Here is a 228279-nt window from a genome sequence, read left to right on the forward strand (position 1 = left end):
GTCTCTCCCCCCCGGAACGATTAACTTTCCTATTTGTTCTTAAAGTTGTATTTGAAAATGTATAGTTTTTCCTTCACTGCGGTCCTAATGCACAAGGCTCCAATGTAGTTTGTATTTCCAGTCATTTTACTCACCTGCGGCTGTCTTTGAAATTCGATATGCAGTATAAACCACTTAAAAAGTTGGCCTCCGATTCAGTTGGTCTGAAACTGGCAGACAACAAGTCTGTTCTCGTGCAATTTGTTGTTCTTCGACGTTACGTTTTCTGGATGCGAGAACCCCGCATGTGTGTGGAAGGGAGGTGCTTGGCTTTCATTCGTTTTGCATTTGTGCCTTTTCCTTTAATTCCATCGTTTCCATTCCTGCACATGTATTTCGATACGCCCAGTCCACGCTCCAAGGTTACTAATTCCACTTGCACAATAACAACCTACACATAAGCTATGGATTCTTTTTTTTCTCTCCTTTGTAAAAGGCTGCAATCTGGGAGCTTTATTTAATTTTACTTGTTGTATTTAAAAAGAAACTCCTTTTCAGCACAATATTAGGTTGAAATCTCAGACTTTTTACCCGCGCGTTGGAAGGAGACACATTTGACTGAGTGTGCTGTGGTTTGATGTTTAAGAACATTTGTTAGGTGGCCATAGTTTTAAGGATCATCGTCGGTATTGCTCCAGGTTAGAAGCGAGACAAAAATCTGTCCAGGTTATTACGAAAATCCACGTCTTTCATACGAGTGATTACGAGTGAATTTGTACTTTACGACACTTGTCGGTTTTCTATATGTACACAGGATGTGACAGGTGCTGTTGTGTTCGTCATAAATGCGCCGGCCAGTTTTAGGTTTGCGGCTGATATTTAAGCTCCCTCGTGTTACAGCTCCACTGACAATCAGGCGGCGCCGCATCCAATCAGCGAGTACTTTATTTTCCCTCATCGATCATTCCCTTCCAGGTTGAATAGAACGGAATCCTGCTGTAAATACATTGTATATTTTTATGTCCTGAGAAGTACTGTTAGTTCTTAGTCGATAGAGGGATGAGGCGCAAGAGACACTTTTTTTTTTTTTTGGTCATTGGAAGGCTTGTGTGTGGGAGAATTCCCGACGCGGCGTGGCTTTCTGGGAGTTGTATATATATATATCTCGTACTGGACCCAGGGTTTCTTTTGTGAGTGGTTGCATTGCGATGTACAGTTGTATACACCTTAGGGGAGAGAGAAACCTGCCATCCCCAGAAGATTTTCTTTTTTAAAGAAAAAATGTGATCCCACCTGAAATCAACCTTTTCGGTGTCGTATATTTACCCCGAATAGCTACGAGCAGCTGAAAACGAGTGGAATATCACCGCACAACAAGAGTTGTGTTCCCAAACTACTCCACCGGCGGACCAGTTTCATTTGTAAGCAAACTTTCAAAGCACATTGCTTTCATAAAAGTTTTCCCGCTGATTTGCTCTCGCAGCATCTCGAATTACTGAACTTGAAATGCCAAACTGTTTAGAGATTTTCTCATCCACATAAGCAGTACTATGGTATTTCTTCCTTTTGATTTCCTGTTGTCAGTAACCTGGCCATAAGTGTCCTTGTATAAGCTAGAGAGAGAGAGAGAAAAAAAAAATAATTGTTTGTGTAAAGAGATGTGAATTATGAATTTTTTGATAAAGACTATTTTTGAAACTCGTCATTTAAAGGCACTGATATGTACAGTATATCAAACGGTCACTCTTGCTACCCTCATTTATCCCCGTGTAAGTCGTTTGTGTCAAGATCTTTGAAATGCAGACAGGAATCTGAGCTTTGACATTTTCGTACTTGTAGAGAATTTGACAGCGAAGCCTCGCGCTTCAGTATGAGGTCGGTCTGAGGTCGGACATGTAGATTTGCATGGTCTCTGGCTTGTTGGGTCGAGTGTTCTTGTTCAATGACAAATGTGCAGCTTTAATTGTAGCTGGTTAATTTCAAGTCAAGTAACTCATATGATTAGGATTTTTTTGCAGTATACTATGATTTGTAAGCAATCTGATTAAATCGTTGTTTTGATTGTTGTGTGTCATGTCCTTATAAATAAAATATTTCACAATATGTGACCTTGAATGGTTTAGTTTTTTTTCTTACGCAGCCAAGGGGGATAGATGGTCGAGCAATCTTATTATCAAGCGATTTCAGGTTCCTCAGTCCCGGTCGTAGTGTCCTCCTGCCCGAAGTGATGTCCTCCATTTTGAATGAATCTCTCTTTAAAAGGCCTCGGTACAACCTGAAGACAACTTACTCATTTCAATCAGGTGCGCAGAGTGACATCTGAAACATGCAGGTCAAGTACTCCCTGGTCAGGATTGGACGTAACTGTTCTGATGTGTTTGGAGGAATTTCAATGAGGTCCTCAACAAACCCTACAAGTACAGGGTAGCAGCAAGCCGCTTCAATTCTGTAAATAATCCTTTTTCATCTTGGATTATAGCCACACAGGATGTCTTGTTGAAAAAAAAAACCAGTGATTTATTAGATTAGATTAGATTTCTCACAAACTTTTTCACTCTTAAAAACAACAGATTTCCTCTGAAAAGATCTCTGATCTGTACAGACAACACAGCAAAGGCAAACACACACAGACTCTTACAAACCTTAAAAAATAGCCTTTTTGCAAGTACTCGCTACACTGGAAAGTTATTTGTGAATTTAATTAGAACATTTGGGGGGGGGGGTCTCTAATAGTAGGTGGCTGTGAACCTTTGTAAGCCAAGAACAGAGATATTAAAGTGTACCGATCACTTCTCTCCAAATCATATTGTCAGTACAAAGTAGTAGAAGGGAAGCCTGAACAAAATCATTGAACTCATCACTTGGGTCAAAGAGTGGAAGGAACAAATTACCAGCACTTTCGTCCACACTGATTTCCTTTTGTTTTCCAGGGAAGTCATTTATAACTGTTGCACTCCAGGCAAAATCAGGAGTCACTAATGATTAAACCAAAATCTGAAATAATAGTCAACACTTTTGCATTTTTAATTCCAAAGGTTTTTCTTTCGTTTAACAGAGTACACCTGCTTTATATATACATCTAATTTACTTTTGGCTTAAAAAAAAATGCGGTTTCAATGTAGAACATGAAAACGGATCTGGGAGACTGCTATTGCCAAGTTCAGTAAAAAAAATAAAGATAATTTTCCTTATAACTTAGTACAATTTAATCCTTAAAACAGTACAAGTTTATCTTTTTCCACTTCTTGTCAGTAGTAAACTGCTTCTCTTTCAAAGCGATTGCCCTCTGGTCTGGAGCTCTCCTTTCCCAAACCTGTTCTGGAAATAAAGTTCACCAATGAAGATATAAAGGGCAGGTGTACAGAGCAGCGCGTCTATTTTTCGGCTTTAATCATTGGTCAAGTTGATCCAGTTCAGCTTGCCAAAACTAACACAGGATCCTTCTGCAAATGCATCTCAGTTTACTTGCCGGCTGCTGACGCTTTCACACAGAGGAGCCATGACCTGAACACTTATTCCCTTATTTTTTATTTTTTTTTTCCCAATCAGGTCCACATAAAATGTGAAAGGTAAGGTCGATCTGATTCTAGATTTCGCTTTAATGAGACCAAAAACTTCTTTAATTTAACGTTGAGGATTGAGCTTCAACAAAAGGCAGGTCTTATTTTATTTATTGGACATAGAAGTTAATATTTAATTATTTTAAAATGTGTTTTTCAAGGTTGATCAAATTTCTTTGTGGATTATGTACTTTTGATATGATTTGGTCACGTGGACCACGTTCTGCGTTAGAAATACATAAAAAAAAAATCAGCTTTTTAATTCTTGTTGACCAGAAATTAAACTAAAATTGTAATGGTGATGACGTCACGCACATTGTGAGGTTGCGCACACACCCTGCTGTATCCGGCTCTCCGCACCTGTCGCTGTTTAAAGCGGAGCTGCAGGTACTTCCAATTCAAACACACCCGGATTCCTCCACGTGATCCAAGCCGGAGTCGATGTTTCCAAGTCAAGTTGCCGTCTATCGCCCCCTCCCCAGTTCGCGATGGAGACTCCGCCGCCGGGCTGGAGTGTTCACACCACCTGTGAAGTGCAGGCGGAGGGTCGAGGAGGGCTGGACGGGAGAGCGGGACCTGCAGGCTGCAGCAGCAACGCACACGTCCACGACCTCTTCCATGAGGATGCACAGGTAATACAGAAATGATTATTTTATTCATCGGTTATTTTTGGTTGTTTAATGGAAGAAATGTGTTTTTACTCTACAATTATTTGAATAAAGAATAAGAATTAAAAAAACAAACAAAAAAACCACTTTGAATAAATGTGAAAATCTCTGGCGGAGTACCTGGAGTTTTGAAAATGGAATGAAGCACTTGTTTGTTCTGTGTTTCAGGGTCTTCAGCAGTCCAGCCAGCCATGGTGGAAAATCAAAGTGTTTGTGTGGGAGCCCGTTCTGTTCGGGACCTGGGACGGCGTCTTCACCACCTGCATGATCAATATCTTCGGGGTGGTTCTCTTCCTGCGCACTGGATACCTGGTGGTGAGTAAACAGTCACTGTCACGTCAGCCTACGTGACAGTGAATATGAACCCTCTTCATATTTACCAATCTCTCTGACAAACGCAAACCAGTTCAGACAGGCGGCCACCACCTCTCATTCTGGTACTGCTGGAGGTTTCTTCTTGTTAACAAGAGTTTATTCTGCCTCGACATGGTGGATTTGTTGTTTGCCTTTAAAAGATAAAGTGTACTGTTCAAAGAATTTGATGAAATTCTGCCAATTAAACGACATGTTTGAAATATATTAGTTTATAATTGATATTCAATGACTTATTTTGTCAATTAATGAAATGGTTATGTTGAAATTGTAACAAATTGTTTAGATGAGCCAGTAAACATAAAAAATTTTCATAGTTGTTTGTGGAAATAGTCTGCATGCCTTGGTGCTCGATTTTATACACTCTCGCTCTGCATGGTTCTCTTTAGAACATGTCAGATGTCTATCAGGCAACCGGCAGGAGACCCCCGGGGTCAACTCAGAAAATGTGAAAAGGGAGAACTAAGGGGAGATTATATCTCTCAGTTCGAAGTACTGGGTTTCTTTGTTCTCCGTATTAATACTGGAACCCAGTGTGGACCAAACAGAAAACAATGAATGAAGAACTGTGAATAGACAAAGGCAGAGGACGGTAATATCAACATGTCTCCTGGCGTCCTGCAGGGGAACACGGGGGTCCTGCTCGGGATGTTCCTCGTCTCCATGGTCGTGCTGGTGGCGTTAGTGACGGTGATGTCGGGGATCGGCGTCTCCGAGCACTGTGGGGTCGGTGGCGGAGGAGTCTATTCCATGATCTCCATGGTCCTGGGGGGCAGAGTGGGCGGCGCCGTCGGTCTCATTTATGTGTTCGGACAGGTGGGTAACAGGGGGCCGACTTCCAGCAAGAATCTTTGTCCCTGATGTTCTGAGTTCAAACGCCAACGTTCCGCCCTGCAGTGTGTGGCTGGAGCCATGTATATCACAGGCTTCTCTGAGTCGGTGGCAGAGCTGTTGGGGCTCCAGAACCAGTGGGCGGTCCGCAGCATGTCGGGGGCTGTGCTGCTTGCCCTGCTTGGAATAAACCTGGCCGGGGTCAAGTGGATCGTCAGGCTTCAGCTGCTGCTGCTGGCTCTGCTGGCCATTTCCACTCTGGACTTTATCATCGGCACGTTCACGCACCTCGACCCAGGTAGGAGAAGTCAGAGAGGTGGTGAAAAAGGATTGTGCGAAGTTTTAAATGAACTAAGTTTACAATCAAATATCTCCAATGTATTTTCCCATCCAGTGCACATTCCGCAAAATGTCAGAGCAACTAAAGACTCCTGAAGCTGAGCATGTAAACATAATCTGCATCTGTCTGCACGTGTTCAGAAACGTGCATGGGTGCAGTATTGAAGTAATTTGATGTATGATTCATTTCAGAGAGTGAAATGCCAATAAAACAAGAACAACATTACCTACAAACTTTACCTTTGGGAACTTTGTGAATGCAGCTTTCCAAAGCACTTTGGAGAAACACTGGACCTGATCTGAGATCCTCTAATGCAGTAAAACTGTGTCACATCTTTTGTGTGGTGGAACAAAAATAGTTTGAAAAGATCACTTGAATTCATCTTGGGTGTTTTTTTGTTTTGTTTTTTTTCAAGTCAATGTCAGTATTTCATCATAATTTCACAAATGTACTGGAACCAGCTGTTACGGTCAAGTTCTGTATTTGCAGGGCGCCATGAGCTTTCCAGACCACAAGATGTCGCTCTAGTCTAATTTATATTATTCCTACTAATACTGATATGCCTGTTTACCACTTTATCACAGTGTGGCCTTCTTGTGATGTGCAGTTTTCCTGCAGTTGTATTTGAAACTACATTTTCAAATGCTTTTTTTTTTTTTTTTTTGTTTCTTTTTCTTTTTTTTTTTTTTAATGCTTGGTGGGGATTTTTCTCTTTTTTCATGATGAGGATATGTTGTCTTTTTAAAGGTTATTTTCTTTTGTTGGCCTCCAGGAAGTCCGACCCCACATTTCCTGCTCTGTGATTATCAGCTTCCTTTCCAGTGGGAAGAACAAAGTGCACCAGAAGTCAGTTCACTCTTTCAATAACACATTTCAGTGAAAAGAGTGTTTAATGTGCTTTACATTTAAAAAAAACTTATATCAACATTACTTCTCACAAATCATGGAGACGCCAGGCTTGTCGGATGGGATGGTTGTTACTCAAGGTAACCATGCACCACTACCGTGTAATTGTCCTGTGTCCATCCCATGACCTCCTGTAGCCCCTTTAAACTCTCACTCTCCTTAAAACACACTTCACAGACTCCAGTTTACAATCCCGAGTCACTGTGAGAGCCAGCCATAAAGCCGACCCCAGGTTTTTCCGATTAGGAGCTGCTGTGTGTGTGTGTGTGTGTGTTGTGGTGACTTCATGGTTGGCGGTGTACCAACAGGTCCCCGAACTGGCTGAAACAGCCCAGATTAGCCTGAACTCACTGAACACTGAGGCATATCCTGAAGGAAAAAGAGCCACCGCCAAACGTATATGGTCACAGTTTGATTACTTGCCCCCTGTGTCCACTTTGCAGCACTGTCGCTGAGGGAGGTTTCGCACTGCTGCGCATCCCTTGCTACTGCTGACGCCTGCTGTCAGCGTAGCATGGCCGACCTTCAAAACGTCATTGGCGTTTGTCACTTCCACACTCTCAGAGACAAACCTGTATGCACGATACTTAAAATTTAGGACTCGGTTGTTATCGAGCCAACAGAAAGTTCTCGTTTTTAAGCAGTTAAGAGATTATTTTATGTAAAATGGCAACAAAAGTATGGAGAGTGTGACTGAATCACTTGGGTGTTTGGTGCTTCTGACTTTTATTGTGCCTCATAGTTATTTCTGTATTGTGAGTGTTTTTTTGTCTCCGACCTGCCTTATTTAGTAACATACCACCTACACCACTGATTCCACTCATTCATCCGCATCTGATCTTCCCTAACTGAGGATAAATGGAGAGTTCGCCCTAGAAAGGTTCTCTCAGACTTTCCCAGACTGACATTCGTGAAATGGTTTTATGGTATTCTTTAACATGTGCAAAGGCGCCTATAGACGGAGCGATTTCAGCTGTTTTATCTTTTACCTGCTACACCGAGTCACAATCAATTCAGAGCAGAGCAACCCAGCGTCTTATGAGTCAGTCCAAAGATTGAGTTATTGTTGTAGCAACAATTATTTACAAAAATAAAAAGTTTGAGATGGAAGTAGCTGGGAAATGTTAAAGATGTAAAAGACGACCTGTTTTACTGAGCTTGGCTTTAGTCGTTTTGTTCTCTGCTGCAGTTCTATTGGTTGTTTGGAGTTTATTACCCTGTCAACATTATCTCTGTGGTTTCGCCATCTTTAAACCCCTATCACTGTACATCATAAGACACCACTAAGAATCTTTTTGTCTGAGATATCCAGAATTGCAGTGTATGTCCACCTCAGCAACCCAGATCACGTCTAAACTACTGATGTTTCAGTAATACTGTATATGTGCTAGTTACCAATTGAAAAAGTAATAAAAAAAAAAAAAGTGACGATGATTTTAGGGGAATAAAACATTATCGTAATCTATCTTGGCTGATGAATTGGCAAACTACAGATGCATTTTATTCCAATAGAAGTGCAGATAATTAGATAAACAGTCAGAAATGCTGATTCAACAGCCATGCTTTCAAATCTAATCTTTTAACCCAAAAGTAATCATCTGTAGGACATTTCTTAAGTCCTGCTGTTCTGAATCTGCCCCGGTGTCTCTATCATCTGTAAGTCACGTGTCACAAAAAGCCTGTGTCGCTCTAACCTGTGGTCAAATCTTGTGTGTTTCGTATTTTCTCACTTTATAAAACACTGAGGGATTCCGGAAAGCATTGGAGAAAAAAAAATAGTTTATTACTCTCAAAAGCAGAAAATGCTTAAAGCAGAAGTAACTTTGAATATGTAATTAAATGATCACTGGAAATTCTTTTAATTACATACAAAAAATACAAATACTTGTGCAGAAACAAAGTAAGCCAGAACAAAAAGTTTTTTGAAAAATAAGAGAAATGAAAACGTCTGAAGTACATTAACAAAGACATTTTTCTTTTTTTGTGCAAACGACCCTTTTACTGACTGTTTGGTAACTAACAACTGTGGTATGTTGACGTTAACGGAACACATGATTTTAAAGTAATGTTAAACTTTGACAGAAGTGCAGCTCTTCTGAGATTTAAACATTTGAGGAAAACCATGAGAAAGTACCGCACTTCTTTTAAGAACACAAATGTTGATGTTTTGGCTCTTACTTTAAAGTACTACCAGGCAGTGCACCTGACTGATGCATTCTGCATTATCACGCGACCATACAGTGATGGTGTTTATTTCTACTGCCGTCAAAAACTCTCAAAAGTTTTTACGACTTTTCAAATGGCTTTCTATGAAACTTTCAAGTATTTCATTGAGCTCCTATAAAAGGATTAGGTGAATTATTTCTGCTGCATCATGACAGATTAAAACCCCAGCATGCACCACTACTCAGAATGTTTTATTGCTCCTGATGGGAGGAGAATGCATTTCCCACTCGCGCTCTTCAATGAGGTGGTAAATGTTGTTGCTTGGTCAAGTTGTTTCCAGCGCATTGTCTGTACAGCCCAGCAGCTTTAACACAAACCCTGCAGAGTGAGGTGGGTAGAGGAATTATGGTGTGGCACGCCTATTCCCCACAGCAACAGAAACCATAATGTGCTCCTTGGGTCTTGGGTTTAGGGTGTTAACCAGACTCACCCACATTTCTGGAAAATGACAAAGAGGGATGGCCGGAACTGAGATCTGAAGCCTGCTTCTCCCACAGGGACCAGCACATCATCTTTCTCTGTGATCCTTACACTAATATACGACACTCAATCGCTCCAGCGGGACGTATCCCACCTCTGTAAGATCACACCCAGGCCTGTCTTCCATGTACAGCAGTTTATACTGGTTGGTGTGGGAGAATGAGCGGTCAGTCAGACAGAGGGAGAGGCCTCAGATGCTCGTGTAATCCGACTACACATTCCAGTCTCTATCAGTGGAATGCTGAGCTCAGAAAGGCGCCCCACTCTGCCTTTGCTCCGGCCTTTCGAAGAATATGCATCCAGAAAAATAGGTTCAGTCTGACCGCAGCTTGGTCTAAAAATGTAGTTTGGTCAGTTGGCATTTTAAGCAACGTCATGCTTTTCTGCTGGGTTACATGGTGAATTGGTGCAATGGCTCCCAACCTGGGGCCAAACCCTTTCTGAGCTCGGTGCAGTGGTGCAGTGGTCAGCACTGCAGCCGCACACGCTGTGAGTGTTGGATTCGTGACGCAGGCCTTTCTGCGTGTGCATGGATTGAGTTCATTGGCTTCCTGAATGGAAATATAAATTGATTGGATGTTTATCGTGGTTAATAATGTGCCTTCCTATTTTCTTTTTCTTTTTTTTTAACCATTAACAATATCCGAACCCAAATTAATGGCCATCTAACCAGCTGTGCAGATATGTTCCTAAATATATAGAAGTGCCATGAGGCTCTAAAGGATGTTTTTCCTCTTTGATTCTGTGTTACACTGAATGCTTGAAGATAACTTCTCTGTCTTTGTCTTACACTCACATTTCATGGGACTATTCTTTGATGTAGATCATTTAGAACCAAATGGCATCGTTAGGAGTAAATTCTAACACCAAGTCAAGGTTACCAACCAGCATGGAATTACAATTGATCACCCCCTTCAAAACTGGAGATAAGTTTGAATTTCACCATCCTCCCAGGCTTGTAATGTTTCTTTTGATGACCTAAAAGCACCAAAATTAACAATGACCTCATGTTGCTTCGCAGCTCGCATGTTGCAAATTTAAAACGGGTCCGAGGCCGAATGCAGAATTTTGCTCCACTGACACAAAACCAACAGCATGCTTTCTCTTTATAAGCAATTGGGGTTGTTATCTGCCGGGGAGGGGTACGAGTGAGATATATGGTTTTCGTCCTGAATGACAGTATAATAGATGTGTTGGTGTCCAGGATTATGTAAATGTTAACGCCCTCAGCTGAAGGTTGAGAAAAGGCTCCGTTGTGAGAGCTTAGCAGTCAGGCTTATTTGGATGTTGGACCGTGATGTTGTAATATGGGTGGGGAGCTCATGGTGCAGACATTGACTGCTTTAGATTTGTTTGGACAGCGGGCGATCTCACCGGGTCACAAAGTGAACAAAAAAAAAAAAGTTTCATCCAATTGATGCCAGTTTTTACACCTCTACAAATGCATATTCTGGAGTTCATGCTCACTGTGAACAGAATATGTTAATGCTAAAGCTTAAAACAAAAGAAAAAAGCCTGAGTCTATTCTCTCTCTCTCTCTCTGGGTTTCTCTCTCGCTCACTTTGATTCTTTCTCTCAAACTTGGAAGCTGCTGAGCTTCTGAAAAGGGTGGTGACTTCCTTTTGGATAAACATGTCATTAATCTGAGAGAACACATTCTTTCCCATCGCAAGATAACCAAGGGGGAAATGTCCGGTGTTGTAACATAGGCGGGTCCTTAAAACTTGTGCAGTTTAAATGACCCCCACCAAAGCTGAACAATCCCCTCACACACTGAACAAACTGACAAACACTGACTGACCCGTCCTGGTACCAGACTGTGAACCTGTCTCGACTGTCACTACTTTTTTTTTTTTTTTTTTTTTTTTTTTTTTTTTTCCCCCCACACCTTTTTATTGGTCTACAATAATTAAGGTTGTGCTTAGGGAATTTTATTTAGTTGGTTGTTCCCTTTTACAGATGCCCTTCGTACCACAACCATGACTCAAACCGGAATTCAATGTGCCACCAGTGGGGACCAACTGTTTTGATATAGTGCTGCATGATAATTGTCAGCTGGAGCTGGCAATTTGGGTTTTCTATTATATAATACTATGGAGTTGGCTGTATTACACACACATGCACATACACTGCTCACAAAAAATAGACCTGTGGTGTTCATGCAGGGGTGGGATGACTGGATTAATGATGTCATTCAGGTATTATGGGCTTGTCAGTGTACCACTCACAAGGTGTAGGGCAGTTCTGTATTGACTAGACACACCTGCCCGCCACCAGAGCCTCGTCTGGTGACAACATGAGGAGGAGGAGGAGGACTGTTTAAATACTGATTACGACTGAACCCGGACGTTTATCGGTTGATTTCCTTTGCTTAAACGTCTGTTGTGAATTTTGCTGGGAAGCTCCTTTGAGAACAGCAAGTTGTGCAAAAAGTGCAGAAACACTGACCAGCTGGATATTCTGTATTCAAAGGTTTGCAGAAGGTCACATTAAGGTCAACTTTGTAAAAGTTTGGTGCATTTTATGTTCATCCTGAAATTTCACCTGACAGATGAATATCCCTAACTTTTTGTGAGTAGTGTGTGTGTGTGTATATATATATAAAATATATATTCTTTTTAAATATCCGGCTGTTGACATTTTCAACCCAATCCCAGCTGGGTATGATATCTAAGCACCTCTTGAATGTTGACAATTTAAAAACAAACTACTACACGATCAACCTTTTGGTGTTTTGAAATGCCAGGTTATTAAAAAAAAAATAATAAGACTTAGATTTGGCTGGGTGAGAAATGGCTGGTAGTGGTTGTATGAAAGAATGTGCACTGATGTTGTTTGTGAATTGTCTCCTCTTCCAGAGCATGGTTTCATTGGTTATACGTCCAGCCTGCTCAGCAGTAACACACTGCCAGATTACAGTCCTGGGGAAAGCTTCTTCACCGTGTTTGGAGTTTTCTTCCCCGCTGCTACAGGTTGGTAACCCTCCTGCTGGATCCCATTATTCCCCCGTTACATAAAAGCCATACAAGTTTTGAAAATGCCCCCTCCCCATATCAACACTGCTTTAGTTGGAATAGATGTTGCACTGCCCAGTATGTTGTGTACATTTCTGTGGTTTCTGTGTGTGTGTATAGGGGTTATGGCAGGCTTCAACATGAGCGCAGACCTCCAGCGACCTGAACACAACATCCCTGTGGGAACACTGGCAGCTGTCCTTACCTCGTAGGGGAACTCAAACACACCTTCAAAAACACACATGATAGTACAGTTGGGCACAAAAGCTTAACAGTAAAATGCTGAATAAAATAAGTATTCTTAGACTGCAAGGACAGAAGAGTCTCATATACAGTAGGTACACATTAAGGACAAATTCCTAACAGATTCGTGGGAATCCTTTTTGCAATGCAACCTGGGAAGTGATTCCAACACTTTTTCACAGGCGGGCACCGAGATTACCTTTGAAAAAAAATAAAATAAAAAGACAATCCCACACAAACATTGACATCCACTGGTAACTGTTTCACCAGTTATCCGAACATGCATGTCTTTGTACTGTGACAAAACCTGGTTTAAAAAAAAAATAATAATAATCCATGCATGCACAAAAACAACGTGCAGACTTCACACAGAAAGGCCCTGATCCTAAACTAGAACCTCAGACTTCTTGGTTTGAAGCTCGACTTCTCACCACCACATGAGAGGTTTCCAACCTTCTTTCCCAGGCTCTCACACAGGTTGCTGCTGTGGACCCCATCCCTCCCTCATCTCTTATCCACAAATAAATTACAGTAAAGCTGAACACTATAACGCAGACTCTCACCAACACAAAAAATCAGGAGCCTTTAAAATGCTCTAGATCCCAGAACGATTTTTTTTTAAAATATGCAAATGTATTCTTCACATCCTCGAAGTGGACAAAGCTTCGGACCCCTGCTATGATGTGTAGAGTTGCCAAAGGGGGATCCTGAAGCCCCATTGGTAAATATAAGGGGGCATTTTTGTCTTTTTCCACATTCAGCACCAACTTTTATAAAGGCTTTTTTCTTCTTCTCCCTGAATCCAACGTGGAGATTAAACAAACCCACATTCCATGTGTGTCTCTGTCGAACCGTCACTTGTCGGATTGTTATGACTCGAGTCTCCTGTTAATAGTGAGAAAGAAGCACTTATTCATAATTCTGTGTGTTGTACTGCTGTTGAGCCACAGGTGGTTCCTGTATCTGGTCTTTGTCTTCCTCCTGGGGGCCATCTGCACAAGAGAGGCTCTGCGCTATGACTTCTTGATCGCAGAAAAGGTAAAACGGTTCTTTCTCTCTTTGTTTCCATCCTACCCTTGAGAGAGGCCCTCCAACAGATGGCTGAGGGGATTCCCTACGATGCCCCACTTGGTTCATTTGTTGCTTTTCAGTTTCTGTGTGTACTTTACAATTTACTTTAACAATTGTTTTCCAAAATGTTTACTTTTCATTTTGAATCACAGTAATTGGATCTGTGTTTGTTCATGTAAACAGCAACATTGGGAACCAAGCCCTTACACAAGTTCTGAGAAATTGAATTGTTTAAGGTGAAAAAAGTAAGTGTTAAAGTAAGTGGGATACTGATGAACTTGCATGATGGATGATTTGTACTTCAGCCAAGTGGCCAAATAATGGCAGCAGTAAGATTGTCTTCTAAGATTCTCAAAGTGATATTCCCTGAAACTGCACGTCTTGCCCCGCCGCTCTCATGCTGTAACAGCCAAACGCCAGTCAAAATGGAGGGTAATATTTCCTGTTCCTTTCTTTTCCTGTTGCTGGTAATAAGGTGAAACGCAAATTCAGGAACATGATGTTGGTGTTTAATTGTATTTTCCCTCCTGGGAATGAAAAAGTCTTATTTTCTTTCATTAGTAGTTGTCATTAGTGTACATGAGCTTCTACAAGTGCATTGCTATGAGCTGAGTACCGAAACCTCTTGTTCCTCTTGGATCTGCATGTAAGTAAACTGAGCGAATGACCTGCTGGTAACAAGTGAAAGAGGATGGCTGGGGTCGGTCAGGATTACCTGCGCTTTATTCAAGGTCACGTTTTTTTTCATTGACCTGTCATGACCGAACTTCAAATATTTGAGCGGTACTATTAAAATGCAAACAGTTGGGGTTTTTTTTTTGTTAACAATTCCCACAAGTCTTTCATTCCTCCGTTGGTGGTGCACTCATTGTTTTTCTAAGGGGCTGGCTGCAGCGGAACTGGATTGGGTGGAGCTGTTGTGAGCGCACTACTCCACCCCATCCTTTTTTGCACTCTTTGTTTTTCTTCTTCCTCCAGGTCTCCTTGGTGGGTTTCCTCTTTCTGCTGGGCCTCTACATCTCCTCTCTGGCTTCCTGCATGGGCGGTCTGTACGGAGCACCCAGGATCCTCCAGTGCATCGCCCAGGAGAGGGTCATCCCCTCGCTGGCCTTTCTGGGACGAGGGGTGGGTTGTGCCTCGGATAGAATGATGTAGGGAGGAATGTCTGGCTAATATTTTGCAGCATGCTGTGAAAATCCAGAGTCATTGAGATGTCGATGGAAATTATTTGAGCGAGGGTGTGCAGTTTTAGCAGCCGTGAACTCGGCTGCAAGCACAAGAAACACTTTTTCACCAAATCGAGCCATTTTGTTTTTAACATTTGATATTATATCAATGAATTGTGATTAAATAAAACTAAACAGCATCCCTGTTGATCTATTGAATGCAAACACTAAACTTCTCTTCTTTCAGAATGTTTTACTCAATAAGGATTTGTTTCTGTTTTATTGTAGAATGTGTGACGTAAAAGCTAAAGAAAGTAGCTTTTCCATTTAGCACCAGAACATTCTTCTTTTTCATTTTTTCTGCACTGTCCTATGAAATCCTTGTAGAGCCCAAAAAAAAAAAAGCCAACATGCTTAAAGTCTCAGCATATAGTCAATATAATAGGGTAATCTGAGTATTGGAGAACAGTCCACTTCATCTCAGCTTATGCAGAAATGGTAACTGTCAAACTGTCAGTTTGTAATTTATATTTTTAACCTTTAAAAATAAATACTTTGCTCAAATAATCTCTTCCATCACTCAGTAATTAATTTCAGTCTTATTAACACAATATATTCAGGGCTGTAAACTCACACACTGAGCGTGAGACTCAAGTTTCTGATTTTAATCTCATGCTGCATACATGTCTTTTCTCACGTCACACTGCTGGTGAATGTTGTTTGATTTGATACAGGAAATCCCGAGGCTTGTAGAAGCATTCATTTTAGATTTGGCTGTAACCCATCGCATATAACCATCAAACCGACCAGTCATGGTTTAACATCGCAGCTTTTACAAAAGTGACTTAGTGTCCAAGTGATTGTTTGAAAAAAGAATATGAATTAGTTCGACCTAGGTTTTAAAATTAGTGTGCATACCCAAATAAAAAGAAAGCTGAATTCAAAAGTTGGCAGCCACATTTAGCATTTATGCGATGTACTCATAAAAACTCAAACACCCACAAGTGTAATGTGTAATGTAGAGCTAACCCTCATGATATTGATAAGATAGTATGACGATTTTAATATGGATTTTTCAGATTTCTTTGTTTATAGAAGGGAACATTTATATATAAAAAAAAAACATGTTATTGTTAGTTTATATAAGATGAATTACTTCCTTTTTTTATGGTTTTACGGAGCATTGTTCTTCCAATAGATAGTAACAAGTATCTAGTGATGAGTAGAATCCACATTCTGGCATTTTGTCACATTAATTCTATGTAAATGATCATTATTTTAGTATCTCAATTGCTTCAGCAGTTGGTCTGCACTACAGCTATAAGTAAAGGTAATGTACCATTTCTTGCCAACAGTTAATAAAACCTCATAGAATAAGGAACAGCCTTCATTTGTTTTGCATTAAAGTCTGATAAATGTTGTATTTTTAATGAACCTAATTTCAAACTATGCATGCAACCCATGATCCTCAGTCTGGGTAAGTCTGGATTTGAACCTTCTAGGACTTCGAGGATGTGTCCTAATTGCGGTTAACAAGCCTTTGCCTAATGAGAGCTCCATATGAAATCATGCTGTGAGGATTTTGTAAATATGTGGGCAATTGTTTTGTCATAACGAACTGAAAAACAGCCTTTCTTTACGAGCTGCTAATTAGTTCATAAAATGTAATAGGAGCTCAAGTTTTAAAACTTTGTACACAGTATAGTTAAGTATCAATCAGTTAAATCTAGCACCATTTCCCGAGAAAATAAAATATATCTTTGGAACTATAACATTTTGACTGTATTAGTCAATCAAATATGAGTCATCTGAAGTTTACTGGAGAAATAAAGATCCAGCATAACCTTTTAATAACTGTCATATTCTAACCCAATAAATGTGCCTAGCCTGGAAGTATCGGGGGTGGGGTGTGTGAACTCAACAGGAAACATTTACAGGACTACCTAATTATAGAGTGCAGACTACATCCAAGTGAGTGGACTGACTTCATTGTAGCAAATGGTTACGACACACTGCTGCTACGCTCGTATGCGCGCGTGGTCACGTTGATTCCCTGACCCCGTCCACCCTGGTTTTCCTCATACTTCCCTGGATGGCAGCGGTGTCTGACCTCTCAGCAGGCTGGAATGAGGCCCTAGACATCTTGGCCCAAATCAAAGCCTCAGAACAAACGCAGGAAGGGCGACGGGCAGGGCCCCGCTCTGCTGTGTGCTCTGGAGGCCCGCCAGGCACACAGCAGTTCTCCTTAAAACTGTGTGACAGGACCTGGGAAGTAAAAGCAACCTTGTTAACAAACCACATGTTAAAAAGGTTTTTTTGTTTTTTTTCCATTTCGGGAAAATAATTACCGTTGGGTCATTGTTTTGGTCTTTAAATTGTTTAATTTCTCAAACTCAAATGTTCTATATTCTTGGTTTGTTAAGCCTTTCTCCAGTCATTGCATTTCTCATTTGTATTGTGAAAGTTTCAAATGCGATTATACAGTATGTTTGGGTTTTAAATTGGTGATGGTTGACACAGCTGCAATAGCAGTTTAGCCAGAAAGGATCAAGTCATGGGAAGATTTTGTGGATTTTTTGTTTTTTCTGCAATTACTAAACTAAAAGTTTTTACTATTGTATTTATTATAATTACATAATTTCACACTCCTTTATATTAGCCTCTTTAGTAACAACATATGATGTAGTCTTGAGTATATAAACCATTGCTACTTGAGTGGTGAATGCAGACACTTTATGAAATTGCTTTGCGTATTCCTGTACAAACTAAACCCTTTTGGGGAAAGAAAAACAGCATCTGTTGGAGCCACATTATCACTTCCAGGACTCCCTGTTCTTCTTCACTAAAGAAAGCACGTTGTGACATTAGTTGTGTTTTTGCAGGTCCGTGTCCTCTTTTGCAGATTAATCAGAAGCCTGTCGGATGAATTCTGATATCACTTGAAGGCTAACTGACGCTTTTACACCGCACACTTGCTATAAAGTTATAAAAACAAACTGTTAACTTAGTGTCAACTGTTTTAGACAGACATCAAAACTATCTTGTGATTTTCTTTCCCCCCCTCTATTCAGAAAGGTCCAAACAGAACCCCAGTGGCAGCCATCTGTCTGACCAGCTTGCTGACCATGGCCTTCATTTTTATTGGCCAAGTCAACGTGTTGGCACCCATCGTGACGATCAACTTTATGCTGACCTACAGCTTCGTCGACTACTCCTACTTCAGCGTGGCCATGACATCCCAGCTACGGACTAAAGACGAGCAGGGCGACCTAAGTTGGACCGGAACAAAACGGAAAAGGTCGCCTAGGCAGCGCTCCAGACCGCTGATCGACACCACTCTACCAAACTACGGGAGTGGAAGCGAGAGTCCACACAGTAAAGGCACCTTGTTGGCGTTCACCAGGGACATGGATCACATCTTTCCACCCGTCTCGAAAGTTGAGTCAGGGGCGGACAAGACGGCGTCCATGCAGGACTGCGGCAGCAGAAGATCTAGGAGCAGAAGGACAAGTGCAAAGCAGAAGCTAATGGACAGCTTCGCCTTGGACCTGAACAACGTTTTCTCTGGGGACAAAGAAGAAGAAGACTTCAGTTCAACGCAAACAGACGAGGAAGTCGAGAAGTGTGAAAATGGGGAACTCAAAACTCAAGACCAACCTGAACTCCAGTATCCCCAAAAAATGCATGACAATGAGCAGTACCCGTCTGCTGAGAATCACAGTCGCCACACAGGTTGTCAGATTTACACATTATACTAAAGTGATTAAGATGCTTTATTGTAACGTCACTATTTCACTTATTGCAGGTGCTGAAAATAAAGCAGAACATCAAAGCATGGACAAGTCCTTCTATGCCAAGTTATCTAACCACTGGATTGCCCTTATTGGGGTAAAGTACATTTTACATGCTGTCATATTTTTGTGTTTGTCTTTTTTAAGATTATTTACACAAGACGGAATTAATGATTTGAACTTCTTTACTTTCAGGCAGCATGTTCCATACTGATCATGTTTGTCATTCAGTGGGTTTATGCTGTTGCAAACGTAGTTGTTGCCTTGCTGCTCTACTTCTACATCGGGAAAGCGAGTCCAGGACTCCCAAAAGGTGAATATCATCCAGTTATTTCTACTTATTGTAGCTTGGCCTGGTGGCCTTTTCTAACATTTGCTTGAATATGAATGTTCTGCACCAGGTCCTGTGCTTGAACTCGAGTGTTTTTGAAATTAAATATAAGATAAGAAAACTTATGTTATTGTATATCTTTTTCTTTGAAAAGAGAAAGTAAAACATGGTGTTCCACCCTCCATATTAAAGTCTCATAAGGTGAAGTTAATAAATTCAGGCATCAGTTCGGTTTAAGAATTTTACTTGCTACTGTTTCCAAAGCGAGCATAGAAACGGCTGAAGAGATGTGTACTTAAGTAAACCACCTTGTATTGGACTGTGAAAGGAAGCTGGAGTAAAAAAAAAAAAAAGTAACAGGCACGGGGGGGAAACATGTCAACTTCTTACAAAATCGCCACTCAGTTATCAAACTTGGCGATGTTTCGTGAGAATTACTTTTTATAGTAGCACAATGTCAATAAAAATGTTTTATAGAGAATGTTTTTGCCTTGTCTCAATTATGTCTGAAATAATGGTCACTATACAGTAAAGTGGTGGTTTTTATAAAAAAAATTTGCACACAAAAAAAAGATGGTAAAAGAATAATTTTTTACAAACTCTCAATTCATTGCTGATATAGTCTTTCACTGTTTACCTAAATATTAGTTCACAAACTGAGAAGATTGGTGAGGGAGGTCACCAAGACACCTGCGTCCACTCTAAAGGGGATAATGGCATGTGGGACACTCTCAACACAATTGGGAGAAGGTTATTTTGTGTTTTGACAGAAATGATGAGTTTGGCCATCAAACAAAATGCTGTTTCACAAACACTTCAGTTCAACAAGAAAGCACTATCTCCACTGTGAAGCAGGGTGGTGGCAGCATCATGCTCTGGGGATGCTTGTCTTGTAAAGGATTATGGACATATGAAATCAGAATTATTAAAAAACATTCTTTTACCAAATCTGGAGGTTAACCTGACTCGGTCTGTAACTATGCTTTGGAATAGCTTGTAACGGAAGCTGCACAGAAGTAGTTTGCAGACAAGTGGAATGTCCCAGTTGGCCCAGGCAAAATGCAGACGTCAATCTCATCAAGAAATTCTGCCTGGATATGAAAAGCAGCAGTCAAGCAACCTCTTAGATATTGAACTGATTTGCAATGGAAGAAAGGAGAATAGGAAAAAAAAATGGTCATGAATAAATGTATTTGCATGACATTTTGTCTTCAGCTCATTTTATATGATCCTTTAAATTCAACAAAAGTCTTGTGTCTCTGCTGTTTTATATGTCGCTACTTAAACACATTAAGTTAGCCCACAATCTGACATGGTTGGATACTGGTGTGCGTTTCACTCGCGGTTTCTTTGCATGGCAGCTGTCAGAGCTTCGGATTTCTAGAATAGCTGGTTGGGACACCCTGCATCAGTGCAATAAACCCGCCTCATTACGACGTCCCGCAGCTGCCTGACTCAACACATCTCTTGGCGCGCGTGCTGCAAGTGTTGAACATTTGTCCTGCAGGTGGACGCGAAGATCTTAATGTGTCAGAGCGATGACTGTACTTCTGTATTGTGATTCAACTTCCTGTACTAAAACCCCAAGAGGTTTGATGTGTGGAGTGAATAAAATGTGCGAATGCCGCAACAGAAATCATCGGTTCATTTGCAACATGTTGTGATTTTCTTTGCAGGTATTGCAGCTCAATTCAGCTTTTGCACTTGGCTCAAATCAACACTGAGTAGCCTTATCAGGTACTGTACGGTTTTCTTGTTAGTTTATTTTCCTCTGATGTACGCTGTAATGAATGAGGGAGCGGCAGCTAAATAGTGTTTCATTTACCCTGCATGAGGTGTAATCCTCAAAAGTCAGCTCTATTAACCAAACATTTCATTTTTTACCTCACTCTCTTTCTGAAAAAAAAAACAAAAAACACTAGTGACCCCCTCATATCTCAACTTTTGCTCTTTCAGTGGAAAGAAATCTTCCTGTGATGAAATTGTGCTTACACCGTCCCTGTCTGGAGTCGGGTTGAAAACCAAACAACTGACGGAGGAAAATGAAGACTTTGCCTCTCGTGACCGCTATCACCACTCCTCTGTCATCGGCGCCAACGAAATGGTGCAAGCTTCGTTTCACTGACGGACGTAAATACAGCCTCAGTTGCTGACGTCCTGAAAACAAAATCCTCCGCCTTAAACTTTTTCACATGTTGTTTGATCGGCCACAATCTGTGCACTGTGACAAAGACCGTTGGAAGGGGTTTCAGGTGGTGGGTCAAGGAAACCTGATCTGTAAACACATTTAGGAAATGGGGATAGCTCGGCTGTAAACACGTTTTCAAAGTGACATTGACGGAAAACACGTCACAAAATAAACAAAGACTTTACAATGTGTTGATACTTTCCTCTGTCAAACATTCTTCATACAACAGTGAATAAATAACAATCTATGAAATGTATGTTTAAAACACTTGTATTTGCGTGCTATTGCGCATCTCAAAATGCTGTTTCCTTGCACTGATGTTACAACAGGGCTAGTTGCTGTATTTAATCATATATGATAAGCAGACAATGGACTAAATACATTTATTTTGCATGAGTACTTACTAGAATTTGACACATTTTGTGACATGATATGAAAAGTCGGTCAACGCAATACCAACGTTCACAAACGCAACAGACAAATACCGAACAGCTAACTGTTACATTATTGGCTTTGTGCTAAAACCTTGAGTTGGCTGGACCAGAAACATAGTGCCAGAGTAACCTTGGAATTCAAATTTTAAAGGTTTTCCTTCTTGTGGCGCAGAGTACAGGTGATGAAAGTACTTATATTTTTGCAAAACCTAATCATTACTACTGAAAATGAGTACAATTTCAATACATAGCCAATTTTAATGATACATTCTCATGCAAAACACAGTGAACTGTTCCAAAAGCCTCTCCTATAACTGTTGCATTATCCATATTTTTACAAACTCACCCTGACGGCATGCTTTTGAGACTAAAGCTAGTTTTCTATCTTTCATGGCAGCATCACCGATATCTAATCTCGGGTGTTGGGTTGTCTTGTGTCCGTCACTCTTAAGAAATCCATTAAAAAAAAAAAACCCAACGCTTTCTGTGAATTTCCTTACAATTTGCTTCTTGGCTTGGCGGGCCATATTGGAGCCTCTTGCGGGCCTGTTTTGTCCCATGGGCCTTATGTTTGACATACCTGCAGTAGATGATAACAAAATGTGCATTTCAATGAATGATATTAATAGTTATACCCTATATATTTTAAAATCATAATTTATTCTTTTTTTTTAATTATGATGGGAAAAGGCATCCCCTTGACCCCATTCTGTGGCAGCCATCTGGTCCCTCACACTTTGGCTGCGTTTAAGCGAAGTGTTACCACAAAACGTTCTTCACTTTTGGGGGATCTGGACTCCATTTACATGACACCGGTACTCAGATCCACTGCAACGGTCACTTTTCTTTTTTGAACTTTTCTTTCACGCTTTCAATTCCACCCTGCACACTGCCAGAGGCTGCAGAGCACTGTTACTGCGCATGCTCACCTCCCGCATGGTTAATAGTTGTTCTGCTCATGCACAGTAACATAAATGGCGGCCCAGTAGTGGTGTGACTCCCAGTCCTACTTCTAGTTCTCTAAGCGATATTGGTAGTTTTATTATTAAACTATTAAACTTTTATTGTTGAGATTTACCTCTGATTACATCCAATTCATCGTCTGATCCATACTAATGTCTGGTACTCTCGTTTTTTTTTTTTTTTTATGTTTATAGTGAAGTGTTCTTTATATGTGTGGTTTCGTTACAAAAACAAGCAACAGCTATGGTGGCATACTATCTACATCACTGTCAGTGTGTCTGCTGCTGCAGTGTAAACATTTCTTCTATAGACAAGATGTTGTCGCTTAAAACCTTGTTGTGTAAACAGAGCAGTTTTCTTGAAAGAAAAAGAAAAAGCAGCAGACTGCTTCTAATGGGTTTGTCATGATTTGATTTAAAAAAAAAAGGTCATATTTAGTAGGCCCAGAATACATCATGAAGTTAATGGCGCCTCACTGACAAAGAGAGAGCAGCTCCTCATCAACTGCTCAACTTTTGTATCAACAAAAGTAACGAGTAACGTAAACTGAAGTAACTAACTCGTTAGTAATGTAGTAAAGTTACTGCTGCACTAACGCGTTACTTTACGACACTGTCTTCCGACACCTGCTGTGTGTGTGTGTGTGTGTGTGTGTGTGTGTGTGTGTGTGTGTGTGTGTGTGTGTGTGTGTGTGTGTGTGTGGAGGAGGAGGAGGAGGAGGAGGAGGAGCCCGGGCTCCTACGCCGTGATAACAGGCTGCAGTCCCGGCTCTGTTATCTTCCGTTCCCCGCCACCTGAAGCCGCGGATCTCCTCCGGACCTCCACCGGGATTTATCCGTTTCCTCTCCCCTAAACTCCCCCAGAAGCCGCGGCGGCTCCTCCCATGGTGTCCCCGGGAGTCTCCCCGGCACTCACTCGACTTCATGGAAACGATCGGCCGCCGCTTCGGGGTGTTGAGGATCATGGAAACGTGGTTCTTCGGTTTGTCTGTGGCGGTGCTCCTGCTGGCTCTGCCGGGGCCCCTCGGTGCGGGGACCCCCGATAACAACTCCAGCACCAGCACCACCACGGAGGGATTTTATCACTCAACGTCCACAGACGAAGTCGGAAACTTGGAGAACAATTCAACTTCTTCCTCCAGCGAGAGTTTGTCTCCATCCCAGAGGAGCATGCTGCTCTCTCTCAGTGCGGAGACTCAGGCTGCAAACCTCGGTAAGACCCGCTGTGAGAGGCCTGCAGAGCCCAGTGGAACTCAGCTCAGTCACAGTCTGCAAAGTGGACAAAACCAGCCCAGGAGAAGCGTTATTATTCACGATTAGTCTGGTGTGGTATCATAAGGATATTTGCATGAAGCCCAAGTAAAGATTTCTCATTTATTGCATGCTGTAATTGGTTAATAATAAAAAAAAATAAATAAATAAAAATATTTGATTAGACGTTAAATTACATTTAAATCAATGAAACCACTTTCATTTGTTAGGTTTGGTTGCCCACATTAAGGCTCCCACCATTGAAAACCCTTCAAACAAGCCCCATAAAACTCATTTATTACAGGGGCCACAGCATTCACAGTAGTGTTGTAGTCCAGACCATCTAACCCGAGACCAGAGCATCCCAAGACAAGACCCAAGACTTTAAGGGCCAGGGACCAAGAAGTTGAAAATTCTGGTTTCGAGACAGCATGAATAGTGATTTCTGAAAAGTTCTAAGAAACAGTTTACATTCAATTTAATATCTGTTTACAAAACCTGAAGATGTTGAAATTACCAGGTACAATTTCAGCGTCATAACATTTTCAATGATGCCTGCTTGCGCAAAACAATAAAATGCCTAAAAACTCCCCCTCACCATATCACTTTCATGGTGATTTTCCTTCACAAGCAGTAGGGATAGTGTTTTGCCATGTCCACTATGAGTAAAACGTAGAAATCTCCTGTCTTTACATGAGCAACAGTAGTTATATTTAACATAAAAAAACTTAAACATATATTATTTTTATTTTTTCATCACATTTATTTCAGTCACCCTGCGGGCTGGTCTACCTGCCCAGTTTTGGCCCCCGGGCTGTTTATGTTTACACCCTTGCCCTGGAGTGAAATATCTTCTGATGTTTATATTTGTCTGGATAGTGGCAGTACAACTTCTTATTCCTACCTTTGAAAAGTTTTTATTGGCGTAGCATCGATCGCTTCAAATTACATATAGGATACAAATCGGCAATTCTGCGTGCGCTGAAAGAAAGAAAAGCTCCCTTTTACCACGAATAAATGTACAGCAGACTCAGCTTTGGAAGTGGCAACTTTCCGCTGGCAACGTCTACGTGCTGCAGACTTGTTGAGGGTAGAAAGCCCAGCGCTGATCAATCCGAGTATCATTATGTGAAAAAGGTGTCCTATCAGTGTGATAGAAAAAGGTTCAAGGTGACTCGTTCCAGCCTGAACTATAAGCTGAGCTCTAAAAGTAGTATAGGGATCTGATTCCACAAGAGAAGAGCCTGATAATCGAAAGGTCTTTCTGTCAGAGGGTCAAATAATGTCAACAAACGGCTTCATCGCCATGAATGCATTGAGTAATTACGGAGTAATTGTGATTAATATCAGGTCCAAATGTAGTTAAAATGACCTTCCTTCCCCCATCACAGCAGAAACAAGAACTTTTTTTGATTTCTGGTCATTTGTTCACAGGCAACCAAACAATTAGGGCGCAATCCTCGACACCTGACAGCATGTGGTCAACAGGCAGCCAGTTGCTCACGTCTGAGTTAATCAGACTCACAATAATCAGCTCAGATCTACTTCAGCATAAGAGGTGCTCAGATTGCACACTTCTGCAGTTCTGATCTCAGGATGGAGGGTCAGTGTACCTTTGACTCAAAATGTGAACCACTCCCAGATGTATGCGCTTCCTTCTGGTGAGGCGACTTTCATTCATCAAACTGGTTCCCACTCACTTTGCTCCTCTGAGAACATTGTTTGCCCAGTCGGCAGTAATTGCTTACAGACATGCAAGTTAAGCCCCCGTAATGTTCTCCACATATCTTCATCTTCACTCTGACTTTGACTGAATGTGACACTTGTTTCCCGTTGAAGATCAGGTGCTTCTGTTGATCACTGACCTTCTTTCTTCGCATACTATTCCTTTCATGTGCTGATCGGATGCATTAAACCTGGCATCTTTTTTGTCTCCTTTAGTTTTAAAAGCACATTTTTATTTTGACACAAGCTTCCCATGTGTCAGGATTTTTGTCTTTATGATTTGCACATTGGGGGGGGCCACCCTCCTGGATTCACACATCCACACAATCACAGTGGGAGTTGCCTCGGCACAGTTTCGCGGTTGTAATGACTTCACACCGAGCGCTGCACAGATGCTGCAAAGGAAAGATAAGACTGAAGTGATTCACTTTCCTCAGGACGAGTTGCCTCTGAATCACCTCGCCCAAACGTTCCGCTCCAAGGTGTCTGGCGATAAAGATAGAATACAGTCCCCCTTTTGACCCGTTCATGAAATATCGGGCGGCTCATTCACAACTCCGAATGTGGGCCTATTGTAGTGCTAAATGCGTTTGCCTCGCATGCGAGCAGCACAGTTCCAGAAGTACAACAGATGTCAGGAGACAACGCTGACGACCGTGTCAACAGCTGAGAGATAAACAGCAGCAGACCCGGGAGTGTCCATCTCTGGTTGCCAACAATACGTTCCGGTCTGAGTTTCTTGCCCAGACGGGATCCAGTGAGCGAAAGTGAAATTACGAAAGAGGAAAAATAAAGTGTGGCGGTGGCCCACTTCTCTCCGTGGACCCTCGGCGGGCTGACGGGCCGCTCTGCAGTTGAGCCCCTGCCTCCATTAGCTGGCCGCCGCCGCTGCCTCTGGCTTTCATCCTTCAAGAGTGCTGTTGTTTCACTGCTGGAGTCCAGCCAGTCGAAATGCTGTCAGATAGCACAGCACAAGTGAGTGACGGGAGGACAAAATCCCTTCAGATAAGAAGGACCTCACACACACTCCGTGCCCTGCTGACATGTGTTTTGAGCGTCTGTGCAATCTGTGTGAAACTCACCTGAAAGCTTGCCGTCAGTATTTTTTCAGCAATGCAAGAACATAAAAGAATACATGCACAGGACATGTGGAGAGTTTTCAGCCAGCAAAAAATCTGATTGAAATCAGTAAATACAGTCAATTTGTAGGCTAATACTATTATTTTGAGGTCGAATGAGTGTATGAATTGGTACATTTTGGACCGAAATTAGTATGATGGCCACATTATGATTCAAGTAAAAGTCTTTGTTGTTTATTCAGGGGTGAGCAATGGAGTTTTTCTGCGGGGCCACAAAATAAGTAGGACTGCCGTGACAGGCTGAGCTTCAAAATAAACCCAGATTTGTTTATTGTATTACAGAATGATTATAAAAAGCAGTGTTTTCATTATAGTCTCCTTTGACTGAAGTAAGTGATTGTTTGGATGTCCACATCCTGTTAAAATGGGGATTGTATGAAATGGCTACCTTCAGAATTAAAGCAAATAATTTATATTGAATGTTTAACGTGAGTAAGTGAAATGATAAAAAAAATAAATAAAAAATAGTTTTCAGGTGTTCAAGAACATTTCAGGATAGTTTAGGTACATTATGATGTGAGACATGCTCATTCAAACTGAAGCATTGTCATCGGATGTTTGAGCCAGGGATTTTTGTTATGTGTCAAAAGTAAAAAGGCAAAACGCCAACTATGCATCTGAAATGACAGTCTCGACTCCAAAACAACATTCTTTTGTTGGCACCTCATTTCTTGTCATTTTTGTGGGATTGAACAGTTGACAGAAAAGACTTTGAAAAGCAGCACACACACACACACACACACACACACACACACACACACACACACACACACACACACACACACACACACACACACACACACACACACACACACACACACACACACACACACCCAGGTCCACTCCGACAGTTTTCTGCTGGTGCCCAGTGCTCACTCAGCTTTAGGAAGGAAATGGCTGAATCCCAACAGAGACACTCACCGCCATATTTAGGACTTCAAGCCATTGTTAGAGTAGACGAGCTGGCTGCCAGTTGTTCTCCACCCAAAGTAAAAAAAAAATAAAAAAATCTGACGGCTTCTTGTCACTTTCTAAAAGTCTGGTGGAGTCACGTAGAGTTAGTAGAGCACCCTCTTGTGGCATCAACCTAAATGAACGTAGATAACGAAATACTGAAAGAGGCAATTAAGAATTGAGTCAGTGCAAATACTTTTAGAGCAGGACGATAAACGCAAGATGCAATAAGGTATTTCTGTGTTCAATATCGCTATTTGACTAATAGCTGGGTGTAGGCTTGCTTTACTTTACTCTATTCAGTTGAATAAAAACAAAAAAAAGGAATAATTATGCAAATACTACTACTAATAATAGTAGTAATAATGCATTTTATCTGTATTACACTTTACATTCGTGAATCTCAAAGTGCTAAAAACAACAATATAGGCTAAGAGCAGCAATTTAAAACATTTAAGGAACAGCAGTAAAATCAATAAGAACGCTTAAAAAACAGCAACGAAAATCAGTAAGAGCTGCAAAGTAGGAATGTTTGTAGTACCTCTTTAAAACAATCAGCTGTTTGTGGAAATACTTTTATTCGTTACTGAAAATGAAGTTACAAAAGGATAATTAGGCACAGTGAGCAGAAGAGATGACACAATACTTAAAACAGTTCACAATTATCTCTGCTATTTATTACTTAATCACCTATTTGAATGTGTGGATGAATGGTTGTGTTTATGGATGGATGATTTATTTGTTTGTTTTTATTTTGAATTACCCTGACATGACAAGTAATGCAGAAATTTAGGAAAAGGCAGCAGAAGTCAGCAAAAGGAGAAAAACACAACTTTTTCTGTTTCATCTTTTGACTGCCAAAATATATTAAAATGTGATGCTTTGCTGCATAACGTCGTCAGGAGCCATATGGACATCACCAAATCAAGAGATCTGTGCACATTTTAGTGTCAGAATGAACTTCTTTAATTAGTTAAAAGTAGTCAAAGTATTTCAGTTGAAAAGATGGAATCAGAAATTTGAGATATTTGAAGATATAAAGGGTATCCCCAACAGGAACAATTTAATTAAATTTGAAGACTAAAGTGCCATATTCAAAACACTTTTACAGAGAACACTTAAAATATATATTGTGCAGTTGTTTTTTTTAGTTTGTGCCTTTTTTAATCTGATTATCTTATATAGAGAATCCGTTTAATTGAGCCGTTACATCAGTTCACATATTTTGGAATAATTATGACATGTTTGTCTGAAGCATTGAGTGATGTTGTTTCTCTATTTACAGACACTCAGTGGACACAGAACTTCACAGAAACAAACAGCGGGTCCCTGGAGGCCATCAGTTTGTCCACTGAGTCACTCACCTCCACCCTTGTAACCACCACTGAGACCAGCAGCAGCAGCAGCAGGAGGGACTGGGAGGACTTCACTAACACAGACCAGATGCCAGGCGTCTCCCATGCTGGGTCTTGGGAGGCCATGTCTTGGATGTTTACAGGGGAGGCCCACATGCCCCAAGACAGCCCAGACACCACCCTCAGACTGGAGGACGCCTCAGCCTTGTCGTCACAGACGGCCGCCCTCACAGACGGCAGCTACACCACCACCATCGGCCGGGCAGGGGAGAGGACCCTCCTGTCGGTCACCTCCTCCTCCAACAACAGCACCTCATCTGCCTTCACAGAAGACTCTGAATCCCCTCAGCCTCCCTCCACCGGGGGTATTCCACCAAGGCCCGCAGAGACTGAGGGGTACACCCACAGCGCCCCGTCCACAAGGACTGATGGAGGAGAAACAACAAGCCAGCATGTGACCGGCTCATTCAGGAGGACCGTCACAGAGAGTGGGAGTCCAGTCTGGCCCAGAGAAACCCAGAGTTTAACTGAAGAACCTAATGCCACCGAACATCAGCACACATCAGCATCAGAGGAGTCTTCTGATTCGACACCATCTCTCAGGCTGACGGAGCCCAGCACTGACCAAGCTGAGGTGTCCGTTTCCTCCTCCACTCCTCCCTTCACCTCACCTGTGGGAGGAGCTATCGACGTCTCAGGGACAGACCAGGGGTCCACCTCCAGTGTTGAGGCTTCCACGGAGTCCTCCACCGAACCCCACAGCTCAAGCACCCAGGAGGACACTGAGACGCTGTTTTCCAACACCAGAGAGGAAGACGTGGGTTTGGGTCTGACTGCAGGGCCCTCCACAGTCAGCAGCAGGACGTCTGAAACAGATGAAGCTGTTACAGAAATGCCAGCAGTGGTTACTGACGCCTTTCTGTCCACCAGCCCTGTTACTGTTACAGAGAGGTATGTTTCATGGCAAAAAAAACAAAACACATACACATATAGTAGTAGCTTATTCAATGAACTTATTACAGTAGTTTGAGTAAACACTTGGGGTTGCATGTACAGCAAATCCAACCAGGTTTGATTCCAGGTTCATGGCCTCCTTGTTAGGTTAGTTGGTGCCTTTTTCCCAGTATGAGCTGTGAGAGGCTTCATCCTGAAACCCTGAGATAAATGATAAAGACAATGATTAAATGGATTGATAGTACATTTATTTAATCCTAAATTAACACTGGTTTCTCCTTTTTTGTGTGGAGGGAGTGAAACACTTGACAGTTGTAGTTGTCTCTTCACCAGATCTCACATGACCGAGGAAGACACCTTCAAAGCAACGATCTTCACCACCACAACTGCCACCACTCCCAGCACCACCCTTCCTCCACTTTCAACCTCATCCTCAAGTTTGAGCACCACCTCTCGTAGCTCCACTGTCGGTTCTTCTACTGAAACCAGTTTCCCTTACACTGCTGGCTCTACTCCGGACTCTATTCTGGCAGTGCAGACCTCTACCACACAGGCAACTCTCCCTGCTTCACCCAGCCATACGCAGGGATCCTCCACCGGCATGGCCACACCCACAAATGCCACCACACTGCAGACTGAAACGAGCACGGGAACCGAGAGACTCACCACTGCTCAGAGCCAGTACATCACAACCACCCTCGCTCAGAGCACGACGCGAGCCACAGACGTGCAGCTCACGCCCAGGAAACCGGCTGATAGAGGAACTACAGAGGTGGTGACGACACCGCCCACAGACGTCCAACTCCCCAAAATACCACCATCACCTTGTGAGTTGTCTTCAAACTCCAATCTTTCACATGCGTGCGTATTCCTCTTTGCTGAAGTCATCTCCGGTACCTGTGTGTTTGACTTCAACATAAATACGCAATGTTGAAAGTCCAATCTCTTGCTTCAGAATTAGGTTTGTCTAATCAGAATTTAATTTCCCATAATATGAAATTACTTTCATAATTAATAATTCATTTGAAAAGAAACACCATGATTTCTACAGATTGTCTGAAATTGGCAGGGTATATAAGTATCTAATACTTTAATACTTGAAGTGATGTGCTGATTATACTCGAGTGGTTGTAGGAGTGACAAATGTTTATCACAGAGAGCCTGCATGTCCTCCCACACTGCATCCTCACTCTCCTCCTCTTCCCCTCCGTCCTCAGCATTGTTTTCCCCACATAGCTATAATCCCTCTTGGATACATGATAAAAAAAACACCTCGACCTCTTCTCTCTCACTTCCCCACCAAGTTGTCCAACAGCACCTGTCCTCCTGATGCTCTCGCTCTTAATCTGTTCCATTGTGGCAGCTTCTGGTAAAATCCTCAATATCCTTGTCTAAGACAGCTTCCTGTCTTCAATCAGTGCAACCCTCTTTATAACACACACTATAGCTGGTCTCACTATTCTCCTGTAGGCTTTTCCTATCAACCATTCATCCCTCTGATGCAAACCTCCATATGTCCAGGTTCAGATCACAATTTTGGCCGCAAACATCACGATCCATGGAGAAACCAGTTTCAAGCAACTCTGCTTGTGTGTTTTTAAGAGCGGGTCGTTTTTGTTTTTTTTCTCTCCTACATTTAAATATGCAATCTCCCCTTTTCGGAACTCCAGGGAACCCCTGTGTGTCAAACCCTTGTGTGAACGGAGGGATGTGTGTGAGCTATAAAAGGCATCAGTTCACGTGTCACTGCCAGCAGGCATGGGCAGGACCCACCTGCAGCCAGGGTGAGCTTGTGTTCTTCATCCTGTTAAGTTACAGTCATTACCTGTGTGGTCAGTGAAGTTATGAAGGCCTGCCTGTGCTGTGTGTTCAGATGTGGATGAGTGCGAGCAGGATCTCTGCCCTGTGGGCTCCAGATGTGTTAATACACAAGGGTCCTTCAGCTGTGAATGTCCACTTGGCTACGACCTTGAGGATGGACGCACATGCACCAGAGGTAATACAGCTTTACATACAAGTATAGTCTGGATATTACTCCTTGCAAGTTTTGTTTTTTTTGTCTGGTTTCACTGATGATGTTTCATTGTCGTCCCGAAGCAAAGACATTCCTGGGAACGTTCAGTGTGAACAGACTCCCACATGACCACAGCAGCTTCAGGGCTGCCACCATGCATGAGATCCAGAGAGAGATCATTCAACTGGTGAGACACAAGTCCATCCCACCTGCATCGTCTCTGCCCATTTATGAGATAATCCCCAACAAATCGGTGTGTATTATATCTGTCTGCCTGCTTTTGGTGCAGCTCAACATGTCGTTGTCGGTCCTCAGAGGTTACAGCCGCTCAACACTGAGCAACAGGTATGTTCATGTTATCGCTATGCTTTTTGTCTGCTATGCTGACTGTCTACATTAAAAAACATCTGTATTTAAAAAAGAAGTTGTAGTTTTATTACCCACAGTTCATGATCTTAAGAATCCATGTTTCGGTGTTAATTGTCAGATTATGTTTGTAGTTTCTATTCCATTTTCACAAAGTTTTCACATTGTCAAAAGCAGCTTTTTTTTTTTTTTTTTTACAATATTTTTTTTTTGCCTCTCATTTTTAAGGAGGCTGAAACTTGAATGAAACGTTGCTCTCCTATCCATCTGACTATGTTCAGAGACTTGTAATGTTATATAGAGTGCAAAATTACGAGGCCAAACAAGTGCTCTTCGCTGACCTCTGATCTCCTCCCCACAGAGAGGAGAACGGAGTTCACATCTTGGCAGTCAACATGTTTACCATCTCCACTGATGTGACGACTGCTGACGTCTACAACAGCATCCAAATGTCTCTGGGAAACTGCAGCTCGTCTCTGACCCACTGCCGGATGGTCCTGCACCACCAGCTCACCTACCACGGTGAGTGCAGCGATCTGAAACCACAGCAGAGAGTGCAATGACTGCCTGTGGTGGTTGTGATTGATTTGATGTCGTTCACATGTCGTACAGCTGATAGGGAGTAAATTGAGGATGAAGTGATGCAGGATTTTTCTTTCGCCACCAGGGGGCACCGTTGATCCATAAATTATTCTCTTCTCAGCCTGTAGCGTGATGGAAATAACAGTGATACCACTTAAGCATAAAGAAGCTGAAGTAAAAACTGTTTTTTTGTTTTCTTTTTAATATTGATTAAATATTACATCATATGTCATATTCCAGTGGAGAGTCTTTGTGTGGCTCAGAAGACCCAGTGTGATACCGAGCGCTCCACCTGCAGCGACAGCAGTGGCACAGCGCACTGCCAGTGTCTTCCAGGATACTACAAGCACAATCCCGATGATTTGTCTTGCTTAGGTGAGCTCATCTTGATCCAGGATTTTATTTTTTGTTTACCCTTAACGGAAAACAAGCACGGGCACCCGTGTGAGATTTGCTTTATTTTGGGGTAAACATGAAATAAAAGCCTGAAATGAAAAGAATGTAAACAGTGCTAAAATAACAACTATTACAACTCAAACTTACAAAACAAACCTTTTGTTTCAGAGTGTGGAGACGGTTACAAGCTGCAAAATGGCACATGTGTCCCGTAAGCTTTGCTTCCTTTGTCGTTTTTTTTTAAAATAGTGTCACTCTAATTTCATTGAAAGTTTAAAATCAGATTTTTTTTCTACTTTACAGGTGCATGTTTGGATTCGGAGGCTTCAACTGTGGAAACTGTAAGTGACAGTAAAAGACAGGTATAAACTCTGAAATGCTTTTAAAATGTGTGCTTTTGTTAAGAACGTCTGTTTTGTGTGTTTTATTTGACTTTGCAGTTTACAAGCTGATCGCGGTGGTGGTGTCGCCTGCAGGAGGCGGCCTGCTCCTCATCCTCATCATCGCTCTTATTGTCACATGCTGCAAGTAAGACAGCTTTCACTGTTAGCATGAAAATCCCTGGTGTTCTTTACTTAAAGTCACACAACAATAGTGTGATGGTATGTCCTCGTGTCTCTCTTTCTGTCTGTTTCTTAAGTTTTTCTTTTAAGCTTTTCGGATCTATGCTGCATTCAGGCGTCAGTCGAAGCTCGTTTGGAGCCTGAGGCCTGCTCTTTAGGTCTCAGTCTGCTTATTTGGCACATTTGACAAAACAGTAACAGATTATCTTAACCAGCATTTGTTTTAAATGGATCAAACATGACAAGTCTGATCACATCCTCAGGTTTCTAACTGATAAAACACGACTCAAATAAATTGCTCATTAATAACATCTGTCGTTTAAAATTTGGTGCATTGAAGCAACGGGACGTCTAAACAATACAGACCAGTGGGAGGATTGAGAAACACTGTTCCCCCATAGTGGGATTGAAGCCACTCTTGAAATTCTGATATAATAAATGAACTATTGAAATGTTTGATCTTTCAGACGAGACAAAAATGATATTAGTAAGATCATCTTCAAGAGTGGAGACCCGCAGATGTCCCCGTATGCAGACTTCCCAAAAAGTAACCGGATATCCATGGAGTGGGGCCGGGAAACCATCGAGATGCAAGAAAACGGCAGCACCAAAAACCTGCTGCAGATGACTGACATCTACTACTCAGTAAGGCAACATCTAACCCTTCGTCTCTGTCTTTCCTGTTGAGACGCTTCCTGTGTACGAATCCAGCCAAATCCTGTTAACACACTGAAGGAGACTGTCCGTTGAGGGCAGTGTACCTAACTGTCCTTTCTTTCTGTGCCGTCCCTCCCAGCCCGCTTTACGAAACGCGGATCTGGAGAGAAACGGCCTGTACCCGTTCACAGGCCTGCCAGGCTCTCGTCACTCATGCATCTACCCTGCCCAGTGGAACCCGTCCTTCATCAGCGACGATTCAAGGAGACGAGACTACTTCTAATAGCCCCATCATACACACACACACACACACACACACACACACACACACACACACACACACACACACACACACACACACACACAGAAAAATACCACTTCTTGTGTTGACGATTGAGGGGTGTTGTGATGGTTTTCTATCATGAGGACGATGTTAATGTGTGACCTGCATTGTTTTTGAAAAGGCCAAAATTGTTCAGGGCTGCACACTAAATATGTTTTGTATATGTGTGTGTTTGTGTATGCGTGGGTGCGTGCGTTTGCTCGCCGCATCGTGAGGAAGTACATATTTCTTTGCAAGTAAAATAAGTTCCCATGTTGCCATTTCAGTGTGTTTTTGCATGTTAGAGCTCATTAACCTCAACCCATGGGCGCTTTACGGTGCTGCTGTGGTGCCTTGTGTGTTTTTTTTCAGCTACTGATTCTCATTTGCTTCAGTCTAAATGTAAGAAATCCATCACAGTTGCCGTCTTCTCTGTCTCTTGTGGTCAGATTTATGTTGTGACTGACTGGTATTGCGGTGCAGATTTGTTTGGAAATATTTGCACAGCCTAAATGCACAATGGTATTCTCATGAGTGGGATGGAAATACACTGCACTGAAACAGGACATGCAGCAACACGTCCAGAACATGCAAACACACTAATACTGTAGTTCACTAAGTGCTGAAATGAGACTTTGTGTGTGTGTGTGTGTGTGTGTGTGTGTGTGTGTGTGTGTGTGTGTGTGTGTGTGTGTGTGTGTGTGTGTGTGTGTGTGTGTGTGTGTGTCAATGCTGTGATTTGCAAATATTCCGTTTTCTTTTATACTCAGATTAAAGAAGTGATGGAACATTAATCTAAAAAAAACACTGAAGGATGCACAACAGAAACTGAGGAATGACTTTGCGATGTAATTTCCACTTTATTTATTCAAAGTATATCTGCCTTGGTGACATGTAGCATCTCACACATACACACTGGTTGACTTTACAAGGATAAAGCTGTGGCTTTAAGTGTATGTGTGCCTCAGTTTGTGTGAAAGCAAGAGTGTATATTTGTAAGTATTTTCATTTGTGAAGTACCAGGAACTGTTGATGAATATTTGAATGTAAAGATGTTTTATAATTAGCTATTTCTGCCATGGACTGATATTTTTATGTGTGTTTTATTCTTATTCTCTGTTTCAATGGTCTGATTCTGGCGTTTTAGTCAGACGTGTTTATTTGAATAAAAGTATTGCACAGTATAGTGGTCAGTTCTTTTCATTGGCACATTTTGCATCATTTAACCAACAAGAATTATGTAAAAACACTTCACAAAAATATGAATAAAACACTTATTTTTCCAGAGTTGAACTCAAAGTTCTAAGACCTTTTCTATGTACACAAAAGGCCTATTTCTCTCAAAAATTGCTCACAAATGTGTGTAAATCTGTGTTAGTGAGCGCTTTTCCATTGCCAAGATAATCCATCCACCTGCCAGGTGTGGCAGATCAAGATGCTGATTAGACAGCAGGATTATTGCAACAGGTGTGGTTCAAACTGGACACAAGAAAGATCAGTTTTGAGATTGACTGGCACACGGTAGGTATGTATATAATCTGAGTGTCATCTTTCAAGCTTCTTTTTAAAGCTACAGAGTGAAACGTATCCAATGGAGACATTTCTTTAAGGGTGGTGCAGTGTTGGAGCTGACAGGTGAGGTGTTACGTTGCAGTGCCTCTCTTTCCTCTCCCGTGGCTACGCTTGTTTCCATAGTGGTAACGACTGTTCTGGTCCATTTACCAGTGGCTCCTGGTTTCCAGTGACACCTCTTTATAAGACCTGAACACACTGCGATGCAGAACCGACCTTTTCCAAACCAGCATCGGACTTCAGACTCGTGAGTATGAAGGAGGAGACCTTCATACTGACCAATGGTCCCCTTGTCCTACTCGTCGCTGCCGCAAACATCTTCTATGGATTGAGCTTATTTGTCAACAGACGAAGGCTCAAGCCTCCTGTGAGAATCCTTCTCGGAAGTGCGATCTGGTGTGCCATTGTTTATTGTGGTTTCATGACTGTGATATATTGTATTCCGAAGGATCAACAAAATGTACTTGTGGTGTGGACAATTGTGCTTCACTGCACACACAGTAGCATGACATGCTGTGTTTGTCTAACCTTCTACTACAACATCTACATTGTGCCTGCACGGAAAGCTCTTTTCGTCTGGATAAAGAAGAACATTGGGCCCATCATCTATGTGACTTTGCTTAGTGGTATAATGCTATTTACAGTCAGTGGTGCGTTCGCTGTTGTAGAGCTGATACATGATGTCAAAGGGCTCACTTATAACAATTATACACATACTGAACATAAGGAGGAAATCTTTTACAAAACTCGCACATGCTTCATCGTAATCCAAATTTATGTCCTCCTGGGTCTCTGTACCATGACATTTTCCAGCTTTTCCACGGCCTGCTACCTGCACAGACACCTGAGAAGCATGGCACGCAGCGACGGCCGCCTCACCACTCCGTTGTACCAAAGTCAGATGAGAGTCACCGTCACTGGGATCGTGCAAGGACTGCTCTACACCTTATTCTACACTCAATATGCCAGTCAGTCACTCTTCTATATCATCTTCGCAAAGGAATCATTTGGCATCCAGGTGTCTTTGACAGTCATCACAGTGTACTTCTCATGCAGCACAGTCATTCTGGGCATCGGTCAGGCCACAATCATGCAAAGTGCGGCTTTAGTGTTGAAGGCACTGAAAGCACGATGTGCAGTTGGCATGGCCGCTCATGATGTGACACCACACTGTAGCTCCAGCTGACATCACGTGGAATAGTTCAACTGTTGACGTGGTTTAAGTAGTTTCTGTAGAGTGTGAACTTTATTTAATTTCATGTTGTACATGCAACTTAAAAAAACACCTGAAAAAATCAACATGTTATGACAGAAAACAAAAGACGCCAAGATGGAACACATTGTAATAAATGGTGGTGTGTGCAATCATATAACGTATAAGATATTGTCTGTATACTAAATATATTCATTTGTGATTTGTTTTGTGTGTGTGTGTGTGTGTGTGGGGGGGGGTTGTCATTAGAATTAACTACTGAAAATTTTTTATTTTTGTAATGCCGCATGTTGACCATTTGCATGATGTGATTTTCCTGTGATGCAAATAACTCATGGTTCTTACACTGGTACAATGGTCCTTCATTGGAAAAACTGTAAAACCTGGTGAGTGAGTTCAATTCTGTTGTTGATATGGAGTACTGATTTACTGTTGTGAATACAGGGATCTAATTTTTTTGCGAGGAATCACCAATCTCACCAAAATCACATTTTCTGTGCCTGGGTTTCTGGGTGGGTTTTCTTGGATTAGTTATTGAACATATTACTTTTTATACCGCCAGTCTGATTCTAACACATATCAGATACATCAGGTTTTCTTTGAACCCACTGGGGTTTCTTGTATACTTCACTTACATAAGTTGAAGTTTTGTTCTTCTGAATAGGCTTATAAAATCAATTTGCTTCCCACGATCAATTTCACAGAATTCTACCCTTTGTTTGCATTGATGTACAAATTAGATTTATCAACCATGCAGGATTGTTAATACGTACACCTGAAATATAAACACTCTGAAATGTACAGGTGCAATGTTATAAGTAATTAAATATTGGTGTTTTCATTCACTCCTTTTACTTTTTCTTTCTTCATATCAAACTATTTTGATAGACATCAGCGGACAACAATCCTGTGAAGGACTGTAGATGAATTTGCCCTCTGTGGCCAGCAGAGGTCAAACTATTCAAGATGTTCCCTTCACAATTGTGGGAAACATGAGTTTAATTTAAAGTCATTCTGAAACCTTACAAATTCTTATAAAACCGGCATTAATCAATGCTCATATTTTACACTGTGGACTTTTGAAGATATTTTTAGATTTTTGCATCTGTGGTCTTTTCACTTTTCAAATCAAAATGTCTACAATTACATTTACTATTACATTCCTTAAACTATACTCAATTTCGACAAAGGTCGGTTTGATAAATATTCTAGTAAAAGTGCATTTACCAAAAACTGCTTATGCATTTAAAACACCTTAAGTTGAAAGCGTTTATCATGTGTATTTTATAATTGTTGGTGCTCATTAACAACACTGAAAAAAAAAAATAATTCCACAAGATCTAGTTAAAAAAAATGAGGCAAGTTTTTTTTTGCATAATTTATTCATGTTTATCAAGCATTTAAAACGTTTTTTTTTCATGAATTATAAAATCCAAGTTAAATTAACTTCATTTTGTCTTTGTATATCTTCATTCCATGGTTGTTATTGTAGTGTTTGATGTTTTGAAATATGGAATGAAATATAGTAAAGATAATCTTTTTTGAGTGTGCATGAATTAAAAAAAAAGATTGGCTCACAATTCTTGAAGTACTCTTGTCCCGTCAATCATGTTGTCTTGTATTTTTGAGAAATAGTTTTATCTTAAATACTAGATATGACTCTTTATTGTTGATTTCACAGATTCAAATAAGTTCAATTTACTAACCCTCAGATTTATTTTTCTCAGTGGACAATCAGAAATTTGTTCTAGTTTTTAATCTACAAAACTTGGTGAAAATAGGTTCACGGAGAAGAAAAAAATCAATAAAAGAAAAGAAACTAAACATCTTTGAGTGGCTCAGAGCTCTGAAATGTCCCAGCTTGTGTTTGGGCCGTGAAGGCATCAGCAGTGGGACCCATCCCCTCCTCTGTCAGAAGCGTTTCGGTCTCCGGTGCTGCTGCTGCTGGGCGGCTGCGCTGGACGAGGAAGAACTAGATGACAGCCGGCAAAAATCACCGCAAACCACACTGGAAATCACTGTTTCCTGGAGGGAAATTAATTGTTTGTCACCCTCTATGGCAAATCGGACTTATTGGAAAAAGCAGCGGTTTACCTCCTTGTCAGGTGAGTACGGATTTCACCGTGGCCGTTACGTTTTAATAATATAACTAAGTTCGTGTTTAACGGCTAACTTATCTGCATTTTCCATATTTGATTAGAGCAACTGGCATTTAGTTTAGCCAAACTAACCCTTAGTATATATTTTTTTCAAATATTTTCATGTTACCTGTCTTCACGTCGGAGCGCCTCGAATGGGCATTTTCAGTTCTTACTCCTTAATAATATTAAATGCAATACATGTGAATAATTCAGGATTTTGTTTTAGGGATACATCGTAAAACTATTTGATATAGCTAACTGTTCGTCTTAAATTTATTAATAGTTAGGATGTATAAACACAGCTGACTTTACCGTGCACTAACGGCTGAGCCATTAATAGGAACGTGCACGGCTTAACAGTTACTTAAGTAGTTCGTATTTAATGTTTTAAAGTGTCAGTTGCTCAGATTAAATATGGAAAATGTACAAAAGTTATCATTCAAATACGAACTCATACTAAATACGAACTACTACTAACAGTTAAGCCGTGGACGTTACTATGGCGAAAGTATATTAGTTAAAAATACAAGACACTCACGTGTGACAGAATCCTTCCTGCGCACGCGCAGAACGATTTACTAGTACTGCAGTGCGCGTGCTTATTTGAAGGTTTGTATCAACCCCTTAAGGAAATGATGGGCTCAACTTTCTGGATTTTCACACTGAATAATAATACACATAAGTAATTGGATTAAAAAGGTGGTGCACGATTATGACATTGATAAACTTTATCAATATAAAAATGTCTGCTTTTTATTACCAGGCCTTCGTTCATGTTTTCTCATGTACCAACAATATTTCTCGGCACATAACGACCGAATTTGGAAAAACAAAAACGTCCCGTCTTTGTTTTTTGGCAGAAATGGTGTGATTTAATTTGTTTTATCACTCAAAGTCTTGTTTTGGTGGAATGTGTTGTTTGGACTATTTGATAAGTGTTTAGTTTTTTTGTTTGTTTGTTTTGTTTTTTACTGATGTCAAAGTATTCAATTCATTGTTGCAACTCTTACTCTGGGGAAAAGTTGTAATATTGCTTTTCAGGACAAGTTCAAGCATTACATTCTTTCAATTAAACACTGACAAACTAAAGGCGATTAAACCTGTTGAAATCTGTACTTTTACTAAATGTATTTATTTAAATACTAACCCCCATAGAAGAAGATGTAACTCTTTTCCTCTTTTTTTCATCATTGTACTGCTCCTTTAAAACTGTTATAGGAGATGGTTTACTGAATGCTTGTCTTGTTGCCGCGTTGACAATGTGTCACTACAAACAAAATAAAAAAAAAAAAAAGCAAAACCAACCTCTAATTGGCTGTCAATGTAACACCGCTCACAGTAAAGCTGACTTAGTAAAGATATAAAATACAGATCTGAATGAAGGAAACTGCTTTAGATGAAAGTTCATAGATCTGATGTATGATCAGTGTTCAATCAGATCTGTAACGTGTAAAATAACCCTAGTCGATGCTTTTCAAGGCAATGTGTTATTTATTTTTCCCAGTCTTTCTCAATAATTTTATCAGTCTCATTTTGCCACTTTGCAGTGTTCCATTGTTAGTATTCTTGTTTCAACTGCATTGCTGCTGTGTTTTATTAGAGTAAGTTGGCATCGGTAGAAAAAATGAGCCAACCTGTGTTCTTCTTCCTGTCAGATCCTTTCAAAGCACAGCATGTGAAACATCCTGCCAACACTGTCTTCAGCATCAGTGGCTCACACAGGGCCATGGCCCCAGCCCTGAGTAAAATCCTGAATAATCGCCATGGGCTCCTCCTGTCCTCACCTCCTGCCCCCGTCAGAACTGTCTCAAATAAGAGAGCCATGTGTATTGTCGAGCCGGAGCCTCGCGCATCATTGACGGAAGATGGAGACCTCCAGACGGTGTGGCCGAACCTTTCCTCATTTCAGTGTTTGGAGTCCTGCTCCCATTTGAGCCTCTTGAATGTCAGTGTCAACCCGGTGCTTTCTCCATGTCGGAAGGCATCTGCCGGCAGCCAGTGTGAGACAGACTTTCTGCCTGGTCGCGGTTCCCTTGTTGAGCGCTTTTCTTTTAATAAAGGCCAAAGAAATGTTCAAGCAGTGTGCTCTGCCTTCCCAGGTGTACCAGGCATGTTTTTATCCCCTGCTCCTGAACACAATAGCCAAGAGGCTGGTGTGCAGCATGAACAGAGTGCTGCTCCTGAATGTAGGCCAGATGGTGGTGATGTGCATTATTCCTCTCTTACCTTCAGCAGTGTTTGTCCTTTGTATTCCCATGAGGAGATTAAGTCCCAGAGCTCTGGCCCCTTGTTTGCAACCCCAGCGACACGAACACAAGTGAAACAAGCGACTGGGGCTGGCTCTCCTCCTTCAGCTTCATTGCAGCCTTGTATTGGTTGGACGACTCCTGATCAGCTGGCATCCACAGTTGGGCTGCAGGATGCTCTTGAGGACCAGCTGTCCAGACTGCCAGGGCTCCATGATCGAGCTGGGAAGCTACAGAGGAGACTGCAGGGCCTGCTTGGAGAACAGGTTGTGCGACACTGCAGTCAGCAGCTGGAGGGACTGAAAAGGAACTCTCAACATGGAAAGGTCTTTCTTGACGGCTTGGCCACAGCAGGCCCTGATGTACTACCTCCACAAGTACGCACTATACCACCATTTCATTCAAAAGTGCGGTCCAAACATTTGGATTTCTTCACCGAGGTCGAAGAGTTCAGCCACCGCAGCCAGCTGGTGCTGAGTGACCTGCAGACGGCCCTGGACTCTGAAGCCACGGCCAACAGCAGCTCAGATGAGGAACCAGAGGAGAACCGTGGCAGGACTCCACCCATGTGAGTAAACATGTTCAGACCTTCTAATGAATGACATTACATTGTATAAGTGGAAGGTCTGAACATGTTTACTCCACCCATGTGAGTAAACATGTTCAGACCTTCCACTTATACAATGTAATGTCATTCAGTAGATCACTATGACAATAATAATACTTTCAGTTTATCTTGAGATTAAGAGGCTTCATTTTGGAGTCCCTTCATTTTTAAGGTTCTGTGGTTGTTGATTAAGTTTAACTGCATTGTATGAGGTGGTTTCTAATGTTTCGCATTAGCCATCTACATAGAACATGAAAAGGCCCGCCTACACTCCACCATAAGCCACAATCTCAAAAATGATTGGATAATGTACTTGAACTCTAATAATCTCAATGAATGCCTTTTTTAAAGAGAGAATGTATGGCAGTGCTGTTTGACTGGATCATGTTGTACAAATGTACCCAATAAAGAGGTCAATAAGTGTAAAACTGCATGTTTTCTGGGCTAACATTTAAAATAATTGGTTAAAATGTTTATGAGTTGTATGTCCAGCTTGCCTAGTAGGGGATACTGCTTGTCAGAACACACATTTTTTTTAACCTTTTTTTAGTTTTGTGCTGCTATGTCTAGGTTTATTTTTCCCTCCAAGTTTGTGTGTTTGAAGAAAAGAAAGAAAAAAAAAAAGTAGATTTTTTTTGTGAAATTAAGCAGTTGCATGTGAAAACAAGACCACGCAAGACTTGGAACCACATATTTGACTTTTTAAGGTCAGATAAATGTAATATTCCCAGCTTCAGATATTTAGGTGCTGAAAGCGAACCCAAAAATTCCACAAATTCAGCTGTTATCCCATTGCCAAGGCAATTGTTGTGCTTTTCTTGGCTTTGGCTGCTAGAATGTAGCTGCTTTTCAGCTGAAAATCTCTGGCCTTGTTTTCATTCACAGAGGTGGATTCCCACACTCGGCATCCAGTTGGTTCAAAGTGTTAAAAAGAAAGCACTCGTACCTTCTACGCTATTTAAAAAAAAAAAAAAAAAAAAAAAAGGTATCAAGCAGAGCTACAATTGGCAAGAGTGACACAAGAGGTCATTGCTCAGTTTAGAACGTCAGGCTTTGGAAAGTCAGCTGTGTGGGTGTGTGAGCTCCACAGTGCCTGCACAGTGTTGGTTGTTATGCTTGGCCCTCGGTGCAGTTTACAGTGCAGGCTGTTTGTGAGTACAAGTTCGGTCCTCCCAGCCGTGGAGAGTGTTATGACATTTTTTAAGCAATGCTCATACTTTTCCCTTTCCATGGTGCAGTCATAACACATTCAACTGACTCAGCTGCTCTCTTTACCCACAGGGTAGGAAATGAACACCAGGTTTTGTAGCGAAACTTCACAGCCTTTCTGTGGCATTGTGCTATCGCTCTTGCTCTTCCCAAAGAGAGTGCTTTTGAAGTGATATGCTTCGTTTCTTGCCAAAGGGGCAGCTATATTGTCTCAGATGTTGGGGGGAAAAAAATTGCAAACAGATATCTTTTTGGCACCGACATATGATGGTGTCACCTTTTTATAGGGAAAACTGCTCTCCACACAAACAATGCTAAAATCAGGGCTGTATGTGATGTTCTGTAACCCTTTTAAAAAAAACAGGGACATCCCAATTGAGGGGACGGATGGAAAGATTATAAAGAGGCGCTAATCATGTAAAAAATCTCATAATGTCACACATAAAAGTGAACTACAAAAACAGAAAATTCCAAAAATATATAAAACATTCTTACATGGTCCAAGCAACTGCAGCACCAACCAATTGATTTACCAAATGCAAAACTCAGCGTAGCAAAATTTATCAACCCACTCACCACATTTCAAAAGTTAGCCCCCTGCCACTGTATTCCACACAAATTATCCAATCAGAAAAGCACACTCCACAGACGAGGTTGTTATTTTGTGACTGTAAACGTGGCATGATTGTTGGTGCCACTCTTATCGGCTAAGAGCAGGAAACTGAGGCCACATTCCACACAGACCCACCACATGTGCACAGTACAAGATTGGAAACACACTGCCTGGTCCGATGAGTCACAATTTGTGCTTTGACGTTTGGATGTTTCTGAACCAAAGCCTGACTGAGTATTGTCGCTCGTCCCAGCAGGATGTCAGAAAACTCAGGACACTGGACATTAAAGGCCTCCATAGTCGGAGAGCACCTTCGGGATGTAAATCGGCAGTAAATGTGCGACGCTGGCGTCTCAAAATAGACCAAATCTTGTGTTCATAAAACTTATCACTTCAGGTCGGGGAAAATAACTGCCAAAATTGATCAAAGTCATTGTCGCAGCTTGGTTAGAAAGTGAGACACATTAAGAGAATATTATGGAAACAAGAACTGGTCTGTCGCTGTACCATTTTCTTTTTTTCTATTGTTTTGCAAACCTATCCAATTATATTGAAAAATGGCACTTTAGTAGTGAAAGATGAATATTATTTTCTATTAAATGAGGGTATGATGAGAGTGTGATAGTGTGGAACGTGGTTGAGAAGGAAAACAGTCCAGCAGGCACAGCTGCTACACATTCATTTCAGTTTCTTACTCTGTGGGACTTTGCAGTGTGTATTTTGGTTTTTAATGATACTCAGGGAAACATAGATTGTTTAATCCAACCGAACCTTTACAACAGTGGTTGTCATCTTTTTGTTGTTGTTGGTACAGGTCAGGTCTAGTGGAAGTACAATTAGGTTTTTTTTTAAGTAAGATGTAGCTTTCTTTATTTGGCTGGCTTTTTTTCTGTGCAATACACTTTGTGTGTGTGTGGGTGCACTTGTTTGGTTGTCTTAGAAGTGTCAGCTTGCCCTTTGTCTGAGTCTCATCTCCTGTACGTAACAATGCCGTGCGCTCCATCTGTAAACCTCCCCGAGGGACTTTTTATGCCAAGTCGCTTCTCGATTAGAGCAGCTCCTTCCTGGGGAGGGGTGTGTTCATTGCTGTCCTTTAGAAAATGTGGAAATAGTTAGACTTTATTATTATGGCTGTGAACTTGTAAAGCGGTGGTTAGGCTTTTTAAACCACTTGTTCACATGGCTTCAGTTCTGCTCTGGTAGCCGTCTTTGAATATAGAGTATGGGAGTATTTGTGAATGGCACACCCAAAAACCCTAATGCCTTTGCAAGAAACGAGCAGATCAAGCAGAAACACTGTGCCGCTTTTACTTAACAATATAAACATTGGCAGTAGAACTAATGTATATTTGTGCAGTTTTCAGACCTCGATGTTAATAGGTTTAAAGCAGCCTTTCTCTCCCTCTGTCCTTGTCTCGCCTAATGCAAGGCAAATATTCCTGGAATTTTCTCATTATACAGTTGGAAGGAGCCGGAGGGCAGCCAGGTCTCATCATTGTCTGTAGAGGAAAGAGTGTGCCTACTCTTTAAAAAAAAAAAAAAAAAAAAAAAAGAGAGAGATTATATCAGGGTTGAGTGAAAACCTGGTTAAAAGCCAATTATTGGCCCCACTTTTAGCTTTGAGTTTTAATTTTTCACAACCATGAACTCAGAGGTCTTGTGTTCAGGCAGGCAAACTAAATTTGAAGTATATGACTGAACATGGCGACAGTGGAATCGCGACCTCACAATATTAAAATGTTTGAGAAAGTACTGCGTGTGGCTACTAGCTGACCAGCTTAACCTTTCCCTCTCCTGCATCCTACATCAGAGTGTTTGATGTGGGGAGTCCCTCCCTGTCCCAGCCAAGGTCCAACAGCACTGCCATAGCAACTATTGCCCTGCTGAAGTCAGCCAAACACACACACACAGACGCAGAAAGAAGATAAATGCTAACTGAACAGTCTTGTGCCATGGAACACACACACACACACACACACACACACACACACACACACACACACACACACACACACACACACACACACACACACACACACACACACACACACACACACACACACACACACACACACACACACACACACACACACACACCAACAGTGATTTCTTCTGTGGCCTAAATAGGCTTTTGTGCTTTAGTGAAAATTCACCCCCTGCTGTTAAGATGCTAAACAATTTACATGCCACACAACAACATGGCTGGGTAAAATAGGTCAAATGTAGGCAAAGCTTCAGGACAAATTTCTGAAGTTATTGTTGCACTCTGTCTTTGTAAGTTTAATCTATTTCCTCTTCTCTTTTTTGTGTCACCGCTCCCCCTGGTAATATTCACACATTTCCTCCTAATGCCCCTTATCAAGAACTTCCACTGGTGAATATTTAGGCCTTCATTTAGTTGTGTTGCCACATCGAGTATCCTGAAATGTTTCCCTTTTCTGGCTAAGATCCGTGAATATAGACTTCTTTTCTTGTGGTGTTCTGAACTGAATGTAACATTGTAGTGCAATTACTTGGGTGTAAATTCTGTCATCTATCACGCTGCCCTTCCTGCCAGAATCAGCAGCACCTGTGAGGAGCAGTGTCTGGAAGAAAGAGCAGAGCTGGCCAGCAGATGGAGCTGGTTGGAGCTCCAAATATCTGAACTGGAAGGGAGAATACAACAACTGAAGGAAGTCCACAAACGCATACGCTCTAACAAGGTGAGCTAAAAGTCAACTACCTATGTCGGTGGACACCTATTAACTAATTGATGGGCTTCTGTTATATCATAATACCACAAGTCTAGTTTATATAAAATGAGGTTAACCTGTTATCCACAAAGATCACCCCCCACAGGTAGGCAAGCATGCAAAAGTGTGAAATACTGTTTAAATGATTTTGCTGCTATTTAATGCAATACATCTTAGGTCAGAAAGGTTCTGGACTTTCTGTGACTTGCAGTTGGAGAAGTGTTGGTCTTTAAATTCTTTTTGGCAACTGGTGATAGAGTGAATAATGCTCCAATCAATAGCTGACAAAAGGTTAGAACTTGATTCGACTTGATTTCTCTAATCAAAATCCATATTGAGTTACACCCATACTGTTTTGTCAGAAGGAAATATCAACTGCTTACTAACATATTCACATGAGAGGCAGTCATACTTTCTTTTGAAGGTTTAGATATCAGTCACAGTGCATATTACAGAAATATACAAAAGAAACGTGGCACAACCATCATGGTTGGCTGATGATCATGAATTAACAAATGAGTAACTGATAATGGCTTCATTTTTGTTATTATTATGTGTTTTTTTTGTCTATTTCTTAGGGTGGTGTGGTGCTTGCAGATTCCTCGCCGCACAGGGACCGGCGGATACAACAGTCCATAATGAAGGAGATTACAGGTTTATCCTGCACAGGTACTGATGCAGAAGAAGCCTGCAGCCCGAGACGCCTTCTGCACAACATAGAAAGACAGGTAAATGGATGGACTGATACACACCACCTGCATAAGAAGGCATTAGAGGGAAATTAAGAGGATTACAGATTGGTAATTTCATGCACTTTGTCAGGAGATTATCCTGTTGTTTCTTATCTTTTGTTTTGAGTGTTTTATGTAAACCCCACAGCAGATTAATAAGTCTGTAATGTTATGACCCAGTGTGAGTGGAAGGATAAAATGAATAAATTACAGTATGCTTAGTACTTGACCTGTATGTTATTATGCTAAATTAAATGCTCCTGGTAGAATGGATGAAATCCTGGTGCTCAGTACTGTATATCCAGAGGCACAAAGCTTAAAGCACACATTGTGCGTATGAGACTGCTTTTACTAAAAAAAAAAAAAATAATAATAATATTTGCATGAATAAATGTTCTGAGGAAAACAATAATTAAATGTTTTCTTTACCTTTTATGAAATACATTTTTTTTTTCCTTTGGTCACATTATAGTAAGAAATAATCATCCACACTAATTCAACATTCAACACAACACTGCAACTGAGCTGAAAAAGACCTTTGTGGTCGTGAGTAAACGGAGTAAACATAATTACAAACCTTACAATGAATTCAAAATCCTGTCAGCACAGTATGTGTACTTTGGTTGCCACCTTCCTTTCATTTAGAGAAAAGAAATGTTGATTTATCGGCAGTTTTTGTGGATGTGCTATGTTTAGCGAATTCCTAAATAGTATGTGTGCCTGTGTGTATTTATTGCAGAGTGCCCTTGTTAACAGTCTGATGCTGCCGCTCAGCTTTTCACCACTCTCAAAACGGACAACCAGCCGGAAAGGCAAGAGGACCTTCACCAGGTAGAGAATATGACAAGAATCTTTGCTTTAATTAGCAGAATTTAAAAGACGTGTTTCCCAAATTTTAGTCTTAAAATGTTTGTGGAAAAAAAATAAAAGCTGAGACCACAATAGAAGACAAAAATGTTCCTTTCAACCAGGTTGAATCGAATCATTTGGACTACACATTTTGTGTACTTTTTGCACACAGAAACAGTTGGTGAAATGTTGCTGAAAGCATGCTTCCTCACATAATATATGAATAAAAGAGCTTGTTTCTTCCATCAATACTCCATTCATCTCTTCTGCTCGCCTTCGTTTAACTCTCTGTTCGGCTGTGAAGATAAAAGCCAAATGAATAAAAGGCATTCTGTTTGTTTATTCATACTAACAAAGGAGTCCAAGTGAGTGTCATCAGTTTGTACTGTTGCTGGCAAACATCTAAGAAACGTATGGCTTGAAAAACCCTGACAATCCATGGCCTCTTCTGATCTGCTCCTGCAGTGGTCAGAGAGGAGACCTTTCATTGCCCAAGAGCTGTCAGAGACTGACCAACAGGAGGCTCTTCAAAGCGGACGTGTCCGGCGGGTGTGCCCGTACCCGACCTCTGGTCTCTTACAACAAGCCCAAACTATTCACGTTCGACTCGCACAACTCCAGCAGCCTACTGGTAGGTCATATGTAGATGTCAGTCAATCCCCCAGTTTAAGTCATCTTAAGTACGTGTAATATTCATCCAGGGTTTGATTTATGGATGGTATGTTGCTGACCACGGGGGCGGGAAGAGTAAAAGATTGGATCTCCAACTGTTGTTATCTAAAGACATATCTGACTTCTTGCACTAGTTTTCATTATCCATGGATTCCAACAGCGTTAACATTTTTTTTGGTGATTGTGACATCACGCAGAAATCACTACTTAACATGAAGCAAAGTATATGTGCAGTGTGTGGGTTCGGTCGACTGAGTTTCTCTGTGAGGAATCTCCTGTTTTCTTTGAAGTTCAATTTGAGGAAGCTGAATTGATCAGCACCAGATGTATTAGGTGTTACAATGAATTAGTAATTTTGTTCTTGTATAAGGCCCCTTAACTGTCCTGCAGCCACTCGTGACATAGTTGGATGTGAAGTCAGAGCTATATCCTCCCACAAGCCCAGCATGGTATTTTCCTCCTTAATATGAAAGCAAGGGAGCATGCAGGCTGAGTGGGGAAAGATAGTGAAGTTTCAATTCCAGGCTCAGTTTATTTCCAATTATGTGCATGCTGCTTCCACTGCATCCACTGGCATTGCTGTGTGAATTTCTGTGTTAAAATGCTTTAGATCCTAAAAAAAATGCAGATACCATATAGGTAAAGTCTATTTACCACAATTTGAAAGACACCGTTCGTAGTATAGATACATTTTGCCTGTACATTACAAATTGAAAGGCTGATGATAGTTGTCTGATCTATTACCATTAGTCATGGATTTATGTGAAGCTTAGTCTCAAAGCAGTCGGTCTCAGGCAGGCATTAGTGCTGGAATGTCATATCTCTAAAATAGATCTCTCTAAATTAAATAGGAATTAATGTTAAAAGCCAGACACCTGCTTTTAATTAAACAATAATATCTTGTGGGGTAAACAGAAGGTGGTGTGCTAAAGGTCCTGCGTTGACTTGTCAGGCAGTAGATTGCACAACCTTCATGAACTCGAACCAAAAGTTCTAACTCCCATGTCCATTTCCTTATGGTTTCAAATATCAGGGGCCCTGACACCAGATTATGTATAGACTTATTTGGCTGCACACTACTTATCTGAATATGCCAGAGCTCATAGCCACTGTGTAAACCACCACTGTTGTGTTTTTCGCCTGATAAAACATCGCGCTTAAGTACTTTAATGAGTGTGCGCTTAGTATTTAAACCAAAATTGATATCGTTTGAAGACACTATAAACAATGCACTGCTGATACATTCTTCTCTTTCTTGTTTTCCTGCTCTAGGACTCCACAAACTCTGCATCGACCCTGTCCTTCTGCCTCAGGGCATCTTCCTGGTCATGTCGCTCTTCTTGTAATCCCGTAGTCTTGTGTTCTGATCTGGACTGCAGCACCAGCAGCGTCTCCTTCTCATCCACCTCCAGATCAACAGGTCAACTAGTGTCTTCTCTCTGTCTCTGTCTCATGTGGTAGATGAAGCATGTCTACACGTCAGTGACAGTGTAGTGAGCAAGTTTGTTATTGGGACTCGTATTAAGGCTCTCAAACATGTCATCACTTGAGTCATTGTTGTGGGTGTTTTTAATGTCCAGGAGATTTGGCCATTGAGCATCAGATGTGCCAGTCATGTTGGCTGCACTCTGGACGTGGAACCTGCTAAACTTAACCTTGCTTAGTTTGAGTGTTGTGAGTTTGAAAGTGTTTACTCATCACGGAGAGCAGAATCGGTTAACCCAGCTTCTTTCCAGAGTTGTATTGGGTCGAGCGCTGACCAGCAGCTGAGGGGTTTTTGGGACTCCGTAGTACATCAGTGGGAAAAATGTGTAATAAGAAGACATGATGGTGTCAAACTGTTCAAAGCATGGACTTAACCAGTTAGTTCACTTTGTAAAAAGTATCAGACTGTAAAAATATGACACCTGCCTTCCTTAGATGCATTCATATGACATATTAAGGCTCATTTCAGTTTTCCCCTCATTTAACTGCATTGAATTGACTTTAGAAGTTCAAGGTATTATAGTTCCTTTATACTTAGCCCTGCAACTGCAGCTGCTTCACTGTCTCAAGATGGCTCACATCTTCCCATGGCACAGTAGAGAATGCTTTCTTCAGTTTAGATGCAAGACATAACACTTACTGTACTACCCTGAGCTTTCTCACTATAATGCACAATCTCATTTCACCAGTGTCAGGATGTGTCCTTAGATACTTCTCTGACGCTAATGAAGGAGCATGTAATTTTGATTTACTTTCCTCTGGCAGCCCTGCTTTTACCGTGCTCATATGGTATTCTACAATGTGGGTCGATATTTCACAATAACCACTGTACCTGACTTTCGGGTTATTACTGATCAAATACACTATATTGCAGTATCAATGATGCACTCTATTGTGGATGTAAGAAGTAGATTCCAGCATCTTATCAAGAATGTCACCACTTTAAATTTGTTTTTATGAAATTGAATTTGTTTTAAATAAGTAAATAGTCACATACATAATTTAATTAGGCCTTCAAAGCATCTTCACTACAATTAATTTCTTCTTTTTTCTTTGTCTAGTTCATCATATAAGGAAAATGCACTTACAAATACGCTCTTACCCGGCTAGATCAGGTGTTCTCATAAGCAAGTGACGGGCAAATACCAGCCCCAGCAATGAGAGTAATGGTTGAGGATTAGCTTGTTAAAACGTGAATAATGCTTATTAATCCCATTCTAACTCACCTGTGTATTTGTTCTTATAGGTTGGACGCCGCAGTTTCAGACAGAAAAGAAGAAGAGAAGAAAAAGAACGCGCCTATACAAAGGGGTAGAATGTACGTATATTATTGCATGGTGACATCAGGTTGCAGTTGTATTGTTTGTCTGAATAGGAGAATGTCGCATAAGAAATTGCCAAAAATATTTTAACTCTTTAAAACATCTAAATACCTAAAAAAAAAAAGAAATGTCAATCTCAGTTTGAATTTGAGTCCGTGTGAATTAACATTTTTTCGTGCCATTTATATATAATAGCATGTCATAGTGTCAACCAGAACAAAACCCTACATCTTCAATATTTTTTAGCAAATAAAATGATCTTAATTGAATGATTTCCTACGTGGATGTTTGTATGATATTTACAACCCAGGCTGGAGAACCACCATCCAGCTCCATAATGCATTTGCAAAAATAATTCCTCTAAGTATGACTTCTTAGTAGTATCCATATATTCAAAATTATACTCTTTTACATCCAAATTTGCTTGTTTTCATCTATTTTTACATTTTCAAGTTGAAATACATCAATCACTTGTACTGACTACATGAAAGTCATGCTTTACCTGAACAAAGCAGAAAAAACAAACAGCACCAACCTCAATGATCATAATAAATCTGTTTTTGCTTTAGGAACTTCTTCATACCAGTAGATGAGGGTTGAATATTGCTTTTGTGCTAAACAGTTGTGAATTCATTCAATATGCACCATTCTAAGTTTTATTTATATTAGAGTCTGATATGCTGTATATGCATCTATATGTGTGCTTCTAGATGAAGGGGGTGATCATGACCAGCTCTACGTCCCAGAAGACAATTCGGATGATGTGCTGACGGTAAGCTACATATATGCATCACACACATTATTAGTTACTGTCATTTGAAAGTAATTAGTTACATTACAATATCACTGCCTCTGACTTGTAATGTGTTTCACTATTTTTGTATTACTCATCAGTAAAAATAACCATCACAAACGCTAGAGCAGACAAAGGATCAGAGTCGAGTACGTTGCTATAGAGATGCTGCAAATATTTAAAGTCCAGGCATATTCATATGAAACACAACAGAGTAAAAGCCACCATAGTAACCTATAGCCTTAAGACATGACAAGACACACAATGTCTGTATCTTTTTGTTTCTCTTCTTCTATTCTCCTTTAATTCAAGCTCACAGAGCAAAGATGGCATGCACTGAATGGACATAACTTATGCTTTATCAAGAATCAAAATGTGCTTATGAAAGACCTGCCATTTTTACTGTGTTATTATATAAACTATAGTATCATATACAGTACATCAAGAGAAGTGCCATCAAAGCCAGCTGAATAATTTAATCCTTAAACTTCACACACAGACACACATAGTAGATATTGTATAAAAACTTTACATGGCAAACACACATAAAACAATGTCCATAACTCCACAGTACACCAGTTTGACCAAATACATGATACTGTCCAGTAATTAAACTTATACCAGTAACCTGTTCAGACTGACACCGTATTTACTGACAAATGGGAGGATATATAAACAGGCCGCCTTCTTACAAGGTTTCAGTGTTAATTGATTAATTTAAATTAGTATGTTGAAAATTATGAAAAAGTTTTGTTTTTTTTTTTGTCAAACCAAGTGTTGTTTGATCAGCAGGAGACCAGTGAAGGCTGCAGTGATTCTAGTGACACTGCTGTGAATACCGCTGACATTATTACATTTTGTTGTAGTACCTGTCTTCGCTGTTGCAGCGGTTTGTAATTTGCAGACGGTTCCTGCACACTGTCACACAGCCAGCTGCTGATAGAGAACAATGTTATTTCTGCTGCTACTTTAGATAAAAAAAATGAGCTTCTAGCACATTGTCTACCCCACACCGACGGGAAAGAGACTTTGTTTAAACAAAACGTCATTGACACACAAACAGTTATTGATGCCGTAGGTCTGAATCTTTCCAACTTCACTGAATGCTTATTTTGTGAAGTGGAGAGTCCCCTCGGTGTCGCACACAGATCGCACTTGACTAGTATGTTCTTGTCCTTTACTCTGACAAAATGAATAGAAAGGGAATATGTCCATCTCACAAATGTAGAAATCGTGTCTGTTGCCATCTTAGTGAATTATTCCAGCAGCAGGAAATGACTCTTACTCGCAGATATTTGAAGTAATAAGTCACTCTAACTGTTACTCCCAACACTGCTTATATCAGCTTTTTAAAAATACAGATAATACCTCATAGCATACCGTACTCACTAATCACAACTAAACCTTTGCAGACTATGTGGCTCACTTACTGTGTATGCTTCCAATGTCATTGTTAATGCAGTCTGTCAATGTAGAATGACATCAAACATACTAACACCTCTGAACTGTTTGTGAACTGTTGCTCTTCAACAACCACTTTTCCTTTTAGGGTTTTGTTCGTAGTCATCAGGGAGATAGCATGTACATCAACAGTGTACTCTTTCCCATGTCACTGACTAAAGCGGAAAAGCTTCACTACAAAGAAATTGTGACACCCAGGTAGGAAACATAACTGCACCTGATCGTGCTCTGTGTCTTGATCATGACAGGACACAACAAACCTACAGCAGATGATGTTTGCGTCCAGTTTCACAGTACTTTATCGCTTGTCTGAATCAATTCACCACCTGAATGTATGTAGTTCAACACTTAGTCAGTTGCTAAATTACTTCTTTCAGTGTTTTGTTTGTGGCATTTGATGTGTAGTAATATAAATAGACACATTTAAACACATTTGTTTTTGCTCCTGTTAAAAAAAGAAGAGTGTCGGCGTATGGGTTTAAACACAGTGCAAAGGTGATGTTTTAATGGAAGGTGATAGAGCCCATTTATTGATACAATTGAATTGTAATGGGAAAAAACTATAGTAATAGTAATAAAGCTAGTAGAATAATTTTACTGTTAATTGTTACTTCAAAAAATATGTTTTTCAGATTCAGAATTGGTGGGTTGATCATGTGAATTATTATTACTGGATTAGATTGATACCGTTACACTGATCCATTCATAATCGATGGGTTGTAAAATTACCGTAATTTCTGGACAATAAGCCCATTTTCACACGCTTTAAATCCTAGGGCTTAAACAATGACACAACTAATATATGGATTTTTACAGGTTAATCATGAGCTTCATGCCACCAATACATTGGTGATGTGTTCAGGTGCATTACGTAACATCGACCTTCCTCTTTTTTTCTTTTTAAATTTGGTGGGTTCGGCTTAAATTCCGGTGCGCTCAATAGTCCGGACATTACGATATTTGAATTCATAACTATAATGCTTGACAGAATACATCTACCCACAGGATGTTAAACCTCAAAGGTGTAATGTGTAATATTTTAGTTCAATTGAAAATGAATATAACTTTAAATAATTTACAGAAAAGCATGAAACAGCATTCCTGATGTGATCTCAAAGACAGCTTTATGATGTGCTGCCAGTATACGTCCCTGAATTAATAGGTTTTCCAACCAGCCTCTGCCTGTTTAGTGCAAGTTTGCACTACTTGATGGTGCATTGTGTCACTCAAAAAAAAGTAGGGATCGGTAGCACAACAATCCCAAGGCTAAACCAGGTGTTTTCTGTTTATCCACTGGACCCAATCTGGGGCGCTGCAGCAGCCAAAAAAAAACCAAAAGACCAAAGTTTGACTGGTGCTAAAAATAACATAACATAACAAAACCCGATATAAAACAAAGACATGTCTTGAATTTTACCTCGTGCGCCTTTAAATCCTTTAAAGTATTGTTTGCAAGAACTCCAATAAATGAAGTCTTGTCTGTCTTACAGGTGGCGCTCCGTTGAAACTGATTCTCTGCTGGAGCCTGTAAATAAGGCTTTCAGTGAGGACGAGCACATAAAGGTTTATGACTATTATCATGGGCCATTCATTTTCCATTCTGAATAATTATCGCCTTCATTCCTTTTGTACGTGTATTGTTTCTACAGGTTGAGGATCTCAGTGACGGAGTCTTTGCCCAGAGGCACATGGTTTTGGAGCGGAAGGAGACATTAGAGAGAAAATATTCCCCAAGGTCGACACACACACCCTTGAAGGATTATCCAGTGCACCTTTTGGTTATTATCTTGTGAGGAAAGAGTGAAACATGTGAAGCACTACTACCCAAATGCTTTAAACTATAAGCTCACAAAGACTGAGTGGTGCAGCTGTCAGAGACTTGTTTTGGCCATCTTAATATATATATAAATATAGTCCATGTGAAAGTATGACTTTCAGAGATTTTTCATGGGGTATGCTTGTTTTTGTCACTCCAGGTCAGGCAGCAGGCTATCAGGCAGTGTGGGTGGGATGTACACATCAGGAGAGGAAAGCTCTGTGGAGTGTTCTGCTCAGCTGGGTGCTGATGAACAGTCAAAGTCAGAGGAGCAGCTGGTAAGATCAAAAGCGCCACATCTGAAGCCTCAAATCCCAAATTGAGAATCTTACCGTCTGCTGATCCAGGTGACACGAGAAGCAACTGATGCAGAGTCATATGCATCAAACGTCTACCGGCTGTGACGTTTGGTTGCTGTTTTAAATGCATTCTGCTCTTCTTTTTCTTTTTTCTTTTTTTTTCTTACATAAGATGTTGACTTGGATGTTTGAGGTGTATTTAGTAGGCTGACTCACATCAACCGTCAAAATCAACTTTTATCGTTCAGTCAAACTTCGTTTCTGTAGCTCATTTCATGCAAGCCAGTACAGTTCTAAGTGCTTAACAAAGCGATAATAATACAAAACAAGTATGGATAAGTATTGGCATTAAGAATATATATGAACAATTCAATTCACTCATTCAATTGCATACTTAAAATGTTGCGATCATAATGGTGGTAGTCTATAAAATCAAAAAGAAATTATAATTATTCAAAGTCAGTAGTCGCAGGAAATGGATGATGGAGGATTCCTTAATAGGAGCAGATCAGATCCGTTGCTCGTCCCATAAATGCATGTTACATGAACAGATGTTTAAATATGTCATCTTTAACTGGAGAAGCGCTGTACGTCTTCATCAGGGGTCAATATAAAAATCAACGATAATTGAGTCAAAGGTCAAAATGGCCAAACATCTCATGTAATTTAAAAATCTATTTAAATCAAAATGACAAAAAAAAACGAATGGCAATGAAATAAATTGACAGACGAAGAAAGAACTAATAGTTGAATATTTTGACTTCAGCCCTGAACATTGCAGGAAGAATGCTTTTGTGCCATTACCCCCAAACGATAAAGCAGCAGTGTTTATACTGGAGTGGAATATAGAAAAATGATTTGAGTCGTTCCCGTCTATCTTCTGCTGAGCGATAAAAGCTTCGATGGGTTCTTGAGAGCCCACACAGATGCTCTTCTCCCTTCTCGTTTCCTCCAGTGGCGCTGTGATTGTGGAGCTCTCTGCCACTTCGCTTTGATTGAAGAAAGAATGAGTCACCACTTAACCAAACCTTTCTAATCAACCTTCTCAACACCACAAATACAAAAACCACGATTAAAATACAATCTTTTAACCTCTCCCAGCCATGACACTGCCATCAAATGAATTCACTGAGAAAGTGTGAAATTGTGACTTTTACTACAGAAATGTAGACAGTTTCCCTATTCTTTGCTCGTGCATCATAGAATTTTTTTTTATAATTAATAATGAATTCTAGACAAAAATGAACATGAATGCTTTTGCTGTCTTACATTACACGGCCTTTGTTTCCCCCCGGCAGCCTCAGACATCCTGGGAGCAACGAGTGTTTCCTTTAGACGATGAGGAAGTGGCCTCTCTCTCTGATGGACTACATCCCATCCCATCAGGGTGGACAGAGTCCACATCAAGCAACCCAGACCTCGAGCTAGATCAGTCGTCTGGAGCTACACTGCCCTCTTGTGGCCAACATTGGAGCAGTACACCCAATCGCAGTTTTCCATGCAGGTTAGGAATGAGTGAACTTCAGTCAATAAGTCAATACACATTTACTTACTCACTTGATATAATTTCATGATTTGCTTCAAATATGTTTCCTTCATAATTTGATTCATGAATCATGTTTTTTTTCTTTACTTGGATTGAATAATGTTCACAAGTGTTTATGCATCCAGTATGCCAGTCATCGCATTTTGTTAATTTGTATAAGTGATTTATAAGAGCATCGTAGTAGTCATAAATTAATTACCATGATGTATTCTATTTAGAAACTGACCAAATAGTTTTCTATTTTCTTTCCCAGATCTCCTCTCATCGAAAACCTCGAGCAAAACATGTGTGCTCTGGACTCAGGCGTACTCTGAATATTTTGAGATATTCCACGGTTATTGTTGTGATCTGTAATCGCCTAAATACTTTTAAACAAAACAGGTTATTTTAATGTATTGTGACGTGTGTCACAGTAGTTTTAACTCACTTCTTAGCCTCTGTAATTCCTGCTACTATTTCAGGTTTTAATGCTAACAAGGTACTTACTGTATCTAGATTAATATGTATTTAAAGAAATAAATTAAATTAAATAGATAAAATAAAATTCAGTGTAACACCGCTGTAGTCAGGTCTGTACAGTGTTGGTAGTTGTCGCGTTTTTTTGTACCTACAGATGTCTTAAAATGTCTGTATAGAAAATATATTTGGTTTTATAAAACGGTTACTTGATTTTTATGTGGTTTTTCATTTTATAATTTAATTTTATGTCGATGTTCTGACTTTTTTAATTGAAAAAAGAAAAGTTGTTAATAAAAATGAATATTCTTTAACATAGTGATTGCTGTTATTGGCTGGTATTTTACAGTTTTCCAGATCTTCTTTTCTTTTATCAATAGTGATCTGCTGAGAAGACATCAGTAACACCCGGTGCATCATACAGACACACACACACAAGAATGTTAAGGCAGGAATTCCAAAACAAAAGAAGGTGAGATTTTAGAGTCAGCCATACATGCATGTTCAGGTCGTTATTCGAAAAAAACTAAACAAAACGGCAGTATTGCACATAATTACTTCTGAAGGTCACTATTCATTGATGCACTAATCTAAAAATAGTTTAAACTGTTAAATTATAGTTGGCTAAATCCTCTTAGGCTTTTATTTCAGCAATGTGAAGAATGTCTGCAACTCCGACCTAGGTTACTTAATTGAGATGTGATTTATCAATGCTAATGCAGGATGGACAAACCATTGAGAGGTCATTTCAGTGATTTAGAGCATTAACATTCATGGAAGTCGTTGGTTTTTAAGACCAACAGCTCACACTCGTACTCCGCATGCATAACCTTTTATAATGTCCTTCATGGCTACCAGGAGGCCTAATGGGCAGATGGAGGCCAAGGTCATCCCTCTCATCTACATTTATGTAAGTCCGTTGCTTCATCCAGCCGTTGGGGTTCCAGGAGTATGGATTTAGAAACCTCACTTAATAGAATTAATTTATGACTTATAAATGGCTAAATCCAGGTAAGCTGTTCATGAAGCTATCCTTTCACATTTCTTCAGATCTCAGCTAAGACGAGTTGTTCTTAAACACGATTCCTTCCATTTTTCTTACCAACCAGGGACATTTAACAGAATAAAGGTAGATGTAGACAAAATATCTAAAACAGTTTATTGTTGCATTGTGGGTTCTGACCAGCAAAAGTAACATTTTGTGGTCAGATTTAGGGCCAGTTGCTCCTTAAAAGACAAAAAAAAGCATCCAAAGAAATAACCAATATATTTCTGTATTTTCTATTTGGTAATACTAATAAAATGTGGGGGGTAAAATAATGATAGAAAAAAAAATAAGCAAAAAACTTTACAATGGAGAATAATCAAACCAAGAGAAGAAGAAAATAACATAAGAGGAAAAATAAACCTTTAAAATCACAAGGAAAGCTAAGTAATTATAGACACTTACCCCTTATTAGTAGAATACATTCTGGTCTTTATTAGGTGAAAAATTTCGTTATGATCCACATATTTCGGAGTCCTGTGAAGGTGCAATGTGTTTTATGTGGTGAGGGAGATTTTATTTTCCACAGTTTTTATACAATTTTCTTTAAGGTTGCAATGTCGGTGCTTCCACTCTGGGGGGCGCTTTAATATCAAAGTATATAGCTGTAGAGTAGTATTTCTGAATCCTGCTTTGGGGGCAAACCTCTCCTGCATGTCTCTGAGGTCTTTCTACTCCTGCACAACTGATTCAGATGAACACAGAGAGACACACAACCACACACACTTTCATTCACACTTCGGGACAAACGTAGAGTAATCTTGCCATGAGATGAATTCTGGGCATATCTGGGGGTTATTTTACATTAATTGTGGCAACTCATATGAGCCAAAATGTGATTTAATATGATCACTTAGCATTTATATTATGTGACACTGTGATTTATAATAGGAACCAATTGTCATTAAATATATAAGCTATTCATTTAGAATATACATTATTGTGTTTTTCACACTTTCCTGCAGTTTAGGTGTGATGAGTGTAGAAGTGCAGAGATGAGAATGTCAATTTTTGTCACAGAAAACAACATGTAAGTAAGTACATGCCAATGGCAGACCTGGATCCTTAAAGAACCGTGGAGACCAACAATATTCCTCCTGTTGACCTGTTTGGTTTTGACCCATTTAGGTGTAAGAGACACAGGAATGAATGTCACAGGTTTCATCTTGATGTTGTGACGCTTCAGCGATATGGTGAGAGGGTGTGAAGCGGCGTTTTAGCTTTTCACCTGCTCAGCTTATTCCTCACTTCAAAGGTTTTCAGAAATATATTTCACTGAACTGCGCCAGTAATAAAAGAGAAGATTTGTGTCCGAGCCGCCACGTTGGTCCGGTTTGAACTGCAGTGTTCGAACAAAGACTTTCTCACTGTGGGGTGAGAGCACTAACCACTGCTTCCAACTACACCCAAAGTCTTTCATTCAAACTCTTCAAAAACAACCCTGAGTTTCCTCACAGCAGAACGAGGCTGTTTGAAATAGATTCAACTCACTCGAGGAATACACATATTCTTTAAGATCAACTGAATGTAACTGTATTCCTCCACAATACCATCTGCTCTAGTGTTGATGTAGAATTCCTGTCCTGATGCGCTGATCCTTTCCTGCCATCCGGCCTGTGTGGTAGTTGTCAGCATGGGTTCCAGCTCCGTACCGTAATACCGGACCCAGACAGCGGCGCGCTCAGCCTGCGCGTGCACTCCAGTCTTTACGGTAAAGGTGGGCTGCGGAGCCTGTGTGTCCGACAGAGCCGGAGAGTTGCACTGCAAGACACTGCGCCGAACAGGTAAAGAAATCCTTCATTCAGTCTTTTGTATCAAAACGCTCACAACACGGTGTTTGATTAGCAGCTACTTCTCAAAATAAAAAGATGACGAAGAAAAAAACCGCGTGTGTCAGTGCCGGTCAGAGATCGTTTTTCTCCAGCCACCTTTTCCTCGGTGGTTGAAGCAGCAATGATGAGGTCCCCCTCTGTGTGTATGAGAGAGAGTGTGTGTGTGGAAAAAGGACGCATTGTTCGTGTACAGCAGACCTGGATCTGGTTCTTGTGATTCTGTGATAAGAACCCGGTTTACATGAGCAGCGCTGCAGAATCAGTCTGATATGAAATCACAGCAGATTAACAAAAAAAAAAGAAAAAAGAGAGAGCGATGAGAGGAAAGGTAGGACCTCCTGATTGACCTAATTGACTCGGCTGTTATTGGTCCATTCAGGCTCTTGGTTGGTTAAACGAATGACCGAATGGTACGTGCATGTCTCGCGCCTACTGCGGCGACTGCAGGGACTTGGCTTGCTGCGGTGGCTGTGCGTGGCTATCAGGGCTGTGGTGATCCCGCAAGCCATTACATAAAGCTAGGGCATAAGGCATCTGCAGAAAGAAAAAAAAAACGCAAATGGGAGGAAGCCCCTGCAGGAATCTAATAGTCAGTTGTACTCTTCCTAAGAGAGGGGTGCTAAAGCAGGTGCTGAGTCACATTGGTGAGTCCTCTTCTCACAGATCCCACAAATCACAAGTCAGGATGTTTAATTCTACTATTGCATTCAATGTGTGTCTAAATATTCGTCCTGTTTAGATGGAGACGTCTTGATCATTGTATTGAATGGTTGCTTTTACATAAACCCAATACAGCAGATGATACCGGGCTTCTCACCTCAGAGGCAATTTCCCTTATAAATGGCTATTAAGTGAGCTCTCACATGATAGATTTCCTGCACCATGCATGTAGGCTTCTCTCTGATCTCATTTGCATACAGGCACTGGCTATTGATTCTCTCTCCTCTGTCGAGTCCACTCGCCACAGTGTGTGCACATACATTTAAATGCCTGATGCATTCAAGATGAGGCTGGAATTCATTGAGTCATGCACAGCCAGGCAGGCTGCGAAGAGCCCCTCCTTTGCTGTATAGGAGTGGGCTCCCGTTTCTAGAGGAACCGACTGATGGTTTCACCAGCTTGGAGCTCTCTGTATAAGATTCTCTGGCGTAACATATTTCTGTTTGCAGCGTCTGAAGTGAATTAGTATTGGCTCATATTTGCATGTTTCATTTTAGTATGGTAAAGCCAAATCTGGATTTTATGTGTATTACTTGTAATGAACTCTGTCCTTCAGCCTATGCCAGCTGGGATATAGGCTTCAATTCCTTGTAACTCTGACATGGATAAAAGGAGAGTGGAAGATGGATGGATGGATTATTTTTACTTGGAAATCCACTGAGCTGGTAGGTGTGTGCCAGTCTTTGTTGTGATAATTCCATTCTCTATATACTCAGGATGGATGAAACAAGTAACGGCTACATTCATTTAGACAACCACCCTTAGTCTCCTTCTTTTTTAGCCTTGTTTGTAACAATTCAAAGTGGCCTTCTACAATATTGAGGAAACTGAAATGTGAATGTTATGATTGGATTTCATAACATTCATTGAAGGCCCAAAATGGAAGGGTCAACATTTTATTTTGAAATATCTTTTTCAGACGGTTTCAGTCCAACACTGGGAGCACCAGCTGCAAAGATCCTTTATTCATTATGTTACTGATATATAGACCACAAAAAGAACACAGGGAGACATAGTATCTCAGCACAAAGAGGTCATGAAGGAACGGCAAAGGTGAATGCTCTTGTTGTGGTTGCTGCATGTTAAATGCACAGGGGATGATCTCTGGAAGAAAAAGAAAAAAGCCACCTGTGTTACCAGGTCTTGGTAAGATCATTATGCTAATGAGGTTTGAGTGAGCATTTGTTGTCTGACACTAATGCACTAATGTGCTCCGCTGTGCTGGGTTTTGCAGGGGTGCAGCACTCTGGTCCCTGTAATTATGTTATTTTTTGTGGTAAATGTTTAAAAAAACTAAATTGGTTTCTGCAGACAAAACTAAGTTTAACCCCGTCCAAATTCTGTCAAACCTGATAATAAATCCTTCTTGTCTATGAAGGTACAGACATTTTTAAAGTGTGTGTGCGTGCGTGTGCGTGTGTGTGTGTGTGTTCACATTGTAGGTCAGCTTTACATAAGCCGTGTGTGTCACTGAGACGACCTAATCCTGATTCCTACAAAGACACTTAGTCATATGGACAAATGGGCACACACACTGGGTAGTCCTCATTTATCACAGTTAAAGCTCGATGCAACGGTGTGTGTGTGTGTGTGTGTGTGTGTGTGTGTGTGTGTGTGTGTGTGTGTGTGTGTGTGTGTGTGTGTGTGTGTGTGTGTGTGTGTGTGTGTGTGTGTGTGTGTGTGTGTGTGTGGGAGAGACAGAAAGTGGGAAAGGTTCCCCTTATGAAGGAAGAGAGACACTCAGTGGTAGCTTTGGCAGCAGCACCAATACACTCGACCGTGGCGTCTGCCAGCGAGCTGCCAATCTCTCTGCCTCGCTCTCTCTGCCTCTAAATACTCACATTTTTTCTGAAGGATTATTGGTTTGGTCAATGTGTTTTTTAAACTACAGACATGATGCTAATGGTATTTTTTACTACCTCTTTAGTGTCAGTTCAACTATTTAAATTCCTGACTGCACCATTTTTCTGCCATCCATATAGGCGTTACTTCAATGTTATATCCTGATGTAAGGTTTTCTCCAGAAAGAGTCCACTCCTGAATGGAAGCTCGAGGTTGGGCCTGGGCTGCAGGCGGCCCTTTGGCCACCCTGGAGAGGCCCCCGAGGGTTTATGAGAAACTTTGAATAACATACAGATTAGACTATGCAAATCAACAGCTTTACGTTTATTTGAAACCTGGAAGTTTAATTTTTCCACAGTATAGTTGAGGCTTCAGTAGTCCTGATTTTTCATGTGCCCCCCTTTTAAAAATGAATTGCCTCCCCTTTGCTTTAGGTGAAGACAGGAGTATACAGTTGACAGGCTTCAGTCCATCACAGACAAAGATAAAAATTCCAATAATGCCACTGTATACACAAGATTTGAGTGGGCTGCCTGAAACAATGTTTGGGGTTAGTGTAAAAAAAAAAAGTGCAAAAAAATTGTAACTGCACCACGTTACTCATTCAACATAGTAAAAACCAAACACACTCACACATTTGCAATCATGCGAACAGGAAATCTCACTAGTCACTCGTTAAAAACAAGTTTTACCTATTTCACCTTCTTTCCTTGAACAACCTACAACTGCTGCAGTTACATCTTACCCGAACCAGTTACCTGAAAATCACAATTTTACTTGTTTGGCCTGAGTCAAACGTCTTCAAATCCTTTCACTTGGGACCTTTTTTAATGCTTGTAACAACAACTTTGAAGACAAAACGATCACTTGACGCACAATACATCCAATCATGCACTTTCCACTGTGACAATATAATTACTGTTATTCATTTCACCTGTTGCTGGTCATTGTTCTATGGCTAATGGGGGAATCCTGCTCATGGCTGAGCTGGTTAATTGTTTGTAGCATAGAGTATATCCTGTGTGCTCTGCAATAAGACAACAATGAAAAATTCAGTAATTGCCAAATTTGAAAATGTGAAATTTCAATATTTGATTAAAAAAAATATTACCTGATATATGGTCGTGGCAGTATGGAATTTTGGAATGCTTTACAAAACACCTCCTAAACATCCATGATCATCACATGTAGTTCTAAATATTTGTCTTTTCCAAGGTCGTCCAGTAACTATGAACTTCAGTGTTGAGGTTCAGGGCATCATTGCAACTGAAGCTGACCCATTTTCTGTTCAAGGCCAGGGTAACAAATAGAAACCGAGGTAGAATATAGAGCCCATAAATAACTAGCTTGTCATTGATAAAGGGCTTAGCGATGTACATTAGCTGGCTGCTTATATTCACTTGCAACGGTGGTGGTGGGAGGGGGGCAAAAGGCTCAAGGATACAAACACGTTTCTGATTTAATGGCTCTGCTGAGGATCAGGTCAAGCCTCATGGTCAGAATAGAATAGAGCTTTTGGAGGCAGGTGAAAAGGCTTTGTGATAACAAACTGGGATTGACACGTGTTTTGAAGGCAGCTTGCTTCAGGACACTTGTCCAGAGGGACCGAAGTTTGCTGATATCAGCAATTAGTTCTGCGTGTTGAGTTGTGATCCACATTGAGGGATTCATACTGTTCAGCAAGTTCTTGTCCAATGTGTCTTTTAGAAAAGGAAGCCGCTCATGTCCACCTTGCTATTTTAACAGCTCTGAATAGACAGTTTCCTACTGCTGTGGCATAAGCTCCTTATTAAATATCCCATCTTCCTGAGGTCAGTGCTTTTCTATAATGGAAAACCTCCCCGATTCTTCCATAATCAAAGGAGATGAAAGGTGAAAGTCATGTTCATAGATCAGCGTGAAAGGCTAATGGTATGCAGAACGCTGACTTCAGTTGTGCTCTTCACAGTCCTGTCAGGAGAGGGGCCTTCACACTGTCGAGTGTAAGGCCACTCATCTCAGCTTTGGCTGCGGTTCAGGTGTGATACAGGCTCAACACACCTGCTCTGCAAGCTACCACACGTGTCCATTTTTCTCACTGACAAATGTCTACCTGTGACATAGCTGGGTAACGTGTTCTTTCTATAGTCTCTTTTGGATTGCAGTGGTTCCTTTATGATTGTTTTAAAATACTCAGAACGACATCTTGTGTTGATCTCTGTGATCTTCAGCTTGTGTTGGTGCGATCAGCAATGTCAAACTTTCAAGAGCCCATCTGAAAAAGGTATAGGAATCTGTTTGACACAGAAATTTAGAATTTTACATTTACTGGAGTTTCAACAGTTTAGTTCATTGGTGTCAAGCATGTGGATTGTACCCCAAAATCTACTGGCCAGAGGGTCCAATCTCACTCAGCAATAACCTCCAAAGTAACATGAGTGGACCTTTTCCTAATAAAACCTGCTATTGTGCCTAATTTGTCTCGGAGGCGTTACGCCATTTCAACAAGAGTAGAGGTCATAACACAACACTGACATCCACAGCTGAACAACAGATGTCAACGAGGCTGCCCACTGATCAGCTCTGAAGCCTTCTAGTGAAGTAGCAGGAGCTTCATGCAGTGAAGACCATGCTTGCTAAAAACTTCAGAAATTGCCAGGCTCTGAAAATAAAACACTGTGATTGGTCGGATTTAAGTTTGCAAGAACATTTTAAGGCTGTTCATGACAGTTATTGGACATATCCAGGGTGTACTCTTCATGTGGCCCCTAAGCTGAATTGAGTTTGACGCCACTGCTTTAGTTGAACAGTTTTATACCGTCTCACATTTTGGATTATTTTGTTAATGTTTCAGAGTTTTTTTTCAAGCTTTACAATCATTCCCTCCGTCTTTCAAACCACTTCATCCTACCAATGGTCGACGGTTGCTGGAGCCAATTCCGCCTGGGCAAGATCCACTTCAGACTGGAAATACCCGGGAAAACCCCACTCATGCACAGGGAAAACATGCATGCTGTGCACAGAAAGTCCCAGGTGGATTTAAACATGAATGCAGCTCTGTCACATATAGATAATATCCCCTCAAATGGTATCTGTCTCATCTCATTCGGCAACGTGAATAGTGTCATATGTTAAAGTAGAAGTTGTAGACCGGATGTGGGAACCATTGATCCTGGATGGTCTCAGTCCTGCATGGCTTCACTGTGTCCCTGCTGTAACACATCTAGTTGTAATGCATTGCAGAGCTTCATGATGACACTTTCAAACACGTAGAAGAAGGAAGACATTGAGAGCATGCGGGATTGTGGAACCTCACAGCCCCAGGAATGCTCATTTTAACTGTGGGCTGTTACATATGCAGCCATTGCAGGTTCAAATAGATAAATAAATAAATAAATGAATCACCAAAACGTCTAGGAATAGACAGGTGACTGACAGGTAACAACCAGCCAGCAGTAACAGCTCCGGGAGCTGGTTCACTTTTAAACGTGCGAGCAGATTGTTGGAAAGTTTGATAAAGAAGTTATTGGCGAGGCAGCGATAGGTAAGGTGAAAATAGATAGCATATATTTACTTTTCAAATGTGTATTTGTGCTTATAGAAAACTGGTGTATGAAGAAATGTGACATGCGACAAGGAATTTAAATAGGGGATTTGTTTTTAGCAGCAATCCGATGTCAAAAGTCTATAGGATGAATTTATTTCTGTACGGTCGTATTCTTTTCTCCCAACACTGACATGTAGTCAGACCTGATAGGAAGCTGATAGAAAGGCATGTGTGGGCTGCAACAGGAAATAAAATAAAAAAAAAACAAGAGTGACTCACTGCTCACCTAACTATTTAGTTTTTCTCTCCTCTCCTCTCCTCTCCTCTCCTCTCCTCTCCTCTCCTCTCCTCTCCTCTCCTCTCCTCTCCTCTGCTAACCTATTGCAAAGTGCCTTCGTCTTACATTTGTACCTGAACACTAATTATTCAGTGTGTGGCTCAGTGGATGGAATCAATCAGCCTGTGTGTGGGAGTGTGTGCTTGTGTGTGGGTGTCATTTTGTGTTAAAAGGGACAATTCAGCCTCAGCTCATTTTGAACTTGCATGTGTAATGGTGAGTGCAGCACGCTTTGTTTGTGACATAATACTGTGTTTAAAAAAAAATAAAAAAATCTTGCATCATCCATTTCACTACTTTCTAACAGTTTGTGTGTGGGCATGGGTATATGATATGCCCCTCCAGTATGAGAGGAAAACGCCTAACTTTGCCTTTTCTATGTATTTTTGCAATTACCAATCATAATTGTCATTGCACCTGAAATACACCATTGTAGTGTTTTGAAGACAATCAAATGAAATGAAATGAGCAGAACAGGTATTGTTTTAGTGTGGATGATAAGTACTGGATATTTTACTTGTTTCATTACTTTGCTTCAGAAGAAACTCGTCTGATAAAGTGGGGAAAGAAGTCAGAGTATGTCATAATGGTGCAGCTATAGATTTACACAAGGTTATTGTAGTATTTGAGACAACATTATGACCAAGATCTTCTCAGGTTTTCAGAAAGCATGGCATCTTACTTTTGCTTCTGTGCCTCATTATTAGTTTTACTATATAAATGGAAAGTACCAGTTTAATTATTGATATTCCAAACAGCCACATTTTGTATTTCCTCATCAATTAGCTTCATTTTGTTGACATACAGCAAGACATCAGTGGCTATTGGCCTACAAAATTGTGAGTTTCGGCCTCCATTGATCAGATGTTCAACTCATTGAACTCCAAAAACGTTTCTCCAACCCTGTTGTAGTGTGTTTGGATGCGTTTTTCTGTTGACAGAGGCTATTGCCACCATGCCGTACAGTTTCCATTGAAGAGCATGCTTGGCCCTCAGCAATTTGTAATATCCAGATGAGTGACAGGAAAGTACCAGTATGAACACTGAGCTTGTGTTCTGCACATAGTGCTGTGTGGTCTGGCATCTTTCTATCAGAACCAGCATCCGAGTTTTTAGCCGTGTGCAATAAAGAGCCCTCAGCTTTTATCTGAGTCGTGACAGCCCATAGTCACACGTTTGATACTACATAATAGCACACGGACACAATATGCATTCAAAATCCTTTCTCTGTGGCATCATTATGTGTTTGTTCAGAGCTTACTACTTACTACACAAATTTCACACAATTTACTCATTGCCTTCTGTACAGTTCCACTTTGATTACTTTGTCCAGAATTCCCTCTGCACTTTTCGCTAGTTTCACAATCAGAAGTCTGATAAGAGCACATTTACCATTTGAGAGATCCTTTAATCAGGGTGCAATAGTCTACAGGCTTAAATATACCAGGGGCTCCTTGATAACTCTTGTGTTTCAGGTGATCCCCATCAGAGTGAAATATAGTCTGGTTTAACTGTGGTTATACCGCTAATTTCATTAGATATATATGGCGTGTCAGAATAACTTATTTTACTGTTAAAATCACATATCGCATATATTGTGATGTATATTACACACTCCCTGTTTTGTACAAGAAAACACACTGAACATATATGCCTGCGAGTTTCAGCGGGCATAAATTGCTTGTTACTGCCTCCATCAGGATAATTGCATCTCACATCACTTCATTGAAATGCTTTAATATTGCTGCTCAGTCTCTTATACTCTGTTCCTCTTAATGGCTTTTCTTGATGGAGCACAGGGTTGATGGTGACGCCCCCTAAGGTCCACGGCACAGACCAGATGCAGGGGCTGCTAAATGACAATGCTGCAGAGGAAAGAAATGTGATTTTTCTCTTCTTAAAAAAATGTGAAGGCAGGCTGAGAGCACTTGTCTGAATGGCGCACGGTGACCTTCCTTCCTCCTGCATTAAGGCTTCTTTAAAAAAAATGGCATTATATAATAATAAAAAAAATTGCAGGATTTCATGGTGTAGCAGTGCCTCGAAAATATCTATTTTATTGACACATCGGAGATGTATTTAATCATATTAACAGCAAGGTAAGAGAAATGTCACTGTGTTCCAGATGAACAAGAACTCTTCAGTTTCTTACGGTGACACGACCAAGATGATCATATTGTTGATTAAAAGGGTAAATGCTACTTGAAAGTGCAGCGCGTGGTGTTGTTTGCATCTTTATGACGGAAAGGCTAAAACGCTTTCAATGTGATGCAGAAAGCTAAACCAATTAGTTCTTATTTACAGTCAGGGCACAAAATGCATAAAGTGGACTAATAGCTGAGTCACCGTTTGGCCGCAGCTGACATCAGATTTCTGTGCTTTCTTCCCCCGTCGCGCTGGCTTTCCCTGTTTCCCACCATATTGTCGGAAGTGTCACCAGACGCTTTGTAACGTGTGTGTGATCCGCCGTTCTGAACTCGTTTGGAGATCTGTGGGAATTCAGAATGTAAAAGCTTACAAGCTAAGACGCGAGAACAGGGTATGAATTATTCCCTCAATGTTTTGAACTGTTTCATCTTTTTAACAGTCATCTTTTGGGAAACAAGGCGTCCCTCTTCCAGTTATGTCATCCACACTCCAGCCTACGTGGCGTGAAAACCCACACACCGAGCGAAGGCACGCTCACACATCAACTCAGTCACACACAAATAGAAACACAAACTACCCGTGGTCGTCAATTAGAACAGATAAATGAATGATGCAGGTCTTTAGTCTGATAGTTTCTCAACCTTTTGATATTGCAGAGGGTTATTGGATGTGTTCAGGAAGAGTTTCTCTATTCGACAGGCTAATCCTTGGAAAAACCGTCAGTATGACTGTCACCAAATGTCTTCTTAAAGCTTCAACCACACAGCCGCAGACACTGCAGGGCTTTATTTCATGATATCCACTGACAAAACTCAACGTTCAAGGATTATTCACTCTGTGTGTGTGTGTGTGTGTGTGTGTGTGTGTGTGTGTGTGTGTGTGTGTGTGTGTGTGTGTGTGTGTGTGTGTGTGTGTGTGTGTGTGTGTGTGTGTGTGTGTGTGTGTGTGTGTGTGTGTGTGTGTGTGTGTGTGTGTGTGTGTGTGTGTGTGTGTGTGTGTGTGTGTGTGTGTGTGTGTGTGAGAAAGCCTCAGTGGCAACCTGTGGCTTTGCTGTTATTTTTGAACGTGTTCAGGTGAATTCACACGCAACCTCATAAAATGCTGCGTACCTTTTGCACTTGTGCCCGTCGATTTATTCATTCAGAGCAGCTTATATAACAGACATCCAACTTCTTCTGTGTGATCCTCAAAACTCAAAATTCAGAGGTCGTTTATACACAATTACATAAATTGACACCCCAGAGATATGCCCCAGCGCATTCTGTTGAAGATCGTCACCAATAAAGACAAAAACAAAATCTAGACTTTGGCATCAACGAAAAATATCTTATCAGGTACAGAAGCAGGGGCTCGTCTGTTGCCAGTCTCGTGTGTTGAAGAGAAACAGAAGCATCATCCAATCCCAAACGAAGATGGATGAAAGATTACAGACCATGGTTTTTATGTCTCAGCAAAGATCATCGCGCTTAGAGGAGGTTGAAGGCCACAGAAACAGGTCACTGGTGGTCTTCTTTATTAATGATGAGCTCACTGTGGGATTTTCTGACCTTGTAAAATGCCAATCCTAATCCGGCTTGTTTCACGGCACAATGGTATTTTAACAAAGGACCAGAACACATGCTGGACAATTGTTCTGATAGATATTTTGCGATATAATTTTCATATAGACGATAGATTATCCTATGTCCCACAATCCACTTAGATTTGGCTTGTGCTGTGTTTACGTAAATTGAAAAATTCTAACACCTCACTTTGAAAATACTTCATTCCAGTTGTTTGGACGCTCATCATGGTTCAGAGTCATTGATCCACATTTAGAGATGGAGTGCACGGACGTAGCAATTACACCAGAGGTGGCATTAGTCAGACCAAACCTGACAAGCATGAAAGCATTCCTATAAGTACAGGTGGAGTACAATCTGGTGTATGAGGCGACTGAGAGGTAAATTATATTAAGTGGAAATGGATTAGCATTAAATACGCCTAAATAAAAGATATTTTAAGCGTTTTTACGGCATACGCGGGACGTATTCTATCTTAAATGACTGTCCATCACCTTTCTAAACCACAGAGGCCAAAAATAACTGTGCACAAAAGAAGCTGCACAAAGAGCAGCGCCAACAATACAGTGGTTATTAGATTGCCCGGATTAAAGGCTGGTTTATATATGATTAAGTGTGAGTAGGTACCTCCCTCCTGGAGGAAATACAGGATTACAACAAGAGAATAGAGGATGACATTTTTGAACAGACAGATTGTGGACAAGCACGCACGCAGGCATTTCCACTATGTGAAAGAAAATGTGTATGCGTGTAATGACTTTTGTGTTGGACAAATTATTCAAATTTACTAGCTTTTAAAGAGATGATATTTGAACTGTCAGTAATCTCAAACCCTTGAAAAGTATATGTAATACTATGATGATGTGATTTGTGTCGGTCGTAGAGAGAAACAAATCTGTGAACATTACATTCATCTATCAATACCTGCTTTAGCCAAGGGTTTATCCAAGGTTACGGGGAGCTGGCACCCGTCCCTGCTGACTCTGGACGATTGGCAGGGTACACCCTGCATAGGTCTAACACAGTGTGACACATCGTCAATCATCTATACGCTGATTGCACGGGCCACTTCAGAGTCACCAATTAACCTAACAAGCATGTCTTTAGACTGTGGGAGGAAGCAGGCGTATCAGGAGAAAAACCCACACAGGCACATGGAAAATTATGTAATCCACACGCACCGCTCCGGTCTGTAAGAGTCTTCTTGTAGCAAAGTAAAATTGTTGACCACCACTTCACTGTTGCATCTAGTTGTATCTTGAAGACAGTTGGACATTTTCTTATGCTCTCATCCTCAAGTCTTCATCTGTTCAAAACCAAAGAAATCTCTTCAAAACATCAGACAAGTCCACTTGCCTTTTTCCAGCTTCACAATATATATTACAATATATCAGTCTATATCACAATGTCATAGACTGACGCCACTGCAGTAAATAGTTGCAAATGAAATTTTAACTAATTATACAAATGTTAACTGATAGGCAAAAGAACTGTGCTTTGGAAAAGCTAATTTCATAGAACTAAGATCTCAACATATTGCAATACTCAACTTAATCGCATTGCCTTTGTTTGGCAGCTTGGTATATAATAGAACTATAGAACCCCCCCCCCCCCCCCCCCCCCCCCCACAGCGTAAACCCCACTCACACACACACACTTTCACTGCCTCCAATCTATGTCTACTGCCACTGGGCACACCTTCTCATTCCAGTCTTCTCTTATGTTGTGTTGAACGATTTTATGTTCTTTCTCATGCTTTCAGTAACACAAGTTGGAGAGATGAGAATGAAGCAATCCTCACTGAGATATATTTTCATACTGCCGAGTCTCTACTCATATGTAACTATTACTTGAGAAGCAGAACCATTCTCTTTTCCTTTCTCTCGCTCTCTTTGTTTTTCTCCCCCATCAGGCATCCTTTTTGCTTCCATGGCAACCTGGTACTACTAATCCAGTTGCGATGTGGAGATATTAATAATTACAGCTCACCATTGGATGCTTTGCATTTATGATCCACACAGGAGGGGGAAATGAAGTGAAACACCTTTGTTGCCCAGCAAGCTAACAAAAGTGAACTGAATCAGTGTCATTAACAGTTGAAACAGACGAGGTCCGACTGTTTCCATCGCGGCAATGGTAAAACAAGAGGAACACCAAGGCTAAATTAGTAAACAGTATGCAAGACATATGCACTCTCTTTCATTAAGGCGCAGCTTTGGGTTTCATTTTGTCCTCATTTCATTTGTGGTTTGGAAGTAGATTGTGTAACAGTAAGTGGTTCTTGCAGATCAAATGCCAATTAATTTCTTATAACCAAATCACCCTCCTGGGATGAGGAAGGCGTTCTGTTAATCTTTTAGCATCTGTAGAGATACATGAGTGTAGGTGTAGGAGTTCCCTTCATGATTAGCACAAATACTTCTGATTTGAACACAAACAACAGATGATTCGAAGGTTCTTGTGTTGCCTGTCGTTGATCTGTTTGTGTTTGACCTGAAAATCTGTGCGACACCTGAGACCAGTGTGGATGTGTTGTTCAACTTCAGCAAAGTAGCTTCAAGGCTCGTTCAAGGAAACCTTCACTATGCGTCTTCTCTGTCAACATAATGCAACATTTGCACAGTTTAACTTACAGAAAACAATTAAAAACATTCTGCACTGGCTTGTCTCTCATATGCTGAGGAGTCATGGACTTAATGGACAATGATGTTTATTGTGACTATATCATTGTTGCTGCCTCCTCCAATAGTTCTTACGTTTGTTCAGTTTGCGTCCAACCTCATCCTCATCCCAGCCCAGTCGTTCTTACTTTGGTTTCGTTCATGGTGATAAATGTGGTGAGGATAAAAGAAAGGTTAGGTTATTGTATTCAGCTGATGTGGGTTGTGTTTGTGCTAATAGGATTATACATCATGGGGTACAGGCGGTAAGATCAACACTTCAGTTTTGTTGATCACTGCTAATCGATTACTGTAGAATGAGTTGGGTTATAGACTATCGAACCCCAAAGGCATCGAATTACCTTCCTCAATGAGTCCCTCTGAACTGTGTTTTATTACAGTATGGTGTGATTTCGTACTGTCAGATGTTCAATTTTGTTTTTGTAACATAAATATAGCTAAATGTGTTTACAGCATGAATCTGGCCAACAAATCTGAATCAAGCAGATATTTTGTACCCACAATATCAGTTGTGAACCATGGCTTGACGTCCTCTGGTCCGGTGGATTCTGAGGAACTGGACATTTGCTCATACTGTATATCCCATATATGCTTCCACGCGTTCCCACCTCCATTTATCATTAATCACTTTAAAAAAAAAAAAAGCTCCCTCCATCATGAACCTTCACTTAGGCTGAATCAGCTGATGCTGTTATCAGTTGCCATGGAGACTGCCTGAGTGAGTTAGGTTGTTGCTGTGGAAACAGAGCGGCTGCTCATTACCACCCACTGCAACCCTCCACACTGGCTTCAGCAGCCTCGGTGTACATGCACACATACTCCTCAACATATATAGAGAACACTCCACTTCATTTTTTTTTCACGTTATATCTGTATAAGTTTTCATTTAATTGTTACTGATAAAACAGTCACAATATCCATTCTTAGCGAAATGCTTCGGGATCATTGTTCATGTACCCATGAAGCTGAAGACATTCCAGAACAGGATGATTCAGCTGAATCCATACATCCTTTACACACACACACACTGACCACAGGAACAAACCTGAAACCAAGATTTTCAAAGTTTTTAACAGATCCTTTGAACCTTTTGGTTGGGATGCTCAATAATCCTCACGTGTGAACTGATGAATAATACGATAGAAGACTAAGCAACCACTCTGATCGCTGCCGGACAGGTGCGAATCACTAATCAGCATGCTCTCCATAGCGTCCAGGTGAGCTCAGACCAACATTGTTGCTCCCACTGGGTGTGTTCAAAACTCCACCTCAGGTCTGAGAAGGCAAAGCACGGGTGGTAATGATAGGACTCTATCCAAGTATCCCAATAAGTCATCCGAGTGGGACGCTGAACCTGAAAACACAACAACCTGCAGCTAAAACTGAAGCAGCTTGCTGGAATGAAGCCATCTTTAATTTGTTCAACACCTGCGCTTCTCCAGCAGTGACATGACAACATGGCTGCCATCAGTGAGGGGAGGAGGGTTTGTTTTCTTCACATTGATTATGGTTTGTTTGTGTGATGTTGTTAGTTTGATCTAAATATTGACATGGAAGATTTGTGACAAAGTGTTTAACAGCACTAAATGTTCAGTTGTAAACGATGACATGCTATAATGACTTACTGTCCTTGCAAGCTGGCAGTTTGCAGCTTGTAGCTTTTTGTAACCACGCACACCTTTTATTTTATTGTCTTGTGTATTTTAGAGAGACAACCCATGTACATTTTGATTGATAACTTGGAGTTTTATCAGAATCATGTCTGAATTGGACACACTAGTCATATTTTAAATAATTTTAAAGCTCTTGTTGGGAGCCACAAACTGATTCCCCCCTGATGAAAATGCATTCAGGAAACACTGGAAGTCCATCGTTAAATTATCCAAAGTTATTTCAAGTAGTGTAAAAACAGAAGTATTCACCATTTTCACTACCTTGAGGTTAATGTTGAGCTGTGTAAGGAGAACCTCACCCATTCTGTTGATGTGGGCTTTCTGCCTGCTGGTGTTTATTAATTCATCAGGACGTGTACGGCCTGCAGTGGCTCACAGTTTCACTGCTCCCTCGAGACTTGTCTCTGTGACATTGATACACACAAAACACACATACTAACAGATATTCTATTGAATTGATTTTACAGCATTTTCTTCTGGTATTTTATGTTGGATACTTGCTATTGGATGATTAAGTAAATCAGTCAGATAGGTGTACTGGTACTCAAAGAGGTACTAAGCAACACTGCATGAGATATGCAGCAATTAAAACAAAAAGCATTTGAATATGATTATCTATGTATAATTGCTTAACATCCTTGAGCAACCTGAACATACAGCAGCACAGGCTTACCTGATCAGCTTGTTCACCTGTAATATGAGGATGATTGTTTGATTGTTTTTTTTGGTCAGTTCTTATCAAAATAACAGTGTTTAAATACTCTTGAAATTCATACAAAGTTCAATTAAATGGATGATGTGTCAAATATGAAAGCACAAACAAATCAAAGCAAATCAATGCTTTTATGCAAACTATAAACAAGAGCAACATGATCATAAACTTCATAAACCAGTGGCAGTAGACATAAACATAAACCACAGAAGAATGCACGAATCAAAAAGTCCAAATCACTACATTTTAAATGAAAATACTCAGTGTTATAGAGCTACATGATAAGAGTACGACCTGATTTTATGTGAATTAGGTGATGGATTGTTTCATTTTGTTTTGTTTTAGGGTTTTTTGTACCATTCCGGGCTAGCAGAGTACAAAGTGATGTCGCCTAGTGCAGAAAAAGCCACAGCTTTAGGGAACTCTTCTCTGAGCTTCGATGTCTCAGGTCATAGTGATAAATGCATCTTAGTGGTATGTTCATTCTTTATTCAGCCAGGAAAGCTGCATGTCTCCGTAGCTTTTAGCTTCATCACAGTAAATCCACTCCCCGAAATGTGTGATGTTTTGGGGAAATGTAATTCCCAGTGTGTCTCAAACCCATTTTGAAACTGGGAATGCACAGTAAGCAAACTTTCAGACAGTGACATTACACTTACAGTTAGGAAATTTCACACTCTCACACTTGATAAGTGCTCGTACACTCGCTGTGTCAAAGCACAGTTGGACTAGCCATTAGCGTTAATAGTACTAAATAAGTAGATGGATTGTGAATTTTTCCACTTAAATGGAATAACAACACAATCTCATCCATACTATGTCCATCTGTGTTGGGCTGTGTGTGCATTTGCGCCGCCGCACTGTATTGGTGCACTGGTTTGTGCGAGATCGGAGCAGGGAGTATCCACTCGTGTTACTGGTGATATAATTGACCGGTGTTGTTTATATTTGCTGCCCACGCAAACTCATAAAGGAGCTGTGAAAAAGCTTGCTCTGTTGTAAAGCGCACCACCATCTGAAGCCGCACAATGTCTGACACCAGTGGGGCAGGCATTTTATTTGTCAGTACACACGGTGTCTCCTTTTTCACCGCTGAGAAACACTGCTGAACGGGAGATAATAGTCCTGGGAAAAGGCAAAATGAGGCGCAGACTGCAGGAGAGGTGAGGCATATAGAGGAGAAGAAATATAATTTTAGCGAAGTCATTTGTTCTCTAATGTGTGTGGAGTATTTGTTATTACTTTTATTCTTTTCCAGGGGCGCAATATGCACCTCAATCATTTGTATATAGAAAATAAGGGTTTCTCTCCTTTCTTCTTTTGCCGTCTTCCATTTGATTTCCTTTTCTCTATTTTCATTTGCGAAGGGAATTTAAGGGTTATTTTGGCCGACCGTGGAGAAAACACTTTCCTGAGAGAGCCAGAGTCCTTCAGCGGGGTGTTTTATCCCTCTCATACAGTTGCATGCTATCCATTGTGCTTACAGTAATAACTGGAATAATATGATACACTCAGTGTTTCTGTCAAACAGAAAAAGCAAGACAAGTGGTTTGTGAAATAACGAGTCCTATTATCCCTTGGTTATGCTTCTTGTAGCATTCTTCATACTCATTCTCTTTACTTTTAGCTGTTGATAATTTCTGACTATTGGATTATAGAGCAGCTGCTCAGTGGAAAAAGCTAATGAAATGTACAGTTTCACCTGGTATTCCTTCAGGCTTTTATCAACATTTGCTTTGTGGTTATTTTATTTCTAAAAGGCTTTTATGTGCTGTGCTGGGAGTTCAAACAAAGCAGTACCTTTAACCTCGTATTTTGATCAAACTCATCAAGAGTTTGAGTTTCAATTATTGTATTGATTATCTATAGATTTTTACTCCAAAGTGAGTCATTGGGTTTGTGACTGTGGACTGACTTTGTCTCGGCTTTGGCACACTCTGCTGGCTGAGTCGAATGAGATCATCGACTAAATGATCACAATACACACTCTCACATTCACAACTACTGACAATTTTAAGCGCACATATTGGCCTCAAATGTTTTTGGACTTTGGGATCAAACACAAATAACTGATCAAAGCCATGCACGCGCAGTCAGAACATGCAAACTCTGGCCTCAAACGGTGCAAGAGCACTACCCATCACACAGTTGACTAAATGCAAGAGATGTCTTTTTAAAGTTTAGGATATCTACGAATGTGATTCTGGTGCTCACTGAGCAGTCACTTTCAAGTGTTGAATCTGCTTGGCTGAAGATGGCAACATCTTTCAAACTCTACCCAGCAGTACGCCGACTGATGTGGGTTCAGAAAAGACCACAGAGGCCCAGAAGGACCCACCCAGCTGGAAGCCTGCGCTTCACTTCCCAACAAACCGGCAGACACACAGATTCAGATGAAAATACACAGAAAGGCAAGAAAGTCATTGCATTTCTAGGAATTTTTAGGGATGAAAATAAACAAGACACAAACAGACTTCACACGGAAGTGTGAACTTTGAACAAATGCGCAGAGTAATCTTTGTAGTTTTGGTGCATTCCTTCCTCAAAGTAATTCTGTGTCTTTATATAGGAATTGCTATACCTGCATTTGGAGATGTGAATGTTGCCAGTTGCATGTTAAGTTGTGTCGCAGAAGATACTAAGAGCATTTGGCTTTGTGGCCACATAGAAAGAAAGGCCCGTAGTTTGTTTCGGTTGGACTTAGGGGCCTTTCTATGTCGAGTTTGCAGCTTTTCCACAGTGTGTATTCTAACTAAAATGCGTGTTTGAGGCTGATTGGTGATTTCATAATGGCTGTAGGTGTGATTGCAAATGTATGATTGCCCCTCTGTATTTGCCTTGTAATGATCTTTTGATTGTTGTCCTTACATAATGAAACATTGACCCTTCAAATACATTCTTTACAACTTACTTTGCTGTTTGTCTGTATAAAATAAGATTTATTCTTTACTAAAGGACAGCACTCTATCAGTTTTTATTACTTGACAAATCAATCATCCAACGTGTACTGGCCATTTCACATTAATTCTGGAGTATCAAGGTCAGATGAAGGTTGCTACATAGAATAAATATGATGAGATCAATTGTAGAGAAAAGCAGTTTATTTCTCTTCATCACAAATTAGATGTTTCAAAGCAGAGAAAAGCAAGAACAAATAGATTATTGGACTCAAGTAAGATGTAAGGCATGTTTGTCTTTATTTGGTCACTCATTTCCTCAATTTTAGCTTTCCCCTGCTCTTTCTCTCACCCCAATTACAGGCCTGCTTCTTTTGTCCTGCTGCCTCCTGGTGTGCATATCCTGTTGGCATAAAGAGCTTGAGCTGCTTGTCCTGTTTGCAGCAAATTGACCGGTGTATTTGTGATGTGTTTTCAGCATGAATCTGTGTTTACGAGACTCTAATTTTTATGTTCTGACAATATAAGGTAAGACATTTTGGCATTTTTCAATGTACAGTACTATATCACTGACATGTGTCAATGACACCTTGCATTTATAGTGGTGACACAACGAGTAACACGGATCAACACTTAGCAGTAAAGCTTTATATATTTAGCTGCACCTCAAACAGGCCAGGCCTGACCCTCCGTTTAAAGGAAATATCTGTTGCTTTGTGCCCTTGAGAATAAAATCATTTATTATTCATCTGAATCTTGATGTCCTCTGATAGCAGTGGATAATTCGATTTCCAAACCTCATTACAGGGATTTTGCAGAGGGAAACATAACCTGACATACGCTTTCATATCTTTCTTTTTCTTTTCTTTTTTCTTTTTTGATTAAGTTGCTTCAATGTGATCCCATCCCATCAGAGTTTAATTCCTCGTCTTTCCTTTTTAATGAATATATCTGTCCTGAGTAATATTCTGCTTTGATTTATATATTTTTTTCAGGCTGAAAAAGTATCTGTCAACAGTCAGCTCCAGGAACATAAAAAAATTAAAGGTGACAGTTGGCAGTTTACTGGCTGATTTTAGTCTCCAAGACAACCGCTTCACATTTTCTTTGTTGCAGACTGTGTGCAGATGTCTGGGTTTGGGGACGAAGCGGGATTAAGGTTTCTTCACAGTTTATAGGTAATCTGAGCCTCTAATAGCAGAACAAGCGTGCACCATAAAGCCACTAACCACAGCAAAAGAACAACATCATTAAAGTATTATTCTTAAGTATTATTATCATGTATCCACTATAGCAGTGGTTTCTAACCTGGGATCCAGGACACCTTGGGGAGGCTTTTGCACGTGGATGAGAGTGGGCATCAATGCCAGCATTTGGCTTCACTGTAATGTTTTGGAAAGTCAGTGATCGGAGAAGGGTTCTCCTTCTTTTCTTATAAGCATATTAGGTGGGCCTGTGAGAAAAAAATGAGTGAATGTTTAGTTAAACAAACGAGAACAGCTCAATACTTTCAATGTTGAATGGATAAATCTCAACGACAGTCTCAAATTTCACACAGCAGAAGCTTGACTGCACAGTATAGATTAAAAAAACATAAAACAAACTAGGCTAAGCTTTTTGTTTATTGTTTACACCTTAGAAATTATATATATATATATATAGAATTTTTTTTCTTCCCCATATTGCATCATGAATACCATTGTTTGATAATTTCAACTTGATAAGCCAAGCCTTCCTGTGCTTCTTTCAGAGCGTGTACCATCCGTACATGTGATCTAAAGTCACTTTTTTTTTTTTAAAAACCAATCGGCCTCGCCCTACAGATGAAATGGAACATTTTGATTTCTGTGACACAGTGACTTAGTTGGGGGGTTAATCTCGAGGCAAATCGCGTGTTAAATCCAGCTTCGTTGTCAAAAACCATTTGATCAGATTAAGACTGGGCCGTGTTAAAACAGCACCAGAAGGGGCAGAAAGCTGTGCAGGGCGACCCGGTGAGGTCCCTTCAGGTGGGAACCAACTGTAAAGGTTAATGTAGACACAGGAGGCAGGATTACTGCTGTGTCAGCAGATCTTCATATCTTGTTCGATATTTTCTCTCACATCCCAGATGTGGTATGATGGTAGTTCATACTAATAACAGTGAGGTCAGACAACAGCAGCACACCAGATGACATTAAAAATACTTATGACAGCCCAAACAAAAATAATTAAATTACAATCTATTTAGTATGGTACTATGCTTAAAATCTCATAAGAAGAAAGGCGCACAAGCAACGTCATAGCCTTGTTAGCTGGTGCGTTTCTAAGCAACTTCTCTGGAAGCATTTCCCACTCAGGTTAAAAAGTCAAAAGATGTCAGTGATGTAGGTTGACTTACACATTTTATTCACAGATGCACTTCACATTTCTGTTATACAGTGGTCTGCCTTTAGGCTGTTGTTGTTGTAATGTGTGAACCTTTGCTTTATTATGTATGACCATCTATTTTCCCGATATTGTGAGTAAGATAATAATGATATTATAATAAAGAAAATAATTTCTGTATCTTTGAAGCAATGGTGGACTTTCATAGAGACATGTTTGTTCACAGGAGGAGCAGTTTTATTCCCCAGTAGCTGTCTGTTGAGTCTTCACTTCTCCCTGTCTGGCATCACTTGGACGAAGCTGCGAAACAATCACAGTTGCTGGATAAATTAGTGGCAGATGGCTTTGCTATGGGAACACTAACTGGTTGAGTTTGCACTCGGACCATCATTAAATACAGGTCATTGACTTAGATGGCAAACATGCTATCTTGTGTTTTATGGCCACTCATCTATCTTCAATGCTTGCCGCAACTTCTCCACCTTTTTAGTGTAAGTCTGGAAACACATTAAAGACGCATTTCTCAGTCTAAATGAAGCATGTCTGACAAACCCACTTAATTACCTTTTAGCTGTTTCTGTTGTTCTGTGATGGCATCGCACTTAATGCTTATCGCCGTGGAAATTCTGCTGATCCCTGAGTCTGTTCTTAGGAGTATCCAAATCACCCTAATTGGACATTTGGACAGCATGTTGGGCTCGGGAACAGAGCAGTTCACGAACACATGCAGTGGTGTTTCCGCACAGATGTTAGTAACAAGGGCAGTGGCAGGATCCTGTTGAAGGAATTATCAAACACAGACACCCTGCACACGCACAGATTAGTGAACATATACCTCTGAGTTACAGCAATAAGTGCTTCCTCTGTTTTTATTTGGTAAGAATCCGCACTTTTTACTGCGTGAGCTCTTCTACATGGAATCTGATTACAATGTGTAATATACAATGTTATCAGTTAATTCGAAGCAGTTAACTGGTGTAGCCTTACTGAATGAATGCATTTCAGTTGCCGGGCAGATTTGGGATGATTGACAGCCTTTTCAGTCATAATTACTTTCCATTACAAATATTTGATACCATAGTTTCCACCATATTTTATTTTGAAAAAAAAAAGACAGAAGCTCTGGGTGTGTTAGTGGATCAGTACATGATTTGATTATGTGATTTAAAGAACTGCGTATTACTTTCTTGGGTGAGAACTCTATAAGCAGAAGGTGAATACAACAATAGATCAGCTCTCACAATCTGTGAAAAGCTGATATCCAATTTCTCGACTTTCAGGAGCAGTAGAATTTTAAGAGTTGTCTCGTGGTAGTTTTTGTCACACAGTAAATAACATATTGTGACTTCCTCTTGTTGTTTTTGCACTTTTCTCTTGACTCGCAGCACCACGCAGCCGCTTCAGGGACTCACGAGTCGAGGCAGTGAATTGTAGAGTCACACCTTCAGATTGTCGAGGAAAGCTTATCCCAAAAGGTGTTGGAGGGAAGACTACAGATTGTTGTAGTAACGTTATTCAGAGGAATTTAAAGAGCGTACACTTCATGAGGTGTAAAGACAGCAAAAGTCTCTTATATGACTTTTCTCCAATGTTGAATCAGACTGAGCAACTTAATCAGATTTCAAATTTGACCTTAAATCTGTAAATCTAAAATTTATCAACAAATTCTTCAACAAATTTGTTTTTTTTTTCTTTATTTAGAAACCCCTCATTTCTTTTCATATCCTCCTCCCACCTCACCTCCGTGCTTCCTGACTGCACTGCTCGATGGATCAGTGATCACATGACAGTACAAAACATCTGCTTTCGAAGACGTTCAGTCCACAATGTTAAGGCAGTGTAACAAACACACTCCACTGCTCTCTGCCGCCATCTGTTTTCACTTCTGCTCCTGATTCCCATTAGCTTGTGTCAACCATGTTTGAGTTTCATTTGCCTTCGAAGAAGAGTAACATCACAATATCGATAGATTATTTCTGTCGATGACATTTAGGTGGCAGTGTATTTGGGTCTTTACGATGACTCGAGAGATTTGTTTGAAGACTTTGTTGAAGTAGTCAGAATTCAGAATGCCGTTGTCATATTGGCGTATTGTCGAATACATTGTATAGGAATTCATCTGCCAGATTAGACAAGAGGCATAATTACTTGTTTGATATTTTTTTCTTTGCTCCTTTTAGCTTGGTTATCACAGGTGATGAGAGGTACAACCAACCAGACATCTTTATTCATGTGATGTGATTGAATATTTATAATTAAGTTCAAATCTATGATTTTCCATGTTAAATGGTGCTATTTATTTATTTATTTTTTGGCAATTGACATTGACTTGAACCAAGTGCCCCCTTGCCGGGTCAACAGCGTCTCCATGTACCGAGGAACTGACTGTCGCTGTTCGCCTAAAGCCAATTAGTATCTGTCTGCTCCTGTCTGCAACGCTGTATCTGATAAATGGAGCTACAGGTTGTGTTTATCCTTTCATGCGTCTCTCTGGTCTGTGCGTGCGTGTGTGTGTGTGTGTGTGTGTGTGTGTGTGTGTGTGTGTGTGTGTGTGTGTGTGTGTGTGTGTGTGTGTGTGTGTGTGTGTGTGTGTGTGTGTGTGTGTGTGTGTGTGTGTGTGTGTGTGTGTGTGTGTGTGTGTGTGTGTGTGTGTGTGTGTGTGTGTGTGTGTGTGTGTGTGTGTGTGACGAGGTGAAGTCAGCAGGGAAGTGTGGAGATGTGTGGAGCGGCTGTTCAGTGAACACAGGGCACATTGCATTAGCACACACACACACACACACACACACAAACTCACACACACACACACACACACTGATCAGATCTTCTTTTCTTTCTTTGTTTCCCTCCTTTGTGCTATTACAGGCTCGCATTGTACTTCCTTTAAGTGCACAATTGATTGCACGCCTCAACCAGTCACTCTCCCCCACTGCTCACTATTTTCTCACCCTCTGCTTTTAACTGTTCATAAGCTCTACACCCTTGTGTGTGTGTGTGTGTGTGTGTGTGTGTGTGTGTGTGTGTGTGTGTGTGTGTGTGTGTGTGTGTGTGTGTGTGTGTGTGTGTGTGTGTGTGTGTGTGTGTGTGTGTGTGTGTGTGCGCTTTAACTGGGGTGCCACCTGCCACTGCACTCCCAAAGTACTCTCAGCCAAATCTAATCTCTCTCGTTCTCCCTCCTTCCTCTCTTTCTCCCCCCTCTTATCCCCTCTCATCCTCCCAGGTCTTGGATGTTACTCTTTCTTCTGAGCTTCAGATACTTCATCTAGCCAGGTGAGTCGATCTCTTTCCCTCGCTCTTTGTGTTGTCTTTGCCCCCCCCCCTCTTTCTCTCTTTCTCTCTCTCTCTCTCTCTCTCTCTCTCTCTCTCTCTCTCTCTCTCTCTCTCTCTCTCTCTCTCTCTCTCTCTCTCTCTCTCTCTCTCTCTCCACTGCATATGCCTTTGGGTGCTGCAAAGATGCTGCGTCACTGTGCTGTTTTCTTATAGACACGCTTGTTGTTTAGCAGAAGAACTAATAGCAGGAAAAAGCAGATGTTCTTCCTTTCGTTCCACCTGTTTCCTCCTCTGTCTGAGTCTGTATGTCATACTTAAATTTGCCTATCAAAATATTATCTAATATAGAAGTTCGGAGCCTTGTTTACAGAATAACATACATTTTGTTTCTCTCACTGAGTAATTATTTTATTGTTCATGGTAGCAACGTGATGTATTAGACGTGTGTGTGTGTGTGTGTGTGTGTGTGTGTGTGTGTGTGTGTGTGTGTGTGTGTGTGTGTGTGTGTGTGTGTGTGTGTGTGTGTGTGTGTGTGTGTGTGTGTGTGTGTGTGTGTGTGTGTGTCTAGACACTGCCATGCAGTAGATCTTTAGACTGGTATAGAACATTTAACGTGGTTCAGGTGCAGCGGACAAAAAGCACATCATTCCTGCCAATTGGGATGCAGTAAATTCACCCTGTTACACTAAATTATTATGTTGTGTCACATCTGCTGACTGTTTTGCCAACTGGAAGTGACAAATCAAAAGGATGGAGAGCAAATTATCACAAGCGCCCCATCTAGACAACAGTGAACTCACCAGCTCCTCGTCTTTTGTTCTCTCATTCCAACTGGATGACATAATCATTTAATTAAACTGGATAACTCCACAAGAGTTTGTTGCTTTGATGCCAACGTGCCATCAGACCTTCTCATTAACTTATTGAATTGATTCTCCCAATTCAACAAAACTCGTATTTAAAGAATGAGTGTTCAAAACATTATTAATAATAATCGTCTTAATTTAAAAGACACCATGTGTCTGCAAGTGCACTGGTGGTGCGACCTGTCTCACAAATATTTTGCAGCCATTCAGACCATTATTTTGGTTTATTGGACCATGTGGTTCGCTGGCTATGACTGTCATCAACTGACCCCATATAAAACTACAGGCCAGTGCTTTCAGGTCATGAGCTCCAACAAGCTGATTGTGTTGTCGGTGTGTATTGAGTGTGACATGCGGATTCACTGAAACTACTTACTAGATTCACATTACATCTTACTTTGAATGTTTCTAAATGTATATTACTTTCTATATTTAGATTTCAACTCGGAGTTGCCAACACATTTTGTTGTGCTTGTGTACAGTGACAATATAAAGAATTATATTATCTTAAACAGCACATATGATCTGCTAATCTTATGATCACATCGAAGCCCTAACGTTTGACTCCTGTAAATCAGATGAAATTGAACTAATAAGACAAAAATATCACTTTGATTCTGACAACATGCAGCTTGTAAATAAAATTTTAAGAAATAAACAATGAAAGTCAATGGTAAATCAAAACAGGTAAAGCAAAGCAAAACAAAAGCCACAGTTTGTTCGATGTGTCTGCAGGGTCATTTGGAAAAACACAGGTTGGTTTCTCCTGCTTTTGCTGTTGTATTTCGGGTTGTGACAGTTCACCTTGTCCACAGTATAGTTCAGACTTTGTTTAACCGAACAGTTGATCAGTTTGGTTAAAAATGTGTGGTTTTCAAAGAAAATTCTTGATTTTGTCAAATAAATGTTGCATTGGAATACCGAAAACATGAACATTAGCTTATAATTGGAGTACTTCTCTAACCAACTCAGAAATCACACCTGCTGGCTTGAGTAAACACAGTGTCGGTGTGAAGTGTTGCCAGTCCTTCCCACAGGAAGGTTCACAAACCACATGTTGCCCACTTAGACTTTGTCGTTATATGTAGCAAGCGTTCAGATTTATCTAGTTACTTTTTGCTTGGAAAAAAAAACCTCTCAGAAACTTTAAAGTCTCATGTTAAAACATGTATTCACACTCACAGAGGCTCAGAAATGTCTTGTACTGAGGTTTTAAACTGTTACGCACAAGTGGAATTATTTTTTACAGATGTGTGAATGTGACTGATAAACTGGTGATAATGTGCCATGTAGGTGAAGGGTAATTACCATTAATTAGATTTTAATTGAAGCATAAAAGAAGGTACACTTTGCGTTATGTTATTTACATTGCAACTTGTTATGGGTTTTCATTTGTTTTGACTTCCTATCACAGAGCAAATGTTTTCAGCTTTAATCAGCTTTGAATGAATTAAGACTCCTAATACTTCTGTAAGATTACTTTCTGTCGTAACAGTATGTTTTCACTCTGACACTTGCAAATCGGTTCCAAAATAGACGAGGCGGAATACGATATGTATTGACTTAAAAAATAAGAAAAATGAATAAATAAAAAAGCTTTTCTTTAAACAGTCATCTCACCAACGACCGTGCATGAATGAACTTCTCCTCATTTTATCTTCTTCACTGCTCCACCGCCGGCCTCTCATGCTGCTACTTCTCGGACCGTCAAAACTCAATAATCAATACCGATCGTTCAGCTCATGTTCCTCTGCTTTGGTCTTTCTCCTTCAAATCTGCAGGCATACAAACAATCCGCCCAGCGGGGGGGCTGTTTGCCACTTTTGAGCAGGGCCAGGTACAGTCACACACCCAGTGAGATCATCTGATGTGAAAAGTCTTGGGCTGGCTCTCCCCTGCTGGCTTCATGAGGGAAAACGTTAGAGGCATTTCCCAGCAGGCCTTTTTGACCTTCTCCTGTTTGTTTAGTCTGTCCTTTCTTGTTTGCGCCTCACCTTGAATCACACACGCTGGTTGCTGAGCAGAACCACAAATGATCCTGACTGACTGGCCGGCATTAAACTTGTATTTCATTTAATTTGCCAGGTCTGATTACATCTATGTTGTTTTCCTTAAAATATGACTTAAAATACTGTTTTACACAAATCTACAAACTATCCGTCACTGACAAGGTTATGACCAAACTTTCAAAAGATATCAGGAGTAAAAAGATCTGACTAGTTCTTTAAAAGATCTCGTTTAAAGGCTTAAATTACTGAAGGTTTGTGCGAGTAAAAATCTGATCTCCCGGTGTGTTTTCAGATTATTTTTTTTTACTATGATGCTTCAATATGTTTTCCAACATCTTCCACCGACACTTTCCTCTTCATGCTATCACATTTTGTTTTGTTGTTGCGAGCGCTCAGCTCTCCATCCGATCTTTGCATGGTGAACCAGGATAATTTACCGTTTTTGTAAAATCGGGCCCTGAGGAATTACTTATTATGCCACTTTGTCTTGAAAAAACACTGAACAGTGTGGATAGATGCCTATTAGACGGTTATTTATTAAAAAAAGATTTTTCTTGACGGACTCCTCAGTTTCATGTCTTATCAAAATTAGATCTCAGAGCTATGGATAATTATTAATGCAAGAATGACAGGACGGGGCAGTTTGGGGTGAAAGAACGGGCAAATGCAACAAAATATAACAAGTATGTGAATAGAGACCTGTAAAGAGCACGCACGCACGCACGCACGCACGCACACACACACACACACACACACACACACACACACACTAGAGAATTTAGAGGGGCAGGTGTAGGAATGGTAGTGTAGATAGTCCATTTCTAACTTGCATATATCCACCTCAGAAGCATGGATCAGCCCAAAGAGTACACACACTAACGTTGGAAAATGTTTTACTTTGACAATATCACTTTAGGTTATTATGGTGTAAATTAAGGAAAATTGATATATTATAAAGATAATAAAGTTACGAATTACTGCCAGCAAAACAAAGTCGTTTCTGATAACAGAGCTCCCGTGTTTCTTTTGACCCTTGCTCAGTCAGGCGTACATGAATGCTGTGTCAACATAGTAGTGTTACTGTAGTGTTGCTGTGAATCATCTGACTGGGTCAGTCTGATGATTCAAAGATCAAGATCATCAAATACTGAATCACTTTATTAGGAATGAGATCCTCCATGGTTGCAGACAGCGGCAAGCAGGCCTCAGAATTATTGCTCACGTTTGTTCAAAACTGATAATTCATCGCAGGTGCTGTGGATAATAATATTGTTGCTCACAGTTGGACTTCTTTTATAAAGCGGTCTGGATGAATGAGTTAGCACAGGATTAATGAGCGTTTTCTTCCGTCTGTAAACAAGAGTTCATTTTAGCTTCAGATACAGCAGCTCTTCAACTGTTACTCATGACTAAAGTAATAATTGTAATTGTTGCTGCATTAATAAGTCTATGGAAGTATTCAGTTGCTGCCAAACATAGTGGTGCTGTTCAGTTCAACACCTTCATTGTCATTGTAAGCTGTGAAAACCATGTGTTTTAAGTAACAACTCATTAAAAAGAGATGGGAACAGAGAGATACCATGTTCACTAAGATCAAGTCTCACATTTATGCCTTTTAAGTAATCAAACTCTTGCTGAAAATGTGGAATAGATAAAGTGCAGAAAAGATAAATAGATAATTGTGGCAGTATTATCAATTTCTGCTGAGCACAGACGTTACAGTGACAGTAGATTCTAACAAACACAAATCTACATAATCTCCACAGAATACCATCAAAATGACTTTTCCTGAACCTATGGAAGGAACCAGTTCAGAAAACATTGCAATAATAGTTTTATCACATTAGAGCATCTCAAAGTTCTTCCCAGTGTTTTCTACTCTCTGTGCCGATTGAATCTCACTTTTTTTTTAATGTGAGCAAATCTTTCCCACAGCCATAGTATTAAAACTAAGGAGAGTGAGGCTGACGGGACCTAATGTTCACATTGTCAGCTGCTGCAGCGGTGACGTAATGGTCCAGACTCCCCCCGTTTGTCATGCCCGACTCATTCATATCCTCTTCTGTCTCTTTCTCCCTCCTCCACCGCGTCGTTTCATCTCCTGTTCTCTTGTTTATTTTCCTCACTCAGATACACAACTGATTCATAGGCCTTTTGTTCACCTTGTTTTTCTGCTATTGTCAAGGGGCTGATACATGGCAGGAATGATAATGAAATGTACGCACATTAAAGGATGTGTGTTTTTGTATTAGGTGAGAGCCGTATGATTCAACATAGAACTTGACACTCGCAACAATCAGATGAGAAGGCTGATGTTTCTCATGTTACAGAAAACACAGAAAGCAACAGTTTATACCTGGATGTCAGAGCCAGTTTTCCTCTTTGTTTGACTTTATGCTGACAGGCTGAGTGCAAGACAGCTCAGCTCTGTTTGCCGAGGCCGACATTCATTGTGTTCAAAGTACTTTGAATAAATAAGACGGGAAACATGTAAACAGACGGATGTGCACGCTGACCTGGATACCTTGGATCTCAGATCAGCTCAATAGTACAGTGAACCGTTCAGATAATGGATCAAACCATGAGATGCAATTGCTCCGTCCATGTCAGATTGATTCGTCGTGAGGAATGAGTTTAATCCTGCCATCCTCATTATCATTCTGTTAGTTGTGTTTCGTGTGCAATCAGAAACATAAACAACTCACGTGATACAGACAAAAGATTCTTCTTTTTTTTTTTTTTTTTTTATGTGATTGCTGAGTTGGAGACACTCTTGCATTATTTGTTTTTGGACACTTTCAGAGTCAATGTGTCATTATGTGCAGATCATTAGGAGTTTTCTCAAAACCTTTCTGTTTCCTCAATCCTCCTTCACACCGGTCACCTCCTCACTGACCCCCCCTCTTCTCTCACCTGCTCGCTTCATCCTCCTTTCTCTGTAGAACTATCATCTCTCCTAAATACACGTCTAAACCATCTCAACTTTATTTCTCTGTCTTTTCCACCAAACTGACTCCAAGGTGGTCATTATACTTTGACACCCTGATGGAATAATTTGAGAGCCCTTTTCACCTACACTCTCTTTTCCTTTGTAATAATTGTATCCCTGTTCTCTGGGTCATGAGTTGTAACTGAAAGTAGGTTGAGAATGAGCTCATTGAGCAAACTGATTATAATAATATAATAATAATTAAAGGATGGGGATGTTGTGTTTTTGTTGTTGGACTCATTGTTTTGAAATAAAGGACACAGTTCAGTTTCTTTATAGATGCCATATACAGTACCTTTGTTTTTATTGATAGTAAGATTGCCACCTGCTGTAGATGTGTCTTGGTATTGCCTACAAAGGAGAATCAGCCAGTCGGCCATATAAAATAATACGTACTCTAAATCTTAACATATATCATTTCAACGCTTCACTTCCAGACAGACTGCTATGGCAGGGAGCTGCTGATCCACTGCTGGCTCTGTGAGAGGCCGAGTTGTCTTGCAGTCCTAAAGTTAGTAGTGCGATCTTCATTTTAACCCGTGTATGTGCCCTTGTGCAGGACACTGAACCCAATGTCCGGGCTGTGCATGGCATCTACAAAGAATGGGAGATGTGATGGCTCATGTAAAGTGATCAGAGTTTGCTGAAGTGGTAGAATGTGTTGTGCAAGTAAAACCCATTCACCACCTCCTTTGGTCATAGTGTCACACAGTAACACAGACTTACCAAAGTCACACAATAACAGACACATCTTTCTACTGGAGGCAACAGTACAACAAATCTGTATTCAATGGAGTTAAATTACAGTTGTACTTTATGGACACAGGTTTCATGGATGAAAACAGTAAAGCCGAAACATTTAAAACATGTCTTTATCTCAACATTTAAAGATTTACATGGGGCTTGCTTTTTGTTGGTGTAAAACTCAACTCGGTCTTCACTAAGAGTTTGATGTATGCAGACACATCTTTTACATTTTCCAGAAGGCCACAGCACCCAATAATTCAGAGGTAGAACAGGTTCATGAGAGGGAGGATGATAAATGTGAAGCTAATAGAAAAGAATAATCACTTTGCTCTTAAAAAGAATTTTCCCTGAATTTAATCTTGGAGGGGAGTGGAAGCTCTCACATCGACCAGTTCAGTTACATGCATTAAACGCAGCAATTACTTGTGGAGAAAAACATTTTTCCTAAAAAAAAAAGCAAACAGCAAAATACACAAAAACATGGCATAGTCCTACAGAGATGCTAATGACACAATGAACTCCCACATGAGTGCAGTGAAGCTTATTAAAACATTTACATTGACACTTAAGACATGATAAACATGTGCAAAACATGAGTTTATCATGTCCTTGTGATCTAAATTCAAAAACCCATTTTTTTGAATTTCAGTATTAAAGGTCCTATATCATGTAAAACTCACTCTCTAATGGTTTTTTAACGGTGATATATGTCTGCATAGCCTGTGTATGAGGCCCCAGAAGTGAAGAAAGTCTATCATCTCCCTCATTTGCTTGCTCCACCTTTTAGTGAATGTGTTGCTCATACAGGCAAATCATAGATTTTCCCTTCATGACATCAACTAGGGAAACCACTCCCTCTGGTTTTGGATACTCCTTTTGACCCTGCATCAGGTATAAATTGCAAGGGAGCACCATTTTTTCTCCTCACAAACGCTACCGAGAAACAGACATGGAGCAGGTGTGAACAGACACCGCTCATTAGCATTTAAAGGTACAGACCCAGAAATGGCCTGTTCTCAGTAGAGCTCACTGGAGGGCCTTTTAGATTGGCTGAAATTCAAGACCAAGGCTGGGTTTGGGGAAATACAGTGTGAATACAATATTATTGAACCTCTGACACCTATGTAAAAGTTGTTAAAAATCTGTACAATATGGGACCTTTAAGGCTTTGTCCTATTGTTGAACATGTAGTCAGCCTTGCCATAGACAAAGGCTTAACAGCAGTGTTACACTGTGAGAATAATACTTTTTGTTTTTAATTCCTTTATACTAGCGAGGGTAAAGATCTTTTGCTTGAGCAAACACGCAAATCAAAATTAAAGTTTTGTCCAATTGAATTCTGCGATGGCTCTGGTACACACATCTATACGTGCAAGACAATGCTTAGTCCAGTGTAAAATCCTGCACAGAAGCCACTACACCAATGCAATGCTGGCAAAGATGTACCCTGATAGATCCGTCTCCTGCAACAGATGCAAACAATCACCAGCAGACCACATTAGGTTAGGGCTCTGGTCATGCCCTAACTTATCTCTGTTCTGGCGAGAGATATTTAACACACTTGGGAACGTCTTGGGTAGCACAATCGATCCCGACCCCCTCACGGCACTTCTCGGAGTCCCGCGAAACGGTGACATGCCTAATGCATCAAAACAAGTTTTAGCCTTCACGACCTTATTTGCCAGAAGGCTGATCCTCCTCAAATGGATACATCCGCTCCCTTCTACACATAATAGATGGTTACATGAACTCTTAAATTGCATCAAGCTTGAGAGGATCAGATTCTCCCTTTGGGGTTCCATGAAAACCTTCTACAAAATTTGGCAACCTTTTATTGATTACATCTACTCACTCAGCATTGATATAGAATCTGGCAACTAATTGAGCAGACAATGACTACTATGAGCAGACCCCCAACCCCCTCCCCCATATGAATGAGTCTGTGTGATGCTTGTCTTAGGGATAGGGATGGATTTGGATGTTTTTTTTATTTGTTTGTTTGTTTGTCTTTCTTTTACTTATTTACTCTTCAATCTTTTCACTTCTTTTTGGAACTAATCTTGTTATGCTTGTTTTCTTTTTGTTTGTTGTTGGGTTTTTTTTATCTTAAAAAAAAACCCCGGGATATATCACAAACCATCACAACTGACCAAGAATTACAAAAAAGTTTTGTCCAACCTTGTGATTCACATTCAAACCTTCGAGGAGACAATTTTACAGCATTACTGCATTATTCAACATGCCAAACACCTTTTCTTGAAAATCCGGGAGGATTTGGCTCGTATATTGAAGCACAGCTCAGGTTTATTCACAATACATGAGGTCCAGGCATTTTCTAAAGAATGAAAGAGCTTGGTCACTTGAAACACACCAACCTTCTACAGACTGCACCGAACGTGGGCTGACAGGTGGCTGCTGCTGGATGAGCAGTCCCAGGAGACAGAACAAAGCACTCTCTGTGTGTGTGTGTGTGTGTGTGTGTGTGTGTGTGTGTGTGTGTGTGTGTGTGTGTGTGTGTGTGTGTGTGTGTGTGTGTGTGTGTGTGTGTGTGTGTGTGTGTGTGTGTGTGTGTGTGTGTGTGTGTGTGGTGCTCGCTGCATAAGAAAGATACGACCTTCACACCGTCAAAAGTGGGAGAAGCTCAAAATCTTTGTCCAAAACTCCTAATGTACTTTTATCAGAATGCCCCCCTGGGTGTGTACAAGCTGACGTGTACCTTTATGTATCTTCTCATTTGTATCTCACATTGTACACTGGTTCTTAAGTATTTTGCTTTGTCATAAAAGGACCGAGAAAATTCAACCACAGCCATTTTCTGTCTAAACTTGTAGAGCATGTTTTTCATTTCTGAATTTGAAAGCGGTGGCCACATTAAAACTCCAGATTGGGTGACGTAATTTGAATTGATTATTGCCTAATAATGCCACCTGGATGTTGGGAGGAGTGTACGTATGACATGCCACTAGTGAAGAGCCACTCATTGGAGCTGATGTGTCGGAAGCAGAAGAAAAATTGACATGTAGGTGGAGGAGCAATTTGTGACAGCCTGACAGCTGTAGCAGACGTTTCCAGAACAGCAGGTCATGTCGGGCGTTCATGGTGTGGAGTGATTGGTACTAATAACGGCCAAGTGATGAACTGGTGACAGGGTCATGGGTGGGTATGGAAAAGCTAATTGACGGAACATTTTAAAGCTATAGCCACAGATTGAACCGAGTGCCTGTGCTGACCGTTGAACCCCCGTTCACCCCCAAAACAGCTACAATGGAGGCATTTGACCATGGAGCAAACAAAGACTCTCACACACATTCACGATCAGATAAGTTTGTATCATGAAAAACCATAGGAGAATGTTGCAGTAGGAAAAGAGGACAATGGAAGTGAGAAAGTTTGGTCCTGCTATTCTTTCATTCATTCATTCATCTGGATTATGATTTTACATTTGCGGTAGCTGAATATTGTTCTGTGGGATCGTGTACCCTCTCACAAACAGATTTTCTTCAAGGCATGGTTATGTGAAGGTTTAGACTTGACCTCGCAAAATCTCAATATCATTGTGCACCTGTTGTAAAACCAAATTTAATTCCATTGATACCACACCTTCAGACTTCCAGGATTAGTGCTTAATAAATAAACTCAGACTGCACGTCAAACACACTGTCACGTCCAAAAACACCACTCAGAACAGCACCGTATGAAGTCTCTGCAGATGAGAGCAAACGCTCAGATGTTGGGTGGGAGAGGGAGTACCGGGGGTGGGGGGGGGCAAAGTGGGTGAAGGCTCTGGACTTATATGGTGGTCTGGAGGTCCATCCATCCATCCATCCATCCATCCATCCATCCATCCATCCAGCACTCATAAAAAAGCACACATGCATAGAGGAAACATGAAATCTTCTCAAAGGAAACTATTTTCTCTCCATCCATTCATTTTTTTATGTGCTTTATCTACTTCAGGGTCACGGTATGAGGCCAGAGAGTGCTAACTACTCTGCCACTGTGTGGCCCCATCAATCAACATTTAATTTAACTTTTTAGACTAGAATAAAAATTGTAAAAATACTTCATATAAAGGACTTAATCTTCAACCTATAATGGTCTCATTGTTAGGTGAATTATCACCTCACAATGAGACCATTATAGTTTGAAGATTAAGTTAACCACTAAACCACCATTCAGGCTTTGTGGGACTTTCACCATCTGATGATCACCAACGGCTCCGAAAATATATAGACATTTTCTTACTGTGTACCCATTATACATTTATATTGCAACTATGTAACTGTAATCACCGTACTTTTCATTTTTAATATATTCTTACACTTATTCATATTTAATCATTATTTTCTTAATGTACTGTTCTTGGTTGCAGCATCTAAAATATAAGAAATTTCCTCCTCACAAGAGTATTCTGATTTTCAAATGAAAACATCTTTAAGAATCCACCCACAGCCGTGGTGGATGGTAGTGAGGTTTTGTTGCTTTCACCTGTATTTAATCTGTTAGAAGAGTCTTTTACCTGTGCTGCATTCAGACCTCAACTGAACAACACCAGAGTTTGTTTGGACTGAGACCTGCGTTTCCATCCGATTTGGTTCTCTTGTTTGGAGCACATCATTGTTCACATGGCAGCATTCTCACTTCCACTAATGAACCACAGCCATACATCAAACGTTGATGAATGTGCTGCTAATGTTTGAATGCTTGATACCGCAGGAAACCTTCAGTGGTTGTACTTAGATAAAATATTTGGCTGGTGGTCGAAATTTTATAGATGATCTAAAGTCATACACTTCTGTTGATGGTTTATAGTTTTCTTGGAAGTCCTTGGTAAAGCGATGTTACAATTATATAATACAGTATATGTTAACCATTTTAGGGTTGAACCACAATTGAACAGTAGTAAATGAGAGCAGAATAACTCTGTTTAACTCCTCATGCGCAAAAAGGAGTTTCCGTCTGTGAAATTCAATCGGTAATTGGTAGTTTTTTTCTTCTTCTCCAGGTTACGAGTGCTTCTATTCCTAATGCTATGAAGTGGAAGAAATAAGTGAACGAGGTGGCCTGAATGCACCCCTTTCCCTCAAATTATTACCATTTAAATGAGCACTCCATGCTTGATTGTTTTCTGGCAAGTGTTGTAATGATTGATAAAATTGAAAATTGAAAAATGACTTCATTTTCATCGTTTATCGGGATCCTGGGCGCACGTCAGCTGCTGATCTACTCTAAATTGTGAAAAGGCGAAAATCACAATGCTGAAGTCTAAAGACATAGTCTAGTTTAAGCCAATGATAATCCAACAAACGCCGTAATGACATATGGAAGTAAGCGGTGAGTGCAGCTGCCAGAGCCTGCCAATGGCGGCAATGCTTCACTGCGCATGCTGTCTGAAGCTGCCTCAACACACTTCAAATTCATGCCTACTCATGGCAACCAATAACAGATTTCGCTGTTCGCATTTTCTTCTGTTTCTGTTAATTATGAGTTATTTCACTTCTTGCCGTTTCATTAGCATTTTTATTGGAATCTCTTGACCATACATAATTGAAGTAACGCGGGTCGATCCTGGAGGGCAGCATGGCGCATCACACAATGAGCCTCTTCATACAGATTACTTGGTAATTTTCTTTCCCCACAGTAATCATTGGAAGAATTATTAGCTCCTTTTCCCCCCTTTATGTGTTGGAAATCCTGCAAAAAAGAAAAGAAATGTCTCAGTTTGGTTTTTTCCATACAGGCATTTTTTATCCTCAATTTGAAGAATCTCTATCAACTTGAAAAAAAGGGTGTTGATGGCATCCTTAGATAATTTGTGGCACACTACATCGCTGTGTGGCCCTATTAACTGTATCATACCGTTTCTGTTGGTGACTCAACCTCAAAACGATTTAGTAGAGATGTTGTTAAATGGACTGTCATTGTGATGAGGATTAGTGGACATTGCCTGCACAAGAAAAACCTGCTTCTTTTTATGGCCGTGGTTCAGTTTACGTGTTCTCCCTTGTCATGCTCAGGCTTTCTATTCCTCCCTCCATGCAGAAATATGCAATCTAAAACTATAAAATACATTTGCTGTGGCAGGAAATTACACTGTTAGGGATTTCATATCAAACTGGACTGGAGCTAATGCCGTCTCTCATCTGATCACTAATTTTAATTGATGGGAATTTCAATTTTTAGGGGTCTATTTGACATTGTCTGGCTTTGCGGGGGCTTTGTGTGTGCTATTATGGAGCAAAGAGTAATGAACTGCTGCCAAACAGCTGTGAGACACCTTACAGCAACTGGCTAAAATATCTGACACGCCATAAATTTCAGTTATTGGGAGTTACTGCTCCCTGTGCGCCAACTCTCCCTGCAAAGTTGACAGACCATAGTATACACTTCTTGTTTGTAATGCATTAGACTGTCAAAGCACAGGATGGCATTGATGGCCAGGAAAGCCTCTGCCATGCTGGAGTTTATTTGCTGTCCCTTAGAAAATACACTTAAACATTTTTTTCTTTGTTTTTCAATTTGTTTCTCTTTGTATTTGGTAAACTGCTTTCTGAAGCATAAATGGCACCCAATAATCTAGCATAAAATGCTGAGCAGACTGCTACCTGACAATAGTGCATTTTGCGTTTCCATTAAGCATGATTCATCTATTCAGTTTCACGTCAAATACACATTTTTTTTCCCCTTAATCATATTGTATATGCACATACCTGTAAAAAAAACAAAACAACAACATGCATTTTCCAGTATACTTGTCCGCTTCAGACCTTCGAAATCTCAGTGATGCTCAAATCATTTATGGGAATAAGTTTTCATTTTCAGGCCACTTTGAGGTACATCATGTATCCAAGCATTTCTACTTTCAAACACGCCCCCTTTATTCACAATATGATATATAAGATATGACAGAGCTTGCTTCATGTCGACTCACTCTGTTTTAATATGGAATTAACTGAAAGCAATGTAAACACAATGCTCACAAAGCTAAAGAAGTTCATATACCGATGTGAAAGTAGTTTTTTGTTATTGTTATGTATTATATGTTTGGAATGAGTCACCATCATCATGTGAAATAGGAAGTTATACAAGGTTAATCAAGTCCTCACATGCAGTATAATGCAACATTTGGGGTGGACGTCACAAAAAGAGAAAATTCATGTCCCGAAAACACACACACACACACACACACACACACACACACACACACACACACACACACACACACACACACACACACACACACACACACACACACACACACACACACACACACACACACACACACACAGGAAACTGCCTCATGCTTTAATTCTTAGTGTTGATGAGTCGGTATGGCCACCAGCATTTGGCTTCACTGTAATATTTTGGAGAATCGTATATAAGAGAGGGTTTAATGCTTTAGATGTATTTCCAGGGTAAAAATGTTAAGAACCACTTAATTGCGGTAAAAAATGAAATGAAATGAAATTTTTAGGGGATATACAAACACTGATAATTTGTGGGAACATTTTGCAAATGTTCTTGTTTATTTTGTTCAACTACAGATCAGAATACTGAAAGAGCTGTTGCCAAAAAGATGTTGATCTCTTTTCATTTAACTTTTCACAAATAAGAGGAAACTTATTGAAAAAAACCCCACTCACATCAGTAAATTTGCAGCTTTGATAAAGCCTTGTTATTGGAGTCACCGTGCTACTAATGGAAACTGATGACTGAGTTGTCTTCCCATCATTACAGTCAGAGCTCTACACTCAATATTTGATCCATGTGTCCATGCATTAGCTGATTGCTTTGCATTGCAAAGAACAGTGCGTACAAATGGCCTTTTTGGTGAGCGTATTTACGGTAAAGACATTTGTACAGTCAAATATCTTTGAGGTGAATTGAGGAGAAAAATTTGATTATATGTTCTATCAAACCTGGAGATTAATAGATGCACATGTTTTGGACACTAAGCCGACCTGTGAGAACTGAGAACATTATTCTGCCTGAAACTAATTAGCTGAAAAGCATTTGTGTGACATCAGTCTTGTATGACTCTCATTTTAAATATTGGCAAGCATGCAATTCTTTTATTTTTGGAAGCACTCAAACTATTTCAAGCTGTAAAAAAAATAAAAATCCAAATATTTCCCCTTGGCAGGTTTTAATACTCCTTCAGAAAATTATAAAGCTCTTTAAAACGCAGAGTTGTGCCATTGTGTTGACATTTGTGAAAGCAAGCAGTAGGTATTTCATATAAGACTCCTGATAATGATTATGATAATTTTATTTCAATAATATTAATGTAGATGGTCAGTTTTGACTTGTTGGTTAAAATAATCCCCAAATTAATTACTATCGCTGCCTGTGATGTGAAATCCAACAGTGGAGAATTGTGTTATGAATGCAGAATCTCACTTTTTTAATAGGTAACTTGAATTGTAGAAGACATTTCAAAGTACCTTTCAGCAAAAGGATTGAATTCATGTGAATATAATAAATGAATGTGCAGATGTACTTATTTCAATTTACTGAAGTTTAAAAACATGTTCCTTTATTATGGGTCATTGTGTACGGTGGGTGGAAACTCTCATTACTATGTGGAACTCCAAGAAAAATTGCTTTAAATATTGCCTGTAGGAATTGCTAATGAAATTCTTTTTGCTGTTTGCCCCTTTGTGCTTGCCCATTGTTCTGATTAATTATCATCAAGCTTCCATCTGGGTTTAGTACACAAACAACACATGGTTGTATCAAATTGTACAAGATTGTATGCAAATGATTCCTCGAATGGATGGACAAGAAATCAGTGCTGTCATCCGAGAGAAAAAAACAAAAAGTCTTTGGTTCGTCTTTGGCGCTGCTTAGTTTCACTGCAAAACATGTTGGATTGATGCTTCAAACAATAATTTGGGTCTTTAAGTCTCAAGTAGAGGCTATTTGTATTAAATTATTGACCCTTTTATTTTGGGATAAGGTTCATCATCTTTTCAGAGAACGGTTGGTGCAAAGTCTTATAACGCATGTTTTATTTTCTCTTTCTGAACTCTTGTAAGGTTCCCCAGATTTCTACAAATGTGTGAGGTTTTTGAAATGTTAAAGAACCATGAACAGCTCTTCAAATTTGTTTTGTCAAGTCAAGCTGTTATTTTTCCAAAGCACTAATCTTCTTTGTCGTCATTACAGGTGCACATAGGACGCTGTCTCCCAGGCTTTTGGTCACCTGACAATCTTGACGTGATCCTTGTGGTTTTTTGGTGACAGGATAAATTCTTTGGATCCATCTTAACCCATCAGAGTACCAGACCATACAACCAGGTAACGATACCATTGTTTACTTACACATTGACAGATCCAGTATCTGCTATTTACTCACAGTCCATTACAGTTTACCTCTCGATGCTGTTGATAACAGATTAAAATACTAATTGAATCTTGTTTTGGGGGAAAACAGTGTTTTTCTTACAGTTGAAAAGAAATAGTGAACCCTTGAAGCTATAATCGTGCAACTGTGTTTAGACATCCCAGTGTTAGAACCTGCATTACCAGAAAGGACATGAGTACAGTTAAGCCTATTTCTCTGTCAGAATCAACAGAATCATTATGCAGCAGTGTGTGGCTGTAGCAGCTTCCTATACCTGAATGAAACCAGCCTAAATCTCATTTAATGTCACATCAAGCCAGTTCAGAACCACAAGTATTCACCTGAAGCATTAGAGATGTGGTGAATATACCAGAAAGAAAAAAAACCTAGAAACATTTAGAGCAAGAGAAAAGGGAGAGACAGAAAGAATGCCCGTTACCTCCACAGATGAAATGGCTGTGTGGGTGGATGTACATGTGAGTGCAGGCTGCTAGGAGCTATGAGTGGGAAGTGGGTACTGAGTGGGAGGAGAGGAGCTGCTTTAGTGAGACAATCAGCACCAAGACCCACTGAAAGGCAGTCACGCTTTCATGGCTTCTCTTTGTTTCCCGTGCTTGTAGAAAGATTGAGTTCCAGGTTGCCAGGTTGGTAACGGGTGTTGGATAAGAGTGTCTGTATATGTGCTTAAGCACGAAGAGTCTGTGGATGTCTCACCTTCTTATTCTTTTTGTTCGAATGAGGATGTATTAACGGACAAACAGCATAGAATTATATTGAATAGATTGAATAAATGGGACTTAAATGGGGCGGTATAAAGTGGTGAAAACAAAATTCTCCAATGTTGGTGATCTTCTGTAAAAAGTGACTCTTGTACGTTTTCATGAAAACAAGGAGAAATTGTTCAGATATTCAAGTGTCTTGTTTGATCATGTAAAGTGTGTCTCAAGCTTGTTTTATGAAACCTCCTGATATCCCTTGATTGATTTGGAGATGTATTTGATTAAAATGTGGACACATGAAAAGAAAATGGATAAAAATGCTCAAGTACGGCCCGTAAACATGTGCATACAATTACAACCGCGAAGAGAGTAATATGTGAAATTCAAGGACATGGTGGCAAATATTGAAGGTCTATTGGTGTTCTAATAAGTTTTGTTAAAAGCTCAGACGTGAGCATGTAGACACAGACATTATACACTTCTATAGGGTATGTGTGCGTGTGATTTATTGTTTCAATGTCAACTTCTGACAGGTCTTGTGTGCAAGAGCACTGCGTTTAAACAATCTACTTTTCTCATGACAGATGTTTTTTTTTTTTTTTTTTTATTCTCTGCATGAATTACAGGCCTCTAAAGACATAATCTGTACTAAAAACATCCAGTACATTCCATTATGCCGTTGATCATGTTTATTTGTGAGTTTTTACTTAAAGTTCTAGTAACAAGGTCTTCTGTTGGTAACTTACAAATCTTCACCATACATGCCTGGCAGAGTCCTCTGCACAAACACCTACGGTGTTCATGAGATGTACTAAAAACCTGAAAGACCTCTCTAGAATCAGTTTGGTTTGTCCATTCTCCCTCAACAGACATGTGTTTTTAAAATTTCATTTTACATTCGGGCATCTGTGAAGATGTTACAGACAAGCTTCCGGACATAATTCATTTAATTATGCTCGAAAAGTGAAAAGAAGCATGTACAGTACAGCCAAATTCAAAACGTCATGTTCGGAAAGACAATGTCTGAAACAACTTTCACTTATTATCCAGCTCACATCAAAAAATAAGCACAGCGTGGTAAACATTTATCACAACATTTGTTGTGATTTGCAGTTTCAGTTAAGTCAAAGATAACCCACACAATTTGAAGATGGGCATAATTGTTTGTTGACCTGTGGCGTGTATCCTCTAATTCACACAACTATTTGTGACTGGAAAGATACGGCTGCTCTTTCAGAAAACATCTTAACAAATCATTATTGAGTCGATTTGATGTGACAGTGTGGAGCTTATGAACTCCACACTCTTCTCTCTGAGATGGTTTATTCTGAAAATCCCTCATCTTTCCGTTAAACAGGATCTTAACGAAGAGAGCGATTTGCTCTGGCGTGCTGTCTGCGGTTGCATAATATAAAGTATATATTACCAAATCGGACGGCAAATTAGTGTACCAGAGCTTGTAGCTCCTATACAAAATACGTGTAGTGTGTGTTGAACGTATGATCGCCCACATGCACTTATTAATATGTATAATATGTGAATTCATTTGTAGTTTATGGACTTCCAAACGGGAACTTGTTCTTAGTATTCATTCTCAGTCCGTTTTTAGATTCGGCAGTTTCAGGGACTTCCTAAAGGGGAACAGCTCTCGTCAGTGACATTCACAGCAAGTAAATGGTAGAATGATTTATTATTTTTTATTTTTTTTTACCTGCGTTTGCACAGGCAAAGGTTAGTCCTAAATAATGTAATACCATACAATGTGACGTGAATGGATCGTAACGATATGTTTGTCAAGACTCTTGTTCTTCTTTTTGTGAAAGCAAAGTCATGTTGAATCTGTCCGGTTACATAAAATCTTAATAAAGTCTGGACCTTTCTGGTGCACCCTGCTGTACTTTGATAGTGACTGCCGCATTGTGTGCTCCACAGACGACCCCAGTATGTGAAGTCATTCCTCTGACTTTGCTGGTCTCACATAGTTTTCTGGAATCAGGTAGAACCATTTGTATCATGAGAACTTTTAAGATTACACAGCTGTTGCCGAATCAAGCTTTTGACTCATTCCAGATTGATTCGTACAGAAAAAATTGGTTTGAAATGATAAGCCTTTTTTTTTTTTTACAAGGAAGAAACCTTCAGACAGGAGGTTTCAGGAGACAGTGACAGAGAAAGAAGATGATAGAACAGAGACAAAAAAACAATAAGCAAGTTGACATAAAACAACAAGCTGATTCACACAGTGCAGACGTAATAGGGGCATAAAACACAGATCATGAACTTTCAGTTCACCTGCCAGAAAACATGCAGGGTATTATATACAGAGAGGACAATGAAGAGGGAGAGCACGGGCTGTAGAAAACAGAAGCACAGAGGTAATTACAGGCAGTGGTGACATACAGTATGAATGTGACATAGGTGAAGTCAGGGGAGAAACTCCAAGCAGTGTAAACCTACAGCAGCTTCACTAGAAAATGGCACAGATGGGGGTCAGCCAGTCTCAACTCCAAGCTTTGATTTGAAAGATTGAGCCTAATCTTACATATAGAGGTTGTATTGGCATCCCAAGCTGAAAGCTGGTTCCACATGAACATTTGGTTGCAGAAAGTTTTGCCTCTATCACTACATTTAGAAACTCTACAACCTGCAAAACGCAGCACTCTGAACAAAATGTTTTGCTGGCATACTGTGGTTCTAATAACTCTTTAGATATAGTAAGGCCTGGATATCATAAGCTTCGTATATAACAAGAAGAGCTTTAAAGGTCCTTTTATCATCTTTGATATTGTGTAATATAACTTGTGGCTAAACATCACCTGAGTACTAGACTATATGAGTTTTAATACATTAAAAACATCTACAGGTCTGCTGAGTGAGTTCAGACACACCATTTTGTTCTTACAACAAAAGCACAAACCACAGAGGACAGCAAAATCTGCCTCGGAACAGCTCTTACACCCGCTAATTAGAGAGTTATATGTCATGCACAGTATGTCAAGCTAAAAATAAAAATGGCAGTTCCCACTTAAGTATGGAGCTCCGTCCTGGACGCTGGCAGCAGTTGCCAAACAAGTGCTTTACCCTCCAGGGAGGAAAGAATCATTGAAAAAAAAAAAAATCTCTGAACTTCTTCATCAGCAAATCATTTTACTGTACTTGTGTGAGATGAAGTTCATTCACTGGGATGTACTTACATTTGGCACATGACTGTACAGGCTCACACTTGCACACAGTTGGAGGCACAAGATCTCGCCTCCCCAGCCTCTCCTCCTCTGTGGCTCCTGCAGCGAGCTGGCCCTCAGAGGAGAGCCTGCAATGCAGCATCTGTGTGACTCACACACACACACACACACACACACACACACACACACACACACACACACACACACACACACACACACACACACACACACACACACACACACACACGCACACGCACAGTGAGATGGCAGCGGCATGTGAAGGTGCTCGGCTCGTAGGAGGGAGATGAGGTGAGAGAGAGAGAGAGAAAGAGCAGTTAGGAGAAAGACGACGCTTGATGAAAGGTGGAGGAAGAGGAGTGAGTAGGAGGAGGAACAGTGATGGTCGGAGGCGGAGGAAGGTAAAGAGGGAGAAGAAATAGCAGGTAAAAAGAAGACTTTTAAGTGCAAGAATTGCTAAGAAATTAAACAAAAGGAGAAAGAAGAAAGAGAAGCAGATAAGAGCCCTGGAAATGACAAAAGACAAATGGGTGGCTTAATTAGTTTTGTGATTACATTGTCTGGGATGTATTTTATGGATGATGTGTTCATAGATGGTGTATTGTCTCACTCCATCTTCACACATTGTGGCACAGGCTTGGTCTCTGCAAAATACTGACAATATACTGGACCAGTCACACAGTTTCCAGCTTTGTAAGAAAACGTGATTGTTGTGTGACGTCAACTTTAGATGTTGCCTCACTAATTGCTGTTTACACAGTGAAGACATATGTTGCTGATACTATACAGGAACAGTCTGCAATCGGAATTCATTCTGCTAATAATTTGTTGCACTCAGAGAATTCATGTTAGACAAAACAAAGCCGCACTCTGTAACTGTCTTGTGGGATGCCAAGAGTATGTGTGTTTGCCATTGTTGAGCTTCACTTTAATGTTTGGGCAAATCACTGATCAGAGTCCACAGACTTTCTTAGAGGCACTCTGTGGGGGCTTCAAGGTAAAACAAAACAAACAAAAAAAGGGTTGGGGTTGGGAACCACTGATCCCACTGTGATAATCATTTTAAAACCATCCACCAGGACCAAAGGAGTAATCCTGCAAATTTTGTTATTATTCCTCGGATTACTGTTTTTGGGTCACACCCTAAGAAATCATGCAAAAGTTAAAAGGCCTGGCAACCATAAGTGAACTCTTCAACTTCAGAAGAAGTAGGTTTTGAATAAGAGGCTGGTGTTAGTGACGATGGAGACGAACAGGTGGTCTGCCTCTGGAAAAACATACAGTTCCACTTTACTGGCCTTCCTTTTGCAATGTGACAAGTGCATTTAAGCATCAAATCAAAGTTTAAAATGTAGCTGTCTCTCTCTGAATGGAATATATTTACGGCCACTTGCTGTTTTGAGGGAATGGGAACCTCTCTGTGTGTGCCCATGTTTTAATGTGAGCCTTTTAAGTGTGTCTCTGTTTGAGGGACCTCTATCTGTTGACTGCAGCTCTGGTGTTTTGTGTGGACGGAAGTCTGTAGTATCACTTTTCTCGTACAATTGCCGACTACAAGCTCTTCAGCAACGGGCAGAAAGCTGTGGGCAACACATGTGAACTGGAGATCGCAAAAAGAAATCTCAGTGCCTTTTCACTTTTTTTACTCTCTAAATTATGCATATATTTAAGACAAAAATTGCAACATTAAATTATATTGTATTGACATTGTGTGAAGAGAGACTCTGTTTCCAAGCACAGGAACAAAAGCCTGCACTATTATCTGTAAGTCTTTGATCCTTTTTATCTCTCGTTCACTCAACAACCCATATACAAAGCCACAGTTTTTAGCCAGTAGGAGTCAGGGGAGGAAAAAAATCTAATCTGAGGACACAGTGAGGAATGTTTCACGCCATTGCAGCAGTACCGGCCCTTTCAAGTGTCCCAAGTGGCAAAAAATAGACTTCCACAATACCTAAACCTCACATGAAATGTAAATTATAAGCTATAAGCTGTCAAATGCATCCTGCCACTGTCTATTATCGTAATATGTTTATGAAGTAGAAAGAGATTCAGATAGGAATGTCACAGGTATTGTCATGTTGTGGAGGATGAGGTAGTTGCTTGTGATGTGACTTTTATTTGCACTTAAAGAACTCATGGGAGAGGCTAAATTATTAATATTCTCCACATCCTATATGTCCATGTAATTTCACATTATAAGGAGATTTATCAAAGATAGTCAAGCTCCTCAGCGACTTGCACTTATATCGGGGTTTTTTTTTTGTATATGCTCTTAAGAACATGATCACAAGCTTGCTCTCGGAGGAAAATGAGGCTTTGCTTTGACAACTCATTTGTAAATTTTTTCATTCATCCTTATCAGTCTTTTAAAAAGGACCAACACCTCATTGTTTCAACATGACATGTGAAGCCTAATCAGATTACTTGACAATCTGTCTTCCTTTACTCTCATCATCAGATACTCTCTCATTGCTCTAACTCCTCTTCACACCTCCAATGTTTAAAAGTCACATTTGATGTTCACTCATAGGTCAGGACATGCCTACAAAGGCAGAGTGTGAGCTTTAAGTGCTGCATGAGTGGTTGATTTTACGTAAGGCTCACAGGAAATGTCGAAACCAATAATGTAATCATAGGCAATGATGCCTGCCACTAACTAATGTATTTATACATTATTGAAGTAGTATTTACAATTAATGTCAAAGTGTGATAACTGCAGCCAATGATATATTAATACATATATACTGTATTTCTGGGATATAGATTTCTTTTGCAGATTCACAAATTGATCTTCATTAAAGGGTTAGTGGATGGCAAATTCATCAGATTCATTCATTAAAGATGTATAAAATGTAGCATTCTTGATGATGTTTTTAAACCAGGAATGCTTTTTGAAAATTGATAAATTGAAGTTGACACTGCGATGCAACACAAGAATGCATGTATGTGTAAGAGTCTTTCCAAGAAATGCTTTTAAAATATTGTGCCCTCTGCTTTTTGTTCTTCCAGTTTATATCTTTGACACGAGATGTAGTGGTTGCTCTCCTCAGCTCACAGTGAGACTATCTCTGGGATTATGGACCTTTCTGTGTGAAGTTTACATGTTCTCCCTGTGCATGCATGGGGTCTCTCTCTGGCTGCTCAGGGTTTCTAATGCACGCACACGCGGGGCTTATCTGCATCAACCAACCCCTCTGGCAATCTGCCTCAGGCTCTATGCCAAGGGTAACAGACCTGCTGTCTCCTAGGATGCTCAGTGTCTTATTCAATAACATCACCATCTCATACAGACCGTCTCCCTGCTGGACATTGTATAATCAACAGCGTTATTCGTTTGGTGTCCTTGTAATCTGCAGGGTTTTTCTCTTGTTCCTCTAATTTTCCTTTCTGCTATAATTGTTATTAATTTGTTGATGGTTGGTCAGCATTCAAATTTTTTACACACCGTTCTGCTCAGATCTTTTTCAACAAATCTTGATCCACTAATTTGTATTTGAATACACACCACACAGCATATTACTCAGTATGACATGCATCACAGTCCATTTTGTGTTTATTGAAAAAAGGTCATAGTTACACACTTAATGCATTATCATGGGCCTTGATTATCATTTCCTAACCCAGAAGGTGGTGCTGTTTCATTCTGCACACAGTTATGCAAAAGCAGCCATCATCAGCAGCTCAACAGGCCTCCAGGAAACCAGGCCATTCTTCCCCTTCCCCTCACTCCATGTGAACCGTCAGTGACACCCCGAGCCTGCCTGCCTGTCAGCATGACACTGTTTGGTCTGGAAATTAACCACAGAGCTCAAAGTGACCTTCATCATCAGACAGACAGACAGCGTGGAGACATTGCATCATGACGAAGGCCCTGTCTCTGTGTTTTATGACTTTTTTCTTTTAATATTGGAAGTGCTCTTCGGTGGAACAGGGACACAAGCAACAGAAGAAACAGTGACAGCGCTGTCTAAAATATATGGATGTGGCTTTCCTTTCAGAGAGCGATTTTTGTGGAACAGTCGGTGAGGTGCAGTGTAGTGTCTCTGTCGGTCTCGGAGAATCATTCACATTGACGTTCCCTTCTGAGCTGAGTCATGCAAAGCTTCATTAACTTCTGACTTTGATCCAGTGAGGTCGGGAGGGATTACAGCCATCGCATCTGCACTTCTTTCTGTTCCTTTTGTCTGCTTACCGGGATTTTATCTTCTTTTGCATGAGTTTTGTTTTTGACATACTCACAGACCCTGAATAATAATCACATCTGTGCAGAACGTATGGTCTTTTGAAGAGGAAGCTTACTGATTTGTGTCCTCTGGCACCACCAGCAGGTCACAGCTAATTGTGCAATGGATATTTTCAACATTAGAACAATGCACAAAGCACATATCTAAATAAAACATTTGTCTGGAAATGTTTACTTTTGTATAATTGTTCTTGTATTATCTGCCTAACTGTTGTCAACTGCTGTATGAAAGCTTTTTATTATATACAGCAGCTGTTAACCTTATATTATTAGTCAGTTTATCCATTGAATAAATTCGATTGACAAACATTCCAGCCATTATTTTTGTTGTAGAGCAATTTTGATAAGCTGAAGTAGTGGTTTTCTTTGTTAATAGAATATAATAGAATAGAATAGAATAGAATAGAATAGAATAGAATAGAATAAAAAAAAACACTTTCTAAATCCCAGAGGGAAATTCTTTACAGCAATTCTTCTGCAATTTTCCTTCTTCAACTGTGCAATTTTTCCACAGGTGTTGCATTTAAATATTTGTGAATTGGGAGAAAGTTTATTTGCAGCTGAAGTTTGGCATTTTGATAATAGTGTCTCTGTAGCTCTTAGAGTGTAACTACACTTACTGTTCACATAATGTCACTTTAATAGCTTTCTTACATGACCAACTAACGGAAAAATCTTTCCAATTTGGTGAGCTGCTTTTTATGTGAAATGCAGGTCACACGTGGCCTCTTTCCCATTGCTTTTCACAAATACTCAATTACAGCATTGGATTAACATCATCAGAGTGACTCATCTCCATTGAAAATATGTCCTGTGTTTTGCTTAATGATTAGTGATAAGTAATAAATATACATACTTTGTTAATCCCCTTTCTTTACATGACTAAACAGAACATTTTCCAATTTTTCTGGTGTCTGACAGTAGTTTCAGCTGCCCTACATTTCTCTGAGTCACTGCTTTTGTGTCTGTATCTGAGCAGTGGTACTGAATGCACTGTGTGTGGATGCAGTGACTAGTGCTCACTATAGCCGTACCTCGGTGTCAAGCTGCAGTTATTGACTGCTGTTTTCTCCAGCAGACTTCTCTTTAGTGTCTGGATCTCTGTGGACTGCAGAGCTGAATGACAAATTGCTCTACACCCCCCACCCCCACCCCCACCCCACCCCATCCCACACCATACTACTACACAGGCTGCTCTGCAAATGAAGACACTACTATCATCCACAACCCTCATGCAAAACGCTCCCTGTCAGAGTAGCTCCGCTGTTTTAAGTTTAACTATCAGCGAACAATTTCTCTTTTCTCATTGAGGTTTCTGTTTATATCTGCTTTTGTAACTGTTAACACGAGGCCACAAGAAATTGAGTGGTGCCGTCTTTGTGTGATTATAACATTAAGCAAGTAGAACATCATAAAGGCATGCATGAGAGAATCAGCGATCCCATTTGTTCACAGAAAAGGAACAGAGCAAGTTAAGGACTTCACGTACATAGCCCTATTTATTGATTTTACACTCCATCAAAGCCATTCATCTCCTTCCCCCACCTTCTGCGTAATATTGTCCAAGAGATCATTGAATCTCACAGCCTGTCTCTGCCTCGGGCGATTATATGGTCTGATCAATATTTTCCCTCTTCTACTTGATCTCCTCCTCCATGCTGATCTGCTCAATCACCTGCATTCGGGGGAAACAACTTCTGTTTGTACAGCGAGCTGATCAACACTCCAAATACGTGTCACACAGGTTTTAAAATCCTTTTTACATTCCATGTGTGTGAACTCTACCATGTTTGTTTCTGGTAAATTTGCTTTCAGATATTAGCAGACATATTCTTCAGTGGATACCCGATTCAAACAATTTTTCCAGCACTGGATCTTATCAGATTGCTCCAAAGTCCACTTTTATTTCCCCCTGTGGAAAATCCAAGGTCCACACTGCTCATTTTCAAGCTGCTGAGATTTTCACCTGAGCCATCGACGATATGAGTCATTACACACACACACACACACACACGTACACAAATCAATAAATTCCGTCCAGTGGTTGCCATCTGCCTGCCAACATCCAAGGATAGTAATTCACATTAATGTCTACACACAAACTCACACAAGCACAGCTGCACTTTCTGAACTGTTGACAGTGAAGCTCAGTGGAGCCGCAGCGGGGATTATGTCTGACAAACATAGATTTGTGAGTGTGACTGATGATGTGTGTCTTAGAGCCTTCTCTGGTCTGCACACTGCTCATTCCCCCCGATATAGCACAGCTAACATGGCCATTAATAAGAGAATTGATGGGTTTTGACCATACCTTTCCTCTCCATCTCTTCTGCTCTCTGTCCCAGAAGGAGAGAACCCATCCCTTTCCCATCATCCTGGGCTGCGAGCTCGCACCAGCATGGCAGACAGTCGACAACCAGAAGATGGCGCCCCTCAGTGGGACCCCTCAGGGGGGCAGGAGCCTGGCGGTACACATGGAGCGAATGGCTTCTCTTCGTCAGCTTACAGGAGCTGCCAGCCTGGCGGCACCCACGTGGCCACGGCCCCCTACTCTGCCAGGGAGAATGGCTTCAATGGAGAGCTGACTGGAGCTCAGGCTATAACTGCAGGTAATATATAATTTCTTTCACTTCTTATTAGCATCTATTTTCATAATGACACAAATGTAATTTTCAGTAAAATGTGAGTCTAGACATAAAGACATGGCTGTTACTGTTGCCTTAGCAGTTATTAATTTTCTTTTCTTTCTTTTCTTGATTTTTTAGTCTATTGTGTTACTATCCCTTGTTTTTGTTCATTGTCATCAGCTTGAACAAGGAATTGGATACTATTATTATTTGTACTGAAATATTACACAAAATTAATGTTGCATGAATGTTGGTCACAATATACAGGACCCAGCATTGTAATACATATAGATACGTATGTGTGTGAAGAGTTGTATACAAGTGTGTCCTCATAACACAGTCTCAGTTTGTTTGAGGGTTTCGAAAAAAGATAATTATGTTTTTACTCTGGCTTTCTAGTTGTTCTCATGGTTATAAGTAATTGAAAAAAAAGAAGATGTGACGAGGCCAGTTGGTACTCGATAGATCACACTAATTTCAACCAGGAGGCTGCAGTGCCTGCAATATGTGTGGACAAAATCAATAGTGACTTACTTTAATTGCTGGGATGTATTTATGTCATAGAGGTAGCCATTTTAACAACAAAACTGTAAGTCACTGTTATTGTTACCATGGTGATCAAGGCCCCTCATGTCAGTCGGTTAGACAGCAAACATACACCATGAATAGAGAGCTGGCTGTGGTGGTACAGCGAGATAAAAACACATTGTATAGGTGGAGTTGATTAATCACCACGTGAAGAGGCAGAGTCATGAATTTTTAAAGACATAATTTATGTGTTTTGAAACTTGTTAAGAATCCAAACTTACGCCAAGACGAAGTTTGTAGTTCACAGGGTTTCTGTGTTGATATGCATGTACTGCAGGTACAAATATAAACACAAGAGTGTGCGTGCACGCATGTGTGTATGTGTGCTTGAGACATAAGCATGTGTTGTTTTCTAGTCTTATCCTGCCTGGTTGGAACTTCAGAAGAGACCTTTGTGTACAAGTGCTGGCAGCATTGTGTGTATGTTCACTTCTTGCATGCAATCATCAGATGTGGATGTGAACGTTTTCCCGGCGAATTGGCTCGGTGATGCTGTGCTTGTGTTTGTTTGTTTCCCGTCTCGTGTGTGCACGCATGCCTTTTCAGCACTTATGAGTCCTCACTAGAATCGCATACTGTTATTAACATTGCTATAATTAACACATAAAATCTGTCTCTGTGCGCCCCCTCCCAACCCACCCACTCCCCATCCCCACCCTCACTCACACCCCTGGAGACAAGACCAATGGTGTAACCATGGAAACAGCTCCCCTACAATTTACTTGGCCAGGCCTTTTGTTCTTTCCGGCTGTAGCTTGCCACAGACGAGCCCATGCAGCATGCAGTGACAGAAGCCTAATTAACCTCCCATCTCCCCATTATTGAGACTGAACTGATACTAGTTTTTAAGGCTGACAACAGTAGTGTGTGTAGCTGCCTGGTGCCACTTCATAGCCCCTTTTTAATGTAGTTTATCACTGATCAAATTTTGTGATCAGGGAGCAGCTGTGAATATGTTTGCGAGGTGATTTGCGGCTGCTTCCTTTCTCACTGACATACTGTATCCTGATGATAAAAGCTTGATTATATAGCAACTGAGGCTGCAAATCTACCATAAATGTGATAACATTTGCAATATATTGTTAATGTATGCTGTGTGAACTGCAATAAAATGTGATACCATGCAGTATGCATTAAAATGCAGAGCAATACTCTCCTGCACTTTATTATTTCAACATTATAGCATACCTGGTGAGAATAGATCAGAGAGTTAAATGAGTCAATACTTCCAATTACTTCCAGTGGCTCTTGTCATATGGATGACACTCTTGTTGAAAACGTCATGTTCCTAGAGTCAGAGTGGTCACATCATGGCTTCTCATGCATCACTCTTGAAGAAAATTCCAGCTACCTTTTAGCTCATGAGTCAACATAATAAGCAGTTGCCACAGCTCTGTGTGCGGCTCTGTCTCATTATTAACATATTTCAAAAAGCAGTAAATAGTCCAATTAAAACTTCAAAGTCAAAGCTTGGAAATTGTGTCAACCATAAACTCAGCTTTGCTCTATCAGGAGTGGAAGCCAAAAATATGACGAGTAACCCAGCATGTGAAATTGCACCCTTCGTTTATGATCTTCTCCAGAGAACCTGCCTTTTATGTGTCATTATTCTTTAAAGGAGGCACAAATCATCTGCCAAAATCATCCTAATTTAGGAGCCACATGCAGCCCAAGTTCATCTCAATTGGGCCAGACAAGAAAAGGGATGCCTTACTCCCCATAAAGAAAGATAAAACTTACGTTTATACTTTGTTTTAGTGCATAAACATACTCGTACATCCTGAAAATGTTCACGTTTAATGCACTTTTCAGAAACGATCAGACATACAGTATCTCAGTAAAAGTGCAATATAAAAGGATTTCTGTAGCTTTTTACGCATGAATATTTTCACATACTCACCCTCATGGTCTAGCTGTGGCGCTAATGCTATTTTGCTTGCAATAAGATGAGCTTATTTCTAATCTGATTTCTCTGCTATTACCGATGAAGTCATTTGCTGCATTGCATTATGACCTGGACTCCTACTGAAATGGTGTGAGCCCATGTGGACAAATTAGGGGTAACAGTTATTGAAACATGGCAGGTGATGTTGTCTTCACTCTTTTAAGTAGGTCATGAAGCGGGACGGATTCAACCCTCTTGACACCGCTGCTTTAGAAGCTGTAAATAATGTTGACCTCCTTCAAGTGACTGATGTCAGGGCTGTGATCGGAAGATCAGAAGGAGATTCATGGAAAAGCAGAAAGGAAGATTCACGTTGTTATGAAAAGTTAACTTAACTTTGATACAATGGCGAGTGGGTTTGTTTCATGTCTGAGCAAACACTTCTCATAACCACGATGAAAAAAACAATCAGTGATGTTCTGTTAATCACCAGAAACATTAAAATAATACAAGCTCTCGGCTACTGTACAGCCAAGGCTTTGTTTGTCTGAAGAGCTTCTTGTCAGCATATATTAGCAGTGCTCCCAAGCTGTACTGGGTCGGGGCATAAGTGGGGCAGGAGGGCTGGCAGAAGGGCTGATGTTATCACTTATTGAGCCTTCTCTTCCTGTGAAAAGCGCTTCAAATCCAACAAGAACTATTGAAGCACAAAATTGCCCTCTTGACTTTCCTCGGAAACAAAGTTGAACCAGGCAGCCAGCTCTGCTCTAAGTGGTCAGGACAGGAGGAAGCGGGAGGGAGAAAGAAACTGACTGAGAATACACAGGGTTGTTGATCCTGAAGTTTTATACTGGAGATATTGTACTGAATTATGTCCACGTCATTTCGCTGACACAAGCGACTGGGCACAGAATCCTAGACAAGATTTCCTGTTGTTATAGTTCCTCCACGTCATCAGGCTGAGTCAGTATCTTTGGCAGCGGCAGAGAGGAGATTCGGCCCAATTAAGCCCGAGTGTGTGAAGCACAAACACAGACAGAAAGGGACAAGTCCAAAGTTGGAGAATGTTCAAAGTCGTACTGAATAATACCAAACTCCATGCTCGAAAAGATTGTGCACAAAGTACAAATATAAGCATAATCCTTTAAATAAAGCTGAACATTATTATATTATAAAGGGCATGCAAGCGAATAATGATTTTTTCCTACAGAATAATCAAGAGAGTAATGCAAGGATTTTTGATTAAACCACATTCCTCATGATACTCCTCAGCCCAGTAGATGGAAGTTCAGGTGTGTCTTTTTAGTGTACGCTGCTTCACTCTGGTAATGTGTACCTTCAGTCTCTACATCACAAAGATTTTCTAGCGTGCGCTATCAATTGCTGTCATTAAGACTCTGTAAACTGTGTTGTGTCAAATAACTGGAGTTTTTATTTAAACTGAAATACAGCTGATATAATGTTTTGTCTATTGAATTTTTAATGCATATTTAGTGGATGTTTTTTATGTTCAGTCTACAATGGGATACTGTCCAACCCTCAATTTATTTTCAATCACTAAATGTTTGAATAAATAATTCAAAAGAGTGGTTCTTGATTAGCAGCATCCCGCTTGACTTTTTTTTTTTTTACCATATGATGTCATTTAAATAAATCACAAATGCTTTAAAAAAAAAAATCTTAAATTGTATTGTCTTTTTCTTAGACCTTTGTCATCTATGTCCAAAAATGTTCCTGCTACCTTTTCTTTATTTTGTGGTGGCTGTGAGCACAAAGGCTGTGAGCCGCAACATGTCGCTCTCATTTGAATTACATATGGGTCCAAGTCAGTGGGCCGACAGTCTGTTGCTATGGCAACCTCGTGCGTTACACATTTTGGGAGCCTGCTGGTATCCTCCCAAACATTACTCCTGCTCTCTCTTGTGCCCTCTCAGCGCCTGTATGTGTGTGTGTGCACGAGCGCCTGTGTGTGTAGGCGCGTGTGTGTGTGTGGTAGTCAGTGGCTGTGCTTAGCGTTGACTCGGGGCTTCCAGTCGCAGTCTGTGCTCAGAGAGGAAGCGTACTCAAATGCGGTCAGCTTGTCACACAGGTAATGCACACTTTCCTTCTGCCGCTTTGTGTGTTTGTGTGCTGTTACTTTCGAAATATTCCTGTAGATGAAGAGGTGCAGAGCAGCCCGTCTGTAAATCAGAGCAGCTCTTTGTGCATGTGGTGTATTCTGCTGTCAAAGTCAATGACAGGCATGCTGCTGTGTCATTAGACATCTCTGTCAGAGAAATGCTGAGACAGCTACACAACGCTGGTTTTGATAACTGCCTACTGGTTTGAAGAATGTGACAAGGGTGTTTTTCACACTGCTGGGGATTTGCGAATGTGCATGTCTGTGGATTTGTCTATAGGGCTAAAATTCAATAATTTCACAGTGAACTCGGTGCCCTCGATGAGGCGTCACAATCTCTCTTTCATGTGTGTATGAAAGACTCCACTGGTGTGCATTTGGGTCTTTCTTTTAATTTATCACAGGCCTTTGTACACAGCCCATAGTCACAATAACAAGCAAGTAATCTAATTGGGGTTATCTCTTTTGTAATTTTCTATTCATTTTATTCATTAAGCCCTCAGGCAATTTTAAGAGGTTTGGAAATAAATATGAATTAACATGCATGCATTATGTTATATTATTAAACATGCATTATGTATAATTATTATTATGTAAATTAGAAAAAGTCTCTTTTTCTTGGAGTGACACCAACACTATCGACATGTACAAATCTGAATAAAGTCTGAACTGTACTTAACCTCATGAAAACCTGGACATAAACACCTACTGCGGCGGATGTTGTTTTAAGTTGGGTTAAGTCACACAAACAAAGTGAAAAGCTAACTATCATATTGGCATAGATATTGCCACTATAAGACCATTTCTACAGCATAATTTGAGACTGCCTGTCCTGGGCAATATTGATTCTGTAAAAATGCCACAAACAATGAGGTGCGCGGCGACTGACCCTCTGCAACTGTCCAACATGCAGCTTTGGGTTACTAGAGATTCTGTTTCGCCTTTATTCAAAATCCACCCTGATGCAATGTGAATTAATTTATGTAAGATTAAAAAAAATGAGCTAATTATAGTTTCCAAGCTTAAGGCACAACATTTCTCCTGGGCTTGTGTTCAGACTCAAAGCACTGATGCCAACATCTGTCTTCACCTCCACATGCACTGGCAACATTGCAAAACTCCTTAATAAGCCTCACTGAAGTCGTCTTTGTTAAACCCTAGTAATGTTTCATTGAACTACATCATTTAGCTGTGCTAAACCTATGTGGAAAGCAATCGGAGTTTTGAGAAATGATAATGCAACACCATACCTTCAGAGAGGTTTTTAAACTGTACTGTTTAACATCCCTCTATTCTGCAGTGTGCAGGACAAGGCTTTGTGGTTAAAAAAACCCCAAAGAATTATAATGTTACCGCAAAAAATCGTTTGTTTCCTTAATCCATTATAAATGAGCTTCAGTTCAGAGAAGACAGTATTCTTTTTTTGTTTGTTTGTGTTTTACAGATAGTTTATCTGCATGGAAAAGCTTTAACTTGCATTTGCGGATTGTACGACAAACCTTGAACAAGTTAACAATTTCTGTAACTGCTCCTGAGCTTGTGTAATTGTTCCAGGACAGAATCAGATCTGTTCTTGAGTCCGTGTGGCCTGAGGAGCCCAGAGTAATAGGCACCATCAGTCTTACGCCTTCCACGTAAAGATTTCTTCAGATTATCTGAGTTGTTTGATGTTCTGAACTGTATGTGGTGGGCTCTTCAAATCACCACAATTTTACAGTCACAGACCTTCACACACCCCACTTCTAATAGAATAAATCTCAAACAAACAAGTAAATAGATTGCAGGGACCACCTAATTGGTTGCCCTGCCTGTTCCACATCTTTGCTGCTACCAAATTAGGAATTGCCTAATATATTTTATGAAATTGTAAAATGTTTTACTGCAACATCTGAGCAGTTGTTCTGTTGTGCTCTATTATGGATTGAATATTGATTTTGGAAAATGGCAAATAATTGCAAATAAAGTTTTTGAATAAATCAAAATCTTTCCAGAATTAGATTTGTATGTTGTGCACAAATGTCCGTTTTTGTCATTTTGTTACACCAAGTCCAAGTTTCAGGGCTCCAGTCAGATATAAAAAAAAAAAAAAAGTTTTGTCTGGGAGCATTGAATAGGTGCTACACATTTATTGCACTTTACCACTGAACAGGGGAAATGGGTGCTTTGATTTGAGGTGAGTGGGCTGTGTTAAGTGTTCCCGGAAGGAGTGTGTGCCTGTGTGTTATTGTGGGGTGGGTGCGTGGCTGCCAGCTTGTTTGTGTTGTTGTGTGGGTGATGTTGGATTCGAGAAGGTCTTGAAACAGCCACAGTGAAACAGCCAACCAATTATACTCAACCCTACAAAGCTACTGCCACTATGCAAATTCAGGATTTGATCATTACTCCTATATGCCAGGCAATATTTAAATAGATCTGGACATGCTGACAAGAAGGAAATGTGAGTAATTGCACAGCTCAGGTTAGTTAGGTCAGTTGGCTCTTATCTGGGGCAAATCGGAGAGAAATGTCCTATTTCTTTAGCAAAAAACACACATGCATTCCTGTGACTGATTTATATATCTTTCTCTTGTTTCCGCTACTTATTTAGCTCCTGCTGCAAACCAATGCCAGACAGTACTGACAGCTTCTCTTGTTAAATGGCATTATAGTGCTTGTTTCCTTGCAAAAGCTCTAATTCAGTATTTATTTTAAGGATGTTGAATATTTTCAAGCTCAAATTGTATTACAGTATCTGTCAAACGTGATATATATTCTACGTTAAAAAGAAATCAAGCCAGAACAGGAATCTGGTGTCGTTATTCTCCAACCGGCTCACTGTGTGGTGTCTCAGACTTGATCCTACAAACACTTTACTAATGAACACCTGTTTTGGATTTTATAACAGTTCAAAAGTACTAAGTGCAAAGTTGTGAAGGTCGAGTGTTTCAGCACTAACAGTTTACCTCAGGCCTGTGAAGGATTTACAGTTCGGTAGAAGTACTGTATTTCAATGTGCCACTCTAGTGGCAAGGACACATATGTGCTGCATGTTAAACCCCCACTCAGCTTGTTTTGTATTGTCAACATCAACTAATGTTGAAAATACCAAACAAAAGCCCACTTCACATCTCCTATTAAAAGTCAAAAGCTTGGTGCTTCAGCCCAGACCCGAAGGCGATAGAGTAAATACAGTGCATGTTTTTTATTTGGTTGTATAGAAGTGCAATTGACATCGCACCTTCAGTCTTGTACCCACATGTGAGTCACTGTTGGGTTGTTGTCAGATGGTGTAGTGGATAGTGCTTTTGCCTCACAAGGAAGGGCTCTGGGTTGTGTCCCATTTGTTTGCATGCCTTTTTGTCAATCCAATCCAATGATCAGTGGTTGACTGGAGTGTTTTGTATTGAAGGTCCAAATCCTACTGTCGTCATGAAACCTACTTGGTTGCGCTCAGTGAATCACATTGCTGTACTTATTCCCTGCTAGGAAAGTAGCGCTATATCTTTTGAATGTCACTTCAATTTTCTACACTTTCGTTTTGGAAATGTTAGTGTGTGTCATTGGAAAAACAAACTAGCACATGTCCTCAAGCCTGATTAAAAAGAAATCGGCCCAAATAACCTCATTTTAGGAAATTGCTTTTCATTAATAGAATTTACAGCCAGCACATTGTGAGGGCCTATGGGTTTCTATGGTGATGCAGCTTTCACCAGTATCCCTCCTGTTGCTGTGGTTATAGAAAGATTTTCATCCTGATTGGCGGGATTCCAACATTAAACAAATGGAATATTAGACTGTATTTCTATTTTTCTATAGATACATATACATTGAAATATAACAGCATCATGATTCTGTCATTTCAACCCTTAAGCCAGTCTAGGATTTCAAGCAGTATTTGTCCTATTTATGTCAACTTACATGACAGAACAGTATTGACCTTGCATTTCTGTCTCGGTGTGATTGTGGATTCCCAGAACAAGTGTCGGCCCGGATTGTGCAGGAGGTGACGGCAGAGGCTGTGGCAGTGCTGAAGGGGGAGCAGGAGACTCAAAGGCTGCCATCAGGTGAGACACACACACACCAACACACCTGTGTAGTAGCCATTGACGATATGATATCTCTTGTCGGTTGGGCCCATGAGGCTGGAGTTTATTGCAGCTGGGCGACAGTAGGTGTACACCATGGTACAAGGCTGAAGGGTTTCAAACACCTACAGAATACTTAGTGTCAGCATCTCAACAAACCTGCCCGTGTTTGTGCAGTGGGAGGGAAGCTGAACACCCACTGACTGTTATTCAACTACCTCATCTTCAGAGGTCCAGAGGTCTCCGAATAACACACACAAAGAGTTTTCTTTTTCTTTTTCCTTTGTGTGGACAGCACATCTACGGTGTAAAAGATCAGTTCGGGCAAATATACAGATACAAAGAAAGGACAACAGTAATCGGAGTGCAACTAGACTCAAAACAAGCAACTTCACTCTGCTGAAATCAATAATCAGCCGTCACACTGTTACAATGGGGTATTCAGTGGAGCAGCAGTGCAGCAACATAGCACAGCTCTGTTAACCTAAAAATGTGTAAGTAGGTAGAATACAATGTGGACTTGTTGTTGTCCTCATTCATCTCCAGCTAAATGAGGATGAGTTTCTGACAGCAGGGTTTTGTCAATGTCGGCCTCACCCATGCTCGAATATAAATGAACTGTTCCTAAACAGAAGAAGAATGTGTGATTTACATGAACAAATCGTTGTTTCTGTCTTCCTTCGTAGTTGAAGACACCACCAATTTGCCTCCTTCCCCTCCGCCCTCCCCTGCTGCAGAGCACTTTGGTCCTGCGGAACGAGGTAGGGAGAATGAAAGTGTAGTCTGGGAAGTATGTTTCTCTAATGTTTGGAAGCATGGTGTCTCTCTTTTCCTCGACTGTAGCCTCAGGGTTTTTGTGTTCACCAACACATTGGGGTGCTGGTGTTTGTCATCAGAGGGAATTATCCCCCGACCTTCTACGACTTCGGGAAAACAAACCCTCGTATTGCTACCTGTTCAAACGCTGTACTTACGAGCGTCATTACAGCAGGAACATCTATTCCTTTTTTCTGTCATTCATCTCCTGAACTCCTGCTTCCCCGTCTCCATCTCATACAACGGATGCAATTAGTGTCTTCATGGTTGCAACCATTTCGTGAAAAAAAAGACACAGTCAAACGCATGACCATTGCAGTATGTTTTACCAAGGGCACTCTCTTTACCATAATCGTTTTTCATTACCCTTTCTAACGCCATGCCATCCCGTCTTTCCCCGACACACTAATATGACAGCCAATGTAGGTTACCCGGCAACTTCTGGTTGTTCATCTCTTCAGTTGCAGTATATCTCGGGTGTTGCATATTTGACCGTCATGATGTGAGGTCATTGTCCACTGTCTTCTTTTTTATGTGTTTGACCATGGCCAAGTTTTATAAATGTTGCATGGAGCTGATTCCAAAATTAAGCAACAGATTGCTTTTAAACTGAAGCGTTTTGTGAGGATAATGACTTTAACTTATCCACGGGAAGCGAGCAGTAAAAGTTTGTCATTTTAAGTGGGTTTTCAGACAAAAACATAATTTGTTGACTCAGTCGGAACCATGATGCATTTTTTTTTTGTCAATATATATACACAGCTATTTATATATCATTGTATACCGTACATGAAAAAAGTAATGTTCAGTACCGTATAACCAGCTGTGATCAGGTTGTGTATTTTTTGTGTTTGGATTGTATTTGTAGTTGGGAAACCAGTAGTGGCTGTACAGTAAAGGCTCAGTGACTGCAGGAAATATTATCTTCAGAGCTGTGCAAGGAGAGGTGACATCATTGTGGTAGTTTGTAAAAATAGTGGTTACTCGACTGTTTCTTTGACTGATCAGGAGGTTTTTGAAGGTTTTACAGTCTTTGTCATATAGTTGCTGGATCCACATACATCTAAATGTTACAGAATTTGAAGTGCGTACTTCTGCATTATATCTGTTGTGTTAGTTGTTTTACAATTTATGTGTTTGATTTAAATTTGCTCGGTTTAGATCAGTTTAATTTGAAATTGACACCAATCGCTTCCTCAATTGTTGCCGAATTCTCATAATGTGGGTGTCGCACAGCGACTGACCCCCAAATCTTTGTAACTCTTGACTTGCTTATCACCGTCTACATGTCAGTGTCCTCTGTGTTTGTCCAACTCGAGCCCAATGAAGCTTCAGTGTCTTTCTACATTCCCCTTTCTTGTGTCTCTTTCCATTTGTGTTGCCAATTACAAAAGAGTCTTATGTTGTCTCTTTCTCCTTGAACTTTATCTCTAAACTTTTTCACTTCAAAAAATGTCTGTCTTCAAAAAGAACATATTGCAAATATACAGTATTTGTTGATTCCCACACAGTGCAAACTATATTGGAAAGGATTGCTATTCAGGAAGTGAAAAGTTAAGAATTTGACTTGGAGGAAATCCAAAGTCTTCAAAATAGTTGTTAACATATTGGATCATATGATAACCAGATTTCATTACCAAGTATTGCATTTGAAGTCAGTGATAGATGGACATTTTTTGGTGCAGTCTCCATTTTAGTCTTCCCACTAGTTGTTTTCTTTTCTTTTTCCCCCCCGTTCACTTTCACTCTCTCAGTCTGTGTCCAGATATCCCTGCAGTTCTTCTCCTTGTGTCTGTCTTGTTTGTAGATGTAGGGGATGAGGAGGAGGCGGGCCCTCTCCGCCGTTTCCAAAATTCTCGGGAGAGGTGCAAGTTCCTCGCCCCCTCCATCTCAGTTTCCGTGCCTGAGGACGACCCCTACCACTCCGACGAGGAGTACTATGAGCACCCATTGTTCAGCCCAGAGTGGACGCACTCGGGCTCTCGCCCCACAGGGCAGGCCGTGGCCTTTAGACAGATTGAAGGTGAACCACGCATGGTTCCTCTTTGCCATCCGACCCCCTTCCATCTCCTCTCTCTCTCTTTCCTCTCTTTCTGTGATTTGACCTCCTCCCTTCATCCCAACCTCCTTTCGTCCTTCCGTCTCTTCGTCCGTCAATCCGTCTTGTCGTCTCCCCGTATGTCTGTGTCCGTGCGTCCTTGTGGTGAATGTTCACTCAAAAACTGACTATGTGTTTATTTAACGATCACTTTTGTTTGGTTTTATTTGTTTTGATCTATTCATTTGCCACTCCTCATGCCAATAACCTCAACACGCAGCAGTGATTTTTCTAAAACATGGTCAGTGGACAGTTTCATTAGTAAATCACATTAAATGCAAGCTTCACTACATGGGACATGGCTTACCTTTTAGAAATGTCTCAGAGATACTAAAATCTCTCATTTTTTTTGCAAATCCTTCTCTCAGTATTGTATATCTACTTCCGTCCATAGCAACACTTAAACATTAATCGTGGTAGCAAGGAAAACAGACAGATACAGTATTGATATAATAATATGGACATGTGCACTCACACCTTTAGTATACTTCAGTGGGGTCATTTGAGTGTTATTTTTTTATCGTTAGAAGAAAAAGATATTGAGTAAATCTTAATTTTTTTTGTGATGCTGAAGTTCCAAATGAATCAGTGAACAATATGCAATAAAAGCACATCATAGTTTTGATGTTTCTCCTTTACAATCGTAGGCTAATCCACTCATCTTGAATAATTGGAATAGCAAAATTGTATTTGCTGAATTAGGCACATTTAAATGGCTCTAAAGATTGTGGTTTTACCTAAAACTCACAATTAGAGTGTGTGGTTGTGGTAGCCCATGAGCTCATGTTATTTTATTTACAAGTGATAGTATTTTGCACAATCCTTCAGCCCAAATTGGATATTTTACTTGTGTGGCTGATATTAGCTGTAATAATAGCTGTTTCTTAAACTCACACTGTGATGGCCCTGACCTGCATCTATCGACCCAACATTTCAGAAAAATCTCAAGGACTTAACGTGCTTCACACTCAAATGTACACCACAAAGGCCTTTGTGATAAATATAAAGATTCTTTTTTTGCAGGTATATGTCTTACTCCAGAACATACTGCAGACACTTTCAATGTCTAAGTCATATTAACATAATTACTTTAATAGAGCTGAGACAAAATGCTGCAGTTGATTGATTTATATCTACATATCTATGACTAAAGCTGCTTAACATGCTTCTTTTTCTTTTTGTTTTACTTTAAGTAGATTTAAGAGTGTTGAAATCAAGTTCTCCTTACAGACAGTATTGGCTTATTTTGGATATTAAATCCAGAAATGATTGAAATTAACTTTGCAGGTACAAAAGTTGTGTGTATTGAAGGAAGATAAAGTACTTTTGTATTGTACTGTACAGCAGCTCTTCAGTTATATTTTTCAACAAGCGCAGGACTTAAGGGGAACTCTGATCTAAAGTGCTCCTACTATGGCATGTCAGTCAGCCATGAAGTGTTGTTTCATGTTCCTGTTTTTCCAAACACCGTCTGTCGTCAGCTATGGTAGGAGAGTCAATGCTACAGACCTGTGGGCTGCAAATAAAAGGGTGATTTGAAAATGATCATGTTTCTGATGATAGCTTTCAGTGTGACCTTAGGTATGACTTCTCAGTCATACATCAAGTAATAGACAAAAGCATTGATTGTTAGAAATCTTAAAAAAAGAAATGCTTACATAAATGCTTCAGCCGCATACGTACACTATATTAGGCTTGCTCACATGCTGAGTAGACCAAGCGCCCACAGCCAAAAATAAGATAACTCACTCACAGAAAGACACTCCAGTCTGTGATATATGTGTGGTGTACGTGTGTGAACAGAGAACACATTTGAAGCTTTTACTAAGGCTGAAAGTTTTCCATTGTAAGTTGTGTTTATCACATAACCCAAGTCTGTGTTGCCTGTAGTCTTAATGTGTTCCCCTTTCACCCTCTTTTTGAGAAGAAGAGACCATGGAGGCTCTTACAGCTGAATACGAGGAGGAGGAGGAGGAGGAGGAGGTGGAAGAGGAGGAGGAGAGTGCAGAGGCAGCAGAATCCGAAGCAGCTCTTGATGAGCAGCAGTGGAGTGGGGAAGAGCCCGAGCTGGACAGCCCCCAAGCTGAGCCCTTAGAGCAGGCAGAAGCCGTAGACGAGGCTCAGGATGTTGACATGGAGCCTGTCGAGGCAGATAGTGCTACTGCAGAAAGCTCTATGGACAGAGAGGAGGAGGAGGAGGAAGCAGAGGGTGAGGAGAACCCTGAGACAGGTGTGTCCTGCCCTCTGCTCTCCCTGCCTGCATGTTATTGCATTGTCCACCGTTTAAGGACGCAAGATGTGTCTTGACGGAAGTGTATATTTAAGCCTTATGATTGAAGTGGAATGGCAAATACTCCTCCCTGCGCTCTGCTGTGGCTGCAAGGCAACACAGGCTTGTTGGTGAAAAGAGCCACTTTGTTTTAGTCTAAACTGGTTTTATTGCGTTTTATCTTTGCTTGTATTTTTTTTTCACTTGCTGTGATTTTCGGGGCCGGTTGTGTCGCATTGGTATGATGAAGTGATGCTAAATGCTAAAAATGCTTTTTTTTTTTTTAAACCAGCTTTAAGCTTACAGGTTCCTCGTTGTGTATCCATTTGGCTTGGTACTGGTATGCCAGTGCTGCGCACCTCTTGTAACCATGAATCATCCTAACAATGTGATCATGATTCAGAGTACAGAGATAGCAGAAGTTTCTGTGTTGGCTGTCCCATGTTCAGTGTGGCTTAGTTGTTAATTGAATCATATTCACAAAATATTTTTGCTTTCTTTGCTAGATTTCAACTCATTTGTGTTTGTAGTTTTGGTTTATTTTTATTACCATATGCTGATGAGACTATATAGTATTTCTCTGTCCTTCACCGGAAATATTACCCAGTTTTCAGCTTTTATTCTCTGGATGACATTAAAAATGACCAACACTGCAGATTTACACCTAAATTAACAATTTAATTTGATAAATTTACATTGGGCATACAAAGGATGAGAGAAATGCTATCTTTTTTTCTTTTTTCTTTTTTTTCAAGGTGCATGAATATTCCCTTCCGTCTGTTATTGCTTGTTTTTCATAAATCAGTATCACAGTTCGCTCATGCCGGTCTCCGTCACACACCATCCCATCTCCTCATTCCTCTGTGATTCGGTGGATGCCATACTGCTGCCGTTCTTCTTCAGTGATGGCTGTGTCATTGTGCTGTAAGTCTCTAAGGAAAGCTTTGCCTGATTCTGCGATAGCTTTCCCCGTCCCTGGCTTAAAAATTCTCTCATCCGGAGCATGCTCAAGTATTCTTGTTTTGTATTGTGGTGATCCAAACAGCCAACTTACAGATATCCTTTCAGCTTTGAAGATGGAATCAGACAAGCAAGACAGTGGCTCCATTAGCCCAGACAGCATTGGATCGGAGAAACGTCCAGAGGAGTTTTACGAGCCCCAGATGCAAGGATTCTTTGCTGGTGAACGAGTCGTACCAGAGAGCCCTACTATGGACATGCCATCCTTTGTGCCTCCAGAGGTTCAAAGTCAAGCCAAAGAATCTGCCAGATCACTTACACTTCAGCCTACGTATGGAGAGCCCATCACAGTATCCGAGAAACAGCCGTCAGTGGAGGTGGTGGAGTTGAGCAGTATTGGTGCTCCGTCTGATTTCTCTTCAATGGGAGTGAAAGTACAAGCAGAAGACACGGCAAGAGACACACGAGACAGATCTGGTATGTCTGCCTACTTTGAAACGTCAGCCATGGATACTGATAACAGTTCCCAGTGTAAGGGTGAGGGTTATTATGAACTGAGTCGAGCTAGTGAGAAGAGTACAGTTGATTCCAAATCGCAGGAAATCAGCTACAGCCCACTAGCTGAAACTCAAAGTAAACCTGACACGAAAACAAGTGCAACAGAAGACTCCAGCACCTGCACAGTTCCTGACAGGAGTAATGAATGCAGGCTATCACCAGGTAAACTCGCCTTAGAACAGCGGAGTTATTCACTGAACATCACTATTGGAGCTTTGGATCAGAGTGGCCAGGGAAAGCCGAGAAACTTCTCGCCACTGGCCACAGATATAATGTCATACACAAGTGGAAGTCTGGATGAGTCAGCGGACTACCTTCCAGTTTCTACACCCTCTGTGGATAAGCCTCCAGCATTTCCTCCCTTGATCCTGGAGACTGCAGCTTCCATCACCTCGGATTCTTCATCACCTCCCAGAACCACTGAATCATCCTCAAAACCCAACATTGAACCAGAATCCCCAGAATCCCCTCAGCCCCCTAAGAACACTGACAAAAATGGTGCAGTAATGGCACAAGACCTGCCTGAGATGCTCGACCTTGCTGGTACCCGTTCAAGATTGGCATCAGAAAACACGGACCCAGAAATCACTCGGAGAAAGTCATTTCAAGCTGATGTTCCACTCTTTGGTGATGATCCTTTGGCCAGTCTAATTTCAGGGGAACAGAGTCCTGGGCTGAGAAAGAGTGACAGCCAGCTTGAAGAGATGGGCTATTGTGTATTCAGTGAATATTCAGGACCCATGCCATCTCCTGCAGATGTGTTCAGCCCCACAAATGCTTCTGCTAAATCTTTCACTCCATCTGTCCTGGAGGAGAAAGTGGCAGAGCAGGCAAGGAAGTTAGCAGTCAGAGATACATCTATGGAGGACATGAGCCAACCTTCAGAAGATAAGGATGGAAGTAAAGAGAATGAACAGAAACAAGACCATCGTAAAGATTCTGTCAGTGAAAAAAGCCGGGATGTCGCAGATGAACAGCCAGTTACATCTGTAAGCGAGACACCCCTCATTCAGGCAAGTGAATCCTTTGTGACACCAACTGTGACTGTGACTCTCGAAGGTGGGAGGTCAGCGAGTGAGACCGAGCGGCAAGCTAGTGGAGAGGGTTCAGCATCGGAGACCGAGATCGCTGACTACGAGAGACAGATTCGCAAACTGGAAATGGAGGCTAGGCCTCTAAGTATGGAGGAGGAGCGAGAGCTGCAGGAACTTCGGGAGAAGGTTAAGCTCGTACACCAGGAAGCCTATGAGGAGGTAGATGCCGAGGATGTGTACCAGCTTACTGGCGTAGCCAAGGATCGAATTGCCCGGCCTGTCAAAACCTCACCGGCTTCTTCTGTGGACAGTAACATCGACGATGACAAGCTTCTCTCCCCTGTGCTGTCACCCTCCAAACTGAAACAGAGAGAAATGTACGGCTCCCCAAAAAGGTCACCTTCACCAGTGTTAGGAGTTAAAAAAGAGGATTTGGAAAGGAAAATGACAGAGGAGCAAGAGAAGGCAGCCTCTGACAAGAAAATAAGAGAAGAGGAAGAGAGCCGAATTAAGGAAGAGGAAGAAGAAAAAGAAAAGGAGTTGAAGGTAAAAGAAGAGCAGGAAAAGAGAGCGAAAGAAGAGGCGGAGAGGGTATTGAGGGAAGAAAAAGAAAGGATGGAGAAGGAAGAGAAAGAGCAGGAGCTGAAAGAACGAGTGGAGAAAGAAAAGAAAGAAAATGAGGAGAGGGAGCTGAAAGTAAAGGAAGAAAAAGAAAAGAAGGAAAAGGAGGAGAGGGAACTCAAGGAAAAGGAAGAAAAAGAAAAGAAAGAGAGAGAGGAGATGGAGCTGAGAGAAAAGGAAGAAAAGGAAAATAAAACGAGAGAGGAGAGGGAGCTGAAAGAAAAGGAAGAGAAAGAGAAAAAAGAGAAAGAGGAGAGGGAGCTGAAAGAAAAGGAAGAGAGGGAGAAAAAGGAGAAAGAGGAGAGGGAGCTGAAAGAAAAGGAAGAGAGAGAGAAAGAGGAGAGGGAGCTGAAAGAAAAGGAAGAGAAAGAGAAAAAGGAGAAAGAGGAGAGCGAAAAGAAAGAAAAAGAAAATAGGGAAAGGATAGAGAAGGAAGAGAGGGAGAGAAAAGAAAAAGAGGAGAGGGAAAAGCTGGAAAAAGAGGAAAGAGAAAGAAAAGAAAGAGAGGAGAAAGAAAGAATAGAGCTAGAGTTAATGGAGAAAGAAAGGCAACTGAAAGAGAAGGAAGAACTTGAAAAAGTGGCTGAGACGGACAAAAAGGTTGATGGTGAGCCTGAACGAGGTGAAGCAGCGGCCACAAAGACTGCCGAGGTGGACGCTGAAAAGCCAGAAGAGGATGACGATGATGAAGACGCGCTAAAGACAGCAGAGGCACCAGAGACCCGCGCTGCCATTGAATCAGTGGTGACAGTGGAGGATGATTTTATCACCGTGGTCCAGACTATCGATGTGGCTGAAGAACCGGGACACAGCGTTCGCTTCTCTGCGCCGCCTGAGGATGAAGCTCTTTGTGTGCCTGCACAGAAAGAGGAAGAGGATGAAGAGGAAGAGTCGGTGGAGTTGGCCCAGGAAGCAGACATGGAGGCTGCCAGTCTGGAGGAGGTGGGCGATGTTCCTGAAACCCCTGGCTCCCCTGCAGGGGAGCCTGAGACCGTAGAAACAGAAGGGCCCACAGAAAGCTACGACAGAGACGAAACCACAATGGACGACTCCATTCTGGACAGCTCCTGGGTTGACACTCAAGGTGAGATCTCTTACTTTTTCCCGCCATGAAGTTGCATTTTTTTTTTTTTTTTTTTTTATTTCTTCCCTCTTTTAACATTAACTTGTCTTTCCCTATTTTGAAAGATGACGATAAGAGTATGGCAACGGAGCAGATTGAGCCGTTGCCTAAGGGTCTTACTCCGGTGAAAAAGCCAGCTGAGGCACAGAACAAACAGGCACAACAACGAAAGAACGAGAAACAAGAAAAGCATGTTAAACCCAAGGCCAAGAGTGGGCGAACTAAAGGACGAATCTCCACACCGGAACGCAAACCTGTCCGCAAAGAACCGGTCTACATCCCAAGAGAGGAGGTCAAGAAGAAAAAAGGTTACAATGATTGTTTTATTGCTATTCATTCATTTTGTTCAATACTGAGCAGATTTACAGTCCCTATAATTTACAAGTGGTATTCTATACATCACTGTATAATGGTACATTATGTCAGTGTTTCATGGTCTGTTTTCTTTCTACATCTCTGAGCAGATGCTCCAACACTTGTCGCCCAAGTCATGTCTTCTAGGCAGTGCTCACACTTTTTCTTCAACCAATTAATTGAAGCTTTTAGTATTTGGGAAGACCTCCGCCTCTTGTCTTTGATCTATTAGCACGTTTCAACAGCTCTGGCTGCAAATTGTTTCTGCTTTTTCCGGTGACTCCTGTTTCCTTTGGTAATTTAGCGGTCATAAAAAAGGCCGAGCTTGCCAAAAAAATGGACGCTCAGACTCAATCCCCATCCAAGAGGAACGTGATGAAGCCAGCCGCTCGGCAGACCCGTCCCACACAGCATCACTCCTGCCCCCGGAGGAGAGCCACAGGTGACGCATTGACTCTGTCACACCACCGGTGCTTCCTGCAGGAGGGTCACCAGAGCCACAGTTTCCACAACATCTTCTCTTCACCTTCATCGGGCCTTTGGGCCTTGTTTTAATTTTCATTCATTGCTCAACAGACCTTTGTTTCTTTTTTTGTCGTGTGGGTTTCTTTGTATTTGAGCACAATAAAAAACTGTCATAAATCCTTCATTTCATAAATGGCTTTTCCTTTCGTTGTTTTGTTTCTTGCACATTTTCTCTTTGTTTCCATGATCGAGATAAAACTCCTGAGCGCTCATTTATTGACAACCTCACACAAACTGCACGGTGCTGTCTCCTCCTGTGTTTTTCGATTCACAAACCAAAGGCAAAAATGTTATTACAATAAGAGAAAATTGTTTTTCCCAATACATTTTAGTTATTGGTGTCGAGTTACTTGTTTCATAAATATACATGTTTTTCACAATTGGTTTGCTAATTGCCTTTTGTTTGTTTGTTGTTTTTTTAATACCAAAAAACTATAAATCTTATGTGGCCTTTCTGACCTTGTCAGACATTACACATCCCAAATGCTTTTTTTTTTTTCCCTACCTTCGGTCGCCTAGCAACTAGTAATCTATGGTCTGGTCTATGGATGTGATACTATAAAGACTGTAATGCTGCTCTGTACCAGACGCAGTTTGCACTTTGTTTTCCCTTGACGGCCTCAATTCTGTGTCACTGATGATGAAAGCTCAGTGCGCTGCTGCATTGCCCCAATTAGATTATTTTCCAGGGTTGCCTTACATAAATACAAAATCCCGCATTTGCTGTGATATCTTGCCAAATCTTTGTGGAGGAGAGCTCCCTGGGGGGGCAGCAGCCCGCTCTCCCACAGAACATTTGATTTGTCATATAGCTTAACATACCAGATTTAGGACCATCAAGTTGGACCTCTAAGACTTTACATTTATGTAATGAAAGCCACGGATCTTCCCAAGAGTGACATTTGATTACAATCCTCTAAAGTAGGACATTGCGAAGGACATTCTAGAGGCTCTCACTTCTTCTCCTTTAATGTCTGAAGGTCACCTCATTTCCTGTCAGAGGATTTTGGGGTTTTCTGTAAATCTTTCTCTGTGTGTGTCCCTCAGAGGCCCTGCCAGACGGTCGTCAGCCACTCAGTGTTGCCAGACAGTCTCGCGACAGAGCATCAGTGAGTACATTCGAGCTACCACACAACGGCATGACCTCTGGCACCAAGTGGTATATATCCTGAATCGCCAATTAGAGGGATGGGATGAATACATAATTATCCTTCAGGCCAAAATGACACTGAAGATAGAAGCTCCAGCTTTCTCTCTCCTCCTTTCTATTTTCTTGTGGTTATTTGTGTAGGGACAAGACTGCAGCTTCCGTCAATATACTGTAGCCATTTATAAGCTGAGGTAGTTTGCAATGCCCCTGTTTTGAGTTGGGCCTTAAGATGCCAAAGACTTGGCAACAAATCAACTTCAATCCATAAAGATCTACTAATACACACACACATTTCGCTTGCTTATTTAGTATAAACACAATAAACACCTAATTACCTCAATTTTAAAAATACCCTAAATGACTAAATTTAAAGCAGATCTTATATAAAATATATAATGCATGTGACACACCATGAGTCATTCAACTATTCAGAATAACACATTACATTACTGCTTAAGCTGTTTCTCTCTCCCTCTGTCTAACTCAGTGTTAATCCCTGCATGGAAATCCCTGCACTGCATTTCTGAAATAATTCCACTGTTGGTTTCAGTTCATATGTTTTGAAGGATGGAAATATTAATGTTGGTTTTATTTATCTTTTTTTGTAAAATGCTTCCTATTGTTTGCATCCCTAATGGGTTTTTGCACAAGTAGTCAAGACAGATCCATTTAGAGTGTTTTACTGTGTGGGTGTTGAATCACCCAGTGACATTTCTCCAGCGGCTGTGGTCGTGACTCCATTTTACTCCTCCACTCTGGTAATGACAATTATTGCGTCTAGAATAACACTGTTTCTGCATTTCTTGAATGTCATGTCATTACGGCATACTCAAAGTGTCCTCTTATATGTCTGCAATTATGTTCTGCCATGTAACTCATTACCGTTGTATGTGCACAATGCACAATATTCATACTCATTTTGAATTTCATGCAGACTGAAAGTGCATTACTAGCTTTTAGCTAAGAGGATTTGATGCTATTTCATGTTTTTTTTTCTGCTCCCCAATGAGAGCGCTTGAGATGTTTTTTGGTTATTGTTGCAGTAATTTTCACGACTGATTTTTATTTTGGCGGTAGTCTCTCACATATTTGTCCTCGTCATTGTAGCGCATCAATGTCATGTCCATCACTTGGTATTTACAAAGATCCCCACATCCAGAGCAGCTGTTTCATTATGTAAAGCTTGTCAATCATGAGAGAAGCATCAAGGCATAGCAGAATTGCAGAGATATTTATCTATGTTTGCCCAAATGATTGGATGGCAGAACTATTTTGGATCGTAATTAAACCATGTATGTGATATATTTATTTTCTCATAGTTTGCGCCAATATGTGTTGTTGTCGTGTTTGTTCAAAATGAAGCAGAAAACAGACGCTTAACATCCACGTCACAGGCCTGAGGATCTGTTGCTCCTTTGTATGTCTCCCAACAGGATGGCGGGTCCCGGAGCCCAGCCAAGAGGTCCTCGGTGCCGCGGCATGCCTCCATGTTCAGTCGCCGTGTGTACCACGACCACGAGGAGAGCTCCACCTCCATCACCAGCTCCGGTTCCACAGCTCCTCGTAGGCCCACGTGTAAGCTATGACGCCTCAAATGATCTAACTTGTGGGATGAGTGTTTCTAACATTGCAAAGCAAAAATGAATCAGGTCAACTGGACTTGGTCTAAATGTGTCTTGGAAAATGTTTTCATCCCTTTTCCAAGTGGCTTCATCACTTCAGGCTGTTGCCTTGCCTGGTTAGTCTGTGTTGTTGATGTTAAACAACTCCATCGTAGGCTTATGATATGGCTTAAATATTAGAAACACCTCCTAACAGGATGTAGTGCAGTTCAGCATGACTGCAAACAAGAAAAATTATATCATGGATGCTATACTGGTTCATATTACATGACATACATGTGCATAGTAAAGTGGCCTATGAGTCATTTAAAACCCAAAAAAATCATTTTTGATCAGGAAGAAAAGCCTAATGAAAATGGATGTTGGATGGTATTTTCGTTTCCTTCCACAATACAATGTCATGTGTTTGAGGTTTTAAGGGAAAAGGTTGATTCAGAGGAGCTGTGGGCTAAAACAGCGGTGGACTGGCTCACACCTTCAGAGTAAGAATGTGGCCAGTCAGAATCTGGAGTGGGCTTGGGCACCTTTCTTGGGGGCATTTGTATGCTCCCCCTTGTGCATGCATTTAAGGTTGTTTGGTGACTCTAAATTGCCCATAAGAGTGAATGTGAGTGTGTGTTGTTGCCTGTATCTCTGTGTTTGGCCTGTGATGGACTCGCAACATGGGCAGAGTGTATCCTGCTATTCATCCTTAGTCAGCTGGGATTCGCTCCAGTTCACTGTATAATGTAACAACTTCTCTAACATCTCCTCTGTGCTTCTTCTGCCTCCCTGCTGCTTCATCGTATACCTTTTCTCTTTTCCCTTCAGCATTTCGCGCTGAGATGAGGGCAGAGCACAGGACAGGACGAACCCCGAGTATGACAGGTAATAAGGACTTTTAACAGCAGTGCCAATGTGGCATAGATTAGTGTGTGGTATAGTAGTGGGTCTACTGGAAAATTGGTATTTTAAGGGATGTTTGTAGCTTTTACAGGACATTTTGAAGAATTAATCTGGCACGCTGCAGCTGAATCTTTATTATGAAATGTTGTTATCGTAGCTGACGGTCCAGCTTTCATCCATGCATATTTCCCATCAGCTACCGAATCAGTGCGATCCCGGTCAGCTCGCAGTGGCCACTCCACCCCGCGCACCCCCGGCTCCACAGCTATCACCCCAGGAACCCCTCCCAGCTACTCCTCATCTTCAAGGACCCCCGGGACCCCACGCTCTCTCAGTTTGATCTCCCAGGAGCGGAAGGTGGCCGTGGTCCGCACCCCACCTAAGTCGCCTGCGACCACACCGAAGCAGCTCCGCATCATCAACCAGCCACTGCCCGACTTCAAAAACATCAAGTCCAAGATCGGCTCCACGGAGAATATCAAGTATCAGCCTAAAGGAGGACAGGTGACGGTCTTCTCCATACCTTCACTCAAAACCTGAAGCTGCTGTCTTCTTTCTGCTTGCTTATGCTTCTGAATGTGTGTCTCTATTTTTAGTGCTTTTCATTTCTTCCTTTTTTTTCCAGGTGTCTCGGTTGTGCCAAACTCAGAGATAGTCATAGAAATGTTTTTCTTAGTACAGGTATTGTAAGGAAAAAACAAAAAGCTACAGCAAGCCCTCTTAGTTTAGTTAGGGAATATTTGGATCGGAAAAGAGCAAGATTTATTTTATGACCTCCAACAGGTGTTTTCCAGATTCTGTCTTTGGGGTACAAAGATAAAGTGAAGGGTTCAAGCAGCATGAAACAAAAACCCTCAATCAAATCAACTATCGGTGTCCCACAGTGTTAAACTAAACTATACCGTATGAATTGTAATGTAAAGTGTGTTTGTATCTAACATCTGTCTGTTTCTTCTGCCTTGATATGCTGATATCTCTAAGTTCCTTTTCCTAACCATCTCCACAGTCGCCCTTGATTTAGTATTTTAGCTACCTCTGCTTTTCATTACCCCTCTCATCTTTCATCTCACCCAACAGCTCCACCATTAATCTCTATGCATTAACCGTGTATGAGAATTTGATTTGTTCAAATATTACAAACGCTTTAGTGATATATGGAAGTTTATTTGAACAACAGTGTATTCCCTTCACTGTAGTTTGTCTTCATTTTATTGATCTATGACAACCGTGTGTGTCCACACATACTACCTAATAACATGAGGTGATAGAAAAAGGTTTTAGTTTTGCAGCACAAGTGCTGTTTCTCCAAAGTGAAATGATATTATTATTTAATTCACTATTATTTTGAAAATGGTGAAGTAAATTACTGATAAACTTTGATTAAAAAAACAACCTGACCACTAAGTGGACCTTATGAATTCTACCTCATGGCTCAGTGCCATCAGCATGTCGTTTTTATATTTTGTGTGTGTGTGTGTGCAGTGTATGCCACTATATACGGTGCACAGTGTTCCAAAGGGCAGTTTTAACTGAGGTTTGTGGAGTGGGTCAATTTTCATTTGCAAGGACAGTGGTTTGATCCCGGGCTCTCTCTGTCTATGGGCGATGGTGTCCTTGGACATGAGTATGAACCCCAAGGTTTCCTCTGACGGAGGGCAAGTTCAACGCCTGGCCATTGTAGTACTAATGGTGAATGAAAAAAATTATATAATAAATATGATTGATGATGCAGCACCGTAAGACCGCTAAGGTGAAAAATCGTCATCGCCCGATTACCATTTCGATGGCTATCAGTGTTCACATAAAGCTCACAAACATATTAATGTAGTTTTTATTTCTTTTTACTGTGTCAAGATTTAGCTATGCACAAACAGTAAGGAAATGTCTATTTTGTTAATAATTATTTGGTGGTAACAATGGCAATATGTTTTTATATCATTGTATATTTCTCCCATTGGGTTGTGCCCATGAAATATGAAATATTGCTTCAAACTAATTTCCTTTCTTTTTGTGCGTAGTAACTCAACTTCTGTAAATCAGTTCTAAAGACTTTGTAAATAAATACTGAGAAACAGTTTTTAAAACTAAACTAAATTTTACATTTCACACATTACATTTTTTTGAGCTGCTCCTAAATTCCATTAACTCATTTACATTACTGTGTAAATTACATTTTGCAGCCGGAGTTAAAACAATCAGAAGAAGTTGACTTTGACAGATCATTGACATATCTCTCAGTGGTTGTCCTTTAGTTTTCTCTTCCCGACTTTGTGAACTGAGAACAGCAAAGCCGCCAACATAAATCTGCATTTCAAATCCGGTTTTCTCTTGCCGCACAGAGTCCGCATTAGTGGAGTTCCTGGGAGTGGAAAGCCTTGAGCTTGACAAATATCTTGCTCAAGCGCGAGTCAGAAATGCACAGGCGGCATTATAAAAAGAAAGCCGAGTGATGCAAACAGCAGTGTGTCTGTAGCCATCAGCTCTTACAAGCCTCCGCTGATGACCTGATTAGGAATCTAAGGATTTGGCTGGCATCTTTACGACCTGCAGGGTCTCAGAGTTGCTCTGTGCAGTCAGCTGCAAAATAGAGCGGGATCATGTTCCAAACACGGGCCTGTCATCTGTGGGAGAAACAAGCTGACTGGAGTTTTTTTTTGTTTGTTGGAATGTGTATTTGAGGTTGCAACGGGTCCGTTTTCTTTATTATTATTTTTTAATCTCCGCTGGCGAGTTGGAGTAAAAAAATCATGCAGATCCTTAATGGGAATGATACTGGAAGGAGCTTAGCTATTGTTTTGTGGCAGGCAATGGTGGAGGAGCAGAGTGCAACCACAGTATAACATCCCAACTGTGTGCATCTTGTGTTTGTAATATACAAAAACTGCTACCTGATATTCTCCTCTTCTCCTTTTTAGATACTCTGCTGCATTTTGAGGGTCAAGTTGTTGCTTTACATTGCACCTATTATTAACTTGCAGCCAAAATATATTATATACAATAAAATGCCCTCCACCTGAATTTCAGTGATTTAGAAATTTAGTGTAGCAACACAAGAAGTAAAAGTACACTGTTTATCCTATTCAGATGAGGTTTGATGCCTGTTTCGGTTGCTTTTTTCCAAATGTTACCTTTCGATAGTTTTCATTGGTTTATTAAACGATTAACCTGTAATGGTAGCATCAACATACAAACAAAAGCTATTACATACTGCATGTGTCAGTGTTTCTTTGTTTTTTTTTAGTGTTCTGTGTATCTGTATTATCCTTTCAACAGCTTCACTGGGAGTTTATGTCTCTGCTTCTGTTTGTGTGTGAATTTGCCCTACCTCTGTGGCACTAGTTGTCTTCTCTCAGACACAGACTGGGGGTGGCAGCTCTTGTCTGAACTCTGGGGCGATTGTCTGTCTGAGCAGATCGGTTGCCCTTGTTCCTCAACTTCTGTTTGCTGCCGGACATGGTGTTAGAACTTGATCTGCCTCTTAAAGCAACCGCTTTATGCTATCGCATGGACAGCAATAACCCATAACAATGTAGCCACAGGCCAGTCTGTGGTGATGACTGGGTCAGAGCATCTCCAAATCTGCAGTGGTCAGTGTCTGTACACGGTGACAGGGTCAGGTTCAGTTATGGGTCATTGAAGCATGAGGGGATTCTGTCCAGTGTGGAGCGATTCAACAGATGAGCTACTGCAACTCAATCTGCTTCATGTGTCATTCTGAGAGACAGAAGTCAGAAAACATCGTGAGTCACTGTTTGTTGCATATTGGAAACCAAACGAGGCCCAATAGTATCAGGCAGGTTTTCATAATTCTTCATAAATATGTTTTGCCTGAATGAGACAATTATATATTTTTGTGTCCTCGTTATTTAAGAATGCAATATATTTGACATATTTATTACAAATCAATGCACATTTATTTCAGATGATTTTCCTTACTGTCACAGTCATCAACAGAAAGTAGAGCTGCTGGGCCTCACACACATACTGTGCATGGTCTTTTTATCCCATGAATCCCCTGAGCATAATAGGCATATTACAGTCTTCCCACAATGATTATACCTAAAATACAAGTGATAGTATTCACACAACTGCAGTAAACTCACCTCCCGACCTCTCCTAGTTCCTTGCAGCCCCAACGTCCCCATCGTGGCTCTGTAAGCAGCTCCTCTAGAAAGCCTGTCCTAGCTCACAGCAGTCCTTCACCCAGCGACTGACCTGCAAACTGACTGTCCTTATAGAAACACAAGGACCAGTATAAGGCAGCAGAAGCCAAACGTAAACCCTCTTTTATCTGGAAGTCAGTGCTGCGCTGCATCTCCATTGCCTTGTGTCTGTCAGCACCAAGCAACGTGACCTGGACCCAAGACCTGCTGGTACATTTTCTATCAAACTCTATTGATCCGTGTGTTATTTTATAAGAAGCGAGAAGACCGAATGAAACGCTCTACTCAGTATGTGCTTACATGTAAGAAAAAATAAGAAAGGGTCTGTGTGATTAATTCCATTTTAATATAAATCAAGTAGGAAAAAATACTTAGTCTCAATAGATTTTTTTTCTGAATCGATAAATCAAAATGCTGAAGCAAAACAGCACTATAGGCCCTCCCACACCACTGCAGCAAAGGATCCTCGCTCTAACCCACATTTTTTTTTGCGGCTCACACCAAACCTGACCCCTTCGAGTGGAGATTGACTGAAAAAAGTATATTTTGGAGTTCATTATAAATAAATAAATGGGGGGGGGGGGGGGGGGGGGGGGTCACTGGTGCCTTTATTGTTTTATGTTTAATTGTTGTAATTACTGTTTTGGTATGTTTTTACTGTTAAGATGATTAGCCCTTGATGAATGTCTCATTTGTTTTTAATAATTTCAATTAGTACTCTAATTATTTTACTGCCACACTGGTGTTATTTTTTTACTCCATGATATTATAGAACTGTATATGAAGTTTATAGTTTTATTTTTTATAAAAAACATACCCAGATAAAGATAAGGTATTGACAGATAACATTTCGTTCCTATTTCACTATCCAGAACATATAGAAAAGGTCATTCACATATTCAGGATTTGCAGGTTATGGTCAGCAAATTCAAGAGATTCAAGCTATCTCTGTATTTTTCCATAGATTCTTTTTTTAAACAAGAAGCTGGACTTCAGTCACTTTCTATCAAAATGCAGCTCCAAGGATAATCTGAAGAACTCTCGCGGTGGAGCCAATGTAGGTACCGATCAGCCTTCATCCTGCTGGATTGTGGAGGCCGTATTTTACTTTAGTTAGAGCTTAGGCAACGTTTCTTCCTGTGTCGTTTCAAGCTTGATAGATAGTGACATAAAAGAACCTCAGCCCTGATTCCGAAAAAGGTAAGGACGAGGTGTAAAGGTGAATAGGTTGTGTTGATTTTAAAATCTTATGAAGTGATATTTTCTCCACAATAGAACAAAGTGAACATAGTCACTCAGATGTAATACAACAGCAGCAACACATCAGAAAGGTTGAGACAGAATAGCTTAGCTTTAGATGGTGTTCTTTGTAAGACACATTTTTAACTTGTATTTGTGTTTTGCTCGATTCACTATATTCGCAGACAATGGTTTGTGGAAGTGTGCCTGAGCTTTTTCCAGTACAGACATGACTTTTTTATTTTTATTTTTTACTGAAAACCAGACCAGAACATCATGGTCATTCAAACAAGATTAGTTTAATATTTCTCAATATTCTTCAGAAAAATCTTAATGATTTTTATTAGTATTTTGTCACAGATTGATGAATCTGTGTCATTCTTTATTTCTAAGAAACTTTAAAATTGCAGACCTGTTGGTTTTCTAACTTACTGATTGAAAAATGTATCTCTATCATTTATCGAAATAAGTTAGTGTTTTATTGCAATTAGTAAAACATCCTACTCTTAAAATCTGATATGTTCTATTGTGGCTCAAATATGGGTTCATGGGTCTTATATATCGTGGCACAGGGTTTTTGATCACAATTTACACATTGTCCCAACCTTATAGGAGTAAGGATTGGAGCTTTGGAGATTCTTAGTCTTGTGTTTCACCCATGTTTACCACAGCAGTTGTAATCCCACCCCTGCTTTCATTGTTAGTTTGAGAACAACAAAAGTCACTGTTGAAGCTTGTAAACATGATATACTGGAGGAAGAGCTGTGAACGGCTAATAGCAGCTGCTGCTCTGTGACTTTCCGATGTTCCTGGACTTCCTGCTGTTAGTTTAGTGCCATAAACCCCAAAATAACATCTGCTGTATATAAAAGAGGGATTGAATGTTTAGTGAGACTGATCCAGCCATATGTTGCTAAACGGCTGCTGTGTGAAACTGTCCTTAAGAAAATGATTTGAGGTCCTACCTGCGCCATCTGATAATTGCAGCTGGACTTTGTGTCGTAAGGTTTTTGTTGTTTTTCCCCACAACATTTCATATTCATAATTTATTCCCAGCTAGTCTTTCTGTTTGATCCTGCACTTTCTGCAAAGTTGTGGCTCAAGATGTCATTGAGATATATCATTGGTATGAATATGATTTGTCTCTCATTCCCATTTTCATTAGGGCTGTTTGTTCCAGACTTGATGTCATCTAAATGAATGATAGTGGGAGTAAATCGGATTTGATTGCTCTCGAGTATAAATTTGATAAGTATAAATCATATCCAGTTATTTGGTCTTTGTTGATATCTGACTGAAATGAATCAGCATGCTATTTAGAAGTAAGTAAGTAACCCTTGTGATTTCATTTCAAGCTGCAGACAAAAAAAAAAGACCTAATCCATCTTGGTAGGGACAGATTAGAAAACATCTACTCCAATGAAAGATCTTTTAGTGGCCATGTTGCCTATTTATTGAAATAACATCATTCTTTAGCTCCTAAGTTGAAGGAAAACAACAAGAAGAAATGACTAATTGGGAGCTGAATATTATCACTTCACAGAAGCAAGCTCTCAGAATTTAGATTCATGCTTTGTTGTGTCTAACCAATGTATGGGCTGTATACATTCTTTACTAGCCATTAACATGTTTATGTTGTTGCAGCATTCTGGGAACAATATTTGCGGCTTTGTGTTTTCCCATAGTGACTCTAATGGCATACTGGAGCATTGTTGTGGTCAAATCAAAGAAAGAAAAGCAGCTCAGGGCTCTCTTGTCCTCTCCTCTCTTTTCCTCATACACTAACTGTGTGATGTGAATGTACTGCGTGATTTTTTCTATCTGATGTACAGTAGCTCCCATCGCTTTGACTGTGCTGCTAGGTAAAATGTATTTATTTCTATTGTCTATGGACTGTATGAACTCTGCTGTGTCTGCATCTCACCCCTGCTTTCTCTCCCTGCAGCTGCAGAGAATCATTCACCATTGCAGCACTCGCATATATTATCATCCTCGCACCATAAAGAAATGCTCCCAAGTCTGAACCGCCTTTGATTTGCATTCGCTTGCATTCTAAGACGGTGGAAAGACAGACCTAAAAGATCATTTGACAGCTGCATTTTGTTTTCAAACTGTGCAAAGTCAAGCTTTCTTTTACTGAAGTCTTGCGTAGGCACAAAATAATTGCAGCACCATCCTAAAAGTGGATGTTACTCTTCACCAAAAGCTTTTTAGTACCTGCAAATCTTCATTAGAATGACAGGCACACTAACTGGCTTTGACCTCAAGTCAGACGGCTTAACCACTTTTTTCATGGACTTCAGCATTATTTGATGTTATGTTCCCGAAGGTTGAAGAGCAATCCTCTTAGAAATCATCAGATGTCATGGATTTTGGTACAGAAAGCAGGCCAACACACCATCAAAGCTCCTGAAGTGGGATGGATCTGTCTTACCTATGAGCTTAGACAGACCGCACGTCACTTGTGCAGAGCCACCAGGTCATTAGTACCCTCATGCCACTCTCAAACACGCTCAGATGTCTAGGACAGAAAATTGCACAGTGGGAGGATACAAGCTGTTTAAGAGACTTGCCAGAAAGCCTTGTCCCACCTCATTGCTCACCTCCACCCCTGCAGGTGTACATCCCCAGTGTTAAGCTGGACTATAGCCATGTTCAGGCTAGGTGTGGGTCCTTGGACAGGCGGGGATACGCAGCAGGAGGTGGAAACGTGAGTCTTGTGCTGCAAACCCATCGTCTCAGTGTTATATATGTGTTGTGTTGTGTGCTCAGTGTAGTCTTTCCCTTTACCACCATGCTTTGCAAGCTTATTGTTTTATCACTAACGTATTTCTTTACCGAAATGCTTTTGCGTCACTCCCATAAATAGTTTGTATCTTGTGAGAAGTTTTGTCACAAATCAAATGTCCTCCCCCCCTGGCACCTGAAAACACAGTTGCAACATGAAATGCAAACTATGTGCTTGTACGATCCCATTTAGCATAAAATGCAGCTTCTCAGCCTCTTTGGAAAGATTGTGACTCATGGTGTGGAGCAGCAGGAGGAGGGGTACATAATGGGAAGTGTCAGTGGCAATCCACCAGTGCACTGTAATTTTTCTATCAAGATTGAGCAGCTCTGTTTTGCACTGTGTATTGCTTGCCAGCTCAAAGCGGGCCAAATGTACATTACAATATGTACTGTGAATGGTTTCAGCCCGCTCCAAAAGGATTAAAACATGTTTGTGAGCGTGTGTTTAATTTTCTCTATTAAGTTTGGACACACCTTTCATTCAATGTTGTTTCTATATTGTCTCGACTATTTACATTGTCGATTCTCACTGAAGGCATCAGGACTATGAATGAACACATGTGTAGTAAACCAAAAACTGTGAAATGACACAAAACATATTTTAGATTTTAGATTCCTCAAAGTAACCACCCCTTTGCTTTGATTACTGTTTTGCTCACCGTTGGTATTCTCTATCTTTTGATGCCTTCAGTGAGAATCTACAATGTGAATAATCAAGAAAGAAACATTTTGTGTGGGTGTGTGTTCCATCTGCAGAGTCTGATTGGAGTAATACACACTATCAATGCACTGTTGCACAAACTCAATAGCAATGAGACAATAAAAACCTGTCTCTTGTCTTCATACAGCGTCCCTCACATTTGTGGCTTCTCCACAAACCTCTTCTGATTTCTGTCTGATCACACTGAGTTGCCTGGGCAACAGCTGCCTGTATCATTACATCTTCTCTCAAAGATGCATTCCATTCACATTTATGCATGCACAATCTCTATCACATATTTATTGACCGTCCTGTGTTTATAGTAATGGAAAATAGTAGAAGAGAAAAGAGGCGAAACAAAGAAAAATACTGCGGTGAACTCGGTATCAAATATAGCCACTGTGAATAAATAACTTATTAGCTTGAATTTAAAATGTTCCAGCTGGTCAGTGATAGCTCAGGGGAAAGCTTGTTCCTCAGTCAGTAATGCCTTGTCACCCCAACACCTACACCTTTTTCTTCAGGAATGATGCCCTCAAAGTCCTTTTTTCTTTGTGCAGTGCTTGAACCTCCGAGGCCATTAGGTGCTTTAAAAACAAACAAGTTTATTTAGGTCACACACAGCGGCAGACTGGAGTGTTACGGTACTGCCGTCTTGATTTGTTGAACACATGGACCAAGGAAACGTTTCACCTTGTTCTGCTTCTCAAATTTACAACTTTATCAAAAAGGAGCTTGATAAATTGGTCTAAACTGAGGGGTTATCGTTTCAAGGCCAGTTGTGACGACATCCTCAAAGTGCATGTATCAAAGTGTGTTTATTGAAAATATCATTGTAAAATGAAATAAAAACCTGAGGAATCTCATATTTGACATAATTACAGGAAATGTCCATAGAAAAACACAAAAGAACTGTAACTAACCTATTAAATCCATGTGTCAATCTAATCCTGCCATGTGTACTCACAGGAACTACAAACTGTTCGTTGTTGGAATCACAATGCGCAGCAGTTCAGATTCATCACATACCCGAGCGTCAACTACAAGACAAATGTCTTCAGTCAATCTGCAGCCAGTGACAAATGGCACACATGAGTACAGGCCGCTTCAAATCACAGCTGCACAACTGACAGTTCTTGCTGCTTATTATAGCAAGCACATGACAATATTGAGAGTGCTGGTAAATGGCAAGTTTCTCAAGGGGGGTGAAGGCCACAACGATGAGCTGAGTCCAGAAGTGGAGTCCCACAGCTTCAGTTACAGATTTTGGAAATGGAATTACGTTGCATTGTTTGCTTTCACGCAGTACTTTGGCGAACATTACCAAAGGCAAAGGCTATTAAAACAATTTTCAAGATCTATTTTAGTTGAAGTTTTTGTCCGATGAAATATAGTTCTCATCTATGCCCCACAGTCTATTTTTTCGATTGATTTCATACGGTTGATAAATTGGAATATTCCACCGGCTCTTATCAAGACCTGAGATAACCGGGACAAGCTTTTGCACACACATTGATGAGGCTGGCGAAAAGATATCCCTCTCTTATAATATGCTTAATTTACAACCTATTCTGTGGTTCACAAATCGAGGCCCCAAGTGAGAAGTTTACACTGAAGATCAATTTGAATTTAGTTTACGATAACTAAAAAATGCATTATGTTTTCTGTTTGTCACTTTAAAGGCATTATTGTGTCTCTTCAATCAAAACTGAAGTTCTCTATAATACTACTACACTAATGGGTTAGATCTAGTGACCTCTTATTAGAAGTGACAAGGTGTGAAATGAAAGCAGAAGGAACAAATTTGAATATTCCGCGATGCCCGCCTGCAGTAGATTTGATGTTATACGTGCACTTGCAGCAGATGGACAGAGCCTTTCCCCTCACTGTCATCATGTGATACCAAAACTAAAAGTTGATTGATTTTTGGTAAATTATGCAAAAATAAAAAACTACAAATATCTTGTTTGGTCTTTAAATGTATCTACTCCAAAAACATATTGATTTTATGGTAATGTAACACACACACACGACCTTTGCCCTTGTTACTAGAGTTGTGCATGTGTCCACAAACTGTAATGAAGTGCTCTTTGCTCTTTCTGTTATGTTTTTTTAAAAAAATTTTTTTTTTACGTTATTCATCATCATCCAACTGTACTTTTCTGTCACTCTTTCTAAATCACTGGCGAGAAAGGGTATATCGATAAATCTTTGACTTGGCAAAGTGATTGCTGGCCACCGGTGTGTGTCAGAGATTCATCTCAAGACGTAGTGTGTGCTGTCGTCGTCTCACTGTGCTGTGTCGGAAGCTTTATAGCTTTGTGCTGTTTGCTGTCTCATCGGTGCACTCTTTGCATACGTCTCTGTGGTTTCCACTGCACACCTCCTGGGTGTGTCACATAGCTGTGTCTCACTGTCTCCCCCTTTCTCTCTGTTGCTAATTTCAGCTTATTTTAACGTCTTACATTTGTCAATCTGACAAGCTTCCCTGAATGTACCAAACGATTTAAGAACATAGCGAAGGAGAGTTTGTATGCAGTCTCGGTTTGATTGATATTTACAGACTCCAGCAGTTCTGTGCATTACAGAACATAGAGGTTGTTATTTCATGATCACTGGTGATTTCCATCCCGTTTCCCCAATAATTACATGCAATTGAATGTCACTGTGTTGGAAAGTTGGAAACTTCACTCTCGTTTAATACTCAATCATTCTGTCGAAACAGCAGCTACCGTCTCATGTCCAGTGCTAATCAGATATGCTTCTGTGGAAATAAAAGTGGAAGACAATTTGGACTGCTATATGTGCACCGTGTGAGGTCAGCTCTTGTTAATGACCTTCGATTGAACTGTCAGGTGAGCTTTTTTTTCAGTTTGTTTTTGGTTTTTTTCTATTTCTGACTTTTCTTTTTTTTTTTTAGGTGCAAATACAGAACAAGAAGATCGACTTGAGCCACGTGACCTCCAAGTGTGGCTCTCTGGACAACATCCATTATCGTCCAGGTACAGAGCTCCCATTTCCACCGTTTTACATTGTTTATAATCAGAGCATCGCGGGTGCAATTTTCCGTTTTATTTTCTCAATGTTCAGATACTTAGGTGTCTTCATTTTACACATTGGTAAGCTTTGATTTTAGTTGCTCTTAAAAGCCTTGAGGTGTGAATGCATGTGAGACTACTAAAGCTAGCTGAGCTGCAACACGTGGAGCTCAACAGGACAGCCAGCTACAAGTGGGAACATAGCAGAGCAACAATCATATCTGATTTTAAGATCCAAAAAATATAATCCATGCAAAAAGATCTGTTATCAAACGCAAATTCAAGTCGGTACAAAAATTTATATTTTTCCGTGCAAAGCAGTTTTTCTTGCGCCAATGCCAGTAGATGGGATGGCATCACTCTAAAACATGGCTGGTGTCAGTACCAGGTGTAGCTGGTGTTGGGAAGTCACACAGGTTATTCATTTAAGAGTTCTTTATTTGTATATGTCTGGCACTGAGTGTAGAATCTCTGTAGAATGATGCCGTTAGTTTTTTTCAATCTCCTGAAGAAACACGTCAATCAGATACAATCCTGCCCTGGTCTGCATCATGGAAGCTGAAAAAGCAACACAAGTAGAGAGGGAGCAGCAGTTAACTGCTTTTGGACTGACTGCTCGATGGATCTGTCCACAGGCAGCCGAATGTAGGAGGTGTTTTGGTTTTTGGCAGACTCGCTACATTTAGTGTCTGTCTACCTTCAGCGTGTGAGTTTAAGTGTCGAAGCAAATGGTAATGAATTGGCTTGGATCACGTTTAGTCAGGGTTGCATATTCGTTTGTGTTTTTGTTTTTTTTCAAATGGCTGAAATGCAATGCAGTAAAGTGTGTTCACAGCTCTGCTCTCTGATGCTGATCCCAGTCAGCAGGAGCATGGATCAAATCCTGCTGTGGTAAGCACGGAAGCAGCAAAACAAAGAGATACTGTTCACAAGATTTGATGATTACACCAAATAACAAGCACGGCTTTTAGTGGAAACTGTTTAGTTTTCATTTCTTTTTTTCCCCCACTGGCTGACACAAAATATGGTGACTGTATGAATTGCCGTCTTTCTGCGGTGCAGTCCTGAAGACCTGAGTAATCACAAACCACGTGTTAATCCAGTATTTACTATGAATATACAGTGAAAGGACTTTGGTATTTGGCAAACTGCCAGTTTATGGATCTAAGCCCTGCTGATCTGCTGTTTTGCTTGGACATGTGGAAACACCTTCATCCTTCTGTTATAATGCTGTGGCAACCTCTTCATGGGCGGCAGCGCCATCTGCTGCTGTCCCAATATTTTCTTTTTTCCTATACATATTAAAGGTGGTCCAGCATTGGTGAGCCGGAGCCAAACTACTCATGCTGTTGTTGGAGTCCTGTTTTATTCTTTTAACAGACACAGTTGCACTAGTGACCTTACTGCTGTCCAGTTTTGAGTTTTTCTCCTCTCGGTTTCTCCCCCAGGGGGCGGAAACGTGCGCATAGAGAGCGTGAAGTTGGGCTTCAAAGACAAAGCCCAAGCCAAGGTGGGTTCCTTGGATAATGCTCAGCACACTCCTGGTGGAGGTCTCTTCACGGTGAGTGTCGGCTCCAGGCTCCTAATCCATGATTTAAAGGAAAACATCAAGTTTTTGAGAGATTGTCTTAGATATAGATATATACTCTAATAAGAAACACACTTTGCATACACAACTTTGTTTTAGAGGTTTCTTTTTTATCAGTACTTTTTAGTCATACTTTAAATTCAACTGCAAAGTTACATGACTTTGGATATTAGAATTATTTCATTTTCTGTTGTACTGAAATTAAATGAATATATTAGTGTACATTCTGTATTTACATCATCTCTAAAAAATAAGGTCTTAATATGATATACAGTAAACTGAAATATTGTTATATAAAAACTGATAGAGTAGTAAATATATAGAGCAGTAAGCCAGTCTTCCAAAAACTTGTTGTATTCCTTCATCCATGTGGGTAGCAGTAAAGGTACAGTATACGCCAATGTCTTTACATCATGTTGAAGTGAACCTACACCACCTAACTACATCTTAGGAAGTATTCATTTTGCTGCAGAACTACTTAATACCAGAACAGCTTACACATATACATACAAGTGTTTATGAAGTTCTTCATAAGATAACCCACAAAAACTAACATATTGTTGTTTACCGTGATACAAAACTGTCTTCTTCTCTCTCTCATCGTTTCTCACCTCATGCCACCTTTGTTACCAGATTGAGAGCCACAGGTTGACATTTCGTGACCAGGCCAAGGCCCGGGTCGACCATGGCGCGGACATCATCATCCAGTCCCCCGGCCTGTCCGGCTTGGAGTCTCCTCCCCGCCAGAGAGACAGCCAGCTCTCATCCTCTGGCAGTCTGAACATGACGGAGTCGCCGCAGTTAGCAACCCTGGCTGAGGATGTCACTGCGGCTCTGGCCAAGCAGGGTTTGTGAACTCTGGATCCCCCTGGATCTGCTGCTCTGCATCTAAGACATCCACAATCAGATGCTCTTAAACTTTCCTGCCCTCCTCTGGCACCCCAAGGCTGACTGGTTGCTACTACTACTACTACTACTACTACTACTACTACTACTACTACTACTAGTACTACTACTTCTACTACTACCACTCACCTTAACCACATTCTCTAAACATCTTTATTTCAAGATCCATCACTCAAGTTTAAGTAGAGACTCGAATTAGGAGCTACTGTACTTTGGTCCTCTTTATCCTGTTTTCTATTTATTTCAAATCCAAATGTTGCTCTTTCTGATTTATTTTGTTGACCTCCCTTTTTTTGAACGATGTTGCATAGAATAGTTCAGTCTGAACACTGTTCCTTAAATGATGTGGTGTGTATACTTATGGCTGGGGACCATGTTTTGGCTTGTTTGGTCCCCAGCCAGCGTTTCGAAGAAGCTACAGCCTTTTTTCTACTTTAAATAGGAGGTAATGTGACCAGTGCACCATGCCGCACGTATTGTTCTTGCTCCATAAAAAGTGCATGGACGCCAACCCCCCTCCCAAACCCCACCTCTTTAACAAATCAAGCATCCTTACTGCAAGTCATTCCTCTCATCCAATATATAGTATATTTAACGAATATATATAGAAACATGTACAAAATACAAGTTCTTTGCCATCAACATGTCCTGAAAACATTTTAAAATGGAAGTGACATTATGGCTATAAAATATAATTGTAAAATTCAATCAATGCAAGACCTAGGTCATGTTATGACAAGCATGTATGGATTCTATTATCAAAAGAGGCTATTTTGTATTTTGAAAAAAAGGATTTTAGTAAGTTATTTCCTCATCTATTGGCTAAAGATTAAAGAAGTTCATGTTTTGTAGTTGATAGTTGTTTACATTGTAATGCTTGGTGACAGTGCCAGACAGCTGATTCGTTGTTGCAGAGGAGTGCATCGCAGTCCTTTCAAACAGCACCATACACTCGTTCCTGCTCAGCAGTTAAATGTAGATGCTTGTTTTTACATCAGAATGATATTCAACTCTGGAGTTCATTTTAGGAAAAGTCAATGTGAAAGGGTTACCATTAAAAGTACCTTGTCTTTACTGCTGCAGCCGATCAGCTCACATGACCAAACTGTGCAGGCATTTCTTCACTAATGCAGCCTGGTGTTGTGCTCATCAGGACTGTCTGTCGTTTTAAACCACAGAAGAATATGCTACAGTTTGTAAAATGGTACTTCGTAGAAGGTGCAGCTACTCTGAAGTGTGTATTTGTGGGTGTGTTTGTGTGTGAGTGGGTGCGTGTGTGCGTGTGTGCATTTGATGCAGAACCCGTTCCATTTTAGGCAGATGCCACAGTATCTGGATGTTTTGTTACGATATGTGGGGGAAGAAATCGGAGTTAAAAAAAAAAGAAAAGAAAAAAAAAAAAGAAGCTAAAATCTTAAAAAAATCAGACACTTCAAGAAGAGAAACAAAACGACAGAGAGAATTCAGTCAACTCTTGCTGTATATCTTTGGAAAAAGTGTTTGGGTCTTCTAGTTTCTTCTTTTTCAGACACCATTTGTGGTATGCTTTGCTTCCCGCTGAACTACTGCCCTCACCTGCACCTGTTTGTTTGCTTCTGTGTTTTTTCAGCATCCCCCATCTCCGTGTGCCCCTCTCCCACCTCTTGCTCCACCCCACAGCAACTGTAAATGTATTTAAAAGGTCAAGTAGATGTACGCAGTTTTTCTCTTGTTGATATGACAACAGTTACCATAATTAATGACAATAAAAAGGACAAAAGTGACGCCTGTTTGCCTCTTTTTAGATGACCACAAAAGGCAGTAAAATTTCAAAAGACACATTTTTGCTTGCTCACGTGGATTTGAGTCAGAAGATCAGCATTAGTTATTTGCACGGTATTAGTTTAACTGTTTAGTTCTGTCTCAGCAGTCCTGTGTGCTTACCCTGTTAACTAAAACTCTAATTCTGTATAAATCTAAATTGATGTATCCTCCAGCAGAGCTAACATTCTTCTGCGTTTCACATGTTTTGGATGAACATTAATAAAATAATTGATAATAAGATGGACTTGCTCTTACAAACACTAGTGACTCCTACAAGGTGTATGCCATGCCCTCACCCATAGTTGACACCAAACTGGTAAGTGGTACAGACAGTTACATATTTCCTGGATAACAATCTTTTCAAAGGTGGTTTGCGCTGACTACAATTTCTCAGATCTCCAACCAAGAGACAGTATAGGAGTCAAAAAAGGGGAAGTAAAATGGGAGTGTGAAAAGTTTATTGTGAAAGAGCAGAGGATACAATAACTTAAGACTTGGGGATGGGTCGGATGAGGAGTGGATTGATTTGGATGGCCGGTCCTGGGCCAGACTAGTCACCTCTCTGGCTGATAGAGGCTCAGCCAGGCAGTAAGTGGGAGGGGATGGTCAACATTATTCCACCTTCACCTTCATCACTGTTCCTCTGTGACGGTGATGAAAAAAAAAAAAAACCCCAATGAGACTTGCAGGGCTTGGATGAAGATGAGGAAAAAGCACCTCATGGGAAATCAGGACATCTTCCCCGAGTGGGAGGAAGAGGAGGAGAGAAGGAAAAGCACCAGTTGGACAAAAGAAAACAAAAAGTGTCGAAAAAAACAAAAGAAGGGTTCAGGAAATGACATCTCATAGTCCTTTGTTCCAACTGCGTCCACAGATGGTATAGGAAACAGCGAGTGGATGTCGCGACTCCATGGGGTCTGCACGTACATGACGCTTTCACCAAGGTGGCAGGGTCCTTACACAGACATGATGTGCTTGACAAAGGCTGCAGATTGAAGACATGAGGGCATGAGTGAGTGAGGAGGGTAACGGCATTGCTCAAACGTTACAGGTTTGGGAAAGTACATGACAGGAAATAAGTCATATTTTATGTGCAACTGTCCCTTTCTGCATTGTAGAAAAGAAAGTATAAATGTGTGAATTGATTGTTTTTACCTTTTATTTCAACATTCAGTAACTAAACAGGGTTGGATTGTTGGAAACTTGAAACGTAAGCTCAGAGTTTTTCACAATATCGGTATGACTTCAAAGAAATAATTCAACTTGTGTTTGAGTTGGTTGGTTTTAAAGGTTTAGGACTATAATGAAGTCTAGTGGGCATGGTTGTGAAGTAGTTCGCACTGCAAGAAGGTTCCTGGTTTGAACCTGGGAGACAATAGGGCCTTTCTGTGTAGAGTTTGCATGTTCTCCCTGTGCCGGCAGTACGCCGGCTTCCAATTACATTTCTTTTTTTAAGTTTATTGCTGTCTCTAAATAATTCATTGTATTAAAAAAAAGAACTTTAGAAATGTGTATTTAAAGTGGATCAGGCAGAAACAAAGCAACACAGATTAGGAGATCCAAATTTTCAATTTCTAAGCCGATGAAGTCTATCAATCTGACATCATCCGAAGAAATCCTATAAATTTCAGAAGTACACTTGACTGTTTTTGCAGATTGAGAAAACTAAAGTTCACATCACATTTCTGTGGTCATTTGTGACTCACCCTCATAGTTGACACAGCCGTTCTCATCCTCCTGTCCTGCCATCAGAGAGTCGATCTCAGACTCATTCATCTTCTCTCCTGCAGCGGGCAGAGGACAGCCGATATTAACGAAAAAACACACAAAGTGATACGCATGCAAAGACCTGATTCGAAATGGACCTAACAGTGTCCTGGCGTTACTCACCCAGTGTTGACAGGACGATACGCAGCTCAGCGCCCATCACTGTGCCGTTGCCCTCCTTGTCGAAGACACGGAGACCCTCAACATAGTCCTCAAAGCCTGCCTTGTTCGGGCTGTTGATGATGGTCTGGAGCATGGGCAGGAAACCCTCAAAGTCTACTCTCTTGTTGATCATGTCTGAACGCGATAAAAAAAACCAATTAGAGTCAGAAAATCAACCACAAGTACCTTGAATCACTTATCTAACTCTACGTTTCTTTTATAGGTTCTGATACATTGCTCTGAGTGTTGGCATAATGCAGCAAATAACAAAATCTCAAGTTAGTGAGTTTTCGAGGCAATATATAAGGACAAGAATCCAAAATAAACAAAATTAAGAATAACCCCTGACATTACATTTAACAGAGAAGAAGCAAGGGACTCCTAATGAACCTGACATGTAAATCAGTTATGTGATCAAACCACCCAAAGCTGCGACGTATCTAACATTCTCACATGGGTGAAAAATAAATAAAGATAGTCTCACCAGTCCTCTCATCTACACAACTCACTTGAATTCTGATAGTAATGACTGGTAACTTCAGGATCAACTGACACAAATGCACACATTCTTTTAACATCATCCAATAAATGAATGAAAGCAGCGATAACCCTAACCCATGCCTTGAAATTCATAAAGCTCAAACATTAGGCTTCAATGCTTTAGCTACAGAAGAGTCTCTGATGGTGCCACTTACCCTCGGGGGTGGGGTTTCCCAGGATTTTGGTTACCTCCTTGTTGGTGGGGTTCTGGCCCAGAGCGCGCATGATGTCAGCAATCTGGTTGTAAGCCACCTTGTTGTCACCCACTCTATCGAACAGACCAAAGGCCTCCCTGTAGTCTGTCCAACAACAGTAGAAGAGGATATCGTCATCTAACAATCCTAATTTCTTATAAATTTTTAGGGATTAATTTAAAAAAATGTGCCTTTTTGTTCAATCAGTGGAATGTTTCAGGCCAAACTGTATGATATAGAATTGTCATCATCAGGTATGGTGTATTACAGTCAGCTGTGACAGTATGTTGATATATTTTTCTAAGTCATGTACCAACACTAATTCGTTCATATTACCTATGTATTTATATAATTCTCTCCAAAACTTATGTGGAAAACATAAAAACAATTAACAGTTAATGATTCAAAATGCATTCATGGTATGAGTAAAATGTTTTTGTTTTGGGTTTTTTTTTTCCTGTGGTGTGAATTTCACTAAGCTGTGTCTTTTGTACATCTGCCGCCAGGTGGAGCCACAAGCAGACAAGAGAAACGGCAAGTGCAAGACATCCCCAAAGGTTGTGGTATTATTGGCAGAAAAGGCTGACTCCTGCCAAGCTTAGTAACCTCTCGTACTATTTCCATCTCAGCTCTCTCTCTCTCTCTCGCTCTCTCTCTCTCTCTCTCTCTCTCTGACTGCGGCTCTTTTAAAAGACCACCTTGGAATTGATAAACATAGCTGAGAATATGAGCCCCTCCTTTTAAAGGCAAGGCTCTCTGTGGGGGAGCGGAGTAAAAGTAGGGAATGCTGACAGCAGTGTAACAAGCAGACTGCAGGTCTGCTCCTGTGGTGCCCAACCCAGGGGAGATGGAAACAACAGCACACAGGTGTTTCTTTCTGTCAAACCACAGCTACCCGCTATCCTTCCTTGTAAAACCCTCAAGCTTTTTGGGGGCAGTATTGTCTTGGCAGTTAGTTTTGATGTAACAGATTCAGTCATGGCAAAGAGCCTTAAGTAACCCGCAAGGTGACAATAAACAAGCTAAAGTTAATGTTTGGCCGCAGTGTCTGGTTGAACTGGGTTTTGAACATCTGACCCTTTAGGTGATGCCCTCTACAGCTATGATTGTTATGTTATATGATCTGTACGGTCTTAAATATGTTTTTGTCACTTGTCACTTTGCATTTCTGCATTGTATATTTGATAGGTTTTAAAAAAAAAAAAAAAATGTATTTATGGAGAAAAAAAAACGGAAAACTATCCTACAAATTACAAATGATTTTTCTTGTTTCGATTAGTAACTATCGCATTTCAATTGTTATTTCATGTTTTTATTTATCAAACCACAGGAGACCATATCACACGAGGCCTGCTGCCAAGTCTTTTACAAGCTGGCATGAAGCTAATGTTCATTCTTCACATTGTTTTACCTTATAGTTGTATTTCTAATTTATGATACTGATAGATTTACCCGACAGCAAGTCAATCCACAGTTAAGAGAAAGTGGCCTTGAACTGTACGGGCTGTGTGCAGTGTCAGTGTGATTGCAAATGGAAGGACGGGGTCTACATACCATCAATCTGGTCTGGGGTGAACTCAATCTGCAAGCCAATACAAAGCAGGCTCATGAGCATTCAACAGAATAACAGCAAGAACACTCTTTAAGAAGGAGACAATGACACATAAACTTTTTTTTTTATTATTCAAAATATCAGCATATCCAGATATCTCTCTCTTAATCTAGATTAAACAATCCCGTTCACACTGACACTGAACTTGTCTCGTTGCCAAAATTAGCTTCACATGAAGGCACCTGATCTGTGGGGGTCCATCTTTAGCTCCATTGACATGTCCACATTTGGTGTCACTCTGCATTTCCCATTACATATTAGTCACCAGTTTGATAGACCAATCCAGAGAGGTTGGGGTGTGGTCTAAACTAAGGTGAGCTCTCCATGGTTCTGGTTTGTATTGAACTCAGAATGGGGTCCTTCAAATGTTCAGCTGCTCTCATTAACTCACTGTAAACTGTGTACCTCTATATAATTGTTCAGGTATATGGCCAAGTACATATACTGCAAAATGAAGCACTCATTAAATTAAGAGTAGTGCTTTCACACCATTCTTTCCTAAAAGACAAGTTGAGAATTGTCTAGTTTTGCCAGGAGCCCAAATAACCTTCATTTACCACCCCGTTATGTCCAGTTCTGCCATGTAGGTCTGAGCAAAATAAAATATTAAAGCCCTGCTGTTCCTGAGCAGCAGGCACAATCTCTCCACCCCCTCTATCAGCAAAATCACATTATGCCCACACGGTCATCGTACCTTGACAGCGGACAGGTCGATAGCTGGGGCCTTGGGAGGAGCGGCAGGCTCCGGTGCTGGTGCAGGAGCCGGTGCAGGCTCAGCCTTCTTGGCTGGGGCCTTAGCGTCCTTCTTGGGTGCCATTCTAGGTGATAGTAGAACTACTTTGGCCCTGAAGCACAGACAATTCCCGGTTAGGGTGACACACAAGGAGTGCAGTACAGAATGGAGGGGACTCGGAGCAAGACATCACAGCTTGGGCGTATATATATGAGGCTATTTTTCCTCTTGACCCCCGTCAACGTTGTCCCCGCGTAAGGATTGGATAGCTGATGGGAGGGGTGTGTGTTTTGAATGTGCGTCTGAAGGGGTCTTCTCTAAACATGGAATATAGGGCTGCTGGCCAAAAAGTGTTTGTCCATGCCATATAGCTCTAATCAAAAACGAAAACATTGGAAACGGCGTGAAAGGTTACCTGGGGCCGTGCGATTCCCCGCGGACCGCTTGCGAAACGTCCCCACCTTTTACGCGCGGCGCTGCGCTTCTTTACGCACAAACCAGATCCACGTGGGTGGCATTCTAGGTCATTAGAGAGGAACATGACACTCTTGGGGCTTGTAAATAGTTTAAAACTAATCGTGTTTGCCTCATTTTAGTGTTTACAGTTTACTTTGGTTACTATACACTTAAAACAATGTGACTAAAAAAAACAAAAAACTAATGAGGTCCCGCAAAAAGGGAGAGAGCAATTTGCTATATTGTGAAAAACAAACTCAGTGTTAATGTGAAATTGCATATTAGGTTGATGTTAACATTAGCCTCTATCAGGTAGCAATTAACACTTCGGTGAATTTATATATTTAAGGTACTGGAAATACGTCAAGAGCAACTTCCTAGAAAAGAAACGCACATGCCCAGTATCAGTGTGCAGCGTTTTTTTTTTTGTTGTTGTTTGTTTTTTTATGTCATAAGACATCCCCTTTACTTTTTATGGTATTACTGATTTGACTTAAACTCATCTTTGACTGTAACCTTGATGGGCTCATTGGTATCATTGGTACCACAACGATTATGATTATTTGAGCGAAATGAGCCCTAAAATAACCCACAGATCTCACACTTTCCTAAAGCATAACTACTTTTTTATCTGGCTGACTTTATATGATAACTCACATATTGTACATACAGTTGTGATGATGCAACCGCAGCAATCTAGCTCACTTGATTTGATATTTTGCTGGTGAGAACACTTGACAACCCACTAATATATTGAGACAAGTACATTTGTAAAATATTAGTGAACTGAAGTATGCAACAAAGTAAAGAAGACATTCGTGGAAATGGAATATTCTGCCAAGAAAAATCTCCTGGCTGCTGCAGAATTAACAGCTCAAACTGGTCCAAACTGATATTTGAGGAATTGTCAGTGGAGCAGGCTTAAAGTTGACAGGTGGTGGAAGTGGTGTCTTTCAGATCTAATAATGAGCCTTTGTTTATTTCTAGTCCCTGACAATGTGTGTGTTGAGACAAGCAGCACCTGTGTTCAATTTGGGAAGGATGTGACGTAAAGGCAGAGGGAGATGGAGATCTAGTGGACTTTCAGCTGCTGATGCCAGTAACCCAGACGAGGCTAAGAGTGCAAATTCTGCCTCCTTAATTCTTGTCTATATCCGTCTCCCAGGGCCAGTGGCACAGCCCTGCCCCCACCACCATGACAGGGCCTGGTGACGAAGGAACTGCATAAATTCCTGCGACCCCGACACCCCCCTCACTCCATGCACACACCCCGCCCACGAGCTTTCTCTGACCCCATCTCCATGAGGGTAAGCCAGAGAAAGCCTCAGTCCCTCAGCTGTCATCTATCCTCACCCCCGGCACTCAAATGCACCTTCTCTGAGTCTGACTTCTCCATGCTCCCTCCCCCTATAGAAACCCTGCTCCAGTCCTTGCACCTGTGCTGCGGTCCAATCTGAGCTCCACTATAGAATCCTAATGGATTCAGCATCATGGAGCTGGGCTTTATTAAGATGTGATGGCAGGTCAGCAAATGAAGAGAGAAAGACAGACAGCCCTACTTTATAAGGAAATCATGCACACCAAATATGGTTGTTTGGATCACACACACAAAAAAAGAAAACCTGACGCACCTGACAAGCTCTTCATTTAAGACATTTAGTAGTGTCAAAAAAAAACAAACCCAACCTGTTTCATTATACTTGCAGTATAATGAAACATTTTTTTTAAATCGAATAATTCCATGTCCTCATCCTGGTCTTAAGGACAAATAAATACAATTATTACTAAAAGACAGACCAAGTTAGTTCTGTGTTGTCTCCTCTAGCAGGTGTACTTTATTTAGTACTGACTGAAGAATGTACGATTGTCTGCTTCTGTTGAAATGTCTCACCTTTCACTTATGCACTGTTGATTCAAGTTGCATACAGAGTTGAGTGAGGTCAGAACTTCGACTGCACAGGTTAAACACAACAGCCTTCCTCAGTGATGGTATCAGAGTGAGACAAATTGGGAGCAGATTTAAAGTCAAGGTCAGCGACTTGTCAGAGGCTGTGTTTTCTTTTGTTTTCTTTTAGTGAGGCTGTTCCATTTCAGAATCTATGGTGACATTTTTGAGCAACTTCACAGTGGAATACATATAAATCAAGGAGACACAAATTCTGAACTCCCTCAACAAAATGTAGTCTTATCTATGTCAACTTCTCAGGGGCAGATACAGAATTTTGAAAAAGGAGGCTTTTTTTATCATGCGCAGTGCTTTTCCCAGATCTCTTTCAGCACAGCTCAGGGCATTATATTATATCCAGCTTCTCTTGTCCAATAAACAACCCAGACTACATGCAGGTTAGACATCTTGTTTTGCAGCAATCTGCTCAATATACTGAAAACAGCTTCACAGGCTTCAAAGTCTGTATAGCTCTTCTCTTTCCATGGGGTTTGGGCACAAAACAACTAACAAATAACTAATAGTAATAATTGGGTGGGCAAGAAGAAATCCTTAATAGCAACTCAGTAAAGACGTGCTTCAGATGGTTTTAACAATACTCGGTGAGCCTAATCACAAGGTCCCTGCAGCTAAACAGGTACTTGCGGGCAGGCTCGCGCCAGATTTATTACTCCAAGTTTGAAGCATTATGATGCCCACTTGCAGAAGAACACAAAGCTCATAGCCTATATTCCATCACAAAATAGGACATGAGAAATGGTACTTCAACAAAGGTTGTTCATGTTGGCCAGAATCATTTAAAGTAGCCATAGCACAAGGCAGTTCACATTATATACAAAGAAATTATGAAAATACTTTACAACAAAAACATGCAAAAGCTTTAAAAATCACAAGTACATAGCTTCCTGTCAGATTTTATGTCTTATAAAAGTGAAAACACCCCTAAACACTGTATTATTGTGAAGATCTCAATGTACGTGATCAAGCTAGGATATTGGTTGTTGTATAAAAACACAATATATATGTGTGAACATGATGTAACTTTGGTTTTTTTGAATTTGTAATGCAAATTAGCTTATGTTTTCCTTCATGTTCAACACAATATGTTAATAAAATTATTTTAGTTAACACACGGGACACCAGCAACAATTTCGCAGGATATAATCAGGTCTGTTTCTACCATCTATTGACCCCTGACCTGCACAAGTGTCACTTTTTGCACTTGTCAAGTCACCGTAATCATCCATTGTCCTTGTCATAGTTGCTACAACCACTAGAGGGTGCTATGCAGGCCGCCATAGTCTGTGTTGATGTCTTTCAAACAAAAGACCATTTCTGACAACAGGCTGGTGAAAGTCATGGTGCTTATGTGGCTAAAAATAAAAGTGTGAGTACTATAGGCTACCTTCCATATGGACTCCTTGGTGACTGTTCCAGCATTCACATGCATGTGAACAGAGACAATTACTCCATCATAAAAGCCACTAAACAGCGTGTACATCCTTAGTGCATGAATTTTAAACCAAAGCTTTAATTATGGAGGGAAGGTAAGCGAGAAGGACGCTTTCTAGTGTTGTCATTAAATAAATTATAGTTGCTTTTAAGTCTTTTTTAAGCTCAAACAACAGTGATCTAATAATAGTCCCAGTTAGGGCTGTGAGTATGAATGAGAGCTGTCAGAGCTGTTGAGATTTTTTACGTGACTCATGTCTCGTCTCTCCTCCAGTTGGTGCTATAAAGTGAGCTTCGTTAGGTTAAGAAAGCTGTTTCTCACTGTGACACCCACACACGCTTCATACACCTGTACTGTCGTGGCACCACAGTGTTTTAAATATTATTGTGGAGTTCATTTTGAAGCTGCAGGAATCAAGAGCTGAAAGAAAAAAACAAAGCACTGGAGAATCACAATGAGCAGATTGTGATTTTAAAGCATCAGTAATGAGAAGCAAATGGAACAACCAAAGGGGGAAGCATAAAATGAAACAAAACCAAATGGGTGTTTTTAAACCAAAAGACTATTATTACCATCTTATTTAAATAATTTCATCTAATTCACATGATCATTTTGGAAAGACTTTTTTGGCTGTAATGTGCAACTTGGAGGCTTAAGACAAGAAGTTGTCACTTAAAAAAGCAGAAATAATACTAAAGTGGGCTAATTTTCCATCGCTAACCTAACAAAAAAACTTTTTTTTTTTTTTTTTAATTATATTTTGCATTGTGTTTAAGCTATAAGGAATTGACAGTAGTAAGAGGAAGGCTGGTGGGGGTATTCTTCAGCATGCTTTGATCTATCTTTTCTGTGTCACTTCCTCACCCCTGAGCTATGCCCTTGGGGGGACAACCGCAGCATTTCATAATATCACCCCCAGGTTTGCTCCAGGACAGACGCTATAAGTGTCTCCTCTCAGGAATGACTGTCTGATGAATGCCGCTGACGCCTGTTTGGTGCTTTGCTTTTGTGGTAATCTCTCGAATTCTGCAGCTTTTTCTGTTAGATTTGAGGAAAGTCATTTGTCGCAGTGACACCACTTCAACCGTAAAATTATGAATTGTGCAATTAAGCTTCCCTGAAGGAGACATGACGGAGGCGCTGACTTCAAGGCACAGCACCTGTCCCGGCCTTGGGAGTGCTCCTGCGTAAAGCATGATTAATGAAATGTGAAGAACCTGAGCTTGGGAAAAAAATAAATGTGCGATGAGTGCAGTGTGGTGTAAAATTCCAGCGATGTCACAAACTCCTTGTTCACTGATGTTTTCCCTCGGAGCCGAGCGGGAGAGTCGAGTGAGTTGCCATGGAGAAGGAAATGAAAGAGAGTGCTGACATACCTCCTTCATCAAAAAACATGCAGCAGAGGTCACCATGTCAGCCATCAGAGATGACTGCAGAAAAGATTTTGGACTCTGGGTTTATCTGCCCCCCGTCCCCTTTAAAATGCAGCGCTGCTTCCTTCACAGCCCTCCATCCATGCCAAAAGGAATGAGGCTGTAACTGAGCCTGGGAGGACAGATGGCGCCTATTTATAGCCTCCACAGAGGTGTGAAGTTTCTTGGGATTTCTAAGAGCGGGGGGCATGGCTCCTTAAGGGGGCTGATGCAGGAGTTGTGGCCCGCGGGCTCTCTTTCCCTCCCTCACTCTCTCTCACAAACCTCCACACTGGCCACACAGGGATTAGATGAGGGCAGGCTAAACAAAGCTACTCACTGCCCTTTTTTCCGGGGACACTACATCACTTCGAAGGATGGAAATCCAATACTACCCGAAAGGGACGGTCTTCTCTTTCTTTTTTTAATCCACCTGATGACTTAATCTTCCTTTGACAATCTCAAGGCTAAAGCTGGTGCCACAGCAGGACAGGCTCAACGTCTGAATGCAATGGTGCCAACCCAAGAACGATGAGGCTATCTGTGCAGCTTCTTCTAATATGACAGTACATACTATGGCAGTGAATCATCATGGCAAAGCCCAGGTCAGAAGATGGTAATCACAGCACAGTACCAGTACAGGACATGATGACTCATTACAGTTATGGAGGCTGCAGCGTGTCAGTCATTACACAAGTAGTTAAATCCTCCAACAGTCCCCCACTTCTGATCACCTTCCAAATATTTCCTTAAATAACGTGATAAGGTGTTATTGACTAAAGTTCAAAGTTCAAGGTCACAATGCCTTTTTAACTGATTCCTTCTACACGAATATCTTCAGAAAACCTCACTCTTATACTTTCACTCTCATTGAAATGGACCAAAACCTTTGGAATATGGTGAAACGGTCCATTCACATCAAGAATGTGCAGCCAACAGATCTGCAGCAACTTGTATGTGGCTAACGTTTCACCATGGATCGAAATCTCTGAAGATTGTTTCCAATTGACTTATAATGAGAAATGAACAGCGGCGCCAGAGCCCCGACTGTGCATCATTCAGTCATTTGTATAGCTTCAAAAACACAGACCACACAAGCCTCTGCGAAAGGCCAATCCTCTTTTGCCAAAATTAAAATACTCTTCTACATTTGGAACTAAAAAAAACCCCAAACATTTACATCAGTTGCAGGTGACCTAATTTCACTGTCACAGATCCTGTAACTCAAAGTGATCTGAATCAGCCAAACTGGACCTAGTCATATGTCTTGGAAAACATGTTGCTCCCTTATCCAATGGCTTAGTCAGCCCATGCTGTTCCCTTGACGAGGCTGCCTTGCCAGTCTACTCCATTTAATTAGCTTTGAGGTGCAACCAACCGGAATGACTGAGAATACATATTGACACCTTGTAGGATGAGGTTCATTGACGAGTCTTAGATTTACATTTGTGGATGTGAGCTTGTGTGTTTGTCTGGTGTCTGGCTGGCGACCTGTTGTGGGTGTATCCTGTGGACTGATGGATGGATAATCAGTGAAAGAAACATTACATCTATACTTATCATTTTCCACTGGCGATGACTCCTTTGAATGTGATGTGAGGACTTTATATGAAGTGGTGAAATGCCTGTTTGCAAAATACCAGGGGATACCACCTCTATCGTGATGTCATTGGCTTACCTACAGTATGCCTCAGCAATCTTAGTAGGTTCAACTTGATGTCAGTCATTGTGTAGAACATGTCAATATAGTATAAATTAGCGATAAAACTCAAATTTTGAAAGTAATTGGAACCGGGTGTATAGCATTAGACTCATCGTGTCCTTAATTTCCCTTTGACATTAAGTTATTGATATGTGATAATAACTGACAACCAGAAGCTTTCTAACTGCACCGTAGAATAAGATATTGGTGAGCAACTAACAGGACATGTAAGACTGAATAAAAATGTTGACGGTTGAAATTGAAGAAGGCATTCGCAGCTTTTTTTTTTTTTTTAAAAGTGAAAAAAACATTTTGGCCATCAACTATATAAACACACCTTTAAAATTAAAATTTTTGAAAGTTTCTTCTCATAAATTTTAGGGGTCTCCCTCATTTGGAATCCCCTTTGCCCTTTCTCAGAAAATTCTAAAGCACAAAGGTTTAGTCATTAAGAAACAGTTACTAGTTTTCTTAAGCACCTTCATGAAGAAAGTAGAAAAAGAGAAACATTTTCAGTAGTTTAAAGTCAATTCTTAACCCTTGTATAACAACATCAATTAATCTTAAATATTATTTTCTGTTTTGACTATATCCTTTTGTTTCAACTCAAAAAGCCTACATACATGAAGTTATATTGCTTCTGTGTACTGTACTGCTACCTTAAATCCATTCAGGCACGCCACTTGTGCCATTCAAAGAACAAACGTCATCATACATCTACGAGACAAACCACCTATTATTCCTGTCATCTCAGGGCCAAGGCTTTGCTTGGAAAGCTGGCAAAGAGAGCGACGAGGGACCCTGCCCGTCTATTTACGTCCTCTCTTAAGCTGGGTGACCATCTGAAACTCCCACTTGAAACCGCAGACAATGTGGGATCCCTCCACAGAGGACTGACAGTGGAGCTCATTAGGCCGAGCGCCAGCCAATCAGTGGAGGAATTTAGAAAGCAGCTAATGATGGACCTCCCAGTAATAAAAGGCCCTTTGCACACATTGGACAGGCTTGTCATGCAGCAAATTTCCAGTGTATTTGATTCAGACGTTATTGGCAGGAAATAGCTGAGGATTCATTCTGATGGCATAACTGTATACATTTGGAAGATCTTTGTGAGGATTTTTTTTCCCTTTTTTTTTTTTTTTTTTTTTAACTTATTCACTGCTGAAAATAGCATTTGTGGAATTGATCATAATGTAGACTCTTGAGGATGCGACAGCATTGTGTGATGGAGTGTATAAGGGACAAAGTAATATCAATGCTGACGTCGATACCTTTGCGGACTGACCCTTTGTACATTTACGAAACAAAACATGCTAAAATTAAACTCCGAGTTGTACACAGCAGAGCATGCAGTGTACATGTGTGTCTTCATTACACCAGATTTTCAAGTTAATTTAAATTGTGTCCTGCCTCTCTGCGGTAATGGGCACTCTTATAAACAATCTGGTTTTTCACAATAAGAAATAATACTTTATGTTCTACAATGACAGATAAAGAGAATTACCATCCAGTAAGTGTTGAGTGGCTTCATGTTCTTGCTGTCTAAAAATACACATATATAGACTTTGCCTATTTGATTACAATAATAATTCCACGGCTTAAAGATGTGTTGTATGCCTGCAATTTGCAATAACGTACATCATACATGATTCATCACTGTAAAGTGATGTGAGGCATCGGGGCGACACTCAACGGCTGCTGCAGTCTGTGTTTTGACAGATTCCAGAGCTACATTGAATTACTCTGAATCATAGTTTAATTAGTTTGTTTAAACAACCCGAGTTATCCACACCAAGTAGAGCAACCAATACATGTTGAGCTTGCATGTTCACCCCACAAAGAAAGAAAAAGTGTTTGTTGTCTCTTCTGGTATAAGTAAGTAGGTAGGTAGGTAGGTAGGTAGGTAGGTAGGTAGGTAGGTAGGTAGGTAGGCAGGTAGGCGGGTAGGCGGGTAGGTAGGTTGGTAGGTAGGTAGGTAGGTAGGTAGGTAGGTAGGTAGGTAGGGAGGGAAGGAGGTAGGCAGGTAGGTAGGTAGGTAGGTAGGTAGGTAGGTAGGTAGGTAGGTGGGTAGGTAGGTAGGTAGGTGGGTAGGTGGGTAGGTAGGTAGGTAGGTAGGTAGGTAGGTAGGTCCCGACGGTCCTTTCGGTAACGGCTTTAATTAAATGCATGCATTTATGATGATGAATACAATTATAACATCAAGCTGGAAACAACCAAAATGTCAAACACAGGCTGTTAAAGCAGAGCTACTATGAAAACTTTTACTGTCACTCTATTAATTCATCTTCTGTTTTATCCAATTTGGCGTTGCACGGAAGCTGATGCTGATCCCAGCTCATCACAAGTGAGCCAAATGCATGCCTTCGGATTGTGGGAGAAAGTTGGAAAACCAGCTGACAATCCATGCATGCACAAGGAGAACATACAAACTCTACAGAGAAAGGCCAAAAATCCACAATCTGGCCACGGTGTTCTTGCTGTGAGGTCCGAGCAGCTTTCCACTGCAGTCCATCCATCCATTAGTTATCTTCTATACAGCTTCATCTAATCGAGGCTTGTTTTCACAGCCGGATGCTTCAGTGCCGTCATGTTCATGTAAACGTTTGGGGAAGAAAAGGTTTACCTGAACAACCACACTCCTGGTCATTTAATTGGACCACATTTTCTAACTCGGTTACTCGATTTATAGCGCTGAGTAACAAACCACATCTTACAAACAGCAGTATAAATAAAGTGTGGACGTTAATACATCACTTCCTATACAAGTAGACATAATAAGGGGGCATGAATGTAGGTGTCATGTCATCTGTGAAGCTGTTATAGTTTTTACTACCCAGTGGCAGCCAAATGATACGAGAGGGCTTTCGGGTCTTACTCTCACTCATTCTGTGTATATATAGCTATGCTCATACAGTTTACCTCCACAACTCTGTTCACTGGCTCAAAATCCCTGTGAAGCTTTTGAGCAACAATTGCCACTGGAGGTCAGCAGTGTTCCACAGAGCTGCATGAGCAGCAGCGACACTAGGAAGACAGATGGAAACACACTCTCTGGTCAACAAGGGGAGGCTTTGATTAGTCACATGCAAGCAGTGTATGCCGAACTCCAGCGTACGGAAATCAGACATTAGTTATTAGTTGTGTGTGTGTGTGTGTGTGTGTGTGTGTGTGTGTGTGTGTGTGTGTGTGTGTGTGTGTGTGTGTGTGTGTGTTTGTGCGTGGCATCAGATTTTTCTTTTTCTTTTCTTTTTGAAGAGCAGAGTCCATTGTTCCAAATCCAATTCCTGGAGTGTGAAGGTATTTCCTGATCTATACAGGTTCTAATACTCACAGCCACTTTGTTCAGACTGCTGAACACAGCAGAGTGGCAGTCAGGCAGCCTTCTCCACAGAGGACTGGTCTTGCAGTGATCAGCAAATACACAGACCTCTCTAATCCCACCACCATGCAGCCTCTCTATGGTCAGTTTGCCTTCCCTTTTTGCAGGCGATTGGCTTCAAAGAAAAGGCTGTAAAGACTCGGCCGCACAGAAAGCACTATGCACAAGTCTGCCACAAGCAGGTACATCTATTCCCAATGGATGCATTTTCATTTTCCAAGTTGCAAAGTGAAGTCCGTGTACCTAATTACTCCCTCTAGTTGAATCTGCAGTCAGTTTTATAAACTTGATAGCAAGTTTGAAAACAGAATGAAAGAGAGACTCAACATGAGGGAAATGTGTGCACATTTGTAGTTCTACTGCCAAATGGACCTAAATATATAACATACAATGATCCATGGACAGCCTTTTGTGGAGTCAATAATTGAAATACTCAGTTTAACGCACTTTTTTGGGCCTGCAGAAAACTTTTGTACAGTTGCAACTGGCTTCAGCTCATCCCATTGACAGACACGAAGGCGTTTTCCTGAAGACCAATGGGAACACGGTGCGCTTCCTGCTCTGTCACTGACCCAAACCCCGGCGGCCAATCGCGAGCAACGTTACAAGCGTGCAACTTCAGCGTGTGGACACGCCAGGGAGTCAAACTCAAGACATCCGCGTTCGCTCCCAAAGAACAACACAAAAGCGTCCAGGCTAATATGACAAGAATCCTTCTGGCGTGCAGCCTCGTGAAATCTGTGAGACGAGGATGTGTGCTCGGCAGAGGCGCGCTGGCCTGCTCCAGGCTTCAAACCACCAAACTCTTCAGCGCAAAGGTAGGAACACGACACGAGTGTGGATGTTTGTTTGTTTTTTTGTTTCGGCGGCACAATGTAGGATACGCTTCCTTGAAATTCCTGTTCCCGAACCGTCTGTGCACAGGAATTTCATGTAAGGTATTTATTTATTAAATTATTTTGTGGCACGCTGAGTGCGCACATGACGGAGTTCTGGAGAAATTTTTAGCGCGCACGTGCAAACATGCGTGCAACTCTATTAAAAGCATGATTAGAACAAGACAAGACGAGTCCAGAGCAGTTCAACGTTTTGTAAGTAGGTTCACGTATGCAGTGCGTGGCACGTCTCAACGCGTAGCTGCATTAAAAAAAAAAAAAAAGTAGCGACAAGAGCGTGCACGCCGACTGAACACGTGGCTTTATATGATGAAACAATTCTGAAGTCCCTGAGCTTCGAATGCGTTCTGTAGTCTCGTTGTTACACTGTGTGAATCAGCCAGATTCATAGAGGGAAGTTTAAGATCACCAGTCTTCACTCCACATCAGCTGGAGTTCTGCAGTGAAGGGGTTCCCCTCATACCACCGTGCGCGAACCCATAAACCTCTACTTCCCAAGAAGAAACTACTGCTGTTTTTTTTTTTTTTAACAGCTGTGTTTTGCACCTGCTGGCCGTATTCGTGTAAATCACATCAAGAATTGCATCATGTTTAAGATCAGCCCTGATTGCAGTTCACACAGAGGGGAAACAAATACACACACTCCCACTACTTTTCTTTCTTTGTGCTCTGCTGTTTGCTTATTGGTTTGAGAAAGCTCACTACCTGCAAGCATTTTCTAACCTTTTAGTACCGCTTTGTTCTTGATCCTGTTGATTTTCATTCGTTTCATATGTCTATAAATGAGGAGAGGATTCTTCTATAAGAAAGACCTAAGTGTAATATAGGTCAGTGGTTATGTGATGGCCACTTATTTGAGGTCGCCGGGTCATGCCAACCTTTTTATGCACATAAATCGTTTTCTGTATCTGACTGTCTCTCGCACACATGCAGGCACATCCCCTCTCTCCCTCTCACACGGAGCAGAAGAACAGATTTGTCTGTCTCAGCATTCACGGCACAATTCACAGTGACCTGCAGTTTCAGCACGAACTCCCAGAGGCTCACTGGCTGCTATCACCCCTAAATTCAAACTCTACAACATGAATATTTGAAAGTTTTTTGGTGTTTTTTTTCCCCCTTTCTTAACTCCATATTTATTAAAAAAGGACCGTCTATCTATTTTCTGGACTCCCAGGCCCAGACAGCCCACCTAGTCCTGGAGGATGGAACCAGGATGAAAGGATTTTCCTTCGGGCACAATACCTCAGCAGCTGGAGAGCTGGTTTTCAACACCGGCCTGGTGGGGTAAGAAAGAGTCACGCTGACTGAAGTTGAACTCAGCACACTTGATCAACTGCAGCTCAGATTCATTACAAAAACACATGTGAAATAAGTTACGAATCTGCTCGGAAGCTCCCATTAGGTGTATAGTTATATATAGCTATTTTTTTTTTAAATCGTATTTTCTACAAGGTAACAAGGTTCCGGTTTGCATGGACGTGTCATTATAACCAGGCGTGTTTGTCCTGCTGTGCTCTTTCTCTAGGTATCCCGAGGCACTGACTGATCCCAGCTACAGGGGTCAGATCCTGACACTTACCTACCCAATTGTAGGGAACTATGGAGTACCCAACACCCAGGAGCTGGATGCGCTGGGTCTGAGGAAACACGTGGAGTCGGAGCGCATCCAGGCAAGAAATTCCTCTGTGGCTCAATGCTTTCAGGCATTTAAGAGACCTCAGCCGTGCTGTGTGTTTATCAATCAGTGTTATTTATTTATTTTTTGCTGTTGACCTGCGTGATCAGCCGAGAATATTTATTAAGTTCACCAGCACAGATTGCTGGTGGCCACCACAATGCAGAGGCAAACACAACACATGCAAAAGATGCATGAGCTTAAACAATTGATGAAAAACTTTAGGAGTGGCATTCATGATTCTGGTCAATTGTACTTGATGTTCATTCCAACAAATTTTGACTCTTGGATCACGTGTGTGTGGAGAAAAGAACAACTTGCACAATTGTGGCTCCTGAGTAGGAAACAAAGTAGAAGGGACTGAACCGCACAGCACTTTTTCAGCCAGTCAGCTCCCTTGCTCAGGCCAGGGACACATTGCACATCTCCATTGACCTATCAAGCAATGGAGTGTGTAAAGCCAATGGGTGTGACCGGTTTTGATCACTGCTACAAATTGCACATGTTTTTTTTTTTGGTTTTTTTTGGCATAACCACAGAATGTCACTGTATCATTCTTCGTGATTAGAATCACTTTTGCAAGTGTGACCTTTTTTGTTTATTCGCATGAATGTCATTCAGTGCCAGCTTATAAAGCCAGCAAATGCTATTTATAGAATGCTGATTATGTAGTGATTGTTCCAGTAATGTTTTACCATTGTGTAGTTTGTAGGTTTCTTTCAGGGTACTAGAGCAGAGTACAGAGTGTTGTTGTCTGAAGATGACTTTCTTCCATATGATGTGGCTTTGATCAAGTCTGGGGTCTGTCTGTAAATACCCATGAGCTAGTTTTTTTTTTTTTTTTTTTTAAAGAACTGAGAATGGATCAAGTGGTTTCAGTTGAGTTATAGTGTCCAAAATCATACCGGCCAGTTCTTGCGTGAAAAACCTTACTGTTACTTATTTACTTTGAGGCATCAAGCTAATTTATCTAAAATATATTTTGTGAAGAAAACGGTTTATGAATTTGTAATGTTTTGAAATGTGCACTGGGCATTTGCTGCAGTTTCATCACATTTCTGCAAAATAAACCTTTTTTTTTCGCTTTTACTTATTGTCAAATTTTTGTGAGGGCAGGCTAAGTGCTTAAAATATTTCTCTGAATCACTTAATTCATGCTCAGTAATTTGGTCTCTATATAGTAGCTTTTGCCTGAAGTGGCGAGATCTACTCTTCTTGTATCCAGATATCTTAAAGTGCGAAAGCTTCACATGAAAGGAGGCGTTTATGCACCAGCGTCAAGTAAGAGTTAATGGTAAATCGATTTCACTTATACAGCTCTTTCCACTGCTTTAGCGGTCCCCGAAGTGCTTTACACGGTTAAAGTCACATTCACACACACGCTCGCAAACAAAAGATGACCGCAAGGTGCTCAATCCGTCCACTGGGTGTAATACAAGCTCCTGTGTCTTGCTCATGCACAGTGGGGGCACTGGGGGATAGACCCTGAAACCCCTGTGATTGGAAGCCAACTTCCTCAACCTACGGAGCCACAAACTGTCTTTTCTGTGTGCTTTTTTTTTTTTTTTTATACACTGCCATTGCCACGGTAACCTAAAGCTTCCAAAATGGTCGTCTTTAGGATAACTTGGGGGGAGCGAAGCGAAAAGCTAACTGAATAAAATAAATGATTATTAGTTGTTCGTAAAGATATTCAGGATTTTGGATATCGTAAAACGTCATTGACAGTGGTCAATTCTAGTGAGTTGCACAGAAGTCTGGACATAACTCAACTGATTTCTTCTCAGTCGCTCTTGCTTACAGCTGGCATGTTGGCACACCCTTTAGTATCTATGGCAGGTCTCACAGGCCCTTAACTTGTCTTAGCACAGGAGATTTTTATAAAAACCCCTCAAGTGCTTTTCAGTTTGACCCTTTTTAAGACTTACCGTGTGCTTTGGTGCCTCCAGGTGTCTGGTCTTTTGGTACAAGACTACAGCCATGAATATAGCCACTGGAACTCTGTCAAGTCGCTGGGTGAATGGCTGCAAGAAGAAAAGGTCTGGTTTTTTTTTCTCGTACAGAAGAAAGTTGAGAAGATAAATAAGGCTTTTACTATGAAATTCTCTTTTTTTTTTTTTTCTTTATAGGTTCCTGCACTGTTTGGGGTCGACACCAGAATGCTGACCAAAATCATCAGAGATAAGGTAACGCCGATAGAAATTGCCTTTGATCGATGGAATGATTGATCACTTATTAATGTGTTTCACTCCTTCCTCAGGGTACGGTTTTGGGAAAGATTGAATTTGATGGCCAGCCTGTTGAGATATCTGACCCCAACCAGAGAAACCTAGTAGCCGAGGTTTCAACCAAGGTAATAGCTCCCAGCTATTTATGTTTAATTTATATTTAGTCGAGAGATGATATCTGTGAGCGCTAACCTCTGTGCCGTGTCCCTCCATACGCCAGGAAATCAAAGTTTTTGGAAAAGGCAACCCAGTGAAAGTGGTGGCCGTGGATTGTGGCATTAAACACAACATCATTCGTCTGCTGGTGAAGGTGAGTTCCGATACGCTGGGAGTCGTGAAACATGCCCGTTTCCCAATATGCACCAGTGTCGATTACTCAGTGTTGCTGTGTACCTTCTCAATCAGAGAAACGTTAACGCTTCTTCTGATGTGTTCTGCAAGGTGGGTGACTTAAGGTGGGCTCTGAATTATATTCAGAATTAATGATTTGTTGTTGGATTGTTAATGTTTGTACGCGTTTATGAGGAACTAAAAGGTGGGTATGTCTTGAAAGATATTTGAGGGGTTGTTGCCATATTTCCTGTGCCTTTTAATGAGAACTTGTGACGTGAAAGGACATTAATGCTGATTATTTTTGATTTAAGCACATGTTATTGTAATTAAGATTATATAAAATTATTGAAAAATAAAACTATTGTGCAATAACATGATTTTAACTGGTGCAATGGTTTTTAACTGGTGCAATGGTTGCAGGCCTTTTCTAAACATATTTAGTGACTTGAAGTGTCAAAGTAAAAAAAAAAAAGTAGTTTCTATAATGAAATTTGATCATCAGTTAACAACGTACTCTTCATGAACTATTCATCAGGTCTGGCATCAACAAAATGTGTGCTTTAAACTTAAAGCCTGAGTAATGCAAAGTAACAAATGTAATATACCTGAATAGAAATACAAAGAAAACATACAATTTTTTCCTATAATATTAAATGGAATACTCATTTCCTTTGGAAAGAATGTGCTTTCTCCTACTTCTATTTAAATTAACGTTAAAATATTGTTATTTGTATATTTGCAGATTTTTTTTAAAGTATTTATATAAAATTTCTTCAATAAGATATCTAGACTTTCTTTTCCACACACTTTCCCGAACATACTGAATTGACATGGCCTGATCCTGTAAGTTTACTGCAAATGTTTAAGCTTCAATGTTTTCTGGCACGCCTACTTCATGAGTCAGATCTGTGCAATTTTTAAGTGGGTTAGAGTGGCTTCGACTTTGTCAGGACTGGTTTTTACTGAACTGTAGGAAGACAAAACGATTGTGATTCTAAGAGACATTACAGCCAAGAAGTGTTAAGCAGAGGGAGCCGGTGTACTGCTGGTATTCATTGGAAATCCATACTATGTCTAGATATATTTTCTACACAATTGAATGATTAATTTCAGATAATCTTAAGACCTTTTAACGCCCCGCGGCATGCTCGTAAACACCCACACAGAGCTGTGTCGGTTTTAGCACGGTTACACTGAGTTCTTTAATAAGACACATAACAGCAGGGAACAGATGGCGGTGAGGTTCTTGAAAACAGGTTCAGCCAGTTCCCTATACATAGATTCGCTCTGTTACCTGTGAATTATGGTAAATGGCGGCGTGGATTCATTTGTAAAAAAAAGTTTTTTAAAAGTATATGTACTGTGTATGTCATCCTTAATCACTGAAATGAATGAAAAGCTTTCGTTGTAATTTTTTAAAAGATACCACTAGTATTGCTTTGCAGAGATTTGGTCATTGAAACAGAACGTAAATACAATAATGGCCGTTATGTTAACAAAATGAGGGATGCAGGTGGAGGCCCTCCACGCTGTTGTAATAGCTCTGATATATGACTGCAGTTGAGTGATGCCATGAGATGAGAGTAAGCGTGTTGATGTGAATGATTACAGCGAGGAGCCGAGGTCCACCTGGTGCCGTGGGACCAGGACTTACAGGGTCTGGAGTATGACGGTCTTTTCTTGTCCAATGGACCCGGAGATCCAGCTCTGGCTGAAACACTCGTCCAAAACGTGCGCAAGGTAGGAAGTGGGCCATATCGAGAAGCTTCAAATGAGACAAGATCTGATGGTACAATGGGATATTCATGACCATATTCCGAATTCACATTTCAAAGTTGAGAAACTGTCCTTTTTTTTTTTTATCGTACAGAGAGAGTTCATATTTAAATCTTAATCATCACACTTGTTCTTTGAAGGTGCTGCAGAGTGATCGTCCCCAGCCTGTTTTTGGGATCTGTATGGGCAACCAGATCACTGCTCTGGCTGCAGGAGCAAAGTCTTATAAGCTCCCTATGGGCAACAGGTGAGCCCTCTACTAATTTCACTCTGCGGTTTTCAAAGTGCGGGGCAGAGGGGTTGTCAAAGTGTCTCATGAGGGGGGTGCAGCAGTAGTAGGAAGAATCTGAGGGTAAGTGCAAGGCCTTATCTCAGGATGGTTCTTAGTGATTCAGAAAACTGGAGAGAACTGTTTAATTTTTCTGTGAATGCAATATGCATCTGTGACAAGCTGTGTTTCATGCATGAATGTGTTTCCCTAGAGGCCAGAACCAGCCAGTGCTGAATGTAATGACAGGCCAGGCCTTCATTACTGCACAGAACCACGGGTACGGCATAGACAGCGAATCACTGCCTCCAGGGTGGAGCCCGCTTTTCGTCAACGCCAATGATGAAACCAATGAGGTTGATATCTTTCTGTGCAAATGTACATTTCACAAGCATGTTTTTCTAAGGTGTTTAATCATTTTGAAGCCGGTCACTTTGTGCTGGAGGTGGATGAAGATGAGCAATTACTTAATGCAGTATGATTTGACATTCAGCCGAGGAGCGAAAGAAGCTACGTTTCACTGCGTATAAAAATAGTATAAAACCTGCAAATCGAAATGTCATGTTTGTGAACTAACAGCAGCACTATAGCTGCAGTCAAGCAAATGACTTGCTGGATGAGGTGTGCCGATATTTGTTTGTACATAAGATTTTGGAGAGGCTAGATTGTTTAATAGATGTTTACAATATCTTTTAAGTTTTTTTTATATTAACTTTGCATAATCTGCAGGGCATCATGCACAACACTAAGCCCGTGTTCACAGCCCAGTTCCACCCGGAGGCTAAAGGCGGTCCCACCGACACAGAGGTAATTAAGAACTTTGATGGTGCTGTTTAAAGGACTTCCATTCTATACTACACCCTGCATAGTGCAGTCATAACATGTAGAAGTTACAAGCTTGCACTGGCTGACTATAGGCCCCAGCCAGCCTATTAGTTGTGTTATTTCCTGAATATTGTATATATTTTAATTTGAATTTGATGAATTTTATAAACAGCAATTCATTTAGTTTTATATAAAAGTTTAATAATGCTGAGAGTTGCTCCTCTCGCTAAAACAAAAAATTTGATAAAATAATTAACAAAATAAACACAATTTATTCCACACTAAAAAGACGTTAATAGCAAAGTACTATGAATATCATTTGTTTTAAACAGCTTGGCAAAACAAGACTATATATTGTAATGTCATTTGCGTTTTCCAACGTAGATGTAAGAAGTAAAAAAAAAAAGTATAGAATACATTCAAATATTGCCTTATGTAGAGTAAAATATGTAATTTTCAACAAAATTAAAAATGTTTGCCAGCCATGAGAATTGAAGTTGTCGTGATCAATATTGAGTTAAAAGTGGAAAAAACTAACAATAAAATGTACAAACAAGAATTCCATATATGGTTTGTGACTCTGAGCAGTATCTGTATATAGTAGATTTTACGATGGATGCCTGAGTTTGTGTAATTACGCATTTTTTTCAAATTATTCATGACAGTCGTAACAAATACTCACATTTTAATACGAGCCTATCCAAACAACTGAGAAGCAGCAGCCTCAGCTCAAAATCATTTATCACCATGTTAAATGTAAAAGAAAAAAGTAAAAAACTATGGTTTTAGCAAAGGTTGTAGCAGCTGATTGTGTCTTGCGATGTTTTGTTCTTTAGAACGTGCTCAGAACTCATATCCGAGGCAAGATGTATGGTTAATTGAGAAATTGTCTTGGGTTTTTCAGTTCCTCTTTGATGCTTTCATGTCCCTGATCAAGAAGGGGAAAGATGCGAACATTGTGTCCGTTATGCCTTCTAAACCCAACCTTCCTCCAAGAGCTCAGGTACAGTATGTCAAGTAGGCCCTCGGGTTAATGCCTCATGTTGAAAAAACAAAACAAAAGCGCATACACGTTCATTAACGCTTTAGGTCATCTCTGGGTAATTGATTTATTTTCTCATGTAATTTTTTAATTTGTCTAATAGTCATACTTAATGATGCTTTGATAGTACTTGTGCACAGAGCATGCAAAGAGTTAATAATATGCACTGCAGACACTGATGCACTGCACACGCATCACCCAAGCAAACTATCTGCAACAGTTTGAGCGCTTGTTCCCTTTCCCTGTACATTTCTTTGATGCCAAAACAGACTCATTGGCTCTCTCCCTTTGCTGTGTCCCTGCAGGTGTCAAAGGTTCTGGTTCTAGGTTCTGGGGGTCTGTCCATTGGGCAGGCTGGAGAATTTGACTACTCCGGATCTCAGGCTGTCAAGGCCATGAAGGTAAGAGCATCCCGTGACCACTGTTTCGATGCTATCTGAAGTCAGGTGATGCCGTGCTCTTAAATAAAGCTGTGAATGAAGATAGGTCAGTGTGATTTATACTATAGGACTCAATGTTGAAGGACCTTTTAACAAACACGAGGACGTTACAAGTGCAGAAAACTTTAGAAAGATGACTAACATCACCGTCTGGCCCGATCACTTATAATGTCCTAAATTTTTCACATTTTGGTTAATGGACTTTTAAATGTGTCATTTATCCTGCTATAAAGCTCTGCGTATTAGGTGACCAGAACTTAATTTAATGTAGGTTTACCCTTAAGCGCAGGAGTCTTAATTTTATTAAAAGTTGACCCACACTATTGAAAAGCATTCAGATGTAATCACTTTATAGCACATGTGGCATCAGTGCTGTCGTATGTGTACTGAGCGATGATTGAGCAGTCTGGCATACATACAGTTAAAGTATTAGGCCCTTTCAACACAAGTCATCCTGACAAAATGTCTTCAAGGGCAGCAAATGTATGAAGAATTCCATCGAATGATGGCTGCATACTCAGGTTTCCGGATTTTGTTATAATGAATGCTGCCTCACCGGGACACTCGTTGGACGCTTGAGTAGAAGAGCGTTATTGTTAATTTCATTAACAACATCAGTAGTTGTCCCATCACGACTGGTGAAATGGCTTCTCCCTCACCGTCAATAGAAAATTGCCAATGATGAATCATCGTGCTTGTTTTTTGTTCAATTATCTACGTCACAGGAAGAAAACCTGAAGACTGTGCTCATGAATCCAAACATAGCCTCGGTGCAAACCAATGAGGTCGGCTCCAAGCAGGCCGACTCGGTCTACTTCCTGCCAGTGACACCAGAGTTTGTAACTGAAGTTATCAAGACCGAACGTCCGGACGGCATCCTGCTCTCGATGGGTGGTCAGACTGCACTCAATTGTGGTAAGCTCTGTACTTTAGTTTGCTAAATATAACTGTGTTTATAGAATACCCAGGGTATGTGTTTCTATGAAAATCAGTGCAATATAACAGCCCTGATATAGTTAAAGTATATATGTAAAAACCATGCTACTCCATCATAAATAAAGTATATCATTTATCACAGGACAATGCTATGCACATGTGTATTATGTAGTATTACTGTACTATCCGTGCTTCACAACAATGTTGTTTCCACATAATTTTTCAATCCTCTGTATGTTTACATGTAAATGTGTCTTTAGGGGTGGAGTTATACAAGCGTGGCATCTTGGAAAAGTACGGGGTGAAAGTCCTGGGAACGTCAGTGGAGTCCATCATGGCCACGGAAGACAGACAGATCTTTGCTGACAAGCTTCTGGAAATCAATGAGAAGATTGCCCCCAGTATTGCTGTGGAGTCGGTAAGGGTTCAAGTAGGGTTGCACCACATTCACTTAACATGCAAAGTCATTGTTGAGTATTGCCATCTCGATATGAGTAACCAGACTGCAAAGCACTTTTTTTCTTTTCTTTTCGTTTTCTTTTGTTGATCGCATTTCGCAGTTCCCACCTGCTGTCATTTTCCATTGAATTCTGACATCTGGCCTGTTGCCACTCAATATGATGTGAAATACCTGCTGTCGACGAAATATGGTTGAAAGGGTTCAATTTAATTGACTAAAAATGTTAAAATAAGTGTACAGTATATGGAAAACTATAACTGATTGCAGTTCAGTTAATCTTTTGTGATGTGTATTGGATGTATACATTTGCTATTTGTTTTTCTCTCATGTTCATGTCACTTTCTGTTCTTCCTTCAGGTGTGTGATGCCTTAAAAGCGGCAGAGAAGATTGGCTACCCGGTGATGTTGCGCTCAGCGTATGCTCTGGGAGGCTTGGGCTCCGGTCTGTGTGCTAATAAAGAAAGGCTGGAGGAAACCGCGTCAAAGGTCAGAATGAACGGTGCTTTGTACACGGAGAAAACAAATATTTAGTCATTTAATTTTGAATAAAATATTTTTCCATATCACCTGGGATCGTTAATTGCAGCATTAGAAACGGTTATATCTTCACCTATGAACTATCACCAATGAAGTTTGCTGTTGCTAAGCAACAGTCTTTTGTGCTTGTCTCCTTTCCAGCATTATGTGTGACAGCTCAATTGGCTCTAATCTGTGATCACAGGCTGCAAAATGAACTGTCTGTGCCAGCCTGCTTTATACCGGTGCATACTTTTTATGCTGCGTCGTGTATTCTACTGCTTTTTTCATGTTTTTTTTTATTTATTTATTTTTTTTTCCCCCCACATTTGAATGTTTTAATTCCAAATGTTTTTTTTGCCAGCTCTGCTAAGGAGCTGTTCACCTAGTATGTATGAAGGCCAGCGCAGAGACATAGTTAACTGATCCTTTGTCGAGACTTTTACAAAAACATAAGTGTTTTTTTTCACCGAGTCTGTCCTTGTCTGTTCTCAACAGCAGGACCATGTTTATTTCTGTCTACCTCACTTGTAACACTACAGACTGTCCTTGTAACGGGTCGTCATATTTCATTTATTTCAACAGAGCAAATTAAAAACGGTGTTTTCACTTATATTGTGTTCTTTTTCTATAATCTTGTAATTACACTAAATATAAACCCCTGTTTTTGCTCCAATAATTGGTCAGCTGAATTCAAAAATCTTAAGACTATCTGTGAACACAAATGGGCCTTTTTCTCTCAGATATTCTTCACAAATGTGTCTAAATCTGTTATCAAGCACTTATCAGACCCATATCTGCTCAGTTTGTCATTTTAACAATATTTTCTGACCTGTACATTTGCAAGAATGACATGTTGCACAATAAATGCACCATTTTCTATTCAAAATAAATATTGTGCTTCTTGTAGGCGCTTGCCATAACCAGTCAGATCCTGGTGGAGAAGTCATTGCTGGGCTGGAAGGAGGTAGAGTATGAGGTGGTGAGGGACGTGGCTGATAACTGCGTCACTGTCTGCAACATGGAGAACTTCGATCCTCTGGGAATTCACACAGGTAATTCTACAAACACTTTGTGCAATGGGACTGGCTTCCAGCTATCACACGCTCTTGTTAGTTTGTTTACCGTATTGTATCTCTGTTTGTTTGGTTTTGTTGAAAATTGCACGCCCTCATATTCTTTCTTTAAAAAAATTTTCAAAATGGACAGAAAATATATACATACGTGTATATATACAGTGGGGCAAAAAAGTATTTAGTCAGCCACCGATTGTGCAAGTTCTCCCACTTAAAATGATGACAGAGGTCTGTAATTTTCATCATAGCTACACTTCAACTGTGAGAGACAGAATGTGAAAAAAAAATCCAGGAATTCACATTGTAGGATTTTTAAGTAATTTATTCGTAAATTATGGTGGAAAATAAGTATTTGGTCAATAACAAAAATTCAACTCAATACTTTGTAATATAACCTTTGTTTGCAATAACAGAGGTCAAACGATTACTATAGGTCTTTACCAGGTTTGCACACACAGTAGCTGGTATTTTGGCCCATTCCTCCATGCAGATCTTCTCGAGAGCAGTGATGTTTTGGGGCTGTCGCCGAGCAACACGGACTTTCAACTTCCTCCACAGATTTTCTATGGGGTTGAGGTCTGGAGACTGGCTAGGCCACTCCAGGACTTTCAAATGCTTCTTACGGAGCCACTCCTTCGTTGCCCGGGCGGTGTGTTTGGGATCATTGTCATGCTGGAAGACCCAGCCACGTTTCATCTTCAAAGCTTCACTGATGGAAGGAGGTTTGGGCTCAAAATCTCACGATACATGGCCCCATTCATTCTTTCCTTAACACGGATCAGTCGTCCTGTCCCCTTAGCAGAAAAACAGCCCCAAAGCATGATGTTTCCACCCCCATGCTTCATAGTAGGTATGGTGTTCTTGGGATGCAACTCAGTATTCTTCTTCCTCCAAACACGACGAGTTGTGTTTATACCAAAAAGTTCTATTTTGGTTTCATCTGACCACATGACATTCTCCCAATCCTCTGCTGGATCATCCATGTGCTCTCTGGCAAACTTCAGACGGGCCTGGACATGCACTGGCTTAAGCAGGGGGACACGTCTGGCACTGCAGGATTTGATTCCCTGTCGGCGTAGTGTGTTACTGATGGTAACCTTTGTTACTTTGGTCCCAGCTCTCTGCAGGTCCTTCACCAGGTCCCCCCGTGTGGTTCTGGGATTTTTGCTCACCGTTCTCATGATCATTTTGACCCCACGGGATGAGATCTTGCGTGGAGCCCCAGATCGAGGGAGATTATCAGTGGTCTTGTATGTCTTCCATTTTCTGATAATTGCTCCCACAGTTGATTTTTTCACACCAAGCTGCTTGCCTATTGTAGATTCACTCTTCCCAGTCTGGTGCAGGTCTACAATCCTTTTCCTGGTGTCCTTCGACAGCTCTTTGGTCTTGGCCATAGTGGAGTTTGGAGTCTGACTGTTTGAGGTTGTGGACAGGTGTCTTTTATACAGATAACCAGTTCAAACAGGTACCATTAATACAGGTAATGAGTGGAGGACAGAAGAGCTTCTTAAAGAAGAAGTTACAGGTCTGTGAGAGCCAGAGATCTTTCTTGTTTGAAGTGACCAAATACTTATTTTCCACCATAATTTACAAATAAATTCTTTAAAATTCCTACAATGTGAATTCCTGGATTTTTTTTTCACATTCTGTCTCTCACAGTTGAAGTGTACCTATGATGAAAATTACAGACCTCTGTCATCATTTTAAGTGGGAGAACTTGCACAATCGGTGGCTGACTAAATACTTTTTTGCCCCACTGTATATATATATGTGTGTGTGTATCAACGCAAGTAAGTTGCTTATGTTGACCAGACGTGACAAGATGATGTAGTTCTCCTCGAGAAGCTTGTCGTTGCCCTCTTGCTTTTTAATGAAAACTAGATCTTGGTACTTCAACTCGCCCTAATTTAGGATTCCTGTCTTACAACAAGAAGTAAAGGTTCCCTTTACTGATTCTAAAACAGAGATTGTATTTTCACTACTTTTCTTACTAAAACTCTTGCTAAAATTAACGGCACTTTTTGTAGTGTGAATGTTAGTTATAACAGCATAATAAGATATTTGGGTTTCCTGATGTACTATCTACTGCTAAAGTATATTGTTAAAACTCCTTTTTTTTCTTTTTTTAAATTTGAAATATTTGAAGCAATTTGTTACTTAAAAGTTATTTATTTATAATTACAAAGCTAATTGATTTAACAACATAAAATTATTAGATCCAGCAGACTTTAAGCCAGAAGCTTTACCGCTTACTTTGATGCTTTACGTTATGATGACTGTCGAGAATGTATTGAGTGATGTTGTGTTAAGGATTTCCTGTGAGCAGTCCACAGTCCAGGTTGGTTTTTACCTTTCTGACGTTATCCTGCATTTTTTCTCACCCTAACCCTGCCCTACAGGTGATTCCATAGTGGTGGCACCGAGTCAGACATTGTCCAATGAGGAGTACCACATGCTCCGTGAGACTGCCATCAAGGTGGTACGTCACCTCGGCATTGTCGGGGAGTGCAACATACAATACGCCCTCAACCCGTCGTCCCTGGAGTACTGCATCATCGAAGTCAACGCTCGTCTCTCGAGAAGTTCAGCGCTGGCATCCAAAGCTACCGGGTGAGAGGATAAATGCGCGTAAACGAAGGGCTCTGTGAAATCATGCTCATGTTCTGAGGGCTTAAGAGTTGTCGAAATGTTTGTAGTTGGTCATAGCACTGTCTTTTTCTTTTCCTTCGATACATATCAATCATAATTTCTTGATACCACTTTTTACATTTGATTTCAGAAGTTAGAATAAAGAGCCTGGTTAATACAGTCTTTCATTCATATATTTTAATGTTTAATGATATTTTATGCATTAACACAGATAAGTTGTTTTTATACTCAAATGAGGATTTTGTACATTTCTTTACATGCCTTCATTTGCCATCAGCCAATGTAAGTCAATATATTATTTCAACTTTAGAGATGTCTTTAATAACCCAAGTGAAAGAGTTTGTTAGTTGTTTGTAGTTGAGAAAGATAAATAGGGTTATTTGTTCTCACACTGTTCTGGTCTCTTCTAGGTACCCCTTGGCTTTCGTTGCTGCTAAGCTGGCTCTGGGCATCCCCCTGCCACAAATCAAGAACGCCGTTTCGGAGAAGACCACCGCCTGCTTTGAACCAAGCTTGGACTACATCGTCACCAAGATTCCCCGCTGGGACCTCGACCGCTTTCAGGGCATGTCTCTGGAAATAGGCAGCGCCATGAAGAGTGTGGGAGAGGTGGGCATGACCCCCTGGATGCATGATCACCAGCTTGGTCTCCCCCCTTTGGCAAACCCAGAGCATCACACGATTCTCTTCCCCGGATGCAGGTGATGGCGATCGGACGGACCTTTGAGGAGAGTGTGCAGAAAGCCTTGAGGATGTGTCATCCGTCGGTGGATGGTTTTGTGCCTCAGCTGCCACTCCGAAAAGCCTGGGCCAATACCCAGGACTTGCAGCAGGAGCTGGGTGTACCCTCCAGCACCCGCATCTTCTCCATTGCCAAGGTAGACTAATCATTTATTACATTAACTATGAGAGACTCCTACCTACATATAGAAACAGTATTTGAAGACCTAACTGTGTGGAATTGTTCAGAAGTGAGGGAGGACAAACAAAACAACATCTAAATTAGGCTGTCGCTTTGCACATACAGTGCTGTTAGTTTGTATTTTTCCCCTCAAAGAGATGGTGCTCGTAGAAGCACATCAAGACACAGGGTCAAGCACCGCTATTCAGACATATAGATAGAAGTATTGCAGTATGAAAAAAAAACTCTTCAAGTCCACCACTCCAACTCGCTTTCATGACCAGAGAGGATCAGAATGAGGTTGTGTCAGGGATGCAGATATCGGTGTGTTTAATTCTGCAGTACAGTCAGAATGGATGGCGGCAGCTTAAAGTAATGCTCACCAGCGTCTTATTAATACCTCTTGTTAATAACATTTATAGGAGAGCTGCATGTTTTTAACTGAACATGCGATAAAGCAATATCACTTAAGTGTTTATCCCAAATCTTTTAAGTAATTTTTCCATGGTTTTTTTTACGCTTTTGGCTTCTGTCCTATGGTCACCAGGTATGAAATATTTAGGGCTGTCAATCTGAAAAATCTTAATAAACATACAGCTAGGCTTTTGCGAATGAATGAGGGAGGGAGGGAATGTGTTTTATGGTAACAGGTAATTGTGAATCCAATATTTACTGTGTGTATTCTGTGTATTTCTGCTTGTCTGATGTATCTTGGTGTTGTATGTACTGTTGTTTCCTCTTTTACCCTCTGAAAAGCCCTTCCAGGGACGAGAGTTGCAAATTAGTGTCGAGCTATATACTCTATGTGCAACACATCAGATTTTATCTATGTATATTGCACTGTCCCTGATAGATAAATAAAATAGATAAGTATGTTCATTACATTAATGGTAAATGTGTGATGTGTTGTCAGCCCTCGGGGGGCAGTAGTCACTCTTAAACTTGCAAAAGCCGTTAATCAGACGTTCTGTTACTAACTGGTATGTCGAAACAATGTGAGAGAGGAAAAAGCTTCTATACATATTATGTGGTATTGGTATTTTTGCTCACATCTCTTGCAGTTCAGGCCATCATGTGTGTTTGTTGGCTACACATTGCATTATTTACAGCATTACAAGCAGTAACAACCACTGCAGCTTGATAATCAGTTTCTTACCACAGGACAAAGTAGCTTCACTGCAAGGTGACTGACTACAGTCTTCGCTTAAAGCTGAAAGGATTTCTCTACTCAAGCATCCAATATACAGATGATATAAAATATTTACTAGCTGTTGTCAGGGCAGGACATCTGTCATATTATAGGAGTTTGATGACACAAGCTGCTTTTGACACAGATTTTTAATAAAATGCCAAAGTAATATATCGTCCCTGCAATAGATTTAGCTTGAAATAGTCTTTGAAGAAGGAATGGATAAAACCATTATTTATGGGGTCTGTTTTCTCCCCCACCACGGCCTGCTGGATGATTTGCAACATGATTTTCATGATGACCAGGCTACAACTAGGGGCATGAATGATGCACTTGAAGATTACGAGTAAAAATGCTGAGTCTGTTTCACATCTTTACCTCTCAGGCCCTCCATGATGGTGTGACTGTTGCTGAAATCCACCAGCTGACGGCCATTGACGAGTGGTTCCTCTACAAACTGCAAAGGATCACAGAGCTGGAGACGCACCTGTCAAACTACAACAGGTAACAGGAGCAGCTATCTTAGTAAAACTAAGTAGATTTTATTGACTTGAATATTTTCATTGAATATTGTCACTGATTTTGTTTTAGTTTTTTTTTTAATTACCCTGAATTTAGTTTTGAGCTTTGATTAATAATTTTGGAGGTCATAGCTGGACATTACAAGTACATTAAACAAAAAAAAAATTAATTATGTAAATGTTTCAGTTTTTCGTTTCGCTAAGCTTCCAAACATAGACTAGAATAATGCTGAACAAATCATCAAGTGATGAGTTTTTGATTGATTGATTGATTTGAAATGTTTATTTCGAATAAGGTACGAAAACAAATAAGGAAAAAAAAGAAAATTAACAACAAAGTTTTCCTCTCAAATAAATAAATGAATAACAGTAATAATAAGATAAAAATAAATCAAGAAAGAAAAAAAACATCGTCAGATGAGTATTCGAAAAGGAGTGAGAAGAAGTAAAAACTTATTTACTCACCCCTTGAAGAAAGTTAATTATATTATTTACTTTGGGACATCTCTCTCACACACACACACACACACACACACACACACACACACACACACACACACACACACACACACAGGCCCTAAAATAGCCTAGTGATTGGCCACACCTTCTTCATCCTCATAACTTTTGAAAATCATATTTTTATATAGCATTTTAAACTGTCTCATATTTGGACATTGCTTCAATTCCACACTAAACCCGTTCAGTAGTCTCACCCCACATACTGACAGACAAAACCGTTTTCTGGTCGTACGAAATCTTGGTTGTTTAAAGTTACATTTCCTTCTTAGATTGTAAGACTCTTCATCATTTTTGAACAATTGTTGAATATTCTCTGGTAATAGATTATGTTTTGCTTTGAACATTGTTTGTGCTGTTTGGTATTGCACAATGTCAAGTTTAAAACCTGTATAGTGCACGGTCCAAGCTGGGGCGATGAAGCTATTTTCTGGTACTTGGTGATGGAAGGTTGCTGTCCAGAGGTGACCGCTGCTTGTGAATTCTGCTCATAATGGAAAAAAAGTGTCCTGCTCCATCCATGCTAAACGTAAACTACATTTTGTTTCAAGAAAGTTTGACTATTTGTGCGTTTTGTGGAGTTTTTGTCATCGCAAGATCTGAACTGGATTGATTCATGCACAGTGCTATTTGGTTTATGTACTGTTTATTTTAATGAGCTATGGTCTATTCGCCCTATCAGACTCTAGGAATACTTTCTTAGTGTGGCAAATACAGGCCAGTGTTACTGCCAAAATTTACTTTCAAAACACTTTATGAGGTAACAGGTTTTGGTGACACTGCTACTACAAGTATTATTGAGTGTGATAAATATTACTCTGCCAGCAGACTGCAGTAAACTGAAGATTCAATTAGTCACTTCATTATGTCGGACTGACTGCTTTATATGCTTGTCAAAAACACAATTTGAAGCAATATTTGTGCGAGACTATCTCCTCCAGAATGCAGTGCATTGAAATGTCTTCAAACGTGTTGATACGTGTTTTATACTCCGTTATTCAAAACCAAAGTCCTAGGGTGCTTGAGCAGATCTCATCTGAATATTGGTGAAGGGAAGGTACAGGCCACCAGGTTGCCAGTCCGTGATGGAACAAATGAAGCGAGACAACCACACACACTCGCATTCACACCGAGGGGCAATTTGGAGACACCGATTAACATCAAACGTATTTACTGTGGGAGGAAAACGGAGTATCCAGAGAAAACGCATAGCTCCCACACAGAAAGACCCCCACTGGACATGGACCGTGGATATAGTCACTGTGAGGCAGGAGCACAAACCACTGACTTTACTGTGCGACCTGCAAGCATGCCTTTAAATCTTTAATGATGAGCTGCAGGCGTCATTCCAGAAGAGAGTCTTAACCTGATTCCCAAGCTGGCTGCATCGCCGTCACCTTTCAATCTGATTTCCTGTTTGTTCGCCTTCAGCTTTTCTGGTTTGCAGAATGTTGTTGGCTCTCTACTCGGAGTCTTTGGAAAGAGAACTGTCATTTTAAAAACGGTTCAAAAGGTCAAAAGCGGTTCAAAAAGCAGATTTTATGAATATCTGTCACATACAGATTCAACACAAAGTTTTCCTAAAATTCTAAACACAACCAGATTATCCTAAATGAAGACATCAATTGTAGAAGTGTGTCATGGACGCTTGCTTCACAATTCTGAAGCCAGAAGTTTCCCTTTGCCCTATGAGGTTGTTTGTCTTGCGCCCGATGACCACCACTGACAGGAGCTTCAACAGGTGGTGTCTAGCTATTCAAAACAGGGGCAACAATTTTAAAATCTGGGAAGGGCTGGAAAGTTGTAAATTTCCCTTTTCTATAAATCCAGTTTAAAAATGTTTTTAACAAAGTGGAGGAGCCCCAGTCTCTTCCCGTCTGGATTTCCTCCCCTCCCCGGGTTTACCTCCTCCCCGCCACGTCCCTCACTCTGTCTCTCTCTGCCCTCAGGCTCCTACCTGGACAGCTCAAATCAAAGCCGCAGTGAATTATCATGGCTCAGCCACAGGTTACCTGCTGCTTTATTCTGACTTTGCTGTTTAATAATTAATGACCGGCCGTCTGGTGGGCGCCCACCGCAACACACTGACACATGGAGGGGCTGCAGCAGTCTCTGCTGGCTCTGGAGCAGGGGATGCAGCGATAGTCACACAACGTTATGCCGCTGCCAGACTGACGGAGCGCATAGCCAAGTGCAGGTGGGCTTCAGGCTCTGCTGCTCTGCAGACTCGCAGTGTGCATGAGAGAATTTCAGCATTTAGAGCAGAAAGATAATTATGATTTAAGTACGAGGAGAATAAATCAAGTGTGGCCACTTTAGCCCTCCATTTGTACGAGTCGGGTTCAGTGTTAGAATTGTTGTTTTTATTGATTCTGCCGAGTTGCTTTAACCTTTAAACAGACTGGCTGTTCATAGATAATTGCTCTTTTGGGTATAAAGTCAGTGCTGCACTTAACACCTGATCCATTGTTCAACTTTTAGATGCACGGAAATGACACATTACTCGTATTCGCTGAGAGTGGCTTCTTCATTAAATATTGGATTCAACCCTTAATGTGACAGTATGATATTTGTAATTTGCTTAGATGATGTAATTTTAAAAGAGTCTTTTATTTAGCCATTTGGTTGCAGACCCTGACTATAATATTAATATGATAATATAATATTAAACCCCAGGTTGAAAGAAGCCTTGCATGGCAGATTGTGCCTTTGTCCTGTGCAGGGGCGCTGGAGCCAATCCCAGTTAAATACGGGTGGAGGCAGGTCACCAGTCCGTCACAGGGCAAAACCCCTATGAGCAATTTAGGGTCACCAATTCACCTCGAAACCCAAGCACACGCAGGGAGAACATGCAAACCCCACACAGAAAGCTCATGTCAGTATTTGAACCCATGAGAGTATGAAAGCAAATGTAATGTTAAAAAAGCAGCAACAAAAAAAAACACCATCATGGAGACACTGATAAACACAGTTTCCTTTTGTTTCGAAACTGAGTGGGCGTTTAATGAGACAATAGTTCATTTTATTTGGTCACGTTTCTGTCTGATCCCATTTAAATTGTCCCGTTTACATGTTCACTTTTTTATCAGTCTGATTAAATTCTTTCTGATGAATAGTTCGCGTTGCTTTGTTTACATGAACAATGAATTAAATGACCAGATTGATGTGCAGGTTCATATGCTCCAGGAATATTACTTACTTTGCGCCGGATTTTCACGTCGGCTGTTTGTGCACGTGATCCCAATATTGAATATGGAACTGGTAGCTTCTCAAACTTCATTTCTTTTTCTTTTTTTTCTTTTTTCTTTTTTGCATCATCAGCTCTGATTGGATCATAAATGCGTTTACACAACAAATTTGTTAATGATTGCCATTGAATTGAGCCAATCTAGTCCGATAGCAGTGTTTGCATGATGCAATGATCAGAAAAAAACCATTTGGTCTATGTAAGTGCCTTTTACGGTGGATGTAATTAGGATTTTAAAAAATCTGTTTAGGTAAATAAGGTTGAATACATTAAATTATATATAAATATAATGTAGCGTTATAAAATCCTGACAATGTGGCCACAACCTTTGCATAGAATAACCATCACAATGATATTTGGATTGCGTTTTCAGGTTAAAAGACGGGTTTCACCAACGACAAGCATGACAGTTAACCATACTTATAACGACTCTTGATGGAACCAACAGTCTGACAATGGATGCAGCTACTGACACTAGCGATATTTACCAATCAAAGAGGCGGTCTCATGATGTCGGAATATGAACAGCGTGACGAGGACGACTGCTTAAATACCAATTCTCATTGAACCAGATGATTTACTGGTTGATTCATGGAAACACTTGAGTTTTGCTCTTAATCTCCTTGTAACAGAACAGCAAAATGTACAAAAAGTTGGGAAACATTAGACTGCTGGAAATGTACATTCAAAAGTTTAGAGAAATTCACATTAAGTTCACCTTTAGAGGTAACTGTACATTTTATGACCATCGTCAAAACATATATATTTTTTTCTTTTCTTTTTTCCCCCATTGTTCACACCTCGGTGCTTTTTTCTAAATGTGTCTTTTGGGTAATTTGACCCTCAATGTGACTCTTTCATCTTATCCAGAGTGGGAACTAAGAAATGTGGACTTGGGTTCAGTGGTTTGCTGGTTTAAATCCCACTGCCAGGTTATCACTGTGGGTCCCTGAGCAATGCAGACCCTCAAGCTGTTCCAGAGGCTGTTCCATTGCTCCTACTTTGTGAAGTTAAAGTTAACTATGAATAGGATCAGTAATTTCTTCTCGAGGGCGCAGTACAGTTTTTCCTCTCATCACAATACTGTCATACAAATTAGCAACATTTCTAAAGAAACTAGTGCGAGAAATACAAGCCAGACAATTTTTTTTAAACGGTAGCAGTCCCTTTTACTCCACCCATGTTCAAACAAATGAGAAGTACATGTCGTATCTTGTTCGTATGTGATGGGGTATGCACATAAGTTAATGGTATGCGAGTGATTCCCCTCCTCCCTTTAAACTGCATTTCCCAACGTAAGAAAAGGTAAAGAAGACAAGCGAGCCCTAAGATCAAATGCCTTTTCTCTTTTTGATTCCGACTTGCTCCTCTCCTTTCCTTGGTTCAGGGGTTTGTTATTTCTCAGCCCGGCCGCGTGCGCTGGGAGTGAAAACACACTTGACATTTTCAACATTGTTACGCTATGAGGTCATAAATAATTCAGATAAGGAAGAAGGAGAGCAAGTTGGGATTTATCAGAAAAAACAGATTCCTTCCTATTGTCTATACATAACTTTAAAAGAAATACTACTTCATTATGGGGAATAGGCTTGTTGTTGTTTGAGTTAGATGAGAAGATCGATATCTGTTTCATTACCATGCATTTATGTGTTCAGCTTAACTTTGCAATGAATCAGAAGGCAGAAGGTGATTGTTGTCTCTTTATATTATTCAGAACATCCAAAGCCCCTATTTTTCAAAACGTTATGTTCTGCCCGATAAAATGCAAACTAATTTGATTTGATACCGTTCTGTAATGTAGTAGACCCGATTGAATGGGACAAAACGTAGTGAAGAATGACACTTTTCACGCGCAATCACAAGTTTGGATTACAACTATAAGCAGCTGTAAAAGACTTCAGTGGATTATTGTGTCCCTTTATTATCTAATATGCACAAGAGCCCAGTGACGATTAATCACAAGTTTGAAAGACAACTTTCATCTTTATTGATTTGATGCAATTTTCCAGCGTGTGTGCCATACAAACAAACTAATCAAGTTTTCAGTGCAGGTTGACACCAGTAAAACCGAGCTTTTCATAATGTCCTGTAGTATTAAAAACAAATCAAAACAGCCCGCCTGGTGTTGCTTGCCAAATTTTCAGATCTCTTAGCAAATCTGGGTGTATTACATGTTAATTCCCAGAAAATAAATGCTTATAGAATACTGATGACGCATTAAAAAGTGATCTTTATTCAAACTCCCTGTAAAAGGGGAAACTATGGTTCCACAATAACTACTGTCTGTCTTTTTTTTTCTTTATCTCTAATAACCGCCAGTTCTTTTGGTTTGCCCCCTTCTGTAAATGTCACGTTAAATAAATAGGCGTTGGTTTATACAGCTGCTATTTCTGACAGAAGCAATTATTTTGACATTCAATGAGCACAACAGCCCGTGGACAGCATTTGTCATTCTGTGCATTGGCTGTTCCTGTCAATAACAGCTGAAATCTCTTGTGATTTTAACAGTCGTATAGGTTTATTAGCTATTTCCACACTGCGATTTCATAATTCAGATATGAAAGTAGGTTTGCCTGAGTGATAATACTCTGCAGTGAATCAGAAGTGACGTCTGCTTTGACATTTTATGCAAGTTTCTTCCTGCACGTTGTAAGCAAATGAAACGAATCAAAACAGGAGCATTTCCAGTTGGGGAAATGCTCAATATGGAAGTAGACGGAGAGTTCAGATTTGGTCAAACAATTAAACTCCTTTAGAATCTCAAAATATTGTTTTAATGCTACCCTGGTGTCCCGTGCATGTGTGTTATGTCAGGCTGTCGTGCTCTCTTTGTGCCATGTGTCTGGCATTTGTGGATTGCACTATTGACTCTTTTCATCTCTTGTTTTACATTGTTTCCATTCATAGTTTTGGGTGTTCTTGTAGTTTGTGTGGTTCTATTTGTGTGCGCGCCGTGAGTTTACCTCGTGTGTTCTGGCCCAGTTTAGCCTTGACTGCTTTCATCCCCCTGGTTCTCCCTCTTGTTTGGACTTTTGAGTTTGTTTTCCCAATTTGTGGGACCATTATGTTTTGGGGAATTTTTGACTATAACAATACAGAATGCTGTTTCTTTGCACCTCTGCGTCTTGGGTCCTTCCTCCACCACAAAACCCATAAACAACTAAGACTGCAGTATTTTAAGGCATGATCAAAGATATCACCGTGATAGTTTGTCTTTGATATGAGACGGCCAAAAGCACACACCGCTCTCAGTGATGAAAAGGAAATCTTCAAATGTATGCGCATGATTGAAAAGGGCAAATCACACTTGAATGTAGAACTTGTGTGTAGAAAACTAACTTTCTAGTTGTTAAACACCAATAACTTTGTAGTTAATGGCACCACAATGACTAAAAAGACATGAATCACATTGCTCACGTATTTTATCCACATAAGCAGTGTTTCAGTGATCTAAAATACACATCTGAGTCCATAATTGATTGTCCAATTGCACTAAATTGATGGTGTGTTACCAAACATGAGCCGCATTGCATCCCTTTTGTAGATTACCATCCACAATTACAATATTTTCACCGCTATTTATAAGCATAAGCCTTTAGAAGATCAGGCCGACTGTGTGATCCGTGTTCCTTTGGATGATACTAAAATGTTCACATCAAATTTGCAATTGACCATCATGGCGCTCTGGTAACTTTGCATATTTTTTTTTCAGTTTGTTCACCTCAGAGTGACCGATAACAGTTTCCTGTTGTCTGCATCAGTGGGAATTATTAACAGATCTGCTGTTTCACCTTTTTAGTCAATTAAGCGGCGGGGATATATGAAATGTGAGGTGTGCCCATCTTCATGGCGAATGAGATGATTGACATACCTGACGATTTTCTACCTTGCAACTGTTTTATATCTTTAATGGGACAATCAAAGCTCCTTACACCCATTTTAATAAGAGTGCAAATGGAAGATTTCTTTTTTTTCCCATTTAAAATCAACCCCTCTAAGTACACATGAGTGAAAGCTGAGTAAAGGTCTACCTAATAATTATTAAACCCAGCAATCCGTAAATCAAAATGAATCTATATTGTGAACAATACATGCAATACATTCCTCCTTGGTTTCTCCTACAGTGGCACAGTACCTAAAGACCTGCTGCTGAAGGCCAAGCAGGACGGCTTTTCAGACCGACAGGTCGGCCAGATCCTGGGCACCAGTGAGAACGCTGCCAGAGACCTGAGGACCAACCATGGCATCAAACCCTGGGTCAAACAGGTGAGCACCACTGAACTGCTTCATCTAATCTATGTAAGATAATATCCATATATATATATATATATATATATATATATGGATAACTGGCATCGCCTCAACAATTGCTCCCTCTTTCATCTTTGAGTAGACGAGCAGGTCACACATGAATCGATGGTTTCCAGATGGTTTTTTGGTCATATTTTTTGTTACAAGGATTATTGTTATTAATAACTTACTGATTTCATTTCATTGATTTTGTTTGGCAAACTCCAGTGTTTTGCAAATCCAACAAGCTGCGTTGTTCAATGCCCAAAGTCATGCAATAATATCTGGCTGGCTCGTCGATCTGAATCTTTATATATTATTGCTTATTGACAAACACTCCCTCATGGACATTAATTCTCCAACTAAAGGAGAAGGGACCGCAAATAGATGACACCCTTAATGCATACTTATTGAAGGCCTAAATAACAGAATTAATAATATGACATTTTAGTTCTTTTTTAATTTGGCTGTTTTATACAGATGAATGGCAACAGTTCCGGCAATTATGCAAATGTAAATTGCAATTCAGTTCATATAATGACGATAATAATTACAAGTGCTAAGTGGTTTTCACTTGTGTCTGCAATTCAGTTCTAATGATTACAATAATAATTATGATTGTGTTAAATGGTGAAGTGCTTTTCGTTGGTTCTCCTAATTGAGACAAATTAACCTTTTCTCACCTCTATGTTTATTAGATTGACACCTTGGCAGCAGAGTACCCAGCAATGACCAACTATCTGTATTGCACTTATCACGGTCAGGTATGTCGTGTTTATATATTCAGTACAACAACAAACTATTACATTTGCACTGAAGAGAAGTTTGTAATTACAAATTAAAATTGTTTTTGTCTTTTGTGGAATTGCTAATATCCACAACTGCTCCTCAAATCATGGTTTCATCTGGTCTTCCTCACTTCATCAGGAGCATGATCTGGACTTTAATGACAAAGGCATTATGGTTCTTGGCTGTGGTCCGTATCACATTGGTGAGTAACCATAAGATCCTCTGCAAGCATATTAAAAATGATGTTGACTGTGTACATTTCATGAAAAAAAACAAAAAACATTTCCCTGTTTGATAAAATAATGGATTGATTGCATGGAGAAAGACCACACAGTTGGTATGAACTTGCTTGATATGTCTACATTGGATTGGTAAAAGGCATTTATCTAAACTAATGAACCCAAAAAGTGTTGTGCCTGGTAAACAATAAGGTAATGAAAGATGCAGCAAGCACTGCTGTGGTGTACTCCAGCTTACAGCCAATACACTCGCATATATCATTGTGTTAATCCACCAGGCAGCAGTGTGGAGTTTGATTGGTGCGCAGTGTCCAGTATCAGAGCCTTGAGGAAGATGGGCAAGAAGACGGTGGTGGTCAACCACAACCCCGAGACGGTCAGCACTGACTTTGACGAGTGTGACCGGCTCTACTTTGAAGAGCTGACCCTCGAGCGCATCCTGGACGTCACCCAGCAGGAGGTACAGACGCTGCAGTTCACACACATTCAAAATAATTACGAAATATCCAGTTTTGAGGTTTCATTTAAAAAAAATGTTTTACTCTAGAAGAAAACATGAAAAGCTACACAGTAGAACTGCCAGCCTGTCCACATAAACCCAAGACACTCCAACTATTAGGGCTGCAGCAACAGAACAGTCAGTGAATAATGTTCTGCACATCAGTGTCCTGATTTAGATCATTGAGTCGCCCAGCTTGCTGTGAAAAGGAGGCAGAACACACTGGAGAGGTCACTAATCTATTGCTGGGTTAAGTCAATGGTAATAATTACATTCATGCTTATTGAGTGGGATCTGATTGAAATGTCTCACTGTGATCGATTTAAAGGTGTCCCATAGGTAGGTGCACCTAGAGCAATTACACAACACATATATACAAAAAAAAAAAAAAAGCAATCTGTGACCACCATATTACAGATGGACTATAGAGTTTGACTTCTAACAGGAATATTTGACAAATGATAGTGGCTGTTAGATTTATCGCACAGGCCCTCTTAAATTTTCACTGGAATTGCTCCTATATGGTTTAGACAGCTCTAGCATAATGGTTCAATAGAAAATATTTCAAAAATGAAAAGCATGATTCATTATACCATAGACGTCCCACAGAGCAGATTTGTTTTTAAAGAAAAACGTAGCCTAAATATTGCATAGAGAAAACATTAACATGAGTTCTTTTATTAGGTATACCTTTCTAGAACTGGGCTGGAGCTCCTGTTGCCATCAGAACTGGCTCAATTCTTGGTGGTATTAATTAAATAGGTGCTGGAATTATTCATACAGAGGCTCTGGTACTGATTTCGTCACTGCACATCCATGATGTGAATGTCTTGTTTCCCTTCAGGCAGTGGATCTCAATAGAATTCGATTGAGATCCACTGCCTGAAGGAGGCTACTGGAGTACAGTGAACTCTTTGCCATGTTGTGTTGCCCTGTTGGATGTAGCCTCCAGAAGATGGTATAGTGTGGTACAAACAAAGCTCAAGTGATCCAATATTTCCCAAGAATATATCCCTAATTCCATTATACCACCACCAGTCTGAAACATTGACAATAGGCTGGATGGATCCATGCATTCATGTTGTTACACCAAATTCTGCTGCAGAAATCAAGACTCATCAAACCAGGCAATGTTTTTCAAAACTTCTGTTGTCCAATTTTTGGTGAGCCTGTGTGAACTTTAGCCTGAGTCTCCTAATCTTAGAGGACAGTAGTGGCACCTGGTGGTTTTCTCCTGCTCTGAATTTAAAAGTTTTTTTTTTTTTGGATAAGTGTATTTTTGGTTGATAAATATGTTTTTTGAAAAAGCAGATGTTACATAAATATTAAAGTTGGTTTCATTTTTAAAGAGGCAACGCACACATTATCATTTAGTGCAACGACAATGCCTTCTAATACCCATGTCAACGCATTTCTACTTTGATATTCACGTGTAAAGACACAGTTAGAATAAATATGATGGAAGAATTTTTCTCCTGCTACTCGGTATTGTCTGTGGAGCCCTGCCGACCCTGATGATGTTAAAACATGTTCAAGGGCATCGTTTCCCTGTGCCTAAGTTTGCTGGCGCCCGTGTTTTTCTGCTGCGTTGTGTGTTTGCTTACTAATGTCCACTGACTTTCCCTTGCAGAGAAATAGTAATCCAGTTAAAGTTGCGATGGGATCGGAGTGTGATTAAGTGTTTGTTTGTACAGGGAGATAGCATTACCATCAATCCCTCTCTCACAGCTACAGTCCCCCTCTTGCTTTGCATTTGTGTGTGTGTGATAAATATGGCATTAGAGCGTGGAGATAAACCCTGGACAGGAGCAGGAGAGCAGGCCCATGAATAATGAAGAGATACAACCTGGTATTGCCATGGAAACAGCATTCCCCTTGGATCAGCTTGACAGGAAAAGGGGCTTCATGCTGTTATTAAAAGGAGCGTGCACGCATACACACACATACACCTTCTCTGCTGATAACTAAACCCATGGCACGTCTGAGATCAACTGTTTGTGTTTGTCTCATATTTTCACTGTGTGATCAGCGGTCAGAATGATTGCAAGTGGCCACAGGTTTCAGACTTTAAATCTGGGCTGATAGGCCTGTGGCAGGGTGTCTCTTTGCCTCCTGTCTTTTCTCCTATTTCTTTGACACGTTCCTGTGTGTTTCCCCTGATGTTCTATCCTCTCCCTCCTGCACTAGTCCGGATAAAGCAGGTATAGACGATGCCTGTATAGATGTTAGATCCCCCGAGACTTATGCGATCTTTTTTCAATTTCACTCTCCTCTTGTCTCACGCAGGGTTGCTCTGGTATCATCGTGTCAGTGGGAGGTCAGATTCCCAACAACCTGGCCGTCCCGCTGCACCGGAATGGGGTGAAGATACTGGGCACCAGCCCCCTTCAGATCGACCGGGCCGAGGAGCGCTCCATCTTCTCCAGCATCCTCGACGACCTTGACGTGGCCCAGGCCCCGTGGAAGGCTTTGAGCTCCCTGGTGAGAGCAAACATTATAAATAATGACTCACTCCGGTGTTATTAGTGTCTTGTACCACTGTGAATATTAGGCGTGGAGGCATCAGACATCAGCTTGTCTGGTGCCATAATGTTACATTTATGAGAAATATACTCATAAAGGGGGGAAAAGATTCGGCTGTCTTGAATGCACATCATTTTTCAAACTTGCATAACTTAAATTGAAGGATCAGAGTGATAGAAAATGTTAATCAAAGTTCAGGTACTTTATTGGGATTATCCTTTAAAATAAAAATCATTCGTATGATTCGTCATATCATTATTAATTGTAACAACAACTCCATATTAATGTGTATACTTCACACAGTAACCAATTGTAGTAATTCTTTCCAGATTTAAAAAAAATTATGGGATGTTTTCGAACATTTTTAATTGTGTTTAGGAATAAAATGAACTTTTAACGATCAAAACTCAACAGCAGTTTTTCAGTTGTCAGAACGAGTATTCCTCCAGGTCTAAAGTGTCCATAAACAAGACAAAGAAACTCAAAATGCACCCTGATGGTAAATGTTACTGGTCGTGTACGATTGCTTTCAGACTAATGAGGTGGTAAAAGTGTAATGAATAAGTAAAGTGCATTTATTGAGCTCATACATTTTTGTGTTGGTGCAAATCAAATTGCAACTTCACAAGTTTACCCATCTTATATGCTCCTTCATTTAACTCCGCTGGAGCTCATCCCAACTGACTTTGGACGAAGGCCACAGTTCAGACAAAGAGAGTCACCATTTAGCCACAAATGCATGTTTATGGACTGAGAGGAAACCAGAGTGAATCCTCATGCACTCATAGAGGCACGAACTCAAGCACGCGGCCGTTTTGCTCTGAAGCCAAAGTTCTATCCTCCCCTAACCAACATGGAGTGAGATTTTTTTTATTTTTTTTTACATTTCAATTCTTCAGTTTTGCTTGGTTTTAAAATTTCTTCAACATAAGGGTACTGTTCCCCACAACTTGTCACGCATTGCTTCATGTTTTTTTCCCTCGGTTTGTCCCTCTCACCTGGCTGCCGGCAACATCTGAGCGAGGGATCGTTAGATCCCTCTGTGGAACACGCCGAGCACGGAAGTCTATCGGCACTCGGTGCTAAAACGTGTCTGCTCCATTACCGTTGCTCAGGCTTCTGGTTACCACCGAGGAGCTATTATCCCCGTACACACACAGATAAAGTTCCGTTTCTCTCCAGAGTCTACCCACATATTCTATTTTCATGCCAATCTCAAAGAAACAGTTTGTTTTTAATGGGGTTGGAATAGCCGTGGGGAGATGGTTTCTCGCGTCTCTGGGAAGCTGTTTTGTGTTTGTAAATAGTACTTCACCTAGCGAGTCAACAGTGGGTAATAATGGAGAGAAAAAGGCTCGACCTGCAGAGACGGAGCAGAGAGGAGGAGTGATGACGATAATGGCGATGATGAGGAAGATATGCAGTCTTTTTTTTTTATTTTTATTTGTGCAGATAGGCGCAGATATTCCCACCTGCTCTTTCCTTCATTATTGTTAACTGAACAGGGGTGGGGGCAATCAGAAGGGAGATCAGTCGAAGCTTCACAGTTTTTGGCTGTTGGTGTACTTTTTGTTTTTCCTTCACTCCGTTGATTGGCTGTGTTTGTGGCAGAACTGAGAAGAGATAAATAACAGGAGCTTGTGATAGTAAAGGTTTAGTACCATTGGGATCACTTTGATCTGTTAAACACACACTTGTTTCAATATTTAGTCTTAGTTTGTTTTTTGTTTTTTTATCTGAAGTGGCTGAAACCATGTAGGTTTTATCCATCATAGGCTTCATTTCAAAGCAAATTACTGATCAATAGAATACACCTATAGATAAGTCTATAAACGTACATTGGTGACGCTGTTTGTCCCTTTTGGATGAGCTTCAGAGTGTGCAGAATGAGTTATTTTCTGTCAGAATATGACACTGCTCCTATTTCCTTACAGGATGATGCCTTTACCTTTGCCAACCAGGTGGGTTATCCCTGTCTGCTGCGGCCATCGTATGTTCTCAGGTGAGCTTAAAACAATAGCACCCGACATATCATATGGATTCCCAGATGTCATATGTGTGACTTTCTATCATCAATGATATAACTCCTGGACTTTTTATGAACCCTACAAATGAAAAGAAAGCTCCCTGAAAATAGAGGAATAAAACTTTGTGTCTGTATGCAGTATATAGCAGTCATTGCACTGGCTCCGCAGGACTTCTGCAATATGACCGGCCAAACGGTCAAGAAGACAAACTTCTCATCACCATCAAAAACATAGATTCCTTGCTGATAAATGCATGCAGAAAAGTCTCATCACTTGCCAATCATGTAACTCACTCACTCATTGCACATTTGTTGACAATTCTACAACCGGAAAATCAAAAATAAATCCTGGCATCGTGGTCATAAATGGGTTAACGGTCTCAGTCTCCCGGAGGCACTTACATGAAAAACAGTTGTGCAACATGTTACATTATAATAATTTCTCAGGATTTGTTTTAGAAGCACGACTACACAACAAATTATGTCATTAGTTTTGCTTGTCATATTTCTAGCCGATGCAGTTTATCAACAAATACAGAGGCTGAGAACAGTAAAGCCATGGATGGCTGAGTCATGATGAGAAAACCACTTTTTTTAATGGCTAATTCACAAGCCATTCACAAACAATTTTTCCTTCCTCTTTTCTCGATGATGATTAATGAAGTCAGACTAATGCTCCCTAACCTTGCAGTCATTCAGTTGTCCAGCAGGTGTCATGAAGACATTCTGGATTCAGCCAGGAGTCATCATATTGGAAACTTGTGATTCAGTTTTGGACTTTTTTATTAAATTTTTTGGGGATTTTTTTTTTTACTTGTGTGATGATGTTTTGAAGGAAATCTGTCGATGCACTATGGGGAAGCAGTGGGAAACACTGAAAGCTGAGCACTGTGTAACATTTAAAACTACTAAACATCAAAGTAATTTTATTAAGTGGTGGGATGTATAACAGCGTTGAAGATCCCCTCCGCTTGATGTTGAAGTCTGAATCTAATCTAATAACTAATAATCCTCTGTATCCATTGACTTGTGGTGAATGTTGCATGCGATTTGGGTTGAGAGGAAGCTCCTCTCTTCTTATTTCCCGCATCGGCGCAGGGTGAACTCTCTCTGATCTTTACCATCCCTGAATTTTTTATTTATTTTTTCTCCTTTCCCCACTTCTTCCCACTGACATACTTGGTAATATTTTTTGAATGTTCCTCTCAGCTCCAGTGCACATGCACAGCCGCTCACACATCACCACACCAAACACTCGCTTCCTCGTCAGACCTGAGCTTCACATTTCTCTCAAAAGGGAAATTTACTCACACTGAACAAACTGCATCTTATTTGCATGCTTAAGGCCATCAATCCTTTTGGTTATGAAAAACATTTACTTAGCATTAATACTGCTGTGACACACCAGCACTGCCAGGCACAGCTGTGTAATGATGAGGCACAAATGTCTGCACACATTTAGAGTCTCCCTTTTTACTCCATAAAAACCACTGTGATGAGCTTTTTGAGAGTTTTTTTTTTTGTTTGTTTGTTTTTATTCATATTCAGCATTAACATCTGCAGTGTGAGTTACATTACTACAACTGTTGTCTTCAGAAGATGTGCAGTTTTGGAAATGATCTAAACAAGCGGTTTTGTCCTTGTCAATTTCACTCAAATCACATCAACTTTGAGGACAAAATGGTCAATTGGTGCCTAATATATTCCGCTAAAAGGTGATACTATAGATAATTAATCAGTGTCTAGCACAACTGACAGGCGATTTGACAGTCTTGTGGCTGATTGGTGTATTTATTAGTGAAACGGGTTCCATTAGAACCCACTCAAACTCTGTCTCATTCCTTCAGTGTTTACAAGAGCTGCAAAAGCCACTGTTGACAAGACAGAATGCAAATATCTGTGTGGGTGAGCATTGTTCACAATTGACCATAGTAATAAAGCCAAACAGGAAAATAACTGCTTTTATTAAAAAAAAAAAAAAAAAAAAAGTCAGCGCCCTCTGGAGATCTTTCATGAGTTGGGTGTCGTTTCCTGGAAGCTGAATGCAAATCAGATGGATAAAGTAAACAGATATGTTTAATCAACCATTGGACTAGTGATTAATATTTGCTCAGATGGTCTGAAACACAAATCAAAAGTGTTCTAGCCATGAAATGTGGTCCTTATTGCCGTTTTTTTTTTCAAAATATTCTCAAACATTTGTTACGAGTTCAAGCAAATTACATTATTCTTGGTTTCCAAAAACCTCGTCCTTGTTACTTGTCAGCCTTTTTTTGCGCTGTATTGTAGTTTTTACCATTTTGCATACTGTTTAGTATTTTCAATAAATTGTTTTACTGTTCTTTCTCAAAGACGGCCGATAGCAGCCACATTTTAATGAAAAATTAGTTGATCCTCCAAAGAACAAATGTATATAAGAATGTCACAATCACAGAAAATGGAATAATGCCAACAACCCTGCTAATTCTAGATGCCGTTTGTCATTTATTCTGCTTTTCTTTGTGTTTTAGAGGTGGACAATCTCTTCTCTTATTGCTAACAAAGCTGCAAACACTTGAATCGTGTTTTTGTACTTGAGAGCAAAATAGGAATCATGCAAAACCCACGGGACTCCACCTGTTTTGCTGGAATGGGCAGTATGATGTTGTGAGCGGTTGAGGGTGACCATTAAAGACCCTTCTGCTTCAGTTTTACACCAGCAAAAAAACAATCCACGCTGGAGTGGTAGTTGGAAACAATTCTCGGCTGATACTGATGAAGTTGGAGAGCTTTGGTGTATTGACATTCGGCCACTGGTGCATGTGGGGACAGAAGAGAGCAGAGGCCTGTACTCTGACGCTGGATTTTCTCTTATCGAAATAACTTCAAGGATTAACCCTGGGTTTTCCATACTACGACGCTCGCTCACTTCTCACCAGGATAAATCACCCTGGCAACTTACTCTTGAATGTCTAACCTTCTCCCGAGCATGTTATGTTCTCCATAAGAGGTCAGAGCTCCGCATCCTGACCAATCAGATCTCTTGAAAAATGACCTGCCCATTCTTAAATGATGGTGATTGGTGGGCAGGTTCAACGCTGAGCTGCAGCTGAGAGGAGAAATTAATTTAGAGTGATCTGTTGACATAATAAAATAAATCCTGGTCACTGGGGCTTTGAAGGACGTTTTTGTTCTTGACTTGTTCCAAGTCTGTTTCGCTCCACGAGGGTTGATCTGTGATAATGAGGTTAATGATCACACCTGACAGAACTGCAGAAACATGAATTTATGGAGCACACATCTACTCCTGTCGTCGCGGTGATGAATTCATATTCCAACACAAAACACTCTCACAAGAGATACTCGGCCTCAAAACAACTGGATGGAAAATCTAAACGAAAGGAAGAGCAGCGAGGAAGTTCAACCCGACGCGTTGCTGCTGTAATAAAGTGAAATTGAGTGATCAGCGAATTGCCAATGAATTAATATGGTGTAATCTCACGTCACGCATTAACAAGTCGGAAATGTTCTGCCATGGCCGCAGCAGCAGTGTTGCTTTTAGCCTGGTGAATGTGTTTTAATTAGTCATATTCTCAGAGAATATCTGCTCCTTACGTAATCTGTAAACTGCACTGCAGAGTTACTCCGTGTGTCTGATTGGTCAGACGCTGCAAACTCCGCCCCTTTGATGTGAACACGCACACGCAGGTCTGGGTTGAACCAGCGAGTTGATAGCCTGTTTCGTATTACCACTAATCAGGATCGCCGACCCAGGAAATGGAGAGATCATGGATATGTTTATCACGGTTCGTAGTACAGGCCTCGGGTCATAGTTAAAAATGCACCAGTCATGCATAAATTGTGATGTTCACTGTTTCAATACAACAGAAACACAGAGGCTCATATTACTGCAAACTACAAGGAAATCTTAGGTGATTTTCACCGGACCAAACACTAAATACTTTTGGTATCATAACTGTTGTATAAATGTTAGAGAATTGAGAGCACAGCGACGTAAAAACCAGGTGGCATGTGAGTCAGTGATGTGCCTTGATTGATATGCAACATACAGCGTCTGTAGCTGGTACCCAAACGAGGGGTCGGTATTCATCTGGGGTCTGGCCATATGTCTGCCTCTGAGCTATAGACAGCTAAGCAATAAAGCTTTGACCCGAGCCGGTGGCCTCTCTCTGTCCTCTTTCCTTCTACTCCTTCTCTTCCAACAGGAGGATAGCCCAGCCAGCAGTCTCCAATCAAACACAACACCACAACAAAAGTAGCCGAAATCCGTTGTTTTTTTAATGATGGAGTTCTGAACTCATTTTCAGGAGCCCGGAGTGCTTTTCGACCTAAATAGCTGCTGTTCTCCCTCTTCCTCTCGTTCTCTCCTTACTTTGACTGTTTCCAGACCTTGTTCCCGATGGTAATGGTGATGCAATAGAGAGATAATGAGTGTTTTGAACAATCATTTGAAGCTTGTATGTTCCCCTCTTTGCTTGCCTTCCTTCCTCTCCTCAAACCCCCCCCCCCCCGTCCTCCTCTTTCTCCCTCTTCTGCCTCTCACCAGTGGCTCTGCCATGAACGTTGCGTACGGCGAAGAAGAGATGAAACGCTTCTTGGAAGAGGCCACCCAGGTGTCCCAGGTGAGATCAGTCTGAACTTTATGTGCACATGTGAGAGAGACACACTGTGTCGCTTGTTGCTAATGACTCACCTTCACTTTTCATCTCTCCGCTGCCTTGAGCTAAACGGAATTAACATGTTACAAGCAGATGACCTCTTTCTAGCTCTAGTTCACAAGCGCACGGTTTCAATCCACTTCTGTGTGACAAATACTGCCTACTGGCAAAACTGCTTTCTAGTATTTGGTGCGCAGGTCTGCTTCACTGAAGTGCTGACTTCACTTAATGCCTCCACCTCATATGTCACACAAATAACCCTGGAATGTACAACAATGTCCAAAAGATACTGTAAACGTCGGTGCATGTAAAGATCAATTTTGCCATATTCCACACGGTCATGCACCCCCCCCCACCTGTATAATTTGTAGCCTTGCATTTTAACTATAGTCATTTCCTCTTCATTTGTCTCCCTTCTTGCGTTTCAACAGCTTTGACGTAATTCCATTCAAAAATAGATCCATCGCCGACGTGATCCACTCAGCTTTAGTCACATTTCCTTTAGAGATACAAAAATACTATTTGATTGTAGTCGAAAGCACATACATCAGTGCACAGCTATAGGGAAGCCCACAAGGGAAACTTGTCGAAGGGCGTTGATTCAACACAATGCCATGAACTTAATGTTTCAGAAATGATATCTGATGTCTTTCCACAGTAGATTTTTAGCTGTCTGCCCATGATACATCAGCTCATAGAAGCTTCTTCGTGTCTGCGCTGCAGCAGTCTCAAACTTTTACTTGCTTTTATTCTGTCATTTATGTTATCTTAAACATGAATATTTCCGGTTAAGTTAGATTTGACTCAAGAAACAAACTGTTGTGGATAGTGAGTGCTTTCGCTCAGATTTGAGCTGGAAAAGAATTCAAAGTGGAAAAGTGGAACTGAAAATGTACTGCTATTATTCTTCTGTTTAAAAGCCATGCATCACACGAGAGTATAAAAACAATGCAAACATGTGCAAAAAGATGCTTGAAAAGATTCAAATAAAGAATATCATCACCCAAAGCTCTTGCTTTCAATTGCCTGCGTTATGAGTTTCAGCTTAATTGTTGCGCTTGCTGGCCAACATCTTTATTGTTTTGGTTTGCTGGTGCTGCTGTAATAGAAGCATTTTTAATGATAGCAGGCAGATGTTTTCAGCGGAAAAAGGAACGAAAGCTCAGCTTGTAAGGGAATATAATGCAGCTGAAAACCAAGAAAATTCTTGGGTAGACCACGGTGTGTGTAGTAGTGAAACATCCGGTGAACACATCTGCAAACCTGAAACAAACACAAAGCAACCATCAGTCATGGGTCACAACTCCTGTTGATATTAAATCCTGTGACTGTCTTCAGACGTCTTGCATGGTCCATCAAGGAGGGTTGGTTTGGGTTGCTGTACATTTAAGTAAATTGTGTCACATACTGTACAGCCCGATCTGCAATAAGAACCCAGCAATAGAAAACTGGGGACACAAATATATCAAATGGTCAATTTAAAAACATTGGCAGGTAAAGATTTTTGTTCACGTTTGGCAGGGTCGTATTTTTTTTCTCCCACCAAAACATTGAATCCTGACTGATTTGAAAAGTGAAATGTTGAGTTACCAAAACTAGACAAACTCATCCTGACAACCTACAGAAACCTGAGCTTTTTCAGAATAAAAGCAATGAGCAGTTTTCAAGGTTTATGCTGGCTTTTCTGTGATCTGCAAATCTAATTTTGACAATCCCAGCGCATAGCCATTCCCAAGTGGACCCCCATCCCTAACTCAGGATCTAAACAAACATCTGTTGGGTTTAATTATGTAAAATAACACAAACTACTGGTAAGAAAAATATTATGATAATGAATTCTGGCTCATGTCCAGATGTCATTTTGGCAGGATGCAATTTATTAATTTTTTTCCTCCAGATATTTTGGCTTCATGTTGTGGGAGCTATGGTCATTTCCATTGGTCATTCCTTCATGCCAACCATGTAAAGACCAAAAATAAAGTGAAAACAGACTTATCATTGTGCTTTATAAAAGCCAAACGTGTGATTGGAGAAACACTGGGTCACAAGTTCACAACAACGGAAAGTTAACCTTTTGACATTTGCTTGTTTTTGTTTTTTTAATGTTTCAGTGTGCTGAAGGAAGAAGCCAACGTGGTGAAACATTTTTTTATGAAATCTGCCGTTTCTTCTCCAGGAGCATCCAGTGGTCATCACCAAGTTTGTCCGTGGTGCCAGGGAGGTGGAGGTGGACGCAGTGGCCAAAGATGGCAGGGTAATCTCTATTTCCAGCTACACAGTATTTCTCAGTAACAGCATGAACTTATCATCCTCTGTGCAGGCGGCTAAATGTACAGCATGAACCAGACTTATTATTAAGCTCCGCTTGCGATAATCGCACAACATTATGCACATATTGTACAAGCCACTAGGGGGTGATAGCAATACTTTAAGCATTACATGTCGCAGTTTTTGGAGAGCACTGTTTAGTGAAAGGATTTTTGAATAGATTTCACAATGATAATTGAGTTCTCAAAGCCTCAAGCAAAAAGATGACGCAGAAAGTTGATGCTGACTGAATAATACCTAATGCCAGCTTTTGCAAATGTTTATATGTGGATCGTATTTACAATAAAGCTGCTGTTGTTGCTAAAGAAGGTAATCCGAGACACAAAGCATACAGAGATGGTGCTTCATCTGAGAAATATGCTGCCGGTAAATCTCAGTAATCCCATGTAAGCAGAACTATTAACTGAAATTAATCTATAAAAAAACAAGTGTGGTTTGTGTTTGGGGGATTACATAAGCCAAAGAGCAGTCAAATCTGAAGTTTAAAAGATCTTATGATTTTCTTTCTCACTTTGTTTAATTTTGATCAGAGGCCCGATGCTTTGATCTGCTCATATGCAATACTTGCTCCTTTGCTCGCCATGCTCTTCTTTACGTTGATAACTGTTTTGCATGTTTGCATATTAAAAAAACAAAACAATGAAATGTTTGAGTATTGAGTCCAGGTAAGATGAGCACATGAATAAACTGAATATTTTTTAGATAATTTTTATTGAGGGCGGGGGGAGGAAAAGAAAAGTTTAACAAAGAAATATTCCATTTCTGATTTTAGCAATATTCTGGAAGCGAGATGTCACCGGCGGGTTGACTGAGATTGAAAGCATTTGTCAAATCTAAATAAACCACTCAAAATATTGTGAACAAACAAATAAACAAACATATGTGCTGTATAAATAAGTTCTAAGTTGAATTTGATCCTAAAATATCTCTGGCACACATCGACTTTGACTCCACAATTTACAACAAGTCACTTGACAGTGAACCGCGAGCTGTGAGTTCCATAGTTCCATATTTCTCCAACTTTCAGTGCGACGCTGCACCACCTCAATACTTCTCTCATTGTTTAGATTGTGAGAGTCACTTCAAGGGTGTCAATTTAAACGTGTACTATCCAGTTGCATGGTAGATTTTCTCAGCCGGTCCTTTTCTGAATACGGCTCCTCCTTTATCTTCGGTATCACATTAACAAGCCGTCCATTCATTGAATACCAAACAGGCTTCATTACTTGTGTGTGTGTGTGGGTGTTGGAGAGTGAAAAAGTCGGAGATAATACGTATTAATTACCGACTGTATCTGAAGAGGTCTAATGAATGCTGTGGTTCGCAGCAGTTTAAATGAGCTAATGACATGGCGACTCATTTTCAGCCGTAGACTTGCGCAGAGCTGCGTGGAGATACTGATCTCCTTTCTTTTGGGTGAAATGTTGGACCTTACTATTTATGACACTGCTTATACACTTTTTTCCTACTGGATTGATTAACAAATACAAGTCTCTGGAGGAATGAAATAAATTCAAATACAAAATCCAGCACCTGCTATTTTCGAACTGTCGTGCCGCATGTTGACTCTACATTTTCGTACCCAATGTTTCACTGTGACACAGTGTTGGTATGAACGTGTCAAGTCTGGAGGCCGTTTGCCTCGGAGTCTGAGACTTTCTCTCTTGGTCAACAAACCAAGGCTGTGAAAAGACAGCTCGCCTTGGGGAACTCATTTCTGTCGCCTGTCGGAGCTGTGAACTGCCTGCGAATTGTCTCTGTGTGTGATAATCACCTTGTGTCTGTCCAGGTTCTGGTCCATGCCATAACGGAGCATGTTGAAGACGCTGGGGTGCACTCGGGAGACGCCACCCTCATCCTGCCCACCCAGACCATTAGCCAGGGGGCGCTGGAGAAGGTCGGTGAAGTCACTTTAAACATTCACACAAGCTACTTATCAGTTGGCCGTCACAGCACAGCACTGCTCACAGGTGTGGCTGCCTGCATCACATTTCATCCCCTCGGCTTGAGGATACGAGTTGTACTCGCACGAAAAAAAACATTGATGCTCAAAACACCCGTTGACTGCTCCTCTAAAACGTAGATGCATGTAAAGTCATGCTGTCACAATGCAAACAAATATGAAACCTTTTTTCTTTTATTTTGTGGGAAAGCTAAATCTAAACATCAATGAAAATGCTCACTAAAATCTGATGGACTGCAGATAAAGTCACTCTGACTGTTATCCTAAGTCTCGGCCACAATGATAATTTACACTGCAATACACTGTCCTAGGAGCTGGTTTTGTTTACCAGCAGTTCAGGAATTGCATGAAGCTGGAAACAAGTTTTAACAATGTCATCATATCATATCACTTATCATATATCACAATAGCGCCCACTTACAGGAGGACTTCTGTGACAAACGCGTCGCTGTCTTGGATATCTATCTTTATAGTCTGTTTGATATCTCGGCTTTGTTTTTTTTTAACATTCCAGGCACATATTTGAGAGCCAGCCCTCGGCATTAGTGATAGTTTTTAGTATAGAACTTTCACACCGAGAGGAAGAAATTCTCCTTTTGTTAAACCAGATGCTCGATATGAGCCCGATGTAAAACGTCCCTTCACAAACCGCTGAGAGATGTGACAGCAGTGTTTGCCGGTGGAGCCTCGTGTAAACGGTTTCAGTGCGGGATTTAATCACCGTTATTGATCAGCCTCACAGGATCACTCACAGGAACTCTGAATGTCCATTTGTTTATCTCGTCACAAAATTGTAGTTTTAACAACAGGAAGTATTTCCCCATTGATGGCAGTCTGTCGGCTCCTCAAACAGAAACCCCAATTCGTAGAGCTTGATAAACCTCGACAGTGTTATTTAAAGAGCCTGGCACACACATTAACTGCGGGTTGTCTTTTCTAAAACAGCTGTTTATTGCCACAGTTTCTGAGCACAAACTATTCGCCAACATCTCCGTAAAACCCACGGCCGCGGCCACAGCTAATAACCAGTTACGCACTCTGAGCTAACAGGCAGGGATCCTCCTCGGGATAATGAACATTTCCCACTCATTACTTTTGGAAATCTTGCAGTTCCAGCCACAAAACCAACTTCTCATGTTAGCGTGAACGCAAGCGTATGCAGACATTGGGTGATTTTCTGCACAGAGCCTGCTTCCACATTTTCTACTTTTGTGAATCACACATTAATATCATACAAGTTCTAATCGGTCAGATCAAATGTCTAATCAATATTTGATCATTTATTATTTAATCAGAATTATGCTGCAGTCAGGTTAGACACTTCTGGATCAAATCTTGTTCAGAAGTTTATTTCATTGGAATGCTGTCAATAGGAAGTATTCCTTGGTTAAGGAGCGAGGTCAGGAGCAATAGTGTCTTGGAAAAACCTGCTCAGTCGTTCAACCATATTTGTTACACGACATTGTAATTGATATGTCTTGGTAATCAAGCCGGGTAACTTGTGCACTGTGAACTTTTCATGAGAGTTGATATTAGTATTGCCATAATGATAGAGAGCCAATATGGCGTCATGATTAATATTTCTTTGTTCTTTTCTTTTTGCTTTAAGGTTAAAATCGCCACCCGGAAAATTGCACATGCATTTGAAATTTCCGGCCCCTTCAACACTCAGTTTCTGGTTAAAGGCAACGATGTCATGGTAGGTAATATTTTTTTTCCAGGTATGACTGAATGAAGGATTGACATTTAAAAAAAAAAAAAAAGCATTTTACTAGCAAATTATAATTACCTTGCACATCTCAGTTTATTCATTGATCCATGCTGCCTTCAGTTTGGATGTTACAGCGATAGCACACTGCACTTTTTTTTTTTAATTAGACTAAATTTAATGAGTCTACTGGGGAAAACGGGCCGTTTCTTTTTATATAACACTATGGGTTATCTGTGTTACTGTAGGTGATTGAGTGCAATCTGCGGGCGTCGCGCTCCTTCCCATTTGTGTCAAAAACGATTGGTGTGGACTTTATCAACGTGGCAACCAAAGTGATGGTGGGCGAGCCTTTGGATGAGGCCAGTCTGCCCTCCCTCGAGAAGCCCATCATACCTATAGACTACGTAGGAATCAAGGTAAGAATTCAATCTACACTGTTTATGGCTGGAAAAAAAAAATTACAGGCATTTGCTTGCGTGTTTCATTCACAAATACATTTTTGACAACACAGCAAGTAGGTTGGTAGACGTGTGAAGGAATGCATGAAGGTGAAGGTAACCACCTCCAAAAAGATTGATGACTCTTTTAATTTATGGCTTGAACGCCAGCAAGCTTCACAATTTAATTCCCAGTGAAGTTGTTTTGCAGAATGACAGTCTGCTGTATTTAGTTGATAAAAACACAACTATAATCGAGAGATTTTTTGATCTAACCTGATCACTTTAATGTTTAATACTCAAGAAGCTGTCTTAAAGCAGTTTGAGCACCACCGTGAGTAAACACGTCTGACGTGAAATCAATCCAGTGTTTACGCCGAAGGATATCCCGATGATCCGCCGATGACGCCGCTAAGACGGTGCCCATTCACTTGTGCATGCTACTCGTTCAGCTCGGATTTTTAATAATGTCACAGTTGCCGCTCCTTCTTCATACCAGACGGACACTTGAGCCAGCACAAGTACCGCTCTGATGTAATCGGGGGGCCACAGAGCAGATCCGATGGCCCAGCCAAAACGGGACCCGAGTGGTCAGCTCGAGTGCCTCCCCTAAATTTTCCTTTGGTCAGGCAAAGCTGCAGCTGGTCGTCAAGTATCCCTGCGAAGAGGCAGGTGGCTCATGTTTTCAGCTCCTTTGCTTGAGTGGTGAGCCCCACGGCTTCCTACAATCAGCCCTAAGTGTTTATCAAGTGTCCCTCTAGTTGTGACCTTGTGATCCTGTGCTCAGTGCACATGGAACAGTTTTCTACTATAATTATATTACTTCTTTAACACAAGCTGGCCTGCATGGTCCAATAAACTAATGTGGCTCCGTGAACAGGATTGTGACCCAGAAGTCTTACTATCGGTGTTGTGTATGGTACTGACCTAAACAGAATGACACACGTGTTATGGCTGATATATTATATTCCAGTGATGAATTGCAGTATAAAATAGTGCTTCACAATAACAGTCCAGTTCAGAGAATTACACAATAACGCGGTGCTCTAACTAACATTTAACGCTCTGTGCTTTGCAGTACGGTGGGTACGGTAGTTCTTGTATCCCTGCAAGTGCTGCGCAGATTTTGTCCTTTCTCACTTAGCGTCAGGTCTTTGTTGCACCGTTTCCAAAGTTTTGAAGCAGCCCTCTCCTTCTTATCAAACCATAATTAATCGTGACTTAAAAGGTAATGCCTATGTCTTGGGTGAAAATGACGTTTAACTTCCCTTAAAGGCTCCTCACAACTATTCCTCTGAACTTCTAACAGCCTGATGTATTATCTAGTGTGGTTGGAAAATTATTTTCTATGTTAAAAGCACTACTTGTATGATATCTTAATAGGTAGTCGGTTCCACCAATACAGCTTCCATTGGATCACATAACAAAGACGGCAATTACTGCTTCATCCCTCCACCTAGGCGTGATGCAGGGGAGTAGTAGGTAGCTTTCTCATACCAACTGGGAGGCTTAGTTCTGAGATTGGGTATGAGAGAGTTTATGTGTCGCCAGCTGTTCAAAAGCTATTTTTTCCAAAGTAATTTCTCTCTCTAATTACAACAGAGCGGCTGTAACAATGGTTGTAGTTTGGAGCCAATCACGCAGGTATAATCCCCCACTCTTCCCCGCCACCTAAAGTTTTCAATTTCGACTCTGCACAGTGGCGAGGAATATTAATCAGAGCTCTGAATTCTCCAGGCGCCAGGCTTTAAAGACTTCCTGAGTTTACTTGGGGTGTATGATACAGACTTCATACCTCCGGATGGATATGGGCCTGTACTGGAAAACCCTTCTTCCAAGCACAGGAGTTGTTTAACAGAGTGGTGCTAATTGTTTTCTGCCTGTTAGAATTTTTTTTTTTATTGTTGCCACAACATACTGTAAGCACTCAGTATCTGAAACCATTATCCAGCCTGAAAAGCCTGAAGTGTTTCTGATCAATACGTCCTCTCTCCCTGCTGCCAGCCTCACTGTATCATTGGAAGCCACAAGTCATTGCCACCCTGGGAGACCATCTTCATTTATCTTGTTCCCTCATAGACTCAGTTTTGCTGCCTATTTTCTCTCTTCTGACACCCCCTGGTTTGAAGCAATATTTTTTCTTTTCACTAACAAGTCCCCGTTGTGTACTTTCTATCTCCATATATGAACTCACAGGAACAATAGCACTGTCGCGTTTATGACACTTAAGGGGAGGAAGAGCATGGGAACAACATTTGAGGAGGAGGAGGAAGTTCATACAGTGGTTTTTATGTTGTTGGCTGAGGGGGGGGCGGAATCTGTCCAACTGTTTTGCCCTCGTGAACACAACATGGCTGCTTCTGAATTAAACACTTCATGAGCCCAGTGACGCAGTATGAAATCTAACTAAATATTACCGTCTGACGAGGTCTTGTTGATTAACCATGTAACTTCTGACCTTTGGAGATGGAAGTTGAGGATTCTCTGAGAGGGGGGCAAAAAACAAAACAAACTTTAAAAGCTTGGGGCCAGTGGTCTAGATAAACCCTTCTGCTGCAAAGTATTTTAACATTCTGACACATGTTGCTTGTTCAAATTGATTGCGTTTTCTGAGTAATAAATGCACATGTCAGCAGGTTATGGACACTTCAACTTATGGACTGTGTTTAGTGTGTGCTTTAAAATGAGGCATGGCAGAAGGGACATTTTTTTTGCATCACTAAGTTCAGAGGTCTTAACAGCTCGTTGACAGAAACTATTACTGGAATGAACCAAAGGGTAATACGAACTGAAAACGCTTACAGAGCTCCTGTCTCAATCGGTCTTTTTCAAATGAGCTTTCTGTTAGCTTGAACTGGAACTGTTGTCTGAAGTTGATATTTTTCTAAATGGATGTTTACTGGAGGAGAAGCGTCTCATTCATTCTTAATCGTTTCGGTTGATCAGCCAAAACGTGAAAGATTTCTGACTAAGTGATATTAACTATAGTGTCTGCTGAAAACCCATGAAAAATGACAGGCAATGATGCGAAGAAAGAGTTGGGAGTGTCTGAGAAACTTTGTAATTCTTTATTTCCTAAAAGTAAAAAATAAAATAAAAATAAACAGTCTTAGCAACAAAACTTCCAATTCAACACATTTTGAATGAAAAGGAGAAGAGAAGATCACTCTTATAAAATCTGCCCCTTAGTTACCTTTCAATACCTTTACATCAGTCTGTTACACAATGTTCAACATTCTAAATATTTACAGATTTATAGATATTCTAAAGCATTCTATGTGCAGTATTTACAATATCCACAAAAAAATAAATAAAAAAGAGAAAAATACAAAGATAACCATAATTTTCATGTTTGCTCAAATCAAATATCTTAACATCTCATATTATTTATATTCAGATCTAATTTTCATACTTTCTGAACATTGCAGATTGTATGTGTTTCTTGAATGCCAGGAGAGTTCCTGACTCCTTTACTTCTTTCTGAAGTGCGTTCCTCAAACTGATTCCTGTCACTGTGACAGTTCGTTCCATTGCTTTGTAATTAAATCTGGGTTTTTTAAAGATGTCTCTTCCTTTCAAATAATGGTCACTTTTTTTTTGCTTTTTTTTTTTTCTCTCAAGCCTTTCTTGGATGTTCATTGGCAATGTTTTTTTTTTATTGGTTTTATACAAAACTTGAATATTATAATCAACTATATCATTCAATTTTAATGACTTACGTTTGATAAATCGTGGGTTTGATGGATCTCTATATCTTATATGATATATTGTTTTCTGAGCCCTTTTTTGTAAAATGAACAGTGGCTGTGTATGCTTTACAGGTCGAGCCCCAAACTTTCCACACAGTAAGTTAAATATGGCTATTGTGTTATGTAAAGTGAGTAAAGAAGATTGATTTAGAGACAATTTTGACTACATGTGACACTGCAATGGATTTTGATATTTTTCGCTTTATATAATTTATGTGACTTCCCTTTGAATGTCCATCCCATCTATTTTCATTGATACATCAACAGTGTTTCTTTTGTCTTTGGATATTTTATATTTAGTTTTTTTAACATTGAGAACTAATTTATTTTGATCTTGAAACTTGTGTGGGACTGGAGGAAAAAGCGTAGAAACTTTAACACGGAGGCAGATATATATATATATAAGGCTAATCGCGGACAAAAGGCAGGATGTCCACAGACGGTGGAACAAATTCACAGCTGGTGTTATGTCATAGAAAAGTGAATGTATCTTATGCAATATTTAGTTCCAGTTTTATATTTTTTCCTCTTCATGATGTGTATTTAAAGATGCAATGTATAATTAGTTGTGACTTCTGGTCTCAAAAATATGCCAATGAGGTCAAAAATACTCTCCACCTGCTATTTGCCTTCTTAACTCCATATCTCAAACCAGAACAACTACCCAGCACTGGGACATTAAGCAACTTAATAATTAAAAATAAATAAAAGAAAAATGCATAGCATTACTTTAGTAATGATGAAAATCCCCGGGGGGGGGGGAATATAAAAAGACTTGTTTAAGCGTCTTTTTGCCATACCTTTAAATGTTATTCTGCATCGTTAGCAAAGTTTGTGAGAAGAACAGCAGTTTCAAAAACCCCACGAGTACACGTGTAACTGCTGATTTCCATTTCACTGTGATTATATAGTCATTCGTACTGTCGCCACTTCTGCCTCCATCAACATTCCTATCGAGCAACTGTGGTTTTCAATATATCCTACAATATCCATTTCTTTCTCGACAGGAATTCGGCTGCTGCTCTCAGATAAGATTGTTGACGTCGTAGTGGCGCACAGTACTCCTGTCTCTTAGGAGTAGGTGGTCATTCTGCATTGGTGGGGTGTTTTGATTATTGTCACAGTCTCATTCTGTCCGACAGACACAGCACTGCGATTGAAGGGCAGGCCGTTATATCTGATCGCTCTTTTCTTTCTCCACCCCCCCCCCCCCCCCCCCCCGTAACTGTTTAGGCTTTAGTTCAAATTCTCATATTCAGAGCAGCTGAATCTCCGCAGGTGTTGGTGATTACTTTTTCTGACTGCTTCTCTCCTTCTCCACACTTGTCTGTGCCTGTTTTTCAACTTCAATTCGTTCAATCTGGGCTCAGTACTGAAGAAGAGGGATTTTTCTGGATTCGATTCAGCTTTTGTTTTGGGCAAAATTACTTGTAGTTTAATTTGATCGTGCACAAATGATCTGCTCTGGTTGTACTAAAACCCGAACGCCTTTGTGCCACTTGTGTATTTGTAGCACTGATTAAAAGTTTCCTCCCTTTGTCATTCGCTCTCCATAAACGTTCCTCCCCCTCTGAGTCTTTCTTGGTTACGTTTGGTCATTTTTATCTCTGCACACTTCCCTCTCTTTCTCCAACTCTTTGAAAAAGGCACGATAAGCGATGCTCATTCCCTGTCTGTATTCCCCGCTCTTCGCCCCTTCTTACATTAGTATGCTAACATTATGTTCGCTGATTAGATAGCTGCTTCAAGGATGAATCCCCCCCCAGTGGCCCGTGTGTGTGTGCGTGCGCGTGTGTGTGCACACATGCTTAAACCACACAACCCCAAACCACCTCTTCTCTTCAAGGTAATGGAGGCCTGTCTGCTTTCTAATGGAAAAAATAAAAATGGCTTCCCACACCGCTCTGCACTATTTTTAATTTCTCTATGAAACAATAACAAAGAGATACTGTCGTCTGCTTTAGTCCCTCTGTTTAATCATCTTCCTCTCCCTCTGTCGCCTGTGGTTCCTGTAATTTTATCTTTCCCTTCCTCTTATCATGTGTATTCCATTCCCCTGTACTTTTTCTCTTTTTCATTTTCTTTTTTAATTGTTCCCTCATTTCATTCCTTACTATTCACTCCCAGCTTTGTTATTTTTTTTTATTTATTTTTTTTTTAATGCTCCCAAGTTCTGGCTGTTTTTACTTTCTCCTCTTTGTTCTTTCATTTTCTACCTTCTCTTCCACCCTCTCGCTCCTTTACTGGCTTACCACGGTGTTGCTCTATCATTCAGACCACCTGCTTTGTTTTCCCCTTCTTCTCAGTGTAGAGACGGCATGCCAAACATGACAGCAAGGGGACCGGTGGCCTGCAGTTTGAAAAGCCGTCTTTCTTCAGAGATTTCCTAATTCAGTCTGTCTCCACCAGCAGTTGTAGCAATAATCTCCTCCACACGGTTCCGTGTTACCATTCCTCTCCCTCTTTTCTCCAATGAAACCATATGTCGCACAGTGAATGCAGACATATTTTGCTTGAGAGAAAAGAGAAACTAGAAACAATTTACTCCTTAAACAAATTCTTCCTGTTCTGTTCATTCATTTTGTAGCCACCACTGGTTTATTTCAGGTGAAATAATGAAATAAAGCTTTCGCTCACCTGTAGGTGGCAGCAGTGTCATGAAATCCCCAAGCACTTTATACTGCTAACCATATTCAGTTCTTTCTACTTTGTTTTACAAAGGTATTAATGATCTATAACACTTTGTCTTTTGCAAAATATATCCTTTCACCATGATCCCACAACATGGGTTTGTATTTACACAGTTACATTGTGGCCAAAGGCTAAGAAGAAGTAAACTGATCCCACAGATCAAATAATGCTGTATTGGCAGATGGTTACAGCTAAGCAAGGAAAGATTTCAAAACAAGTGATTCGGTTTCAACAGTAGCTCACATTCAGTGACATCCTATGACTTGAAACGCTTGTCAAAGCCACACTCACTCTCTTTTTTTTTCTCTCCCCTCTTTTAATCAGGCTCCCATGTTCTCCTGGCCTCGGCTGAGGGACGCTGACCCTGTGCTGCGCTGTGAGATGGCTTCAACAGGAGAAGTAATCCCCTCATACGCCAAACAACCAATAATACCATGAAGAATATCACTGGACACTCGTCTTATCTGATAGTGAGACATTCTCTCATGAGAGTGCGTGGATGTGCTTGATTGCAGGTCGCGTGTTTTGGACCAAATATTTATTCAGCCTTCCTGAAGGCGATGCTCTCCACAGGCTTTAAGCTGCCACAGAAGGGCATCCTGATTGGGATTCAGGTAAGACTACGGCCATCTGGAGGTCCACTCACCTCCTGTTTCTGTTTTACTTGGTGTGTCCTGCCCTCCAAACATCAAATGCAAGGTGCCCATTGAACAGGTGGCCCAAATCTTTTCGGCTACCAGCATCTTGCACTGCCAACCTGGTACTCCTCGGTTAGTTCCACATCAAATCACATGTGACTCTGGAAAAAGAAATAGTTTTGAGTGACAAGGTTGGAATGCAGGACTGATAATACCTCCAGGACTGTGGAAGAGAGCCAAACACAAGCCTCCACACTAAACTGTCTTCTAACACCACGTTACGTGATTTTTGGTAATTAAGTCTTGCCGCTGCCCTGAGTTGCCAAACTGCGAGTTTGACTAATGCAGCTTTAACAAAGCACTCGCAACACTCACTGTGTAATTGGTGCTCTTGGGGAACAGGTCCACTTCAAGGCAAGTGCCTGAGGTTACATACGCACTGTAACACGGCTGACGAACAGCAACACTTGAGGCCGACAGATCCACAGCACACGAACTCTGATGACTTTTACTTCTATTAGTTTAAAGAAACATTGTAGTAGGGGGATTAAAAAAAAAAAAGGAGTCTATTTGATGATTTGTCTTGTGAGTAAGTGTAGTGAAAAAAGACTTATAGCCTGAAGGCAGCCCTCTACCCTGTCACAGAGGCGGAACTGAAATGTATTCATGTGGGGACCCATGCGTACTCCACTGTTTGCATGATGCAGTTACTGATGTGAATTCTTCATTAGTATTCTGCAGATGGTGTGCAAACTTTACTAATGTCAAACATACACAGCTGTGTGTTTTATTTATATCCAAGCAGCACTTACTGAGCAATCCTAATATTTTGCTTCTCTCCGTCTAGCTCACTCTCCTTCACTTTGTGTCACACAGATGTGAAATTCTGACCTGTTTGTTTAGCTGCATGTTTTCCATTTACTTGCTTCTCAGTGCCTTTTTTTCCACTGTCTTGATGCAGACTTTTTCAAAACTGTTATTTAATTGATTTTCCAGCCATAACTCGACTATTGAGTACTCGGTTTGCTGTCAAACTTTTTAAAGTTGGTTGCAGGGGAGACAACAGGTAGTCACATTTAAAAGCAAATAATCGTTTTTTCACTTACTGGCAAAAACACAGGATAAATGGAAGAGATTAATTAATGTGTCTACTATAAGGTTAACAAATTGATCACAAATTGATCCATTCAGGTTGTTAGGGTCTTGATTTCAATATTTCTTTAAAAATGTACTTGTTCTACTCTACTAGGATAAGGAGAAATAATTTTTTTAGGTCTCGTGGGTTCAAAACTTGAAACATAATCATATATTTTTTTTTTCTATAGAGTTGCTTCTTTTTATTGTATTCTTAGAACTGCTGTAATATATTCATAGAACAACATTACAGATAACAGCAGCATGTTTGATATAAAACATGACTCAACTAAAGGAGATTAATCACCCAATTCAACATTTGTATTGTTCGTGACTTGATATTTGTAAGTGGCAACTGTTTTGTAGAGAACATGTCAAAGCACAGACCACAGTACTCAGGCCAAATGTGACGATCACAAATAAAACAATTGTATGAAGATACCAGCTAATAGTGGTTGAATGTTGCTGCTGTTCTGTCATGTCTCAGCTTTCAATTGGAGAAGATATTATCTAAGGGTGCTTTCACAGCTGTTGGATCACATTGGGGGACATTTTCAGGACTGACCCAAAATGTAAATGCACGGTCTAATTTTGCCTTGACAATTGCTGTTGGAGTCTAAAGGCCACATGAACCTGAGGACTGAATACTGAGCATGACAACATAAGGAGCATCAGACCTTCATTGACACTGACTGCTGGTACCAAAAGCACTTTGCTGCTTGTCAAACCACGTTTCGCTTTGATATCTACCACACATGTTTTTCTTTTTCGGCTTTTGTGGACAGAGTGATTGAAGTCCGTCTTCATCAGGTGTTTACCAAACACAACTTATACTTATCCGTTCTTATGAGTTGTCGATAGCGACTTATTTATACGTTATTGGACAAAATGTCGGTGAAGCAGTTGTAGGCATTCCCCTTTGCCATGGTTGATCACATGTGATATGCTCACAGAACAAGATACATTTGATTGCTCATCAGATGACAAGAGCCATTTTATCCTTGTATGGGAGGCAGTTTTGTTCACCCTGATATGGCTGCTTGCACATCAGACTCGCTATGCACCACCCTCTGACTGAAGTCACATGAAGACCTCATCAGACTGCCTCTGTGCTTCTGTTTAGGTCCACAGCCGAATGGGAGTGTAGTTTTCACACTTCCCCACTACATGGCAAAATCCGCGGCTGTGAAAGCACTCTTAATTGATGATTTTCCTGCAACATACAGCACCTGCTTCGAAATGTTCAATGCAATTAAGCTTGTTCTTGTAGCATCAGTGTTACACTTTCTTTCCTAGAAAGTTCTCTTGCAACACTTTAAAAAAAAGAAGACATCCAAGAGAAACTTTGCACAGCAACCTGTGCTGCAGTTTCCTCTGTTGCTGTTTTGAATGCACAAAGTTGGTGTGAGTCACCCTAAATTTCTTATATAATAATATGAGGGTTCGAGATGTACACTGAGAAAAACAATATACACGATGCAAACTTTAAGATATTTATAACAGTGGGACCTCTCAGTTATCCAAGTTCTTCTTATGCCTTCTCTTCTCCATTCTCTAAATGTCAGCCTCCGATTCTGTCTTCCTAATATGGCCCAACTTCATTGTACAAATCTCTGTGCTGTGTGTCACAAATTGGAAACCTGCGTGGTATATAGGACTTCAGTGAGGTAGGCTGTTGAACGTACGAAGAGCATCAAACCGCACCACAATGCTGTTGGTGAGACGGCAGTGATTTTAGCACGCGTATTGTTTACTAAGCTGAAGGGCAGCCACTTGGAGCATAATCAGTTGCAAATAAGCAGTGAAACCTCATAAAGGAGTTTTCAGTACTTTCATTGGACTGAGCAGAATCCAATAAGTGGGTCATTGTAGCCTGACGTGGAACGGCCTGAACGCATAACACAATATTTTTACATTTTTTTAAAAATCACAACTGTTTTGTAAATGACATCTGAATAATTCACATGTATTCCCTTTTTTCCGCTGTGTTGAGCGTAAAAGTGATATGTGCATGTAGTGCAAAAACAATTGTGACTAGTGATGTCGTGTGGCAGTGTTGCTACTGTATATCTAAATATGGAGTTTACGAATACATATATGTATAGCCTAAAGAAAATAAACACACACATGCAGAGCAGTTGTCAAAGTGCAACAGCCTCATTTAAACAAGCTGCTCACTGCAATCAAAAACAAAAAACCCTTGTACCTACGTCGACAGCCGCTGGGTGACTGTGGCTCGTTCAAGAATATCAAATTACCCATGATTCAAATAATTTTTAGCTTTGCTCTTAAACACAAACATCAACAAAAAAAAAATATTGGACTGTATATTCATCAAAAAAGAATCTGAAATGATTAATCTTCCCGTAGGAATTGAAACTGACCTGAAAACTGTTATGTAAACTTGTGTTGTTAGGAAATAAAATCAGTGGCAACAGAATGTCTGGGTTTTGCCAGCATGATCGCAAATGATCATAGCTTAAAATCTGAGACTGAAGGAAATTGATTTTAACCAGTGTTCTCCCTCAAATTCTGCCATTCAGTTGGCCAAAACCAGGTCAAATGAAATAATCTGGCCGAGTGCACCAGGACAGGGCTGTTTGTCATGACGCAGCCCTAATCGAGCAAGTGATGCACTAAAATAAGACTTTACTGTGCGGTCAAAGAGATTTTCTTCAACCTTCAGATGCAAAGACACATCTCGTGAACTTTTTAAAAGGGACAGGAACAAACGCTGCACCCTTTTCCGTCTCCTCACGTCCGAAACATGAGTTTGGTGCATCGCTTAAAAACTTTTTGCGAGTCGCTGCTGCGTGGCTGTGAAATATGTCCCTGTTTTCTTTATCAGCATCACTGGCATCAACAGACTGACACATTTATCACTTCCACTCAACTGAATTGAAGAATAAAAAAACACCTTGATAACAATGTCATCTGTAAGACAAACTGCTAATATATAAACATGACTGAACTACATTGTCAATTGTACACTACAGTCAATGGTATCGTCTATGAAGTATCAGTGTCATTTACAGGTGGAAATTAGTGAAATCAATAGAAAATCACAAGGACAGAAGGAAGAGGCAGCCCCAATAGCAGTGTGTCTATACGTATATATTTATTTGTCCAATTGACCTGTCTAAGACTCTTCTTGAAGGTTGTGTAAAATACATATCATAAATGAGATACAATGATGTAGAGATCTTGAAACATTCACTTGTGGAACTCCTAATTAACCTTGATAATTTAAAGTAGTTCATAATGAATGAACAGATTGTTCACAGTTTGTGTTGCACAATTGTTCAGATACACCTAAAAGTTTTGCACAGTACATATCTCGTTCCTTCCAGTGTCATTTACAGTTTTAACTTTATATCTTTTTTCTTTCTTTTTTTGGGGGGGGGGGGGGGGGGGGTGATCATATGGCTCCCCGATCACCTTGGAAATCATTTTGGCTATTTGTTGTCACAGCAAACGCACACATTGTGAGAGAACTCTTCCACTGTCTGACTGCAGCCAAAAGACAGATGGCAAAACCATCCAACAGAGTGAGAAAGTAAATAGACACTAAAAAGAACAAAAAGAAAAAACCAAGCTTATCCCCGGTACTTCCTTCGTATCACATTCCTCCCTCTGACCCCCATTTATTAGACTGAACACTGAAACATTCTTTTTGCCTTCGGAATTGTGTGTCTTTCTAATTAAGTAAACATGATGCTACATTGAACAGAGCTTGACAATATTTTCTAGCAGCACATCGATCCAACATTTCTATCTTGGCAATACAATCAATTTTGAGATGCACAATAGAGAGCATATGAAATTTAAATTTGATTTAATAATGAGCAATATCAAATATTAAAAACAAGCAGCACTTGACTTCTTCAATTAACAATCTGTGATCACAGTTTTTTTTTAAGTTTCATCTCTGCTGACGTGTACGATGATGAAAATATTCGAGCCAGATCTCCACTGGATCAAAATTTCAGTTAAACTTCATATGGGTGTTTTGGTCCCCATGTATTGACCCGTTTACTATTTACAAATTCAGAAAAATGTTGTTAAGAAGAAGATTTGCATAAAAGCTGCGAGTATATATTGTGTTGTTCTCCTACCATTTAATTATTCAAACATCTGTCTACTTCCATGCTGTCCAGCATTCGTTCCGGCCCAACTTCCTGGCTACAGCACACCAGCTGAATGAGGAAGGCTTCAAGGTGAGCACTGCACGTTGATTCAAACGCTACAGAACTGACATGTCATTGAGAGACTTGATGTTTTTCATGTCTGGCTGATGTAATGATTGTATTGAATGGTTATAAAGAATTAAAAGGATTTGCTGGGTCCTTTCAAAACTGACGTGGCTTTCTGCATGTGTGGTGCCGTTCTCCTTCCTCCAGCTCTACGCGACTGAAGCCACACGTGCCTGGTTGCGTGCCAACGATGTGCCTGCCAGTCCAGTCTCCTGGCCCACTCAGAATGAAGGAGAAAACAACTTGCCCAGCATTAAGAGGTTGGGAAATTTTTGTTGAGAGAGCCAATATAATGTTGACTTAGTCTGACAAATTCCTTTAAACAGCTGATGTGAAACTTTGAGGCTCAGACTTCTGAGGAAGTGTGGACGTAAAAAAACCAACTGTGATTCATTAGAAAAAAATAAAAGATATCTCATAAGCATAGGGTAAAGCCTTAAGATCTGAATTCTTAGCCCCTTAATTATCTCTGAGATGTGGATGAGATCAAAGAAAATGGAGCAGACCCTGAAGTCCAGAGTTATTGCGTTGACCAGAATGAGGCGTGAATTGGATGAGAAAAATCTCTCAGACCAGTGTAGAAGTCAAGTTTGAGGAAATCAACAGAAACAACCAACAATAAAGCAACAGTGCCACTAATACTTCATGAAATCTAGGACAGCTTAAAATACTTTTAACATGAAGCGTATTGCATTTCATTCAGTTATTGTTAAATCTCGACTCATTTACTTTGGGTGTACCCTGGATTAGGAGGATTTAAAGTGTGTTTTTACCAGGAAAAACATAAATGTTGCATACATAACCAAATTTGGACAAGTATGATAATAATAATAATATTAATTACTCCTCTAAATGTGTCTGATCGACCTTATTTATTCACTGTACCAGCACGGGATACTGTCGATAATAGAATAATGTGACATTTGTTTTCTTTATAGAGCACGATGTTCAGAATTTAAATTAATTCATCTCTTTTGCAGTCTAATATAGTGGGTAAGATGATTGTTTCTGTTATCGACCTAATTTCCAAAGGAAAGCTTCAGCTTCCTGCAACCCGGGAGTGTCTGAATCTGAACTCTAAATAGTTTAACAGTGAGACGTTTGGTGTCAGACACCTTCATGACTCCACCATCATGTCTTTCAAATGTCTTTTTCAGCCTTCAGCAATGTCGTCCTTTTCTTTTGTACCTGCACAGTTTAAATACAAAGATGCTACAAATACAAAGTACATTTTTGACCACAATTTTCAGGCAATGATTCCTTGACTAAGTCATGATTGTGCCACAATGAAGCCACCTGGACTATTATGTTTGGGAATGAGCCTGTGAAGAAGCGCGTTATTAGTTGGGTCTCGATTGAAACAGTGCAAGCACACAGTGTGGATTTATTGTTATACAAGGACAACATCCTGGAGACGTACATCTATAACCTCAACCATCTTTACAAATTGCTTGATTCTGGAGTCGACACAATCCTGAACCTTAACGTTGACCTTAAAACTTTTTGGTTTATTTTAATTTCTCCTCCCATTCAGGCCTAAGTATGACTTGTCCTCTTGTTTGCATCCATAAACAGACACACAAAGAAAGGGGAGAGGCTGGCATCAGCTGTGCAAAGTGGCATTGAAGTCAATTCTTTACAGAGAACAACATGAGCTCCTCTGTCTCTGTTGTCCGTCCTCGATATTTCCAATTTGAACTAAGAACTATTTTCATGCAGCCTGTCAATGGCCTTTGAATGAAAAAAGCACCAGGAGCCATGGCTACTGTCTGTGAGAGTGTATTTGGAGGACAGACCGCATTAAGAGGCGCACGCTGGGTTTTAATGCGTTGGTTGCTGGGCAACAATTCAAATGTTGAAATCGCAATTAGTCACATCCTTTTCTGCAGCTATTCACATTATGTTGCACAAAGGCCAATAACTTCTGAATAAACTAAATTGCGATACCATTGAGTTTAACAGCAACAATTACAAATATTTCTTAAAAACCTCAACTTGAAAATGAAAAGAATCAAATAACACAAGTTATTTGGCATCGCAAACATTCAGAACAAGTTGCCTCGGAGGCTACAACCATGATTACAATACTATACGATTTGAAATAAACATGGGGATATTTCCAGCAAAGTTTTCTTGTATTTTGGATCTAAAAGTGAACTCCCAGTGCTGTACTGAGTTCTGTAAGGTTCACATAATTAACAGTGACTTGGTGATCATATCTATTAGGAGGGTGAGAAGCCAGCTATAAATACTGAAACCTACTTTCAAATATGAATCCTTTAAATGGTTTTCGTCTAATTTTATTTTATTCTTTTATCGATTTGCAGTCAGCTGAGCTCTGCGGCAGTGTTGGCCCCACCCTGCATGCTCTTATTGGTCGAAACGAGGCTTGAAGCCAATACCAAGCTTTTACTATCGCCTGTCTGTAGATTCAGAGCCAATGACAAAATAAATAAACTCTCAATGTGTGATAAAGTAATTGTCTGCATTAAAGCAATAATTGCTTTAGCTAGCATGGCCCTATTAGTTTCTCTTTAATTATGATCTGATATTTATCTTGAGTGTAAATATTACATGCCTTTTTCATTAGTTTCTAACTGAACATGCGAACTAAACAATTGTGAAGTGAAACTGTGGGTTTAATAATCTTTGTTGGCAGTAATAACCTCAGATAGAGATTACCACTGGGTACCAATCAGCACACATAAAGTTTAGGAAGAATGTGGACTATTCATCCACACAAAGCTGCTTCGGCTCAGCCAAACAGTGAGTTGTCTCGTTGAAACAACTTTCTGGAGCTCATTTTACAGCGTCTGCATTGGATTACAGTCTGGATTTTGAATTTGCTTCTCCAGAAGGCAATTTTGTTCTTTGTTTGAAGCTTTTGTGTGATAGATTTACTTAATACATTCTCTGCTTTGCCACTGAACTTGTATTGATATCCATGATAATATAAGACGTTGGTATGCAACACTTCTCTTTTTTCTTTTCTTTTTCATTCGTGGTAAACTTGAGTACTTTTTGGAGTCCAGTGATTTCTTCAGGCTTGAGCCGTTACTGTGATGTCCTTTTGTTTATACCTTCATTAAAATTCTGTTGTGCTTTTGGAGCCGCCTGAGCATTCTGCCCACTACTGAAGAGAAGCGCCACATCAGTAATTGTCTCCATTCAGACGAAATTAACACACGAGTGGGCTGATGCAGAATACTCTGAATTGTGAAATCAATGACATTTTTCACACAAAATATTTCTTGATGGTATTTATTTTAAGACCACTTATTATTTTTTACGTCCACAGCTTGCTGTTGAAATCTTTTTCATGAGTCAAAGTAGAGCCATATCCACTCGTCCGCACTCCAAACCAGACCTGCTGATCCCTGACTTCAGAGAGCTTCCGTTGTAGTTTGAAAAAGTAAATTGAAAGGTTATTATGGCACTACTTTACCTGTCTGGCCCACTCAAGATGAAGTTGTGCTGTGTGACACCTGAACTAAAATGTGTTTGACACCCCTTATTTAGAGTGATCAGTTCACCTGGTGTATTATGCATGTCCAGTGTGGCCCTTGAGATACATGTTATTCATACATAAAGACACAGAACCACTTTGCAACAATTTTATGACGGTCAAAAAAGCCCTCCTGGAAATAAACAAAAAAGAACTTCAAAGTTAAGAAATATATCTGGGTCACTTCTGCTTGCTGCTTGTTCAGATGATTCATTTCATCAGTCATGAGTTGAAGTTGGAGTGTCAGTTTCTGCGGAGAAGGTATCATGCGTTCGGCACATCTGAAGTTGGTTTGCTGTAAACTGCTGCCAGTAGTTTGATTTAAAGGTGTCAGCAGGGGCAACTGGGACACGGGTGTAGATGGAATCAGCCAAGTGTGTTGAAAGTTTCTAAGCCTATAAAGTGCCTAACAAAAAGAAAAAACTGGCATTTTTTGTAACAGCACCAATAACTTATTCACCAATCCCTTTTTATTCGAGCCAGCGTGTTTCACAAGAAGCTTGAGGTTAAATGTGATGTTTCGATTTTGTCACCTCTAAAGAGATTCTTTTTGCATGTGTTCATAGGCTGATCCGGGAAGGTGCCATTGACCTGGTGGTTAATCTCCCGAATAACAACACACAATACGTGAAGGATAACTTCATCATCCGCAGAATGGCAGTGGACTACGGTGTTCCTCTCATTACAAACTACCAGGTCAGCGAGTGTCACAAGTACCAGTGAATAAAGACATTTCAATTTACATGTTGAATGCTTCTCCCACCCAATCTGATTCGGCTTTATTTTGTTTTCGTGCAAATTAGGTGGTGAAGTTGTTCGCTGAAGCCATTCGCTATGCGGGAGAGCTCGACGCGACCAGCCTCTTCCACTACCGGCAGAAGGAACGTCACCGGCAGAAAGAACATAGAGAGGCGACGCAAAAGAGTTGAAGTCTCACTCCCTGTCCAGCCCGCTCCTTTAATTTCTGTTGTAAAACAGTAACGGTCAGTGGGAGCAATGTTTTTGTTTTTTTTCTATATTGTTTACAGTATTGTTTCGTTTCAGGAGGTTGTACAACTTACTTGAATCACCTAAGCCACAACTTAAAAACAGAAACTATCACTGTGAGTAAAGGTGCTCTCATAGTTTGGCGACAACTAACATACCAGTTGTAACAGTTACTCTGTTTGTATTTGTCCTTTTGGCAGAACATATTCGTTTTAAATGTAAATGAATTAAAAAAAAAATGTTTTGATGAAATGTTTTGTGGACCACATGATCTGTAGGTTTTGGTGAGTTCTGGTTTTGGTAAGTTTAATAAGTTCGAAAGTCAAACCTGTTGAGGAAAAGCTGGATGAGCATGATGATCAGCCAAAGGAATGTTTTGTAAAACACAAATCCAGTAGCAAATGCAGCTAATGAATAATTATATTGACCTAGTGTCAATTACTGGTCTTTATTGACAAATAAAACTCACCCCTAAGTCTATAAATGGTCATAAAAGATTTCGCTAAAGTAATTCATAAGATTTTCAGTTGGGTGAATATTGAAAATCAGATGGTATGGTTTGTTTTGCTTTTGACTTTAAGTGACGTGATGCATTTGAACACTGGGGACTTCGACGTAGGACTTTTTGCTCATTTGTTGTAATGACCGACTGTCACAACGTTTGTTTTACAGATGAACTGTGTTAAAATTGTGCCAAGTGGGGACTGGGGAAAATATACACTTTAGATGAAGTAACTGGAGTAAAGGTAATCCTCATGCATTTGCTAAGAGAAGTCATTTTTCAAGTGTTTCACCCAGCAATGTGAACTTTGAAGATTATTGCTGTTGACACAGTTGGGTTTATCGTTGTACATACTACGTTTCAGACTCAGTTAGCAGTCAGGAGACTGAAATTATAATAATGTAATCTGTCACACGTTACCTGTGATGTTTAGGGGTTCACTGAAATACATTTTGAGTACTCTCTCGAACGATATCTACTCATTGTATTAATGTGCGAGTGCTCAATGTGATTCTTTAAAGTCGTGGCACGTTCCCTGCCACATGACAATCTCTGCCTTTTAAAAAGCTGATCCACATGTAACACATGGCATACAGGTATGTGTCATTTTGAAGAGCTAAATAAAAATGTGATACTGTTGGTGTGCCCCGTAATTTTATAACATGTCAAAGTGTAAACACAAAGTCTGTCAATGTCCATCATGAAGTGGCAGTGAAGAGTAGTAGTATTATGATCCAACAACTGGAACTTGCATATATGAGTGCAAAATAGAAGAGAACTCTGAAAAAATAATGCCAGTATGGTGGCAGTATATTTAGTGTGGTTCAGGGTCTGAAGGTTAAGGAAGCACTTGAATCTAAAGCCTTGCCCTTTTATTAAGGTTATTAAACAGTGATTTCTTTTCTTTTTTTCTAAAACCAAACCACTATATGAACAAAACTTGTATCTCATTCTTGTGTACTTGCCCGAGTGCGTTTTCCATTGTAGTGTTGATTCAAGTCCACTGAGCAGCCCGAGAGTGCATAGATGGAAAAACACACACCACAAGGGCGGTTGTGGTTCAGCCGGCTGAGAGTGTTCTTTCAATCGCAACGTTGGTGGTTCGATCTGCCATCTCACTAAGGCCACGTGTTTAGGTGTCCTTGGGGCAATAAACAGAACCTCCTGTTGCTCCCAGTGGAAGTGAAGCGCCCGTCATTGCAGCCATCACAGTGTGGCTGTGTGCATGGATGGACTGCTGAAGTTGAATGGATTAACTGTTTGACAGATCAGATTAGTAAGATGTGACGGTTTTTGTTTTATTTTCCTGAACACTTGAAGCCACAACAAGTAACAAATAGCCAATTGCTGCAATTAATTAACTAATATATCTTATTCAGAGGGGGAATTTATCTTTTCCTGTCTTGCTCTTGTTGTGGGGTCTGATGAGTGTCTGCGTTGGGTTCAGTTCATCCCGTAGTGTCAATTCTGGATACCAACCCAAAAGTATTTCACACCGGGCGCCAAGCCAGCGAGCAGGGCTTCTTACCTATTTAAAATTCGAGAATAGGTTGGGATCGTTTTGGTTTTAAGGCCTCTAATCATTCGCTTTGCCAGATAAAACTGCGAGGCTGAAAGCCAGCTATCCCGAGGCAAATTTTGGA

At 40.5% G+C, this 228279-nt stretch overlaps 6 protein-coding genes across 9 annotated transcripts; 5 read left to right on the forward strand and 1 right to left on the reverse strand.

Annotated features, from left to right (window-relative positions):
* The first annotated feature begins 3432 nt into the window (after window positions 1-3432).
* Window positions 3433-22061, forward strand: slc12a8 (solute carrier family 12 member 8). The gene is made up of 14 exons (XM_080477939.1): window positions 3433-3548; window positions 4022-4171; window positions 4376-4522; window positions 5204-5395; window positions 5477-5708; window positions 12221-12334; window positions 12497-12584; window positions 13570-13657; window positions 14669-14815; window positions 17928-18588; window positions 18662-18744; window positions 18843-18960; window positions 20655-20715; window positions 20935-22061. Exons 2-14 carry the CDS (start codon window positions 4028-4030, stop codon window positions 21101-21103), a joined length of 2244 nt encoding a protein of 747 aa, XP_080334065.1. The 5' UTR covers window positions 3433-3548; window positions 4022-4027; the 3' UTR covers window positions 21104-22061.
* Window positions 22062-23441: 1380 nt separating this feature from the next.
* Window positions 23442-36017, forward strand: heg1 (heart development protein with EGF-like domains 1). The gene is made up of 14 exons (XM_080477860.1): window positions 23442-23775; window positions 28917-29937; window positions 30274-30767; window positions 31611-31724; window positions 31814-31936; window positions 32038-32141; window positions 32244-32299; window positions 32682-32842; window positions 33143-33277; window positions 33467-33509; window positions 33602-33639; window positions 33739-33826; window positions 34329-34506; window positions 34658-36017. Exons 1-14 carry the CDS (start codon window positions 23487-23489, stop codon window positions 34799-34801), a joined length of 2988 nt encoding a protein of 995 aa, XP_080333986.1. The 5' UTR covers window positions 23442-23486; the 3' UTR covers window positions 34802-36017.
* Window positions 36018-39555: 3538 nt separating this feature from the next.
* kansl1l (KAT8 regulatory NSL complex subunit 1-like) lies at window positions 39556-58526 on the forward strand. The gene is made up of 15 exons (XM_080478190.1): window positions 39556-39730; window positions 41422-42580; window positions 46999-47143; window positions 47752-47901; window positions 48644-48735; window positions 49219-49384; window positions 50698-50845; window positions 52157-52228; window positions 52943-53004; window positions 54575-54684; window positions 55977-56049; window positions 56136-56221; window positions 56463-56580; window positions 57900-58105; window positions 58401-58526. The coding sequence occupies exons 1-15, from the start codon at window positions 39682-39684 to the stop codon at window positions 58459-58461; spliced, it is 2697 nt and encodes an 898-aa protein (XP_080334316.1). The 5' UTR covers window positions 39556-39681; the 3' UTR covers window positions 58462-58526.
* Window positions 58527-61344: 2818 nt separating this feature from the next.
* map2 (microtubule-associated protein 2) lies at window positions 61345-150430 on the forward strand. The gene is made up of 20 exons (XM_080478793.1): window positions 61345-61432; window positions 85163-85212; window positions 100992-101123; window positions 111683-111943; window positions 120507-120596; window positions 121304-121378; window positions 123241-123456; window positions 126869-130057; window positions 130162-130404; window positions 130755-130892; window positions 132023-132084; window positions 133559-133700; window positions 134558-134614; window positions 134829-135136; window positions 138871-139005; window positions 139760-139852; window positions 142652-142744; window positions 146445-146526; window positions 148011-148123; window positions 148784-150430. The coding sequence occupies exons 4-20, from the start codon at window positions 111733-111735 to the stop codon at window positions 149003-149005; spliced, it is 5469 nt and encodes a 1822-aa protein (XP_080334919.1). The 5' UTR covers window positions 61345-61432; window positions 85163-85212; window positions 100992-101123; window positions 111683-111732; the 3' UTR covers window positions 149006-150430.
* Window positions 150431-151300: 870 nt separating this feature from the next.
* On the reverse strand, window positions 151301-161713 carry myl1 (myosin, light chain 1, alkali; skeletal, fast). Of its 4 annotated transcripts, none has more exons than XM_080478797.1 (7): window positions 161529-161713; window positions 155829-155979; window positions 155077-155104; window positions 153484-153627; window positions 152750-152923; window positions 152566-152643; window positions 151301-151844 (listed from the first exon to the last, which is right to left on the reverse strand). In XM_080478797.1, exons 2-7 carry the CDS (start codon window positions 155949-155951, stop codon window positions 151816-151818), a joined length of 576 nt encoding a protein of 191 aa, XP_080334923.1. In that variant the 5' UTR covers window positions 155952-155979; window positions 161529-161713; the 3' UTR covers window positions 151301-151815. The 4 variants fall into 4 exon arrangements, with proteins under 4 accessions (XP_080334923.1, XP_080334922.1, XP_080334920.1 ...); XM_080478796.1 differs by having other exon boundaries at window positions 161474-161695; XM_080478794.1 differs by lacking the exon at window positions 161529-161713 and adding an exon at window positions 161098-161262.
* Window positions 161714-166869: 5156 nt separating this feature from the next.
* On the forward strand, window positions 166870-227276 carry cps1 (carbamoyl-phosphate synthase 1, mitochondrial). The gene is made up of 38 exons (XM_080479063.1): window positions 166870-167032; window positions 168288-168397; window positions 168639-168783; window positions 170738-170827; window positions 170918-170974; window positions 171049-171141; window positions 171237-171326; window positions 172961-173089; window positions 173266-173372; window positions 173608-173749; window positions 174123-174200; window positions 175123-175221; window positions 175566-175661; window positions 176426-176615; window positions 176897-177054; window positions 177454-177582; window positions 178523-178667; window positions 181091-181301; window positions 181751-181949; window positions 182042-182218; window positions 183816-183934; window positions 191839-191980; window positions 192703-192768; window positions 192932-192995; window positions 193311-193492; window positions 195818-196012; window positions 197989-198056; window positions 202627-202702; window positions 204915-204992; window positions 206856-206963; window positions 208639-208728; window positions 208986-209156; window positions 215942-216016; window positions 216133-216231; window positions 221547-221606; window positions 221790-221902; window positions 225714-225843; window positions 225951-227276. Exons 1-38 carry the CDS (start codon window positions 166916-166918, stop codon window positions 226074-226076), a joined length of 4524 nt encoding a protein of 1507 aa, XP_080335189.1. The 5' UTR covers window positions 166870-166915; the 3' UTR covers window positions 226077-227276.
* The last annotated feature ends 1003 nt before the right edge of the window (window positions 227277-228279 follow it).

The sequence above is a fragment of the Lipophrys pholis genome (assembly GCF_963383615.2).
Source record: "Lipophrys pholis genome assembly, chromosome: 13".
Lineage (NCBI taxonomy): Eukaryota > Metazoa > Chordata > Actinopteri > Blenniiformes > Blenniidae > Lipophrys > Lipophrys pholis.

What these genes read in the sequence shown, in the direction of transcription:
- slc12a8 (XM_080477939.1), top strand. Translation starts at nt 4,028, where the DNA reads ATGGAGACTCCGCCGCCGGGCTGGAGTGTTCACACCACCTGTGAAGTG. An exon ending in TCATTTATGTGTTCGGACAG is followed by an intron (nt 5,396 to 5,476) that starts GTGGGTAACAGG and finishes TCCGCCCTGCAG; the next exon opens with TGTGTGGCTGGAGCCATGTA. An exon ending in ACTTCTTGATCGCAGAAAAG is followed by an intron (nt 13,658 to 14,668) that starts GTAAAACGGTTC and finishes TTCTTCCTCCAG; the next exon opens with GTCTCCTTGGTGGGTTTCCT.
- heg1 (XM_080477860.1), top strand. Translation starts at nt 23,487, where the DNA reads ATGGAAACGATCGGCCGCCGCTTCGGGGTGTTGAGGATCATGGAAACG. An exon ending in AGAGAGAGATCATTCAACTG is followed by an intron (nt 32,142 to 32,243) that starts GTGAGACACAAG and finishes CTTTTGGTGCAG; the next exon opens with CTCAACATGTCGTTGTCGGT. An exon ending in CGATGATTTGTCTTGCTTAG is followed by an intron (nt 33,278 to 33,466) that starts GTGAGCTCATCT and finishes CTTTTGTTTCAG; the next exon opens with AGTGTGGAGACGGTTACAAG.
- kansl1l (XM_080478190.1), top strand. Translation starts at nt 39,682, where the DNA reads ATGGCAAATCGGACTTATTGGAAAAAGCAGCGGTTTACCTCCTTGTCA. An exon ending in CGTGGCAGGACTCCACCCAT is followed by an intron (nt 42,581 to 46,998) that starts GTGAGTAAACAT and finishes CCTTCCTGCCAG; the next exon opens with AATCAGCAGCACCTGTGAGG. An exon ending in AAAGAAATTGTGACACCCAG is followed by an intron (nt 54,685 to 55,976) that starts GTAGGAAACATA and finishes TCTGTCTTACAG; the next exon opens with GTGGCGCTCCGTTGAAACTG.
- map2 (XM_080478793.1), top strand. Translation starts at nt 111,733, where the DNA reads ATGGCAGACAGTCGACAACCAGAAGATGGCGCCCCTCAGTGGGACCCC. An exon ending in CTTTGGTCCTGCGGAACGAG is followed by an intron (nt 121,379 to 123,240) that starts GTAGGGAGAATG and finishes TCTTGTTTGTAG; the next exon opens with ATGTAGGGGATGAGGAGGAG. An exon ending in AGCTCCTCGTAGGCCCACGT is followed by an intron (nt 133,701 to 134,557) that starts GTAAGCTATGAC and finishes TTTTCCCTTCAG; the next exon opens with CATTTCGCGCTGAGATGAGG.
- myl1 (XM_080478797.1), bottom strand. Translation starts at nt 155,951, where the DNA reads ATGGCACCCAAGAAGGACGCTAAGGCCCCAGCCAAGAAGGCTGAGCCT. An exon ending in TCGACCTGTCCGCTGTCAAG is followed by an intron (nt 155,105 to 155,828) that starts GTACGATGACCG and finishes ATTGGCTTGCAG; the next exon opens with ATTGAGTTCACCCCAGACCA. An exon ending in CACCCCAGACCAGATTGATG is followed by an intron (nt 153,628 to 155,076) that starts GTATGTAGACCC and finishes GTTGTTGGACAG; the next exon opens with ACTACAGGGAGGCCTTTGGT.
- cps1 (XM_080479063.1), top strand. Translation starts at nt 166,916, where the DNA reads ATGACAAGAATCCTTCTGGCGTGCAGCCTCGTGAAATCTGTGAGACGA. An exon ending in TGGAGTCGGAGCGCATCCAG is followed by an intron (nt 168,784 to 170,737) that starts GCAAGAAATTCC and finishes TGGTGCCTCCAG; the next exon opens with GTGTCTGGTCTTTTGGTACA. An exon ending in AGGCTGTCAAGGCCATGAAG is followed by an intron (nt 175,662 to 176,425) that starts GTAAGAGCATCC and finishes TCTACGTCACAG; the next exon opens with GAAGAAAACCTGAAGACTGT.